We start from the raw sequence: 282,412 nt of genomic DNA, 5'->3' as shown, positions 1-282,412 counted from the left end.
CTATCATAAGGGGCACCTCACAACCCTATAAAGTGACCCACCATTTCCCGATACCAGACAGCTGACAATCTATGTACTTGTGTAAGATGTAGTAGATCTTCTGTTTTTAATACCAAATAGTGCAGGTGACCCATTCAGATAATCATGCCAATTAGCTTCAGAGGTGGTCTCATATGGCACAGCAATCCCACTTCCATGAGGGTCCTGGAAGAAACCCAAAAACATAAGAAAAGCAGTTAGTGCCACACCAATGTTTGTAGAGTCCAGAAAGAATTAGAGCATTATAGAGAATTACACCAAGCATACAGGACAAGAGAAGTGGTACTGTGCTGATTCCTTACATGCCGAATAAGAACAGATACTGAGAATTATACCCAGCACAGGGGACAAGAGAAGTGGCACTGTGCATTGTACATACAGACAGAAAAAGAATGATGTGCTCAGGAGGCGACACTTATGGGCACTGAGGTGGCACCGATATGCAGCATTCATAATCAGTGTCCCGATTATCTGTACAGGTCTCTTCTGCGAGGAAATGCCCGATTGGCTCTCCTCTCCTCACACACTGTCAATGTGAGGTGAGGGGAACCGATGAACGGAACTTCCATATTTACATGTGATTGGTTGTGATTAGACACAGCTGATCACATGTTTAACCACTTTCAGACCGGACCATTTTGCTGGTAAATGACCAGAGGTCTTTTTACAATTTGGCACTGCGCTGCTTTAACTGGTAATTGCGCGGTCATGCAATGTTGTACCCAAACAAAATTTGTGTCCTTTTCTTCCCACAAATAGAGCTTTCTTTTGATGGTATTTGATTGCCTCTGCGATTTTTATTTTTTGCGATATAAACGTAAAAAGACCGCAAATTTTGAAAAAAAATGATATTTTCTACTTTTTGTTATTAGAAAAATCCAATAAACTCAATTTTAGTCATACATTTAGGCCAAAATGTATTCAGCCACATGTCTTTGGTAAAAAAAAAGTCAATAATTGTATATTTATTGGTTTGCGCAAAAGTTGTCACATCTACAAACTAAGGTACGTTTTCTGGAATTTACGCAGCTTTTAGTTTACGACTGCCTATCTCATTGCTTGAGGTGCTAAAATGGCAGGGCAGTACAAAACCCCCCCAAATGACCCCATTTTGGAAAGTAGACACCCTAAGGAAATTGATAAGTGGCATGTTGAGCCCATTGAATATTTTATTTTTTTGCCTCAAGCGATTGAATAATGACAAAAAATAATTTTTTTTTTTTACACAAAGTTGTCACTAAATGATATATTGCTCACACATGCATGCCCCGAAAACCAAGAACCGCCTTCAGGTTTTCTAAGGGCGTAAATATTTGACTTCACTCCTCACTACCTATTACAGTTTTGAAGGCCATAAAATGCCAAGATGGCACAAAACCCCCACAAATGACCCCATTTTAGAAAGTAGACACCCCAAGCTATTTGCTGAGAGGCATGTTGAGTCCATGGAATATTTTATATTTTGCCACAAGTTGCGGGAAAATTACAAACTTTTTTTTTTTTTTTCACAAAGTTGTCACTAAATGATATATTGCTCACGCATGCCATGGGCATATGTGAAATTATACCCCAAAATAAATTCTGCTGCTTCTCCTGAGTACGGGGATACCACATATGTGGGACTTTTTGGGAGCCTAGCCGCGTACGGGGCCCCGAAAACCAAGCACTGCCTTCAGGATTTCTAAGGGCGTTACAGTTTTGAAAGCCATAAAATGCCAAGATGGCACAACCCCCCCCAAATGACCCCATTTTGGAAAGTAGACACCCCTAAATTTAGGGGTACACTAGTGAGACTAGGTAATAAATGGCGGGTGCCCTGAAACTATAAAAAAAATAACTAACCAACCAGCGTCACCTGTAACAGTTATATGGTGATCACTGGTGAAAGGGTTAACTAGGGGGCAATCAGGGGGCTTTATGCGGTAGTATATGGGGGTCCCTGGCGCTATAAAAAGCTGCGGCGAACCTAAATACCTACCTGCCTAACTAGCGTCACCTGTGACACTAATACAGCGATCAGAAAAACGATCGCTTATTAGGCTGGGTTCACACTGGAGCGATGCGGGAACGCCACGAATGCGCGGCGGGTTCCCGCATCACATGCCTCCCGGCGGCAGTTCACACTGCCCTATGCGAACTGCTGGGAGTGTCAGTGAAATGTTAATGACACCCCCAGATCAGTTCGCATATCGCAGTGCGATCTGCAAACTCGGATCGCATGGTGTGAACACCCATGCGATCCGATTCTGCTGCTGACCAAAAAAAGGGTCCCGTGCGAGTTTGCGGCGGGTGCGGCGGGTGCGACACGAATTCAGCCATACTATCTGTATGGCTGAACTCGAATCGCACAGAGATCGGATGTGATTTGCACTGCAGTGCGGTGCGAATCACATCCGTTCTCATAAACCGCTGCAATGTGAACCCAGCCTTAGTGACACTGGCGACGGGGGGTGATCACGGGGTTAAACCTTTATTGGGGGGGTTAGGGGGGTACCTTAGAACTAAAGGGGGCTAACCCTAACTGCCCTAACAGTTATTACAGTCACAAATGACACCCGCCGGGTGATCAGGGGGTTAAACCTTTATTAGGTAATAAATGGCGGGTGCCCTGAAACTATAAAAAAATAACTAACCAACCAGCGTCACCTGTAACAGTTATATGGTGATCACTGGTGAAAGGGTTAACTAGGGGGAAATCAGGGGGCTTTATGCGGTAGTATATGGGGGTCCCTGGCGCTATAAAAAGCTGCGGCGAACCTAAATACCTACCTGCCTAACTAGCGTCACCTGTGACACTAATACAGCGATCAGAAAAATGATCGCTTATTAGGCTGGGTTCACACTGGAGCGATGCGGGAACGCCACGAATCCGTGGCGGGTTCCGGCATCGCATGCCTCCCGGCGGCAGTTCACACTGCCCTATGCGAACTGCTGGGAGTGTCAGTGAAATGTTAATGACACCCCCAGATCAGTTCGCATATCGCAGTGCGATCTGCAAACTCAGATCGCATGGTGTGAACACCCATGCGATCCGATTCTGCTGCGGGCCAAAAAAAGGGTCCCGTGCGAATTTGCGTCGGGTGCGACACAAATTCAGCCATACTATCTGTATGGCTGAACTCGAATCGCACAGAGATCGGATGTGATTTGCACTGCAGTGCGGTGCGAATCACATTCGTTCTCATAAACCGCTGCAATGTGAACCCAGCCTTAGTGACACTGGCGACGGGGGGTGATCACGGGGTTAAACCTTTATTGGGGGGGTTAGGGGGGCACATTAGAACTAAAGGGGGCTAACCCTAACTGCCCTAACAGTTATTACAGTCACAAATGACACCAATGCAAAAAAAAAAAAAAAAAGCAATTGGTGTCACTGTGACTGGGGGGGCAGGGGTAATTGGGGGGTGATCGGGTGGTAAAGGGGGGGTGTGAGTGTGCCTGGCATGTTCTACTGTGTAGTGTAGTGCTTGTGCAACTCACCGATGCTCTCTCCTCGGTGCCGGAACGAAAAATACCGACACGGAGGAGAGAATACCTCACTTCCTCTCCTGTGTTTACATTACAGGAGAGGAAGTGATGTCACCGGACATTTTCATTCGTCGGGAGCGATCGCGAGGGGGTGGCCATGAATGAATGGCCATCCCCTCGTCCGGGATCGCTCCCGAACGAATACCGACCGCCGCAGGCACCGGGCGGGGGCCCGATCGGGCCCCCGACCCGCGGGCAGGCAAGGACGTACATGTAAGCCCTTATGCATGCCCGTGCCATTCTGTCGACGTACATCGTCGTGCGGCGGTCGGCAAGTGGTTAAAGAGCCAAGTCATTGGCTCGTTACAGTGATCGGGGTCACGCCCTCAAGCCCAGACTTCTCCTTTCTCCTCCATCTGGCACAACTTTCTTTTGGGACTTGTAGTACCACCAAGTTGCTCAGTTTAACGTCTCCAGATGGGGACTACATAACCCACAAATCCTTATAGTTTCCAGCAGCCCTACGTGGCTCCCTGGGTGGGCTTTCCCTTCCCAGGATATTCTGCAGCCAATCCTTGCCCTCCTGCTGTCTGAGTGTTAGGTGGGACCGTCATCCAGAACCCGCAGAGTCCTTTTTCTCCTCTTCTCTAGCCCAGCAGCTCTGGCAGGGAGAAGTAGAGAGTCTGCAGGGTAAGCTGTGTGATGACCCATCATGCAGAGGGACAAAGCAGCACCACTGCTCAGGCTGCAAAAGCACTTATGTATTCAAACAACACTACATGGATTTAACCACTTCAAGACCAGGCTATTTCTGACACTTGGTAAAGTCTGAATTTTTTTTTTTTGTCTGAATTACTTGGAACCCCCAAAAACATTATAAAGTTTAGCAGAGACCATAGAGAATAAAATGGCGGTTGTTTAAATATTTTATGTCACACTATTTGCGCAGTGGTCTTTCAAATGCAATTGTTTGAAAATAAATACACTTCAATGAATTAAAAAAAAAAACCTAAGCAGTAAAGTTAGCCCAATTTTTTGCATTATATGAAAAAAAGATGATGTTACACCGAGTAGATACCCAACATGTCATGCTTTGAAATTGCGCACACTCATGGAATGGCGACAAACTACAGTACTTAAAAATCTCCATAGGTGACGCTTTAAAAATATTTTTGTGGTTACCCGTTTAGTCACAGAGAAGGTATTGTGCTAGAATTATTGCTCTTGCTCGAACGATCGCGGCAATACCTCACGTTTGTGGTTTGAACACGGTTTACATTGGCGGGTGCGGGCGCGGAGGGATGGGGTATTTTAAAAAAAAAATGTTTTTCTTATTTTTTTAATCACTTTAATTGCTGTCACAAGAAATGTAAACATCCCTGTGACAGCAATTGTCACGTCTCAGGTATTTTTTTGGGGGGACCTGACTAAATAATTGATAAAAACACCGGGGTCAATAGTCCAGGATTACCGCTTATCGCAAATCAAAAACCGCCCCATCCAATAGGGTGGGGTCCCTCAACAACAGAAACAAGATACTCAAAAATGTCAATGAGGGTCAAGGGGAGGGTGGGGTAGAGAGGGGGTGTCTGGGGAGGTGAGGAAGAGAGGGGGTGTCTGGGGGGTGGTGAGGAAGAGAGGGGGTGTCTGGGGGGTGGTGAGGAAGAGAGGGGGTGTCTGGGGGGGAGGTGAGGAAGAGAGGGGGTGTCTGGGGGGGAGGTGAGGAAGAGAGGGTGTCTGGGGGGAGGTGAGGAATAGAGGGGGTGTCTGGGAGGGGGGTGAGGAATAGAGGGGGTGTCTGGGAGGGGGGTGAGGAAGAGAGGGGGTGTCTGGGAGGGGGGTGAGGAAGAGAGGGGGTGTGGGGGGGAGGTGAGGAAGAGAGGGGGTGTCTGGGAGGGGGTGAGGAAGAGAGGGGGTGTCTGGGAGGGGGGTGAGGAAGAGAGGGAGTGTCTGGGGGGAGGGAGGTGAGGAAGAGAGGGGGTGTCTGGGGGTGAGGAATAGAGGGGGTGTCTGGGAGGGAGGTGAGGAAGAGAGGGGGTGTCTGGGAGGGGGGTGAGGAAGAGAGGGAGTGTCTGGGGGGAGGGAGGTGAGGAAGAGAGGGGGTGTCTGGGGGGTGAGGAATAGAGGGGGTGTCTGGGAGGGAGGTGAGGAAGAGAGGGGGTGTCTTGGAGGGAGGTGAGGAAGAGAGGGGGTGTCTGGGGGGTGAGGAATAGAGGGGGTGTCTGGGAGGGAGGTGAGGAAGAGAGGGGGTGTCTGGGAGGGGGGTGAGGAAGAGAGGGGGTGTCTGGAGGGGGGTGAGGAAAAGAGGGGGTGTGGGGGGAGGTGAGGAAGAGAGGGGGTGTCTGGGAGGGGGGTGAGGAAGAGAGGGGGTGTCTGGGGGGTGAGGAAGAGAGGGGGTGTCTGGGAGGGGGGTGAGGAAGAGAGGGGGTGTCTGGGAGGGGGGTGAGGAAGAGAGGGGGTGTCTGGGAGGGGGGTGAGGAAGAGAGGGAGTGTCTGGGGGGAGGGAGGTGAGGAAGAGAGGGGGGTGTCTGGGGGGTGAGGAATAGAGGGTGTGTCTGGGAGGGAGGTGAGGAAGAGAGGGGGTGTCTGGGAGGGAGGTGAGGAAGAGAGGGGGTGTCTGGGGGGTGAGGAATAGAGGGGGTGTCTGGGAGGGAGGTGAGGAAGAGAGGGGGTGTCTGGGAGGGGGGTGAGGGAAGAGAGGGGGTGTCTGGGAGGGGGGTGAGGAAAAGAGGGGGTGTGGGGGGAGGTGAGGAAGAGAGGTGGTGTCTGGGGGGTGTCCAAAGAATAGAGGAGAGTTGCTGGAGGAGTAGAAAGGGTAGGTGTGAGGTAAGTTGTCTTCCCCCACCCCCCTCTTTTGTATCTGCAGTCACCGTGTGAATGTGAAACGTCCTCTTCCTCCTCCAGTCATGTGACAAGGGGATAGAGGCTGGAGGGAGGAGTAACCCGACTCCTCTCCTGTCTGTACATCGGGGCTGTGAGTGTGAGACAGCCAGCTTGTGCTCTGTGCGGGAGGAAGTGGTGGGGGGGACTCGCGCTTCCTGATGGGCGGAGGGGGCGGCGGTGACGTCATCGCGAGTATAAAACAGCTTAGCGGCGCCATTTGACCATTGGATTGTCGGCTGCGTCACGGAGAGGGGCGTATCTTCTCACCGCTCTTTTGACTGATCAGACACAGCGCCTTCCAGTGGAATAACCGCAAACTACACCCCCCAGCTTTTTTTGGAGACATAGTAAGTGTCATTAGCTCTGATCTCACCTTAGCGGGGAGGCGGGGATTGGGGGAGGGGTCTGTCTCTCCCGAACTGCCCCGAAATGTTGTGTGTGACCCCCGCTGGCTGTCAATGATCCGTCTCGGTGTTTTCTCTCCTCCTTTCTGGTCTGAGGGAAGAGAAATCCCGGGCAGTGGCCCCCGACACCCTCCGTGACAGGAGCCCCCGACACCCTCCGTGACAGGGGCCCCCCACACCCTCCGTGACAGGGGCCCCCCACACCCTCCGTGACAGAGGCCCCCCCGACACCCTCCGTGACAGAGGCCCCCCCGACACCCTCCGTGACAGAGGCCCCCCCCGACACCCTCCGTGACAGAGGCCCCCCCCGACACCCTCCGTGACAGAGGCCCCCACCGACACCCTCCGTGACAGAGGCCCCCCCCGACACCCTCCGTGACAGAGGCCCCCCCGACACCCTCCGTGACAGAGGCCCCCCCCGACACCCTCCGTGACAGAGGCCCCCCCCGACACCCTCCGTGACAGAGGCCCCCCCCGACACCCTCCGTGACAGAGGCCCCCCCCCGACACCCTCCGTGACAGAGGCCCCCCCCGACACCCTCCGTGACAGAGGCCCCCCCCCGACACCCTCCGTGACAGAGGCCCCCCCCGACGCCCTCCGTGACAGAGGCCCCCCCCCCCCCGACACCCTCCGTGACAGAGGCCCCCCCGACACCCTCCGTGACAGAGGCCCCCCCCCAACACCCTCCGTGACAGAGGCCCCCCCCCCGACACCCTCCGTGACAGAGGCCCCCCCCCGACACCCTCCGTGACAGAGGCCCCCCCCCGACACCCTCCGTGACAGAGGCCCCCCCCCCCCGACACCCTCCGTGACAGAGGCCCCCCCCCCCCGACACCCTCCGTGACAGAGGCCCCCCCCCCCCCGACACCCTCCGTGACAGAGGCCCCCCCCCGACACCCTCCGTGACAGGGGCCCCCCACACCCTCCGTGACAGAGGCCCCCCCCCGACACCCTCCGTGACAGAGGCCCCCCCGACACCCCCGACACCCTCCGTGACAGGGGCCCCCCCCGACACCCCCGACACCCTCCGTGACAGGGGCCCCCCCGACACCCTCCGTGACAGGGGCCCCCCCCCGACACCCTCCGTGACAGAGCCCCCCCCCCGACACCCTCCGTGACAGAGGGCCCCCCCGACACCCTCCGTGACAGAGGCCCCCCCCGACACCCTCCGTGACAGAGGCCCCCCCCGACACCCTCCGTGACAGAGGCCCCCCCCCCGACACCCTCCGTGACAGAGGCCCCCCCCCCGACACCCTCCGTGACAGAGGCCCCCCCCCCGACACCCTCCGTGACAGAGGCCCCCCCCGACACCCTCCGTGACAGAGGCCCCCCCCCCGACACCCTCCGTGACAGAGGCCCCCCCCCGACACCCTCCGTGACAGAGGCCCCCCCCCCGACACCCTCCGTGACAGGGGCCCCCCCCCGACACCCTCCGTGACAGGGGCCCCCCCCCGACACCCTCCGTGACAGGGGCCCCCCCCCCGACACCCTCCGTGACAGGGCCCCCCCGACACCCTCCGTGACAGGGGCCCCCCCGACACCCTCCGTGACAGGGGCCCCCCCGACACCCTCTTGGACAGGGGCCCCCCCGACACCCTCTTGGACAGGGGCCCCCCGACACCCTCTTGGACAGGGGCCCCCCTGATTTCCTCTATGACAGGGGCCCCCCTGATTTCCTCTATGACAGGGGCCCCCCTGATTTCCTCTATGACAGGGGCCCCCCTGATTTCCTCTATGACAGGGGCCCCCCTGATTTCCTCTATGACAGGGGCCCCCCTGATTTCCTCTATGACAGGGGCCCCCCTGATTTCCTCTATGACAGGGGCCCCCCTGATTTCCTCTATGACAGGGGCCCCCCTGATTTCCTCTATGACAGGGGCCCCTGACCTCCTGAATGTCAGGGGCCAGAAAACTTCCTCCATGATTAGGGGCCCCCCGACACCCTCCGTGACAGTGGCCCCCCCGACACCCTCCGTGACAGTGGCCCCCCCGACTTCCTCCGTGACAGGGGCCCCCCCGATTTCCTCCGTGACAGGGGCCCCCCCGATTTCCTCCATGACAGGGGCCCCCGATTTCCTCCATGACAGGAGCCCCTGACACCCTGAATGTCAGGGGCCAGAAAACTTCCTCCGTGACAGGGGCCCCCCGACTTCCTCCGTGACAGGGGCCCCCCGACTTCCTCCGTGACAGGGGCCCCCCGACTTCCTCCGTGACTTGGGCCCCCCCAACTTCCGACCTGACGGGGGGGCCCCCCCGGCTTCCGACCTGACGGGGGGGCCCCCCGGCTTCCGACCTGACGGGGGGGCCCCCCCTGACTTCCTGACAGGGGCCCCCTGACTTACTCCATGACAGGGGCCCCCCACTTCCTACCTGATTGGGGCTCCGACTTCTTCCATGACAGGGGCCCCCCCGACTTCCTGACAGGGGCCCCCTGACTTCCTTCATGACAGGGGCCCCCCTCCTCCCAGCGCAAATCCCCCTCAATCCCCCCTACAACACTGGAAAGGGACACCCCATTACATTAAAGGATTACAAGAGAGAACAATTTAGGGCACTTTCACACTGGGGGGGGGGGATGGGGGGATCGGCAGTAAATTGCCGCTATTTTTCAGTGTGAAAGTCGCCTCAAATTTCTCATCTCCCCCTTTACTTCGGAGTCGTCTGTTTATAAATCACTATTAATATTCTGCTGTCTTCATAGCAATCGCTGCACATTGACAGATGAATCCTCCGTATTTTATACATTCATCTCCACCTTCTTTTCATATATTTATTACTGTTATCAGCACCTAAAGTGCTCTGGATTGTATTATATGAATTCTCACGTGTTGGATATTTATTTGCTCATTATTGTCACATTATTGGAATCGCCATTAATTACATCCTTGTACACCGATGTCATGTCAGCTTTGATGCATCAATTCATTTGCCAATCACTACAGCAGCCCCTCCATTCCATATATATACCAATCACATTACATACCCATAAGATATCGGGTGCCTGCGGCAGCGGGTCACTTTTCATCATTATATCTAATTCAAAGTGGGAGTATCCACTACACAGTTATATGCCCCCCCACCAACTCACATCCCACCCCTATCCCCCCTCCTAGCAGAAATCTACCCCCCAATCCCTCCTCCTAGAACAAATCCCCCAAATCACTAATCCACCCAGTCCCTCCTCCTTGCAAAAATCCTCCCAATCCCTCCTTCTAGCAATAACCCCCCCAATCCATTCTCCCAGGACAAATCCCCCCAACCCCCTCCTAACACAAATCCTCCCCAATCCCCCCTTCTAGCAATAACCCCCCCAATCCATTCTCCCAGCACAAATCCCCCCCCACTCCCAGCACAAATCCCCCAACCCTCCCTCCCAGCACAAATACCCCCTCACGACAAGGAAAGGAGGAGGAGGGAGGGGAGCACTCTGGCGCTTGACCGCCCCCCACCTCTGTGGCGCCCGGGTGAACTGCACCCGCCTAGGATCGGCCCTGGTTCCCAGTGTCAGTTTCATTCCGGGACACTGTATTGTCCCGGAATGAAGGTGCACGTGACCGGGGACAAAAATGTAAATTACGGGATAATCCCGGGCAATCCGGGACACGTGGGCACCCTATATGGAGCAGAGTGGGGGGCATCTTTCCCTCACGTGGCATCCAGCCTCACAGGGAAGAGGACAGGATCGTCTCTGCCACTACAGACGGCTCTGGTAAGCGGTGGAGATGACGCAGCACGGCGGGCGGGGGGGGGGGGGCCTTCTCCCGCCGACGATAAAAGTGATCTTGCGACAAATCCATTGCAGAGACCACTTTTATCTGAAAGCGGACCGCCCGCTGTTGAAGAGGATACCAGGGTTGTGGCATTCCCAATGGTATGCCCACAGGGTGAGCCTGGGCACATCCTAATCACCACGTGCGGCACATATTCCCCTGTTTTACTGACACTGGTCACTGCCCTATTGACACCATCCATGATTTCATGTTTTAATATGTTTGTTTACATTTATTTCTAAACGTCTGTGTATACAAACACTATATTATCAAAAGTATTGGGACACCTGCCTTTACATGAAATTTAATGGCATCCCAGTCTTATTCCGTAGGGCTCAATATTGAGTTGGCCCACCCTTTGCAGCTATAACAGCTTCAACTCTTCTGGGGAGGTTGTCCACAAGGTTTTGGAGTGTGTCTATGGGAATGTTTGACCATTCTTGCAGAAGAACATTGGTAAGGTCAGGCACTGATGTGGACGAGAAGTCCTGGCTCGCAGTCTCTGCTCTAATTCATCCCCAAGGTGTTCTATCAGGTTGGGGTCGGGACTTTTATATATTTAAAAAAAAACAAAGTTGTCATGAAATGCCACCAAAATAAGATGTATTAAACCTGCCAGATGTCAGGGGATCAAGGGCACCACATCCCAAAGAGATATATACAAATGTAGCACTAACCCCCGAAGGAGCTGCTGGTTAGATTGGGCCACGGGGTGTCCCGTGGTAGATGGCCCAGTAACTTGAGAGACTGACGACAGATCCACTTAAATGGATTTTATTTGCAAAAACCGTAGACAATGAACAGTCTCTTAACATGGGATCAGAGGGTTGGAAAGGAAGTTCAGGTACTCTTATGCCGCGTACACACGATCAAACAATCCCCCCGTGTGTAGCCTCAGGCGGACTTTTTTTTTACCCAAAAGTACGGCGGGCTTAGAAAGTAGTTTTGCAGTCCAATCTTTCCGTCGGTCTCGCATTTCAGCGGACAATCCGGCCGTGCGTGTGCCAGTCCGCCGTACTTTTGAAATGAACGGACTTTTCCCGCCCGGAGAAAAGTCCGCTCATTTTGAGCACGTCTCCAGGTAGCCGGGGCCAGCGAAGGAGGCGTCACTGACTACAACCCCCCCCACTGACTACAACCCCCCACTCTGTCCTCTGTCCATGAGATACTGTTATAGCGCCATCAATTTACACAGCACTTTACATATACAGTAAAACCTTGGTTTGAGAGTGTTTTGCAAGACAAGCAAAATGTTTTAAATAAACTGTTTCCACGCCTATATCCATTGAGGTTCTTCGATCCTTGGTGTGTAATCACCGACAAGCCTGAAAAAGCTGCCACTGTGCCGCCCATCTCCCCAGCACTTGCCTTGTCTCGGGTGGGCATCGGGTGACGGTGATGTCCGGTGTCCCCCATTTCTTCCCTGACCCTGATGTCTTCTCCAGCCTGCTCCTCCTCTGCTATGATTGGACACCTATCACATGTCCAATCACAGAGCCTGTCATTTCAACAAATCAGGTGACAGGTAACACAAACCCTGCGCACCTGATTGGCTGATAGGGGGTTCAATGTTAGCAAAATGAATCCCTTTGTTTTGCTAACATAAAGCTGAGTTTTTGGGTGCCTATTAGAGCCGACGGTGGGGATTAAAGCGGTGCCAGGAGAAGGGGGGGGGGGGAGGGTTGGCGGCGCTCCTGTGCCCTTTATGAACACACCGCCGCTGGTGCCATGCAATTATGCTCTCCAACTGCTAGGAGAGCAGCTAGACTCAAAATCAGCTTACTACAGCAGATCAGGCAGCAATTGAGATTGGTTGCCAGAGAATACAGCACATCATTACCACTCAATAACTGGTTGCTAGAGGAAACAGCACACATTACGGCTGCTTTGTTGCTAAAAGTTACTGCACATTACGGCTCACTGATTGGTTGCTATAGGTCAGGGATCCTCAAACTACGGCCCTCCAGCTGTTGGAGCTACGCATCCCATGAGGCATTGTAAAACTCTGACATTCACAGACATGACTAGGCATGATGAGAATTGTAGTTTCTGACCAACTGGAGGGCCGTAGTTGGACGACCCCCTGCTATTGGTTACTGTGCATCATTACCACTTAATGGTTGCTAGAGACAACAGCACATCATTAAAGCTCACTGCTTGGTTGCCTGTGACATCTCCAGTAGGCACTGCAGCAAGGTCTATATCCTGGCAGTGGCTCAGCAACACATCTTCTCACTCTTCCAGTCTCCCCCACATAGTATTCGCTTGGTGGTTTTTCAGCAGCTCAGTCTCTCACAGGGGGAACTGTACTGCTGTACCGCTCACCAACTCTCCCATAACACTGCACCATCCTGGTGAATTTTTGCCTGGACAAATCTTGCTCCCTTTACAAAAAGCAGGGTTGAGTTCAGGCCCCATGGACTTTAGTGAATAGGCCATTCCTTGAGACTACATGTCCCATTCATGCCCCTCAAGTCTCTTCTGATTGGCAGCTCATTCTTCTTAGCTGGAGAGAGGGGGAAGAGGGAGCGAGCAGTGATTAGACAGGGCTGGTGCTGACAGGAGGGGGGGGGCAGGAGGTTGCGAGCGCACAGACAACCTGCAGCTGCGCCTTTTCCCTGTGATAGCACAGCAGACCCGAGACCTGTAATGCCTGTGCAGCGGTGTGAGGGGAGAGCGCTCAGCTACACTGATATGATAGGGAGGCAGCATGGGCCCCTGTAGCTATGAGCAACCCTGGGCTCAAGGGGCAGCTGCTTTGGTCCCCACAAAAATAACTGGGCCCGGGGCAGCTTCTCCTTTTGCCCCGCCTGACTGGATCTCTTCGCACACACCTTAGTCTGCTCAGGCCACATACCTCTGGTACACTTTTCCCCGCTCATACCACACCCTGGCTTGGAGTTAGCGGAACACACTTTCACCCTGAATCTGATGGAGCCAATGCACCTCGTTAATATGTGGCCTGCAGTATACCCTTTTAATGCTGCAGAGGATGCATGAAAAAGACCATTTAAACAGCCTTGCAAATACCACACACAATGTCTGCTGGACTGAATAGAAAATAAATAAAAAAAAGACACATTAACAAAACCATAATTGTGTTTTAATGTTTTTTTTTTATTTTTTTAAACAAATATATTTTCCTGACAGACTCCATGGCAGCAACGTGTGGGTTAAGTCCCGCCTCCACTACCCATAGGACACTACTCCCATAAATCTTTGCTCCCTGCCCCTGGCCGTGTTCTTTTTTTGTCCTCCTCCGAAGGACCCAGAAGTGGTCTTCCTACCTGAAGATTTATCATCCCCACGATCGAGGTCGGCCGGTCTGCGACTCTGGGTCTGGAAAGTCGCATTACTCCGCTAAGCCCTAGCTATTAGCAGGGTATGGAGTGGGCAGTGGAAGAGGCGCTGTGAAGAAGCCACATGTCCTGGCCACTGGCAGGCAGGCTGCGCATTGGTCGGATAGCCAGCTATTAGCAGGTGACCTGTTTTGCCCCCTGGAAAGTCCGGTGTCATCTTACCTTATCTTCGGCCGAGTGATCGATCGTGGTGGGAGTGGTGAGAGGTTCTAAAAGTTCTTTATGGCAGCAGTTTTTGTATCTTATTATTTGTCTTCGTTTGTTTCTGTTTGTTTGTATGTGCAGGCATGGCGGCTGGTTCTTCCGCGTTCCAGCCGCCGTTCTACTTCCGGGTTTGCGTTTTCGGCCGTACTGCGCATGCGCGAACGCGGTTGAGATCGAGGCTTGGTTTCGCGCATGCGCGATAGCGGCAAAATGCCGCTGTTTCGCGCATGCGCACAGGCACGGCGGTGACATCACAGGGGCGGGCTATTTAAATGTGGAATTTGTCTGCAAGCTTTGGGAATGCTTGCGGGCTGTTGCGGTGACTTCCCCCTGCCTCTGTGTTGCATCCACTGGTAAGTGGCATTCTGGGATAGGGAGGCTATCCCTTCCCTGTCCCTTGCACTGATCCCTTGTCATCTTTTCAGCGCGTATGGATATCGCTGAGGACATGGATTCCTTACCGCCTGCTTGTGGCCAGCCCTCTCATAAAAGGTATTTCTAATGATCACCTGAAGGTCTGGTGGGGGAGGGGTATGTATCTGTTAGCTCTGTCCTGATGTCTTGTATCTTGTGGTTTCTTGTCTTGTGTCTTTTTCAGCCCTTCCAGGTCAGAACAGCATCGCAACTCTCATAGAGGGAGCGACTCCTCCAAGTCGCATCACCGGCACTCCTCTTCCAAATCTAAACATTATGGTTCCTCCTCAAAATCAGGACACCGTAGTGAAGAAAGATCGCACTCCTCGAGGACTCAATCTAGTCACTCAGCTAGTGCTTGTTGGGGGTGCAGAGCTCTTGTACCGGCAGGAAAATCTTTATGCGATCCTTGCTATGCCAAGGCTTCTAATGAAAGGGGTGACGCGGATCAACAACTTAAAACCCTGGTGGAGAAAGTTGTTAAGGAGTCCCTCAGAAATATTGAGGGCCAGTCCTATGTTCCCCCGGCAGAGCTGCCACTTTCTCCAGGAAGGGAGACTCAGCTGCAGGATACTTGGGAATCCTCTGTGCATAGCCACCCCTCAGCTGCCATATCTGACAGTGACTCTGATAAAAGTGATCCCTGTGTGGGCTTTGATTTCGCTCTACTGCCTCCTCTGGTCAGAGCTGTTAAAGAGACACTGAACTGGGAAGATTCTGTGGCTGCTCCTTCCAAACAAAGAAAATTCTTTAAGCAATTAAAGAAGGAACGGATTAATTTTCCTTTTATTTCTGAGCTAGGTGAGATTATCACAGATGAATGGGGCAAGGTGGAGAAGAAAAATTCCATGCTATCAAAGGTTTCGAAACTCTATCCTTTCAATGAAGAAGAGGTGAAGCATTTGGAGTCAGCACCGTTGGTAGACGCAGCAGTCATGCGGCTGGTGAAACATGTCACACTTCCCTTAGAGGATACCGTGTCTTTTAAGGACAGACGAATTGATGCTGATTTGAAGAGAGTGTATCTCACAGCAGGAATGGCCTGTAAGCCAGCGTTGGCTCTGGCCGCTATGTCCAAAGCAATGGAGATATGGACAGATAGTGTAGATGAGACACTTAGAAATATCTCTGAAGATACAGCTAAGAGCTCGCCTATCCAAGAGCTTAGGCTGGCCTCCGCCTTTCTTGGGGAGGCCTCTATCGACATTATACGCCTGGTGGCTCGGGTGATGCTTTCTTCTGTTACGGCTAAACGGGCTCTTTGGCTCCGCCCCTGGCTGGCAGACCCAGCCTCAAAACAAGTATGGTGCCGCATCCCCTTTGAAGGGTCCTCCCTTTTCGGCAATAAGTTGGATGAGGCTATTACCCGAGCCACTGGTGGAAAGTCGGGGTTCCTCCCCCAGGACCGGCGTTTGCAAGCCCAGAGAAGGTCTTTTCCAAAGAGACAGTACCAGGAACGAGCCAGGGAAGCTCGCAGTTACAGACCAGGCCGTGAATTTTCCAGGTCCTGGAAATCAAGACAATCCTCTTTTAAAAAATCTACAAAAAGTGATTTGAAGGGAGAGAGGGAACCAACTAAATCCTTTTGAGGTTGGGCCCGCTCAGACAGGGCAGGTGGGGGCTCGTCTTTTCCACTTTCGCCATGTCTGGGCGGCCTCGATCCAAGACTTCTGGACCATCAAGACAGTCTCCTCAGGTCATGTTTGGACCTTCAAGGAATCTCCCAGACTCAGATGGGTCCCCACCTCTCTCCCAGCCTCAGACGAAAAAAGGCTAATTCTTCTAGCCTACGTGGAATCTTTGTTGGCTCAAGGCGCCATTATCCATGTTCCAGTCATTCAGCGAGGCATGGGAATCTACTCTCCTTTGTTTATGGTCCGGAAAAAGAGCGGGGCCTGGAGGCCGGTCATAGATCTAACCCACTTGAACAGTTTTATCAAAAAAGAAAAATTCAAGATGGAGTCTTTATCCACAATTCAACAATCGGTCCAAGCAGGGGACTGGATGGTCTCCATAGACCTCAAGGACGCCTATTTTCATGTCCCAGTTGCAGAAAATTACCAGCAGTATCTCCGCTTCTCCGTGGGCGAAAGCCATTTTCAGTTTACTTGCCTTCCCTTCGGGCTATCAACTTCTCCTCGTGTATTTTCAAAAGTATTGTTGGCAGTGGTAGCTCTCCTGAGAACCAAAGGGATTCGTCTACATCACTACCTAGACGACCTTCTGTTGTTGGCTCAAGACAAGGATCAACTTCTGGTACACAGGAAGCAGGTCATCTCCACCCTACAGGAATTCGGGTGGATCTTGAACTTGGAGAAGAGCCAGCTGGTCCCATCTCAGCGGCTGGTGTTCTTAGGGGCCCTATTCAACACTGTCAGAGGCACCATCTCATTGCCAGAAGAGAAGTTGTCAGTGGTCAGGGACAGAATCCGTCCAGCCCTCTCTGCCTCTCATCTCCAGGCTCTCCAGTGCCTGAAAATTATAGGCACTATGGTAGCGACAATTCCGATGGTGAGGTGGTCACAGTGGAGGATGAGGCCCTTTCAGAGGGGTTTCCTTCTTCAATGGTCAGGCAGCAAAACCCAGCTGATTCGGATCACCTTATCCATGAGGAATTCCCTTCTGTGGTGGCTCCAACGGGAAAATCTCTGCAACTGCCATTCCATTCTCCCCATCTCATGGGTCACCATAACAACAGATGCCAGCAACAGGGGTTGGGGCGCCCACTGTCTGGCGGAAATGGCTCAGGGCACCTGGATTCTCCCCTCCAGAGGGACGGTGTCGAACATCCTGGAGTTAAGGGCAGCCTTTCAAGCTCTGCTAGCCTTTCGGCATCTGATTTCAGGAGCCTCGGTCTCTCTCAGGCTAGACAATACCACAGCAGTGGCGTACATAAGAAGGCAAGGGGGTACCCGAAGTCTATCCCTTCTCCAGGAGGTGGAACCGATCATGACCTGGGCTCAGAGGAACTTGAAGGATCTGACAGCATCTTATGTCCCAGGGATTCAGAACGTTCAGGCAGACTTTCTTTCCCGGATACTTCTGGACAACAACGAGTGGTCTCTCCACGAGGAAGTGTTCAGCTGGATCCTGACAATGGGGTTCTCCCCAGAAGTCGACCTGTTTGCCTCCCCTTGCAACAAAAAACTAGAGAAGTATTATTCAAGGTACAGGGATCCTCAAGCCTACGGGGTGGATGCCTTGACGGAGAAATGGTGGTTCCACAAGGCCTATGCCTTTCCCCCAACTCCTATTATTCATCAGTTCCTGAGGAGACTCAGGTCAGAGACAGCAGAAGTGATAGCCATAATCCCTTATTGGCCCAACAGACCCTGGTTTCCGCTTCTGATGCTCCTCAGTGTCAGGGATCCAATTCCTTTACCATCCAGGCCAGACCTTCTGTCTCAAGGGTCGAGATTACATCCTTGCCCGGATCACCTGCGCCTAAAGGCTTGGTTTTTGAAAGGGGACGGTTGAAGGCTTTAGGCTGTCCTGAAGAAGTCATTCCCACTCTTCTTAGTGCTCGAAGAAGCAGTACTAACCGGGTATATGAGAGAATTTGGGCGAAGTTTGCAGATCACTTGTCTTCAAGATCCAGTTCCTGTAATACCCTGACAGTCCGGGACGTCTTAAGCTTCTTGCAATCGGGATTGGATATCTCCCTTTCGGTTAGTTCTCTCCGGGTCCAGGTTTCAGCAATTTCAGCCTTTTCCGGAGTCGCATGGGCCAATCATCCCTTGGTCCAACAATTCTTCAAAGGAGCAGTCAGGCTTAGGCCACAAAGGAAGCCTAGATTCCCCAAATGGGATCTTCCATTGGTTCTAGATTTCTTCTCTCAACTTGACAGAACGCTCTCAATCAGAGAATTAACCCTTAAAACCTCTTTTCTGGTAGCCATAACCTCGGCGAAGAGAATCTCCGAAATTCAGTCTCTAGGTGCAAAGGAACCTTTTCTCACCTTCTTTCCAGATAGGGTGGTCCTAATTCCGATGTTGGGGACAAATCCCAAGGTGACCTCTGTTTTCCATGAAAACCAGGAAATCACTCTTCCTACCTTCAATTCTGCTGGAAGTCAAGATCCACATCCACTCGATTTGGGAGTTACTCTAAAACAATATCTGGATATTACAGCTTCTTTTCGTCAATCTGACTTCCTCTTCGTGCTATTTAACGGGAAAAGTAGAGGCGCCAAGGCCTCCGTTAGATCCATCACTGCTTGGGTGGTTCAAGCAATTCAATGGGCTTATAGAGAGAAGGGCTTGGCTCCTCCTGAGGCGGTTACAGCTCACTCTACCAGAAGTCTCTCAACCTCATGGGCGGCTTCACGCCACGTTGCACCTGATGTAATCTGCAGAGCGGCCTCCTGGTCTTCTATTCATACTTTCATGTCTCACTATTGTGTTGAGCCAGCTTCTTTATCCTCTGTTGATTTTGGTTTGAAAGTCCTGTCGGCCGACAGTGTTAAATAAATCTTTTGTTCAGCATTTTTTGCCCACCCGGGTGTGTTTGGCGAGTTATTTCCCACACGTTGCTGCCATGGAGTCTGTCAGGAAAATGGAAAATTCCTATCAAAATACTTACCGTAATTTTCCTTTCCTGATGGACTCCATGGCAGCAGGAGTTCCCTCCCAAAATGGCTGGAGTAGGCTAGTTACCGAACACGGCCAGGGGCAGGGAGCAAAGATTTATGGGAGTAGTGTCCTATGGGTAGTGGAGGCGGGACTTAACCCACACGTTGCTGCCATGGAGTCCATCAGGAAAGGAAAATTACGGTAAGTATTTTGATAGGAATTTTCCATTATAATGGAGTCAATATCAGCAAATTGAGATATATACTGTAAATAAATGGGAAAAAAAATTCATTTTTCACACACAAGCAGTGGGGGAAAAAAATGAAGAGAGCAAGAAAATAAAGATTAATAAAAGTTGAAAATACTACTGGGGTAATGGGGGGGGGGGGGGTGTTTGAACCAAGAGTTGCACTATAAACGTTAGTCCTTTAAAAAAAACGAATAAAAAAAGCAGGGGGGGGGGGCTAGAAATACATCTGGAAGTCCATTTGTTTTCATTGAAAAAAAAATCAAAAATGAATCTCCTGATGTAATAAAGAATATACAAAATCTAGAAATAATATGGCTTTAGTGCCTGCCCCAGATATTTAACCTGAATAGATCCCCAAGCAAAATACAGAATTAAAGTGCTTTATAATATTAACCCCTTCAGATCTGCATTATAGCCGAATGACGGCTACAGTGTGGACCTACATTGCCAGGAGGCCATCAATAGACGCCCCCCCCCCCCCCCCCCCGCACTGTGATCACCGAGTCAATGAGAGGAGCGCGAGGAGAAAAAATAGCCAATCACTGGCTTCTGTGCAAAGGACATCAGTCCCGAAGAGGAAGATGCACAGCCATCTCATCTGTGCCCACCAGTGCCGCCTGCCAGTGCCCACAGTGGCACGAATCACAAATCAGTGCCATCTATCAATGCTCACTAGTGATGCCAATCAGTGCCACCTTGCAGTGCTGCCTATCAGTGTCACCTACCAGTGCCACCTATTAGTACCCCTTCTCAGTGCCCACCAGTGTCACCTATCAATGCCCTTCAGTGGGATTCCCTTAAAGCGGTAGTAAACTGCAGTAAAACAAAACAAAAAAAAAACTTCCCGCGTAAGGCAATGTCATAATGTGCTAGTATGTATCGTATACTAGCACATTAATAGAGACTTACCTTAAAACAAAGCCATGCAATGGCGCACTTTCACTGCTGACAGGACTTCCATCTTCATCCGGCCTCCCGGGTTCATGGCCTCCGGGTACATGAGTGGCCAGGGGCGCTATGACGTCACTCCCGCCCATGCGCATAGGAGCCACCATTTATGGCATGGGCTCTGACAGTCTGGCACTGTATGCTTCCTCTCACATCCTGTTTGGATATGAGACAGGAAGTGAGGGAAAATCTCCAAAATGGGACACAGATGGTGAAAACAAATAATAATAATAATAAAAAAAATCTGGCAGGGGTTATAACCCTCTCTTGCTCTATCCAAAAATAAAACGTTTTACCTATACTTCCATTTTTAAATAGGGTTGCCCCAATACCACTTTAAGACGGAGTACAAGTACTGATCCTTTTTTTATAAAATTCTTGCTGATACCGATTGCTGATACTTTTTTTTTATGTCATGTGACAGTGACACTAATATGCAGTACTGATGGGCACTGATAGGTGGCACTGATGAGGTGTGGACTTTGTAGGGCAGCTACAGCACTGGAAACAAGTTACATATTTCACCCTAAAATAAGGCGACCAGATTTTTAAAATGAAATACGGGAACATATTTTTATTTTTTACTAGTAATGGCAGCAATCAGTGACTCATAGCGGGACTGCGATATTGCGGTGGACAAATCGTACACTAATGCCACTTACACACGACTGGTTTTCCCGTCGGAATAAACTTCGAAGGTTTTTCTGACGGAAAATCGCGTGTCTTGCCTACACACAATCACACCAAAGTCCGACCGTCTAGAATGCGGTGACGTACAACACGTACGACGGGACTAGAAAAGGGAAGTTCAATAGCCAGTAGCCAATAGCTGTCGTCTCGTACTTGCTTCAGAGCATGCGTCGTTTGTGGAACAGCAAACAGACGAGGGTTTTCCCCATAGGAATTGGTTCCGCCGGAAATATTTAAAACTATTTTCTATTTCTAGGTCCGTCAGAATTTTCGAAAAAAAAATAAGTCAGATGAGGCCCACACACGATGGGAATATCCGATGAAAAGATTCCATCTGACTTTTTCTGTCAGACATTCCAATACTCGTGTGTACGCGGCATTAGTGACACTTTTGACACTTTGTGGGAACCAGTGACACTAATACAGCGATCAGTGCTAACAATATGTACTGAGAGAGAGCCCCATGTAATCTCTTCTGACAGCAGCAATGTGCGGTTTGTTTTTCCCTGCAAAGCAGGAAGTAGAAAACAGCACAGAGCGCACACAGTACCACACGTTGGTCACACATTTAACCCTTTGATCGCCCAAGTTGGTAAACCCTTCCCTGCCAGTGTCATTAGTACAGTGACAGTGCATATTTTTAGCACTGATCACTGTATTGGTGTCACTGGTTCACAAAAATGTGATGTAAGGTGTCCAGTTTTAAAGCTGCAATCTCCCAGTCCCGCTATGAGTCCCTGATCACCACCATTACTAGTAAAAAAAAGAAATAAAAAAAATTCCATAAATATATCCCATAGTCTGTAAACACAACTTTTGTGCAAACCAATCAATATTCGCTTATTGGGATTTTGTACCAAAAATATGTAGCAGAATTCATATTGGCCTCAACTGATAATAACATGTGATTTTTTTTTTTTTTTTTTTTTACATTTTTTATCAGATGTGTTTAACCACTTCAGCTCCGGACCAATAAACACCTTAAGGACCAGAGGTCTTTTTGCAATTTCGCACTGCGCTGCTTTAACTGGTAATTGCGCGGTCATGCAATATTGCACCCAAACGAAATTTGCGTCCTTCTCTTCCCACAAATAGAGCTTTCTTTTGATGGTATTTGAGTGCCTCTGCGATTTTTTTTTTTTTTTTTGCGATATAAATGGAAAAAGAGCGAAAATTTTGAAAAAAGATATTTTCTTCTTTTTGTTATAAGAAAAATCGAATAAACTAAATTTTAGTCATACATTGAGGGCAAAATTTATTCAGCCACATGTCTTTAGTAAAAAAAATGTCAATAAGCGTATATTTTTTGGTTTGCGCAAAAGTTATAGCGTCTACAAACTAGAGTACATTTTCTGGAATTTACACAGCATTTAATTTATGACTGCCGATCTCATTTCTTGAGGTGCTAAAATGGCAGGGCAGTACAAATCCCCCCCAAATGACCCCATTTTGGAAAGTAGACACCCCAAGGAAATTGCTGATGGGTATGTTGAGCCCATTGAATATTTATTTTTTTGTCCTAAAGGATTGCAGCGGCGCTTTGCGGGCGGGTTTAACCCCTTTTCGGCCGCCAGCGGGGGTTAAAACCACCCCGCTAGCGCCCGCGCACCGCCGCTAAAACGACGGTAAAGCGCCGCTAAAAATAGCGGCGCTTTACCGCCGACGCTGCTCTCGCCCCAGTGTGAAAGCAGCCTAAGGGTGCAAATTTTTGATTTAACTCCTTACTACCTATCACAGTTTCGAAGGCCATAAAATGCCAAAATAGCACAAAACCCCCCAAAATGACCCCATTTTGGAAAGTAGACACCCCAAGCTATTTACTGAGAGGCATGTTGAGTCCATGGAATATTTTATATTTTGCCACAAGTTGCAGGAATATTACAAACTTTTTTTTTTTTTTGCACAAAGTTGTCACTAAATGATATATTGCTCACACATGCTATGGGCATATGTGAAATGACACCCCACAATACATTCTGCTGCTTCTCCTGAGTACGGGGATACCACATGTGGGACTTTTTGGGAGTCTAGTCGCGCACGGCACCCCGAAAACCAATCACCACCTTCAGGATTTCTAAGGGTGCAAATTTTTGATTTAACTCCTCACTACCTATCACATTTTCGAAGGCCATAAAATGCCAAAATAGCACAAAACCCCCCCAAATGACCCCATTTTGGAAAGTAGACACCCCAAGCTATTTACTGAGAGGCATGTTGAGTCCATGGAATATTTTATATTTTGCCAAAAGTTGCGGGAATATTACAAACTTTTTTTTTTTTTTGCACAAAGTTGTCACTAAATGATATATTGCTCACACATGCTATGGGCAGAAGTCAAATTACACCCCAAAATAAATTCTGCTACTTCTCCCGAGTATGGGGATACCACATGTGGGGGACTTTTTGGGAGCCTAGCCACGTACAGGACCCCGAAAACCAAGCACTGCCTTCCGGATTTAAATATAAAATGCTACCAAAAAACCTGTTAGCGATGGCAGGGATCAGGCCTGACTCTGCGATCGCTGCAGTTATGTGTTTAGTGTTTTGTAAGTGACAGTGATCGATCGATACTGCACTTGGGTGGGCTGGGCAGAGGGGCAAAACGCAGGTGCTAGCAGGTATCTGGGCTGATCCCGCTAACAATGCGTTTTTTTGGAACCCTAAACTGCTGGGGACGCTAGTATAGATCTGATCAGATCAGATATTGATCTGTTCAGATTCTATAGCACTACGGGAGGTGTATGCTTTGCGTGTGGGTGTTAGCGGTACTGGCACTAACCTAGCGCTGCCTGGGGCGACGCAGACCCTGACCCTAAATTGATATCACCCGCTGGGTGATCAGGGGGTTAAACCTTCATTGGGTAATAAATGGTGGGTGCCCTGATGCTATAAAAAACAAACTAACCAGAGTCACCCGTAACACTTATACGGTGATCAGTGGTGAAAGGGTTAACTAGGGGCAATCAGGGGGTTCAAATTTTTATTAGGTAGTATATGGGGGTCCCTGGCGCTATATAAAAACCTGACGGGGAACCTAAATAACTAACTGGCTAACCAGCGTCACCAGTGACACTTATACTGTGATCGCTGGTGAAAGGGGGTGAAAGGGTTAACTAGCAGCAATCAGGGGGTTAAAACCATTATTGGGTAGTATATCGGGGTACCTAGCGCTATAAAAACCTGGCGGTGAACCTAAAAAAATAACTAGCTACCTAGCGACACATGCAGCGATCAGAAAAATGATCGCTTAGTTACACTGGCAAAGGGGGGTGAAAGGGTTAACTAGCGGCAATCAGGGGGTTAAAACCATTATTGGGTAGTATATCGGGGTACCTAGCGCTATAAAAACCTGGCGGTGAACCTAAAAAAATAACTAGCTACCTAGCGACACATGCAGCGATCAGAAAAATGATCGCTTAGTGACACTGGCAAAAGGGGGTGAAAGGGTTAACTCTAGGGGCAATCAGGGGGTTAAATCTTTATTGGGGGGTGATAGGGGGCTACCCTGGACCTAACACTAACTGTCCTGACAGTTTTTACTGTCACAACTGACACTGAATGCATTGATCAGTAAAGAAATGATCAATGCAATCAGTGACACTGTGACTGGGGGGGGGGGGGGCGGATCGGGGGGGGTTTGTGTGCCTGTGTGTACCTACATGTCAGTGTAGTGTTGGTGCACACTTACTATTAGTCTTCTCCTCGTAGTCCGGTCAAAAAGACCGCCCCGAGGAGAATGACATCACTTCCTCCTTCCTATGTAAACAATACACAGTGGGAGGAAGCTTCTCATTGGCCAGGAGCGATCCAGAGGGGGTGGCCCAAAACCAACGGCCATCCCCTCATCACGGAACGCTCCTGGAGCGAACCGGACCGCCGTATCCAGCGGGAGGGGGTCCGATCGGACCCCCCACCCGCTGGAAGGCAATCACGTAGATCTACGTGATTGTGCCTGCCTGTGCCATTGTGTTGACGTACATTGGCAATACGGCGGTCCTGAAGTGGTTAAGGCTGGGTTCACACCAGTGCGATGCAGAAACCCTGCGAGTTCCCGCATCGCACCCGACTCGCACAGCACTTCACATTGCCATATGCGAACCACTCTGAGTGTCAATATAATGTTAATGACGCTCGCATACCGCACTGCGAACTGTCAGTTCGGCCATGAATCGGATCGCATAGGTGTGAACACCCCTGCGATTCAATTCTTGTGCAGACCAGCAGACCAAAAATAGTTTCCTGTGCGAGTTTGGTCCGAATGCGACTATCTGTATGGCTGAAATCGTATCCCACGGACATTGCATGTGAATTGCACTGCAGTGCGGTGAAAATCACATGCGATCTCACACAGCGAACCAGTGTGAATCGGCCCTTATAGCACAAAGCAAAAAATATTTATTTGTTCCAAAATTGTCTTTTTTTTCTATCTATATTGTTTCTGGAGCAAAAAAACAAAAAGCAGAGGTGATCAAATACCACCAAAAGAAAGCTGTATTTGTGGGGGGGGGGGACATTTTATTTGGGTACAGAGTCGCATGACCATGCAATTGTTAGTTAAAATAAGGCAGTGCCATATCGCAAGAAATGGCTCGGTCATTAAGGGGGAGGGGGGGTAAATCTTCTGGACCTGAAGTGGTTAATGTCCGAAATATATATATATATATATAAAAAAAACGTAACTCACACCACATTCAGTCCAGTGCATTTTTCCCCCAAACGCATTGGAAAGTAGGTTATATGATTTCCAATGACATAGGTCCCCCCAGTGCAGTGCCCCGGGGCTTTCCAGTTCCAGGGAAAAAAAATTTGCTACACTGGAAGGCAATAAAACGCATAGAAAACTGCACTGGAATGCATCAAAAATGCACCGGACCCCAGTACAGTGAAAAACTGAAAAAAAAAAGAAAAAAGCATCTGGAAGTGCATCAAACACACACCGGAACGCACCAAAAACGCATTAAACACATTCATGCAAAACACATGCGGAAGGCGTTTTTGCGGAGTGAAGCAGCCCTAAGTGTTCCTGACATCTCCTTACATATGTCACCGTTATTTCCCACTTCAATCGTCTTCTCCATTGGAATATAACATGAAATGTACCTGAAGAGTAAATAAAGGAACTCGGGATGCACACCAACGTTTTGGCCCCTCCCACACGATCGGCGCGCTCTGATCTGTGCGTTTTTCAGGTGGATCTGAGCGGGCCCCCCATTGACTCCTATGGGGAGACGGATGTCAGCAGAGATGTGCCCCCCTGACACCCGCCTGCCACCCGAACCGCTAAAAACAGACGTATGGTGACACGTTCAGCCAGCCACCTGATTGGATGTCATCTATTGCAGCTTAACGATCAGTAGATGTGGTGGCTGTATTCGTTTTCTTTTTTAAGGACTCTTTCACATAGACGTGTCCGTGTACGGACTCCGCTCTGCTCAGTAGGGATCGCTCCGTTGATCCCCGCTCAGCAGGTGGATGACAGCTCCATCTCTGTACACTGTGCAGGACGGACCTATCAGAGCTCCACTCTCCCCTATGGGGGATGGGATGAAGATAGACTGTAGAGTTTGTCTTCATCTGATCCGCCAGATGGATGGAAAATAGGGTTTCCATCCGTCTGACTTTAGCGGGTCGGATGTCGGTGGACATGTCACCGCTGACATCCGACCCTCCATAGACCTGTATGGAGCCTCTGTTCAGGTCGCCCCTTAAAAACTGACAGGAGGACCTGAGAGGTCCGCCCGTGTGAAAGGGACCGAAGGCTTTTCCCCTTGGTAATCTGGCCAGTAACACACCTCCTGTACTAGATTGCCCCCCTCTGGATGAAGGAGCACAGGGGGCACATCTTAGGACAGAAGCATTGTTGGTCTGGGGGGAGGGGGTATTAGATGTACTAGCAGATTTACATATACTACCAAATTGGAGCCAATCTCCAGGTCACACTTTAGACTCATAAGCAGTTAGAACAACAGATTTAAATAATATAAAAGAGCTGATCACTGCAATCACCTATCAGTGGCACATGGTTTGGCTCAACCCTCTAACTGCTACATCTGCATGACAGCTTGTTTTGCTGATAAAAAAACAGACTTCTTCCAGGAGGATGACATGGAGGGGATAGAAATGTCCAGCTGAACGCATAAAATTTCACACCAACAATTCAAATATCTGCAAAAGTAATACAGGAAGTACTTATTGGGAATTGGTCATCCGATTCAGGTGGTGCTGAACACGGGGGGGATAGTGAGCACTGAGGTGGGTGATGGGGGCAGATGAGTGAATACAGTGGTGTTGATTAGGGAAGGGGGGGTGATGAGTGAACAGGTGGGGGGTGAAATAGATGAGTGAACATGGGGGGTTAGTGAGCATGGATGGGGAGGGGGGTGATGGGGCAGTTGAGTGAATGGGGGGTTAGTGAGCACTGAGGGAGGTAATTGGGGGAGGGGGGATGATACATGAATGAAGATGGGGAGCAGATGAGTGAACATGGAGGGGGGGTGATGGAGGGGTAGATGAGTGAACACGGGGGGGGGGGGGGAGTGATGGGGGGCAGATGAGTGAACAAGGAGGGGGGGTGATGAAGGGGTAGATGAGTGAACACGGTTGGGTGATCCAGGGTAGATGAGTGAACACAGGGGGGGTTATGAGGGGTAGATGAGTGAACACGGGGGGGGGGGGGGGTGATGGGGGCAGATGAGTGAACTAGGAGGGGGGGTGATGGAGGGGCAGATGAGTGAACACGGTTGGGTGATCCGGGGTAGATGAGTGAACACAGAGGGGGGGTTATGAGGGGTAGATGAGTGAACACGGGGGGGTGATGGGGGCAGATGTGTCAACTAGGAGGGGGGATGATGGAGGGGCAGATGAGTGAACACGGTTGGGTGATCCGGGGTAGATGAGTGAACACGGAGGGGGGAGTTATGAGGGGTAGATGAGTGAACACAGAAGGGGGGTGATGGGGGTAGATAAGTGAACACAGAAGGGGGGTGATGGGGGTAGATAAGTGAACACAGAGGGGGAGTTATGAGGGGTAGATGAGTGAACACAGAAGGGGGAGTTATGAGGGGTAGATGAGTGAACACAGAAGGGGGAGTTATGAGGGGTAGATGAGTGAACACAGAAGGGGGGTGATGGGGGTAGATGAGTGAACACAGAAGGGGGGTGATGGGGGTAGATAAGTGAACACAGAGGGGGAGTTATGAGGGGTAGATGAGTGAACACAGAAGGGGGTTGATGGGGGTAGATGTTGTTACACCCAACAGAGTTTTGCATTTTAGACGTATTTATAACAGTAAAGTTAGTTTCTATAGTGAAATACAGAACTTAGAACGTCTGACTGCTTAGCTGTTGAATTTTAAAAGCAGCAAAGTTCTGTCAGATTAGCAAACCTATGAGCTCCCGTATTTCACTGCGATTTTCAGCGACTGATGGCAAATAACCACAATTTTTATCATTTTTATTGATATTTATCGCTATTACTAACCCTTATTAGAATATTATCATTAATTTTGTAGTTTTTTGCAGGTATACAGACTTTCAACAAGATGCCTCGGCCTTCACGTCCCAGATCCCGGCGAAGGCGCTCACGCCAGGACAGCGACGAGTCACCAATCGCCCACAGGATGCGATTCAGAGCCCCACATCAGCGGAGACAGGAGGCAGACCCACCCAGGAACAGGAGCCGTTCGCTGAGAGACCGCGACAGGGTGGCTGAACATCTTCCAGCACCGCCGCCGGCCATGGAGCTGCGTGGCGAGGAGGAGGTGAGATGTACAATTTGTCTTCTAGGGTATGAACCTGGAGAAGACACGGCCATTCTGACCTGCGGTCACGAGTTCCACATGGGCTGCATCGAACATTGGATCGAGCAAAGGGCAACCTGTCCACTGTGCCGTGCTCTTATTCCCATCCCCCAGCAGGACCAGCAGGACCAGCAGGACCACGGAATCCGCTTTTTTAACATTGTCATCGATGAGGGGCTCAACGACAGGTTTGAGATTGAGCTTGATGAAAATGAGTATGCGTTGTACTTTAACATGCAACACCTGATGCTTCACTTTCAGAATTTTGAAGAGGACGATGAGGACGATGAGGGCGATGAGTATGCGTATGGGTGGTAATGTGGTAATGATCCCTATAGAGCAGGGCTCAACAAATCCCAGGCGCCAGGTCACCATTGCGACTAGAAATTGTGCCCTGGCGCCTGGGCTTTTGTCAGTGACAGGTGCCCCTGCTACAGGGCGGGCTGTGGGGTCTTGACCGGGAAAGTGGAGATGCCTTGCAGGCCTCGTAGGCCCTCCACACACAGAGCACTGTCCGGTAAAGTTATTAGCGGCAGGAGTGGGGATGGAGCAGGAAGGGAGCAACGCAACAGCCGCTGACATGGCGAGAGCTTCCTCCTCCCTTCTCCACACTCTGTTGGCAGAGCAGCGCCACGGTGTGAAACTGTATGGAGAGAGAGAGGAGCTGTCAAAATTGAGGTTGAATGTCGGGGTGGGCGGGACCCGGGATGGGCGAGACCCAGCTATCCAACACCTGCCCCTTTCTTAAACAGCCCAATCATTGGCTGGATAGCTGCCGGGTCCCGCCCACCCCGTGTCCCGACCACCTCCAACATCACTCTGAATTTGTCAGCGCCTCTCTTTCTCCATACAGTTTCACACACCGCAGTGCTGCAGAGAGCATTCAGTTACACTATCGGCTGTGAAACCCACCATTGCCATCCAGTGCCATCTGCCAATCCCAACTAGTGACACATGCCAATTAGTGCTACCTGCCAGTGCCAACCATTGCCACCTGCGAGTGCCAACCAGTTCCACCTCAGTGCCACCTTTCAGTGCCACCTGTCAGTGCTGCCCATCAGTGTCACCTGTCAGTGCCACATGTTAGTGCTGCCTATCAGTGCCCATCAGTGCCACCTCAGTGTTGCCTATAAGTGCCACCTATCAGTTCCCATCAGTGGCACATCAGTGCTGCCTATTGGTGCCCATCAGTGCTTCCTGTCAGTGCCCATCAGTTCCAACCTCAAAGCCACCTCATCAGTGCAGCCAATCAGTGCTCATCAGTGCCATCTCATCAGTGCCCAAGGAGTTGCTTCATCCTGATGCAGCTTCAAGCTTTCCATTTGAACGCTTCAGACAATTATCACCGAAAAGGGGTCGCCTCATCCTGATGCAGCGTCAAGCTTTCCAGGTTGGCGCTCCAGACAATTACTACCGAAAAGGGGTCGCCTCATCCTGATGCAGCGTCACGCTTTCCAGGTTGGCGCTCCAGACAATTACTACCGAAAAGGGGTCGCCTCATCCTGATGCAGCGTCACGCTTTCCAGGTTGGCGCTCCAGACAATTACTACCGAAAAGGGGTCCCTTCATTCTGATGAAGTTGAGGATTCCAGACCAGACTACAAAATGTAGTTACAAACTCAACATATAAACAGCAAAACACATTTTTTTTTTTAATCTTACAAAGATGGAGAGGGATTGTTGGGTATAAGGGGTGGAGGAGGCCGGATTTTTTTTTTCCACTAAACAATATCCTTATTTTTCATTAAAAATTCATACACATCCATTAGTTAATGGTCCTCCTACACCCCTTCTTTTTCCCCTCACGTCTGTTTCGAATGAGCAGTGCACGTTAGTTGCAGTCATGTACACTGCTCTATGAACACTACAAAGCCCAGAGCCCAAAGATTATAGGCCAAATCTTATAGCCCAAAGCCCATAGCATAATGTCTAAAGCCCATTGCCCTTTTCAGGAAGTTGGATGATAAAATAAATGAAGGGACCGGAGTTTAGTGTCACTTCTTCTTTACCAAAGTACACAAAAGAAGTGTGATTGGGCGGCTAATTGGGGAGAAAGCCCACAGTCCAAAAGCCCATAGCTACTTTTTTGGGTTAAGAACACATACTTAAATTGAATATATACTTTTAAAACAGAGTTTACTATATGAGTAGTGTGTGACAGGTCCTCTTTATGGACCCCACATCTCTCCTCCAGGCTGGAAAGGCTGAGATCGTTAAAAATAAAAAAATAAAATGAACGCTCTCGGCTTTGTTTACATCCGCCAGCCCGGACGTGACATAACGTCATAAATCTCTACGGTAAACTTCCGTTGGTGACGATTCTTTCTCTGGGTCGCCAATTGTACAGGCAAGCCCATGAAGAGCACCAGAGAGTGGGGGGGGGGGAAGACATCCCCTCCCGCCGCCTGTAAGAACGGTCAAGCGGCTGAGCTGTTGGGATTGTTCTTACGGTGCGCAGTGTCGCTGGCTGAAAAAATACAATACATCATTCAGATATCCCCCTCAAAGTCTATGACATCATATCACATACTTTGGGCATGAAGTGGTTAAACTACCGGACCTCTCCCTTTCCCCTCACCTCTGTTTGAAAAAAAAAAAATAAAAAGTAAAAAAAATAAAAGTAAACATAGATAAGATAGTGATATGATAAGACAGTATGTATGATTTTTGTTCTTGTATAGATTTTTATAGATAAGATGGATATTATTAAGTCAATGTACTTGTAAATTATTTGTCATGAAATTGTTTCTTATGTGCGTTTCCGATTCCTCGTCACATCCTCTGTTAACTCCCAAACCCCTCCCTTTCCCCTCACCTCTGTTTGAAAAATAAAAATAAAAAAAATAAAAAAATTATATATATATTTTGTAAATAGAGATAGGATAGTGATATGATAAAATAGTATGTATGTTTTTGGTCTTGTTTTAAAAAAAATAATCAAATATAAAGATAGACATTTTAGTTAACGTCCTTGTAAACTATTTGTCATGGAATTGTCTCTGTATGTTTGTGCCTCCCTCTGTCATTCTCCATTAATTCCCAAACCTCTCCTTTAGCTCACAGTCCAAAGCCCACAGCCCATATCCCAAAACCTGCAGCCCAAAGCCCAGTGGAGGTCCCTCCATAGGGGGCGCCCAGGAGCTGCCCACTCCCCTCCCATGTAGTAAAAAAAATACAAAAAAAATATTTTTTTTAAACATGTCCCTTTAAGAATTTTTGTTTTTAAAATTACCCTCCCTATGTGCACTGGCGCCGGGCGCAGTGCAATTAAGGAAACGCCACATCTAAACAATCACAAGATTGCAGACGAGGCGCTTCCTTTGGCCAAAAAAGAGCACTCTGCGGCGCAGCCGATCGCGCCAGAAGCTGTGCAAGTGCATAGACTTGCACATGAGTGAGCAGTGGGCAGTGCTTCCGACGTCACTCAAGGAAGTGACGTTGGCACGGCACTTCTCTGTTCTGCCCGCCTGAGAGGTAAGGGGCTGCCGCATGGCAGCTTAGAAATTCTTGATTATTCATTCATTGTTAACCATCAAGTGCTTAGCAGGTACGTCATTCAGTTGCAGCGCGGATTTATTTATCTTGGCAGCAACAGCGTTTGCTCCCATGATACATAAAGCCGTGACTCCAGCGCTGTAGGAGGTGATTTCACCACCACAGTTAAACAAAAACAAAAAAGAGCATATATGCCAAAGCATGGGGGCAGCAGGGGTGGAGGATCAATTTGCTCCTAACTTTTGGGGCGGATGCCCCCATGCTCCGGCATATATAAATGTTGCGCGTATGCCCATCATTATGTGCGATTTGCATGTTGTAGATGTGTGCGATTTTCATGCTGTAGATATGTACGATTTTCATGCTGTAGATATGTGCGATTTACAGAATGCAGATATGTCCTATTTACAGGTTGTAGATGTGTGCGATTTAAAGGTTGTAGATGTGTGCGATTTACAGGTTGTAGATGTGTGCGATTTACAGGTTGTAGATATGTGCGATTTGCATGTTGTAGATATGTGCAATTTACAGGTTGTAGATATGTGCGATTTGCATGTTGTAGATATGTGCAATTTACAGGTTGTAGATATGTGCGATTTACAGAATGCAGATATGTGCTTTTTACAGGTTGTAGATATATGCGATTTACAGAATGCAGATATGTGCTATTTACAGGTTGTAGATATTTGCGATTTGTATGTTGTAGATATGTGGGATTTACAGAATGCGATTTACAGGATGCAGATATGTGCTACTTACAGGTTGTAGATATGTGTAATTTACAGGTTGTAGATATGTGCGATTTGCATTTTAACCATCATTTGCTTAGCAGGCACGCCATTCAGTTGCAGCGCGGATTTATTTATCTTGACAGCAACAGTGTTTGTTCCCACGATACATAAAGCCGTGACTCCAGCGCTGTAGGAGGTGATTTTACCACCACAGTTAAACCAAAAAAAGAGTATATATGCCGAAGCATGGGGGCAGCAGGGGCGGAGGAGCGATTTGCTCCTAACTTTTGGGGCGGATGCCCCCATGCTTCGGCATATATAAATGGTGCACGTATGCCCATCATTAGAAGTGGGTGGATGAGGGAGGTATCTAATGGTGGGCTTACCCACCGATCAATCTCTTTTTCATTCAGCCCACAGGCTGCATGAAAAAAAAAAAGATTACAATATATGCCCAACAAGGACCAGCAACGTACTGGTATGTTGCTGGACTGAGTGGTTATACCAGAATGATGCCTGCAGGTTTAGGTATCATCCTTTTCAGGCAGCAGTCGGCTTTCATGTAAAAGCAATCCTAGCAGCTAATTGGCCTCTAGACTGCTTTTAGAAGCAGTGGGAGGGAATGCCCCCCCCTCCATCTTCCATGTTTTTCTCTGGCTCTCCTGTCCCAACAGGGAGCCTGAGAATGCAGCCAGTGATTCGGCCAGCTGACTATAGAGTTCATCAGAGACCAGAATGGCTCCAATCATCTCTATGGTCTAAGAAATCGGAAGCTACAAGTTTTTCATGACTTAGATTTTGCCGGATGTAAACAGCGCCATTAGGAAATTGGGAAAGCATTTTATCACACCGATGCTTGTGTTGTCAGATGCTTTGAGGGCAGAGGAGAGATCTAGGGTCTAATAAAACCCATTTAAAAAAAAAAAAAGAAAAGCACCCCTGTCCCCCCCTGCTCTCGTGCAAATGCAAGCATCGGTCTGGCGTCAAATATAAACAGCAATTGCACCATGTGAGGCATCGCCGCGAAGGTCAGATCGAGGGCAGTAATTTTAGCAGTAGACCTCCCCTGTAAATTTAAAGTGGTACCCTGTAAAGGCTTTTCAAGGCTTTTAAAAATGTATGTAGTTTGACGCCATTGCACGTTTGTGCTCAATTTTAAAGCAGGTCGTGTTTCGTATCCATGTACTCAGCCAAAGATCATCTTTTTTATTTCATCAAACATTTGGACAATTTAGTGTGTTTTAGTGCATTCAAATTTTAAAAAGTGTGTTTATTCCCCAAAAAAGCGTTTGAAAAATCGCTTCGCAAATACTGTGTGAAAAAAAAATGAAACACCCACCACTTTAATCTGCAGGGCCATTGCTTTAAAAAATATATAATGTTTGGGGGTTCAAAGTCATTTTCTTGCAAACATTTTTTTTTCATGTAAAACAAAGTGTCAGAAAGGGCTTTGTCTTCAAGTGGTTAGAAGAGTGGGTGATGTGCGACATAAGCTTCTAAATGTTGTGCATAAAATGCCAGGATAGTTCAGAACCCCCTCAAATAACCCCATTTTGGAAAGTAGACACCCCAATGACCCATTTGCTGAGAGGTATGGTGAGAATTTTGCAGACCGTTTTTTTGTGCCATCTTGGCAATTTATGGCCTTCGAAACTGAGATAGATAGTGAGGAGTGAAATCAAAAATGTACACCCTTAGAAAGCCTGCAGGCGGTGATTGGTTTTTGCGTGCCCCGTACGCGGCTAGGCTAGATATGTGCAATTTACATGTTGTAGATATGTGCGATTTGCATGTTGTAGATATGTGCGATTTACAGGTTGTAGATATGTGCGATTTTCAGAATGCAGATATGTGCGATTTTCAGAATGCAGATATGTGCGATTTGCATGTTGTAGATATGTGCAATTTACAGGTTGTAGATATGTGCGATTTACAGAATGCAGATATGTCCTATTTACAGGTTGTAGATATGTGCGATTTAGAGGTTGTAGATATGTGCAATTTACAGGTTGTAGATATGTGCGATTTGCATGTTAACCATCATTTGCTTAGCAGGCACGCCATTCAGTTGCAGCTCGGATTTATTTATCTTGACAGCAACAGTGTTTTCTCCCACGATACATAAAACCGTGACTCCAGCGCTGTAGGAGGTGATTTCACCACCACAGTTAAAAAAAAATAAAATAAAAAGAGTATATATGCCGAAGCATGGGGGCAGCAGGGGCGGAGGAATGATTTGCTCCTAACTTTTGGGGCGGATGCCCCCATGCTTCGGCATATATAAACGGTGCACGTATGCCCATCATTAGAAGTGGGTGGATGAAGGGAGGTATCTAATGGTGGGCATACCCACCGATCAATCTTTTTTTCATTCAGCCCACAGGCTGCATGAAAAAAAAAAGATTACAATATATGCCCAACAAGGTCCAGCAACGTACTGGTATGTTGCTGGACTGAGTGGTTATACCAGAATGATGCCTGCAGGTTTAGGTGTCATCCTTTTCAGGCAGTGGTCGGCTTTCATGTAAAAGAAATCCTAGCGGCTAATTAGCCTCTAGACTGCTTTTAGAAGCAGTGGGAGGGAATGCCCCCCCACCATCTTCCATGTTTTTCTCTGGCTCTCCTGTCCAACAGGGAGCCTGAGAATGCAGCCGGTGATTCGGCCAGCTGACTATAGAGCTCATCAGAGACCAGAATGGCTCCAATCATCTCTATGGTCTAAGAAACCGGAAGCTACGAGCATTTCATGACTTAGATTTCACCGGATGTAAACAGTGCCATTAGGAAATTGGGAAAGCATTTTATCACACCGATCTTGGTGTTGTCAGATGCTTTGAGGGCAGAGGAGAGATCTAGGGTCTAATAGAACCCATTTAAAAAAAAATTGGAAAAAAAAAAAAAAAGCACCCCTGTCCCCCCCTGCTCTCGCACAAATGCAAGCATCGGTCTGGCGTCAAATGTAAACAGCAATTGCACCATGCGAGGCATCGCTGCGAAGGTCAGATCGAGGGCAGTAATTTTAGCAGTAGACCTCCCCTGTAAATTTAAAGTGGTACCCTGTAAAGGCTTTTCACGGCTTTTAAAAATGTATGTAGTTTGACGCCATTGCACGTTTGTGCTCAATTTTAAAGCAGGTTGTGTTTCGTATCCATGTACTCAGCCAAAGATCATCTTTTTTATTTCATCAAACATTTGGGCAATTTAGTGTGTTTTAAAAAGTGTGTTTATTCCCCAAAAAATGCGTTTGAAAAATCGCTTCGCAAATACTGTGTGAAAAAAATAAATAAATGAAACACCCACCATTTTAATCTGCATGGGCCTTTGCTTTAAAAAATATATAATGTTTGGGGGTTCAAAGTCATTTTCTTGCAAAATTTTTTTTTCATGTAAACAAAAAGTGTCAGAAAGGGCTTTGTCTTCAAGTGGTTAGAAGAGTGGGTGATGTGCGACATAAGCTTCTAAATGTTGTGCATAAAATGCCAGGATAGTTCAGAACCACCTCAAATTACCCCATTTTGGAAAGTAGACACCCCACTGACCCATTTGAGAGGTATGGTGAGCATTTTGCAGACCCTTTTTTTTGTGCCATCTTGGCATTTTATGGCCTTCGAAACTGAGATAGGTAGTGAGGAGTGAAATCAAAAATTTACACTCTTAGAAAGCCTGCAGGCGGTGATTGGTTTTTGCGTGCCCAGTATGCGGCTAGGCTAGATATGTGCAATTTACAGTTTGTAGATATGTGCAATTTACAGAATGGAGATATGTGCTATTTACAGGTTTGTAGATATATGCGATTTGCATGTTGTAGATATGTGCGATTTGCATGTTCACCATCACTTGCTTAGCAGGTACACCATTCAGTTGCAGCGCAGATTTATTTATCTTGACAGCAACAGCGTTTGCTCCCACGATACATAAAGCCGTGACTCCAGCACTGTAGGAGGTGATTTCACCACCACAGTTAAACAAAAAAAAGAGTATATATGCCGAAGCATGGGGGCAGCAGGGGCGGAGGAGCGATTTGCTCCTAACTTTTGGGGCGGATGCCCCCATGCTTCGGCATATAAAAATGGTGCACGTATGCCCATCATTAGAAGTGGGTGGATGAAGGGAGGTATCTAATGGTGGGCATACCCACCGATCAATCTCTTTTTTTCGTTCAGCCCACAGGCTGCATGAAAAAAAAGATTACAATATATGCCCAAGGACCAGCAACGTACTGGTATGTTGCTGGACTGAGTGGTGGTTATACCAGATTGATGGCTGCAGGTTTAGGTATCATCCTTTTCAGGCAGCAGTCGGCTTTCATGTAAAAGCAATCCTAGCGGCTAATTAGCCTCTAGACTGCTTTTACAAGCAGTGGGAGGGAATGCCCCCACCACCATCTTCCATGTTTTTCTCTCGCTCTCCTGTCCCAACAGGGAGCCTGAGAATGCAGCCGGTGATTCGGCCAGCTGACTATAGAGCTCATCAGAGACCAGAATGGCTCCAATCATCTCTATGGTCTAAGAAATCGGAAGCTACAAGCATTTCATGACTTAGGCCGCGTACACACGGGTGGACTGTCTGTCCAACTTAGTCCGCTGAAACATGTTTCAGCGGACAGTCCGCTCGTGTGTGGGCTTCAGCTGACTTTTTCAGCGGACAGTCTGGCGGACTAAGTCTTTCGGAATTTCCGTAATATTGTCCGTCCAACTTTGGTTTCAGCGGACAGTCCGCTCGTGAGTAGGCAAGTTGGACGGACTAAGTATGGGGCATGCTCAGAAAGGATTTACACGGCCGAAGGTTGCATTGCAGCGTATTGGACGTCGTATTTCTAGTCCCGTCGTACGTGCTGTACACGTCATCGCGCAAGCTTTCAGCGGACTGTCTGTTCATCGTCTGTGTGGTCAAGTCCGTTCATTCAAAAGTGGGACGGACTGTCTGTCGGATTGTCTGACGGACTTAGTTGGCCAGACAGTCCGCCCGTGTGTACGCGGCTTTAGATTTCGCCGGATGTAAACAGCGCCATTAGGAAATTGGTAAAAACACATTTTATCACACCGATCTTGGTGTTGTCAGATGCTTTGAGGGCAGAGAAGAGATCTAGGGTCTAATAGAACCCATTTAAAAAAAAATTGAAAATAAAAAAAAGCACCCCTGTCCCCCCCCGTTCCCGCACAAATGCAAGCATCGGTCTGGCGTCAAATGTAAACAGCAATTGCACCATGTGAGGCATCGCCGCAAAGGTCAGATCGAGGGCATTAATTTTAGCAGTAGACCTCCCCTGTAAATTTAAAGTGGTACCTTGTAAAGGCTTTTCAAGGCTTTTAAAAATGTATGTAGTTTGACGCCATTGCACGTTTGTGCTCAATTTTAAAGCAGGTCGTGTTTCGTATCCATGTACTCAGCCAAAGATCATCTTTTTTATTTCATCAAACATTTGGCCAATTTAGTGTGTTTTAGCGCATTCAAATTTTAAAAAGTGTGTTTATTCGCCAAAAAATGCGTTTGAAAATTCGATTCTCAAATACTGTGTGAAAAAAATAAATAAATGAAACACCCACCTTTTTAATCTGCAGGGCCTTTTCTTTAAAAAATATATGTTTGGGGGTTCAAAGTCATTTTCTTGCAAAAAAAAGTTTTTTCATGTAAACAAAGTGTCAGAAAGGGCTTTGTCTTCAAGTGGTTAGAAGAGTGGGTGATGTGCGACATAAGCTTCTAAATGTTGTGCATAAAATGCCAGGATAGTTCAGAACCCCCTCAAATAACCCCATTTTGGAAAGTAGACACCCCAATGACCCATTTGCTGAGAGGTATGGTGAGCATTTTGCAGACCATTTTTTTGTGCCATCTTGGCATTTTATGGCCTTCGAAACTGAGATAGGTAGTGAGGAGTGAAATCAAAAATGTACACCCTTAGAAAGCCTGCAGGCGGTGATTGGTTTTTGCTTGCCCCATACGCGGCTAGGCTAGATATGTGCAATTTACAGTTTGTAGATATGTGCAATTTACAGAATGGAGATATGTACTATTTACAGGTTGTAGATATGTGCGATTTGCAGGTTGTAGATATGTGTGATTTACAGGTTGCAATTTAAAAATTGCTTTGGCATATATTTAAGGCACAGATTGCGTTAAAAATGTTTTTTTTTTAAATTCTTTTTTTATTGTATTTGCTTTGCAGGTATGATATGTCTTACTGTTATACTGTAATGTTACTTTGTTTTATTGTTAACCATCATTTGCTTAGCAGGTACGCCATTCAGTTGCAGCATGGATTTATTTATCTTGACAGCAACAGCGTTTGCTCCCACGATACATAAAGCCATGACTCCAGCGCTGTAGGAGGTGATTTCACCACCACAGTTAAACAACAACAAAAAAGAGCATATATGCCAAAGCATGGGGGCAGCAGGGGCGGAGGAGCGATTTGCTCCTAACTTTTGGGGCGGATGCCCCCATGCTTCGGCATATATAAATGGTGCACGTATGCCCATCATTATGTGCGATTTGCATGTTGTAGATATGTGCGATTGTAAGGTTGCAGATGTGTGATTTACAGAATGCAGACATGTCCTATTTACAGGTTGTAGATATGTGCGATTTGCATGTTGTAGATATGTGCAATTTGCATGTTGTAGATACGTGCAATTTACAGGTTGTAGATATGTGCGATTTACAGAATGCGATTTACAGAATGCAGATATGTGCTATTTAAAGGTTGTAGATATGTGCGATTTGCATGTTGTAGATATGTGCAATTTACGGGTTGTAGATATGTGCAATTTACGGGTTGTAGATATGTGCAATTTACGGGTTGTAGATATGTGCAATTTACGGGTTGTAGATATGTGCAATTTACGGGTTGTAGATTTGTGCGATTTGCATGTTGTAGATTTGTGCGATTTGCATGTTGTAGATTTGTGCGATTTGCATGTAGATATGTGCAATTTACGGGTTGTAGATATATGCGACTTGCATGTTGTAGATATGTGTGATTTACAGGTTGTAGATATGTGCAATTTGTATGTTGTAGATATATGCGATTTACAGAATGCAGATGTGTGATTTACAGAATGCAGATATATGCGATTTACAGAATGCAGATATGTGTGATTTACAGAATGCGATTTACAGAATGTAGATATGTGCGATTTAGAGGTTGTAGATATGTGCGATTTACAGGTTGTAGATATGTGCAATTTGAATGTTAACCATCATTTGCTTAGCAGGCACGCCATTCAGTTGCAGCTCGGATTTATTTATCTTGACAGCAACAGTGTTTGCTCCCACGATACATAAAACCGTGACTCCAGCCCTGTAGGAGGTGATTTCACCACCACAGTTAAAAAAATAAAATGAAAAGAGTATATATGCCGAAGCATGGGGGCAGCAGGGGCGGAGGAACTAACTTTTGGGGTGGATGCCCCCATGCTTCGGCATATATAAATGGTGCACGTATGCCCATCATTAGAAGTGGGTGGATGAAGGGAGGTATCTAATGGTGGGCATACCCACCGATCAATCTCTTTTTTTCATTCAGCCCACAGGCTGCATGAAAAAAAAAAAAAAGATTACAATATATGCCCAACAAGGGACCAGCAACGTACTGGTATGTTGCTGGACTGAGTGGTTATACCAGAATGATGCCTGCAGGTTTAGGTATCATCCTTTTCAGGCAGCGGTCGGCTTTCATGTAAAAGAAATCCTAGCGGCTAATTAGCCTCTAGACTGCTTTTAGAAGCAGTGGGAGGGAATGCCCCCCCACAATCTTCCATGTTTTTCTCTGGCTCTCCTGTCCAACAGGGAGCCTGAGAAAGCTGGCTGAATCACCGGCTGCAGACTATAGAGCTCATCAGAGACCAGAATGGCTCCAATCATCTCTATGGTCTAAGAAACCGGAAGCTACTAGCATTTCATGACTTAGATTTCGCCGGATGTAAACAGCGCCATTAGGAAATTGGTAAAAAAGCATTTTATCACACCGATCTTGGTGTTGTCAGATGCTTTGAGGGCAGAGGAGAGATCTAGGGTCTAATAGAACCCATTTAAAAAAAAAAAGAAAAAAAAAAAAAGCACCCCTGTCCCCCCTGCTCTCGCGCAAATGCAAGCATCGGTCTGGCGTCAAATGTAAACAGCAATTGCACCATGCGAGGCATCGCCGCGAAGGTCAGATCGAGGGCAGTAATTTTAGCAGTAGACCTCCCCTGTAAATTTAAAGTGGTACCCTGTAAAGGCTTTTAAAGGCTTTTAAAAATGTATGTAGTTTGACGCCATTGCACGTTTGTGCTCAATTTTAAAGCAGGTCGTGTTTCGTATCCATGTACTCAGCCAAAGATCATCTTTTTTATTTCATCAAATATTTGGGCAATTTAGTGGGTTTTAGTGTATTCAAATTTCAAAAAGTGTGTTTATTCCCCAAAAAATGCGTTTGAAAAATCGCTTCGCAAATACTGTGTGAAAAAAATAAATAAATGAAACACCCACCACTTTAATCTGCAGGGCCTTTGCTTTAAATAATATATAATGTTTGGGGATTCAAAGTCATTTTCTTGCAAAAAATTTTTTTTTCATGTAAACAAAGTGTCAGAAAGGGCTTTGTCTTCAAGTGGTTAGAGTGGGTGATGTGCGACATAAGCTTCTAAATGTTGTGCATAAAATGCCAGGATAGTTCAAAACCCCCTCAAATTACCCCATTTTGGAAAGTAGACTCCCCAATGACCCATTTGCTGAGAGGTATGGTGAGCATTTTGCAGACCATTTTTTTGTGCCATCTTGGCATTTTATGGCCTTTGAAATGGAGATAGGTAGTGAGGAGTGAAATCAAAAATTTACACCCTTAGAAAGCCTGCAGGCGGTGATTGATTTTTGCGTGCCCCGTACGCGGCTAGGCTAGATATGTGCAATTTACAGTTTGTAGATATGTGCAATTTACATAATGGAGATATGTGCTATTTACAGGTTGTAGATATATGCGATTTGCATGTTGTAGATATGTGCGATTTGCATGTTAACCATCATTTGCTTAGCAGGTACGCCATTCAGTTGAAGAGCGGATTTATTTATCTTGACAGCAACAGCGTTTGCTCCCACGATACATAAAGCCGCGACTCCAGCGCTGTAGGAGGTGATTTCACCACTACAGTTAAACAACGAAAAAAAAGAGCATATATGCCGAAGCATGGGGGCAGCAGGGGCGGAGGAGCGATTTGCTCCTAACTTTTGGGGCGGATGCCCCCATGCTTCGGCATATATAAATGGTGCACGTATGCCCATCATTAGAAGTGGGTGGATGAAGGGAGGTATCTAATGGTGGGCATACCCACCGATCAATCTCTTTTTTTCGTTCAGCCCACAGGCTGCATGAAAAAAAAAGAGATTACAATATATGCCCAACAAGGACCAGCAACGTACTGGTATGTTGCTGGACTGAGTGGTTATACCAGAATGATGCCTGCAGGTTTAGGTATAATCCTTTTCAGGCAGCGGTCGGCTTTCATGTAAAAGCAATCCTAAGGGCTAATTAGCCTCTAGACTGCTTTTACAAGCAGTGGGAGGGAATGCCCCCATGCCCCCCCCACCATCTTCCATGTTCTTCTCTGGCTCTCCTGTCCCAACAGGGAGCCTGAGAATGCAGCTGGTGATTCGGCCAGCTGACTATAGAGCTCATCAGAGACCAGAATGGCTCCAATCATCTCTATGGTCTAAGAAACCGGATGCTACAAGCATTTCATGACTTAGATTTCACCGGATGTAAACAGCGCCATTAGGAAATTGGGAAAGCATTTTATCACACCGATCTTGGTGTTGTCAGATGCTTTGAGGGCAGAGGAGAGATCTAGGGTCTAATAAAACCCATTTAAAAAAAAAAGCACCTCTGTCCCCCCTGCTCTTGCGCAAATGCAAGCATCGTTCTGGCGTCAAATGTAAACAGCAATTGCACCATGCGAGGCATCGCCGCGAAGGTCAGATCGAGGGCAGTAATTTTAGCAGTAGACCTCCCCTGTAAATTTAAAGTGGTACCCTGTAAAGGCTTTTAAAGGCTTTTAAAAATGTATGTAGTTTGACGCCATTGCACGTTTGTGCTCAATTTTAAAGCAGGTTGTATTTAGTATCCATTTACTCAGCCAAAGATCATCTTTTTTATTTCATCAAACATTTTGGCAATTTAGTGTGTTTTAGCGCATTCAAATTTTAGAAAGTGTGTTTATTCCCCAAAAAAATGCGTTTGAAAAATCGCTTCGCAAATACTGTGTGAAAAAAATAAATAAAATATGAAACACCCACCATTTTAATCTGCAGGGCCTTTGTTTTAAAAAATATATAATGTTTGGGGATTCAAAGTCATTTTCTGGCGAATATTTTTTTTCATGTAGATAAAAAGTGTCAGAAAGGGCTTTGTCTTCAAGTGGTTAGAAGAGTGGGTGATGTGTGACATAAGCTTCTAAATGTTGTGCATAAAATGCCAGGATAGTTCAAAACCCCCTCAAATGACCCCATTTTGGAAAGTAGACACCCCAATGACCCATTTGCTGAGAGGTATGGTGAGCATTTTGCAGACCATTTTTTTTGTGCTATCTTGGCAGTTTATGGCCTTTCGAAACTGAGATAGGTAGTGAGGAGTGAAATCAAAAATTTACACCCTTAGAAAGCCTGCAGGCGGTGATTGGTTTTTGCGTGCCCCGTACGCGGCTAGGCTAGATATGTGCAATTTACAGTTTGTAGATATGTGCAATTTACAGAATGTGATTTACAGAATGGAGATATGTGCTATTTACAGGTTGTAGATATGTGCGATTTACAGGTTGTAGATATATGCGATTTGCATGTTGTAGCTATGTGCGATTTGCAGAATGCAGATATGTGCTATTTACAGGTTGTAAATATGTGCAATTTACAGGTTGTAGATATGTACGATTTACAGAATGCAGATGTGTGATTTACAGAATGCAGATATGTGCGATTTACAGAATGCGATTTACAGAATGCAGATATGTGCAATTTACATGTTTCAGAATGCAGATATGGGTAATTTACAGGTTGCAGAATGCAGATATGTGCGATTTACAGGTTGCAGATATGTGCAATTTACAATATGCAGATGTGTGATTTACAGAATGCAGATATGTGCAATTTACATGTTGCAGAATGCAGATATGTGCAATTTACATGTTGCAGAATGCAGATATGTGCATTTTACAGGTTGCAGAATGCAGTTATGTGCGATTTACAGAATGCAGATATGTGTGATTTACAGGTTGCAGAATGCAGATATGTGTGATTTAGAGTTTGCAGAATACAGATATGTGTGATTTACAGGTTGCAGAATGCAAATATGTGCGATTTACAGGTTGCAGAAAAGGTGTCTGATGTGGTTATACACAAGATGGGCACGATTCATCTGCTTTAGTAGAGCCCTGTGTATAATGTGCAGCCTGGTATATGTTGATTTGATTTTGATATGGGGTGTGGCTTGTGAGAAGTGGGAGGGGCCAGATCTGAAGGGGCGGGGTGCCCCCTCGTCCTAAAACTTCACCAGCCGCCACTGCCAAAGCCCACAGCCCAAAACCCATTTCAGGAAGTTAGGAAGGTTCAAGAAGGTGTTTTATTGTTATTATATTTCATCCTGTTTGCTTTTCAGGTATGCAATTTTTTTATACTTTACTGTTTACTGTTTTATGGTTAACCATTTTTTTGTTTTCAGGTGCTCCATTCAGTTGCAGCGCGGATTTATTTATCTTGACAGCAACAGCGTTTGCTCCCAAGATACATAAAGCCGTGACTCCAACGCTGTAGGAGGTGATTTCACCACCACAGTTAAACAACAAAAAAAAGAGCATATATGCCGAAGCATGGGGGCAGCAGGGGCGGAGGAGCAATTTGCTCCTAACTTTTGGGGCGGATGCCCCCATGCTTCGGCATATATAAATGGTGCATGTATGCCCATCCTTAGAAGTGGGTGGATGAAGGGAGGTATTCTAATGGTGGGCATACCCACCGATCAATCTCTTTTTTTTCGTTCAGCCAACAGGCTGCATGAAAAAAAAAAAAAAGATTACAATATATGTCCAACAAGGACCAGCAACGTACTGGTATGTTGCTGGACTTTGGTTATACCAGAACGATGCCTGCAGGTTTAGGTATCATCTTGGTATCATTCTTTTCAGCCAGTGAATGGCTTTCATGTAAAAGCAGTCCTAGCGGCTAATTAGCCTCTAGACTGCTTTTACAAGCAGTGGGAGGGAATGTCTCCCCTCCCGGATATAAACATTGCCATTGGGAAATTGGGAAAGCATTTTCACACTGAACTTGGTGTGGTCAGATGCTTTGAGGGCATTTAAAAAAAAAAAAAAAGTACCTGTCACTACCTATTGCTATCATATGGGATATTTACATTCCCTAAGATAACAATAAAAATGATAAAAAAAAACAAAACTGGAAGGAACAGTTAAAAAATTAATTAAAAAAGCAAAATAAAAGCACCCCTGTCCCCCCCTGCTCTTGCGCAAAGGCGAACGCAAGCATCGGTCTGGCGTCATATGTAAACAGTAATTTTAGCAGTAGACCTCCTCTGTAAAGGCTTTTAAAAATGTATGTAGTTTGTCGCCACTACGCGATTGTACGCAATCAATCGCTCGGCTCTCAGCGGCTACCGCCGCCATTCTCGGTCAGGGAATCAGGAAGTGAAGCGTTGCGGCTTCACTTCCTAGTTCCCTACTGCACATGCACAATTCACGCAGCGTAATAGGAATGGTCTGCGCTGTCTCTGGGACCCGTGTGTGTCCCAGCAGACAGCAGCCGGGACAGGAAGAAGCATAAACTCCTGTGGGAGTCTATGCCCAGAAGTGGGTGCAAATACCTGTCTTAGACAGGTATCTGTACCCCCCCGAATGGTGCCAAATGTGACACCGGAGGGGGGAGGGTTCCGATGAGCGGAAGTTCCACTTTAGGGTGGAACCCCGCTTTAAGGACCAGGCCTCTTTTTCATACTTGGTGTTTACACGTTTAAAACGTTTTTTTTTTCTAGAAAATTACTTAGAACCCCCAAACATTACTGTTTTTTTCTAACACCCCAGAGAATAAAATGGCGGTCATTGCAATACTTTTTATCACACCGTATTTGCGCAGCGGTCTTACAAGCGCAATTTAAAAAAAAAAATCACTTTTTTGAATAAGAAAATAAGACAACAGTAAAATTAGCCCAATTTTTTTTTATATTGTGAAAGATAATGTTATGCCGAGTAAATTGATACACAACATGTCACGCTTCAAAATTGCGCCCGCTCGTGGAATGGCGTCAAACTTTTACCCTTAAAAATCTCCATAAGCGACATTTAAAAAATTCCACAGGTTGCATGTTTTGCGTTACAAAGGAGGTCTATGGCTAGAATTATTATTCTCCCTCTACCGATCGTGGCGATACCTCACATGTGTGGTTTGACTACTGTTTTCATATGCGGGCACTACTCACGTATGCATTCACTTCTGCGCGCGAGCTCGTCGGGACGGGGTGTTTTAAAAATTATAATTTTTTCTAATTTATTTTACTTGAGTTTTTTTATTTTTACAGTGGTTTAAAAAAAATAGATCACTTTTATTTCTATTACAAGGAATATAAACATCCCTTGTAATAGAAAAAAGAATGACAGGTGCTCTTAAATATGAGATCTGGGGTCAAAAAGTCCTCATAGCTCATATCTGGACTAAAAAAAAAAATGGCATTTGAAAAAATGATATTGAACAAAATGTACCTTTAAGAAGTATGGGCGGAAGTGACGTTTTGATGTCGCTTCCGCCCTCCTATGGTATAGAGACGAGAGGGGGCCATCTTAGCCTCACTCGTCTCCATACCCAGCAGCAAGAAGGATCCGATCGCCTCCGCCCCTACCGACGGCTCCAGTAAGCGACGGAGGGTGCGGGGGAGTGGGGGTGGCACCTCTCCCGCCGCATATAACAGTGATCTCGCGGTGAATCCGCCGCAGAGACCACCGTTATCGCACACAGGACCGCCTCCTGTAAAGAGGGATATCTCGGTTGTGGTAGCAGCTGCTGCTGCCGTTACCAATATATCCCTCTTCAAAGTACCGACGTATATGTACATGAAGCGGTCCTTAAGCGGTTAAAAAAAAAAGAGATTTGGGGGGAATCTGAGAGCAGTGAAAAAAGGTACTTTCTGGGGGTCAAGAATACATACAAGAATAGAAAGTTTTTTTTAAACCAGAGTTTAGAATCACTTTAACATCTTGCAAAAAAGGAACGGATTGGCCGGTTATAAGGGGAAAGAGGAGGCCGGATTTAAAAAAAAAAAAAATTTTTTTTTAAACAATATCCTTATTTTTAATAGTATTTCATTTGGTCATTCGGACTGCTCTATACACTTTCATCTCAGGAGTGAGAAGCCACGCTCTATGCTCTTGCTTACAGTGGGACATGGAGAACTAATGTAGCTACCCTGCAACAACAAATCAGATAATCATTTTTTTTTTAAATGTAGATTTGGAGTCGGAGCAGTAAAAGGTACTTTTTGGGTTAAGAATACATACTTGAATACATATATTTTTTTCAAACCAGAATTTAGTGGCATTTTAGGCTGGGTTCACACTGCCGCATGGAGCGGGTCACAGCAGGGTCTGGTGGGTCCCTGTTCCCTATTTTAAGTCCGATTTCAGTCTGAATTTTTGGCTAAATTCAGACCTGAAACAGACCAGAAGACGCACAGGACTTCTGTGCAATTCGCTCCGGAGATGTGTGAACCGGCTCCATAGAGAGTCGATCACAATCTTCTGACATGCAAATTGGATGTGGAGAAAACCCACTAGTGATGGACGAACGTTTCGCCCGGCGGTCGTTTCGCGGCGAATTTCCGACATTCGCGGTCCGCACGTTCGAACGCCTTTTTCCGTCGTTCGCCGCGGCGGACTTACGTGTTTAATGTATACAAGAACTTTAACCTTTGGTGACACGTTTATCATGTGATACAGGACAGCCAATTGAGACATGACAGCACATGGACACTTGGACATTCCCCCTAACCTATAAATACACCCGATCCGGTGGCCATTTTACATTCTTTCTTCTGTTACGATAGGGACAGGTTCCTGTGTGGAGTAGGGAGAGATAAACCACTAGCTATTTGGTACACAAAAGTTCTTTTCAGGACTGGTATAGGTGTTAGGTGTTGATAGGTTTGCTGTGCTGCTGATTCTTGCAGCAGCCTGAGTGTCTTTTGTTAGTTTAGAGAAAGGGAAAGGACGGTGTATGCTACAGGGACAGCCAGATTAGTCTTTCATCATCATCATCATCATCATCATCATTAGCTGTTACTATCAAGGTCCACAAAAGAGCTGTTCCAGTAACCACTAATCGTTCTCTTTTTTTGCCAATTTGTATAGGGACAGGAAGGAAGCAGTGTTGTCAGGCAGTGAGGGTAATTTTAAAGACTTGCTGTTATTATTAGTTCCACAAAGGTTCTTTTCAGGACTGGTATCAGTGGTACAGTAATAGGCTTGTACATGTATAATATTCTTTCTTCCAAATATAGAAAGGATATTATACTTGACTGCTGCCCTTCTGCTGCAGTCTGCTAAACATTCACAACTCACTTGTTCCACAAAAGTTCTTATAAGGACTGGTAACTTGGTATAGGGTGCTACGGTACATAGGCTTGAGTGCGGTACAGTCTGCTGTTCTGTAAGGACCGCTATCGGTCCACAATAGATAGGGTTGACGTGCACCACTGCTGACCGCTGCCCTATACTGCAGCAGTCCTTCAGCGGTATAGGGACTGACGTACAGTCTGCTAAACACTAATACACAACCTGCTTGGTCCACAAAAGTTCTTATAAGGACTGGTAACTTGGTATAGGGTGCTACGGTACATAGGCTTGAGTGCGGTACAGTCTGCTGTTCTGTAAGGACCGCTATCGGTCCACAATAGATAGGGTTGACGTGCACCACTGCTGACCGCTGCCCTATACTGCAGCAGTCCTTCAGCGGTATAGGGACTGACGTACAGTCTGCTAAACACTAATACACAACCTGCTTGGTCCACAAAAGTTCTTATAAGGACTGGTAACTTGGTATAGGGTGCTACGGTACATAGGCTTGAGTGCGGTACAGTCTGCTGTTCTGTAAGGACCGCTATCGGTCCACAATAGATAGGGTTGACGTGCACCACTGCTGACCGCTGCCCTATACTGCAGCAGTCCTTCAGCGGTATAGGGACTGACGTACAGTCTGCTAAACACTAATACACAACCTGCTTGGTCCACAAAAGTTCTTATAAGGACTGGTAACTTGGTATAGGGTGCTACGGTACATAGGCTTGAGTGCGGTACAGTCTGCTGTTCTGTAAGGACCGCTATCAGTCCACAATAGATAGGGTTGACGTGCACCACTGCTGACCGCTGCCCTATACTGCAGCAGTCCTTCAGCGGTATAGGGACTGACGTACAGTCTGCTAAACACTAATACACAACCTGCTTGGTCCACAAAAGTTCTTATAAGGACTGGTAACTTGGTATAGGGTGCTACGGTACATAGGCTTGAGTGCGGTACAGTCTGCTGTTCTGTAAGGACCGCTATCGGTCCACAATAGATAGGGTTGACGTGCACCACTGCTGACCGCTGCCCTATACTGCAGCAGTCCTTCAGCGGTATAGGGACTGACGTACAGTCTGCTAAACACTAATACACAACCTGCTTGGTCCACAAAAGTTCTTATAAGGACTGGTAACTTGGTATAGGGTGCTACGGTACATAGGCTTGAGTGCGGTACAGTCTGCTGTTCTGTAAGGACCGCTATCGGTCCACAATAGATAGGGTTGACGTGCACCACTGCTGACCGCTGCCCTATACTGCAGCAGTCCTTCAGCGGTATAGGGACTGACGTACAGTCTGCTAAACACTAATACACAACCTGCTTGGTCCACAAAAGTTCTTATAAGGACTGGTAACTTGGTATAGGGTGCTACGGTACATAGGCTTGAGTGCGGTACAGTCTGCTGTTCTGTAAGGACCGCTATCGGTCCACAATAGATAGGGTTGACGTGCACCACTGCTGACCGCTGCCCTATACTGCAGCAGTCCTTCAGCGGTATAGGGACTGACGTACAGTCTGCTAAACACTAATACACAACCTGCTTGGTCCACAAAAGTTCTTATAAGGACTGGTAACTTGGTATAGGGTGCTACGGTACATAGGCTTGAGTGCGGTACAGTCTGCTGTTCTGTAAGGACCGCTATAGGTCCACAATAGATAGGGTTGACGTGCACCACTGCTGACCGCTGCCCTATACTGCAGCAGTCCTTCAGCGGTATAGGGACTGACGTACAGTCTGCTCACTTCCTTGACCCAAAAAAGCACACCGTACTATATGCCCCTACCCTCCTCTTTGAAGAGGTTGAGCGGTGTCATATTTCTACTGGGGCTGCTTATGATATCCCTGTGCTGTGCTGACTTCCTCCTGGGGGTTCTTATTATGAAGGGATCACACTATCCCTGTGCTGTGCTGACTTCCTCCTGGGGGTTCTTATTATGAGGGGATCACACCATCCCTGTGCTGTGCTGACTTCCTCCTGGGGCTGCTTACGGTGCTGCTGTCAGTGCTGTATGTCACGGTGCTGCTGTCAGCGCTGTATGTCACGGTGCTGCTGTCAGCGCTGTATGTCACGGTGCTGCTGTCAGCGCTGTATGTCACGGTGCTGCTGTCAGCGCTGTATGTCACGGTGCTGCTGTCAGCGCTGTATGTCACGGTGCTGCTGTCAGCGCTGTATGTCACGGTGCTGCTGTCAGTGCTCTGTATTACGGTGCTGCTGTCAGATGCCTCTATCACGGTGCATGTGTCATTCCGGTATGTCACGCTGCTGGTGATCATCTCCTGCACCCTCTTCTTTGCCTACCCTGGTCCCTGACCTTCCCTCTCCTCCATTGCCTTCATTAGCTCCATAGTCCTGAATTGTTAGAACAATTTCCCAAATAAAATAAAAATGCTTGTAGTTATCGATCCCAAATTCACCTCATACATGTATTATGTCATTGTCCAGATGGTGGGACTACGTTTTACCCCCTAATAATTACCACGTGGCCGCAAATTCGACATGAAGGTTTGCAAAGTTCGCCTCCCATTGAAGTCAATGGGGCCCGCGGCGAACGTTCGGTTTCGCGAACGTTTGGGTCCGTTCGCATTTCGCTTTCGCGAAACGTCCCGTCGGAAGTTCGTCCATCACTAAAACCCACATCCAATTTTCACTAGTGTGAACCCAGCCATAACATCTTACAAAAAAGGAGCGCAATTGGCCGGCTATAAGGGGGAGGAGGAGGCCAGATATAATTTTTTATTACACTAAACAAATTCCATGCATGCAGGCTCCCTCTGTTATTGCACCTGCATTTGCTCTGGGCCATCTGCAGGCGGCCTATAGAGGTGGATGAGGACACAGCATCTGCACGGACACCACCACATGTCAAAAATAACATGCAGGCAAGAGTGGGTGCACAGATCTGAACACACACTGAGGTTGATTTACTAAAACCAGAGAGTGCAAAATCTGGTGCAGCTGTGCATGGTAGCCAATCAGCTTGTTCAAACCAAGCTTTGACAAAAATTCATGGAAGCTGATTGGTTTCCATGCACAGCTGCACCAAAGTTTGCACCCTCCAGCTTTAGTAAATCAACCCCACTGTGTAAAGTTGAATTCCAGGTGCAAAGTAGGTCTATAGGTAGAAGGTTTTTTTTATTTGAACGCATTATATGCATCTGTGTGCAGCAGCCCGTCCCCCCCAATACTTATCCAAGCCCTATCTCAATCCAGCGATGTTGCACAAGAGCCTTAGCTGTCCGAGACTCTCACTCCTTTTTGGCTGAGATAGCGGCGGGTGCCATTGGCTCCTACTGCTGTCAAAGTCGGTGAGCCAATGAGGAGAGAGTGGGCGTGGTGTTCCGTGTCTGAATGGATGCACAGAGCAGCAGCTCGGCTGTCCCCATAGCAAGCTGCTTGCTGTGGGGGAACTTGGCAGGAGGGAGGGGTCAGAAGCCCTGGCAAGGGAACCCGAGAAGAGGAGGATCTGGGCTGCTCTGTATAAAACCACTGCACAGAGCAGGTGAGTATGAAATGTTTGTTATTTTTAAATACTTTAACCACTTCCCACCCTGCCTATAGCAGAATGATGGCCGGGTGGTGGTTCCGTTATCCTGACTGTACGTCATATGATGTCAGGCAGGATAAGCCACGGGGGCGCACTGTGCGGCGAATGGTGGTGTGGTGTGTCACTCCGACACAGTGCAACTCCAATCAGGGTGAAGAGCCTCTCACTTAGGCTCTTTACCACATGATCAGCTGTGACCAATCACAGCTGATCATAGCGTGTAACCAGGAAAGTACCTGTAAATGACTTTCCTCGGTTCACGCTGACAGGAGAGCCGATCAGCGGCTCTCCTGTTAGAAGGGGGTCTGAGCTGATACTGCATTGATTATCAGCTCAGCCCCCATCAGAGCTGCCGCCACAGCTGCCAGTCAGTACCCACCAAAGTGCCAGTCAGTACCCACCAAAGTGCCAGTCAGTGCCCACCAGTAATGCCAGTCAGTGCCCATGTTAGATGCCAATCAGTGCCTCATCATCAGTGCCGCCTATCAATGCCAAAAAACAGTGCCCATCAGTGCCAAACAGTGCCCTTCAATTATACATATTAGTGCCATATTAGTGCCCTATCAGTGCGTGTCAGTGCAGCCTCATCAGTGTGTCAGTGAAGGAGAAAATAACATTTTATAACAAACAAGGAAAAACTTTTTTTCCCCAAAAATGTCAGTCTTTTTTAGTTTGTTTAGCAAAAAATAAAAAACCCAGCCTTGATCAAATACCACCAAAAGAAATCTCTATTTGTGGGAAGAAAATGATAAAAATTTAGTTTGGGTACAGTGTTGCATGACCACACAATTGTTATTCAGAAGAAGAGCTCCAATTTCTGTAGAAGAGCTCCAATTTCTATGTGGAGGAGGGATAAAAACAGTAAACTCAATTAAAACCTGTTTTTCTTTTTATTTATGATTGCATTCATAAAAAAAGTCATTGTCCAGCTCTCTGGAGCCCAGTCTGCAGCCCACTGGCACTGGTTTGCACCCCCTAGGACCCCAGCAGTATTAGGGTCCAGTCTCTGAACATCTCCCGTAGCATTCCCCCAGTCTCTGACCATCTCCTGTAGCATTCCCCCAGTCTCTGTCCATATCCCGTAGCATGCCCCCAGTCTCTGACCATCTCCCGTAAGCATGCCCCCAGTCTCTGACCATCTCCCGTAAGCATGCCCCCAGTCTTTGACCATCTCCCGTAAGCATGCCCCCAGTCTCTGACCATATCCGGTAGCATGCCCCCAGTCTCTGACCATCTCCCGTAAGCATGCCCCCAGTCTCTGACCATCTCTCGTAAGCATGCCCCCAGTCTCTGACCATCTCCCGTAGCATGCCCCCAGTCTCTGACCATCTCCCGTAGCATGCCCCCAGTCTCTGACCATCTCCCGTAGCATGCCCCCAGTCTCTAGCCATCTCCCGTAGCATGCCCATAGTGTCTGAGCAGTAACCAACGTATCACATGCATATCTCAAATGCTCCATGGTAAGTGAACATATTCTGCCAGTTGCAGACAATTCGATCCCCTCAGCTTGATGTGATATCAATCTGACCATCTGTACATCTTCCAAACACTATGCGTGGTGAAGGGCCACCTGCCTATATAAAAACTTGATCTATTTTTAGGTAGGCCACAACACTAAGTAAAGGTTGGCATGAGGCTCACGCAAAGCATTTGTTACCCCAACACTTCATATTCCTGATATGTGCCTGCTGTACGATATACTTGTATGAGAAAGGATCCTGTTCTCTCTGTGTTGCTTCCTTTGTGTGAAATCCCTGGTGTTCCTGCCGTCCCTCTGCTTTCCATTAAAAACTGACCACAGGTAGGTAGGCCACAACACTTTTATTCCTATTACAAGGAATGTAAACATCCCTTGTAATAGAAAAAAGAATGGCAGATTCGCTTTAAGGAGAGATCTGGGGTCAAAAAGATGCCAAATCTCTCCTTTACCTTTAAAAGATCAAAAGAATTCTGACCATTTGCTTTATATAATAAAAAAACCCTGGACTAGAAGTGACTTCATTGTGTTGCTCTGGTCCTCCAGGGCCATAGAGGCAGAGGACAGGGTGCCACTGCCTGGAGGGAGATCGGGACCTGGTGGCCGAGTACCATTGGCATTGCTCTGTAGTGTTCCCCTTTACCCCAATATATAAAAGGTTATCAGGAGCCTAAAGTAGGGGTTAAAGAGCTGTGCTACCACAGAGAATAACATTAGACCCCAGGAGAGGCAAGGGATATGGCGTGTAAGGGGGCCGTGTTAGGGAATTGACTCTTCCTGGAGTAGTATGTGCAGCATAGCGGCTCAGTGGTTAGCACATATGCCTTGCAGCACTGGGGTCCGTAGTTCACACCCCGGTCCCCCCCACACTCTACAGACAGGCTTGTTGATTAATTGTCCCTGTTATGAGATTTTACAGAGAGTGTACAAGATGGCGGCCTCCCCTCCAACCTGACGATCGCTCTGAGCCGCAAGCAGAGAAGATCTGTAGAGAGATCCATTCACAAAAAGAAGAGTCACATCTCCCAGCAAGTTCAACATCACATCACAAGAGAAGAGAAATGGATTTATGGAAAGAAATTTTTTTGTAATAAAACCTGTTAAATCCTGGAAGTGTCTGAGCTTTTCTCTGCCATGTGATCAGGTGGATCTCTTTGTGTTCTGTATACAGTGGGGGAAGGGTTAGAAATTGTATGGGGGAGGTAATGCTGTGTGGGGCCCCATTGAGATTTCCCCTCACTTCTGTCCTTGGAGTTTTCCCTAATGTCAGAACATGAGCGGGGGTCACTAGCACAGGAAGCGAGTGCAAACCTCCCCAATGGGGACAGGATTACCGGTTTTCATCATATATGCTCCCCTATATCCAGCTCCTATACTGACAACATCTCCAGTGTCTATCCATCTGCATATGTGAATGTCTTTGGACAACACACTGCTGCTCTCTCCACATTGCTGACTCAATTAGTGGCTATTTCTTCAGACTGGTATCTCCGGCTCTAAATCGGGGACACCATCCCTTCATTACTGGATTCAAGGGTTTCTTGAACTTTATGCCACTCTGTATTTGCTGTCACTGGATGACGCCTTTTAGGTTTTGACCATCTAGCAACCCCTGTGTGTGTGAGGAATTAATTGTGTGTGTGTAAGTGAGCCCGGGCTGTTTTATCTCATTGCGACAACATTGCCGTAACGGGGTTGATTTACTAAAGGCAAATCCACCCTGCACTACAAGTGCATTGCAAGTTCACTTGGAAGTGCAGTTGCTGTAGATCTGAGGGGAAGCTCTGAAAGGAGTGGAAGCTCTGCTGATTTTATCATCCAATCATGTGCAAGCTAAAATGCTCCCCCTCGGATCTACAGCAACTGCACTTTCAGTGCCTTTAGTAAATAACCCCCAGTGTTTTAGTATGTTTGGTGAAGGTTTTGATTATTTCCTGGCTAATTAGCCATGCTGTTATTTTTTCATGCAGCTTTTTCATATGATAAACTTTTGTACTTATTCCGCCGAGTGTGTTTTCCCATTGAAACCCTGTCTAAACCCCTTTGTTTTTTTCCTCCTGTTTTAATCCATGCTCTTCCCGCCTGCAGAATACAATAGCGCTGCTGGAAGGATTCTCCCATCAACACTGACTGTGTTGATCGGGGGAATTGAGCAATTTTCATTCCTTCCACTTCTGGTGGAAGGAAAGAAAATTGCATAATGTATGGCCTGCTTTAGAATTTGAGCTCCCTAGTCGCAGCATATTGCCGTGTACACACGGCCGGAATTTCTGAAGGAAACAGTCCGATGGGAGCTTTTCATCAGATTTTCTGACCGCGTGTATGCCCATCGGTCTTTTTCTGTCGGCATCTCCAACGAACTTTAGATTGAGAGCCTGTTCGGAAAACCTTTCTATCAGATGTATGAAATTCTGACACGCAAAATTCCGACACATGCTCGGAAACAATTCGACGCATGCTTGGAAGCATTAAACTTCCCTTTTATAGTGCCGTCGAACGTGTTGTATGTTACGGTGTTATTGACCGGAATTTGGTGTGACCGTGTGTAGGCGAAACAGTTTGAGCGAAATTCCGTTGGAATTCCAATGGGAAAACCATCATAACTTTTTCCGACGAGAATTCTGATCGTGTGTACGCGGCATATCTCTAAACGAAGGGTGCAGACTGGTAGCTACAGATATCAGTAAAGAAGCCCATCAGTTACCTCTTCACCTGCACTGTTATTACTCAGTTGCCATCTGATGTTTCAGCAGAGTTGCAAATTTGTCACGATCTACTTTATCATGAAACAACTTTTACATGTGATCCCCATGTAGACCTAACACAGTGGGGTTGATTTACTAAAGGGAAAAAGTTGCTCCAGAGCTTAGTAAACAAGCAGAAGCTCTGCTGACTTCCATCATCCAATCATGTGCAAGCAATAATGCTGTTTTTTTTAATTTTCCTTGCACAGGGTTTGGGTACTCTTTGCAAAGTCAAGCCTTACCTCATTTACTAAGCTCTGGAGCAATTGCACCTGCAAACTGCACAGTCTATTTGCCTTTAGTAAATCAACCTCGGTGTCTCTGCTAGATAATTTTCCAAGCAATCAGATAAATATGCAGTTTAATTATGTATGTGGGTACTGTGTAAGCCACCAAAGTACTTGTATGTTTTTTTTTAAGTCACTTCTGTGATCCAGGCACCCCTGCCAGAAAATGTAACTACCGAAGACCTCACTTTTCACAGTGCATTTAAAGAGGAACTTCACTTGTTTTTATAAAAGTAGAAGATACTGTAGCTGCTGATTTCTAAGAAAGACAAATCTACCAGTCTGCAAGGTCCAGCATTATCTTCCTAGTGTTACACCGGCTCCTGAAGAGCACACACTATGTGTTTTTCAAACTTAAGGTTACACCTGAACTGCAGTTTGGTTTGGGTACAATTGTCTTAATTTGGACCTCAGCATAAGTCTGACTGGACTATGAGATATTCAGCCTGACCACAGGGGGCACTGTCTCTTCTGGAAGGCATGGAACTAGGGTCTGGTTGGGTGCTTAAGTTACTCTTTCTTAGAGCCCGCCTAGTGGGAGTGGCGCTCTTGCTGTGCTTTCTGGGAGAGGGTATTTAAGATGTGGATGTCATGTGGTTTGGGGTTACCGGTCCAGAAGGATGTACTGACTTCATGGTCCTGGTCTTCCTGACCAGCCCCCAGGAAGGCTATGCCCTGGGGTGTGGATCCACCTGATCTTGTTGTCTCAGGGCTGGCTAGGGAGGGGGGGGGAAATAGGATTGGCGCTATACCCTTTGACACTTTGGCTAGCCCGAGGCAAAGTAACTAAAGGAGGATTCTGAGGTGTTTGGGTGCCGTCTCTGGTTTGGGAGAGACCCAGTGACTTCACGCTATCCAGGGGAGGACTCTTCAGAAGAAGGCCATGTACGGTGTGGGTTTCTTAGCAAGAGCCTAGAGGAGCTGAAGTACCCAAGAGAATCCGGTCTTGTGGATATCGCCAAGATGGCTGAAAGATACAGGTATCACAAGAGTGTTCTACAAGTTTAGGAATGGAGAAATTCGGTGAGAAAATCTAATTCATAGGGCACCTCATCCCAAAATTTATGAAGAAAATATGAGTCTAGGGAGGAGTGGATTATTACGGTGCCTAATAATGATAGGATATGACATGAGGTACCAAAATTAGAAACAATTAGGTGCAATATATGGCATAAAAGTTTAACATAAATTATTTAAAAAAAATATATTCATAAAATTATGTATTATCAAAATTAATACACAACACAATACAATCGATAAAATAGTCGTCTACTCAAAGTGATATAGTCGAAATTTAATCGCTGGTCAAGAGAGTCCCAACATGTTTTGCCATTACCATAGCTTCTTCAGGGGAACCATTTTTTTGACCCACAGGAGGACGAACAATAGCTATAAAAATAGTAACAAATAAACAGACAATTATTTTACAAATTATGATTAATAGAATACCGATTTTTACCTTAGCCAAGGTAATTATATATATATATATATATATATATATATATATATATATATATTAGTAATCGAAGTTAAAAATGGGCAGAAGAAAAGTGAGATTAAGCTTGATAGAGAAACATTGTTCATAATTAAATACATACCCCTGGCTTATTCACAAGCCTGCAATTGATGAGGCGCTCTCACGGGGGGGGGGGGGGGAAGAATGAAACATCCATCCCTACGTATCGCCAATGGTGGCTGCAGGGGGTAGAGGAGAGACCGAACAACACAATTGTTATTAAGGGGATTAAATATACGTAATGTGGTATGCAGGGGAAATATGTACCTCATACATACCTAATGCAGGGTTAATGTAGGGGAACTACATATCAGAAACACCGAAAATTTGGAAAAATTTGGGATAACAAAGGACACACTGTGAGGCAACCTGGATGCACACAAAGGTACAGAAAAAACCCAAAATGCATAACCATAAAACAGGGGGCCAATTAAGGATAACGAAACAAAGGAATTAAATAAGTAGTCCATAAATGAGCTCACCTGAGCCCTGATAGGGAGTTCTATGTGTGTTCACCAGCCGAAGGCAATGGTTGATTTCCAACATAAAAACCTAGCCTGAACAAGGGCTGTACAAAAAGCAGAAATGCTTAATGATAAAGCCCCTAGTAATACAAAAAGAAAGATATATATATAATCAGAAGATGTAATAAACCAACAACAGGGAAGGCTGAAAAGGTGTGGATCACAGTCAGCCTAAACCTAAAAACTAACCTTGTTTCCGTGTGCTACACAAGACGGCGTCTCCTGAGAACCAGCAACCAGCCCAAGGCTGGAGGGTATTGTATACCCCCCACTCTATCAGCGCTCGAGCGTAGAAGTCAGCGACGAGTGACGTCAGCGGCACCCTGCGCAGTCGCCAGATGTAGGCGCCGACAGAGAGCGGACTAAACACTCTCTGTGCGGCCGCCCGCTCCGTCCCCTAAGCCTACAATCTCCAGAGTTCTTAGCGGAAAACATTACGTCATCACAATAATGTGCTTGACGCGAATGTTAGCGCTGAGAGTGCGAAGTGAAATAAGATGAATGCTCCGGAATAGGAATACCGGACGGGGGAGTGGGGAAGTCAAAACGGGGCAGGCATAAATAGGCACAGAAATTGCTGTAACGGGCACTGTTTCCACAATACGGTGCCGGAGCGTCCATACAGGCACCAGGAGGTGAAGAACCAAGCTGGTCCACCCGAAGGGAGCTATATCACCAAGTGGGACACGGGAAGAAAAGCCAGGGGCAGCAAAAACGATAAAGAAACAGAGTGACCATGTAATAAATGTACTGCCAACTAATTAAATCGACAAAGTACTCAAATACAAATTGGGTAATTATAACAAGTTACCAAAGGGAAGGTCAGGCGGTACTCAATAAAGGAGTGTATAGTGTATATATGTGGAAAATTTGTATAATGTTATAAAAGGCAAATAAAAGAAAATAGGGGGTAATAGCCAAAGAACCAAAGTCAAATTCCACAAAGTCCAAAATATATGAATGACAAAAAAGAAAAATTAATTAATTCTGCAAGTTTAGTTTTCCTACGTGTTCTACAACAACGTCTGTGGCAGAGACTTGTTCCTGATTAACCACTTGCTTACTGGGCACTTAAACCCCCCTCCTGCCCAGACCAATTTTCAGCTTCCAGCACTGATGCACTTTGAATGACAATTGCGCGGTCATACAACACTGTACCCAAATGAAATTTTTATAATTTTTTTCCCACAAATAGAGCTTTCTTTTGGTGGTATTTAATTACAGCTGGGAGTTTTATTTTTTGCTAAACAAACAAAAAAAGATGCAAAAAAAAATAAAAAATCATGTTTAATAGTTTGTTATAAAATTTTGCAAACAGGTAATTTTTCTCCTTCATTGAAGTGCGCTGATGAGGCGGCACTGATAGGCTGCACTGGTGGGCACTGATAGGCTGCATTGGTGGGCACTGATAGGCTGCATTGGTGGGCACTGATAGGCTGCATTGGTGGGCACTGATAGGCTGCACTGGTGGGCACTGATAGGCTGCACTGGTGGGCACTAATAGGCTGCACTGGTGGGCACTGATAGGCATAGTTAAGGCGGCACTAATAGGCACAGATAAGGCGGCACCGATGGGCAAAATAAATATAAAATAAAAAATCATGTTTAATAGTTTGTTATAAAATTTTGCATACAGGTCATTTTTCTCCTTCATTGAAGTGCGCTGATGAGGCGGCACTGATAGGCTGCACTGGTAGGCACTGATAGGCTGCATTGGTGGGCACTGATAGGCTGCACTGGTGGGCACTGATAGGCATAGTTAAGGTGGCACTAATAGGCACAGATAAGGTGGCACCGATAGGCACAGATAAGGCGGTACTGATGGGCACAGATAAGGCGGCATTGATGGGCAAAGATGGGCACAGATAAGATGGCACGGATGGGTGGCACTAAGGGGCACTGATCAGTACCACTGATAGATGGGACTGATAGGTGGCTCTGATAGGTGGCACTGATGGGCAGCACTGATGGACACTGGTAGATGACACTGATGGGCATGGATATGTGGCACTGGGGTGCAGCACCATTGTTGAGGCAGATTGTGGGCACTGCTGGGTGGCACTGTGGGCACTGCTGGGTGGCACTATGGGCACTGCTGGGTGGCACTGTGGGCACTGCTGGGTGGCACTGACGGGGGCAATTATTTATTAATGAGGTGGCACTGGCAGGGGGCAGGTGGGCACTGGCAGGGCTGGCATCAGTCCCGATCATGGCCGCCGGTGATCGGCTCTTTTTTTTTCTCCTCGCGCTGTCAGCGCGAGGAGGAATAATAGCCGATTACCGGCTCCGTTGTATCACATGATCAGCTGTCATTGGCTGACAGCTGATCACGTAGTAAGGGGTCGGGATCGACCCCTTGCTCGGATCCGTCATCAGGCGAGTCTCATAGACTTGCTGATCACAGAGAGCGCCGCGCGCACCCCTCAGAGGGCGGGCAGGCCGCTCGTGCACGGGACGACGTCAATAGACGTAGTCCCGGCAAAGGAGGTCTGCGCTGTAGCCGTCATTTGGCTATAGTGCGGATCTCTAGTGGTTAGCACCTTGTTGGCTGCTAGGCCTTGTGAGAGAGGGACTGTCCAACTTGAGTGAACATCCAGCTGCGAATGGCTATTCTCTGAATGCAGTCAAAGTAAGCAAGTGCTTCAATATTGACTTTGACACTAAAGCCGCGTACACGCGATCAAACAATGCGGTGGAAAAGTCCAGCAGACTCAAGTCCGCCGGACAATCCGCCCATGTGTGGGCTCCAGCGGACTATTTTGACCCAAAAGTCCAGCGGACTAAGAAAGTAGTTTTGCACATCAGATACAGAAGACCGGGCCACCGCTTGTAAAAGAGCTAGAAGTGCAGTGGCCCGGCAAAAAGAACCGAAGAGGGGGACAAGACCCCCCGAAGTCGGAAGAAGAGGGCGGCGGCGAAGAAGAAAGCTGGACTCCTCCGCTAGTAACAGAGCTAGCAGAACATAGTGGAGGAGTCCGGCGAGAAGACCCCCGAAGACGGAAGAAGACCCCCGGAGCTGTGCAATAAACTAAAATCTTGGAACACTACTTCCATTGAAAATGAGCTCATGAATTCAATGGGACCCACTAAATCAATAAGTGGGTAATAAAACCCTGACAGATGCCAATACCAAGCAGAGGCTTGATGCTGAAGCATTTCAGAAAATCTTTCCTTCAAAGGATAAGTTCACTTTTTAAAAAAAAATTATAAATGCACAGGTAAAAAAAAAAGAATTTTTTTAAATTTATTTTTTGGAGCCTGTAAAGCATTGCACCAGCGATCAGCTGATTGCTCATGCCATGCAGGTCTCCTGCAGACCCGTCAGTGTTTCTGAGTGCCCGTATGGGCAAGCAGCTACACTGACAGGAAGAATCAATGAACTACCACGGCGATCCACGGCACCGTGGTAGTTCATTGAGAACTGCAAACTGACATCTGCAAAGGTTGTTGGTACTTGTAGTTCATTCGTTCACAGAACTCGATGAATGAATGGCGTGACTGTGTGGGCAGAGCCCTGCATGGGCATGCTAAGACTGCAGGATTGGGAACATGTTACATGTTCCATCCTAAAAGCAGGTTCCCAAAAGGTGAACTTATCCTTTAAAGAGGAAGTAAACCCTGATGAGTTTCCTCCCTTTTTCATTCCCTGCAAAGGCAAAGCATAATAGACTACTATGCATCGCATAGTAGCCCATTATGTGTCACTTACCTGACACAGGAGCCAGCGATGTCACCACTGTCCCCTGTAGTCTGGCGCATCCATCTTCTCGGTGGGGTCTCGCAGCTCCGCCGCTGTCATTTGGCGAAGCCGTGATGATGTCACTCCCGCGGATGCGCATGGGAGCTGACACACGCGGCATCGTGCGGCATTGATGATGCCACGCTCAGTGCGCCTGCGTGCCGTTGTCTACGGCGCATGCGCCGTATACAGCAGTGCCTGTCTTCGGGCAAATATCTCCTAAACCGTATAGGTTTAGGAGATATTTCTTGGACCTACAGGTAAGCCTTAATCTAGGCTTACCTGTAGGTCAAAGTGGTTTGTAAGGGTTTACAACCACTTTAACATTCACAGCAGTTAAAATAACCTTAACATAGAATTCCAGGCCAAGCCTATGTAGTCTTAAATATGAACTTTATTTATTTTAGTTTGACACTACAGCGATACCACATGTGTGAGACTTCCACAGCCTGGCCACATACAGAGGCCGAGTACAGCCAAGCAAGGCCGAGCATGCCCGGGCACGGCTGGGTATCACCGAGTATTGCAGGGTATCACCGAGTATGGCTGGGTATGGCAGGGTATTGTTGGGTATGGCAGTTTATGACAGAGTATTGGCAGGGCATTGATGGGTATTGCAGAGTATTGGCAGGGCATTGCAGAGTATTGGCAGGGTATTGCTAGCTAATAGTTTGTTATAAAATTTTGCAAACAGGTAATTTTTCTCCTTCATTGATATGCACTGATGAGGCGGCACTGATAGGGTCAGCTAAGACGACACTGATAGGCATAGATAAGGTGGCACTGATAGGGACAGATAAGGCGGTATTAATGGGCACAGATAAGGCAGCACTGATGGCCACTGATAAGATGGCACTGATGGGTACCACTGATGGCCACCGATAGGTACCAATGATGGGCAGCACTGTTGTTGAGGCACTGATTGTGGGCACTGGTAGGCGGCACTGTTGCCTATTGCTAGGTGGCATTTTCGGAATCTGCGTGTGCTGTGTACTGCACATGCGCAGTACACAGCGGACACTATCCGATGGGGGACCATATATGATAGGACACCGGTGTAGCAGTAAGATGGGTATCCCATGAAATGTGGTATCCTCTGCTACTACTGCTCATGTGCCGATTTCAGACAAGTGGTATGACAGGATCGATGAGATCCTGGGAGCTCTGCCCTTCCGGGGGGTGAGTGACAAGCTGAGTGCGCATGTGCAGTTCACTTCCCGTGGGCACCTGGAGGTCTAGTGTGTGGTTTAGTGGAGTTATAATTGGAGGAAACGTTTTGTTTTGTTTTTGTCGCTCATTTTAATCACATTGCAATGTGTAATGTCTGCTCCTCTACAGCTTTCTACTGTATATTACAGCTACCCAGATACAGAGACCCATTATTATTTATTGAGGTATAGATATATAATATTTCTATCACAATATGTAATGGGCTGTATATATTTATCATTCCTGCAGACCACTTCAGAACCCAAGTTCGCACTAATGCAGCCTCAAACCCCCCCCCCTCCCCCCCCAAATGCATAACCTCCTTTTTTTTTTACTACTTTTTTCTTCCTTAAAAGGATATTTTTTTTACACTGTGGTGTATACAGCTATATATATATATATATATATATATACACACACAGTGGAAAAAAAACGCAAATCGCGGCCAAAATTGCGGTAAAAACACAGTAAAAAAGCGGTACTTGCGTTTTTGATGTGGGTCCATTGACTTCTATTACATGCAAAACGCTGCATTTTGCATGAAAAAAAGTCCCCGACCTTTCCAAAAACACAGAGGCACAAAAATGCATTAATGTGAACATGTTCCATAGGAACTCATGTTAAAAAAAAATTCCCTGCATTTCTGCAAAATGCATCAAAAAACGCGTTAGTGTGAATCAAGCCTTAAGGCCCGTACACACGGTCACAAAATCTGAAGATAAACTCCGTCCGATGAACGATCTGCCAATTTTCTCAACGTTAGTATGTTGCTTTTGACAGCCGATTACGAATTTTCAGCAGACAAAAACTGCATGAGCAGGCTTGAAAGATTTTTGTCTGATGTGACCACAACGTCCGATTTTTCTTTTCATTTGTACAGTTTTCTGACCAAAAAATAAAAATCTGAAGAGCAAGACTAGGCATGCTCAGAAACGAAAGAACACGTACAAAACAATTCAACACATTACGTCACTTCTGACGTTAAATTCTGTCGTCAGAAAATTTTCTGATGGTGAATATCCTCTTCACTTTCGATTTGAGACAAAAAACTGCCGAAAATCCGTCCAATAATCTGACCGTGTGTACAAGGCTTTACTGCCCCCGGCTGCAAGTATACACAAGACCTAGCTGGAGGAAGAGTGTGCAGAAGGCTTTGCAATGCCGTTTTAACACTTTTTAGGCATATTTGTAAAATAAAACAATAAATGCACATTTTTTGGGGGGCAAAATGTAGGTTCGTTTTTGTTTTGTTTTTTGGAAAAGATGCAATAAGTCAACCACATCAGCTCAGAATTATTCAAGTTTCCTTTTTTAAAATGTATTTATTTCTTTATTTTCTTGCCCCCCCCATGTTTTTTTTTTAATCACCTGTTACCAGCCTGTTCACTTGAACCCACCCAGCCGGACACCTGCTGTCTGTACATCTGCATGTCAAATGGGATCAATGACACGCTGCAGATTCACTACAATTTATGGCCGACCCTCCCTGTGATCCATTTCACGCTTCACATGAAAAGAGTATGGCACAACTGCAAACCTACCAAGACATGGCCGTCCACCTAAACTGACAGGCCGGGCAAGGAGATCATTAATCAGAGAAGCAGCCATGAGGCCCATGGTAACTCTGGAGGAGCTGCAAAGAGCCACAGCTCAGGTGGGAAAAACTGTCCTCAGGACAACTATTAAGCCTCATACACATGATTGGATTTTCCACAGCCAAAACCTCAGACTTTTGTCCAAAGGGCGTTGATCAAGAACTTGTCTTGCATACAAACGGCAAAGAATTGTCAGCCAAGAAACACAAACGTAGTGACGTACTACGTGGTTTTTCAGCTCTTTAGCACCACCCTTTGGGCTCCTCTGCTAATTTCGTGTTAGTAGATTGGTAAGGTGGATAAGTCTGGCAGCAGCATTCATGATAGACTGAAGAGGGGATTCGTGCTTTTCATTTTGCCCTTTTCAGTTAGTTTCTGAATGGCCATTCGTCAACCATACATGTTGGTGGAATCAGAGGAGATAACGTGTTATTTATTATTGGCCTTGGAGTTACTGCTTTGACCCAAGTCCAGTCCAGGAACAGGAGGAGTAGGATTTCTTGGACCAAAAATTGGTTACTTTATTAATCGTGGCCAATTATGCCATATGCCTTTGCTGCGGGAGCTCCGGGAGAATAATCTGGATGATTTTAGAAATTATTCCCTGCTTTCACTAACTCTTGGCATTGTTGACCCTCTATATTGAGAAGCAGGACACATGCATGAGGCTTTTATTTTATTTTTTGATTGAATAATAATGATTTCATTTAATTGAATTTAACTCTGTCTCCTCCGCTCCATTTCTTCTTTCTGTGGGGTTACCCCAAGGCTCTGTTCTTGGACCCCTTCTCTTCTCTATCTACACCTCCTCCCTTGATCACTTGATAACCGCCCATTGCTTCCAATACCACTTATATGCAGATGATACCCAAATCTATCTGTCTACTCCTCACCTCACTCCTTCAGTCTCCTCTCGCATTACTAACTTGCTAACTGACATATCAGAATGGATGTTGCACCACTTAATCTCTCTAAAACTGAGCTATTAATATTCCCCCCGCCTATGCCCCCCTCCATGACTTTTCCATCAAAATCAACAATGCAACCATCAGGCCCTCCCCTCACTCCAGGGTACTCGGTGTAATCCTAGACTCTGACTTGTCATTTCAGCCCCAAGTCCAATCGTTGTCAAAAGTTTGTAGAATTCACCTCCATAACATCTCTAAAATTCACCCCTTTTTAACAAATGAAACCACCAACTCTTCATTCACTCCCTTCTTGTTTCTCGCCTTGACTATTGCAACTCCCTTCTCATTGGCCTGCCTCTCCATAGGCTCCTCCCCTCTTCAGTCTATCATAAATGCTGCTGCCAACTTATCCACCTTACCCGGTATAAAGAGTAAACCGCGCTATTCAAACACAAAATAATATTATATAAATTCCCTACAAGCAGCAACCCTAATCGTAATACTCCGATAACAAACTAAATAGGTGAACAAAGTGAGCTGCGCTAAAAACAAAAAAATTAGTCTTTCTAAAAACGAATCATAAAAAAACATCAATAGTCATGAGAGAAAAAAAAATAGTAATTGCTGGTGACAAAAATAGATGCAAATAATTAGATTAGTTAAATCAACCAATTAATTAAATGCAAATAATTAAATTATATAAGTGAATAATATCTTTTCATCGTATAAGTGAAAAAAATGTTTTTAAATCAGAACCAATAATGAAATTAGCATAAATTGTATAACCCTTATATATAAATCATATACATTAAAAAAGATAAACCTACACACCAATGAATTAATTGTAGTGAATAAGCAAAGAAAAAATTAACAAAAAATATGCATTGAATAAAAAAGAAGAAAAAAACTGAAAAAATTGTCCAAAGAATAGTGTTGGTTCTTCAAAGGTGATATTATGGAGTAGACACCCACAAATTCCTGTGTGAAAAACAATCCAAACAATCCTCCACCAGTGAGAAGAGGGGCCGCTTACCAGAGTTATAGATCTTAGTGTCAATGAGATCAACAGAGCAACAGCACAGAAGTTATGGATGAACCGTCACAGGCACCACACAGCTTTTATCTCCAATATGAAGCCTCCAGACAGGGAACGAGGGTATCGTGGATCATATAAAAAATCAAAAGGCACTCGCATAGCGTAAAACCACTTACTTTAATGGAATAAAATATAAAATATTACACTCACATGTGCATAGAAGAAAACGATCGTATAAATAAAACGAGCCGGCCGGGACTCGTGTGCCACCCGCACTTCCTAGTTGGGCGTAGAACGCGGAGACGTCAGAACGCCTATCTCCCTACGCGCGTTTCGTCTCGAACGGACGTGTTCACGGGATGTGGGACGGCGTTCTGACGCACCGCCTATATACCAAATCATAAACAAAACAGCCTCGGTCTGAGCTCCATGCTGTCTCCCAATCCACCATATTAGGTGAGGGAAAGAGGACAAAAATACCAATATCATCACCTAATCCGCCATTTTGCATGAGGGAAAAAGAATAAAAATTTGCCCTACTACCACATGAAGCCAGACCATTTGGTGAGAAGTATCTCAAAGCTTGAAATGATGTGGATACATAAATTAAGAAGTTATACCCCTCATGGCCTTAACATTGAAGTAGACGTAAATGCGTTTATTGACAATGCTTGAACAACATATAACTGGTTTGAATAGCTTATATAATTTAGGCTCCCTGTTTTTTCTTGGATTGTAAACTTGGTGTGAGTTCCATGAGTCCTCGCTAAGGGATTTTTGTTTACAGTTTTTTGTTTTTGCTTTTTACCTGGGGCATCATCATATATTTTTTTCTATGGTGTTGGCATATTTTAATTATACAACTAATAATGTATTAATATTCAGATATATAAAATATTATATATTTTTGCCATATAAGCCCCTTTGCCTATCTATTCGGATTGTTTTGCCTGTGTTGATTCGCTGTTAAGTATCAGATAAGACCAGAACTGTGTGGACTGCAACAGAGGAAACCCAAACGTGTATAAGTGAAATATGATTTATTAAAGAAAGTGAATAATATAAATACAACCACACAGTGCAATAAACCAACCAACAAAGACCCCCAAACAACAACAGACAGATATGTACAATAAATGGGAAATGCAAGGACCGTAAATAGTGATGGACGAACTTCCGACGGGACGTTTCGCGAACGCGAAACGCGAACGGACACAAACGTTCGCGAAAACGACCGTTCGCCGCGGGCTCCATTGACTTCAATGGGAGGCGAATTTCGCAAACCTTTAGGTCGAATTTGCGGCCACGGGGTAATTATTAGGGGGTAGCACGTAGTCCCACCACCTGGACAATAGCATAATACATGTATGAGGTGAATTTGGGATCGATAACTACAAGCATTTTTTTTTTATTTGGGAAATTGTTCTGACAATTCAGGACTATGGAGCTAATGAAGGCAATGGAGGAGAGGGAAGGTCAGGGACCAGGGTAGGCAAACAAGAGGGTGCAGGAGATACAGAGCACTGACAGCAGCACCGTAATACAGAGCACTGACATCAGCACCGTGACATACAGCGCTGACAGCAGCTCCGTGACATACAGCGCTGACAGCAGCTCCGTGACATACAGCGCTGACAGCAGCTCCGTGACATACAGCGCTGACAGCAGCTCCGTGACATACAGCGCTGACAGCAGCTCCGTGACATACAGCGCTGACAGCAGCACCGTGACATACAGCGCTGACAGCAGCTCCGTGACATACAGCGCTGACAGCAGCTCCGTGACATACAGCGCTGACAGCAGCTCCGTGACATACAGCACTGACAGCAGCTCCGTGACATACAGCGCTGACAGCAGCTCCGTGACATACAGCGCTGACAGCAGCACCGTGACATACAGCGCTGACAGCAGCTCCGTGACATACAGCGCTGACAGCAGCTCCGTGACATACAGCGCTGACAGCAGCTCCGTGACATACAGCACTGACAGCAGCTCCGTGACATACAGCGCTGACAGCAGCTCCGTGACATACAGCGCTGACAGCAGCACCGTGACATACAGCGCTGACAGCAGCTCCGTGACATACAGCGCTGACAGCAGCTCCGTGACATACAGCGCTGACAGCAGCTCCGTGACATACAGCGCTGACAGCAGCTCCGTGACATACAGCGCTGACAGCAGCTCCGTGACATACAGCGCTGACAGCAGCTCCGTGACATACAGCGCTGACAGCAGCTCCGTGACATACAGCGCTGACAGCAGCTCCGTGACATACAGCGCTGACAGCAGCACCGTAAGCAGCCCCAGGAGGAAGTCAGCACAGCACAGGGATGGTGTGATCCCCTCATAATAAGAACCCCCAGGAGGAAGTCAGCACAGCACAGGGATGGTGGGAGCCCCTCATAATAAGAACCCCCAGGAGGAAGTCAGCACAGCACAGGGATGGTGGGAGCCCCTCATAATAAGAACACCCAGGAGGAAGTCAGCACAGCACAGGGATGGTGGGAACCCCTCATAATAAGCAGCCCCAGTAGAAATATGACACCGCTCAACCTCTTCAAAGAGGAGGGTAGGGGCATATAGTACGGTGTGCTTTTTTGGGTCAGGGAAGTGAGCCAAATGAATTAAGAAGGTCTGTGTGCTTGATTCCAAAAATTGTTTATAGACATATACATGGTCTACTGATCACATGTGTTGAATTCCTCCGAGATCCATGCCTCATTCATTTTTAGAAATGTGAGGTAGTTAACACTGTCGTGAGCTAGGCGAGTACGCTTATCGGTCACAATCCCCCCTGCTGCGCTGAACGTCCTTTCGGACAGGACACTGGATGAGGGGCAAGCCAACAGTTCGATTGCAAATTGGGCAAGCTCTGGCCAGAGGTCAAGCCTGCCCACCCAGTAGTCTAGGGGTTCATCACTCCTCAGAGCGTCCACATCGGCCGTTAACCCAATGTAGTCGGACACCTGACGGTCTAGGCGTTCCCTGATGCTGGATCCGGATGACACCTGTCGATGGGTCGGCTGAAAGAATGACCTCATATCCGAAGTCACCAACACATCTTCAAACCGGCCTCTTCTTGCAGGCGCTGTTGGATTGGTACCCGCAAATCCTTCTCTGGGAGTGGGAATTGCTCCTCTGCCAGCGCACGCAAAAGCAGAATGCAGCATTTCTCGAAGCAAGGCCTGGAAGTGCTGCATTCTGACAGCCCTCTGCGACGGCGGTAACATTTCCGCCATTTTGTGTTTGTACCGGGGATCTAAGTACGTTGCCACCCAGTACTGGTCCTTGACCCTCATGCTTTTTATACGGGGGTCCCTATTAAAACACTGGAGCATGAAGGCCCCCATTTGCACTCAAGCGGAAGGTATGTGGTGGTGGTGGTGTTGTTGGTGGTAGTGTCTTTGGGGGTGCACATAGCAGAGAGTGAAGAAGAGGGTGCAGATCGAGAGGATGAGGAGGGTGCAGAAGAATAAGGCTGAGTGAGCCACTCAACCAAGTCTGGTGCGTCCTTTAAAGTAATTGAACGCACCTTCTGCAACTTCCCACTTTGGCTCAAGGCTGTTGCTCCTGCCCTACCCCTACCACCCCTGCGGAAGGGCCTGCCTCTTCCTCTGCCTGTCATTTTTTAAATCACCCTGTGACAAAACTCTTAGTCCCTATACCGCTGAAGGACTGCTGCAGTATAGGGCAGCGGTCAGCAGTAGTGCACGTCAACCCTATGTATTGTGGACCGATAGCGGTCCTTACAGAACAGCAGACTGTACTGCACTCAGGCCTATGTACCGTAGCACCCTATACCAAGTTACCAGTCCTTATAAAAACTTTTGTGGACCAAGCAGGTTGTGTGTTAGTGATTAGCAGACTGTACGTCAGTCCCTATACCAATGAAGGACTGCTGCAGTATAGGGCAGCGGTCAGCAGTAGTGCACGGCAACCCTATGTATTGTGGACCGATAGCGGTCCTTACAGAACAGCAGACTGTACTGCACTCAGGCCTATGTACCGTAGCACCCTATACCAAGTTACCAGTCCTTATAAGAACTTTTGTGGACCAAGCAGGTTGTGTGTTAGTGATTAGCAGACTGTACGTCAGTCCCTATACCAATGAAGGACTGCTGCAGTATAGGGCAGCGGTCAGCAGTAGTGCACGGCAACCCTATGTATTGTGGACCGATAGCGGTCCTTACAGAACAGCAGACTGTACTGCACTCAGGCCTATGTACCGTAGCACCCTATACCAAGTTACCAGTCCTTATAAAAACTTTTGTGGACCAAGCAGGTTGTGTGTTAGTGATTAGCAGACTGTACGTCAGTCCCTATACCAATGAAGGACTGCTGCAGTATAGGGCAGCGGTCAGCAGTAGTGCACGGCAACCCTATGTATTGTGGACCGATAGCGGTCCTTACAGAACAGCAGACTGTACTGCACTCAGGCCTATGTACCGTAGCACCCTATACCAAGTTACCAGTCCTTATAAGAACTTTTGTGGACCAAGCAGGTTGTGTGTTAGTGATTAGCAGACTGTACGTCAGTCCCTATACCAATGAAGGACTGCTGCAGTATAGGGCAGCGGTCAGCAGTAGTGCACGGCAACCCTATGTATTGTGGACCGATAGCGGTCCTTACAGAACAGCAGACTGTAACGCACTCAGGCCTATGTACCGTAGCACCCTATACCAAGTTACCAGTCCTTATAAGAACTTTTGTGGACCAAGCAGGTTGTGTGTTAGTGATTAGCAGACTGTACGTCAGTCCCTATACCAATGAAGGACTGCTGCAGTATAGGGCAGCGGTCAGCAGTAGTGCACGGCAACCCTATGTATTGTGGACCGATAGCGGTCCTTACAGAACAGCAGACTGTAACGCACTCAGGCCTATGTACCGTAGCACCCTATACCAAGTTACCAGTCCTTATAAGAACTTTTGTGGACCAAGCAGGTTGTGTGTTAGTGATTAGCAGACTGTACGTCAGTCCCTATACCAATGAAGGACTGCTGCAGTATAGGGCAGCGGTCAGCAGTAGTGCACGGCAACCCTATGTATTGTGGACCGATAGCGGTCCTTACAGAACAGCAGACTGTACTGCACTCAGGCCTATGTACCGTAGCACCCTATACCAAGTTACCAGTCCTTATAAAAACTTTTGTGGACCAAGCAGGTTGTGTGTTAGTGTTTAGCAGACTGTGCGTCAGTCCCTATACCGCTGAAGGACTGCTGCAGTATAGGGCAGCGGTCAGCAGTAGTGCACGGCAACCCTATGTATTGTGGACCGATAGCGGTCCTTACAGAACAGCAGACTGTAACGCACTCAGGCCTATGTACCGTAGCACCCTATACCAAGTTACCAGTCCTTATAAGAACTTTTGTGGACCAAGCAGGTTGTGTGTTAGTGATTAGCAGACTGTACGTCAGTCCCTATACCAATGAAGGACTGCTGCAGTATAGGGCAGCGGTCAGCAGTAGTGCACGGCAACCCTATGTATTGTGGACCGATAGCGGTCCTTACAGAACAGCAGACTGTACTGCACTCAGGCCTATGTACCGTAGCACCCTATACCAAGTTACCAGTCCTTATAAGAACTTTTGTGGACCAAGCAGGTTGTGTATTAGTGTTTAGCAGACTGTGCGTCAGTCCCTATACCGCTGAAGGACTGCTGCAGTATAGGGCAGCGGTCAGCAGTAGTGCACGGCAACCCTATGTATTGTGGACCGATAGCAGTCCTTACAGAACAGCAGACTGTACTGCACTCAGGCCTATGTACCGTAGCACCCTATACCAAGTTACCAGTCCTTATAAGAACTTTTGTGGACCAAGCAGGTTGTGTGTTAGTGTTTAGCAGACTGTGCGTCAGTCCCTATACCGCTGAAGGACTGCTGCAGTATAGGGCAGCGGTCAGCAGTAGTGCACGTCAACCCTATGTATTGTGGACCGATAGCGGTCCTTACAGAACAGCAGACTGTAACGCACTCAGGCCTATGTACCGTAGCACCCTATACCAAGTTACCAGTCCTTATAAGAACTTTTGTGGACCAAGCAGGTTGTGTATTAGTGTTTAGCAGACTGTGCGTCAGTCCCTATACCGCTGAAGGACTGCTGCAGTATAGGGCAGCGGTCAGCAGTAGTGCACGGCAACCCTATCTATTGTGGACCGATAGCGGTCCTTACAGAACAGCAGACTGTACCGCACCCAAGCCTATGTACCGTAGCACCCTAGACAGACCAAGTTACCAGTCCTGATAAAGAGCTTTGTGGAACAAGTGAGTTGTGAATGATTAGCAGACTGCAGCAGAAGGGCAGCAGTCAAGTATAATATTCTTTCTATATTTGGAAGAAAGAATATTATACGTGTACAAGCCTATTACCGTACCACTGATACCAGTCCTGAAAAGAACCTTTGTGGAACTAATAGTAACAGCAAGTCTTTAAAATTATCCTCACTGCCTGACACACTGCTTCCTGCCTGTCCCTATACAAATTGGCAAAAAAGAGTAGGCTGGAACGATTAGCTGGAACAGCTCTTTTGTGGACCTGATAGTAACAGCTAATGATGATGATGATGATGATGATGAAGAAAGACTAATCTGGCTGAGCTGTCCCTAAAATAGCAGCATACAGCGCTCTGTCCCTTTATCTAAACTGACAAAAGAAACTCAGGCTGCTGACCTAACACCTATACCAGTCCTGAAAAGAACTTTTGTGTACCAAATAGCTAGCGTTTTCTCTGTCCCTACTCCACACAGGATCCTTTCCCTACAGTGACAGAAGAAAGAATGTAAAATGGCCACCGGATCGGGTGTATTTATAGGTTAGGGGGAATGTCCAAGTGTCCATGAGCTGTCATGTCTCAATTGGTTGTCCTGTAACACATGATAAACGTGTCACGAAAGGTTAAAGTTCTTGTATACATTAAACACGTAAGTCCGCCGGGGCGAACGACGGAAAAAGGCGTTCGAACCCGCGGACGGCGAAAGTCGGAAATTCGCCGCGAAACGACCGCCGGGCGAACCGTTCGGCCATCACTAACCGTAAACGATAGGCAGGCCAGGGTCATACACAGGGAGATCAGCAGATAAACAAGGGCAGTCCAGAATCAGAGTCACAAGCCAGGCCAAGGTCATAAAATGGGGTAAGGAACACAGGACAGGGAGAGGATGGACGGATCAGACTGCAGGATAGGGATAATGGTAACAGGTGGGACAGGGTAGGGACCAGGACAGGGAAACAGGATAAGAACCACGGGTCACAGGTTCAGGTATAGAATCAGGATCGCAAGCAGCAGGTCAGGGCACAAGGAACAATACCAAGGCGAGGTGTGTGTGCACCTGCCGGGTATTTATAATGGCTGCTGTCAGTCATGTGACGCCTGACTGCAGAAGGCAATACCTGCTCCATACTGCCAGGATCCCTCCGCTGGTGGACACCAGTACTGTGGACCAAAGATGACATAATTCCAGCAGGAGACACCTGCTGGTGGATCGCAGTACTGCATGCCAAATGATTGATATTACCAGCGGAGGGAACCTTTCCTGACAGTACCCCCCCTCAAAGGAGCGACCTCCGGACGCTCCAACTAGCAGTTGCTGGGGAAAGTCCATTGCGTCAAGCTGGGCTATGAGCAAAGTCACATCAGGTTGGGTAACGGGCACTTCAAGCAGGGCAGCAGACAGAAGCACATCGGACCGGGAAGCTGGTACATCGGGCTGGAAGGCGGGCAGCGGCACGTCAGGCTGGAAGGCGGGCAGCGGCACGTCAGGCTGGAAGGCGGGCAGCGGCACGTCAGGCTGGAAGGCGGGCACTGGCACGTCAAGCTGGAAGGCGGGCACTGGGACGTCAAGCTGGAAGGCGGGCACTGGGACGTCAAGCTGGAAGGCGGGCACTGGGATGTCAGGCACATCAGACTGGAAGGCGTCGGACTGCAAGGCCGGGACATCAGACTGGAAGGCGTCGGACTGCAAGGCCGGGACATCAGACTGGAAGGCGTCGGACTGCAAGGCCGGGACAGCAGACTGGAAGGAATCGGACTGCAAGGCCGGGACATCAGACTGGAAGGAATCGGACTGCGAAGCCGGAACATCAGACTGGAAGGAATTGGACTGCGAGGCCGGGACATCAGACTGCGAGGCATCAGACTGCAAGGCCAGGACATCAGACTGGAAGGCCGGGACATCAGACTGGAAGGCCGGGACATCAGACTGGAAGGCCGGGACATCAGACTGGAAGGCCGGGACATCAGACTGGAAGGCATCAGACTGGAAGGCCGGGACATCAGACTGGAAGGCATCAGACTGGAAGGCCGGGACATCAGACTGGAAGGCATCAGACTGGAAGGCCGGGGCATCAGACTGGAAGGCATCAGACTGGAAGGCATCAGACTGGAAGGCCGGGGCATCAGACTGGAAGGCCGGGGCATCAGACTGGAAGGCAGACTGGAAGGCCGGGGCATCAGACTGGAAGGCCGGGGCATCAGACTGGAAGGCAGACTGGAAGGCCGGGGCATCAGACTGGAAGGCATCAGACTGGAAGGCCGGGACATCAGACTGGAAGGCATCAGACTGGAAGGCCGGGGCATCAGACTGGAAGGCATCAGACTGGAAGGCCGGGGCATCAGACTGGAAGGCATCAGACTGGAAAGCATCAGACTGGAAGGCATCAGACTGGAAGGCATCAGACTGGAAGGCCGGGGCATCAGACTGGAAGGCCGGGGCATCAGACTGGAAGGCAGACTGGAAGGCCGGGGCATCAGACTGGAAGGCATCAGACTGGAAGGCCGGGGCATCAGACTGGAAGGCAGACTGGAAGGCCGGGGCATCAGACTGGAAGGCATCAGACTGGAAGGCCGGGGCATCAGACTGCAAGACGTCAGACTGGAAGGCCGGGACATCAGGCTGCAAGGCGTCTGGCTGGAAGGCCGGGACATCAGGCTGCAAGGCGTCTGGCTGGAAGGCCGGGACATCAGGCTGCAAGGCGTCTGGCTGGAAGGCCGGGACATCAGGCTGCAAGGCGTCTGGCTGGAAGGCCGGGACATCAGGCTGCAAGGCGTCTGGCTGGAAGGCCGGGACATCAGGCTGCAAGGCGTCTGGCTGGAAGGCCGGGACATCAGGCTGCAAGGCGTCTGGCTGGAAGGCCGGGACATCAGGCTGCAAGGCGTCTGGCTGGAAGGCCGGGACATCAGGCTGCAAGGCGTCTGGCTGGAAGGCCGGGACATCAGGCTGCAAGGCGTCTGGCTGGAAGGCCGGGACATCAGGCTGCAAGGCGTCTGGCTGGAAGGCCGGGACATCAGGCTGCAAGGCGTCTGGCTGGAAGGCCGGGACATCAGGCTGCAAGGCGTCTGGCTGGAAGGCCGGGACATCAGGCTGCAAGGCGTCTGGCTGGAAGGCCGGGACATCAGGCTGCAAGGCGTCTGGCTGGAAGGCCGGGACATCAGGCTGCAAGGCGTCTGGCTGGAAGGCCGGGACATCAGGCTGCAAGGCGTCTGGCTGGAAGGCCGGGACATCAGGCTGCAAGGCGTCTGGCTGGAAGGCCGGGACATCAGGCTGCAAGGCGTCTGGCTGGAAGGCCGGGACATCAGGCTGCAAGGCGTCTGGCTGGAAGGCCGGGACATCAGGCTGCAAGGCGTCTGGCTGCAAGGCCGGGACATCAGGCTGCAAGGCGTCTGGCTGCAAGGCCGGGACATCAGGCTGCAAGGCGTCTGGCTGCAAGGCCGGGACATCAGGCTGCAAGGCGTCTGGCTGCAAGGCCGGGACATCAGGCTGCAAGGCGTCTGGCTGCAAGGCCGGGACATCAGGCTGCAAGGCGTCTGGCTGCAAGGCCGGGACATCAGGCTGCAAGGCGTCTGGCTGCAAGGCCGGGACATCAGGCTGCAAGGCGTCTGGCTGCAAGGCCGGGACATCAGGCTGCAAGGCGTCTGGCTGCAAGGCCGGGACATCAGGCTGCAAGGCGTCTGGCTGCAAGGCCGGGACATCAGGCTGCAAGGCGTCAGGCTGGAAGGCCGGGACATCAGGCTGCAAGGCGTCAGGCTGGAAGGCCGGGACATCAGGCTGCAAGGCGTCAGGCTGGAGCAGGTTGGTTGATGTGGAGGCAGGTTGCGTTACTGGCAGGATCAAATGGGTAGGAAAGAACTTCCGTCTCTTTTTAGATTTAGCTACTGAAGGCCTGTAGGTAGCTGCAGATCTATAGGTAGGGGATGAAGCAAACTGGAGAGAAGGGTTGGAATATGGCAGGGAAGAGGTAACAGTGGCTGGGGGAAGTTCTTGAGGAATAGTGGGCCATGGGAAAGAGGCAGTTGGATTAAAGGCAGGATATTTGCAGCAGGAAGAAACAGGGTATTGATATTTGGTGGGGAGTAGAGTATATTGGGCTGAAACTGAGGTTGCCATAGGTGATGGAGGAAGAGTTTCTTGGGCAGGCAGGTGTTTGGTAGCAGAGATGGTTTGTTGTGGGCTGGCTGTGGCTGATTGCAAAATACCAGACCATGCTAAAAGTAGTGGTTGCACAAACTGCGGGTTACATACTGCCTGTCTGACAAGGGATTGTACGGAATCAACACATTCTATTATCATCTGTTGGGAACAGGCTGTGTAATGCTCAAAAAAGTAAGGGGAATCATCTTCCAGAAGCCATACCAGTGATGTGACTTGATTAATACTGAAAGGGGGAGAAAAATCATCATGGCCCCCTGGGATGCAGGGCAGGGCCAGCTCTGTGCAGATTTGAATTAACGGCTGAACATCCCCAAACAACATACAGCCCTGATCAACCCAGGAGTGAGCTAAACGAATGGTTTCCAACAGCTGATCACTGGTCCACCCTTTCAGTGTCTGGCGGAGATAGTCACCACTCTCAGACGCCAACAAAGCATAATAACGAATCACTTCTAAATTCATTTCTGTAAGCAACCTGAACCAAGATGGTTCCTCTGTGTAGCCACTTCTGGTCAGGGATGGCCTTGGTATTCTGTTAAGTATCAGATAAGACCAGAACTGTGTGGACTGCAACAGAGGAAACCCAAACGTGTATAAGTGAAATATGATTTATTAAAGAAAGTGAATAATATAAATACAATCACACAGTGCAATAAACCAACCAACAAAGACCCCCAAACAACAGACAGATATGTACAATAAATGGGAAATGCAAGGACCGTAAACGATAGGCAGGCCAGGGTCATACACAGGGAGATCAGCAGATAAACAAGGGCAGTCCAGAATCAGAGTCACAAGCCAGGCCAAGGTCATAAAATGGGGTAAGGAACACAGGACAGGGAGAGGATGGACGGATCAGACTGCAGGATAGGGATAATGGTAACAGGTGGGACAGGGTAGGGACAAGGACAAGGAAACAGGATAAGAACCACGGGTCACAGGTTCAGGTATAGAATCAGGATCGCAAGCAGCAGGTCAGGGCACAAGGAACAATACCAAGGCGAGGTGTGTGTGCACCTGCCGGGTATTTATAATGGCTGCTGTCAGTCATGTGACGCCTGACTGCAGAAGGCAATACCTGCTCCATACTGCCAGGATCCCTCCGCTGGTGGACACCAGTACTGCGGACCAAAGATGACATAATTCCAGCAGGAGACACCTGCTGGTGGATCGCAGTACTGCATGCCAAATGATTGATATTACCAGCGGAGGGAACCTTTCCTGACATTCGCATTTAATATTATTCTGTATATATATTTTTTTATTAAATATTATTTTAATTAATACTATTTTTTACTAAAATTAAAGGGGGAGGAGGGGATTCCCTCCGATAAGAGACGAGCCCTTTTTTCTTATGAAAAGTTTCTTATAAAAAGTTTTTCATATTTAATGTATTTTTTATGTTTTTTTTTTTTTTTTTTTTTAATTTATGATTCCCAGGTAACTCTGATGATTATGGGCAGAGGTCTGGCTTTATGTGGTAGTAGAGCAAATTTTTATTCTTTTTCCCTCATGCAAAATGGCGGATTAGGTGATGATATTGGTATTTTTGTCCTCTTTCCCTCACCTAATATGGTGGATTGGGAGACAGCATGGAGCTCAGACCGAGGCTGTTTTGTTTATGATTTGGTATATAGGCAGTGCGTCAGAACGCCGTCCCGCATCCCGTGAACACGTCTGTTCGAGACGAAACGTGCGTAGGGAGATAGGCGTTCTGACGTCTCCGCGTTCTACGCCCAACTAGGAAGTGCAGACAGCACACGAGTCCCGGCCGGCTCGTTTTATTTATACGATCGTTTTCTTCTATGCACATGTGAGTGCAATATTTTATATTTTATTCCATTAAAGTAAGTGGTTTTACGCTATGCGAGTGCCTTTTGATTTTTTATATGATCCACGATACCCTCGTTCCCTGTCTGGAGGCTTCGTATTGGAGATAAAAGCTGTGTGGTGCCTGTAACGGTTCATCCATAACTTCTGTGCTGTTGCTCTGTTGATCTCATTGACACTGAGATCTATAACTCTGGTAAGCGGCCCCTCTTCTCACTGGTGGAGGATTGTTTGGATTGTTTTTCACACAGGAATTTGTGGGTGTCTACTCCATAATATCACCTTTGAAGAACCAACACTATTCTTTGGACAATTTTTTCAGTTTTTTTCTTCTTTTTTATTCAATGCATATTTTTTGTTAATTTTTTCTTTGCTTATTCACTACAATTAATTCATTGGTGTGTAGGTTTATCTTTTTTAATGTATATGATTTATATATAAGGGGTATACAATTTATGCTAATTTCATTATTGGTTCTGATTTACATCACCAATCTTGTCTCCAAATATCACCCAAATCGTCCCCTCCGCTATTCTCAAGACCTCCTACTCTCAAGCTCTCTCGTCTCCTCCTCCCATGCTCGTCTCTAGGATTTCTCCAGAGCCTCTCCCATCCTCTGGAACTCACTACCTCCACTGGTCCGTCTATCCCCTACTCTTGCTACCTTCAGGTGATCCCTGAAAACTCATCTCTTCAGGGAAGCCTATCACGTCTCCAACTAATCTCCTACCACTTCCATCAGCTCAGTCCCCACAGTTATAACCTTTTGTACCACCTGCCCCACCCTGTTAGATTGTAAGCTCTTCTGAGTAGGGCCCTCTTAATCCTCTTGTATTTTATTGTATTGTAACTATATTGTCTCCTTTTATATTGTAAAGCAGTGCATAAATTGTTGGCGCTATATAAATCCTGTATAATAATAATAATAATTTAATGTGGTATATTTTCTATATGTTTGGATGCATAGAATGCATTTCTGGTTAAGTTCTATTGGCAGATAGCATGTCTAATTTTATTTGTTTTCTTTTTTTAATGCACAATAAAAATATTGTGTAGAATAATACATGGCTGTGTGTTTTACTTCAAATGACAGTTTGGGAGTAGGCAGTTACATTTAAAAAAATACAATGTAAAATTGACAAGGGACACCAACATAGTTGTATCTTTGATCTTAAAAACTACGGGATAATGGTGTTGTGGTAACTTGCACCAAAAAAATAAATAAATAACAAGCATAATAATATTATTCTTGATATAACTAGAAAAAAAAGCCTTTGGAAATCATTTTGCAATAACTCCATCAGTATCACCAGCAAAGCAGCTTCATTATGATCCCATTGGTCTGATTGAGCATACAAACGGTTGGATTTTCCGTCATCAGTCTGTCATCACACAATTTCTGTTGGAAAATCCGATCATGTGTACGAGGCTTTAGTCGTGCAATCTACAAATCTGACCTTTGTGGAGTGTCAAGAAAGCTAGTGTTGAAAGAAATTCCCGTATGCAGTTTATGAGAAGCCATGTGGAGGACACAGCAAATATGTGGTAGAAAGTGCTCTGATCAGATGAGACCAAAATTGAACTTTTTGGCCTAAAAGCAAAACGCTATGTGTGGTGGGAAACTAACATTTCACATCAACCTGAATACACCATCTCCACCGTGAAACATGGTGGTGGCAGCATCATGTTGTCATGTTTATCACATGATTTTTACGGACTATTTGTTCTATTTTGTTTTATATTAGAATATTTTCAATAAACCGTTACTGGTTGTATTTCACCATGAGAGGTGTTTTTTATGCTTTGTCCCCCCCTATGGTGAATTCCTATGAGATATCTGGTGCCAAGTTCCACAGCTATCCACGGCTCAGAAAGTTCATCCACTTCTTCCAATTGGAGACCATAAGGGATTCAAAACGAGGAATTCCGAGGGGAATTACCATCCGGCTGGCTATATCTGGGTGTGCTATTGGAGCCCCCCACAAGCTTTTATGACACACTACTATACGGTGGATGTGTCCAACCCATCCGGTAAGAGTATCCACCTTCTTTAATTGTTTTATAATCCGTTCCCAATAGGTTCTGAGGTCTGAGAAAGCTGGGAGTCATTATTTCATGAATGCCATCTGACAATTTCACAAGTCCCAAGATGAGAAATATACCACTTTGAAGTCCAGAGAGACTGGCTTTGAGATTGTTTACATCCTCTTTGGACTCTAGTGGACCCTTTGTTATTATTATTATTATATATATTTGTTTTACTTTTATGTACACATACACTTATTTACATAGGTGCCTTTGACCGCTGCACTTATTTTATATACATATTTTCTACCCCATTCCCCCACTCTCCATTCTGAAGCATCCACCACAGTAGCTGGGGGGAGAGGAGGGAAGCCAGCAGTACTTTGGGGTGGGGAGCCAACACTGAGGAAGCCTGGGCAGTAGGGTAAATCAGCGCCACACGTAGTTATTAGGGTGTGCTCAGGCACACCTGGCACACCCCCTGCACATGCCTATGGATAACATCCTTTGATTTGAACATACTGACTTAACCAAATGTGTGTTAACGCATGTGATTTAAAGCAATGCACCGAGAAAGTGAGAACCCAGTCTGAACCCAGTCTGCATGTGCAGTATTATTCCCCCCTTCATCCGCTTCATCCCATTTCCTACATGCAGTTCTCACAGATTAAATTTTTCTGCAGCCTCCCCTAACTCTGATAGCAAAGCGACCTTGCTCACAAATTCTTCCTATGTTTGCTGTAGCCTTTTGGCGCACATCATGGATAAAAAATGAATTCCAGTATATAGACTATGGAATCCTAGAAGATCTTTCTTCTCCTCCTCCACGGGTTCCATATGATCCTATGAAAACCTACCGGAGTTTGGTCTTCTGACATTTTCTTAGCGCTCCTATACCTGTGTACTGCTTTTCCATGCTCCCTAAATGGAAGGGCTCTTCATCATCCTCAACATCAATGTGGCTGAACAAGGTAGAGGAGATCAGGAGGATGAAGGATCTCACTGTTTCCTCGCAGAACAAGTACGAAATTCAGTCTATTACTACACTTGGTTAAGTTTATTTCTCCCACTCGGATGAAGGCAACGTTCTATTAGGGTTACTCCTTCACAGGCAGTGAAAAATTACCCTTCCTACCCCTGCATGACCCCATTCTTCCCTTACCTAGACTTGTTTCTCCTTGGTCCCTCTGCATCACTCCCACCGCTCTATGACCTACTGTGCTTTCTTTCCTGCTCTACTCCTCGTTCCTTCTTTTTTCTTGTCTCCCTCTTCGCCGCTTCCAGTATTCCTATAGCCTTACTGTGCTCGTCGGATGTCTCTCCATCCTCCTCTACTCCTTGTTAATTATTTTTCCTTGACTCCCTCTCCACTACTTTCTCCACTATATTTTCTACTGTGCTCTCTGTGTGTGCATGCCTTTTCTTCTTCCTCTACTCCTTGTTGCTTTTTTTTTCTGCTTGGCTTCTTCTCTGCTAATCCCACCACTCTTTGGCCTACTGTGCTCTCTCCATGTCTTTCCTTCCTCTTCGACTCCTTGTTTCTTTCTTCTTGCCCCCTCTATGCTACTCCCACAACTCTTTAGCCTAAAGTTCTCTCTCTGCATGTCTTCCTTCCTCCTTCTACTCCTTATTCCACCTTTCTCCTTGTCTCCATCATCAATACTCCCACCACTCTATGGCCTACTGTGCTCATATTTCTTTCCTCCTCTACTCCCTGTTCTTTTTTTTTTTACTTTGGCTCTGCATTACTCTCCACACAGTTTGGCTTACTGTGTTCTGTGCATATGTTTCCTTTTTGCTGTACGCTTTCACCTTGGCTCCCTCTCCACTACTCCCACAATTCTGTATTTTCTCCTCTATGCCTTCTTCCTTCTTTCTCCTTGGCTCCCTGTCCACTACACCCACCACTCTGTGACCTACTGTGCTCTTTACATGTCTTTCCTTCCTCCTCTACTACTAGTTCCCTCTGTCTCCTTGTCTCTTCTTTTGATTATCAAACCACTCCTTGGCCTTCTGTGCTCTCCTTATCTCTTCATTTATTCCTCTACTCCTAGTTCCTTTATTCTCATTGGCTTCCTCTCCACTTCTCCCACCACTCTGTGGCCCACTGTGCTCTTCACGTGTCTTTCCTTCCTCCTCTACTGCTTGTTTCCGCTCTCTCCTTGGCTACCTCTCCACTACTCCCACCACTCTATGGCTTACTGTGCTCTCTCCAAGTCTTTCCTTCCTCTTCTACTCCTTGCTCTTTCGTGTTTCTTTTATGCTATTCCCACAACTCTTTGGCATACTGTGCTCTCTCTGCGGATCTCTATTCTTTCTCTACTCCTTATGCCATCTTTCTCCTTGGCTCCATCATCACTATTCCCATCGCTCTATTGCCAGTGGTGGCTGTGGAGGGGGGGGATTTCAGAGGTGGCTGTGGATGGGGGGGTACAGCCGTGGCTGTGGACAGGGTGGGGGGTACAGCCGTGGATGTGGACAGGGCGAGGGGTACAGTGGTGGCTGTGGACAGGGTGGGGGGGTACAGCAGTGTTTGTGGACAGGGCGGGGGGGGGTACAGCAGTGTTTGTGGACAGGGCGGGGGGGGTACAGCAATGGCTGTGGACAGGGGGGAGGTTCAGGGTCTTAACAATATTAAAGAGGGCCCTGAATATTCCTATTATTTCTCTCCGTTTAACAATGTCATCTGCAAAAGTGTCTGTGCCACACAATAAACAATGCAGCCACATACCTCACCTAGTGTGCCACCCAGCGCCCCTCCCTCTCTTTGTCTGACAATTGCAGTGGGCGGGGCCGAGAATGACATCAGTCAGGAGAGGAGGAGGAGAGAGGCAGCCAGCCACCTGAGCGCTGAGCTCACCCCAACGGGGCACACAGCTGCATTTCCACCATACAACAGAGACACTTTTGCAGATGACACCACCAAACAGACACCCACATGTCTGCGGGCAGAGTCTAGTTGCCTTTAGTAAATCCACCCCAGTGTCTTCCCAATCATTATAAAAATAATTCACATGCACGTGTAATGAAAGCAAAACACAAATTTGGGGGAGATTTTACTACAGCTGGTGTAGCTGTGCATAGTAACCAATCAGCTTCTAATTTCAGCCTGTTTAATAAAGCTTTTACAATAAAACCTGGAAGCTGATTGGGTAGTAAGCATAACTTCTGTGTGCTTCAGTTTTAGTAAATAACCCCTTAGTTTGCTAAAGCCCTGTTTAGAATAAACACTTCATGATTTTTTCCTAATAAAATACTTTTATCTTTATTATGTATTCTAGATCGAAATGGCTGATCTCACATGGCCTGTTTGCAGCTCCATCCTGCTGACATACATTTCAGAGATAGCTGAATTGCATTTCTCAGTGTTTTTTTGTTTTTTTATTCATTTTATTTAAATAAATAAATATATATATATATTTATTATTATTATTTATTTATTTATTTATTTATAAAACATTTTGTATATCTTGTATTCTTCTTTGGGAGAGTGTATGACTCTGCATGACCTTCCTCATGGTACATTTTCTGATGCAGACAACTGTGGACTATGCCTGTTAATTTTTTTACATTTTTGTAAATTTATTTAAGGTTTTACCTATATATATTTTTTTTTTAAATTTGTATGTTGCTATGGCTTTATGTGTTCTCCTTTTGATAGAGTATATGACAGGGCTGCATGACATTTCCTGATGGTGACAATGGCGGACCATACCTGATAATTGTTTTACATTCTTTTTAAATTTATTTAATGTTTTAAATATTTTCATTTTGTTAAATGTTTTAATTTTTGTACATTGGCATGACCTTTTGTATTCTCCTTTGAGGGAGAGTGTGACAGGGTGACAATGCAGGAGAAAAATAAGGGGACAGGGACAGGGCATTGTCACCCCATAACAAGAACCTTCATGGCAGGATTATTGGGTTTTATAAAAAAATTTTTAAAACAGCAGATTTGTCTAATGTAAGGATTTATTAAGCTGATTTCATGAATGAAGCCTCTCGTCGGCCCACCTTGGACGTGGCAATTATCAGTATCAGTGGAAAATATTGGATTGTTCCATGTTTAGAGGATTAAAGTCATAATTACTACATTCAACATGATTTGTTTAATTGTCTCGCCTTTCTTGCCTACTGCCCACTCCTCCCAAGGATGCCCCCGGGCCCTTATCCACTTCCCGACCGCCGCACGACGATGTACGTCGACAGAATGGCACGGGCAGGCATATGGGCGTACCTGTACGTCCCTGCCTTCCCGCGGGTGGGGGGCCCGATCGGGCCCCCCCGGTGCCTGCGGCGGTCGGTAATCGTTCGGGAGCGATCCGGGATGAGGGGGCGGCCATTCGTTCATGGCCATCCCCTCGCGATCGCTCCCGACGAATGAAATGGCAGCGTGACATCACTTCCTCTCCTGTAATGTAAACACAGGAGAGGAAGTGATGTAATCTCTCCTTGTGTCGGTCTTTTTCGTTCCGACACCGAGGAGAGAGGATCGGTGAGTTGCACCCAACACTACACTTACAGTAGAACACGCCAGGCACACTTTTCACCCCCCCGATCACCCCCCAATCACCCCCCAATCACCCCTGCCCCCCCCAGTCACAGTGACACCAATTGCATTTTTTTTTTTTTTTGCATTGGTGTCATTTGTGACTGTAATAACTGTTAGGGCAGTTAGGGTTAGCCCCCTTTAGCTCTAGGGTGCCCCCCTAACCCCCCCAATAAAGGTTTAACCCCGTGATCACCCCCCGTCGCCAGTGTCACTAATAAGCGATCGTTTTTCTGATCGCTGTATTAGTGTCACAGGTGACGCTAGTTAGGCAGGTAAGTATTTAGGTTCGCCGCAGCTTTTTATAGCGTCAGGGACCCCCATATACTACCGCATAGCCCCCTGATTGCCCCCCAGTTAACCCTTTCACCAGTGATCACCATATAACTGTTACAGGTGACGCTGGTTGGTTAGTTATTTTTTTTTTGTTTCAGGGCACCCGCCATTTATTACCTAATAAAGGTTTAACCCCCTGATCACCCGGCGGGTGATATAAGTTTGAGGGTCAGATAAGGTCTGCGTCGCCCCAGCGTCAGGTTAGTGCCAGTACCGCTAACACCCACGCGCAAAGCATACACCTCCCTTAGTAATATAGTATCTGATCAGATCTATATTAGCGTTGCCAGCATTTTAGGTTTCCCAAAACGCATTGTTAGCGGGATCAGCCCAGATACCTGCTAGCACCTGCGTTTAGCCCCTCCGCCAAGCCCAGCCCAGCCCACCCAAGTGCAGTATCGATCGATCACTGTCACTTACAAAACACAACACACATAACTGCAGCGTTCGCAGAGTCAGGCTTGATCCCTGCGATCGCTAACAGGTTTTTTTGTAGCGTTTTGAAACAGTCGCTGACAGGCTAGGTGCTTTTTTACCTGTAAAGCTCACTAGTGTACCCCTAAATTTAGAGCCCAAAATGGCAAAGCGAAGGTACACTAGTGAAGATGCCTACACGTTTCTGAGCATGACAGATAGTGAAGAGGACGTCACTCATCTGTCAGATTCAGGCTCAGAATACGATCCTGTAGAGGACAGCGGCTCCATGACAGATAGCTCTGACGACGGAGATGAGGCCGCTGTTAAGAACAGGTGTGCCCAATCCCGAATGTATTCTGTTGTTCAGGTGCAGAAACCGCAGGTCACTCGTATGGAGCAGAGACGTACTAGAGCCGCTCATCCTTCTGGTGAACTGGCAAGCACCAGCGGCCTAATACACCCTGGACCTACATCCAGCACTGCAGTAACACGTGGTGACGTGGCGAGTCCCATAAGTGCAGTTCAAGCTGGCGAGGTGGCAAGCACAAGTAGTGTCCCGCTGCCACCAAGAAGAAGACAAAGACAGGCCCGTCGTACCCATAGTGCCCTTCCTGCAGAATTCGCCAATCCTATTTGGGTGCCCACATCTTCTGCAGAACCCGTACTTCCCCCATTCACTGGCCAACCTGGCATTAACGTGGAAACAGTTGATTTTACGACACTTGACTTTTACTCACTGTTTTTCACCGAAGATCTCTTTAGATCTATTGTGGACCAAACCAATTTGTACGCTGGTCAACACATCGCCACTATTCCCCAGTCCGCCCTTGCCAAACAATGGAAACCAGTTACGGTTTCCGAATTTAAAATCTTTCTGGGCCTCTCCCTCAACATGGGCATAACCAAAAAGAGTGAGTTGCGGTCATATTGGTCCACTGACCCAATTCACCATATGCGCGTGTTCTCTGCTTCCATGTCCAGGGCACGATACGAGATGATTTTGCGGTTTATGCACTTCAGCGACAATGAACTCTGTCGTCCTTGTGGAGACCCTGAATACGATCGGCTCTACAAAATTCGGGCCCTCATAAACCACTTCAACCAACGTTTTGCAGACTTGTTTACTCCCGATCAAGTTGTCTGCGTTGATTAGTCCCTGATTAAGTTTTCTGGTCGCTTGTCATTCAAACAATATGTCCCCAACAAGCGTTCCAGATACGGGGTCAAGATGTATAAGCTCTGTGACAGGGCCACAGGCTATACACGTAGTTTCATGGTTTATGAGGGTAAAGATAGTCACGTAGAGCCGGAGAACTGCCCTGACTACATAGGAAGCGCTGGCAAGATAGTGTGGGACATGGTGTCACCCTTATTCGGAAAGGGGTACCACTTGTACGTGGACAATTATTACACAAGCATGCCACTGTTTAGTCACTTGTTTGATCAGCAGATTGGAGCATGTGGCACCGTGCGACCTAAACGCCGGGGCTTTCCCCAGCGGCTTGTAGAGTCCCGTCTTAGGCCGGGGGAGAGAGCCTGCTTGCGCAGTAATAATTTGCTCACTATGAAGTGGAGGGATAATAAGAATGTTTTCGTTCTTACCTCCCTTCATGCAGACACGACGGTCCAAATTCCTACGGCGACTGGTATTGTGGAGAAACCCCTCTGTGTCCACAAATATAACCTTAACATGGGAGGGGTGGACCTCAATGACCAGTTGTTGGCGCCGTATCTAGTTGCCCGTAAGGCCAGACGCTGGTACAAAAAAGTGTCTGTTTATTTATTCCAATTGGCTATACTGAATGCTTATGTACTACACAAAGCTTCAGGATGGACTGGATCCTTCCTTAATTTCCAGGAGGATATCGTCAGAGCCCTTCTGTATCCAGACGGTGCTCCACCTCACCTTCCCCTACCAGATGCAGTAAGCCGGCTGCATGAGAGGCATTATTCTTATGTCATCCCGAGTACCCCTACCCAACGAGCCCCCCAAAGAAAATGTCGTGTCTGCAGAAAGCGCGGATATAGGCGTGACACCCGTCATTATTGTCCCCGCTGTCCTGACAATCCTGGTCTTTGCATTGGTGAATGTTTTGAACGCTACCATTCACTAGTTGAGTATTAGCGTAGGGTACAGCATTGCACAGGCTAGGCACACATTCACAGGGTCTCCCAAGATGCCATCGCATTTTGAGAGACCCAAACCGCTGGAACCGTTACAACAGAAGTGTTAAAGTTACATAAAAAAGTGTTTAAAAAAAAAAAAAAAAAGTAAAAAAACCAAAAAACCAAAAAAAATATAAAATAAAAAAACCAAAAATAGTTGTCGTTTTATTGTTTTCTCTCTCTCTATTCTCTCTCTATTGTTCTGCTCCTTTGTACTGTATTCTATTCTGCAATGTTTTATTTTTAACCATTTTTTGTTTACAGGTACGCCATTCAGCTGTAGCGTGGATTTATTTATCTTGACAGCAACAGCGTTTGCTCCCACGATACGTAAAGCCACGACTCCAGCGCTGTCGGAGGTGATTTCACCACCACAGTTAAAAAAGAGCATATATGCCGAAGCATGGGGGCATAAGGGGTGGAGGAGCGATCTGCTCCTACCTTTTGCGGGAGGATGCCCCCATGCTTCGGCATATATATATATATTAGGCACAGATTGTGTTAAATGTGTTATTTTTTGCTATTTTTTTTTTTATATTTGCTTTGCAGGTATGGTACGTCTTACTGTTTTACTGTAATGTTACTTTGTTTTATTGTTAACCATCATTTGCTTAGCAGGTACGCCATTCAGTTGCAGCGCGGATTTATTTATCTTGACAGCAACAGCGTTTGCTCCCACGATACATAAAGCCGCGACTCTAGCACTGTCGGAGGTGATTTCACCACCACAGTTAAAAAAGAGCATATATGCCGAAGCATGGGGGCATAAGGGGTGGAGGAGCGATCTGCTCCTACCTTTTGCGGGAGGATGCCCCCATGCTTCGGCATATATATATATATTAGGCACAGATTGTGTTAAATGTGTTATTTTTTGCTATTTTTTTTTTTATATTTGCTTTGCAGGTATGGTACGTCTTACTGTTTTACTGTAATGTTACTTTGTTTTATTGTTAACCATCATTTGCTTAGCAGGTACGCCATTCAGTTGCAGCGCGGATTTATTTATCTTGACAGCAACAGCGTTTGCTCCCACGATACATAAAGCCGCGACTCCAGCACTGTCGGGGGTGATTTCACCACCACAGTTAAAAAAGAGCATATATGCCGAAGCATGGGGGCATAAGGGGTGGAGGAGCGATCTGCTCCTACCTTTTGCGGGAGGATGCCCCCATGCTTCGGCATATATAAATGGTGCATGTATGCCCACCATTAAAAGTGGGTGGATGAAGGGTGGTATCTAATGGTGGGCATACCCACAGATCAATATTTTTTTTTTCGTTCAGCCCACAGGCTGCATGAAAAAAAAATTACAATATATACATTATTTTTTATTTTTTTTGCACAAAGTTGTCATTAAATGATATATTGCTCAAACATGCCATGGTTATATGTAAAATTACACCCCAAAATACATTCTGTTGCTTCTCCTGAGTACGGGGATACCACAAGTGTGGGACCTTTTGGGAGCCTAACCGCGTACGGTACCCCAAAATCCAAGCACCACCTTCAGGATTTCTAAGGGTGTAAATTTTTGATTTCATTCCTCACTGCCTATCACAGTTTCGGAGGCCATGGAATGCCCAGATAGCACAAAATCCCCCCAAGTGACCCCATTTTGGAAAGGAGACACCCCAAGCTATTTGCCGAGAGGTATGGTTAGTATTTTGCAGACCTTCATTTTTGTCGCAAAGTTTTGAAAATTGAAAAAAAGAAAAAAAATATACATTATTTTTTTTTTCTTCATTTTCAAAAACAAATGAGAGCTGCAAAATACTCACCATGCCTCTCGGCAAATAGCTTGGGGTGTCTACTTTCCAAAATGGGGTCATTTTGGGGGGTTTTGTGCTATTTTGTCATTTTATGGCCTTCAAAACTGTGATAGGTAGTGAGGTGTGAAATCAAAAATTTACACCCTTAGAAATCCTGAAGGTGGTTCTTGGTTTTCGGGGCCCCGTACGCGACTAGGCTCCCAAAAAGTCCCACACATGTGGTATCCCCGTACTCAGGAGAAGCAGCAGAATTTATTTTGGGGTGTCATTTTACATATGCCCCTGGCATGTGTGAGCAATATATCATTTAGTGACAACTTTGTGAAAAAAAAAAAAAAAGTTTGTAATTTTCCCGCAACTTGTGGCAAAATATAAAATATTCCATGGACTCAACATGCCTCTCAGCAAATAGCTTGGGGTGTCTACTTTCTAAAATGGGGTCATTTGGGGGGGTTTTGTGCCATCTTGGCATTTTATGGCCTTCAAAACTGTAATAGGTTTTGAGGCGTGAAATCAAAAATTTACGCCCCTTAGAAAGCCTGAAGGCGGTTCTTGGCTTTCGGGGCCCCGTACGCAGCTAGGCTCCCAAAAAATCCCACACATGTGGTATCCTCGTACTCAGGAGAAGCAGCAAAATTTATTTTGGGGTGTCATTTCACATATGCCCATGGCATGCGTGAGCAATATATCATTTAGTGACAATTTTGTGAAAAAAAAAAAAAAGTTTGTAATTTTCCCGCAACTTGTGGCAAAATATAAAATATTCCATGGACTCAACATGCCTCTCAGCAAATAGCTTGGGGTGTCTACTTTCTAAAATGGGGTCATTTGTGGGGGTTTTGTGCCATCTTGGCATTTTATGGCCTTCAAAGCTGTGATAAGTAGTGAGGAGTAAAATGACATATGTATGCCCTTAGAAATCCTGAAGGCGGTGCTTGGCTTTCGGGGCCCCGTACGCGGCTAGGCTTCCAAAAAGTCGACCACATGTGGTATCCCCGTACTCAGGAGAAGCAGCAGAATGTATTTTGGGGTACAATTCCACATATAACCATGGCATGTGTGAGCAATATATCATTTAGTGACAACTTTGTGTAAAAAAAAAAAATATATATATATTTTTTTGTCATTATTCAATCGCTTGCGGCAAAAAAATAAAATATTCAATGGGCTCAACATGCCTCTTATCAATTTCCTTAGGGTGTCTACTTTCCAAAATGGGGTCATTTGGGGGGGTTTTGTACTGCCCTGCCATTTTAGCACCTCAAGAAATGAGATAGGCAGTCGTAAATTAAAAGCTGTGTAAATTCCAGAAAATGTACCTTAGTTTGTAGATGTGACAACTTTTGCGCAAACCAATAAATATACAGTTATTGACTTTTTTTTTACCAAAGACATGTGGCTGAATACATTTTGGCCTAAATGTATGACTAAAATTGAGTTTATTGGATTTTTCTAATAACAAAAAGTAGAAAATATCATTTTTTTTCTAAATTTGCGGTCTTTTTACGTTTATATCGCAAAAAATAAAAATCGCAGAGTCAGTCAAATACCTTTAAAAGAAAGCTCTATTTGTGGGAAGAAAAGGACGCAAATTTCGTTTGGGTACAACATTGCATGACCGCGCAATTACCAGTTAAAGCAGCGCAGTGCCAAATTGTAAAAAGACCTCTGGTCATTTACCAGCAAAATGGTCCGGTCTGAAAGTGGTTATACTATGTGACATATCACTACTAGCAGCTCATTGGCTGTTTCCTGGTCAGAATGTGAATAAAAACGGGGCATCTTGCTGGTGATAAGCAGAGGAAGACGAATTCTACACAGCACAAGTGTACCAAGACATATCCGCTTGAAGAAATCTGCTGCAAGATGGGCATTAGGAGAGTTCCTCTAGTTCTCTTGGCCTCTCTAATTCACATTTGCATTGGGATTCCCCTACAGGTAAGCTAAAGACTTTCATTTCTAGACTTTGCAAACAGAAGTGTACATGAATGTGTGTGTAATTATATATGTATATATATATATATATATATATATACACATGCTGTATACATGTGTGTACCTTTTTTGTTTAGTTAAATATAAAATGTTGCATATTTATGGATATTTTCTACTTACATTTTCAGCCAGCAGGTAGAGCTCCAAGTTGCTTTTTACATGTTTACCTGTCTATTTTTAGCTGATCTGTTGCAAAACTCCCAACCTTCAGGGATGGGAAAGAGGGACACCTGTTAGTACTAAGTGTATAAGCAGAGGGCACACCCCTGCTATGCCCCCAGTTATTTGGCCCATGAATTAATAAGCAAGAAATGATTGGCTAAACCCAAAAGTCCTTTTTTTCATTACAATGTTGCCTCTATACCATCTTTCTACAACAATAATTTTCTATTAAAAAGGTTTGTTTGAAAAGTTTGGTGTTATGTAAAACTTTTGATATTTAAAGTTGTGCTCCACCCAAAAGGTTGCTTGTCTGCCTCCTCCCCCCACTCCAGGACCATATTTGGCACCTTGTGGTAGGGAACGGTTACCTGGTTTTGACCAAAACCAGGTACCCACTCCAACTTCCTGCTTGGACGTGATGGACGAACTTCCGATGGGATGTTTCGCAAACGCGGACCGCGAACGCGGCCGATAGTTCGCGAACCGGAACGTTCGCGGCGGGCCCCATTGACTTCAATGGGAGGCGAACTTCGCAAACCTACAGGTCAAATTTGCAGCCACAAAATAATTATTAGCTATGCAAACATAGTCCCACCACATGGCCAATGACATAACACATGTATGAGGTGAATCTGGGATCGACAACTACAAGCATTCTTTTTTTATATGGGAAATTGTTGTGACAATTCAGGACTGTGGAGCGCATGAAGGCAATGGAGGAGAGGGAAGGTCAGGGACCAGGGTAGGCAAAGAAGAGGGTGCAGGAGATGATCACCAGCAGCGTGACATACAGCAATGACACCTGCACCGTGATAGAGTCATCTGACAGCAGCACCGTGATAGAGAGCACTGACATCAGCAGCGTGACATACAGCAATGACACCTGCACCGTGACAGAGTCATCTGACAACAGCACTGTGATAGAGAGCACTGACATCAGCAGCGTGACATAAAGCACTCACACCAGCACCGTGATATACAGCACTGACAGCAGCACCGTGACAGAGAGCACTGACATCAGCACCGTGACATAAAGCACTCACACCAGCACCGTGATATACAGCACTGACAGCAGCACCGTGATAGAGAGCACTGACATCAGCAGCGTGACATAAAGCACTCACACCAGCACCGTGATATACAGCACTGACAGCAGCACCGTGATAGAGAGCACTGACATCAGCAGCGTGACATAAAGCACTCACACCAGCACCGTGATATACAGCACTGACAGCAGCACCTTGACAGAGAGCACTGACATCAGCACTGTGATATACAGCACTGACACCTGCACCGTAAGCAGCCCCAGGAGGAAGTCAGCATAGCACAGGGATGGTGAGAGCCCCTCATAATGAGCATAGCACAGGGATGGTGGGAGCCCCTCATAATAAGCAGCCCCAGGAGGATGTCAGCATAGCACAGGGATGGTGGGAGCACCTCAAAATATGCACAGCAGAGGTACAGCCCCAGGAGGAAGTCAGCACAGCACAGGGATGGTGGGAGCCCCTCATAATGAGTATAGCACAGGGATGGTGGGAGCACCTCAAAATATGCACAGCAGAGGTACAGCCCCAGGAGGAAGTCAGCACAGCACAGGGATGGTGGGATCCCCTCATAATATGCACAGCAGAGGTACAGCCCCAGGAGGATGTCAGCACAGCACAGGGATGGTGGGAGCCCCTCATAATAAGCAGCCCCAGTAGAAATATGACACCGCTCAACCTCTTCAAAGAGGAGGGTACGGGCATATAGTACGGTGTGCTTTTTTTGGACAAGGAAGTGAGCCAAATGAAGAAAGAAGGTCTCTGTGCTCGATTAAAAAAATTGTTTATAGACATATACATGGTCTACTGGTCACATGTGTTGAATTCCTCCGAGATCCATGCCTCATTCATTTTTAGAAATGTGAGGTAGTTAACACACTGACTGTACCTCACTCAACCCTATGTACTGTAGCACCCTAGACAGACCAAGTTACCAGTCCTTATAAGGACTTTTGTGGACCAAGTAGGTTGTGTGTGAGTGATTAGCAGACTGTACGTCAGTCCCTATACCGATGAAGGACTGCTGCAGTATAGGGCAGCGGTCAGCAGTAGTGCACCTCAACCCTATGTATTGTGGACCGATATCAGTCCTTATAGAATAGCAGACTGTACCTCACTCAACCCTATGTACTGTAGCACCCTAGACAGACCAAGTTACCAGTCCTTATAAGGAGCTTTGTGGACCAAGTAGGTTGTGTGTGAGTGATTAGCAGACTGTACGTCAGTCCCTATACCGATGAAGGACTGCTGCAGTATAGGGCAGTGGTCAGCAGTAGTGCACCTCAACCCTATGTATTGTGGACCGATACCAGTCCTTATAGAATAGCAGCAGACTGTACCTCACTCAACCCTATGTACTGTAGCACCCTAGACAGACCAAGTTACCAGTCCTTATAAGGACTTTTGTGGACCAAGTAGGTTGTGTGTGAGTGATTAGCAGACTGTACGTCAGTCCCTATACCGATGAAGGACTGCTGCAGTATAGGGCAGCGGTCAGCAGTAGTGCACCTCAACCCTATGTATTGTGGACCGATACCAGTCCTTATAGAATAGTAGACTGTACCTCACTCAACCCTATATACTGTAGCACCCTATACTTTACCAGTCCTTATAAGGACTTTTGTGGACCAAGTAGGTTGTGTGTGAGTGATTAGCAGACTGTACGTCAGTCCCTATACCGATGAAGGACTGCTGCAGTATAGGGCAGCGGTCAGCAGTAGTGCACCTCAACCCTATGTATTGTGGACAGATACCAGTCCTTATAGAATAGCAGACTGTACCTCACTCAACCCTATGTACTGTAGCACCCTAGACAGGCCAAGTTACCAGTCCTGATAAAGAGCTTTGTGGAACAAGTGAGTTGTGAATGATTAGCAGACTGCAGCAGAAGGGCAGCAGTCAAGTATAATATTCTTTCTATATTTGGAAGAAAGAATATTATACGTGTACAAGCCTATTACCATACCACTGATACCAGTCCTGAAAAGAACCTTTGTGGAACTAATAGTAACAGCTACTGATTAAACTGACCCTCACTGCCTGACACATTGCTTCCTGCCTGTCCCTATATAAACTGACAAAACAGAGGCTACTGGAACAATAACTGGAATAGCACTTTTGTGGACCTGATAGTAACAACTAATGATGATGACTAAACTGACTGTCCCTACAGTAGACACAGCGTCCTGTCCCTTTCTCTAAACTGACAAAAGACACTCAGGCTGCTGCAACAATCAGTAGCACAGCAAACCTATATACACCTAACACCTATACCAGTCCTGAAAATAACTTTTGTGTACCAAATAGCTAGTGATTTGGGTCACTGTAATCTCTCCCTGCTCCACACAGCAACCTCTCCCTATAGTGACAGAAGAAAGAATGTAAAATGGCCGCCGGATCGGGTGTATTTTGTAAGTTAGGGGGAATGTCCAAGTGTCCATGTGCTGTCATGTCTCAATTGGCTGTCCTGTACCCCATGATGGATGTGTCATCATAGGTCAAAGTTCTTTTACACAGTAAACGCGGAAGTCCGACTGGCGAACGGCGCCAATAGTCTGCCGAACGGGCGGACCGCGAACAGCCGAAATTCGCCGCGAAACGACCGCTGGGCGAACCGTTCGGCCATCACTACTCACCATGGCCGGCCCATTGAGAAAGTGAAGCGTGATTCACACATGCGTCGTAGGAAGGTTGCTGTGAAGCCACAAGGCTTCATTGCCAGATTCCCTTACCCAAGGTGGAGGTGCCAGCACCGAGAGCCGATTCAAGAATCGGGTTGGGGGAGGACACCGTGGGATCCCTGGACAGATTCATGCACTAATACTAAAAGTCAGCAGCTACAGTATTTGTAGCTGCTGACTTTACATTGTTTGGTGGGGGGGATGGCTGGAACTATGCATTAAGTATTACATTTATTCTAGAGGTCTACACATATGACCAAAGGAGGGATGGTTGGGACTTAAGCTGGCCAAACATGATCTAAACTGTGTCAGTTCAGCAGGGTCCAGTCAAATTTCAATCCATGTATGGGCACCCTGGATGGACACAAGTCGATCGATCGGCAACATTGTTTGTCATTGTGTTCTGCTGGCAGGGAAGGCTCCCCACCGAAAGAATACAAGTGCGAGTGCTGCAGGAGGGATTCCCCCATCAACACTGACTTTGTTGATGGAGGAATCAAACAATTTTCTTTCCTTCCACTCATGATAATCTATGGCCAGATGCTTTTTAAAAAATAAAAAAAAATAAAAAAAGAAAAAGGATACAGTGTACAAAATAAAATGATTATGATTGGGCTGCCAGTGCACCACAACAGATTAAAAAATGTAAATTACCCTTTTTTTAAAATGTGCTGTGGTGTGCTGGTATGTGTTAGGCTCCGATGCACAATGTATTGGGGTGTTTGGACTCTATACAATGTGTTGGGGTGTGTTGGGTTCTACTGTGTAATGGTTTGCATTGGGCTCTTTTCTACCATGGGATGCATTGGGCTCTACTGTACAATGGGATGCATTAGACTCTAATGTACAATGGGATGCACTGGGCTCTATTATACAATTGGGTCAATGACATTCTCATCCAGATCAGATCTATGGAACACATTGAAGTATTCTCAGATTGTAAGGTTTGTGTATGGTAAGGTTTCTGCCTGTCTGCCTGTCTAAATCTCACACAGATTGGGTCTCTGGTCTGTTGTACAATCCGCATTCTGTAAGTCTGTTTTCCGGAGAGGAGTGGAACCGGGGGGTCAGCCATTAAGTTGGCCCTGCACTCCAAACCCCCTGCCTGTTAGAGCTCATTCAAACGGGGAAAAAGAAGGGGAGAAGAGATGGGGAAAGAATGAGGGAGGGAAGAGGAGAAGGGGTGAGGGGGAGAGAGGGAAGGACTTAGGGGGGAAGTGTATGATAAGAGTAGAAATAGTTAGGAGAGGGGGTGTGATGACCACCATCTACCCTCCCCATCTTCTATTGTACAATTGGATGCATTGGGTTCTATTGTTCAATGGGGTGCATTGGGCTCTGTTCTACCATGGGATACTTTGGGCTCTGTTGTACAATGGGGTACGTTAGGCTCTATTGTACAATGAGATGCATTGGGCTCTCCTGTACAATGGGATGCATTTGAATCTATTGTACAGTGGGGTGTATTGGCCTCTACTGCACAATTGAGTGTGTTGGGCTCTATTGTACAATGGGGTGCATTGGGCTCTATTCTACAATGGGGTGCATTGGGCTCTATTCTACAATGGGGTGCATTGGGCTGTATTGTACAATGGGGTGCATTGGGCTGTATTGTAGAATGGGATGTATTGGGCTCTGTTGTAAAACTGAATGCATTGGGCTCTATTGTACAATGGAATGCATTGGGCTAGATTGTAAAAATAGAATGCATTGGGCTCTATTGTTCAATGGAATGCATTGGGCTAGATTTTAAAAATAGAATGCATTGGGCTCTATTGTACAATGCCATGCATTGGGCTCTATTGTACAATGGCATGCATTGGGCTCTATTGTACAATGGCATGCATTGGGCTCTATTGTACAATGGGATGCATTGGGCTGTAGTGTACAATAGGATGCATTGGGCTCGCTCTACTGTACAATAGGATGCATTGAGCTCTACTGTACAATGGAATGTATTGGGCTTTACTGTACACCGTATTGGGCTAAGTTGGACCCTTCTGTACAATGCATTGAGCTCTACTGTACAATGGTGTGTGTGGGGCTCTACTGTACAATTTGTTGGGATACATTGGGCTCTCATGTACAATGGGACATATTTGGCTAATGTGTTGGGATGCCATTCACAATGAACAGCAATACAACGCACATAGTTGTAATGCATTGTGGCAATGCGCATTATTGCATGCACGGGCACACCGTACGAGTGTAAATAGGCCCTTATTTTTATTTTGATGAATGTATAAAATTCACTCACCCTTCAAGAATTTTGACCATGTTTAGCTTAATATGTTGATTTGCTATGATTGTCAGCTCCATCTAGTGGCCATGATTTAGTATTTTCCAGACCGAGATATTTCAGGAAAATACTGTTATGGCCACTAGAAGAAGCTGACAGTCACAGGAAACCAACGTATTAAGCAAAGGTTGAAATTTTTAAAGGACTGAGTGTTTTTTTTTTCATGAATAGAACAGTCAAGAAATACAATATTCTAGCAGAGTTCATAAGAACAGCAAGCGGCTTGTATATTAGAGTCCTTCTGACAAAGCGCCTTGGTCATTAAACCTATTACTGGTCTATGCTGTTGAAAAGTCTGGTTGTCATTTGACTCTGTACTCATGATATTATGATCTTATAATTGCTTTACTTATATTTTGTTTTACAGATTCATTTAGAAAATTTTGTGGAAAAGGAAGGTAAGTTCTCAGTCTATTTGCCTTTAGTAAATCGGCTCCAATATATCATTGAAAAATCAGTGAAGGTTTCTGTATCATTCGAAGTGATTGTTCCTGTTGTTGATGTTCTCACCGTCTTTCTGTCTTTCAGATGGGACTATGGCGGAGCGCCCGGAGGTTGAACCTCCTGATGTTTTCAGTCTCATCATTGCGTCCAACAAAGGTAAAAATACAAGCGCACTGATGTAGGCACCCATTGACTGAAAAATGCTAGTTGCCTGGCTGATATTTAGATCCCATGGCTTCCATTCTTTCTGCCATATTGGCTGGAAACAGGAATGTAGATCTGGAATTCATCTGCTGCACTCCTGCTCCGGGTCTTGTGACCCCAATGAAGCCAGAGACAGCCAGGTCATCTGCATTTTCTGACCCAGGTATATAGATTTCCGTTAAATCAGTCCCAGATTATATATACATCTTTCTGCTTGTCTATCTGCTAAAGCTAATCTAAAGCAAAAGAAAACAAGGGGTTCACGTTAAGGGCTAGTTTACACTTGCATTGTTGTCTGAAAAGCGATCTGCATTTGGGATGCTCTTTAGAGAGCATTTGACAGGTGGTAAGGAGGTGTTGTATCGCCTTGTCACTGCTTGCTTTAACCCATTGAACTAGCATGTATCACATGCAGTTTCAGGGTGCCCCTATTCAGTTAAATGGGTCCTGTTCAGTGGGTATAGCTTTTGCCATATGCACCCCCCCACACACACTAACTCTGCAGCATAAGGTTAGAAGGTTGGGGGGAAACGCACATTTTTCCCATTTTCCCCCCTGCCAAGCACAAGTGTAAATGAGGCCTAAGGAGGCCCCAGCCCCACCAGTTACACAGACTCACCTTCCATTTGCTCTCGTATAGGCATCTCAAAGATGGAAAGTGATGAAAAATAAACAGAAAATTATTCTCCACGCTGTCCAAATCTAGAGACAATACTTAAAGGTGAACTCCGGACACAAGCACTTTCATTTAAATATATTTAATGGAACCTCAAAAAACACAAATCCACTTTATATGTACCAGATTCCTTAACTACTTCAGTTCCAGGAGATTTACCCCCTTTCATGACCAGGTCATTTTCTGCATTTATTTAACCGACAATTGAGCAGTCAGATGACGCATGATGTATGTCCTTTTTTCCTACAAATAGAGCTTTCTTTTGGTGGTATTTGATCACCTCTGCGTTTTTTTGTTTTTTTTGAGCTATAAACAAAACACTGTAAAAAAATTGTTTTACTTTCTGCTATAAAACATACCCAATAAAAAAAAAAAAAAGAAAAATCTAATTTCTTCATCGATTTAGGCCAATATGTATTCTGCTACATGTTTTTGGTAAAAAAATCCAAATAAGCGAATATTGATTGGTTTGCACAAAAGTTATAGGGGTTGATTTAATCAAACTTGAAAGTGCAAAATCTGGTGCATGGTAGCCAATCAGCTTCTAAATTCAGCTTGTTCAATTAAGCTTTGACAATGAAACCTGGAAGCTGATTGGTTTCTATAAAGAGCTCCACCAGATTCTGCACTCTCCAGTTTTAGTAAATCAACCCCATAGTGTCTACAAACGAGGGCGTTTTTATTTATTTATCTTTTTAATAGTAATGGTGGCGATCAGCAGCATATAGCAGGATTGCGATATTGCGGCAGACAAATTGAACACTAACTGACACTTTTTTTGGGGACCAGTGACACTAATACAGTGATCAGTGCTAAAACTATGCACTGTCACTGTACTAGCAGGGAAGGGGTTAACATCAGGAGTGATCAAAGGGTTAACTGTGTGCCTAGCTTGTGTTTCTGTGTACTGTAGGAGGTGCTTGTACTAGAGGAGGACATGGATCCTTGTCTCTGCTTTACAGGAACACAGAATCAATACCTTCCTTACTGACAGAACAGCAATCTGCCTTGTTTACATAGGCTAAGGGCCTAAGGCAGACTGCCGTTCTGCCTCTGTACTGAAGCATTGGCGGGTGCTGACGGACATCGAGTCCATTGTACCCACTATGTATAAGTTATACGGTCGGCAAGCAGTTAAAGCAGAGTTCTGCCTAATTATTTTATAATTATTTTTAAATCAGCAGCTACAAATACTGCAGCTGCTGACTTTTAAAATAAGGACACTTACTTGTCCAGGGTGCCCACGATGTCGGCAACCGAAGCCAACCCTTCCCTCGGCTCTCGGGTGGAGGCGCCACCATCTTCAGTAAGGGAATCAGGAAGTGAAGCCTTGCAGGTTCACTTCCTGGTTCCCTACTGTGCATGCGCGATCCCACTGGTCTCTGCTGTCTTCTGGGACCCGTGTGTCTCCCAGAAGACAGCAGGGGGGACGTAAGGTGCCAGAAGTGGCGTAGATACGGGTGGGTGGCTCGTCTATCTATGCCCGGAAGTGGGAGCAAAATATCCTCTCCCACCTGAAAAGTGCCAAGTGTGACACCGGAGGGGGGGGGGGGGGTATCTGAAATGCAGAAGTTCAATTTTTGCATGGAACTCTGCTTTCACAAAGCCAGATATTACCTCGTAAAAGTAGCAGTGACATCGTTACTGTGCTGTACATAGTCTGTGCAGAATGCAGGGATGTGAGAGGGGCCCAACAGGCTCCACCCGCTACATCCTGCCTGCAGAAAATGACAGGAGGGGGCGGAGACAGGACCAGTCACCCTACACAAGGAGAGAGAGCAGCAGCGAGTGGTCTTTATTACAGAAAAAGTCTCACGCTAGATTGCTGCACAGATCTGGAAAAAATTTACACAAAGCACACTGAGATACAAGGAAGAATTCACATGGCGAATGTATTTGGACAATATTTGCTGATCCCAGGTTTCAGCTTTACCTGGGGTTGGCTTTACTCCTGTCTGTCACTTCTGTTTGATAACATTTTGTGACTTTCAGAAAATTAGTATTGTGCTTTCTTTTATTTACCAGTTAGCAATATAAATGTCTTATCTGTTTGTAGAGAGCAAAGTGCTGCTGCATGAAGGAGACATCGCTGTGGATTTCGGACGCAACGCTTTAAAGTGCGATGAACTTCGCTGGCTCCTGTGTCAGGTAAGTGACACATAATGGGCTACTATGCGATGCATAGTAGTCCATTATGCTTTACCTTTGCAGGGAAAAAAAGAGGAAGTAAACTCATCAGGGTTTACTTCCTCTTTAACCCTCTTGTATTAAATTGTATTGTTGCTGCATTGTCTACCCTTCAGGGGGCGACAATTAAGGGCACACGGGTACCGCATGCGTCTGGCCCCCTTTCTGGACACCGGCGCATGGATTCCAATGTGGGGGGGTCTGTTTTTTTTAAAGTACCGATTAGAGCCAGAGGCTCGAATAGGCTTCAATATAGGGTGGGCTCTAGGGTGCCCACGTGTCCCGGATTGCCCGGGATTGTCCCTTAATTCATATTTTTGTCCCGTGTCCCGGGCACCTTCATTCCGGGACAATACAGTGTCCCGGAATAATAAAAAAAAAAAAAACACACCGCCAGCGGCCAGTCCGCCACCCTGTCCTGATAAACATTTGCTGATTTGCTGAACTGGTTACCTCGCATCTAGCAACCTGAGCGAGTGAGCGAGGCCTTACCCACAGCTGTCTTGCGCTGAGCAGTGCGCCTCCGAGTCCACCCACCGGCGTATCCTCTCCTTCGCTTCTCCGCCTCCGGCCGCAGCAGCAGGGAGAGAGAGAGCAGCCACAGTCACCAGTGCGTCTTCATTCTGTATCTCCTCCTCCTGAGTCTCCTGACTGGTTGTGGCACTGCTGGTAAGTCAGGATCCAGCCTGTGCCCAGTGCCAATCCCCGGGGCAAACTACTCCCATAGCCGTTGCCTACAGCACATGCACATTGCTAGCAGCCCAACTTCTCCAGTTCTTCTCATGAGCCTCCTCCCGCCCACGAGGGCCACGACCCGACTCCAAGCCGCCAGCCAAAGTTCCAGGTTAGTATACTCAGTATTTTATGAGAACATGCATTCTTGCAATCATGTATTACTTTTAACAATGTTCCTTCTAGATACTGTATTGTACTATTCCTTCTAGATACTTTTTGGAACAATAAAATGTCATTGTCGTTCTATATGTGTGTGTGTGTGTATATATATATATATATATATATATATATATATATATATACATGTATATATATATATATAGATATATATAGATATATATATATAGATATATATATATATATATATATATATATAGATAGATATATATATATATATATAGATATATATAGATATATAGAGAGAGAGAGCCCTTTGACAGTGGGGAGTTGCGGGCGCCGGCGGTTAAATGGCGCTGTTTTTATCATTCAGTCAATGGGCAGGAGCGGTGTATACCCCGCTCCAAAGATGCAGCTTGTTTTTTAACATCCTGCAAGCGTACCGCTCCAGTGTGAAAGCCCTCGGGACAGGAACGGCTCTTTACAGGCGCTATGCAGGCGCTATTTTACATACGACATCCTTTTTTTCCCACAAATAAAGCTTTCTTTTAGTGGTATTTGATTGCCTCTGCGGTTTTTATTTTTTATGCTATAAACAAAAAAAAGAGTGACAATTTTGAAAAAAAGCAATATTTTGTACTTTTTACAAAGAAATTGGCAAAAAAAGTATCAAAAAACATTTTTTTTGGGGCGGGTGTGGGTGCGGGGGGGGGGGGGGGGGTGTGTCCCTGAATGGCAGTTTGGAAATGTGGTCACCCTAGTGGGCTCGGGTCGCAGAGGGTGCGCTCCGATCCCACCCAGGTGTGTTACGTGTTACAACAGCGAATGAATATTCACTGTGTTATGCCCTGTACACACAGTCGGACATTCCAATGACAAAATCCGTCGGATTTTTTTCCGACTGATTTTGGCCCAAATTTGTCTTGCATACACACGGTCTCACAAAGTTGTCGGAAAGTCCGATCGTTCAGAACGAGGTGACGTATATCACGCATGACGGGACTATAAAGAGGCCAGTAGTCAATAGCTTTCGTCTTGTAATTTATTCTGAGCATGCGTGGCACCTTGTGCGTCAGAATTGTCTACACACGATCGGAATTTAAACAATCGCATTTTGTTGTTAGAAAATTTTAGATCCAGATCTCAAACTTTGTGTGTCCGAATTTCAGACGGAAAAAGTCAGGCGGAGCCCACACATGATCGGAATTTCTGACAACACGATCCGACAAAGTCCGACCGTGTGTACAGGGCATAACAATGATCCTCCTCCCTGCCAACCAGGAAGCTGGTTTTGACACCGGTCACCCAATTGGCTGAAAGGACAGATGGGTGGTTGTTTGCCGCCACCCCCCCCCCCAAAAAAAAACACCCCAGTCACCACTGCTCCCTTTATATTGTAAAGCGCTGGGAAAACTGTTGGCGCTATATAAATTCCAAATAATACAGAAAATGTTCCATAGGCTATTACATAGAGCTGTTAAAAAAAAAAGAAAAAAAAAAAAAGAAAAGGCAATAACAAGTGGAAAATAGCTGTAACAAAAAGGTTGGTATACCGTATGAAGGTGGTCACAAGACTCTCTGCAGCTCAAACAACATTATTATTATAATATAGGATTTATATAGTGCCAACAGTTTTCGAAGCGCTTTACAATATAAGGAGACAATACAGCAACAATACAATTCAATAGAAGAGCGTTAGGAGGGCCCTGCTCCTGGGAGCTTACAATCTAATAGACATGCACTCATCACTTCCTTCTCTTCAGGATCTTGTACTCTGCAGTTTAGCCTGTTGTACTACTTATTTCAGTGGCAGCTTTGGCTTAGCAATAGCATACCGCCTCCCCTAGCGCATAGTTGATTACTTTTACATAATAATAATAATGGATGTTTATAGCGCCATCATCTGCCAGGCCATGCCAAACTACAAAGTGATCGATGTTACAAGAGAGAGTGGGCAAGTATAATACAATACAGAAAATATTCCATAGACTAGTACCTAGAGCTGTTTTGCAAAATAAAGCAATAACAAGTGGAACATAACTGCGACAAAAAAGGGTCACAAGACTCTTTGCAGTTCAGTACATACTTTGATTTATTCTTTCATTGTTTACAGTCAAAACCTATTTTTTTCATGTTAGTTTCACATTTTTACATGCTTTCCCTTCCATATTTTTGATTGCATTGATTAAATAGATAATTGATGATCAGCCACTAGAGGGAGCAAACGATCCATTTGCAATCACCCCATTCAGCTGGCCTCCCATTAACCACTGGGATGAGATGAATATGGCTGATTCCGTGTATATAAGGAGGGTTGTGGGAAAAGGCAACGCCAGGATTATTTCACAAGACGCGCCTAACAAAGGGGGTCTTCTGGTTCCACAGGTTCCTCTGATATCGCAATGTTCCTTGGCGCCATGCAAGAATTTGCAACTCTCACCTGCGTGCGCTTCATCCCACAGTCCACGGAATCAGACTATGTGCAGATTGAAGACGCCGCCGGGTATGTGAAAAATTCTTCTCCAAGTAATTGTTTTTATGCAGCTGACAAAAAATTTCAATTTTACTTGCTTGCAACCATCGCAGCCATATTCAATGGAGATCTCCTGGAATTGGCATGGCTCTGCTCCTCCACTTCTATCTCTGTTCTCTTGAAAGTCTTGAAAGTCTCTTGAAAGTCTTACCAGAGCTTGAGGTCAAGTTGCAGACAGCCTCTGGCACAGAAAACTGTCTTCATAGTGACCTTTAGGCCAGGTTCACACTATAGCGATGCGGGAATGCCGCGAATCCGCGGCGTTTTCCCGCATCGCATGATTCCCGCCGGCAGTTCACACTGCCCTATGCGGACGGCTGGGAGTGTCAATGATATGTTAATGACACCCCCAGATCCGTCCGCATATCGCAGTGCGATCTGCACACTCGCACAGTAATCGGATCGCATGGTGTGAACACCCATGCGATCCGATTCTGCTGCGGACCAAAAAAAGGGTCCCGTGCGAGTTTGCTGCGGGAGCGATGCGAATTCAGCCATACTATCTGTATGGCTGAACTCGCATCGCTACGGAGATCGGATGCGATTTGCACTGCAGTGCGGTGCGAATCACATCCGGATCTCCCCCCGCAGCAGTGTGAACCCAGCCTTAGGCTTATTTATCCAAGAGTTTTGTTTCTGTTGAGACCCTTTTCTAAGGTCTCGTTCACATGTGTGGCTCCTGCTGTGCATTTGACAGGTGGTGGTGCCTGCTGCCTGTGTCAACCCTTAAAATGCCACCCCCACCGTGCCGCAACCACGTGCACTGCATGTGGATGCAGGACAGTTGTGGCATGCAATGCAAAGCTGCTGCTAACAAAGCAAACAAAATATTGGCATTAAAAAGGGGATTAACTCCAGAGATAAAATGCTAATTCTCCCGCTCTACGAAAACTCTGGTCCGGCCGCACCTGGAGTATGCTGTCCAGTTCTGGGCACCAGTCCTCAGGAAGGATGTACTGGAAATGGAACGAGTACAATGAAGGGCAACAAAGCTGATAAAGGGTCTGGGGGATATTAGTTATGAGGAAAGGTTGCGAGCCCTGAACTTATTCTCTCTGGAGAAGAGACGCTTGAGAGGGGATATGATTTCAGTATACTAATACCGTACTGGTGACCCCACAATAGAGATAAAACTTTTTTGCGGAAAGGAGTTTAACAAGACACATGGCCACCCATTAAAATTAGAAGAAAAGAGGTTTAAACTTAAACCACGTAGAGGGTTCTTTACTGTAAGAGCGGCAAGCATGTGGAATTCCCTTCCACAGGCGGTGGTCTCAGCAGGGGGGCATTGATAGATTTAACAAAATATTAGATAAGCACCTGAACGACCGCAACATACAGGGATATACAATGTAATACTGACATATAATCACACACAGGGGTTGGACTTGTGTCTTTTTTCAACCTCACCTATGTAACTGCCCACTAGATGGCACTTTAATCCCTTTCTATATACACATCCCACTAGATGGCACTTTAATGCCTTTCCATATGCACACACAGAAATGGGGGAATCGCGTGCGATTCTTTGCAGTGTGTTTTGTACCAATTTTTTTGTATTAACCCAAATCACATCACAAAATATCTGTACTCAGTATCGGTGAGCACTTGACTGAAAGTATCAGTCCTCGTACCCTCTGGTAAAAAAACGGTATCAGTGCAACAACCCTAATAGTTACGCTAGTTGCGCAGCCATTTATCACTTTTTCATGAAAAAAATACAGAAACCAATACTTTGCATCAATAAAAAATGAATGGGCGCACATCGCACTGATGAAATGGGGGAATCGCATGCAAATTAAACAGGAATGGGGATTTCCCCCCACCGTTCCTGTGTGTGTGTATATAGAAATAGATTAAAGTGCCATCTAGTGGGCAGTTTAAACAAATGTTAGAACTCACAGTACATATCTGGACACATGCAAAATAATGTACATAGGTGTCCCGGTCCTCCGATGGTAACAATTCGAGGCCACTGGTCCTCGCAGGGCTGGAGAAGATGCATAGGCGGTCCGCTTCCAAGCTGACATCACTTTTGCCCTCTAACCATGGTGTCCCGAAACTTCTCCTCCAACCCTGTGAGCACCTCTATCGGCCCTGATTTGCTATCATCGGCGGAGCGGGACACCTATGTATTATTTTGCATGTGTCCGGATATGTACTGTAACTTTTAACTTTTTTTAAACTGCCCACTAGATGGCACTTTCATCCCTTTCTATACACACACAGGGGGCAATTGCATGTGATTCTTTGCAGTGTGATTTGCACCAATTTTTTTTGTATTTATCGGTACTCGGTATCGACGAGTACTTGATGGAAAGTATCAGTACTCGGACTCACCGGTAAAAAAATGGTTTCAGTGCAACCCTGTTATGATAGTTGCACAGACATTTATCAAATTTGGAAAAATACACTTAAATGCATTTTACTGCACTCAAACACAATAATATAATATCTATTTTTTTCGTAAGATGTAAAATATGAGATTGTGCCAAGTAAATAGATCCCCAACACTTCAAGATCTAAAATTTCATGTTGCTCGTGAATTGGTGACAAACTACTGTGCTTAAATTTGTCTATAGGTGATGCTTTAAAACGATCATTAACTTTTTTTTATAAATAAACATGTTAAATTTACCTGCTCTTTGTAATAGTTTTGCACAGAGCAGGCCCTATTCTTTTTGGGTCCCCTGCTGGTGGTCCTGGCCCCTCCTCCCTATCGAGTGCCCCCAATAGCAAGCCTCTTGCTATGGAGGCACCCGAGCAGGCTGGCTACCAAAACACGCTCCTGTAAATGGACATTGTCCATTCACATATGGAGCATGGCTCAGCCCCGCCCCCGGCTCTCTCCTCATTGGCTCGCTGAATGTGATTGACAGCAGCAAGAGCCAATGGTTCCTGCCTCTACGTAAGCCAATGAGGGAAGAGAGACACAGTAAAGCCGCTGCTCTTGTGCACAAAGCTGGATTAAGATTGGGTTTAGGTAAGTATTAGGGGGTAGGTGCACTCAGAAGGTTTTTAACCCTAATGCATAGGTAAAATGCATTACGTTAAAAAACCTTTTGCTTTTAGAACCACTTTAAAAGCCTTTACATGTTATCAGGAGCTGCACTCCCAGTATATACTCCCTGCATAGGTAAAATGCATTGGAAAACCTTCAACAATCCACTTTAAAAGCCTTTACAGGTTATCAGTTAAATGTGAGCCCTGGTGTAGAATTATTGCTGTCTGTCAGAATCCATGAAATCAGGCTGAGACAGAAGTACAGTTAAATCACACTTGTTTAATAATAAAAGTAAAAAGAACAAACGTAGTCAAAACATAGCCAAAGTTCAGTAACTGGAAAGGATAGTCAGCCAAGCCAGAAGTCAGGGATCAAAGTAGTGGAACAGCAAGCAGGATCTGGAGCCAGAAGGGGTGTCAGCAAAGCAAGTCTTCAACAGGATCGCAGGAGATAGTTTCTGTGATGTTGACCAAGGCGAAGGCAGAGAACCTCTGGACTGGATGGCTTAAGTAGGCAGGACTGACGAGCAGGATCATCAACAGCTGAGTAACTGTAGACAGATAACAGCTGGCAATTAGCTGACAGCTAAGTGTCCATCTCAGAGAAGGAAGGGCTGACACTGTCACACCAAAGTTCATGGTGATAACTCCATTGTGTGGTGCAATCACCATTTACATATGGGTGCCAAACCTATGAACTTTTGCATTTGAATGCAAGCACGGGGGGGGGGGGGCACAGGTACAGTACTTTTTAGGGAGACAGCAGGGGCCTAGTAGACCCCTGCTGTCTCCCTGTCCATTTAAAGCATCTGATCAAGCAATGATCGTGTTTGATCAGATGCTTCCTTGACTGTACCGGCCAGGACCGCCAATCCTTGTCGCTTCCTGCTTCATTGTCACAGAGAAGATGGGGGATCATGGCTGCAGCAGCCCTGGCATACACCGTTCCCTACACTTAAATGTGATCGGCTACTGGTTGCAGCACTCGGCGCATTACCCTTTGTGATGACATAATAACATGGGTTTCTCCTGTTCCCCACAGATGTTGGTCCTATATTGGTATGCAAGGAGGAAGTCAAATAGTATTGGTGTCGAGCAGCTGCATGGTCCAAGGCTCCATCGAACATGAGCTGAACCACGCTCTGGGATTCTTCCACGAGCAGAGCAGGAGCGACCGCGATGACTACATCGATATCATATACAGCAACATCAGGCAGGGGTAGGCAACCTGGGGCCCTCCAGCTGTTGCAGAACTACAAGTCCCATCATGCCTCTGGGAGTAATTGTAACTGCCAGCCTTGCAAGGCCTTATGGGAAATGGAGTTCCTGGTTGTCTACTCTGCACTAAGGGATGTATCATTAAAAACATTTCCATAGCTGTTTGTACATGGGCAGAGGGCATAGGTGCATTGTCCAGCCTGGCTGCTGCTGGACGATGCGCCTAGCAATATGTACGTTTGGGGCAGTATGTGCCCAGGAATGAATGCCCACAATGGAAGCAATCTGCATTCCAGGCATTCATCCCTGGGCACATGCCCTAAACAGAAGTATTACCAGTGGCGGCTGGTGCTCATAATTTCAGGGGGCCAGCACAAACCAACATCAGTACCCCACCACACCCCCGAGAGCCGAATAACGACTATCACCCCCCCCCCCCACAGGAGACAAGCGTCAGTGATAAGCTAACATCACACACTCCTCCCCCGACCCTGCTGTGGGAGCAAAATGGCAGCGATAGCCCACCACCCAGCCACCCCCCACCATGGCTCACAAACTGCAGCGATCACCCGACCCCCAGCCTCGGGGGAACACAGAGAATGTGCCATGCTATCTCACCTTATGCAGGGGGAAGGAAGAGCGGGGGGCGCTCTGGCAAGCAAACTATGGGACATCCTCCTCCCGGCCGCACAGAAACAGGAAGTGTGTCCTGAGATACGATTGGCCAGGGAGTCATAAGACTCCCTGTCCAATAGAGGCTTTCTGATTAGCCGGGAGGAGGATCAGTGTGACAATATTGAATATTCATTCGCTATTTCCACACAACTGGGTGGGATTGGGGTGCAGTGCAGTGCTCATCCATTTTTAGGATGTAAGCAATGAAAGCCAGCCCATATCTCTGTGAAGGTTTCCTTTTATTAGAATTGAATTGCTATATAATATTGCTGCTGAAAATTTTGTCTTCTTCAGGATACGAGAACAATTTTCAGAAGTTCGACACATTGAATCAAGGCATAGAATACGACTACGGCTCCGTCATGCATTATCCAAGGTATGGTTGCATTTCATAAAAATATCAAACAACTTTCACTTGCCACTTTGCATTGCCCAGAAACACAGTTTTATTAAACTGGTGCAATATCCTCGTAGGTGGCACAGTCAAATCTATAAAAGTGGGAACATTCACTGATCCTGATTCACTGAGCTCCAACAGGCACCTTAAAGTTTATTTAGACCAAAAACTTAATATATTGCAGATTACCAGTCATCAGGTGCATTTTCTTTTTTTCAGGATTATTCCTTTATTTTCACCTGGTGATCCTGCCAGTGACACACTTCCTGTCCTATGGAGACAATCAGGGTCGGGACAAGGGGTGGGCAGGAGGGACGGCTGCCCTGGGCACTGTGGTATCATGTGAGGTGAGGAGGGGTGCCGCAAGGAGATTGGTGGGGAGGGGATTTGTGTTGGAAGAGGGAATTTGGGGAGTGGCAGTGGATAAGTATTTTCCTAGGAGATAAGCAGCACCATATTAAAGTGGAGTTCCACTCAAAAGTGCAACTTACGCAAATTTTTCTCCTTCCCCCCTTCGGTGCCACAGGGGGAAACGGATACCTGTCTATTTTCAAGTATCCTGTTCCCACTTTCAGGAGTCTCGGGCGCAGTTGCTGATGTCACCGCTCGGCTCCCTCCTCCTTCCCCTGGTCGCTGGGCAAGTAGGAGAAAGGAGCGGAGCCTTGCACATGCTCAGTAGGTTTTTCTGGCATTAAGCCATAAGGCTACACTGCCAGGTTCCCTCACCCGCAATGGCAGCGGCAGCACCCTTGTCACCAGTGCTGGGACAAGGTCATCTAGAGCCCAGGGCAAACATGCCAAACTATGCCCCCCCCCCTTCAAAATGTATGAAAGCTTAGCTGAACAAGCTGAAGTTAGAAGCTGATTGGCTACCCGGCACAGCTGAACCAGATTCTGAGTGCTCCAGTTTTAGTAAATCACCCCCAGTGGGTTTATGGCAAACAAGGCTTGACAAACGTGGTTACAAGTTCATGGCAAAGTGACCGTGTCTACAGACAGCTCATCTCAGCAAGCACGTATACTTACCCAGCCACATCCTCCTCCCACTACTGGAACCCTTATTAACACAGCAGGTCTTTAGGGTATGGGGGGGGGGCAACTGACCTCCCCCATCTGACACTACCTAGCAAATCACTAGGCCCCAAAACTGTCAGATAGGAGGTATGTGATCATCCATCTCATTAAGCTCCGACACCAGAATTTAGATCGGGGGATGCCGCAGCAGCAATGGAGTGCGGCTAAAACCGGCCATAGATGGGTCGAATCTCTGCCGGTTCAGCAATACCAGATGAGATTCGATCCATTTATGGGCAGGCTGGTTGTACTAAAGTCAGTCCATCAATCAACTTCAGTACAACCAGCCTGTCAGATTTTTTTTTTGCACTGCTGGCAGCGATACAGTAACAGCCAGTAGTGATGATTGTATTCTGTCAGTGGGGAAGGCTCCCCACTCTCCCCGCCGGCCGAACACAATAGCACTGTGGGGACAGATTTGTCAGTGTTGATGGGGGAATTGAGCAATTTTCTTTCCTTCCACCCATGTGCATGTGTCATATTCTATGGGCTGCTTAAGTCATTATACATAGCTGGGACGGTGGGCTGTCAGACACTGTCATTTATAGCTCCAATTGTACAATGTGATGGAGTCTGTTTAGGCACATATTAGCATTCCTTATGTGATTCAGGATTAATACATCACCAAACTCTGGTTAAATCCCTTTGGCGCCGGCCGCATGCAAGTATGCCGCCTCTTGGCAGGTGGGCCCTGGTGCTGAGGGGCCACATATTTGTGTGAATTGGCGGTACACAGCTGTGCCAAGAGCGGGTGCCCTGCCACTCCCAGCACAGTTACCAGTGGCTAACGGAAAGCTCACAATCGCTGCTTGTGATCAGGAGGTTTCCGATCATGTGACTGCCATGCAGGGCTGGCCCAAGACATCATGCTGCCTTGGTCCAAGAATGAAATGCTGCCCCCCCCCAAAAAAAATTACACCCATCCAGCAAAGAGACATTTCCATAATTTAAAGAGATATCCCCAAATAGTAAAGGGACAGCCCAATCCAGAAAAGAGACATCCCCATATATTCAGCAAAGAGACATACCCCCTCCAGCAAAGAGACATGCTCAATCCAGCAAAGAGATATGCCCAATCCAGCAAAGAGACATACCCCCTCCAGCAAAGAGACATACCCCCTCCAGCAAAGAGACATGCTCAATCCAGCAAAGAGACATGACCGCTCCAGCAAAGAGACATGCTCCCTCCAGCAAAGAGAGATCCCCCCTCCAGCAAAGAGACATGCCCCCTCCAGCAAAGAGACATGCCCCCTCCAGCAAAGAGATGCCCCCTCCAGCAAAGAGAGATGCCCCCTCCAGCAAAGAGAGATGCCCCCTCCAGCAAAGAGACACGCCCAAAAAGATCCACTCAGCTCAAAGGAATATGAATTGCGCGGCACCATGAAAGCTCCTCCTTTCCTCTTCACCGCCACTGACCAACTAAGCTCAGATCCTGGCACAGTGATGCAACATGTGGCGACAGCAGCTCTGCAGTGGCGGCGGGTGCTCCTACTATTGAAGCCTTTGCTGCTCCACCCCCCGCCCCGCTCCCCAGCAGTACAACTTGTACTGCTGGGGAGCAGAGTGGAGCGGGGCAGGACAGGGGAGCAGCTCATGATGCAAAGATGACACTGCATGCTAGAGGGAGGGGTCCTCAGGAATTGCGCCCCAGTTGCCACACCTCTTAAAGTGCCTCCTGGGTCCTATGGACCCACCTGGATCCATGGTACCCTGCAGTCATGACAGCACATGACCATAAACCTCGCCTCACCTCCCAGCATCCTAAAACTCTTAAAGGGTTGGGAGGCGCCAACTCTAATGCTGCGTACACACGATCAAAGTTTTCGTTGCAAAATACATGGATAGTTTTTCCGCTGGTATTCCGCTCAAGCTTGGCTTGCATACACACGGTCACACAAGTTATCTGAACTTTCGACCGCCAAGAACGCGCTGACGTACAACACTACGACAAGCCGAGAAAATGAAGTTCAATGCTTCAGAGCATGCATTGCATTGTTTTCGAGCATGTGTAGGAATTCTGCATGTTGGAATTGGTACATTTTTGATCTGAACTTTTTCCTTCAGAAAAAAAGAGAACATGCTCTCAATCTTTTTCTGCTGGAATTCCGACACCAAAAGTCAGATCGAGCATACTTCCGACCAAAACCTCACAACGGACTTTTGCTGATGGAATTTCCGATCGTGTGCACGGGGCATAAGGGTTTAAAGAACAATTCTATTCAAGTATGTGTTCTTAACGCCATTCTATTGCTCTCAGCCTGCTCCAAATCTTTTTTTTGGTGTCATCATCTGACTTCCTGAGGATGACAAGGTTGGTTCTCAATGGTTCTACGGTATTTAGGAATGTAGCCACCTTCTCTTGCTTGCTCCCAAATGGGCTATGGACTATAAGAGAACACAGAACAGTCCACATGACTGCAACTAACATACACTGCTCGTTCCAAACAGAAGTGAGAAGGCTTGCCAAAATACTTTACAAGGAGGCAGAAAAACACAGTATGAAACTATTTCATGAAAAATAGATTCCAGCGCTGTGTATGGATTATTATAGGAGTATGAGGATATTGTATAGTGTCATCCTAATGTTACTGATTTTATAGTGCAAAGTTTGCACCATAATACCTGTTTTCACCTGCAGGGGGTGCTGCAGAGAAAGTCAAGGATTACAACTCCTAATTTTTGTATAAAGAGGAAGAGAAGCCGGAGGCACCTGAAAAGCTTTTCTTTTACCTATAGGACCCCCTTTTTAGCTAAAGCCATGATAATGGAAGAGTGTGTGTAAAATATATAATTGTATTTGTTTCTAGGTCTGCTTTCTCCGCGGATGGCATCTCTGCCACCATTGTCCCGAAACCAAATGCCTCTATCGCCATCGGACAGCGCTATGGACTCAGCAACTTGGATGTTGCCAAAATTAACAAGTTATATGATTGCGGTAAGTTATATGATTGCGGTAAGAACTTGGAATTCATAGAGCTTTACAAATCAGGGTCACTATTTTTCAATTAAATATACCATGAGTGAACCCGGAGTATAAGAAAAAAAAATCTGATCGTACCTCTGTATGTGAATGGCCTGATTCTTGCTGTTGCTGATGTACTGCTCTGTCTTGCTTTTTATACTGACAACCACTTTGAATTTCTAACCATGTAACTTTTATAGGTCTCTGCCGAACATTGCTCTCCGATCCTTCAGGATCCCTAACATCTTCCAACTACCCCAATAATTATCCCACTGCCAGCAGCTGCTTGTGGCTCATTCGTGTTCCATCAAACCAGGTAAGGCCACAATTCAGTGTATCAAAGGGTTAAAAAGTTATTACTTAAAGTGAACTAAACTCATTCAGGGTCAGTTCACAGCAGAACGTGGTGCGGGAAACCTGCATTCCGTGTGCGTTTCCCACACCACGTTCACAATGCACTGCAGTTACCATCTGCAACAGGTGTCAGTGTTAGGTTAATGACACCCCAAACGCAACTTGCAAGTGCAGTGCGTTTGTCTGCACTGGGTTGTGTTGTACAGTAATGCAATCTGGTTGCTGTGTATTTTCTAAAGTAGTGCATGTCCTACGTTTGGTGCGGTCTGGCACCCATTCCAATGAATCGTCCCTGTGAGATTCATGGTGTGATCCGCCCCTTAATCAGCATTAACTATTTTTCATCCTTTTGCTGCTAGCATTACTAAACAGATAGGAAGGAATATTATAATTACCTATTATAAATTTTTCTTTTTGCGTTTCTTCAGTTGCTTCCTGGTTTCTGGCCTAGTCCAAAATGATGTCATACATCCCAGGAGTCTTCATGGGCATTTATTTTTCTTTCACCTGGAGGAGGGGCTTTCCCAGCTAAGCACACCCTCCTTCCTGCATGCCTGAGCTAAGGGCAGATGGATTCCAGGAAGTAAATGCTATATGAGTCATCTGCCCTTACTCAAGATTGCCACAGCTAGAAATACTAAGGGGGTGTTTTTTTTAGGGATTTCTCAACAAAATAAATCACGCAAAGATGGATGGGCAAGTTTTCTGTAAATATTAAAAATGAATGAAATAGCGTTTTCAGTTTGTGGAGCTCAGATACAGTTAAGTTCCACTTTAACCACTTGCCCACCACGCTATAGGCGAATGACGGCTACAGCACGGTTGTCCAGTTCTGGGAGGGCATCTACTGATATCCTCCCAGAACTGCCCCTCGTGCCTGCCGCGGCACACACCTGGCATGCTCTGTGTCCTTCAGACACAGAAGATCACAGATCGGGGTAAGGAGCCAATCACAGTGACTCTTTACCATGTGATCATGTCCAATCACAGCTGATCACAATGTAAACACACTTGCCACTTATCGGCATCCCTTTCCCTGCGCTGCCACATTGTGAGGAGAGAGCCGGCAAGTGTGATAGGGGACATCTACACTGATAATCAGGGCACTGATCATCAGAGTCCTTATGATCAGTGCAGCATAGCTCCCAACTTTCCCTGATTTGGAGCAATGTTCTTCTGTCCTTCTGTCCCTCTTTTCTCCTCATTTGTCCCTCATTTTGCCCTAATCTATATACTATATTTATCGGCATATAACACGCTCCGGCGTGTGACATGCACCCCAAGTTTAGGAGGGAAGTTTAAGGAAAATAACTTACATTTAAATGCCCATCAATGCAGCCTTATCAGTGTCCATCTGCAGCCTTGTCAGTGTCATTTGCAGCCTTATCATGCAGCCTTGTCAGTGTAATTTTCAGCTTTGCCATTTAAAAATGGCGCTGCGGAGATACAGAGCCAGATGTCCTGCTTTCGGCGGCTTTCAGCCACTCTCGGCCACCGAGAACGGCCGAGAGCGGGCGAAAGCTGCCAAGACCGGCCGAAAGCTGCCGAGAACGGCTGAAAGCCGCCCACGTCATATATTAAAAATAATATAATATAATAATATAATAATCGGCATATAACACGCACCCACGATTTTCCCCTGTTTTTAAGGGGGAAAAAGTGCGTTTTATACGCCGATAAATACGGTAGTTGTATGTATATAATTGCTGCATTTGTACATTTTAAAAGCCAAAATCAGGGAAAAGTCCTTGTGGATTTAATTAACCTTTTTTTGGTTAATTCTCCTTTAAGAGGGTGTGGCAGGGGGCGTGTCCTATGCCTACATACATTTGTTAGTAGGTGACCCTCATTCCTATCTCAAAATGTGGGGAGGTATGAATGCAGTCCCAACAGTGCCCTTCAGTGCCCCCTATTAGTGCTGCACATCAGTGCCCTTCAGTGCCTCCTATTAGTGCTACCTCATCAGCGTACACCTGTCTGTGAGAAATATGACCCGTTTGCAAAATTTTATAACAGACAGAAAAATGTTTTTGGTCTTTTTTTTCGTTTGTTTAGCAAAAAACAAACAAAAACACAGTGGTGACGTCTGCAGGATGGATTTCCCATTCCGGGGCGGACGTCATATGACGTCCTGGGCTTCCCAGCTGTCTGGGGGCCACGTCACTCGGGAGCCCATGCGCGTGCCTGGCGGCGGCGGCGATGTCCGCCGGGCACCCGTGATTGCCCGGTATCAGAGCTGGAACGGTCTCCTTTCCCCTGACGTGGATGTGTGTGTTTACACACACATCCACGTCCTGTCAGGGGAGAGGAGACCGATTCTGTGTTCCGTGTACAGAGGAACACCAATCGGTCTCCTCCCCTTGTGAGTCCCCCCCCTACAGTTAGAATCACTTCCTAGGTAACACGTTTAACCCCTTGATCGCCCCCTAGTGTTAACCCCTTCACTGCTAGTGACATTTATACAGTAATCAATGCATTTTTATAGCACTGATCGCTGTATAATTGTCAGTGGTCCCAAAATGGTGTCAAAAGTGTCTGATATGTCTGTCGCAATGTCACAGTCACGATAAAAATTGCAGATCACCGCCATTATTCGTAAATAAAAAAAAATAATAATAAAAATGCCATAAAACCATCCTCAATATTGTAGACACAATAACTTTTGCGCAAAAAAAACAATCAATTTATGCTTATTGCGGTTTTTTTTTATACCAAAAATATGTAGAAGAAAACATATTGCCCTAAACTGAGGAAAAAATTGTTATTTTGTTTTGTTTTTTTAATTGGGATATTTATTATAGCAAAAAGTTAAAAATATTGTGTTTTTTTTTTTCAAAGTTGTCGCACTTCTTTTGATTACAGCGCAAAAAATAAAAACCACAGATGATCAGATACCACCAAAAGAAAGTTCTATTTGTGGGGGAAAAAAATTATAAAAATGTTATTTGGATACAGTGTTTCATGACCACGCAACTGTCACTCAAAATGCGACAGTGCTAAAAACTGAAAATTGGCCTGGGCAGGAAGGGGGTGAAAATGCCCTGTTTTGAAGTGGTTAAATATCACCAAAAGAAAGCTCTATTTGTGTGCCCGGTAGGCAAGTGGTTAACAGTCAGACATCTCCTTTTTCCTCTAGGTCTTCCTGCAATTCCAGGCCTTTGATGTCCAGAACTCGACACGCTGTGCTTCTGATTACCTGAGGATCTACGATGGGCCCACCACCTCCTCCCCAGTGTTATTGGACAGAGCCTGTGGAGCCGGCCAGCTTCCCCCTATGGTCTCTACAACCAACAAAATGCTCCTTGAATTCGTCAGCGATAGGGATGAGCCGAACACCCCCCGGTTCGGTTCGCATCAGAACTTGCGAACGACCCCTGCGTTCGTTACGAACGTTCGAACCCCATTGAAGTCTATGGGACTCGAACGTTCGAAATGGAAAGTGCTAATTTTAACGGCTAATATGCAAGATAGTGTCCTAAAAAGGGTTTGGGGACCTGCCTCCTGCCTCAGGGGACATGGGTCACTGCAAAAAAAAGTTTTAAAAACTGCCGTTTTAGCGGGAGCACTGATTTTAATGACGATTAAAGTGAAAAAAAAAGGTGAAATATTCCTTTAAATATGGTGCCTGGGGGGGTGTCTGTAGTATGCCTGTGAAGTGCCACGTGTTTCCCGTGTTTGGAACAGTCCCTGCACAAAATGACATTAAACGGAAATAACACCATTTAAAACTGCTTGCGGTTTTAATGTTATATCTGGTTCCTGCAATATGGTTGAAAATCATTGAGAAAAATGGCATGGGTAGCCCTCCCTGCCCATTACCAGCCTATTTGGGTCTTGTACGCATATTAAGGGGAACCCCGTACCCATATTAAAAAAAGGAAATGCGTGTGGCGCCCAGGCCCTATATACTCAGAACAGCAGTATACAGGCGGTGCAAACAAGACAGGGACTGTGTAGGTTTGTTGTGTTAAGTTGAATCTGTTTGTAATTTTCAACCGGTACATTTTTAAAGTGTAGCTCCAGTCAAACAAACTATTCTTAAGCTTTTTGGAAAACATAGGGAAGGGTTATCACCCCTGTATAATTTGTTTTGTCGTCCATCTTTTTTCATCTCACTTGCTGCTGTCTCCTTGCGTTTGCAAGTAGGAGATGTTTGTAAGTTGGATGTTTGAAAGTAGGGGCCTGCCCTATATTATAGCGGTATGTACTGGGTACAGAGCACACAGACAGCACGCACTATCTCCTAACACTACTGACTGTAAGCTCTATTATTAACCACTTGACCACTGGGCACTTAAACACCCTTAATAACCAGACCAATTTTCAGCTTTCGGTGCCCTCACATTTTGAATGACAATTACTCAGTCATGCAACACTGGACCTATAGGAAATGTTTGTCTTTTTTTTCACACAAATAGAGCTTTCTTTTGGTGGTATTTAATCACCTCTCAGTTTTTATTTTTTGTGCTATAAAAGAAAAAAGACCGAAAATTCTGTGAAAAAATGAATTTTTCTTCGTTTCTGTTATAAAATTTAGCAGATTAGTAATTTTTTCTTCATAAATTTTGGCCAAAATTCATACTACTACATATCTTTGGTAAAAATAAGTACAAATTGGTGGATATTATTTGGTCTTTGTGAAAGTTATAGAGTCCACAAGCTATGGTGCCAATATCTGAAAATTGATCACACCTGAAGTACTGACGGCCTATTTCCTTTTTTTTTTTTTTCCACAAAATTGTCATATTATCAGGTTATTTCACACACACAGCATATGCATATCAAAAGACCCTGGAGAATACAATGGTGGTCGTTGCAAATTTTTATCTCACACGGTATTTGCACAGCAATTTTTCAAACGCGTTTTTTGGGGGGAAAAAACAGTTTTGTGCTTAAAAAACAAACAAAAAAAACAGTAAAGTTAGCCCAATGTTTGCATAAAGTGAAAGATGAAGTTATGCTGAGTAAATAGATATCAAACATGTCACTCTTCAAAATTGCACATGCCCGTGGAATGGCGCCAAACGTCGCTACTTAAAAAATCCCCATAGGCGATGCTTAAAATTTTTTTTTTTACTGGTTACATGTTTTGAGTTGCAGAGGAGGTCTAGGACTAGAATTATTGCTCTCGCTCTAACGTTCTCGGCGATACCTCACATGTGTGGTTTGAACACCGTTTTCATATGTGGGCGGGGCTTACGCATGCGTTCGCTTCTGCATGCGAGCACATGGGGACATGGGTGCTTTAAAAATTTTTATTTTTTTTTATTGTTCATTTTACTTTATTTTTTTTAGTTTGACATTTTTTTCCCCAAAAATATATTTTTGATCACTTTTATTCCTATTACAAGGAATGTAAACATCCCTTGTAATAGGAATATGGGGTGACAGGTCCTCTTTACAGTGAAATCTGGGGGTCAATATGACCCCACATCTCACCTCTAGGCTGGGAAGCCTGAAATAAAAAATAAAAAAAAGATTCTGGCTTTGATCGTACTGGCGAGTTGGTAGAAGCACCGGAGGGCGGTGAGGGGTGGGGGGCGTCTATGGCTGGGTATTTCAGGGTATCACCGAGTATGGCTGGGTATGGCAATTTATGGCAGGGTATTGCAGAGTATTGGCGGGGTACTACAGAGTAATAGCAGGGTACTGCAGAGTATTGGGGGGTACTCCAGAGTAATGGCAGGGTACTGCAGAGTAATGGGGGTTACTGCAGAGTAATGGCAGGGTACTGCAGAGTAATGGCAGGGTACTGCAGAGTAATGGCAGGGTACTGCAGAGTAATGGCAGGGTACTGCAGAGTAATGGCAGGGTACTGCAGAGTAATGGCAGGGTACTGCAGAGTAATGGCAGGGTACTGCAGAGTAATGGCAGGGTACTGCAGAGTAATGGCAGGGTACTGCAGAGTAATGGCAGGGTACTGCAGAGTAATGGCAGGGTACTGCAGAGTAATGGCAGGGTACTGCAGAGTAATGGCAGGGTACTGCAGAGTAATGGCGGGTACTGCAGAGTAATGGCAGGGTACTGCAGAGTAATGGCAGGGTACTGCAGAGTAATGGCAGGGTACTGCAGAGTAATGGCAGGGTACTGCAGAGTAATGGCAGGGTACTGCAGAGTAATGGCAGGGTACTGCAGAGTAATGGCAGGGTACTGCAGAGTAATGGCAGGGTACTGCAGAGTAATGGCAGGGTACTGCAGAGTAATGGCAGGGTACTGCACTGCAGAGTAATGGCGGGGTACTGCAGAGTAATGGCGGGTACTGCAGAGTATTGGGGGGTACTGCAGAGTATTGGGGGGTACTGCAGAGTATTGGGGGGTACTGCAGAGTAATGGCGGGGTACTGCAGAGTAATGGCGGGGTACTGCAGAGTAATGGCGGGGTACTGCAGAGTAATGGCGGGGTACTGCAGAGTATGCACTGGTATTGCAGAGTATTGGCAGGGAATTGAGGGGTTAAATTCGGTGAGCAGCTATGTGGGCACTGCAGATGCAGCCCACATCGCTGCTGACACCGATCTCTTTCCCCTCCGCTGTACCGATCGGTACAGAGAGGGGAGGGAGGAACGGGCGTCATAACATGACGCCGGTTTGTTTACAAGTGATCACTCCGTCATTTGACGGAGCGATCACGTGGTAAACGGCTGCGACAAGCGCCCGTTTACCGTGATCCGTGATGCGCCGGGTCCACAGGTCACGGATGCTCTTGAGTGCGCGCCCCAGGGGGCGCGTGAGAGCAGAATTCTGGGAGGCCGTTAATTAACGGCCTCTCAGAGTTAAACAACCGCCCTGAAGCCGTTAATCGGCAATGGGCAGTTGTTAAGTGGTTAAAGCTAGATCACTAGCTATATAGGTGAGGTGAATATAGTGGTGTATACTGCGGTCAGGGCACAGACAACAACCACTACACAGCAGCAAGATAGGAAATCAGCCAAAAACGATCGGTGTGTACTGTGTTGAAGGTACACAGAACACCCACTGCTTCAGATGCTAACACACTACACGAGGCCGCCTCAAAGGCGGCCTTATATAGTGTGGGGCGTGCACTACACAGCCTGAGCTATGATTGGCCACAGGCAGGATGCCTGTGGCCAATCATGGCTCTCCTTGCTGCTGGCGCTACAATTGGCCAAGCATGCAGGGTCACAGTGCATGCTTGGCCAATCATGAGCCAGCAATGCACTGCGCCACCGCAGTGCATTGTGGTCCGCGCGCGCCACTCGAATTTTGACGCGAACGGCCCAAACTTTCGGAATTCGCCGAACGCCCGAACAGCCAATGTTCGAGTCGAACGTACGTTCGACTCGAACACGAAGCTCATCCCTAGTCAGCGACAACAGTATCGTGGCCACTGGGTTCAAGGCGTCATACAGCACTGGTAAGGGTGCACACAACAGAGCCCAACTTTACCCCATTTTTATGATGTGATGTTCTGAAATAAAAAATCCTAAAATGTGACAAAAGAGAACCTTTAGGGCTCATTCACACAAACCTTGCAAAGCAGTCTGCATTCGGATCGCTGTTCAGAGAGCATTTGACAGGCGGTGAGGAGATGTTGTAGCATCGTATCACCTTCTCACTGCCTGCTTTAACCCTTTGAACCCTGTGACCACTTGAATGGGTCACGTTTGGCGGGTGCTACGCCCACCAAAAGCGACAAAGCATATAATTCCTACCACAGCTGCAAAGCATGTGTACAACCCTGGCCCAAAGGGGGTGAGGTTGGGGAAGCGATAAAAATGCTACTCAACTGCGTGGCATTACCACCTCACAGCCGCTATCATGAACAAGCCCTTGCTGAGAGCTTTACAAAGGCTTTCATTGCATAGCTCCCTATGGTGAATGGTGACAGAAGAGTGGAGAACTCCCCTGTCGTTGCTGATTTCTCCAGCGTCCCTGTATGGAAAGGTCAGTGATTCTGCCTGCATAACAGTGATACATTTACTTACTGCAATGTTGTGGGCTAGTAAGCATTGGCAATGAGCGAGTTCTCATCCAGGGGTGCAATGTGCTAGTCCAGGTAAAACCCCCATTCCCCCCTGTCTATGGAAGCTGTAAAGGAAAGATGCAGACTAATGCAAGCTGAGTGACTCAGTTGAGGCCACCCATGGGTGAGCCACTCAGCTTGCACCACCTGTGACCCACCCTTTACAGGCAGCATGTTTGAAGATAGTCTCTGCTAAATAGAAGAGGAGCCATAGAGGAACTTTAAAGGTAAGCAGAAGATCAATGGATTCTGTTGCTTGGACCTGCTTGCTGTAGCTCAAGGTGACCCCTGCCGTTGCCCAATTTGGGACAACTCCACGCCATGTGATAAAGAGTGCCTATCTCAGTCTGATATCTGCTGCAGATAGGGGAGACAGTAGGGTTGCAATCTCTGGCGGTAGAGTTAATCTTTGGTAGAAAGTTCAACTGAATAATTTGGTCTTTAGCAGAGATGATCAGTTTGGTTTATTGTGAGTACAAGAGGCTTCATTGTCATAATCAAATAGTGAAATGCCCCCACCCAACCCTCAGGAGACTTCACAAGGCACTCAGGAGGTCACTGTGGACCATCTGGCAATCTGAGGCCCCATCTCCATCCTAAATTCTGGGCAGCCTGTGACTCCTGCTCCTCCTCCTCACCATCCATAAACATGCCGACTGTAAGCCATCGATAAGATAGAACGAGTCTAGAGACGGGTAGAAACTAACATTTTACTGAACGGGTAGTTGATGTTTGGAATAAACTACCAGCAGAGGTAGTGAGGCAGTCAACAGTAAATGGCTTCAAACATGTTTGGGACAAACCTAGATCTATACTCAGGTAACATAACAAAACGAAAAATATGGACAGTTTCAATAATTTTTATTAGTGTTACAAAAGACAGTAATACAATTTAGTAAACATTTTTACATTACTGATGCCTATCAAGAATGGTGAAGGCCTGCCTTCACTTTTTTTACGTAGCTAGGAATGAGCACCTCCTAATCTGTGATGTTCACCCCCCTTACCTTTCTTAGACCCCTTTCACACCACACCGCCCATTGCGTCGGCGGTAAAACGCCGGTATTTTTAGCGGCGTTTTACCGCCGGATTTGCGGCGCATTTTGGCCGCTGGTGGGGCGCTTTTACCCCCACTAGCGGCCGCGAAAGGGTTAAAACCGCCGGTAATACGCCGCAATAGCTGCGTTTTTCCGGCGGTATTACAGCGCTGCCCCATTGATTTCAATGGGGAGCAGCGGTGGAGGAGCGGTAAACACACCGCTCCTTCACCGCTCCAAAGAAGCTGCTGGCAGGACTTTTTTCTGACGTCCTGCCAGCGCACCACTGTAGTGTGAAAGCCCTCGGGGCTTTCACACTACAGACAATGGTGCAGCTTCTTTAGGGCGGATTGCAGGCGCTATTTCTAACGCTACAGCGCCTGCAAAACGCCCTGGTGTGAAAGGGGTGTTAAGGATCACCCTCCAAACTGTGACTCCATCTTACATCCGCACCTGTACCCAATAACCTGCAATGTACGATTCCCCATCCATTCCTATCATAAGGGGCACCTCACAACCCTATAAAGTGACCCACCATTTCCCGATACCAGACAGCTGACAATCTATGTACTTGTGTAAGATGTAGTAGATCTTCTGTTTTTAATACCAAATAGTGCAGGTGACCCATTCAGATAATCATGCCAATTAGCTTCAGAGGTGGTCTCATATGGCACAGCAATCCCACTTCCATGAGGGTCCTGGAAGAAACCCAAAAACATAAGAAAAGCAGTTAGTGCCACACCAATGTTTGTAGAGTCCAGAAAGAATTAGAGCATTATAGAGAATTACACCAAGCATACAGGACAAGAGAAGTGGTACTGTGCTGATTCCTTACATGCCGAATAAGAACAGATACTGAGAATTATACCCAGCACAGGGGACAAGAGAAGTGGCACTGTGCATTGTACATACAGACAGAAAAAGAATGATGTGCTCAGGAGGCGACACTTATGGGCACTGAGGTGGCACCGATATGCAGCATTGATAATCAGTGTCCCGATTATCTGTACAGGTCTCTTCTGCGAGGAAATGCCTGATTGGCTCTCCTCTCCTCACACACTGTCAATGTGAGGGGAACCGATGAACGGAACTTCCATATTTACATGTGATTGGTTGTGATTAGACACAGCTGATCACATGTTTAACCACTTTCAGACCGGACCATTTTGCTGGTAAATGACCAGAGGTCTTTTTACAATTTGGCACTGCGCTGCTTTAACTGGTAATTGCGCGGTCATGCAATGTTGTACCCAAACAAAATTTGCGTCCTTTTCTTCCCACAAATAGAGCTTTCTTTTGATGGTATTTGATTGCCTCTGCGATTTTTATTTTTTGCGATATAAACGTAAAAAGACCGCAAATTTTGAAAAAAAATGATATTTTCTACTTTTTGTTATTAGAAAAATCCAATAAACTCAATTTTAGTCATACATTTAGGCCAAAATGTATTCAGCCACATGTCTTTGGTAAAAAAAAAGTCAATAATTGTATATTTATTGGTTTGCGCAAAAGTTGTCACATCTACAAACTAAGGTACGTTTTCTGGAATTTACGCAGCTTTTAGTTTATGACTGCCTATCTCATTTCTTGAGGTGCTAAAATGGCAGGGCAGTACAAAACCCCCCCAAATGACCCCATTTTGGAAAGTAGACACCCTAAGGAAATTGATAAGTGGCATGTTGAGCCCATTGAATATTTTATTTTTTTGCCTCAAGCGATTGAATAATGACAAAAAATATTTTTTTTTTATTTTTTACACAAAGTTGTCACTAAATGATATATTGCTCACACATGCTATGGGCATATGTGAAATGACACCCCAAAATAAATTCTGCTGCTTCTCCTGAGTACGGGGATACCACATATGTGGGACTTTTTGGGAGCCTAGCCGCGTACGGGGCCCCGAAAACCAAGCACCGCCTTCAGGCTTTCTAAGGGCGTAAATGTTTGATTTCACTTCTCACTACCTATTACAGTTTTGAAGGCCATAAAATGCCAAGATGGCACAAAACCCCCACAAATGACCCCATTTTAGAAAGTAGACACCCCAAGCTATTTGCTGAGAGGCATTTTGAGTCCATGGAATATTTTATATTTTGCCACAAGTTGCGGGAATATTACAAACTTTAATTTTTTTTTATTTTTTTTTCACAAAGTTGTCACTAAATGATATATTGCTCACGCATGCCATGGGCATATGTGAAATGACACCCCAAAATAAATTCTGCTGCTTCTCCTGAGTACGGGGATACCACATATGTGGGACTTTTTGGGAGCCTAGCCGCGTACGGGGCCCCGAAAACCAAGCACTGCCTTCAGGATTTCTAAGGGCGTTACAGTTTTGAAAGCCATAAAATGCCAAGATGGCACAAACCCCCCCAAATGACCCCATTTTGGAAAGTAGACACCCCTAAATTTAGGGGTACACTAGTGAGACTAGGTAATAAATGGCGGGTGCCCTGAAACTATAAAAAAAATAACTAACCAACCAGCGTCACCTGTAACAGTTATATGGTGATCACTGGTGAAAGGGTTAACTAGGGGGCAATCAGGGGGCTTTATGCGGTAGTATATGGGGGTCCCTGGCGCTATAAAAAGCTGCGGCGAACCTAAATACCTACCTGCCTAACTAGCGTCACCTGTGACACTAATACAGCGATCAGAAAAACGATCGCTTATTAGGCTGGGTTCACACTGGAGCGATGTGGGAACGCCACGAATGCGCGGCGGGTTCCCGCATCACATGCCTCCCGGCGGCAGTTCACACTGCCCTATGCGAACTGCTGGGAGTGTCAGTGAAATGTTAATGACACCCCCAGATCAGTTCGCATATCGCAGTGCGATCTGCAAACTCGGATCGCATGGTGTGAACACCCATGCGATCCGATTCTGCTGCGGACCAAAAAAAGGGTCCCGTGCGAGTTTGCGGCGGGTGCGACACGAATTCAGCCATACTATCTGTATGGCTGAACTCGAATCGCACAGAGATCGGATGTGATTTGCACTGCAGTGCGGTGCGAATCACATCCGTTCTCATAAACCGCTGCAATGTGAACCCAGCCTTAGTGACACTGGCGACGGGGGGTGATCACGGGGTTAAACCTTTATTGGGGGGGTTAGGGGGTACCTTAGAACTATAGGGGGCTAACCCTAACTGCCCTAACAGTTATTACAGTCACAAATGACACCCGCCGGGTGATTAGGGGGTTAAACCTTTATTAGGTAATAAATGGCGGGTGCCCTGAAACTATAAAAAAATAACTAACCAACCAGCGTCACCTGTAACAGTTATATGGTGATCACTGGTGAAAGGGTTAACTAGGGGGAAATCAGGGGGCTTTATGCGGTAGTATATGGGGGTCCCTGGCGCTATAAAAAGCTGCGGCGAACCTAAATACCTACCTGCCTAACTAGCGTCACCTGTGACACTAATACAGCGATCAGAAAAATGATCGCTTATTAGGCTGGGTTCACACTGGAGCGATGCGGGAACGCCACGAATCCGTGGCGGGTTCCGGCATCGCATGCCTCCCGGCGGCAGTTCACACTGCCCTATGCGAACTGCTGGGAGTGTCAGTGAAATGTTAATGACACCCCCAGATCAGTTCGCATATCGCAGTGCGATCTGCAAACTCAGATCGCATGGTGTGAACACCCATGCGATCCGATTCTGCTGCGGGCCAAAAAAGGGTCCCGTGCGAATTTGCGGCGGGTGCGACACAAATTCAGCCATACTATCTGTATGGCTGAACTCGAATCGCACAGAGATCGGATGTGATTTGCACTGCAGTGCGGTGCGAATCACATTCGTTCTCATAAACCGCTGCAATGTGAACCCAGCCTTAGTGACACTGGCGACGGGGGGTGATTACGGGGTTAAACCTTTATTGGGGGGGTTAGGGGGGCACATTAGAACTAAAGGGGGCTAACCCTAACTGCCCTAACAGTTACTACAGTCACAAATGACACCAATGCAAAAAAAAAAAAAAAAAAGCAATTGGTGTCACTGTGACTGGGGGGGCAGGGGTAATTGGGGGGTGATCGGGTGGTAAAGGGGGGGGTGTGAGTGTGCCTGGCATGTTCTACTGTGTAGTGTAGTGCTTGTGCAACTCACCGATGCTCTCTCCTCGGTGCCGGAACGAAAAATACCGACACGGAGGAGAGAATACATCACTTCCTCTCCTGTGTTTACATTACAGGAGAGGAAGTGATGTCACCGGACATTTTCATTCGTCGGGAGCGATCGCGAGGGGGTGGCCATGAATGAATGGCCATCCCCTCGTCCGGGATCGCTCCCGAACGAATACCGACCGCCGCAGGCACCGGGCGGGGGCCCGATCGGGCCCCTGACCCGCGGGCAGGCAAGGACGTACATGTAAGCCCTTATGCCTGCCCGTGCCATTCTGTCGACGTACATCGTCGTGCGGCGGTCGGCAAGTGGTTAAAGAGCCAAGTCATTGGCTCGTTACAGTGATCGGGGTCACGCCCTCAAGCCCAGACTTCTCCTTTCTCCTCCATCTGGCACAACTTTCTTTTGGGACTTGTAGTACCACCAAGTTGCTCAGTTTAACGTCTCCAGATGGGGACTACATCACCCACAAATCCTTATAGTTTCCAGCAGCCCTACGTGGCTCCCTGGGTGGGCTTTCCCTTCCCAGGATATTCTGCAGCCAATCCTTGCCCTCCTGCTGTCTGAGTGTTAGGTGGGACCGTCATCCAGAACCCGCAGAGTCCTTTTTCTCCTCTTCTCTAGCCCAGCAGCTCTGGCAGGGAGAAGTAGAGAGTCTGCAGGGTAAGCTGTGTGATGACCCATCATGCAGAGGGACAAAGCAGCACCACTGCTCAGGCTGCAAAAGCACTTATGTATTCAAACAACACTACATGGATTTAACCACTTCAAGACCAGGCTATTTCTGACACTTGGTAAAGTCTGAATTTTTTTTTTTTGTCTGAATTACTTGGAACCCCCAAAAACATTATAAAGTTTAGCAGAGACCATAGAGAATAAAATGGCGGTTGTTTAAATATTTTATGTCACACTATTTGCGCAGTGGTCTTTCAAATGCAATTGTTTGAAAATAAATACACTTCAATGAATTAAAAAAAAAAACCTAAGCAGTAAAGTTAGCCCAATTTTTTGCATTATATGAAAAAAAGATGATGTTACACCGAGTAAATAGATACCCAACATGTCATGCTTTGAAATTGCGCACACTCATGGAATGGCGACAAACTACAGTACTTAAAAATCTCCATAGGTGGCGCTTTAAAAATATTTTTGTGGTTACCCGTTTAGTCACAGAGAAGGTATTGTGCTAGAATTATTGCTCTTGCTCGAACGATCGCGGCAATACCTCACGTTTGTGGTTTGAACACGGTTTACATTGGCGGGTGCGGGCGCGGAGGGATGGGGTATTTTAAAAAAAAAATATGTTTTTCTTATTTTTTTAATCACTTTAATTGCTGTCACAAGAAATGTAAACATCCCTGTGACAGCAATTGTCACGTCTCAGGTATTTTTTTGGGGGGACCTGACTAAATAATTGATAAAAACACCGGGGTCAATAGTCCAGGATTACCGCTTATCGCAAATCAAAAACCGCCCCATCCAATAGGGTGGGGTCCCTCAGCAACAGAAACAAGATACTCAAAAATGTCAATGAGGGTCAAGGGGAGGGTGGGGTAGAGAGGGGGTGTCTGGGGGGGGTGGTGAGGAAGAGAGGGGGTGTCTGGGGGGGGTGGTGAGGAAGAGAGGGGGTGTCTGGGGGGGGTGGTGAGGAAGAGAGGGGGTGTCTGGGGGGGAGGTGAGGAAGAGAGGGGGTGTCTGGGGGGGGGTGGTGAGGAAGAGAGGGGGTGTCTGGAGGGGGGGGGGGGAGGAAGAGAGGGGGTGTCTGGGGGGGGGGGGGGAGGAAGAGAGGGGATGTGGGGGGGGAGGTGAGGAAGAGAGGGGGTGTCTGGGGGGAGGTGAGGAAGAGAGGGCGTGTCTGGGAGGGGGGGGGTGAGGAAGAGAGGGGGTGTCTGGGAGGGGGAGGTGAGGAAGAGAGGGGGTGTCTGGGGGGAGGGAGGTGAGGAAGAGAGGGGGTGTCTGGGGGGAGGGAGGTGAGGAAGAGAGGGGGTGTCTGGGGGGAGGGAGGTGAGGAAGAGAGGGGGTGTCTGGGGGGAGGGAGGTGAGGAAGAGAGGGAGTGTCTGGGGGGAGGGAGGTGAGGAAGAGAGGGGGTGTCTGGGAGGGAGGTGAGGGGGTGTCTGGGAGGGGGGTGAGGAAGAGAGGGGGTGTCTGGGAGGGAGGTGAGGAAGAGAGGGGGTGTCTGGGAGGGGGGTGAGGAAGAGAGGGGGTGTCTGGGAGGGGGGTGAGGAAGAGAGGGAGTGTCTGGGGGGGAGGGAGGTGAGGAAGAGAGGGGGTGTCTGGGAGGGAGGTGAGGGGGTGTCTGGGAGGGGGGGTGAGGAAGAGAGGGGGTGTCTGGGAGGGAGGTGAGGAAGAGAGGGGGTGTCTGGGAGGGGGGTGAGGAAGAGAGGGAGTGTCTGGGGGGGAGGGAGGTGAGGAAGAGAGGGGGTGTCTGGGGGGGAGGGAGGTGAGGAAGAGAGGGGGTGTCTGGGAGGGAGGTGAGGAAGAGAGGGGGTGTGGGGGGAGTGAGGAATAGTGGGGGTGTCTGGGAGGGGGGTGAGGAAGAGAGGGGGTGTCTGGGAGGGGGGTGAGGAAGAGAGGTGGTGTCTGGGGGGTGTCCAAAGAATAGAGGAGAGTTGCTGGAGGAGTAGAAAGGGTAGGTGTGAGGTAAGTTGTCTTCCCCCACTCACCTCTTTTGTATCTGCAGTCACCGTGTGAAACTGTGAATGTGAAACGTCCTCTTCCTCCTCCAGTCATGTGACAAGGGGATAGAGGCTGGAGGGAGGAGTAACCCGACTCCTCTCCTGTCTGTACATCGGGGCTGTGAGTGTGAGACAGCCAGCTTGTGCTCTGTGCGGGAGGAGAGGTGGGGGGGACGCGCGCTTCCTGATTGGCGGAGGGGGCGGCGGATGACGTCATCGCGAGTATAAGACAGCTTAGCGGCGCCATTTTGACCATTGGATTGTCGGCTGCGTCACGGAGAGGGGCGTATCTTCTCACCGCTCTTTTGACTGATCAGACACAGCGCCTTCCAGTGGAATAACCGCAAACTACACCCCCCAGCTTTTTTGGAGACATAGTAAGTGTCATTAGCTCTGATCTCACCTTAGCGGGGAGGCGGGTCCAGGGGAGGCGGGTCCAGTGCGGGGATGGGGGAGCGGTCTGTCTCTCCCGAACTGCCCCGAAATGTTGTGTGTGACCCCCGCTGGCTGTCAATGATCCGTCTCGGTGTTTTCTCTCCTCCTTTCTGGTCTGAGGGAAGAGAAATCCCGGGCAGTGGCCCCCGACACCCTCCGTGACAGGGGCCCCCCCCGACACCCTCCGTGACAGGGGCCCCCCCCGACACCCTCCGTGACAGGGGCCCCCCCCGACACCCTCCGTGACAGGGGCCCCCCCCCCGACACCCTCCGTGACAGGGCCCCCCCCCCACACCCTCTGTGACAGAGGCCCCCCGACACCCTCCGTGACAGAGGCCCCCCCGACACCCTCCGTGACAGAGGCCCCCCCGACACCCTCCGTGACAGAGGCCCCCCTACACCCTCCGTGACAGGGGCCCCCCACACCCTCTTGGACAGGGGCCCCCGATTTCCTTTATGACAGGGGCCCCCCCGATTTCCTCCATGACAGGGGCCCCCCCGATTTCCTCCATGACAGGGGCCCCCCCGATTTCCTCCATGACAGGGGCCCCCCGATTTCCTCCATGACAGGGGCCCCGATTTCCTCCATGACAGGGGCCCCCGATTTCCTCCATGACAGGAGCCCCTGACACCCTGAATGTCAGGGGCCAGAAAACTTCCTCCATGATTAGGGACCCTAGGATTACAAGAGAGAACAATTTAGGGCACTTTCACACTGGGGGGGGGGGGGGGATGGGGGGATCGGCGGTAAATTGCCGCTATTTTTCAGTGTGAAAGTCGCCTCATATTTCTCATCTCCCCCTTTACTTCGGAGTCGTCTGTTTATAAATCACTATTAATATTCTGCTGTCTTCATAGCAATCGCTGCACATTGACAGATGAATCCTCCGTATTTTATACATTCATCTCCACCTTCTTTTCATATATTTATTACTGTTATCAGCACCTAAAGTGCTCTGGATTGTATTATATGAATTCTCACGTGTTGGATATTTATTTGCTCATTATTGTCACATTATTGGAATCGCCATTAATTACATCCTTGTACACCGATGTCATGTCAGCTTTGATGCATCAATTCATTTGCCAATCACTACAGCAGCCCCTCCATTCCATATATATACCAATCACATTACATACCCATAAGATATCGGGTGCCTGCGGCAGCGGGTCACTTTTCATCATTATATCTAATTCAAAGTGGGAGTATCCACTACACAGTTATTATGCCCCCCCACCAACTCACATCCCACCCCTATCCCCCCTCCTAGCAGAAATCTACCCCCCAATCCCTCCTCCTAGAACAAATCCCCCAAATCACTAATCCACCCAGTCCCTCCTCCTTGCAAAAATCCTCCCAATCCCCCCTTCTAGCAATAACCCCCCCAATCCATTCTCCCAGGACAAATCCCCCCCAACCCCCTCCTAACACAAATCCTCCCCAATCCCCCCTTCTAGCAATAACCCCCCCAATCCATTCTCCCAGCACAAATCCCCCAACCCTCCCTCCCAGCACAAATCCCCCAACCCTCCCTCCCAGCACAAATCCCCCCTCACGACAAGGAAAGGAGGAGGAGGGAGGGGAGCACTCTGGCGCTTGACCGCCCCCCACCTCTGTGGCGCCCGGGTGAACTGCACCCGCCTAGGATTGGCCCTGGTTCCCAGTGTCAGTTTCATTCCGGGACACTGTATTGTCCCGGAATGAAGGTGCACGTGACCGGGGACAAAAATGTAAATTACGGGATAATCCCGGGCAATCCGGGACACGTGGGCACCCTATATGGAGCAGAGTGGGGGCATCTTTCCCTCACGTGGCATCCAGCCTCACAGGGAAGAGGACAGGATCGTCTCTGCCACTACAGACGGCTCTGGTAAGCGGTGGAGATGACGCACCACGGCGGGCGGGGGGGGGCCCTTCTCCCGCCGACGATAAAAGTGATCTTGCGACAAATCCACCGCAGAGACCACTTTTATCTGAAAGCGGACCGCCCGCTGTTGAAGAGGATACCAGGGTTGTGGCATTCCCAACGGTATGCCCACAGGGTGACCCTGGGCACATCCTAATCACCACATGCGGCACATATTCCCCTGTTTTACTGACACTGGTCACTGCCCTATTGACACCATCCATGATTTCATGTTTTAATATGTTTGTTTACATTTATTTCTAAACGTCTGTGTATACAAACACTATATTATCAAAAGTATTGGGACACCTGCCTTTACATGAAATTTAATGGCATCCCAGTCTTATTCCGTAGGGCTCAATATTGAGTTGGCCCACCCTTTGCAGCTATAACAGCTTCAACTCTTCTGGGGAGGTTGTCCACAAGGTTTTGGAGTGTGTCTATGGGAATGTTTGACCATTCTTGCAGAAGAACATTGGTAAGGTCAGGCACTGATGTGGATGAGAAGTCCTGGCTCGCAGTCTCTGCTCTAATTCATCCCCAAGGTGTTCTATCAGGTTGGGGTCGGGACTTTTATATATTTAAAAAAAACAAAGTTGTCATGAAATGCCACCAAAATAAGATGTATTAAACCTGTCAGATGTCAGGGGATCAAGGGCACCACATCCCAAAGAGATATATACAAATGTAGCACTAACCCCCGAAGGAGCTGCTGGTTAGATTGGGCCACGGGGTGTCCCGTGGTAGATGGCCCAGTAACTTGAGAGACTGACGACAGATCCACTTAAATGGATTTTATTTGCAAAAACCGTAGACAATGAACAGTCTCTTAACATGGGATCAGAGGGTTGGAAAGGAAGTTCAGGTACTCTTATGCCGCGTACACACGATCAAACAATCCCCCCGTGTGTAGCCTCAGGCAGACTTTTTTTTACCCAAAAGTACGGCGGGCTTAGAAAGTAGTTTTGCAGTCCAATCTTTCCGTCGGACTCGCATTTCAGCGGACAATCCGGCCGTGCGTGTGCCAGTCCGCCGTACTTTTGAAATGAACGGACTTTTCCCGCCCGGAGAAAAGTCCACTCATTTTGAGCGCGTCTCCAGGTAGCTGGGGCCAGCGAAGGAGGTGTCGCTGACTACAACCCCCCCCCACTGACTACAACCCCCCACTCTGTCCTCTGCCCATGAGATACTGTTATAGCGCCATCAATTTACACAGCACTTTACATATACAGTAAAACCTTGGTTTGAGAGTGTTTTGCAAGACAAGCAAAATGTTTTAAATAAACTGTTTCCACGCCTATATCCATTGAGGTTCTTCGATCCTTGGTGTGTAATCACCGACAAGCCTGAAAAAGCTGCCACTGTGCCGCCCATCTCCCCAGCACTTGCCTTGTCTCGGGTGGGCATCGGGTGACGGTGATGTCCGGTGTCCCCCATTTCTTCCCTGACCCTGATGTCTTCTCCAGCCTGCTCCTCCTCTGCTATGATTGGACACCTATCACATGTCCAATCACAGAGCCTGTCATTTCAACAAATCAGGTGACAGGTAACACAAACCCTGCGCACCTGATTGGCTGATAGGGGGTTCAATGTTAGCAAAATGAATCCCTTTGTTTTGCTAACATAAAGCTGAGTTTTTGGGTGCCTATTAGAGCCGACGGTGGGGATTAAAGCGGTGCCAGGAGAAGGGGGGGGAGGGTTGGCGGCGCTCCTGTGCCCTTTATGAACACAACGCTGCTGGTGCCATGCAATTATGCTCTCCAACTGCTAGGAGAGCAGCTAGACTCAAAATCAGCTTACTACAGCAGATCAGGCAGCAATTGAGATTGGTTGCCAGAGAATACAGCACATCATTACCACTCAATAACTGGTTGCTAGAGGAAACAGCACACATTACGGCTGCTTTGTTGCTAATAGTTACTGCACATTACGGCTCACTGATTGGTTGCTATAGGTCAGGGATCCTCAAACTACGGCCCTCCAGCTGTTGGAGCTACGCATCCCATGAGGCATTGTAAAACTCTGACATTCACAGACATGACTAGGCATGATGAGAATTGTAGTTTCTGACCAACTGGAGGGCCGTAGTTGGACGACCCCCTGCTATTGGTTACTGTGCATCATTACCACTTAATGGTTGCTAGAGACAACAGCACATCATTAAAACTCACTGCTTGGTTGCCCGTGACATCTCCAGTAGGCACTGCAGCAAGGTCTATATCCTGGCAGTGGCTCAGCAACACATCTTCTCACTCTTCCAGTCTCCCCCACATAGTATTCGCTTGGTGGTTTTTCAGCAGCTCAGTCTCTCACAGGGGGAACTGTACTGCTGTACCGCTCACCAACTCTCCCATAACACTGCGCCATCCTGGTGAATTTTTGCCTGGGCAAATCTTGCTCCCTTTACAAAAAGCAGGGTTGAGTTCAGGCCCCATGGACTTTGGTGAATAGGCCATTCCTTGAGACTACATGTCCCATTCATGCCCCTCAAGTCTCTTCTGATTGGCAGCTCATTCTTCTTAGCTGGAGAGAGGGGGAAGAGGGAGCGAGCAGTGATTAGACAGGGCTGGTGCTGACAGGAGGGGGGGGGGGCAGGAGGTTGCGAGCGCACAGACAACCTGCAGCTGCGCCTTTTCCCTCTGATAGCGCAGCAGACCCGAGACCTGTAATGCCTGTGCAGCGGTGTGAGGGGAGAGCGCTCAGCTACACTGATATGATAGGGAGGCAGCATGGGCCCCTGTAGCTATGAGCAACCCCTGGGCTCAAGGGGCAGCTGCTTTGGGCCCCACAAAAATAACTGGGCCCGGGGCAGCTTCTCCTTTTGCCCCGCCTGACTGGATCTCTTCGCACACACCTTAATCTGCTCAGGCCACATACCTCTGGTACACTTTTCCCCGCTCATACCACACCCTGGCTTGGAGTTAGCGGAACACACTTTCACCCTGAATCTGATGGAGCCAATGCACCTCGTTAATATGTGGCCTGCAGTATACCCTTTTAATGCTGCAGAGGATGCATGAAAAAGACCATTTAAACAGCCTTGCAAATACCACACACAATGTCTGCTGGACTGAATAGAAAATAAATAAAAAAAGACACATTAACAAAACCATAATTGTGTTTTAATGTTTTTTTTTATTTTTTTAAACAAATATATTATAATGGAGTCAATATCAGCAAATTGAGATATATACTGTAAATAAATGGGGAAAAAAAATTCATTTTTCACACACAAGCAGTGGGGGAAAAAAATGAAGAGAGCAAGAAAATAAAGATTAATAAAAGTTGAAAATACTACTGGGGTAATGGGGGGGGGGGGGGGGGAGGGGGGGGAGGGGGGTGTTTGAACCAAGAGTTGCACTATAAACGTTAGTCCTTTAAAAAAAACGAATAAAAAAAGCAGGGGGGGGGGGGGGCTAGAAATACATCTGGACGTCCATTTGTTTTCATTGAAAAAAAAATCAAAAATGAATCTCCTGATGTAATAAAGAATATACAAAATCTAGAAATAATATGGCTTTAGTGCCTGCCCCAGATATTTAACCTGAATAGATCCCCAAGCAAAATACAGAATTAAAGTGCTTTATAATATTAACCCCTTCAGATCTGCATTATAGCCGAATGACGGCTACAGTGTGGACCTACATTGCCAGGAGGCCATCAATAGACGCCCCCCCCCACACTGTGATCACCGAGTCAATGAGAGGAGCGCGAGGAGAAAAAATAGCCAATCACTGGCTTCTGTGCAAAGGACATCAGTCCCGAAGAGGAAGATGCACAGCCATCTCATCTGTGCCCACCAGTGCCGCCTGCCAGTGCCCACAGTGGCACGAATCACAAATCAGTGCCATCTATCAATGCTCACTAGTGATGCCAATCAGTGCCACCTTGCAGTGCTGCCTATCAGTGTCACCTACCAGTGCCACCTATTAGTACCCCTTCTCAGTGCCCACCAGTGTCACCTATCAATGCCCTTCAGTGGGATTCCCTTAAAGCGGTAGTAAACTGCAGTAAAACAAAACAAAAAAAAAACTTCCCGCGTAAGGCAATGTCATAATGTGCTAGTATGTATCGTATACTAGCACATTAATAGAGACTTACCTTAAAACAAAGCCATGCAATGGCGCACTTTCACTGCTGACAGGACTTCCATCTTCATCCGGCCTCCCGGGTTCATGGCCTCCGGGTACATGAGTGGCCAGGGGCGCTATGACGTCACTCCCGCCCATGCGCATAGGAGCCACCATTTATGGCATGGGCTCTGACAGTCTGGCACTGTATGCTTCCTCTCACATCCTGTTTGGATATGAGACAGGAAGTGAGGGAAAATCTCCAAAATGGGACACAGATGGTGAAAACAAATAATAATAATAATAAAAAAAATCTGGCAGGGGTTATAACCCTCTCTTGCTCTATCCAAAAATAAAACGTTTTACCTATACTTCCATTTTTAAATAGGGTTGCCCCAATACCACTTTAAGACGGAGTACAAGTACTGATCATTTTTTTATAAAATTCTTGCTGATACCGATTGCTGATACTTTTTTTTATGTCATGTGACAGTGACACTAATATGCAGTACTGATGGGCACTGATAGGTGGCACTGATGAGGTGTGGACTTTGTAGGGCAGCTACAGCACTGGAAACAAGTTACATATTTCACCCTAAAATAAGGCGACCAGATTTTTAAAATGAAATACGGGAACATATTTTTATTTTTTACTAGTAATGGCAGCAATCAGTGACTCATAGCGGGACTGCGATATTGCGGTGGACAAATCGTACACTAATGCCACTTACACACGACTGGTTTTCCCGTCGGAATAAACTTCGAAGGTTTTTCTGACGGAAAATCGCGTGTCTTGCCTACACACAATCACACCAAAGTCCGACCGTCTAGAACGCGGTGATGTGCAACACGTACGACGGGACTAGAAAAGGGAAGTTCAATAGCCAGTAGCCAATAGCTGTCGTCTCGTACTTGCTTCAGAGCATGCGTCGTTTGTGGAACAGCAAACAGACGAGGGTTTTCCCCATAGGAATTGGTTCCGCCGGAAATATTTAAAACTATTTTCTATTTCTAGGTCCGTCAGAATTTTCGAAAAAAAAATAAGTCAGATGAGGCCCACACACGATGGGAATATCCGATGAAAAGATTCCATCTGACTTTTTCTGTCAGACATTCCACTCGTGTGTACGCGGCATTAGTGACACTTTTGACACTTTGTGGGAACCAGTGACACTAATACAGCGATCAGTGCTAACAATATGTACTGAGAGAGAGCCCCATGTAATCTCTTCTGACAGCAGCAATGTGCGGTTTGTTTTTCCCTGCAAAGCAGGAAGTAGAAAACAGCACAGAGCGCACACAGTACCACACGTTGGTCACACATTTAACCCTTTGATCGCCCAAGTTGGTAAACCCTTCCCTGCCAGTGTCATTAGTACAGTGACAGTGCATATTTTTAGCACTGATCACTGTATTGGTGTCACTGGTTCACAAAAATGTGATGTAAGGTGTCCAGTTTTAAAGCTGCAATCTCCCAGTCCCGCTATGAGTCCCTGATCACCACCATTACTAGTAAAAAAAAAGAAATAAAAAAAATTCCATAAATATATCCAATAGTCTGTAAACACAACTTTTGTGCAAACCAATCAATATTCGCTTATTGGGATTTTGTACCAAAAATATGTAGCAGAATTCATATTGGCCTCAACTGATAATAACATGTGATTTTTTTTTTTTTTTTTATCAGATGTGTTTAACCACTTCAGCTCCGGACCAATAAACACCTTAAGGACCAGAGGTCTTTTTGCAATTTCGCACTGCGCTGCTTTAACTGGTAATTGCGCGGTCATGCAATATTGCACCCAAACGAAATTTGCGTCCTTCTCTTCCCACAAATAGAGCTTTCTTTTGATGGTATTTGAGTGCCTCTGCGATTTTTTTTTTTTTTTTTGCGATATAAATGGAAAAAGAGCGAAAATTTTGAAAAAAGATATTTTCTTCTTTTTGTTATAAGAAAAATCGAATAAACTAAATTTTAGTCATACATTGAGGGCAAAATTTATTCAGCCACATGTCTTTAGTAAAAAAAATGTCAATAAGCGTATATTTTTTGGTTTGCGCAAAAGTTATAGCGTCTACAAACTAGAGTACATTTTCTGGAATTTACACAGCATTTAATTTATGACTGCCGATCTCATTTCTTGAGGTGCTAAAATGGCAGGGCAGTACAAATCCCCCCCAAATGACCCCATTTTGGAAAGTAGACACCCCAAGGAAATTGCTGATGGGTATGTTGAGCCCATTGAATATTTATTTTTTTGTCCTAAAGGATTGCAGCGGCGCTTTGCGGGCGGGTTTAACCCCTTTTCGGCCGCCAGCGGGGGTTAAAACCACCCCGCTAGCGCCCGCGCACCGCCGCTAAAACGACGGTAAAGCGCCGCTAAAAATAGCGGCGCTTTACCGCCGACGCTGCTCTCGCCCCAGTGTGAAAGCAGCCTAAGGGTGCAAATTTTTGATTTAACTCCTTACTACCTATCACAGTTTCGAAGGCCATAAAATGCCAAAATAGCACAAAACCCCCCAAAATGACCCCATTTTGGAAAGTAGACACCCCAAGCTATTTACTGAGAGGCATGTTGAGTCCATGGAATATTTTATATTTTGCCACAAGTTGCAGGAATATTACAAACTTTTTTTTTTTTTGCACAAAGTTGTCACTAAATGATATATTGCTCACACATGCTATGGGCATATGTGAAATGACACCCCACAATACATTCTGCTGCTTCTCCTGAGTACGGGGATACCACATGTGGGACTTTTTGGGAGTCTAGTCGCGCACGGCACCCCGAAAACCAATCACCACCTTCAGGATTTCTAAGGGTGCAAATTTTTGATTTAACTCCTCACTACCTATCACAGTTTCGAAGGCCATAAAATGCCAAAATAGCACAAAACCCCCCCAAATGACCCCATTTTGGAAAGTAGACACCCCAAGCTATTTACTGAGAGGCATGTTGAGTCCATGGAATATTTTATATTTTGCCAAAAGTTGCGGGAATATTACAAACTTTTTTTTTTTGCACAAAGTTGTCACTAAATGATATATTGCTCACACATGCTATGGGCAGAAGTCAAATTACACCCCAAAATAAATTCTGCTACTTCTCCCGAGTATGGGGATACCACATGTGGGGGACTTTTTGGGAGCCTAGCCACGTACGGGACCCCGAAAACCAAGCACTGCCTTCCGGATTTAAATATAAAATGCTACCAAAAAACCTGTTAGCGATGGCAGGGATCAGGCCTGACTCTGCGATCGCTGCAGTTATGTGTTTAGTGTTTTGTAAGTGACAGTGATCGATCGATACTGCACTTGGGTGGGCTGGGCAGAGGGGCAAAACGCAGGTGCTAGCAGGTATCTGGGCTGATCCCGCTAACAATGCGTTTTTTTGGAACCCTAAACTGCTGGGGACGCTAGTATAGATCTGATCAGATCAGATATTGATCTGTTCAGATTCTATAGCACTACGGGAGGTGTATGCTTTGCGTGTGGGTGTTAGCGGTACTGGCACTAACCTAGCGCTGCCTGGGGCGACGCAGACCCTGACCCTAAATTGATATCACCCGCTGGGTGATCAGGGGGTTAAACCTTCATTGGGTAATAAATGGTGGGTGCCCTGATGCTATAAAAAACAAACTAACCAGAGTCACCCGTAACACTTATACGGTGATCAGTGGTGAAAGGGTTAACTAGGGGCAATCAGGGGGTTCAAATTTTTATTAGGTAGTATATGGGGGTCCCTGACGCTATATAAAAACCTGACGGGGAACCTAAATAACTAACTGGCTAACCAGCGTCACCAGTGACACTTATACTGTGATCGCTGGTGAAAGGGGGTGAAAGGGTTAACTAGCAGCAATCAGGGGGTTAAAACCATTATTGGGTAGTATATCGGGGTACCTAGCGCTATAAAAACCTGGCGGTGAACCTAAAAAAATAACTAGCTACCTAGCGACACATGCAGCGATCAGAAAAATGATCGCTTAGTGACACTGGCAAAAGGGGGTGAAAGGGTTAACTCTAGGGGCAATCAGGGGGTTAAATCTTTATTGGGGGGTGATAGGGGGCTACCCTGGACCTAACACTAACTGTCCTGACAGTTTTTACTGTCACAACTGACACTGAATGCATTGATCAGTAAAGAAATGATCAATGCAATCAGTGACACTGTGACTGGGGGGGGGGGGGGGATCGGGGGGCGATCGGGGGGCGGATCGGGGGGGGTTTGTGTGCCTGTGTGTACCTACATGTCAGTGTAGTGTTGGTGCACACTTACTATTAGTCTTCTCCTCGTAGTCCAGTCAAAAAGACCGCCCCGAGGAGAATGACATCACTTCCTCCTTCCTATGTAAACAATACACAGTGGGAGGAAGCTTCTCATTGGCCAGGAGCGATCCAGAGGGGGTGGCCCAAAACCAACGGCCATCCCCTCATCACGGAACGCTCCTGGAGCGAACCGGACCGCCGTATCCAGCGGGAGGGGGTCCGATCGGACCCCCCACCCGCTGGAAGGCAATCACGTAGATCTACGTGATTGTGCCTGCCTGTGCCATTGTGTTGACGTACATTGGCAATACGGCGGTCCTGAAGTGGTTAAGGCTGGGTTCACACCAGTGCGATGCAGAAACCCTGCGAGTTCCCGCATCGCACCCGACTCGCACAGCACTTCACATTGCCATATGCGAACCACTCTGAGTGTCAATATAATGTTAATGACGCCCCCATTTCAGCTCGCATACCGCACTGCGAACTGTCAGTTCGGCCATGAATCGGATCGCATAGGTGTGAACACCCCTGCGATTCAATTCTTGTGCAGACCAGCAGACCAAAAATAGTTTCCTGTGCGAGTTTGGTCCGAATGCGACTATCTGTATGGCTGAAATCGTATCCCACGGACATTGCATGTGAATTGCACTGCAGTGCGGTGAAAATCACATGCGATCTCACACAGCGAACCAGTGTGAATCGGCCCTTATAGCACAAAGCAAAAAATATTTATTTGTTCCAAAATTGTCTTTTTTTTCTATCTATATTGTTTCTGGAGCAAAAAAACAAAAAGCAGAGGTGATCAAATACCACCAAAAGAAAGCTGTATTTGTGGGGGGGGGGGACATTTTATTTGGGTACAGAGTCGCATGACCATGCAATTGTTAGTTAAAATAAGGCAGTGCCATATCGCAAGAAATGGCTCGGTCATTAAGGGGGAGGGGGGGTAAATCTTCTGGACCTGAAGTGGTTAATGTCCGAAATATATATATATATAAAAAAAACGTAACTCACACCACATTCAGTCCAGTGCATTTTTCCCCCAAACGCATTGGAAAGTAGGTTATATGATTTCCAATGACATAGGTCCCCCCAGTGCAGTGCCCCGGGGCTTTCCAGTTCCAGGGAAAAAAAATTTGCTACACTGGAAGGCAATAAAACGCATAGAAAACTGCACTGGAATGCATCAAAAATGCACCGGACCCCAGTACAGTGAAAAACTGAAAAAAAAAAGAAAAAAGCATCTGGAAGTGCATCAAACACACACCGGAACGCACCAAAAACGCATTAAACACATTCATGCAAAACACATGCGGAAGGCGTTTTTGCGGAGTGAAGCAGCCCTAAGTGTTCCTGACATCTCCTTACATATGTCACCGTTATTTCCCACTTCAATCGTCTTCTCCATTGGAATATAACATGAAATGTACCTGAAGAGTAAATAAAGGAACTCGGGATGCACACCAATAGTGATGGACGAACTTCCGACGGGACGTTTCGCGAACGCGAAACGCGAACGGACACAAACGTTCGCGAAAACGACCGTTCGCCGCGGGCTCCATTGACTTCAATGGGAGGCGAATTTCGCAAACCTTTAGGTCGAATTTGCGGCCACGGGGTAATTATTAGGGGGTAGCACGTAGTCCCACCACCTGGACAATAGCATAATACATGTATGAGGTGAATTTGGGATCGATAACTACAAGCATTTTTTTTTTATTTGGGAAATTGTTCTGACAATTCAGGACTATGGAGCTAATGAAGACAATGGAGGAGAGGGAAGGTCAGGGACCAGGGTAGGCAAACAAGAGGGTGCAGGAGATACAGAGCACTGACAGCAGCACCGTAATACAGAGCACTGACAGCAGCACCGTAATACAGAGCACTGACATCAGCACCGTGACATACAGCGCTGACAGCAGCTCCGTGACATACAGCGCTGACAGCAGCTCCGTGACATACAGCGCTGACAGCAGCTCCGTGACATACAGCGCTGACAGCAGCTCCGTGACATACAGCGCTGACAGCAGCACCGTGACATACAGCGCTGACAGCAGCTCCGTGACATACAGCGCTGACAGCAGCTCCGTGACATACAGCGCTGACAGCAGCTCCGTGACATACAGCGCTGACAGCAGCTCCGTGACATACAGCGCTGACAGCAGCTCCGTGACATACAGCGCTGACAGCAGCACCGTGACATACAGCGCTGACAGCAGCTCCGTGACATACAGCGCTGACAGCAGCTCCGTGACATACAGCCTGACAGCAGCTCCGTGACATACAGCGCTGACAGCAGCACCGTGACATACAGCGCTGACAGCAGCACCGTGACATACAGCGCTGACAGCAGCACCGTGACATACAGCGCTGACAGCAGCTCCGTGACATACAGCGCTGACAGCAGCTCCGTGACATACAGCGCTGACAGCAGCTCCGTGACATACAGCGCTGACAGCAGCTCCGTGACATACAGCGCTGACAGCAGCTCCGTGACATACAGCGCTGACAGCAGCTCCGTGACATACAGCGCTGACAGCAGCTCCGTGACATACAGCGCTGACAGCAGCTCCGTGACATACAGCGCTGACAGCAGCACCGTGACATACAGCGCTGACAGCAGCTCCGTGACATACAGCGCTGACAGCAGCACCGTAAGCAGCCCCAGGAGGAAGTCAGCACAGCACAGGGATGGTGTGATCCCCTCATAATAAGAACCCCCAGGAGGAAGTCAGCACAGCACAGGGATGGTGGGAGCCCCTCATAATAAGAACACCCAGGAGGAAGTCAGCACAGCACAGGGATGGTGGGAACCCCTCATAATAAGCAGCCCCAGTAGAAATATGACACCGCTCAACCTCTTCAAAGAGGAGGGTAGGGGCATATAGTACGGTGTGCTTTTTTGGGTCAGGGAAGTGAGCCAAATGAATTAAGAAGGTCTGTGTGCTTGATTCCAAAAATTGTTTATAGACATATACATGGTCTACTGATCACATGTGTTGAATTCCTCCGAGATCCATGCCTCATTCATTTTTAGAAATGTGAGGTAGTTAACACTGTCGTGAGCTAGGCGAGTACGCTTATCGGTCACAATCCCCCCTGCTGCGCTGAACGTCCTTTCGGACAGGACACTGGATGAGGGGCAAGCCAACAGTTCGATTGCAAATTGGGCAAGCTCTGGCCAGAGGTCAAGCCTGCCCACCCAGTAGTCTAGGGGTTCATCACTCCTCAGAGCGTCCACATCGGCCGTTAACCCAATGTAGTCGGACACCTGACGGTCTAGGCGTTCCCTGATGCTGGATCCGGATGACACCTGTCGATGGGTCGGCTGAAAGAATGACCTCATATCCGAAGTCACCAACACATCTTCAAACCGGCCTCTTCTTGCAGGCGCTGTTGGATTGGTACCCGCAAATCCTTCTCTGGGAGTGGGAATTGCTCCTCTGCCAGCGCACGCAAAAGCAGAATGCAGCATTTCTCGAAGCAAGGCCTGGAAGTGCTGCATTCTGACAGCCCTCTGCGACGGCGGTAACATTTCCGCCATTTTGTGTTTGTACCGGGGATCTAAGTACGTTGCCACCCAGTACTGGTCCTTGACCCTCATGCTTTTTATACGGGGGTCCCTATTAAAACACTGGAGCATGAAGGCCCCCATTTGCACTCAAGCGGAAGGTATGTGGTGGTGGTGGTGTTGTTGGTGGTAGTGTCTTTGGGGGTGCACATAGCAGAGAGTGAAGAAGAGGGTGCAGATCGAGAGGATGAGGAGGGTGCAGAAGAATAAGGCTGAGTGAGCCACTCAACCAAGTCTGGTGCGTCCTTTAAAGTAATTGAACGCACCTTCTGCAACTTCCCACTTTGGCTCAAGGCTGTTGCTCCTGCCCTACCCCTACCACCCCTGCGGAAGGGCCTGCCTCTTCCTCTGCCTGTCATTTTTTAAATCACCCTGTGACAAAACTCTTAGTCCCTATACCGCTGAAGGACTGCTGCAGTATAGGGCAGCGGTCAGCAGTAGTGCACGTCAACCCTATGTATTGTGGACCGATAGCGGTCCTTACAGAACAGCAGACTGTACTGCACTCAGGCCTATGTACCGTAGCACCCTATACCAAGTTACCAGTCCTTATAAAAACTTTTGTGGACCAAGCAGGTTGTGTGTTAGTGTTTAGCAGACTGTGCGTCAGTCCCTATACCGCTGAAGGACTGCTGCAGTATAGGGCAGCGGTCAGCAGTAGTGCACGGCAACCCTATGTATTGTGGACCGATAGCGGTCCTTACAGAACAGCAGACTGTAACGCACTCAGGCCTATGTACCGTAGCACCCTATACCAAGTTACCAGTCCTTATAAGAACTTTTGTGGACCAAGCAGGTTGTGTGTTAGTGATTAGCAGACTGTACGTCAGTCCCTATACCAATGAAGGACTGCTGCAGTATAGGGCAGCGGTCAGCAGTAGTGCACGGCAACCCTATGTATTGTGGACCGATAGCGGTCCTTACAGAACAGCAGACTGTAACGCACTCAGGCCTATGTACCGTAGCACCCTATACCAAGTTACCAGTCCTTATAAGAACTTTTGTGGACCAAGCAGGTTGTGTGTTAGTGATTAGCAGACTGTACGTCAGTCCCTATACCAATGAAGGACTGCTGCAGTATAGGGCAGCGGTCAGCAGTAGTGCACGGCAACCCTATGTATTGTGGACCGATAGCGGTCCTTACAGAACAGCAGACTGTACTGCACTCAGGCCTATGTACCGTAGCACCCTATACCAAGTTACCAGTCCTTATAAAAACTTTTGTGGACCAAGCAGGTTGTGTGTTAGTGTTTAGCAGACTGTGCGTCAGTCCCTATACCGCTGAAGGACTGCTGCAGTATAGGGCAGCGGTCAGCAGTAGTGCACGGCAACCCTATGTATTGTGGACCGATAGCGGTCCTTACAGAACAGCAGACTGTAACGCACTCAGGCCTATGTACCGTAGCACCCTATACCAAGTTACCAGTCCTTATAAGAACTTTTGTGGACCAAGCAGGTTGTGTGTTAGTGATTAGCAGACTGTACGTCAGTCCCTATACCAATGAAGGACTGCTGCAGTATAGGGCAGCGGTCAGCAGTAGTGCACGGCAACCCTATGTATTGTGGACCGATAGCGGTCCTTACAGAACAGCAGACTGTAACGCACTCAGGCCTATGTACCGTAGCACCCTATACCAAGTTACCAGTCCTTATAAGAACTTTTGTGGACCAAGCAGGTTGTGTGTTAGTGATTAGCAGACTGTACGTCAGTCCCTATACCAATGAAGGACTGCTGCAGTATAGGGCAGCGGTCAGCAGTAGTGCACGGCAACCCTATGTATTGTGGACCGATAGCGGTCCTTACAGAACAGCAGACTGTACTGCACTCAGGCCTATGTACCGTAGCACCCTATACCAAGTTACCAGTCCTTATAAAAACTTTTGTGGACCAAGCAGGTTGTGTGTTAGTGTTTAGCAGACTGTGCGTCAGTCCCTATACCGCTGAAGGACTGCTGCAGTATAGGGCAGCGGTCAGCAGTAGTGCACGGCAACCCTATGTATTGTGGACCGATAGCGGTCCTTACAGAACAGCAGACTGTAACGCACTCAGGCCTATGTACCGTAGCACCCTATACCAAGTTACCAGTCCTTATAAGAACTTTTGTGGACCAAGCAGGTTGTGTATTAGTGTTTAGCAGACTGTGCGTCAGTCCCTATACCGCTGAAGGACTGCTGCAGTATAGGGCAGCGGTCAGCAGTAGTGCACGGCAACCCTATGTATTGTGGACCGATAGCGGTCCTTACAGAACAGCAGACTGTACCGCACCCAAGCCTATGTACCGTAGCACCCTAGACAGACCAAGTTACCAGTCCTGATAAAGAGCTTTGTGGAACAAGTGAGTTGTGAATGATTAGCAGACTGCAGCAGAAGGGCAGCAGTCAAGTATAATATTCTTTCTATATTTGGAAGAAAGAATATTATACGTGTACAAGCCTATTACCGTACCACTGATACCAGTCCTGAAAAGAACCTTTGTGGAACTAATAGTAACAGCAAGTCTTTAAAATTATCCTCACTGCCTGACACACTGCTTCCTGCCTGTCCCTATACAAATTGGCAAAAAAGAGTAGGCTGGAACGATTAGCTGGAACAGCTCTTTTGTGGACCTGATAGTAACAGCTAATGATGATGATGATGATGATGATGAAGAAAGACTAATCTGGCTGAGCTGTCCCTAAAATAGCAGCATACAGCGCTCTGTCCCTTTATCTAAACTGACAAAAGAAACTCAGGCTGCTGACCTAACACCTATACCAGTCCTGAAAAGAACTTTTGTGTACCAAATAGCTAGCGTTTTCTCTGTCCCTACTCCACACAGGATCCTTTCCCTACAGTGACAGAAGAAAGAATGTAAAATGGCCACCGGATCGGGTGTATTTATAGGTTAGGGGGAATGTCCAAGTGTCCATGAGCTGTCATGTCTCAATTGGTTGTCCTGTAACACATGATAAACGTGTCACGAAAGGTTAAAGTTCTTGTATACATTAAACACGTAAGTCCGCCGGGGCGAACGACGGAAAAAGGCGTTCGAACCCGCGGACGGCGAAAGTCGGAAATTCGCCGCGAAACGACCGCCGGGCGAAACGTTCGTCCATCACTACACACCAACGTTTTGGCCCCTCCCACACGATCGGCGCGCTCTGATCTGTGCGTTTTTCAGGTGGATCTGAGCGGGCCCCCCATTGACTCCTATGGGGAGACGGATGTCAGCAGAGATGTGCCCCCCTGACACCCGCCTGCCACCCGAACCGCTAAAAACAGACGTATGGCGACACGTTCAGCCAGCCACCTGATTGGATGTCATCTATTGCAGCTTAACGATCAGTAGATGTGGTGGCTGTATTCGTTTTCTTTTTTAAGGACTCCTTCACATAGACGTGTCCGTGTACGGACTCTGCGATGCTCAGTAGGGATCGCTCCGTTGATCCCCGCTCAGCAGGTGGATGACAGCTCCATCTCTGTACACTGTGCAGGACGGACCTATCAGAGCTCCGCTCTCCCCTATGGGGGATGGGATGAAGATAGACTGTAGAGTTTGTCTTCATCTGATCCGCCAGATGGATGGAAAATAGGGTTTCCATCCGTCTGACTTTAGCGGGTCGGATGTCGGTGGACATGTCACCGCTGACATCCGACCCTCCATAGACCTGTATGGAGCCTCTGTTCAGGTCGCCCCTTAAAAACTGACAGGAGGACCTGAGAGGTCCGCCCGTGTGAACGGGACCGAAGGCTTTTCCCCTTGGTAATCTGGCCAGTAACACACCTCCTGTACTAGATTGCCCCCCTCTGGATGAAGGAGCACAGGGGGCACATCTTAGGACAGAAGCATTGTTGGTCTGGGGGGAGGGGGTATTAGATGTACTAGCAGATTTACATATACTACCAAATTGGAGCCAATCTCCAGGTCACACTTTAGACTCATAAGCAGTTAGAACAACAGATTTAAATAATATAAAAGAGCTGATCACTGCAATCACCTATCAGTGGCACATGGTTTGGCTCAACCCTCTAACTGCTACATCTGCATGACAGCTTGTTTTGCTGATAAAAAAACAGACTTCTTCCAGGAGGATGACATGGAGGGGATAGAAATGTCCAGCTGAACGCATAAAATTTCACACCAACAATTCAAATATCTGCAAAAGTAATACAGGAAGTACTTATTGGGAATTGGTCATCCGATTCAGGTGGTGCTGAACACGGGGGGGATAGTGAGCACTGAGGTGGGTGATGGGGGCAGATGAGTGAATACAGTGGTGTTGATTAGGGAAGGGGGGGTGATGAGTGAACAGGTGGGGGGTGAAATAGATGAGTGAACATGGGGGGTTAGTGAGCATGGATGGGGAGGGGGGTGATGGGGCAGTTGAGTGAATGGGGGGTTAGTGAGCACTGAGGGAGGTAATTGGGGGAGGGGGGATGATACATGAATGAAGATGGGGAGCAGATGAGTGAACATGGAGGGGGGGTGATGGAGGGGTAGATGAGTGAACACGGGGGGGGGGGGGGGGGGAGTGATGGGGGGCAGATGAGTGAACAAGGAGGGGGGGTGATGAAGGGGTAGATGAGTGAACACGGTTGGGTGATCCAGGGTAGATGAGTGAACACAGAGGGGGGGTTATGAGGGGTAGATGAGTGAACACGGGGGGGGGGGGGGTGATGGGGGCAGATGAGTGAACTAGGAGGGGGGGTGATGGAGGGGCAGATGAGTGAACACGGTTGGGTGATCCGGGGTAGATGAGTGAACACAGAGGGGGGGTTATGAGGGGTAGATGAGTGAACACGGGGGGGTGATGGGGGCAGATGTGTCAACTAGGAGGGGGGATGATGGAGGGGCAGATGAGTGAACACGGTTGGGTGATCCGGGGTAGATGAGTGAACACGGAGGGGGGAGTTATGAGGGGTAGATGAGTGAACACAGAAGGGGGGTGATGGGGGTAGATAAGTGAACACAGAAGGGGGGTTATGGGGGTAGATAAGTGAACACAGAAGGGGAGTTATGAGGGGTAGATGAGTGAACACAGAAGGGGGAGTTATGAGGGGTAGATGAGTGAACACAGAAGGGGGAGTTATGAGGGGTAGATGAGTGAACACAGAAGGGGGGTGATGGGGGTAGATGAGTGAACACAGAAGGGGGGTGATGGGGGTAGATAAGTGAACACAGAGGGGGAGTTATGAGGGGTAGATGAGTGAACACAGAAGGGGGTTGATGGGGGTAGATGTTGTTACACCCAACAGAGTTTTGCATTTTAGACGTATTTATAACAGTAAAGTTAGTTTCTATAGTGAAATACAGAACTTAGAACGTCTGACTGCTTAGATGTTGAATTTTAAAAGCAGCGAAGTTCTGTCAGATTAGCAAACCTATGAGCTCCCGTATTTCACTGCGATTTTCAGCGACTGATGGCAAATAACCACAATTTTTATCATTTTTATTGATATTTATCGCTATTACTAACCCTTATTAGAATATTATCATTAATTTTGTAGTTTTTTGCAGGTATACAGACTTTCAACAAGATGCCTCGGCCTTCACGTCCCAGATCCCGGCGAAGGCGCTCACGCCAGGACAGCGACGAGTCACCAATCGCCCACAGGATGCGATTCAGAGCCCCACATCAGCGGAGACAGGAGGCAGACCCACCCAGGAACAGGAGCCGTTCGCTGAGAGACCGCGACAGGGTGGCTGAACATCTTCCAGCACCGCCGCCGGCCATGGAGCTGCGTGGCGAGGAGGAGGTGAGATGTACAATTTGTCTTCTAGGGTATGAACCTGGAGAAGACACGGCCATTCTGACCTGCGGTCACGAGTTCCACATGGGCTGCATCGAACATTGGATCGAGCAAAGGGCAACCTGTCCACTGTGCCGTGCTCTTATTCCCATCCCCCAGCAGGACCAGCAGGACCAGCAGGACCAGCAGGACCACGGAATCCGCTTTTTTAACATTGTCATCGATGAGGGGCTCAACGACAGGTTTGAGATTGAGCTTGATGAAAATGAGTATGCATTGTACTTTAACATGCAACACCTGATGCTTCACTTTCAGAATTTTGAAGAGGACGATGAGGACGATGAGGGCGATGAGTATGCGTATGGGTGGTAATGTGGTAATGATCCCTATAGAGCAGGGCTCAACAAATCCCAGGCGCCAGGTCACCATTGCGACTAGAAATTGTGCCCTGGCGCCTGGGCTTTTGTCAGTGACAGGTGCCCCTGCTACAGGGCGGGCTGTGGGGTCTTGACCGGGAAAGTGGAGATGCCTTGCAGGCCTCGTAGGCCCTCCACACACAGAGCACTGTCCGGTAAAGTTATTAGCGGCAGGAGTGGGGATGGAGCAGGAAGGGAGCAACGCAACAGCCGCTGACATGGCGAGAGCTTCCTCCTCCCTTCTCCACACTCTGTTGGCAGAGCAGCGCCACGGTGTGAAACTGTATGGAGAGAGAGAGGAGCTGTCAAAATTGAGGTTGAATGTCGGGGTGGGCGGGACCCGGGATGGGCGAGACCCAGCTATCCAACACCTGCCCCTTTCTTAAACAGCCCAATCATTGGCTGGATAGCTGCCGGGTCCCGCCCACCCCGTGTCCCGACCACCTCCAACATCACTCTGAATTTGTCAGCGCCTCTCTTTCTCCATACAGTTTCACACACCGCAGTGCTGCAGAGAGCATTCAGTTACACTATCGGCTGTGAAACCCACCATTGCCATCCAGTGCCATCTGCCAATCCCAACTAGTGACACATGCCAATTAGTGCTACCTGCCAGTGCCAACCATTGCCACCTGCGAGTGCCAACCAGTTCCACCTCAGTGCTGCCCAGTGCCACCTTTCAGTGCCACCTGTCAGTGCTGCCCATCAGTGTCACCTGTCAGTGCCACATGTTAGTGCTGCCTATCAGTGCCCATCAGTGCCACCTCAGTGTTGCCTATAAGTGCCACCTATCAGTTCCCATCAGTGGCACATCAGTGCTGCCTATTGGTGCCCATCAGTGCTTCCTGTCAGTGCCCATCAGTTCCAACCTCAAAGCCACCTCATCAGTGCAGCCAATCAGTGCTCATCAGTGCCATCTCATCAGTGCCCAAGGAGTTGCTTCATCCTGATGCAGCTTCAAGCTTTCCATTTGAACGCTTCAGACAATTATCACCGAAAAGGGGTCGCCTCATCCTGATGCAGCGTCAAGCTTTCCAGGTTGGCGCTCCAGACAATTACTACCGAAAAGGGGTCGCCTCATCCTGATGCAGCGTCACGCTTTCCAGGTTGGCGCTCCAGACAATTACTACCGAAAAGGGGTCGCCTCATCCTGATGCAGCGTCACGCTTTCCAGGTTGGCGCTCCAGACAATTACTACCGAAAAGGGGTCCCTTCATTCTGATGAAGTTGAGGATTCCAGACCAGACTACAAAATGTAGTTACAAACTCAACATATAAACAGCAAAACACATTTTTTTTTTTAATCTTACAAAGATGGAGAGGGATTGTTGGGTATAAGGGGTGGAGGAGGCCGGATTTTTTTTTTCCACTAAACAATATCCTTATTTTTCATTAAAAATTCATACACATCCATTAGTTAATGGTCCTCCTACACCCCTTCTTTTTCCCCTCACGTCTGTTTCGAATGAGCAGTGCACGTTAGTTGCAGTCATGTACACTGCTCTATGAACACTACAAAGCCCAGAGCCCAAAGATTATAGGCCAAATCTTATAGCCCAAAGCCCATAGCATAATGTCTAAAGCCCATTGCCCTTTTCAGGAAGTTGGATGATAAAATAAATGAAGGGACAGGAGTTTAGTGTCACTTCTTCTTTACCAAAGTACACAAAAGAAGTGTGATTGGGCGGCTAATTGGGGAGAAAGCCCACAGTCCAAAAGCCCATAGCTACTTTTTTGGGTTAAGAACACATACTTAAATTGAATATATACTTTTAAAACAGAGTTTACTATATGAGTAGTGTGTGACAGGTCCTCTTTATGGACCCCACATCTCTCCTCCAGGCTGGAAAGGCTGAGATCGTTAAAAATAAAAAAATAAAATGAACGCTCTCGGCTTTGTTTACATCCGCCAGCCCGGACGTGACATAACGTCATAAATCTCTACGGTAAACTTCCGTTGGTGACGATTCTTTCTCTGGGTCGCCAATTGTACAGGCAAGCCCATGAAGAGCACCAGAGAGTGGGGGGGGGGGGAAGACATCCCCTCCCGCCGCCTGTAAGAACGGTCAAGCGGCTGAGCTGTTGGGATTGTTCTTACGGTGCGCAGTGTCGCTGGCTGAAAAAATACAATACAGGCATCATTCAGATATCCCCCTCAAAGTCTATGACATCATATCACATACTTTCGGCATGAAGTGGTTAAACTACCGGACCTCTCCCTTTCCCCTCACCTCTGTTTGAAAAAAAAAAAAAGTAAAAAAAATAAAAGTAAACATAGATAAGATAGTGATATGATAAGACAGTATGTATGATTTTTGTTCTTGTATAGATTTTTATAGATAAGATGGATATTATTAAGTCAATGTACTTGTAAATTATTTGTCATGAAATTGTTTCTTATGTGCGTTTCCGATTCCTCGTCACATCCTCTGTTAACTCCCAAACCCCTCCCTTTCCCCTCACCTCTGTTTGAAAAATAAAAATAAAAAAAATAAAAAAATTATATATATATTTTGTAAATAGAGATAGGATAGTGATATGATAAAATAGTATGTATGTTTTTGGTCTTGTTTTAAAAAAAATAATCAAATATAAAGATAGACATTTTAGTTAACGTCCTTGTAAACTATTTGTCATGGAATTGTCTCTGTATGTTTGTGCCTCCCTCTGTCATTCTCCATTAATTCCCAAACCTCTCCTTTAGCTCACAGTCCAAAGCCCACAGCCCATATCCCAAAACCTGCAGCCCAAAGCCCAGTGGAGGTCCGTCCATAGGGGGCGCCCAGGAGCTGCCCACTCCCCTCCCATGTAGTAAAAAAAATAAAAAAATACAAAAAAAATATTTTTTTTAAACATGTCCCTTTAAGAATTTTTGTTTTTAAAATTACCCTCCCTATGTGCACTGGCGCCGGGCGCAGTGCAATTAAGGAAACGCCACATCTAAACAATCACAAGATTGCAGACGAGGCGCTTCCTTTGGCCAAAAAAGAGCACTCTGCGGCGCAGCCGATCGCGCCAGAAGCTGTGCAAGTGCATAGACTTGCACATGAGTGAGCAGTGGGCAGTGCTTCCGACGTCACTCAAGGAAGTGACGTTGGCACGGCACTTCTCTGTTCTGCCCGCCTGAGAGGTAAGGGGCTGCCGCATGGCAGCTTAGAAATTCTTGATTATTCATTCATTGTTAACCATCAAGTGCTTAGCAGGTACGTCATTCAGTTGCAGCGCGGATTTATTTATCTTGGCAGCAACAGCGTTTGCTCCCATGATACATAAAGCCGTGACTCCAGCGCTGTAGGAGGTGATTTCACCACCACAGTTAAACAAAAACAAAAAAGAGCATATATGCCAAAGCATGGGGGCAGCAGGGGTGGAGGATCAATTTGCTCCTAACTTTTGGGGCGGATGCCCCCATGCTCCGGCATATATAAATGGTGCGCGTATGCCCATCATTATGTGCGATTTGCATGTTGTAGATGTGTGCGATTTTCATGCTGTAGATATGTGCGATTTACAGAATGCAGATATGTCCTATTTACAGAATGCAGATATGTCCTATTTACAGGTTGTAGATGTGTGCGATTTAAAGGTTGTAGATGTGTGCGATTTACAGGTTGTAGATATGTGCGATTTGCATGTTGTTGATATGTGCAATTTACAGGTTGTAGATATGTGCGATTTGCATGTTGTAGATATGTGCAATTTACAGGTTGTAGATATGTGCGATTTACAGAATGCAGATATGTGCTTTTTACAGGTTGTAGATATATGCGATTTACAGAATGCAGATATGTGCTATTTACAGGTTGTAGATATTTGCGATTTGTATGTTGTAGATATGTGGGATTTACAGAATGCGATTTACAGGATGCAGATATGTGCTACTTACAGGTTGTAGATATGTGTAATTTACAGGTTGTAGATATGTGCGATTTGCATTTTAACCATCATTTGCTTAGCAGGCACGCCATTCAGTTGCAGCGCGGATTTATTTATCTTGACAGCAACAGTGTTTGTTCCCACGATACATAAAGCCGTGACTCCAGCGCTGTAGGAGGTGATTTTACCACCACAGTTAAACCAAAAAAAGAGTATATATGCCGAAGCATGGGGGCAGCAGGGGCGGAGGAGCGATTTGCTCCTAACTTTTGGGGCGGATGCCCCCATGCTTCGGCATATATAAATGGTGCACGTATGCCCATCATTAGAAGTGGGTGGATGAGGGAGGTATCTAATGGTGGGCTTACCCACCGATCCATCTCTTTTTCATTCAGCCCACAGGCTGCATGAAAAAAAAAAAGATTACAATATATGCCCAACAAGGACCAGCAACGTACTGGTATGTTGCTGGACTGAGTGGTTATACCAGAATGATGCCTGCAGGTTTAGGTATCATCCTTTTCAGGCAGCAGTCGGCTTTCATGTAAAAGCAATCCTAGCAGCTAATTGGCCTCTAGACTGCTTTTAGAAGCAGTGGGAGGGAATGCCCCCCCCTCCATCTTCCATGTTTTTCTCTGGCTCTCCTGTCCCAACAGGGAGCCTGAGAATGCAGCCAGTGATTCGGCCAGCTGACTATAGAGTTCATCAGAGACCAGAATGGCTCCAATCATCTCTATGGTCTAAGAAATCGGAAGCTACAAGTTTTTCATGACTTAGATTTTGCCGGATGTAAACAGCGCCATTAGGAAATTGGGAAAGCATTTTATCACACCGATGCTTGTGTTGTCAGATGCTTTGAGGGCAGAGGAGAGATCTAGGGTCTAATAAAACCCATTTAAAAAAAAAAAAAGAAAAGCACCCCTGTCCCCCCCTGCTCTCGTGCAAATGCAAGCATCGGTCTGGCGTCAAATATAAACAGCAATTGCACCATGTGAGGCATCGCCGCGAAGGTCAGATCGAGGGCAGTAATTTTAGCAGTAGACCTCCCCTGTAAATTTAAAGTGGTACCCTGTAAAGGCTTTTCAAGGCTTTTAAAAATGTATGTAGTTTGACGCCATTGCACGTTTGTGCTCAATTTTAAAGCAGGTTGTGTTTCGTATCCATGTACTCAGCCAAAGATCATCTTTTTTATTTCATCAAACATTTGGACAATTTAGTGTGTTTTAGTGCATTCAAATTTTAAAAAGTGTGTTTATTCCCCAAAAAAGCGTTTGAAAAATCGCTTCGCAAATACTGTGTGAAAAAAAAATGAAACACCCACCACTTTAATCTGCAGGGCCATTGCTTTAAAAAATATATAATGTTTGGGGGTTCAAAGTCATTTTCTTGCAAACATTTTTTTTTCATGTAAACAAAGTGTCAGAAAGGGCTTTGTCTTCAAGTGGTTAGAAGAGTGGGTGATGTGCGACATAAGCTTCTAAATGTTGTGCATAAAATGCCAGGATAGTTCAGAACCCCCTCAAATAACCCCATTTTGGAAAGTAGACACCCCAATGACCCATTTGCTGAGAGGTATGGTGAGAATTTTGCAGACCGTTTTTTTGTGCCATCTTGGCAATTTATGGCCTTCGAAACTGAGATAGATAGTGAGGAGTGAAATCAAAAATGTACACCCTTAGAAAGCCTGCAGGCGGTGATTGGTTTTTGCGTGCCCCGTACGCGGCTAGGCTAGATATGTGCAATTTACATGTTGTAGATATGTGCGATTTGCATGTTGTAGATATGTGCGATTTGCATGTTGTAGATATGTGCGATTTACAGGTTGTAGATATGTGCGATTTTCAGAATGCAGATATGTGCGATTTTCAGAATGCAGATATGTGCGATTTGCATGTTGTAGATATGTGCAATTTACAGGTTGTAGATATGTGCGATTTACAGAATGCAGATATGTCCTATTTACAGGTTGTAGATATGTGCGATTTAGAGGTTGTAGATATGTGCAATTTACAGGTTGTAGATATGTGCGATTTGCATGTTAACCATCATTTGCTTAGCAGGCACGCCATTCAGTTGCAGCTCGGATTTATTTATCTTGACAGCAACAGTGTTTTCTCCCACGATACATAAAACCGTGACTCCAGCGCTGTAGGAGGTGATTTCACCACCACAGTTAAAAAAAATAAAATAAAAAGAGTATATATGCCGAAGCATGGGGGCAGCAGGGGCGGAGGAATGATTTGCTCCTAACTTTTGGGGCGGATGCCCCCATGCTTCGGCATATATAAACGGTGCACGTATGCCCATCATTAGAAGTGGGTGGATGAAGGGAGGTATCTAATGGTGGGCATACCCACCGATCAATCTTTTTTTCATTCAGCCCACAGGCTGCATGAAAAAAAAAAGATTACAATATATGCCCAACAAGGTCCAGCAACGTACTGGTATGTTGCTGGACTGAGTGGTTATACCAGAATGATGCCTGCAGGTTTAGGTGTCATCCTTTTCAGGCAGCGGTCGGCTTTCATGTAAAAGAAATCCTAGCGGCTAATTAGCCTCTAGACTGCTTTTAGAAGCAGTGGGAGGGAATGCCCCCCCACCATCTTCCATGTTTTTCTCTGGCTCTCCTGTCCAACAGGGAGCCTGAGAATGCAGCCGGTGATTCGGCCAGCTGACTATAGAGTTCATCAGAGACCAGAATGGCTCCAATCATCTCTATGGTCTAAGAAATCGGAAGCTACAAGTTTTTCATGACTTAGATTTTGCCGGATGTAAACAGCGCCATTAGGAAATTGGGAAAGCATTTTATCACACCGATGCTTGTGTTGTCAGATGCTTTGAGGGCAGAGGAGAGATCTAGGGTCTAATAAAACCCATTTAAAAAAAAAAAAAGAAAAGCACCCCTGTCCCCCCCTGCTCTCGTGCAAATGCAAGCATCGGTCTGGCGTCAAATATAAACAGCAATTGCACCATGTGAGGCATCGCCGCGAAGGTCAGATCGAGGGCAGTAATTTTAGCAGTAGACCTCCCCTGTAAATTTAAAGTGGTACCCTGTAAAGGCTTTTCAAGGCTTTTAAAAATGTATGTAGTTTGACGCCATTGCACGTTTGTGCTCAATTTTAAAGCAGGTTGTGTTTCGTATCCATGTACTCAGCCAAAGATCATCTTTTTTATTTCATCAAACATTTGGACAATTTAGTGTGTTTTAGTGCATTCAAATTTTAAAAAGTGTGTTTATTCCCCAAAAAAGCGTTTGAAAAATCGCTTCGCAAATACTGTGTGAAAAAAAAATGAAACACCCACCACTTTAATCTGCAGGGCCATTGCTTTAAAAAATATATAATGTTTGGGGGTTCAAAGTCATTTTCTTGCAAACATTTTTTTTTCATGTAAACAAAGTGTCAGAAAGGGCTTTGTCTTCAAGTGGTTAGAAGAGTGGGTGATGTGCGACATAAGCTTCTAAATGTTGTGCATAAAATGCCAGGATAGTTCAGAACCCCCTCAAATAACCCCATTTTGGAAAGTAGACACCCCAATGACCCATTTGCTGAGAGGTATGGTGAGAATTTTGCAGACCGTTTTTTTGTGCCATCTTGGCAATTTATGGCCTTCGAAACTGAGATAGATAGTGAGGAGTGAAATCAAAAATGTACACCCTTAGAAAGCCTGCAGGCGGTGATTGGTTTTTGCGTGCCCCGTACGCGGCTAGGCTAGATATGTGCAATTTACATGTTGTAGATATGTGCGATTTGCATGTTGTAGATATGTGCGATTTGCATGTTGTAGATATGTGCGATTTACAGGTTGTAGATATGTGCGATTTTCAGAATGCAGATATGTGCGATTTTCAGAATGCAGATATGTGCGATTTGCATGTTGTAGATATGTGCAATTTACAGGTTGTAGATATGTGCGATTTACAGAATGCAGATATGTCCTATTTACAGGTTGTAGATATGTGCGATTTAGAGGTTGTAGATATGTGCAATTTACAGGTTGTAGATATGTGCGATTTGCATGTTAACCATCATTTGCTTAGCAGGCACGCCATTCAGTTGCAGCTCGGATTTATTTATCTTGACAGCAACAGTGTTTTCTCCCACGATACATAAAACCGTGACTCCAGCGCTGTAGGAGGTGATTTCACCACCACAGTTAAAAAAAATAAAATAAAAAGAGTATATATGCCGAAGCATGGGGGCAGCAGGGGCGGAGGAATGATTTGCTCCTAACTTTTGGGGCGGATGCCCCCATGCTTCGGCATATATAAACGGTGCACGTATGCCCATCATTAGAAGTGGGTGGATGAAGGGAGGTATCTAATGGTGGGCATACCCACCGATCAATCTTTTTTTCATTCAGCCCACAGGCTGCATGAAAAAAAAAAGATTACAATATATGCCCAACAAGGTCCAGCAACGTACTGGTATGTTGCTGGACTGAGTGGTTATACCAGAATGATGCCTGCAGGTTTAGGTGTCATCCTTTTCAGGCAGCGGTCGGCTTTCATGTAAAAGAAATCCTAGCGGCTAATTAGCCTCTAGACTGCTTTTAGAAGCAGTGGGAGGGAATGCCCCCCCACCATCTTCCATGTTTTTCTCTGGCTCTCCTGTCCAACAGGGAGCCTGAGAATGCAGCCGGTGATTCGGCCAGCTGACTATAGAGCTCATCAGAGACCAGAATGGCTCCAATCATCTCTATGGTCTAAGAAACCGGAAGCTACGAGCATTTCATGACTTAGATTTCACCGGATGTAAACAGTGCCATTAGGAAATTGGGAAAGCATTTTATCACACCGATCTTGGTGTTGTCAGATGCTTTGAGGGCAGAGGAGAGATCTAGGGTCTAATAGAACCCATTTAAAAAAAAATTGAAAATAAAAAAAAAAGCACCCCTGTCCCCCCCTGCTCTCGCACAAATGCAAGCATCGGTCTGGCGTCAAATGTAAACAGCAATTGCACCATGCGAGGCATCGCTGCGAAGGTCAGATCGAGGGCAGTAATTTTAGCAGTAGACCTCCCCTGTAAATTTAAAGTGGTACCCTGTAAAGGCTTTTCACGGCTTTTAAAAATGTATGTAGTTTGACGCCATTGCACGTTTGTGCTCAATTTTAAAGCAGGTTGTGTTTCGTATCCATGTACTCAGCCAAAGATCATCTTTTTTATTTCATCAAACATTTGGGCAATTTAGTGTGTTTTAAAAAGTGTGTTTATTCCCCAAAAAATGCGTTTGAAAAATCGCTTCGCAAATACTGTGTGAAAAAAAGAAATAAATGAAACACCCACCATTTTAATCTGCATGGGCCTTTGCTTTAAAAAATATATAATGTTTGGGGGTTCAAAGTCATTTTCTTGCAAAAAATTTTTTTCATGTAAACAAAAAGTGTCAGAAAGGGCTTTGTCTTCAAGTGGTTAGAAGAGTGGGTGATGTGCGACATAAGCTTCTAAATGTTGTGCATAAAATGCCAGGATAGTTCAGAACCACCTCAAATTACCCCATTTTGGAAAGTAGACACCCCACTGACCCATTTGAGAGGTATGGTGAGCATTTTGCAGACCCTTTTTTTTGTGCCATCTTGGCATTTTATGGCCTTCGAAACTGAGATAGGTAGTGAGGAGTGAAATCAAAAATTTACACTCTTAGAAAGCCTGCAGGCGGTGATTGGTTTTTGCGTGCCCAGTATGCGGCTAGGCTAGATATGTGCAATTTACAGTTTGTAGATATGTGCAATTTACAGAATGGAGATATGTGCTATTTACAGGTTTGTAGATATATGCGATTTGCATGTTGTAGATATGTGCGATTTGCATGTTCACCATCACTTGCTTAGCAGGTACACCATTCAGTTGCAGCGCAGATTTATTTATCTTGACAGCAACAGCGTTTGCTCCCACGATACATAAAGCCGTGACTCCAGCACTGTAGGAGGTGATTTCACCACCACAGTTAAACAAAAAAAAGAGTATATATGCCGAAGCATGGGGGCAGCAGGGGCGGAGGAGCGATTTGCTCCTAACTTTTGGGGCGGATGCCCCCATGCTTCGGCATATAAAAATGGTGCACGTATGCCCATCATTAGAAGTGGGTGGATGAAGGGAGGTATCTAATGGTGGGCATACCCACCGATCAATCTCTTTTTTTCGTTCAGCCCACAGGCTGCATGAAAAAAAAGATTACAATATATGCCCAAGGACCAGCAACGTACTGGTATGTTGCTGGACTGAGTGGTGGTTATACCAGATTGATGGCTGCAGGTTTAGGTATCATCCTTTTCAGGCAGCAGTCGGCTTTCATGTAAAAGAAATCCTAGCGGCTAATTAGCCTCTAGACTGCTTTTAGAAGCAGTGGGAGGGAATGCCCCCCCACCATCTTCCATGTTTTTCTCTGGCTCTCCTGTCCAACAGGGAGCCTGAGAATGCAGCCGGTGATTCGGCCAGCTGACTATAGAGCTCATCAGAGACCAGAATGGCTCCAATCATCTCTATGGTCTAAGAAACCGGAAGCTACGAGCATTTCATGACTTAGATTTCACCGGATGTAAACAGTGCCATTAGGAAATTGGGAAAGCATTTTATCACACCGATCTTGGTGTTGTCAGATGCTTTGAGGGCAGAGGAGAGATCTAGGGTCTAATAGAACCCATTTAAAAAAAAATTGAAAATAAAAAAAAAAGCACCCCTGTCCCCCCCTGCTCTCGCACAAATGCAAGCATCGGTCTGGCGTCAAATGTAAACAGCAATTGCACCATGCGAGGCATCGCTGCAAAGGTCAGATCGAGGGCAGTAATTTTAGCAGTAGACCTCCCCTGTAAATTTAAAGTGGTACCCTGTAAAGGCTTTTCACGGCTTTTAAAAATGTATGTAGTTTGACGCCATTGCACGTTTGTGCTCAATTTTAAAGCAGGTTGTGTTTCGTATCCATGTACTCAGCCAAAGATCATCTTTTTTATTTCATCAAACATTTGGGCAATTTAGTGTGTTTTAAAAAGTGTGTTTATTCCCCAAAAAATGCGTTTGAAAAATCGCTTCGCAAATACTGTGTGAAAAAAATAAATAAATGAAACACCCACCATTTTAATCTGCATGGGCCTTTGCTTTAAAAAATATATAATGTTTGGGGGTTCAAAGTCATTTTCTTGCAAAATTTTTTTTTCATGTAAACAAAAAGTGTCAGAAAGGGCTTTGTCTTCAAGTGGTTAGAAGAGTGGGTGATGTGCGACATAAGCTTCTAAATGTTGTGCATAAAATGCCAGGATAGTTCAGAACCACCTCAAATTACCCCATTTTGGAAAGTAGACACCCCACTGACCCATTTGAGAGGTATGGTGAGCATTTTGCAGACCCTTTTTTTTGTGCCATCTTGGCATTTTATGGCCTTCGAAACTGAGATAGGTAGTGAGGAGTGAAATCAAAAATTTACACTCTTAGAAAGCCTGCAGGCGGTGATTGGTTTTTGCGTGCCCAGTATGCGGCTAGGCTAGATATGTGCAATTTACAGTTTGTAGATATGTGCAATTTACAGAATGGAGATATGTGCTATTTACAGGTTTGTAGATATATGCGATTTGCATGTTGTAGATATGTGCGATTTGCATGTTCACCATCACTTGCTTAGCAGGTACACCATTCAGTTGCAGCGCAGATTTATTTATCTTGACAGCAACAGCGTTTGCTCCCACGATACATAAAGCCGTGACTCCAGCACTGTAGGAGGTGATTTCACCACCACAGTTAAACAAAAAAAAGAGTATATATGCCGAAGCATGGAGGCAGCAGGGGCGGAGGAGCGATTTGCTCCTAACTTTTGGGGCGGATGCCCCCATGCTTCGGCATATAAAAATGGTGCACGTATGCCCATCATTAGAAGTGGGTGGATGAAGGGAGGTATCTAATGGTGGGCATACCCACCGATCAATCTCTTTTTTTCGTTCAGCCCACAGGCTGCATGAAAAAAAAGATTACAATATATGCCCAAGGACCAGCAACGTACTGGTATGTTGCTGGACTGAGTGGTGGTTATACCAGATTGATGGCTGCAGGTTTAGGTATCATCCTTTTCAGGCAGCAGTCGGCTTTCATGTAAAAGCAATCCTAGCGGCTAATTAGCCTCTAGACTGCTTTTACAAGCAGTGGGAGGGAATGCCCCCACCACCATCTTCCATGTTTTTCTCTCGCTCTCCTGTCCCAACAGGGAGCCTGAGAATGCAGCCGGTGATTCGGCCAGCTGACTATAGAGCTCATCAGAGACCAGAATGGCTCCAATCATCTCTATGGTCTAAGAAATCGGAAGCTACAAGCATTTCATGACTTAGGCCGCGTACACACGGGTGGACTGTCTGTCCAACTTAGTCCGCTGAAACATGTTTCAGCGGACAGTCCGCTCGTGTGTGGGCTTCAGCTGACTTTTTCAGCGGACAGTCTGGCGGACTAAGTCTTTCGGAATTTCCGTAATATTGTCCGTCCAACTTTGGTTTCAGCGGACAGTCCGCTCGTGAGTAGGCAAGTTGGACGGACTAAGTATGGGGCATGCTCAGAAAGGATTTACACGGCCGAAGGTTGCATTGCAGCGTATTGGACGTCGTATTTCTAGTCCCGTCGTACGTGCTGTACACGTCATCGCGCAAGCTTTCAGCGGACTGTCTGTTCATCGTGTGTGTGGTCAAGTCCGTTCATTCAAAAGTAGGACGGACTGTCTGTCGGATTGTCTGACGGACTTAGTTGGCCAGACAGTCCGCCCGTGTGTACGCGGCTTTAGATTTCGCCGGATGTAAACAGCGCCATTAGGAAATTGGTAAAAACACATTTTATCACACCGATCTTGGTGTTGTCAGATGCTTTGAGGGCAGAGAAGAGATCTAGGGTCTAATAGAACCCATTTAAAAAAAAATTGAAAATAAAAAAAAGCACCCCTGTCCCCCCCCGTTCCCGCACAAATGCAAGCATCGGTCTGGCGTCAAATGTAAACAGCAATTGCACCATGTGAGGCATCGCCGCAAAGGTCAGATCGAGGGCATTAATTTTAGCAGTAGACCTCCCCTGTAAATTTAAAGTGGTACCTTGTAAAGGCTTTTCAAGGCTTTTAAAAATGTATGTAGTTTGACGCCATTGCACGTTTGTGCTCAATTTTAAAGCAGGTCGTGTTTCGTATCCATGTACTCAGCCAAAGATCATCTTTTTTATTTCATCAAACATTTGGCCAATTTAGTGTGTTTTAGCGCATTCAAATTTTAAAAAGTGTGTTTATTCGCCAAAAAATGCGTTTGAAAATTCGATTCTCAAATACTGTGTGAAAAAAATAAATAAATGAAACACCCACCTTTTTAATCTGCAGGGCCTTTTCTTTAAAAAATATGTTTGGGGGTTCAAAGTCATTTTCTTGCAAAAAAAAGTTTTTTCATGTAGACAAAGTGTCAGAAAGGGCTTTGTCTTCAAGTGGTTAGAAGAGTGGGTGATGTGCGACATAAGCTTCTAAATGTTGTGCATAAAATGCCAGGATAGTTCAGAACCCCCTCAAATAACCCCATTTTGGAAAGTAGACACCCCAATGACCCATTTGCTGAGAGGTATGGTGAGCATTTTGCAGACCATTTTTTTGTGCCATCTTGGCATTTTATGGCCTTCGAAACTGAGATAGGTAGTGAGGAGTGAAATCAAAAATGTACACCCTTAGAAAGCCTGCAGGCGGTGATTGGTTTTTGCTTGCCCCATACGCGGCTAGGCTAGATATGTGCAATTTACAGTTTGTAGATATGTGCAATTTACAGAATGGAGATATGTACTATTTACAGGTTGTAGATATGTGCGATTTGCAGGTTGTAGATATGTGTGATTTACAGGTTGCAATTTAAAAATTGCTTTGGCATATATTTAAGGCACAGATTGCGTTAAAAATGTTTTTTTTTTTAATTCTTTTTTTATTGTATTTGCTTTGCAGGTATGATATGTCTTACTGTTATACTGTAATGTTACTTTGTTTTATTGTTAACCATCATTTGCTTAGCAGGTACGCCATTCAGTTGCAGCATGGATTTATTTATCTTGACAGCAACAGCGTTTGCTCCCACGATACATAAAGCCATGACTCCAGCGCTGTAAGAGGTGATTTCACCACCACAGTTAAACAACAACAAAAAAGAGCATATATGCCAAAGCATGGGGGCAGCAGGGGCGGAGGAGCGATTTGCTCCTAACTTTTGGGGCGGATGCCCCCATGCTTCGGCATATATAAATGGTGCACGTATGCCCATCATTATGTGCGATTTGCATGTTGTAGATATGTGCGATTGTAAGGTTGTAGATATATGTGATTTACAGAATGCAGATGTGTGATTTACAGAATGCAGACATGTCCTATTTACAGGTTGTAGATATGTGCGATTTGCATGTTGTAGATATGTGCAATTTACAGGTTGTAGATATGTGCGATTTACAGAATGCGATTTACAGAATGCAGATATGTGCTATTTAAAGGTTGTAGATATGTGCGATTTGCATGTTGTAGATATGTGCAATTTACGGGTTGTAGATATGTGCAATTTACGGGTTGTAGATTTGTGCGATTTGCATGTTGTAGATTTGTGCGATTTGCATGTAGATATGTGCAATTTACGGGTTGTAGATATATGCGACTTGCATGTTGTAGATATGTGTGATTTACAGGTTGTAGATATGTGCAATTTGTATGTTGTAGATATATGCGATTTACAGAATGCAGATATATGCGATTTACAGAATGCAGATATATGCGATTTACAGAATGCAGATATGTGTGATTTACAGAATGCGATTTACAGAATGTAGATATGTGCGATTTAGAGGTTGTAGATATGTGCGATTTACAGGTTGTAGATATGTGCTATTTACAGGTTGTAGATATGTGCAATTTGAATGTTAACCATCATTTGCTTAGCAGGCACGCCATTCAGTTGCAGCTCGGATTTATTTATCTTGACAGCAACAGTGTTTGCTCCCACGATACATAAAACCGTGACTCCAGCCCTGTAGGAGGTGATTTCACCACCACAGTTAAAAAAATAAAATGAAAAGAGTATATATGCCGAAGCATGGGGGCAGCAGGGGCGGAGGAACTAACTTTTGGGGTGGATGCCCCCATGCTTCGGCATATATAAATGGTGCACGTATGCCCATCATTAGAAGTGGGTGGATGAAGGGAGGTATCTAATGGTGGGCATACCCACCGATCAATCTCTTTTTTTCATTCAGCCCACAGGCTGCATGAAAAAAAAAAAAGATTACAATATATGCCCAACAAGGGACCAGCAACGTACTGGTATGTTGCTGGACTGAGTGGTTATACCAGAATGATGCCTGCAGGTTTAGGTATCATCCTTTTCAGGCAGCGGTCGGCTTTCTTGTAAAAGAAATCCTAGCGGCTAATTAGCCTCTAGACTGCTTTTAGAAGCAGTGGGAGGGAATGCCCCCCCACAATCTTCCATGTTTTTCTCTGGCTCTCCTGTCCAACAGGGAGCCTGAGAAAGCTGGCTGAATCACCGGCTGCAGACTATAGAGCTCATCAGAGACCAGAATGGCTCCAATCATCTCTATGGTCTAAGAAACCGGAAGCTACTAGCATTTCATGACTTAGATTTCGCCGGATGTAAACAGCGCCATTAGGAAATTGGTAAAAAAGCATTTTATCACACCGATCTTGGTGTTGTCAGATGCTTTGAGGGCAGAGGAGAGATCTAGGGTCTAATAGAACCCATTTAAAAAAAAAAAGAAAAAAAAAAAAAGCACCCCTGTCCCCCCTGCTCTCGCGCAAATGCAAGCATCGGTCTGGCGTCAAATGTAAACAGCAATTGCACCATGCGAGGCATCGCCGCGAAGGTCAGATCGAGGGCAGTAATTTTAGCAGTAGACCTCCCCTGTAAATTTAAAGTGGTACCCTGTAAAGGCTTTTAAAGGCTTTTAAAAATGTATGTAGTTTGACGCCATTGCACGTTTGTGCTCAATTTTAAAGCAGGTCGTGTTTCGTATCCATGTACTCAGCCAAAGATCATCTTTTTTATTTCATCAAATATTTGGGCAATTTAGTGGGTTTTAGTGTATTCAAATTTCAAAAAGTGTGTTTATTCCCCAAAAAATGCGTTTGAAAAATCGCTTCGCAAATACTGTGTGAAAAAAATAAATAAATGAAACACCCACCACTTTAATCTGCAGGGCCTTTGCTTTAAATAATATATAATGTTTGGGGATTCAAAGTCATTTTCTTGCAAAAAATTTTTTTTTCATGTAAACAAAAAGTGTCAGAAAGGGCTTTGTCTTCAAGTGGTTAGAAGAGTGGGTGATGTGCGACATAAGCTTCTAAATGTTGTGCATAAAATGCCAGGATAGTTCAAAACCCCCTCAAATTACCCCATTTTGGAAAGTAGACTCCCCAATGACCCATTTGCTGAGAGGTATGGTGAGCATTTTGCAGACCATTTTTTTGTGCCATCTTGGCATTTTATGGCCTTTGAAATGGAGATAGGTAGTGAGGAGTGAAATCAAAAATTTACACCCTTAGAAAGCCTGCAGGCGGTGATTGATTTTTGCGTGCCCCGTACGCGGCTAGGCTAGATATGTGCAATTTACAGTTTGTAGATATGTGCAATTTACATAATGGAGATATGTGCTATTTACAGGTTGTAGATATATGCGATTTGCATGTTGTAGATATGTGCGATTTGCATGTTAACCATCATTTGCTTAGCAGGTACGCCATTCAGTTGAAGAGGGGATTTATTTATCTTGACAGCAACAGCGTTTGCTCCCACGATACATAAAGCCGTGACTCCAGCGCTGTAGGAGGTGATTTCACCACTACAGTTAAACAACGAAAAAAAAGAGCATATATGCCGAAGCATGGGGGCAGCAGGGGCGGAGGAGCGATTTGCTCCTAACTTTTGGGGCGGATGCCCCCATGCTTCGGCATATATAAATGGTGCACGTATGCCCATCATTAGAAGTGGGTGGATGAAGGGAGGTATCTAATGGTGGGCATACCCACCGATCAATCTCTTTTTTTCGTTCAGCCCACAGGCTGCATGAAAAAAAAAGAGATTACAATATATGCCCAACAAGGACCAGCAACGTACTGGTATGTTGCTGGACTGAGTGGTTATACCAGAATGATGCCTGCAGGTTTAGGTATAATCCTTTTCAGGCAGCGGTCGGCTTTCATGTAAAAGCAATCCTAAGGGCTAATTAGCCTCTAGACTGCTTTTACAAGCAGTGGGAGGGAATGCCCCCATGCCCCCCCCACCATCTTCCATGTTCTTCTCTGGCTCTCCTGTCCCAACAGGGAGCCTGAGAATGCAGCTGGTGATTCGGCCAGCTGACTATAGAGCTCATCAGAGACCAGAATGGCTCCAATCATCTCTATGGTCTAAGAAACCGGATGCTACGAGCATTTCATGACTTAGATTTCACCGGATGTAAACAGCGCCATTAGGAAATTGGGAAAGCATTTTATCACACCGATCTTGGTGTTGTCAGATGCTTTGAGGGCAGAGGAGAGATCTAGGGTCTAATAAAACCCATTTAAAAAAAAAAGCACCTCTGTCCCCCCTGCTCTTGCGCAAATGCAAGCATCGGTCTGGCGTCAAATGTAAACAGCAATTGCACCATGCGAGGCATCGCCGCGAAGGTCAGATCGAGGGCAGTAATTTTAGCAGTAGACCTCCCCTGTAAATTTAAAGTGGTACCCTGTAAAGGCTTTTAAAGGCTTTTAAAAATGTATGTAGTTTGACGCCATTGCACGTTTGTGCTCAATTTTAAAGCAGGTTGTATTTAGTATCCATTTACTCAGCCAAAGATCATCTTTTTTATTTCATCAAACATTTTGGCAATTTAGTGTGTTTTAGCGCATTCAAATTTTAGAAAGTGTGTTTATTCCCCAAAAAAATGCGTTTGAAAAATCGCTTCGCAAATACTGTGTGAAAAAAATAAATAAAATATGAAACACCCACCATTTTAATCTGCAGGGCCTTTGTTTTAAAAAATATATAATGTTTGGGGATTCAAAGTCATTTTCTTGCGAATATTTTTTTTCATGTAGATAAAAAGTGTCAGAAAGGGCTTTGTCTTCAAGTGGTTAGAAGAGTGGGTGATGTGTGACATAAGCTTCTAAATGTTGTGCATAAAATGCCAGGATAGTTCAAAACCCCCTCAAATGACCCCATTTTGGAAAGTAGACACCCCAATGACCCATTTGCTGAGAGGTATGGTGAGCATTTTGCAGACCATTTTTTTTGTGCTATCTTGGCAGTTTATGGCCTTTCGAAACTGAGATAGGTAGTGAGGAGTGAAATCAAAAATTTACACCCTTAGAAAGCCTGCAGGCGGTGATTGGTTTTTGCGTGCCCCGTACGCGGCTAGGCTAGATATGTGCAATTTACAGTTTGTAGATATGTGCAATTTACAGAATGTGATTTACAGAATGGAGATATGTGCTATTTACAGGTTGTAGATATGTGCGATTTACAGGTTGTAGATATATGCGATTTGCATGTTGTAGCTATGTGCGATTTGCAGAATGCAGATATGTGCGATTTACAGAATGCAGATATGTGCTATTTACAGGTTGTAAATATGTGCAATTTACAGGTTGTAGATATGTACGATTTACAGAATGCAGATGTGTGATTTACAGAATGCAGATATGTGCGATTTACAGAATGCGATTTACAGAATGCAGATATGTGCAATTTACATGTTTCAGAATGCAGATATGGGTAATTTACAGGTTGCAGAATGCAGATATGTGCGATTTACAGGTTGCAGATATGTGCAATTTACAATATGCAGATGTGTGATTTACAGAATGCAGATATGTGCAATTTACATGTTGCAGAATGCAGATATGTGCAATTTACATGTTGCAGAATGCAGATATGTGCATTTTACAGGTTGCAGAATGCAGTTATGTGCGATTTACAGAATGCAGATATGTGTGATTTACAGGTTGCAGAATGCAGATATGTGTGATTTAGAGTTTGCAGAATACAGATATGTGTGATTTACAGGTTGCAGAATGCAAATATGTGCGATTTACAGGTTGCAGAAAAGGTGTCTGATGTGGTTATACACAAGATGGGCACGATTCATCTGCTTTAGTAGAGCCCTGTGTATAATGTGCAGCCTGGTATATGTTGATTTGATTTTGATATGGGGTGTGGCTTGTGAGAAGTGGGAGGGGCCAGATCTGAAGGGGCGGGGTGCCCCCTCGTCCTAAAACTTCACCAGCCGCCACTGCCAAAGCCCACAGCCCAAAACCCATTTCAGGAAGTTAGGAAGGTTCAAGAAGGTGTTTTATTGTTATTATATTTCATCCTGTTTGCTTTTCAGGTATGCAATTTTTTTATACTTTACTGTTTACTGTTTTATGGTTAACCATTTTTTTGTTTTCAGGTGCTCCATTCAGTTGCAGTGCGGATTTATTTATCTTGACAGCAACAGCGTTTGCTCCCAAGATACATAAAGCCGTGACTCCAACGCTGTAGGAGGTGATTTCACCACCACAGTTAAACAACAAAAAAAAGAGCATATATGCCGAAGCATGGGGGCAGCAGGGGCGGAGGAGCAATTTGCTCCTAACTTTTGGGGCGGATGCCCCCATGCTTCGGCATATATAAATGGTGCATGTATGCCCATCCTTAGAAGTGGGTGGATGAAGGGAGGTATTCTAATGGTGGGCATACCCACCGATCAATCTCTTTTTTTTCGTTCAGCCAACAGGCTGCATGAAAAAAAAAAAAAAGATTACAATATATGTCCAACAAGGACCAGCAACGTACTGGTATGTTGCTGGACTTTGGTTATACCAGAACGATGCCTGCAGGTTTAGGTATCATCTTGGTATCATTCTTTTCAGCCAGTGAATGGCTTTCATGTAAAAGCAGTCCTAGCGGCTAATTAGCCTCTAGACTGCTTTTACAAGCAGTGGGAGGGAATGTCTCCCCTCCCGGATATAAACATTGCCATTGGGAAATTGGGAAAGCATTTTCACACTGAACTTGGTGTGGTCAGATGCTTTGAGGGCATTTAAAAAAAAAAAAAAGTACCTGTCACTACCTATTGCTATCATATGGGATATTTACATTCCCTAAGATAACAATAAAAATGATAAAAAAAAACAAAACTGGAAGGAACAGTTGAAAAATAAATTAAAAAAGCAAAATAAAAGCACCCCTGTCCCCCCCTGCTCTTGCGCAAAGGCGAACGCAAGCATCGGTCTGGCGTCATATGTAAACAGTAATTTTAGCAGTAGACCTCCTCTGTAAAGGCTTTTAAAAATGTATGTAGTTTGTCGCCACTACGCGATTGTACGCAATCAATCGCTCGGCTCTCAGCGGCTACCGCCGCCATTCTCGGTCAGGGAATCAGGAAGTGAAGCGTTGCGGCTTCACTTCCTAGTTCCCTACTGCACATGCACAATTCACGCAGCGTAATAGGAATGGTCTGCGCTGTCTCTGGGACCCGTGTGTGTCCCAGCAGACAGCAGCCGGGACAGGAAGAAGCATAAACTCCTGTGGGAGTCTATGCCCAGAAGTGGGTGCAAATACCTGTCTTAGACAGGTATCTGTACCCCCCCGAATGGTGCCAAATGTGACACCGGAGGGGGGAGGGTTCCGATGAGCGGAAGTTCCACTTTAGGGTGGAACCCCGCTTTAAGGACCAGGCCTCTTTTTCATACTTGGTGTTTACACGTTTAAAACGTTTTTTTTTTTCTAGAAAATTACTTAGAACCCCCAAACATTACTGTTTTTTTCTAACACCCCAGAGAATAAAATGGCGGTCATTGCAATACTTTTTATCACACCGTATTTGCGCAGCGGTCTTACAAGCGCAATTTAAAAAAAAAAATCACTTTTTTGAATAAGAAAATAAGACAACAGTAAAATTAGCCCAATTTTTTTTTATATTGTGAAAGATAATGTTATGCCGAGTAAATTGATACACAACATGTCACGCTTCAAAATTGCGCCCGCTCGTGGAATGGCGTCAAACTTTTACCCTTAAAAATCTCCATAAGCGACATTTAAAAAATTCTACAGGTTGCATGTTTTGCGTTACAAAGGAGGTCTATGGCTAGAATTATTATTCTCCCTCTACCGATCGTGGCGATACCTCACATGTGTGGTTTGACTACTGTTTTCATATGCGGGCACTACTCACGTATGCATTCACTTCTGCGCGCGAGCTCGTCGGGACGGGGTGTTTTAAAAATTATTATTTTTTCTAATTTATTTTACTTGAGTTTTTTTATTTTTACAGTGGTTTAAAAAAAATAGATCACTTTTATTTCTATTACAAGGAATATAAACATCCCTTGTAATAGAAAAAAGAATGACAGGTGCTCTTAAATATGAGATCTGGGGTCAAAAAGTCCTCATAGCTCATATCTGGACAAAAAAAAAAAATGGCATTTGAAAAAATGATATTGAACAAAATGTACCTTTAAGAAGTATGGGCGGAAGTGACGTTTTGATGTCGCTTCCGCCCTCCTATGGTATAGAGACGAGAGGGGGCCATCTTAGCCTCACTCGTCTCCATACCCAGCAGCAAGAAGGATCCAATCGCCTCCGCCCCTACCGACGGCTCCAGTAAGCGACGGAGGGTGCGGGGGAGTGGGGGTGGCACCTCTCCCGCCGCATATAACAGTGATCTCGCGGTGAATCCGCCGCAGAGACCACCGTTATCGCACACAGGACCGCCTCCTGTAAAGAGGGATATCTCGGTTACCAATATATCCCTCTTCAAAGTACCGACGTATATGTACATGAAGCGGTCCTTAAGCGGTTAAAAAAAAAAGAGATTTGGGGGGAATCTGAGAGCAGTGAAAAAAGGTACTTTCTGGGGGTCAAGAATACATACAAGAATAGAAAGTTTTTTTTAAACCAGAGTTTAGAATCACTTTAACATCTTGCAAAAAAGGAACGGATTGGCCGGTTATAAGGGGAAAGAGGAGGCCGGATTTAAAAAAAAAAAAAATTTTTTTTTAAACAATATCCTTATTTTTAATAGTATTTCATTTGGTCATTCGGACTGCTCTATACACTTTCATCTCAGGAGTGAGAAGCCACGCTCTATGCTCTTGCTTACAGTGGGACATGGAGAACTAATGTAGCTACCCTGCAACAACAAATCAGATAATCATTTTTTTTTTAAATGTAGATTTGGAGTCGGAGCAGTAAAAGGTACTTTTTGGGTTAAGAATACATACTTGAATACATATATTTTTTTCAAACCAGAATTTAGTGGCATTTTAGGCTGGGTTCACACTGCCGCATGGAGCGGGTCACAGCAGGGTCTGGTGGGTCCCTGTTCCCTATTTTAAGTCCGATTTCAGTCTGAATTTTTGGCTAAATTCAGACCTGAAACAGACCAGAAGACGCACAGGACTTCTGTGCAATTCGCTCCGGAGATGTGTGAACCGGCTCCATAGAGAGTCGATCACAATCTTCTGACATGCAAATTGGATGTGGAGAAAACCCACATCCAATTTTCACTAGTGTGAACCCAGCCATAACATCTTACAAAAAAGGAGCGCAATTGGCCGGCTATAAGGGGGAGGAGGAGGCCAGATATAATTTTTTATTACACTAAACAAATTCCATGCATGCAGGCTCCCTCTGTTATTGCACCTGCATTTGCTCTGGGCCATCTGCAGGCGGCCTATAGAGGTGGATGAGGACACAGCATCTGCACGGACACCACCACATGTCAAAAATAACATGCAGGCAAGAGTGGGTGCACAGATCTGAACACACACTGAGGTTGATTTACTAAAACCAGAGAGTGCAAAATCTGGTGCAGCTGTGCATGGTAGCCAATCAGCTTGTTCAAACCAAGCTTTGACAAAAATTCATGGAAGCTGATTGGTTTCCATGCACAGCTGCACCAAAGTTTGCACCCTCCAGCTTTAGTAAATCAACCCCACTGTGTAAAGTTGAATTCCAGGTGCAAAGTAGGTCTATAGGTAGAAGGTTTTTTTTATTTGAACGCATTATATGCATCTGTGTGCAGCAGCCCATCCCCCCCAATACTTATCCAAGCCCTATCTCAATCCAGCAATGTTGCACAAGAGCCTTAGCTGTCCGAGACTCTCACTCCTTTTTGGCTGAGATAGCGGCGGGTGCCATTGGCTCCTACTGCTGTCAAAGTCGGTGAGCCAATGAGGAGAGAGTGGGCGTGGTGTTCCGTGTCTGAATGGATGCACAGAGCAGCAGCTCGGCTGTCCCCATAGCAAGCTGCTTGCTGTGGGGGAACTTGGCAGGAGGGAGGGGTCAGAAGCCCTGGCAAGGGAACCCGAGAAGAGGAGGATCTGGGCTGCTCTGTATAAAACCACTGCACAGAGCAGGTGAGTATGAAATGTTTGTTATTTTTAAATACTTTAACCACTTCCCACCCTGCCTATAGCAGAATGATGGCCGGGTGGTGGTTCCGTTATCCTGACTGTACGTCATATGATGTCAGGCAGGATAAGCCACGGGGGCGCACTGTGCGGCGAATGGTGGTGTGGTGTGTCACTCCGACACAGTGCAACTCCAATCAGGGTGAAGAGCCTCTCACTTAGGCTCTTTACCACATGATCAGCTGTGACCAATCACAGCTGATCATAGCGTGTAACCAGGAAAGTACCTGTAAATGACTTTCCTCGGTTCACGCTGACAGGAGAGCCGATCAGTGGCTCTCCTGTTAGAAGGGGGTCTGAGCTGATACTGCATTGATTATCAGCTCAGCCCCCATCAGAGCTGCCGCCACAGCTGCCAGTCAGTACCCACCAAAGTGCCAGTCAGTACCCACCAAAGTGCCAGTCAGTGCCCACCAGTAATGCCAGTCAGTGCCCATGTTAGATGCCAATCAGTGCCTCATCATCAGTGCCGCCTATCAATGCCAAAAAACAGTGCCCATCAGTGCCAAACAGTGCCCTTCAATTATACATATTAGTGCCATATTAGTGCCCTATCAGTGCGTGTCAGTGCAGCCTCATCAGTGTGTCAGTGAAGGAGAAAATAACATTTTATAACAAACAAGGAAAAACTTTTTTCCCCCAAAAATGTCAGTCTTTTTTAGTTTGTTTAGCAAAAAATAAAAAACCCAGCCTTGATCAAATACCACCAAAAGAAATCTCTATTTGTGGGAAGAAAATGATAAAAATTTAGTTTGGGTACAGTGTTGCATGACCACACAATTGTTATTCAGAAGAAGAGCTCCAATTTCTGTAGAAGAGCTCCAATTTCTATGTGGAGGAGGGATAAAAACAGTAAACTCAATTAAAACCTGTTTTTCTTTTTATTTATGATTGCATTCATAAAAAAAGTCATTGTCCAGCTCTCTGGAGCCCAGTCTGCAGCCCACTGGCACTGGTTTGCACCCCCTAGGACCCCAGCAGTATTAGGGTCCAGTCTCTGAACATCTCCCGTAGCATTCCCCCAGTCTCTGACCATCTCCTGTAGCATTCCCCCAGTCTCTGTCCATATCCCGTAGCATGCCCCCAGTCTCTGACCATCTCCCGTAAGCATGCCCCCAGTCTCTGACCATCTCCCGTAAGCATGCCCCCAGTCTCTGACCATCTCCCGTAAGCATGCCCCCAGTCTCTGACCATCTCCCGTAAGCATGCCCCCAGTCTCTGACCATATCCGGTAGCATGCCCCCAGTCTCTGACCATCTCCCGTAAGCATGCCCCCAGTCTCTGACCATCTCTCGTAAGCATGCCCCCAGTCTCTGACCATCTCCCGTAGCATGCCCCCAGTCTCTGACCATCTCCCGTAGCATGCCCCCAGTCTCTGACCATCTCCCATAGCATGCCCCCAGTCTCTAGCCATCTCCCGTAGCATGCCCATAGTGTCTGAGCAGTAACCAACGTATCACATGCATATCTCAAATGCTCCATGGTAAGTGAACATATTCTGCCAGTTGCAGACAATTCGATCCCCTCAGCTTGATGTGATATCAATCTGACCATCTGTACATCTTCCAAACACTATGCGTGGTGAAGGGCCACCTGCCTATATAAAAACTTGATCTATTTTTAGGTAGGCCACAACACTAAGTAAAGGTTGGCATGAGGCTCACGCAAAGCATTTGTTACCCCAACACTTCATATTCCTGATATGTGCCTGCTGTACGATATACTTGTATGAGAAAGGATCCTGTTCTCTCTGTGTTGCTTCCTTTGTGTGAAATCCCTGGTGTTCCTGCCGTCCCTCTGCTTTCCATTAAAAACTGACCACAGGTAGGTAGGCCACAACACTTTTATTCCTATTACAAGGAATGTAAACATCCCTTGTAATAGAAAAAAGAATGGCAGATTCGCTTTAAGGAGAGATCTGGGGTCAAAAAGATGCCAAATCTCTCCTTTACCTTTAAAAGATCAAAAGAATTCTGACCATTTGCTTTATATAATAAAAAAACCCTGGACTAGAAGTGACTTCATTGTGTTGCTCTGGTCCTCCAGGGCCATAGAGGCAGAGGACAGGGTGCCACTGCCTGGAGGGAGATCGGGACCTGGTGGCCGAGTACCATTGGCATTGCTCTGTAGTGTTCCCCTTTACCCCAATATATAAAAGGTTATCAGGAGCCTAAAGTAGGGGTTAAAGAGCTGTGCTACCACAGAGAATAACATTAGACCCCAGGAGAGGCAAGGGATATGGCGTGTAAGGGGGCCGTGTTAGGGAATTGACTCTTCCTGGAGTAGTATGTGCAGCATAGCGGCTCAGTGGTTAGCACATATGCCTTGCAGCACTGGGGTCCGTAGTTCACACCCCGGTCCCCCCCACACTCTACAGACAGGCTTGTTGATTAATTGTCCCTGTTATGAGATTTTACAGAGAGTGTACAAGATGGCGGCCTCCCCTCCAACCTGACGATCGCTCTGAGCCGCAAGCAGAGAAGATCTGTAGAGAGATCCATTCACAAAAAGAAGAGTCACATCTCCCAGCAAGTTCAACATCACATCACAAGAGAAGAGAAATGGATTTATGGAAAGAAATTTTTTTGTAATAAAACCTGTTAAATCCTGGAAGTGTCTGAGCTTTTCTCTGCCATGTGATCAGGTGGATCTCTTTGTGTTCTGTATACAGTGGGGGAAGGGTTAGAAATTGTATGGGGGAGGTAATGCTGTGTGGGGCCCCATTGAGATTTCCCCTCACTTCTGTCCTTGGAGTTTTCCCTAATGTCAGAACATGAGCGGGGGTCACTAGCACAGGAAGCGAGTGCAAACCTCCCCAATGGGGACAGGATTACCTGTTTTCATCATATATGCTCCCCTATATCCAGCTCCTATACTGACAACATCTCCAGTGTCTATCCATCTGCATATGTGAATGTCTTTGGACAACACACTGCTGCTCTCTCCACATTGCTGACTCAATTAGTGGCTATTTCTTCAGACTGGTATCTCCGGCTCTAAATCGGGGACACCATCCCTTCATTACTGGATTCAAGGGTTTCTTGAACTTTATGCCACTCTGTATTTGCTGTCACTGGATGACGCCTTTTAGGTTTTGACCATCTAGCAACCCCTGTGTGTGTGAGGAATTAATTGTGTGTGTGTAAGTGAGCCCGGGCTGTTTTATCTCATTGCGACAACATTGCCGTAACGGGGTTGATTTACTAAAGGCAAATCCACCCTGCACTACAAGTGCATTGCAAGTTCACTTGGAAGTGCAGTTGCTGTAGATCTGAGGGGAAGCTCTGAAAGGAGTGGAAGCTCTGCTGATTTTATCATCCAATCATGTGCAAGCTAAAATGCTCCCCCTCGGATCTACAGCAACTGCACTTTCAGTGCCTTTAGTAAATAACCCCCAGTGTTTTAGTATGTTTGGTGAAGGTTTTGATTATTTCCTGGCTAATTAGCCATGCTGTTATTTTTTCATGCAGCTTTTTCATATGATAAACTTTTGTACTTATTCCGCCGAGTGTGTTTTCCCATTGAAACCCTGTCTAAACCCCTTTGTTTTTTTCCTCCTGTTTTAATCCATGCTCTTCCCGCCTGCAGAATACAATAGCGCTGCTGGAAGGATTCTCCCATCAACACTGACTGTGTTGATCGGGGGAATTGAGCAATTTTCATTCCTTCCACTTCTGGTGGAAGGAAAGAAAATTGCATAATGTATGGCCTGCTTTAGAATTTGAGCTCCCTAGTCGCAGCATATTGCCGTGTACACACGGCCGGAATTTCCGAAGGAAACAGTCCGATGGGAGCTTTTCATCAGATTTTCTGACCGCGTGTATGCCCATCGGTCTTTTTCTGTCGGCATCTCCAACGAACTTTAGATTGAGAGCCTGTTTGGAAAACCTTTCTATCAGATGTATGAAATTCTGACACGCAAAATTCCGACACATGCTCGGAAACAATTTGACGCATGCTTGGAAGCATTAAACTTCCCTTTTATAGTGCCGTCGAACGTGTTGTATGTTACGGTGTTATTGACCGGAATTTGGTGTGACCGTGTGTAGGCGAAACAGTTTGAGCGAAATTCCGTTGGAATTCCAATGGGAAAACCATCATAACTTTTTCCGACGAGAATTCTGATCGTGTGTACGCGGCATATCTCTAAACGAAGGGTGCAGACTGGTAGCTACAGATATCAGTAAAGAAGCCCATCAGTTACCTCTTCACCTGCACTGTTATTACTCAGTTGCCATCTGATGTTTCAGCAGAGTTGCAAATTTGTCACGATCTACTTTATCATGAAACAACTTTTACATGTGATCCCCATGTAGACCTAACACAGTGGGGTTGATTTACTAAAGGGAAAAAGTTGCTCCAGAGCTTAGTAAACAAGCAGAAGCTCTGCTGACTTCCATCATCCAATCATGTGCAAGCAATAATGCTGTTTTTTTTAATTTTCCTTGCACAGGGTTTGGGTACTCTTTGCAAAGTCAAGCCTTACCTCATTTACTAAGCTCTGGAGCAATTGCACCTGCAAACTGCACAGTCTATTTGCCTTTAGTAAATCAACCTCGGTGTCTCTGCTAGATAATTTTCCAAGCAATCAGATAAATATGCAGTTTAATTATGTATGTGGGTACTGTGTAAGCCACCAAAGTACTTGTATGTTTTTTTTTAAGTCACTTCTGTGATCCAGGCACCCCTGCCAGAAAATGTAACTACCGAAGACCTCACTTTTCACAGTGCATTTAAAGAGGAACTTCACTTGTTTTTACAAAAGTAGAAGATACTGTAGCTGCTGATTTCTAAGAAAGACAAATCTACCAGTCTGCAAGGTCCAGCATTATCTTCCTAGTGTTACACCGGCTCCTGAAGAGCACACACTATGTGTTTTTCAAACTTAAGGTTACACCTGAACTGCAGTTTGGTTTGGGTACAATTGTCTTAATTTGGACCTCAGCATAAGTCTGACTGGACTATGAGATATTCAGCCTGACCACAGGGGGCACTGTCTCTTCTGGAAGGCATGGAACTAGGGTCTGGTTGGGTGCTTAAGTTACTCTTTCTCAGAGCCCGCCTAGTGGGAGTGGCGCTCTTGCTGTGCTTTCTGGGAGAGGGTATTTAAGATGTGGATGTCATGTGGTTTGGGGTTACCGGTCCAGAAGGATGTACTGACTTCATGGTCCTGGTCTTCCTGACCAGCCCCCAGGAAGGCTATGCCCTGGGGTGTGGATCCACCTGATCTTGTTGTCTCAGGGCTGGCTAGGGAGGGGGGGGGAAATAGGATTGGCGCTATACCCTTTGACACTTTGGCTAGCCCGAGGCAAAGTAACTAAAGGAGGATTCTGAGGTGTTTGGGTGCCGTCTCTGGTTTGGGAGAGACCCAGTGACTTCACGCTATCCAGGGGAGGACTCTTCAGAAGAAGGCCATGTACGGTGTGGGTTTCTTAGCAAGAGCCTAGAGGAGCTGAAGTACCCAAGAGAATCCGGTCTTGTGGATATCGCCAAGATGGCTGAAAGATACAGGTATCACAAGAGTGTTCTACAAGTTTAGGAATGGAGAAATTCGGTGAGAAAATCTAATTCATAGGGCACCTCATCCCAAAATTTATGAAGAAAATATGAGTCTAGGGAGGAGTGGATTATTACGGTGCCTAATAATGATAGGATATGACATGAGGTACCAAAATTAGAAACAATTAGGTGCAATATATGGCATAAAAGTTTAACATAAATTATTTAAAAAAAATATATTCATAAAATTATGTATTATCAAAATTAATACACAACACAATACAATCGATAAAATAGTCGTCTACTCAAAGTGATATAGTCGAAATTTAATCGCTGGTCAAGAGAGTCCCAACATGTTTTGCCATTACCATAGCTTCTTCAGGGGAACCATTTTTTTGACCCACAGGAGGACGAACAATAGCTATAAAAATAGTAACAAATAAACAGACAATTATTTTACAAATTATGATTAATAGAATACCGATTTTTACCTTAGCCAAGGTAATTACATATATATATATATTAGTAATCGAAGTTAAAAATGGGCAGAAGAAAAGTGAGATTAAGCTTGATAGAGAAACATTGTTCATAATTAAATACATACCCCTGGCTTATTCACAAGCCTGCAATTGATGAGGCGCTCTCACGGGGGGGGGGGGGGGAAGAATGAAACATCCATCCCTACGTATCGCCAATGGTGGCTGCAGGGGGTAGAGGAGAGACCGAACAACACAATTGTTATTAAGGGGATTAAATATACGTAATGTGGTATGCAGGGGAAATATGTACCTCATACATACCTAATGCAGGGTTAATGTAGGGGAACTACATATCAGAAACACCGAAAATTTGGAAAAATTTGGGATAACAAAGGACACACTGTGAGGCAACCTGGATGCACACAAAGGTACAGAAAAAACCCAAAATGCATAACCATAAAACAGGGGGCCAATTAAGGATAACGAAACAAAGGAATTAAATAAGTAGTCCATAAATGAGCTCACCTGAGCCCTGATAGGGAGTTCTATGTGTGTTCACCAGCCGAAGGCAATGGTTGATCTCCAACATAAAAACCTAGCCTGAACAAGGGCTGTACAAAAAGCAGAAATGCTTAATGATAAAGCCCCTAGTAATACAAAAAGAAAGATATATATATAATCAGAAGATGTAATAAACCAACAACAGGGAAGGCTGAAAAGGTGTGGATCACAGTCAGCCTAAACCTAAAAACTAACCTTGTTTCCGTGTGCTACACAAGACGGCGTCTCCTGAGAACCAGCAACCAGCCCAAGGCTGGAGGGTATTGTATACCCCCCACTCTATCAGCGCTCGAGCGTAGAAGTCAGCGACGAGTGACGTCAGCGGCACCCTGCGCAGTCGCCAGATGTAGGCGCCGACAGAGAGCGGACTAAACACTCTCTGTGCGGCCGCCCGCTCCGTCCCCTAAGCCTACAATCTCCAGAGTTCTTAGCGGAAAACATTACGTCATCACAATAATGTGCTTGACGCGAATGTTAGCGCTGAGAGTGCGAAGTGAAATAAGATGAATGCTCCGGAATAGGAATACCGGACGGGGGAGTGGGGAAGTCAAAACGGGGCAGGCATAAATAGGCACAGAAATTGCTGTAACGGGCACTGTTTCCACAATACGGTGCCGGAGCGTCCATACAGGCACCAGGAGGTGAAGAACCAAGCTGGTCCACCCGAAGGGAGCTATATCACCAAGTGGGACACGGGAAGAAAAGCCAGGGGCAGCAAAAACGATAAAGAAACAGAGTGACCATGTAATAAATGTACTGCCAACTAATTAAATCGACAAAGTACTCAAATACAAATTGGGTAATTATAACAAGTTACCAAAGGGAAGGTCAGGCGGTACTCAATAAAGGAGTGTATAGTGTATATATGTGGAAAATTTGTATAATGTTATAAAAGGCAAATAAAAGAAAATAGGGGGTAATAGCCAAAGAACCAAAGTCAAATTCCACAAAGTCCAAAGTATATGAATGACAAAAAAGAAAAATTAATTAATTCTGCAAGTTTAGTTTTCCTACGTGTTCTACAACAACGTCTGTGGCAGAGACTTGTTCCTGATTAACCACTTGCTTACTGGGCACTTAAACCCCCCTCCTGCCCAGACCAATTTTCAGCTTTCAGCACTGATGCACTTTGAATGACAATTGCGCGGTCATACAACACTGTACCCAAATGAAATTTTTATAATTTTTTTCCCACAAATAGAGCTTTCTTTTGGTGGTATTTAATTACAGCTGGGAGTTTTATTTTTTGCTAAACAAACAAAAAAAGATGCAAAAAAAAATAAAAAATCATGTTTAATAGTTTGTTATAAAATTTTGCAAACAGGTAATTTTTCTCCTTCATTGAAGTGCGCTGATGAGGCGGCACTGATAGGCTGCACTGGTGGGCACTGATAGGCTGCATTGGTGGGCACTGATAGGCTGCATTGGTGGGCACTGATAGGCTGCATTGGTGGGCACTGATAGGCTGCACTGGTGGGCACTGATAGGCTGCACTGGTGGGCACTAATAGGCTGCACTGGTGGGCACTGATAGGCATAGTTAAGGCGGCACTAATAGGCACAGATAAGGCGGCACCGATGGGCAAAATAAATATAAAATAAAAAATCATGTTTAATAGTTTGTTATAAAATTTTGCATACAGGTCATTTTTCTCCTTCATTGAAGTGCGCTGATGAGGCGGCACTGATAGGCTGCACTGGTAGGCACTGATAGGCTGCATTGGTGGGCACTGATAGGCTGCACTGGTGGGCACTGATAGGCATAGTTAAGGTGGCACTAATAGGCACAGATAAGGTGGCACCGATAGGCACAGATAAGGCGGTACTGATGGGCACAGATAAGGCGGCATTGATGGGCAAAGATGGGCACAGATAAGATGGCACGGATGGGTGGCATGGATGGGTGGCACTAAGGGGCACTGATCAGTACCACTGATAGATGGGACTGATAGGTGGCTCTGATAGGTGGCTCTGATAGGTGGCACTGATGGACACTGGTAGATGACACTGATGGGCACGGATATGTGGCACTGGGGTGCAGCACCATTGTTGAGGCAGATTGTGGGCACTGCTGGGTGGCACTGTGGGCACTGCTGGGTGGCACTATGGGCACTGCTGGGTGGCACTGTGGGCACTGCTGGGTGGCACTGACGGGGGCAATTATTTATTAATGAGGTGGCACTGGCAGGGGGCAGGTGGGCACTGGCAGGGCTGGCATCAGTCCCGATCATGGCCGCCGGTGATCGGCTCTTTTTTTTTCTCCTCGCGCTGTCAGCGCGAGGAGGAATAATAGCCGATTACCGGCTCCGTTGTATCACATGATCAGCTGTCATTGGCTGACAGCTGATCACGTAGTAAGGGGTCGGGATCGACCCCTTGCTCGGATCCGTCATCAGGCGAGTCTCATAGACTTGCTGATCACAGAGAGCGCCGCGCGCACCCCTCAGAGGGCGGGCAGGCCGCTCGTGCACGGGACGACGTCAATAGACGTAGTCCCGGCAAAGGAGGTCTGCGCTGTAGCCGTCATTTGGCTATAGTGCGGATCTCTAGTGGTTAGCACCTTGTTGGCTGCTAGGCCTTGTGAGAGAGGGACTGTCCAACTTGAGTGAACATCCAGCTGCGAATGGCTATTCTCTGAATGCAGTCAAAGTAAGCAAGTGCTTCAATATTGACTTTGACACTAAAGCCGCGTACACGCGATCAAACAATGCGGTGGAAAAGTCCAGCAGACTCAAGTCCGCCGGACAATCCGCCCATGTGTGGGCTCCAGCGGACTATTTTGACCCAAAAGTCCAGCGGACTAAGAAAGTAGTTTTGCACATCAGATACAGAAGACCGGGCCACCGCTTGTAAAAGAGCTAGAAGTGCAGTGGCCCGGCAAAAAGAACCGAAGAGGGGGACAAGACCCCCCGAAGTCGGAAGAAGAGGGCGGCGGCGAAGAAGAAAGCTGGACTCCTCCGCTAGTAACAGAGCTAGCAGAACATAGTGGAGGAGTCCGGCGAGAAGACCCCCGAAGACGGAAGAAGACCCCCGGAGCTGTGCAATAAACTAAAATCTTGGAACACTACTTCCATTGAAAATGAGCTCATGAATTCAATGGGACCCACTAAATCAATAAGTGGGTAATAAAACCCTGACAGATGCCAATACCAAGCAGAGGCTTGATGCTGAAGCATTTCAGAAAATCTTTCCTTCAAAGGATAAGTTCACTTTTTAAAAAAAAATTATAAATGCACAGGTAAAAAAAAAAGAATTTTTTTTAATTTATTTTTTGGAGCCTGTAAAGCATTGCACCAGCGATCAGCTGATTGCTCATGCCATGCAGGTCTCCTGCAGACCCGTCAGTGTTTCTGAGTGCCCGTATGGGCAAGCAGCTACACTGACAGGAAGAATCAATGAACTACCACGGCGATCCACGGCACCGTGGTAGTTCATTGAGAACTGCAAACTGACATCTGCAAAGGTTGTTGGTACTTGTAGTTCATTCGTTCACAGAACTCGATGAATGAATGGCGTGACTGTGTGGGCAGAGCCCTGCATGGGCATGCTAAGACTGCAGGATTGGGAACATGTTACATGTTCCATCCTAAAAGCAGGTTCCCAAAAGGTGAACTTATCCTTTAAAGAGGAAGTAAACCCTGATGAGTTTCCTCCCTTTTTCATTCCCTGCAAAGGCAAAGCATAATAGACTACTATGCATCGCATAGTAGCCCATTATGTGTCACTTACCTGACACAGGAGCCAGCGATGTCACCACTGTCCCCTGTAGTCTGGCGCATCCATCTTCTCGGTGGGGTCTCGCAGCTCCGCCGCTGTCATTTGGCGAAGCCGTGATGATGTCACTCCCGCGGATGCGCATGGGAGCTGACACACGCGGCATCGTGCGGCATTGATGATGCCACGCTCAGTGCGCCTGCGTGCCGTTGTCTACGGCGCATGCGCCGTATACAGCAGTGCCTGTCTTCGGGCAAATATCTCCTAAACCGTATAGGTTTAGGAGATATTTCTTGGACCTACAGGTAAGCCTTAATCTAGGCTTACCTGTAGGTCAAAGTGGTTTGTAAGGGTTTACAACCACTTTAACATTCACAGCAGTTAAAATAACCTTAACATAGAATTCCAGGCCAAGCCTATGTAGTCTTAAATATGAACTTTATTTATTTTAGTTTGACACTACAGCGATACCACATGTGTGAGACTTCCACAGCCTGGCCACATACAGAGGCCGAGTACAGCCAAGCAAGGCCGAGCATGCCCGGGCACGGCTGGGTATCACCGAGTATTGCAGGGTATCACCGAGTATGGCTGGGTATGGCAGGGTATTGTTGGGTATGGCAGTTTATGACAGAGTATTGGCAGGGCATTGATGGGTATTGCAGAGTATTGGCAGGGCATTGCAGAGTATTGGCAGGGTATTGCTAGCTAATAGTTTGTTATAAAATTTTGCAAACAGGTAATTTTTCTCCTTCATTGATATGCACTGATGAGGCGGCACTGATAGGGTCAGCTAAGACGACACTGATAGGCATAGATAAGGTGGCACTGATAGGGACAGATAAGGCGGTATTAATGGGCACAGATAAGGCAGCACTGATGGCCACTGATAAGATGGCACTGATGGGTACCACTGATGGCCACCGATAGGTACCAATGATGGGCAGCACTGTTGTTGAGGCACTGATTGTGGGCACTGGTAGGCGCTACTGTTGCCTATTGCTAGGTGGCATTTTCGGAATCTGCGTGTGCTGTGTACTGCACATGCGCAGTACACAGCGGACACTATCCGATGGGGGACCATATATGATAGGACACCGGTGTAGCAGTAAGATGGGTATCCCATGAAATGTGGTATCCTCTGCTACTACTGCTCATGTGCCGATTTCAGACAAGTGGTATGACAGGATCGATGAGATCCTGGGAGCTCTGCCCTTCCGGGGGGTGAGTGACAAGCTGAGTGCGCATGTGCAGTTCACTTCCCGTGGGCACCTGGAGGTCTAGTGTGTGGTTTAGTGGAGTTATAATTGGAGGAAACGTTTTGTTTTGTTTTTGTCGCTCATTTTAATCACATTGCAATGTGTAATGTCTGCTCCTCTACAGCTTTCTACTGTATATTACAGCTACCCAGATACAGAGACCCATTATTATTTATTGAGGTATAGATATATAATATTTCTATCACAATATGTAATGGGCTGTATATATTTATCATTCCTGCAGACCACTTCAGAACCCAAGTTCGCACTAATGCAGCCTCAAACCCCCCCCCCCCCTCCCCCCCCAAATGCATAACCTCCTTTTTTTTTTACTACTTTTTTCTTCCTTAAAAGGATATTTTTTTTACACTGTGGTGTATACAGCTATATATATATATATATATATATATATATATATATATATATATATATACACACAGTGGAAAAAAAACGCAAATCGCGGCCAAAATTGCGGTAAAAACACAGTAAAAAAGCGGTACTTGCGTTTTTGATGTGGGTCCATTGACTTCTATTACATGCAAAACGCTGCATTTTGCATGAAAAAAAGTCCCCGACCTTTCCAAAAACACAGAGGCACAAAAATGCATTAATGTGAACATGTTCCATAGGAACTCATGTTAAAAAAAAATTCCCTGCATTTCTGCAAAATGCATCAAAAAACGCGTTAGTGTGAATCAAGCCTTAAGGCCCGTACACACGGTCACAAAATCTGAAGATAAACTCCGTCCGATGAACGATCTGCCAATTTTCTCAACGTTAGTATGTTGCTTTTGACAGCCGATTACGAATTTTCAGCAGACAAAAACTGCATGAGCAGGCTTGAAAGATTTTTGTCTGATGTGACCACAACGTCCGATTTTTCTTTTCATTTGTACAGTTTTCTGACCAAAAAATAAAAATCTGAAGAGCAAGACTAGGCATGCTCAGAAACGAAAGAACACGTACAAAACAATTCAACACATTACGTCACTTCTGACGTTAAATTCTGTCGTCAGAAAATTTTCTGATGGTGAATATCCTCTTCACTTTCGATTTGAGACAAAAAACTGCCGAAAATCCGTCCAATAATCTGACCGTGTGTACAAGGCTTTACTGCCCCCGGCTGCAAGTATACACAAGACCTAGCTGGAGGAAGAGTGTGCAGAAGGCTTTGCAATGCCGTTTTAACACTTTTTAGGCATATTTGTAAAATAAAACAATAAATGCACATTTTTTGGGGGGCAAAATGTAGGTTCGTTTTTGTTTTGTTTTTTGGAAAAGATGCAATAAGTCAACCACATCAGCTCAGAATTATTCAAGTTTCCTTTTTTAAAATGTATTTATTTCTTTATTTTCTTGCCCCCCCCATGTTTTTTTTTTAATCACCTGTTACCAGCCTGTTCACTTGAACCCACCCAGCCGGACACCTGCTGTCTGTACATCTGCATGTCAAATGGGATCAATGACACGCTGCAGATTCACTACAATTTATGGCCGACCCTCCCTGTGATCCATTTCACGCTTCACATGAAAAGAGTATGGCACAACTGCAAACCTACCAAGACATGGCCGTCCACCTAAACTGACAGGCCGGGCAAGGAGATCATTAATCAGAGAAGCAGCCATGAGGCCCATGGTAACTCTGGAGGAGCTGCAAAGAGCCACAGCTCAGGTGGGAAAAACTGTCCTCAGGACAACTATTAAGCCTCATACACATGATTGGATTTTCCACAGCCAAAACCTCAGACTTTTGTCCAAAGGGCGTTGATCAAGAACTTGTCTTGCATACAAACGGCAAAGAATTGTCAGCCAAGAAACACAAACGTAGTGACGTACTACGTGGTTTTTCAGCTCTTTAGCACCACCCTTTGGGCTCCTCTGCTAATTTCGTGTTAGTAGATTGGTATGGTGGATAAGTCTGGCAGCAGCATTCATGATAGACTGAAGAGGGGATTCGTGCTTTTCATTTTGCCCTTTTCAGTTAGTTTCTGAATGGCCATTCGTCAACCATACATGTTGGTGGAATCAGAGGAGATAACGTGTTATTTATTATTGGCCTTGGAGTTACTGCTTTGACCCAAGTCCAGTCCAGGAACAGGAGGAGTAGGATTTCTTGGACCAAAAATTGGTTACTTTATTAATCGTGGCCAATTATGCCATATGCCTTTGCTGCGGGAGCTCCGGGAGAATAATCTGGATGATTTTAGAAATTATTCCCTGCTTTCACTAACTCTTGGCATTGTTGACCCTCTATATTGAGAAGCAGGACACATGCATGAGGCTTTTATTTTATTTTTTGATTGAATAATAATGATTTCATTTAATTGAATTTAACTCTGTCTCCTCCGCTCCATTTCTTCTTTCTGTGGGGTTACCCCAAGGCTCTGTTCTTGGACCCCTTCTCTTCTCTATCTACACCTCCTCCCTTGATCACTTGATAACCGCCCATTGCTTCCAATACCACTTATATGCAAATGATACCCAAATCTATCTGTCTACTCCTCACCTCACTCCTTCAGTCTCCTCTCGCATTACTAACTTGCTAACTGACATATCAGAATGGATGTTGTACCACTTAATCTCTCTAAAACTGAGCTATTAATATTCCCCCCGCCTATGCCCCCCTCCATGACTTTTCCATCAAAATCAACAATGCAACCATCAGGCCCTCCCCTCACTCCAGGGTACTCGGTGTAATCCTAGACTCTGACTTGTCATTTCAGCCCCAAGTCCAATCGTTGTCAAAAGTTTGTAGAATTCACCTCCATAACATCTCTAAAATTCACCCCTTTTTAACAAATGAAACCACCAACTCTTCATTCACTCCCTTCTTGTTTCTCGCCTTGACTATTGCAACTCCCTTCTCATTGGCCTGCCTCTCCATAGGCTCCTCCCCTCTTCAGTCTATCATGAATGCTGCTGCCAACTTATCCACCTTACCCGGTATAAAGAGTAAACCGCGCTATTCAAACACAAAATAATATTATATAAATTCCCTACAAGCAGCAACCCTAATCGTAATACTCCGATAACAAACTAAATAGGTGAACAAAGTGAGCTGCGCTAAAAACAAAAAAATTCGTCTTTCTAAAAACGAATCATAAAAAAACATCAATAGTCATGAGAAAAAAAAAATAGTAATTGCTGGTGACAAAAATAGATGCAAATAATTAGATTAGTTAAATCAACCAATTAATTAAATGCAAATAATTAAATTATATAAGTGAATAATATCTTTTCATCGTATAAGTGAAAAAAATGTTTTTAAATCAGAACCAATAATGAAATTAGCATAAATTGTATACCCCTTATATATAAATCATATACATTAAAAAAGATAAACCTACACACCAATGAATTAATTGTAGTGAATAAGCAAAGAAAAAATTAACAAAAAATATGCATTGAATAAAAAAGAAGAAAAAAACTGAAAAAATTGTCCAAAGAATAGTGTTGGTTCTTCAAAGGTGATATTATGGAGTAGACACCCACAAATTCCTGTGTGAAAAACAATCCAAACAATCCTCCACCAGTGAGAAGAGGGGCCGCTTACCAGAGTTATAGATCTTAGTGTCAATGAGATCAACAGAGCAACAGCACAGAAGTTATGGATGAACCGTCACAGGCACCACACAGCTTTTATCTCCAATATGAAGCCTCCAGACAGGGAACGAGGGTTAGTGATGGACGAACGTTTCGCCCGGCGGTCGTTTCGCGGCGAATTTCCGACATTCGCGGTCCGCACGTTCGAACGCCTTTTTCCGTCGTTCGCCGCGGCGGACTTACGTGTTTAATGTATACAAGAACTTTAACCTTTGGTGACACGTTTATCATGTGATACAGGACAGCCAATTGAGACATGACAGCACATGGACACTTGGACATTCCCCCTAACCTATAAATACACCCGATCCGGTGGCCATTTTACATTCTTTCTTCTGTTACGATAGGGACAGGTTCCTGTGTGGAGTAGGGAGAGATAAACCACTAGCTATTTGGTACACAAAAGTTCTTTTCAGGACTGGTATAGGTGTTAGGTGTTGATAGGTTTGCTGTGCTGCTGATTCTTGCAGCAGCCTGAGTGTCTTTTGTTAGTTTAGAGAAAGGGAAAGGACGGTGTATGCTACAGGGACAGCCAGATTAGTCTTTCATCATCATCATCATCATCATCATCATTAGCTGTTACTATCAAGGTCCACAAAAGAGCTGTTCCAGTAACCACTAATCGTTCTCTTTTTTTGCCAATTTGTATAGGGACAGGAAGGAAGCAGTGTTGTCAGGCAGTGAGGGTAATTTTAAAGACTTGCTGTTATTATTAGTTCCACAAAGGTTCTTTTCAGGACTGGTATCAGTGGTACAGTAATAGGCTTGTACATGTATAATATTCTTTCTTCCAAATATAGAAAGGATATTATACTTGACTGCTGCCCTTCTGCTGCAGTCTGCTAAACATTCACAACTCACTTGTTCCACAAAAGTTCTTATAAGGACTGGTAACTTGGTATAGGGTGCTACGGTACATAGGCTTGAGTGCGGTACAGTCTGCTGTTCTGTAAGGACCGCTATCGGTCCACAATAGATAGGGTTGACGTGCACCACTGCTGACCGCTGCCCTATACTGCAGCAGTCCTTCAGCGGTATAGGGACTGACGTACAGTCTGCTCACTTCCTTGACCCAAAAAAGCACACCGTACTATATGCCCCTACCCTCCTCTTTGAAGAGGTTGAGCGGTGTCATATTTCTACTGGGGCTGCTTATGATATCCCTGTGCTGTGCTGACTTCCTCCTGGGGGTTCTTATTATGAAGGGATCACACTATCCCTGTGCTGTGCTGACTTCCTCCTGGGGGTTCTTATTATGAGGGAATCACACCATCCCTGTGCTGTGCTGACTTCCTCCTGGGGCTGCTTACGGTGCTGCTGTCAGTGCTGTATGTCACGGTGCTGCTGTCAGCGCTGTATGTCACGGTGCTGCTGTCAGCGCTGTATGTCACGGTGCTGCTGTCAGCGCTGTATGTCACGGTGCTGCTGTCAGCGCTGTATGTCACGGTGCTGCTGTCAGCGCTGTATGTCACGGTGCTGCTGTCAGCGCTGTATGTCACGGTGCTGCTGTCAGCGCTGTATGTCACGGTGCTGCTGTCAGCGCTGTATGTCACGGTGCTGCTGTCAGCGCTGTATGTCACGGTGCTGCTGTCAGTGCTCTGTATTACGGTGCTGCTGTCAGATGCCTCTATCACGGTGCATGTGTCATTCCGGTATGTCACGCTGCTGGTGATCATCTCCTGCACCCTCTTCTTTGCCTACCCTGGTCCCTGACCTTCCCTCTCCTCCATTGCCTTCATTAGCTCCATAGTCCTGAATTGTTAGAACAATTTCCCAAATAAAATAAAAATGCTTGTAGTTATCGATCCCAAATTCACCTCATACATGTATTATGTCATTGTCCAGATGGTGGGACTACGTTTTACCCCCTAATAATTACCACGTGGCCGCAAATTCGACATGAAGGTTTGCAAAGTTCGCCTCCCATTGAAGTCAATGGGGCCCGCGGCGAACGTTCGGTTTCGCGAACGTTTGGGTCCGTTCGCATTTCGCTTTCGCGAAACGTCCCGTCGGAAGTTCGTCCATCACTAACGAGGGTATCGTGGATCATATAAAAAATCAAAAGGCACTCGCATAGCGTAAAACCACTTACTTTAATGGAATAAAATATAAAATATTACACTCACATGTGCATAGAAGAAAACGATCGTATAAATAAAACGAGCCGGCCGGGACTCGTGTGCCACCCGCACTTCCTAGTTGGGCGTAGAACGCGGAGACGTCAGAACGCCTATCTCCCTACGCGCGTTTCGTCTCCAACGGACATGTTCACGGGATGCGGGACGGCGTTCTGACGCACCGCCTATATACCAAATCATAAACAAAACAGCCTCGGTCTGAGCTCCATGCTGTCTCCCAATCCACCATATTAGGTGAGGGAAAGAGGACAAAAATACCAATATCATCACCTAATCCGCCATTTTGCATGAGGGAAAAAGAATAAAAATTTGCCCTACTACCACATGAAGCCAGACCATTTGGTGAGAAGTATCTCAAAGCTTGAAATGATGTGGATACATAAATTAAGAAGTTATACCCCTCATGGCCTTAACATTGAAGTAGACGTAAATGCGTTCATTGACAATGCTTGAACAACATATAACTGGTTTGAATAGCTTATATAATTTAGGCTCCCTGTTTTTTCTTGGATTGTAAACTTGGTGTGAGTTCCATGAGTCCTCGCTAAGGGATTTTTGTTTTTACAGTTTTTTGTTTTTGCTTTTTACCTGGGGCATCATCATATATTTTTTCTATGGTGTTGGCATATTTTAATTATACAACTAATAATGTATTAATATTCAGATATATAAAATATTATATATCTTTGCCATATAAGCCCCTTTGCCTATCTATTCGGATTGTTTTGCCTGTGTTGATTCGCTGTTAAGTATCAGATAAGACCAGAACTGTGTGGACTGCAACAGAGGAAACCCAAACGTGTATAAGTGAAATATGATTTATTAAAGAAAGTGAATAATATAAATACAACCACACAGTGCAATAAACCAACCAACAAAGACCCCCAAACAACAACAGACAGATATGTACAATAAATGGGAAATGCAAGGACCGTAAACGATAGGCAGGCCAGGGTCATACACAGGGAGATCAGCAGATAAACAAGGGCAGTCCAGAATCAGAGTCACAAGCCAGGCCAAGGTCATAAAATGGGGTAAGGAACACAGGACAGGGAGAGGATGGACGGATCAGACTGCAGGATAGGGATAATGGTAACAGGTGGGACAGGGTAGGGACCAGGACAGGGAAACAGGATAAGAACCACGGGTCACAGGTTCAGGTATAGAATCAGGATCGCAAGCAGCAGGTCAGGGCACAAGGAACAATACCAAGGCGAGGTGTGTGTGCACCTGCCGGGTATTTATAATGGCTGCTGTCAGTCATGTGACGCCTGACTGCAGAAGGCAATACCTGCTCCATACTGCCAGGATCCCTCCGCTGGTGGACACCAGTACTGTGGACCAAAGATGACATAATTCCAGCAGGAGACACCTGCTGGTGGATCGCAGTACTGCATGCCAAATGATTGATATTACCAGCGGAGGGAACCTTTCCTGACAGTACCCCCCCTCAAAGGAGCGACCTCCGGACGCTCCAACTAGCAGTTGCTGGGGAAAGTCCATTGCGTCAAGCTGGGCTATGAGCAAAGTCACATCAGGTTGGGTAACGGGCACTTCAAGCAGGGCAGCAGACAGAAGCACATCGGACCGGGAAGCTGGTACATCGGGCTGGAAGGCGGGCAGCGGCACGTCAGGCTGGAAGGCGGGCAGCGGCACGTCAGGCTGGAAGGCGGGCAGCGGCACGTCAGGCTGGAAGGCGGGCACTGGCACGTCAAGCTGGAAGGCGGGCACTGGCACGTCAAGCTGGAAGGCGGGCACTGGGACGTCAAGCTGGAAGGCGGGCACTGGGACGTCAAGCTGGAAGGCGGGCACTGGGATGTCAGGCACATCAGACTGGAAGGCGTCGGACTGCAAGGCCGGGACATCAGACTGGAAGGCGTCGGACTGCAAGGCCGGGACATCAGACTGGAAGGCGTCGGACTGCAAGGCCGGGACATCAGACTGGAAGGAATCGGACTGCAAGGCCGGGACATCAGACTGGAAGGAATCGGACTGCGAAGCCGGAACATCAGACTGGAAGGAATTGGACTGCGAGGCCGGGACATCAGACTGCGAGGCATCAGACTGCAAGGCCAGGACATCAGACTGGAAGGCCGGGACATCAGACTGGAAGGCCGGGACATCAGACTGGAAGGCCGGGACATCAGACTGGAAGGCCGGGACATCAGACTGGAAGGCATCAGACTGGAAGGCCGGGACATCAGACTGGAAGGCATCAGACTGGAAGGCCGGGACATCAGACTGGAAGGCATCAGACTGGAAGGCCGGGGCATCAGACTGGAAGGCATCAGACTGGAAGGCCGGGGCATCAGACTGGAAGGCATCAGACTGGAAGGCATCAGACTGGAAGGCCGGGGCATCAGACTGGAAGGCCGGGGCATCAGACTGGAAGGCAGACTGGAAGGCCGGGGCATCAGACTGGAAGGCCGGGGCATCAGACTGGAAGGCAGACTGGAAGGCCGGGGCATCAGACTGGAAGGCATCAGACTGGAAGGCCGGGACATCAGACTGGAAGGCATCAGACTGGAAGGCCGGGGCATCAGACTGGAAGGCATCAGACTGGAAGGCCGGGGCATCAGACTGGAAGGCATCAGACTGGAAAGCATCAGACTGGAAGGCATCAGACTGGAAGGCATCAGACTGGAAGGCCGGGGCATCAGACTGGAAGGCCGGGGCATCAGACTGGAAGGCAGACTGGAAGGCCGGGGCATCAGACTGGAAGGCGTCAGACTGGAAGGCCGGGGCATCAGACTGCAAGACGTCAGACTGGAAGGCCGGGACATCAGGCTGCAAGGCGTCTGGCTGGAAGGCCGGGACATCAGGCTGCAAGGCGTCTGGCTGGAAGGCCGGGACATCAGGCTGCAAGGCGTCTGGCTGGAAGGCCGGGACATCAGGCTGCAAGGCGTCTGGCTGGAAGGCCGGGACATCAGGCTGCAAGGCGTCTGGCTGGAAGGCCGGGACATCAGGCTGCAAGGCGTCTGGCTGGAAGGCCGGGACATCAGGCTGCAAGGCGTCTGGCTGGAAGGCCGGGACATCAGGCTGCAAGGCGTCTGGCTGGAAGGCCGGGACATCAGGCTGCAAGGCGTCTGGCTGGAAGGCCGGGACATCAGGCTGCAAGGCGTCTGGCTGGAAGGCCGGGACATCAGGCTGCAAGGCGTCTGGCTGGAAGGCCGGGACATCAGGCTGCAAGGCGTCTGGCTGGAAGGCCGGGACATCAGGCTGCAAGGCGTCTGGCTGGAAGGCCGGGACATCAGGCTGCAAGGCGTCTGGCTGGAAGGCCGGGACATCAGGCTGCAAGGCGTCTGGCTGGAAGGCCGGGACATCAGGCTGCAAGGCGTCTGGCTGGAAGGCCGGGACATCAGGCTGCAAGGCGTCTGGCTGGAAGGCCGGGACATCAGGCTGCAAGGCGTCTGGCTGGAAGGCCGGGACATCAGGCTGCAAGGCGTCTGGCTGGAAGGCCGGGACATCAGGCTGCAAGGCGTCTGGCTGGAAGGCCGGGACATCAGGCTGCAAGGCGTCTGGCTGGAAGGCCGGGACATCAGGCTGCAAGGCGTCTGGCTGGAAGGCCGGGACATCAGGCTGCAAGGCGTCAGGCTGGAGCAGGTTGGTTGATGTGGAGGCAGGTTGCGTTACTGGCAGGATCAAATGGGTAGGAAAGAACTTCCGTCTCTTTTTAGATTTAGCTACTGAAGGCCTGTAGGTAGCTGCAGATCTATAGGTAGGGGATGAAGCAAACTGGAGAGAAGGGTTGGAATATGGCAGGGAAGAGGTAACAGTGGCTGGGGGAAGTTCTTGAGGTATAGTGGGCCATGGGAAAGAGGCAGTTGGATTAAAGGCAGGATATTTGCAGCAGGAAGAAACAGGGTATTGATATTTGGTGGGGAGTAGAGTATATTGGGCTGAAACTGAGGTTGCCATAGGTGATGGAGGAAGAGTTTCTTGGGCAGGCAGGTGTTTGGTAGCAGAGATGGTTTGTTGTGGGCTGGCTGTGGCTGATTGCAAAATACCAGACCATGCTAAAAGTAGTGGTTGCACAAACTGCGGGTTACATACTGCCTGTCTGACAAGGGATTGTACGGAATCAACACATTCTATTATCATCTGTTGGGAACAGGCTGTGTAATGCTCAAAAAAGTAAGGGGAATCATCTTCCAGAAGCCATACCAGTGATGTGACTTGATTAATACTGAAAGGGGGAGAAAAATCATCATGGCCCCCTGGGATGCAGGGCAGGGCCAGCTCTGTGCAGATTTGAATTAACGGCTGAACATCCCCAAACAACATACAGCCCTGATCAACCCAGGAGTGAGCTAAACGAATGGTTTCCAACAGCTGATCACTGGTCCACCCTTTCAGTGTCTGGCGGAGATAGTCACCACTCTCAAACGCCAACAAAGCATAATAACGAATCACTTCTAAATTCATTTCTGTAAGCAACCTGAACCAAGATGGTTCCTCTGTGTAGCCACTTCTGGTCAGGGATGGCCTTGGTATTCTGTTAAGTATCAGATAAGACCAGAACTGTGTGGACTGCAACAGAGGAAACCCAAACGTGTATAAGTGAAATATGATTTATTAAAGAAAGTGAATAATATAAATACAACCACACAGTGCAATAAACCAACCAACAAAGACCCCCAAACAACAGACAGATATGTACAATAAATGGGAAATGCAAGGACCGTAAACGATAGGCAGGCCAGGGTCATACACAGGGAGATCAGCAGATAAACAAGGGCAGTCCAGAATCAGAGTCACAAGCCAGGCCAAGGTCATAAAATGGGGTAAGGAACACAGGACAGGGAGAGGATGGACGGATCAGACTGCAGGATAGGGATAATGGTAACAGGTGGGACAGGGTAGGGACAAGGACAAGGAAACAGGATAAGAACCACGGGTCACAGGTTCAGGTATAGAATCAGGATCGCAAGCAGCAGGTCAGGGCACAAGGAACAATACCAAGGCGAGGTGTGTGTGCACCTGCCGGGTATTTATAATGGCTGCTGTCAGTCATGTGACGCCTGACTGCAGAAGGCAATACCTGCTCCATACTGCCAGGATCCCTCCGCTGGTGGACACCAGTACTGTGGACCAAAGATGACATAATTCCAGCAGGAGACACCTGCTGGTGGATCGCAGTACTGCATGCCAAATGATTGATATTACCAGCGGAGGGAACCTTTCCTGACATTCGCATTTAATATTATTCTGTATATATATTTTTTTATTAAATATTATTTTAATTAATACTATTTTTTACTAAAATTAAAGGGGGAGGAGGGGATTCCCTCCGATAAGAGACGAGCCCTTTTTTCTTATGAAAAGTTTCTTATAAAAAGTTTTTCATATTTAATGTATTTTTTATGTGTTTTTTTTTTTTTAATTTATGATTCCCAGGTAACTCTGATGGTTATGGGCAGAGGTCTGGCTTTATGTGGTAGTAGAGCAAATTTTTATTCTTTTTCCCTCATGCAAAATGGCAGATTAGGTGATGATATTGGTATTTTTGTCCTCTTTCCCTCACCTAATATGGTGGATTGGGAGACAGCATGGAGCTCAGACCGAGGCTGTTTTGTTTATGATTTGGTATATAGGCAGTGCGTCAGAACGCCGTCCCGCATCCCGTGAACACGTCTGTTCGAGACGAAACGCGCGTAGGGAGATAGGCGTTCTGACGTCTCTGCGTTCTACGCCCAACTAGGAAGTGCAGGCGGCACACGAGTCCCGGCCGGCTCGTTTTATTTATACGATCGTTTTCTTCTATGCACATGTGAGTGTAATATTTTATATTTTATTCCATTAAAGTAAGTGGTTTTACGCTATGCGAGTGCCTTTTGATTTTTTATATGATCCACGATACCCTCGTTCCCTGTCTGGAGGCTTCGTATTGGAGATAAAAGCTGTGTGGTGCCTGTAACGGTTCATCCATAACTTCTGTGCTGTTGCTCTGTTGATCTCATTGACACTGAGATCTATAACTCTGGTAAGCGGCCCCTCTTCTCACTGGTGGAGGATTGTTTGGATTGTTTTGCACACAGGAATTTGTGGGTGTCTACTCCATAATATCACCTTTGAAGAACCAACACTATTCTTTGGACAATTTTTTCAGTTTTTTTCTTCTTTTTTATTCAATGCATATTTTTTGTTAATTTTTTCTTTGCTTATTCACTACAATTAATTCATTGGTGTGTAGGTTTATCTTTTTTAATGTATATGATTTATATATAAGGGGTATACAATTTATGCTAATTTCATTATTGGTTCTGATTTACATCACCAATCTTGTCTCCAAATATCACCCAAATCGTCCCCTCCGCTATTCTCAAGACCTCCTACTCTCAAGCTCTCTCGTCTCCTCCTCCCATGCTCGTCTCTAGGACTTCTCCAGAGCCTCTCCCATCCTCTGGAACTCACTACCTCCACTGGTCCGTCTATCCCCTACTCTTGCTACCTTCAGGTGATCCCTGAAAACTCATCTCTTCAGGGAAGCCTATCACGTCTCCAACTAATCTCCTACCACTTCCATCAGCTCAGTCCCCACAGTTATAACCTTTTGTACCACCTGCCCCACCCTGTTAGATTGTAAGCTCTTCTGAGTAGGGCCCTCTTAATCCTCTTGTATTTTATTGTATTGTAACTATATTGTCTCCTTTTATATTGTAAAGCAGTGCATAAATTGTTGGCGCTATATAAATCCTGTATAATAATAATAATAATTTAATGTGGTATATTTTCTATATGTTTGGATGCATAGAATGCATTTCTGGTTAAGTTCTATTGGCAGATAGCATGTCTAATTTTATTTGTTTTCTTTTTTTAATGCACAATAAAAATATTGTGTAGAATAATACATGGCTGTGTGTTTTACTTCAAATGACAGTTTGGGAGTAGGCAGTTACATTTAAAAAAATACAATGTAAAATTGACAAGGGACACCAACATAGTTGTATCTTTGATCTTAAAAACTACGGGATAATGGTGTTGTGGTAACTTGCACCAAAAAAATAAATAAATAACAAGCATAATAATATTATTCTTGATATAACTAGAAAAAAAAGCCTTTGGAAATCATTTTGCAATAACTCCATCAGTATCACCAGCAAAGCAGCTTCATTATGATCCCATTGGTCTGATTGAGCATACAAACGGTTGGATTTTCCGTCATCAGTCTGTCATCACACAATTTCTGTTGGAAAATCCGATCATGTGTACGAGGCTTTAGTCGTGCAATCTACAAATCTGACCTTTGTGGAGTGTCAAGAAAGCTAGTGTTGAAAGAAATTCCCGTATGCAGTTTATGAGAAGCCATGTGGAGGACACAGCAAATATGTGGTAGAAAGTGCTCTGATCAGATGAGACCAAAATTGAACTTTTTGGCCTAAAAGCAAAACGCTATGTGTGGTGGGAAACTAACATTTCACATCAACCTGAATACACCATCTCCACCGTGAAACATGGTGGTGGCAGCATCATGTTGTCATGTTTATCACATGATTTTTACGGACTATTTGTTCTATTTTGTTTTATATTAGAATATTTTCAATAAACCGTTACTGGTTGTATTTCACCATGAGAGGTGTTTTTTATGCTTTGTCCCCCCCTATGGTGAATTCCTATGAGATATCTGGTGCCAAGTTCCACAGCTATCCACGGCTCAGAAAGTTCATCCACTTCTTCCAATTGGAGACCATAAGGGATTCAAAACGAGGAATTCCGAGGGGAATTACCATCCGGCTGGCTATATCTGGGTGTGCTATTGGAGCCCCCCACAAGCATTTATGACACACTACTATACGGTGGATGTGTTCAACCCATCCGGTAAGAGTATCCACCTTCTTTAATTGTTTTATAATCCGTTCCCAATAGGTTCTGAGGTCTGAGAAAGCTGGGAGTCATTATTTCATGAATGCCATCTGACAATTTCACAAGTCCCAAGATGAGAAATATACCACTTTGAAGTCCAGAGAGACTGGCTTTGAGATTGTTTACATCCTCTTTGGACTCTAGTGGACCCTTTGTTATTATTATTATTATATATATTTGTTTTACTTTTATGTACACATACACTTATTTACATAGGTGCCTTTGACCGCTGCACTTATTTTATATACATATTTTCTACCCCATTCCCCCACTCTCCATTCTGAAGCATCCACCACAGTAGCTGGGGGGAGAGGAGGGAAGCCAGCAGTACTTTGGGGTGGGGAGCCAACACTGAGGAAGCCTGGGCAGTATGGTAAATCAGCGCCACACGTAGTTATTAGGGTGTGCTCAGGCACACCTGGCACACCCCCTGCACATGCCTATGGATAACATCCTTTGATTTGAACATACTGACTTAACCAAATGTGTGTTAACGCATGTGATTTAAAGCAATGCACCGAGAAAGTGAGAACCCAGTCTGAACCCAGTCTGCATGTGCAGTATTATTCCCCCCTTCATCCGCTTCATCCCATTTCCTACATGCAGTTCTCACAGATTAAATTTTTCTGCAGCCTCCCCTAACTCTGATAGCAAAGCGACCTTGCTCACAAATTCTTCCTATGTTTGCTGTAGCCTTTTGGCGCACATCATGGATAAAAAATGAATTCCAGTATATAGACTATGGAATCCTAGAAGATCTTTCTTCTCCTCCTCCACGGGTTCCATATGATCCTATGAAAACCTACCGGAGTTTGGTCTTCTGACATCTTCTTAGCGCTCCTATACCTGTGTACTGCTTTTCCATGCTCCCTAAATGGAAGGGCTCTTCATCATCCTCAACATCAATGTGGCTGAACAAGGTAGAGGAGATCAGGAGGATGAAGGATCTCACTGTTTCCTCGCAGAACAAGTACGAAATTCAGTCTATTACTACACTTGGTTAAGTTTATTTCTCCCACTCGGATGAAGGCAACGTTCTATTAGGGTTACTCCTTCACAGGCAGTGAAAAATTACCCTTCCTACCCCTGCATGACCCCATTCTTCCCTTACCTAGACTTGTTTCTCCTTGGTCCCTCTGCATCACTCCCACCGCTCTATGACCTACTGTGCTTTCTTTCCTGCTCTACTCCTCGTTCCTTCTTTTTTCTTGTCTCCCTCTTCGCCGCTTCCAGTATTCCTATAGCCTTACTGTGCTCGTCGGATGTCTCTCCATCCTCCTCTACTCCTTGTTAATTATTTTGACTCCCTCTCCACTACTTTCTCCACTATATTTTCTACTGTGCTCTCTGTGTGTGCATGCCTTTTCTTCTTCCTCTACTCCTTGTTGCTTTTTTTTTCTGCTTGGCTTCTTCTCTGCTAATCCCACCACTCTTTGGCCTACTGTGCTCTCTCCATGTCTTTCCTTCCTCTTCGACTCCTTGTTTCTTTCTTCTTGCCCCCTCTATGCTACTCCCACAACTCTTTAGCCTAAAGTTCTCTCTCTGCATGTCTTCCTTCCTCCTTCTACTCCTTATTCCACCTTTCTCCTTGTCTCCATCATCAATACTCCCACCACTCTATGGCCTACTGTGCTCATATTTCTTTCCTCCTCTACTCCCTGTTCTTTTTTTTTTTACTTTGGCTCTGCATTACTCTCCACACAGTTTGGCTTACTGTGTTCTGTGCATATGTTTCCTTTTTGCTGTACGCTTTCACCTTGGCTCCCTCTCCACTACTCCCACAATTCTGTATTTTCTCCTCTATGCCTTCTTCCTTCTTGGCTCCCTGTCCACTACACCCACCACTCTGTGACCTACTGTGCTCTTTACTAGGGATGAGCTTCGTGTTCGAGTCGAACGTACGTTTGACTCGAACATTGGCCGTTCGGCCGTTCGGCGAATTCCGAACGTTTGGGCCGTTCGCGTCAAAATTCGAGTGACGCGCGCGCGGACCACAATGCACTGCGTTGGCGCAGTGCATTGCTGCCCGATGATTGGCCAAGCATGCACTGTGACCCCGCATGCTTGGCCAATCGCAGCGCCGGCAGCGAGGAGAGCCATGATTGGCCACAGGCATCCTGCCTGTGGCCAATCATAGCTCAGACTGTGTAGTGCACGCCCCACACTATATAAGGCCGCCTTTAAGGTGGCCTCCTGTAGTGTGTTACTTTGCATCTGAAGCAGTGGGTGTTCTGTGTACCTTCAACACAGTACACACCAATCGTTTTTGGCTGATTTCCTATCTTGCTGCTGTGTAGTGGTTGTTGTCTGTGCCCTGACTGCAGTATACACCACTATATTCACCTCACCTATATAGCTAGTGATCTAGCTTTAACCACTTAACAACTGCCCATTGCCGATTAACGGCTTCAGGGCGGTTGTTTAACTCAGAGAGGCCGTTAATTAACGGCCTCCCAGAATTCTGCTCTCGCGTGCCCCGAGGTGTGCGCACTCGAGAGCATCCGTGACCGCCGGGTCCACAGGACCCGGCGCATCACGGTAAACGGCCGCTCATAGCGGCCGTTTACCACGTGATTGCTCCGTCAAATGACGGAGTGATCACTTGGAAACAAACCGGCGTCATGTTATGACGCCTGTTCCTACCTCCCCTTTCTGTACCGATCGGTACAGCGGAGGGGAAAGAGATCGGTGTCAGCAGCGATGTGGGCTGCATCTGCAGTGCCCACATCGCTGCTCACCGAATTTAACCCCTCAATTCCCTGCCAATACTCTGCAATACCAGTGCATACTCTGCAGTACCCTGCCATTACTCTGCAGTACCCCGCCATTACTCTGCAGTACCCCGCCATTACTCTGCAGTGCAGTACCCCGCCATTACTCTGCAGTGCAGTACCCTGCCATTACTCTGCAGTGCAGTACCCTGCCATTACTCTGTAGTACCCCGCCATTACTCTGCAGTGCAGTACCCCGCCATTACTCTGCAGTGCAGTACCCCGCCATTACTCTGCAGTGCAGTACCCTGCCATTACTCTGCAGTGCAGTACCCTGCTATTACTCTGTAGTACCCCGCCAATACCCCGCCAATACTCTGTAATACCCTGCCATAAATTGCCATACCCAGCCATACTCAGAGATACCCAGCCATACTCGGTGATACCCTGAAATACCCAGCCATAGACGCCCCCCACCCCTCACCGCCCTCCAGTGCTTCTACCAACTCGCCAGTACGATCAAAGCCAGAATCTTTTTTTTATTTTTTATTTCAGGCTTCCCAGCCTAGAGGTGAGATGTGGGGTCATATTGACCCCCCAGATTTCACTGTAAAGAGGACCTGTCACCCCATATTCCTATTACAAGGGATGTTTACATTTCTTGTAATAGGAATAAAAGTGATCAAAAATATATTTTTGGGAAAAAAAATGTCAAACTAAAATAAATAAAGTAAAATGAACAATAAAAAAATAAAATAAAAATTAAAGCGCCCATGTCCCCATGTGCTCGCATGTGCCACACATGTGAGGTATCGCCGAGAATGTTAGAGCGAGAGCAATAATTCTAGTCCTAGACCTCCTCTGCAACTCAAAACATGTAACCAGTAAAAAAATATTTAAAGCGTCGCCTATGGGGATTTTTTAAGTAGCGACGTTTGGCGCCATTCCACGGGCATGTGCAATTTTGAAGAGTGACATGTTTGATATCTATTTACTCAGCATAACTTCATCTTTCACTTTATGCAAACATTGGGCTAACAAGTGGTTAATAATAGAGCTTGCAGTCAGTAGTGTTAGGAGTGCGTGCTGTCTGCGTGCTCTGTATCCAGTACATACCGCTATAATATAGGGCAGGCCCCTACTTTCAAACATCCAACTTACAAACATCTCCTACTTGCAAACGCAAGGAGACAGCAGCAAGTGAGATGAAAAAAGATGGACGACAAAACAAATTATACAGGGGTGATAACCCTTCCCTATGTTTTCCAAAAAGCTTAAAGATAGTTTTTTTGACTGGAGCTACACTTTAAAAATGTACCGGTTGAAAATGACAAACAGATTCAACTTAACACAACAAACCTACACAGTCCCTGTCTTGTTTGCACCGCCTGTATACTGCTGTTCTGAGTATATAGGGCCTGGGGGCCACACGCATTTCCTTTTTTTAATATGGGTACGGGGTTCCCCTTAATATGCGTACAAGACCCAAATAGGCTGGTAATGGGCAGGGAGGGCTACCCATGCCATGTTTCTCAATGATTTTCAACCATATTGCAGGAACCAGATATAACATTAAAACCGCAAGCAGTTTTAAATGGTGTTATTTCCGTTTAATGTCATTTTGTGCAGGGACTGTTCTAAACACGGGAAACACGTGGCACTTCACAGGCATACTACAGACACCCCGCAGGCACCATATTTAAAGGAATATTTCACTTTTTTTTTTTCACTTTAATCGTCATTAAAATCAGTGCTCCCGCCAAAACGGTAGTTTTTAAAACTTTTTTTTGCAGTGACCCATGTCCCCTGAGGCAGGAGGCAGGTCGCCAAACCCTTTTTAGGACACTATCTTGCATATTAGCCGTTAAAATGAGCACTTTCCAATTCGAACGTTCGAGTCCCATAGACTTCAATGGGGTTCTAACGTTCGTACCGAACGCGGGGGTCGTTCGCAAGTTCTGGTGCGAACCGAACCGGGGGGTGTTCGGCTCATCCCTACTCTTTACATGTCTTTCCTTCCTCCTCTACTACTAGTTCCCTCTGTCTCCTTGTCTCTTCTTTTGATTATCAAACCACTCCTTGGCCTTCTGTGCTCTCCGTATCTCTTCATTTATTCCTCTACTCCTAGTTCCTTTATTCTCATTGGCTTCCTCTCCACTACTCCCACCACTCTGTGGCCCACTGTGCTCTTCACGTGTCTTTCCTTCCTCCTCTACTGCTTGTTTCCGCTCTCTCCTTGGCTACCTCTCCACTACTCCCACCACTCTATGGCTTACTGTGCTCTCTCCAAGTCTTTCCTTCCTCTTCTACTCCTTGCTCTTTCGTGTTTCTTTTATGCTACTCCCACAACTCTTTGGCATACTGTGCTCTCTCTGCGGATCTCTATTCTTTCTCTACTCCTTATGCCATCTTTCTCCTTGGCTCCATCATCACTATTCCCATCGCTCTATTGCCAGTGGTGGCTGTGGAGGGGGGGGGGATTTCAGAGGTGGCTGTGGATGGGGGGGTACAGCCGTGGCTGTGGACAGGGTGGGGGGTACAGCCGTGGATGTGGACAGGGCGAGGGGTACAGTGGTGGCTGTGGACAGGGTGGGGGGGTACAGCAGTGTTTGTGGACAGGGCGGGGGGGGGGGGGTACAGCAGTGTTTGTGGACAGGGCGGGGGGGTACAGCAATGGCTGTGGACAAGGGGGGGGTTCAGGGTCTTAACAATATTAAAGAGGGCCCTGAATATTCCTATTATTTCTCTCCGTTTAACAATGTCATCTGCAAAAGTGTCTGTGCCACACAATAAACAATGCAGCCACATACCTCACCTAGTGTGCCACCCAGCGCCCCTCCCTCTCTTTGTCTGACAATTGCAGTGGGCGGGGCCGAGAATGACATCAGTCAGGAGAGGAGGAGGAGAGAGGCAGCCAGCCACCTGAGCGCTGAGCTCACCCCAACGGGGCACACAGCTGCATTTCCACCATACAACAGAGACACTTTTGCAGATGACACCACCAAACAGACACCCACATGTCTGCGGGCAGAGTCTAGTTGCCTTTAGTAAATCCACCCCAGTGTCTTCCCAATCATTATAAAAATAATTCACATGCACGTGTAATGAAAGCAAAACACAAATTTGGGGGAGATTTTACTACAGCTGGTGTAGCTGTGCATAGTAACCAATCAGCTTCTAATTTCAGCCTGTTTAATAAAGCTTTTACAATAAAACCTGGAAGCTGATTGGGTAGTAAGCATAACTTCTGTGTGCTTCAGTTTTAGTAAATAACCCCTTAGTTTGCTAAAGCCCTGTTTAGAATAAACACTTCATGATTTTTTTCCTAATAAAATACTTTTATCTTTATTATGTATTCTAGATCGAAATGGGTGATCTCACATGGCCTGTTTGCAGCTCCATCCTGCTGACATACATTTCAGAGATAGCTGAATTGCATTTCTCAGTGTTTTTTTGTTTTTTATTCATTTTATTTAAATAAATAAATATATATATATATATATATATATATATATATATATATATATATATATATATATATATATATATATATATATTATTATTATTATTTATTTATTTATTTATTTATAAAACATTTTGTATATCTTGTATTCTTCTTTGGGAGAGTGTATGACTCTGCATGACCTTCCTCATGGTACATTTTCTGATGCAGACAACTGTGGACTATGCCTGTTAATTTTTTTACATTTTTGTAAATTTATTTAAGGTTTTACCTATATATATTTTTTTTTTAAATTTGTATGTTGCTATGGCTTTATGTGTTCTCCTTTTGATAGAGTATATGACAGGGCTGCATGACATTTCCTGATGGTGACAATGGCGGACCATACCTGATAATTGTTTTACATTCTTTTTAAATTTATTTAATGTTTTAAATATTTTCATTTTGTTAAATGTTTTAATTTTTGTACATTGGCATGACCTTTTGTATTCTCCTTTGAGGGAGAGTGTGACAGGGTGACAATGCAGGAGAAAAATAAGGGGACAGGGACAGGGCATTGTCACCCCATAACAAGAACCTTCATGGCAGGATTATTGGGTTTTATTAAATTTTTTTTAAAACAGCAGATTTGTCTAATGTAAGGATTTATTAAGCTGATTTCATGAATGAAGCCTCTCGTCGGCCCACCTTGGACGTGGCAATTATCAGTATCAGTGGAAAATATTGGATTGTTCCATGTTTAGAGGATTAAAGTCATAATTACTACATTCAACATGATTTGTTTAATTGTCTCGCCTTTCTTGCCTACTGCCCACTCCTCCCAAGGATGCCCCCGGGCCCTTATCCACTTCCCGACCGCTGTACGTCGACAGAATGGCACGGGCAGGCATATGGGCGTACCTGTACGTCCCTGCCTTCCCGCGGGTGGGGGGCCCGATCGGGCCCCCCTGGTGCCTGCGGCGGTCGGTAATCGTTCGGGAGCGATCCGGGATGAGGGGGCGGCCATTCGTTCATGGCCATCCCCTCGCGATCGCTCCCGACGAATGAAATGGCAGCGTGACATCACTTCCTCTCCTGTAATGTAAACACAGGAGAGGAAGTGATGTAATCTCTCCTTGTGTCGGTCTTTTTCGTTCCGACACCGAGGAGAGAGGATCGGTGAGTTGCACCCAACACTACACTTACAGTAGAACATGCCAGGCACACTTTTCACCCCCCCGATCACCCCCCAATCACCCCCCAATCACCCCTGCCCCCCCCAGTCACAGTGACACCAATTGCATTTTTTTTTTTTTTTGCATTGGTGTCATTTGTGACTGTAATAACTGTTAGGGCAGTTAGGGTTAGCCCCCTTTAGCTCTAGGGTGCCCCCCTAACCCCCCCAATAAAGGTTTAACCCCGTGATCACCCCCCGTCGCCAGTGTCACTAATAAGCGATCGTTTTTCTGATCGCTGTATTAGTGTCGCTAGTTACGCAGGTAAGTATTTAGGTTCGCCGCAGCTTTTTATAGCGTTAGGGACCCCCATATACTACCGCATAGCCCCCTGATTGCCCCCCAGTTAACCCTTTCACCAATGATCACCATATAACTGTTACAGGTGACGCTGGTTGGTTAGTTATTTTTTTTTTGTTTCAGGGCACCCGCCATTTATTACCTAATAAAGGTTTAACCCCCTGATCACCCGGCGGGTGATATAAGTTTGAGGGTCAGATAAGGTCTGCGTCGCCCCAGCGTCAGGTTAGTGCCAGTACCGCTAACACCCACGCGAAAAACATACACCTCCCTTAGTAATATAGTATCTGATCAGATCTATATTAGCGTTGCCAGCATTTTAGGTTTCCCAAAACGCATTGTTAGCGGGATCAGCCCAGATACCTGCTAGCACCTGCGTTTAGCCCCTCCGCCAAGCCCAGCCCAGCCCACCCAAGTGCAGTATCGATCGATCACTGTCACTTACAAAACACAACACACATAACTGCAGCGTTCGCAGAGTCAGGCTTGATCCCTGCGATCGCTAACAGGTTTTTTTGTAGCGTTTTGAAACAGTCGCTGACAGGCTAGGTGCTTTTTTACCTGTAAAGCTCACTAGTGTACCCCTAAATTTAGAGCCCAAAATGGCAAAGCGAAGGTACACTAGTGAAGATGCCTACACGTTTCTGAGCATGACAGATAGTGAAGAGGACGTCACTCATCTGTCAGATTCAGGCTCAGAATACGATCCTGTAGAGGACAGCGGCTCCATGACAGATAGCTCTGACGACGGAGATGAGGCCGCTGTTAAGAACAGGTGTGCCCAATCCCGAATGTATTCTGTTGTTCAGGTGCAGAAACCGCAGGTCACTCGTATGGAGCAGAGACGTACTAGAGCCGCTCATCCTTCTGGTGAACTGGCAAGCACCAGCGGCCTAGTACACCCTGGACCTACATCCAGCACTGCAGTAACACGTGGTGACGTGGCGAGTCCCATAAGTGCAGTTCAAGCTGGCGAGGTGGCAAGCACAAGTAGTGTCCCGCTGCCACCAAGAAGAAGACAAAGACAGGCCCGTCGTACCCATAGTGCCCTTCCTGCAGAATTCGCCAATCCTATTTGGGTGCCCACATCTTCTGCAGAACCCGTACTTCCCCCATTCACTGGCCAACCTGGCATTAACGTGGAAACAGTTGATTTTACGACACTTGACTTTTACTCACTGTTTTTCACCGAAGATCTCTTTAGATCTATTGTGGACCAAACCAATTTGTACGCTGGTCAACACATCGCCACTATTCCCCAGTCCGCCCTTGCCAAACAATGGAAACCAGTTACGGTTTCCGAATTTAAAATCTTTCTGGGCCTCTCCCTCAACATGGGCATAACCAAAAAGAGTGAGTTGCGGTCATATTGGTCCACTGACCCAATTCACCATATGCGCGTGTTCTCTGCTTCCATGTCCAGGGCACGATACGAGATGATTTTGCGGTTTATGCACTTCAGCGACAATGAACTCTGTCGTCCTCGTGGAGACCCTGAATACGATCGGCTCTACAAAATTCGGGCCCTCATAAACCACTTCAACCAACGTTTTGCAGACTTGTTTACTCCCGATCAAGTTGTCTGCGTTGATGAGTCCCTGATTAAGTTTTCTGGTCGCTTGTCATTCAAACAATATGTCCCCAACAAGCGTTCCAGATACGGGGTCAAGATGTATAAGCTCTGTGACAGGGCCACAGGCTATACACGTAGTTTCATGGTTTATGAGGGTAAAGATAGTCACGTAGAGCCGGAGAACTGCCCTGACTACATAGGAAGCGCTGGCAAGATAGTGTGGGACATGGTGTCACCCTTATTCGGAAAGGGGTACCACTTGTACGTGGACAATTATTACACAAGCATGCCACTGTTTAGTCACTTGTTTGATCAGCAGATTGGAGCATGTGGCACCGTGCGACCTAAACGCCGGGGCTTTCCCCAGCGGCTTGTAGAGTCCCGTCTTAGGCTGGGGGAGAGAGCCTGCTTGCGCAGTAATAATTTGCTCACTATGAAGTGGAGGGATAATAAGAATGTTTTCGTTCTTACCTCCCTTCATGCAGACACGACGGTCCAAATTCCTACGGCGACTGGTATTGTGGAGAAACCCCTCTGTGTCCACAAATATAACCTTAACATGGGAGGGGTGGACCTCAATGACCAGTTGTTGGCGCCGTATCTAGTTGCCCGTAAGGCCAGACGCTGGTACAAAAAAGTGTCTGTTTATTTATTCCAATTGGCTATACTGAATGCTTATGTACTACACAAAGCTTCAGGATGGACTGGATCCTTCCTTAATTTCCAGGAGGATATCGTCAGAGCCCTTCTGTATCCAGACGGTGCTCCACCTCACCTTCCCCTACCAGATGCAGTAAGCCGGCTGCATGAGAGGCATTATTCTTATGTCATCCCGAGTACCCCTACCCAACGAGCCCCCCAAAGAAAATGTCGTGTCTGCAGAAAGCGCGGATATAGGCGTGACACCCGTCATTATTGTCCCCGCTGTCCTGACAATCCTGGTCTTTGCATTGGTGAATGTTTTGAACGCTACCATTCACTAGTTGAGTATTAGCGTAGGGTACAGCATTGCACAGGCTAGGCACACATTCACAGGGTCTCCCAAGATGCCATCGCATTTTGAGAGACCCAAACCGCTGGAACCGTTACAACAGAAGTGTTAAAGTTACATAAAAAAGTGTTTAAAAAAAAAAAAAAAAGTAAAAAAAACAAAAAACCAAAAAAAATATAAAATAAAAAAACCAAAAATAGTTGTCGTTTTATTGTTTTCTCTCTCTCTATTCTCTCTCTATTGTTCTGCTCCTTTGTACTGTATTCTATTCTGCAATGTTTTATTTTTAACCATTTTTTGTTTACAGGTACGCCATTCAGCTGTAGCGTGGATTTATTTATCTTGACAGCAACAGCGTTTGCTCCCACGATACGTAAAGCCACGACTCCAGCGCTGTCGGAGGTGATTTCACCACCACAGTTAAAAAAGAGCATATATGCCGAAGCATGGGGGCATAAGGGGTGGAGGAGCGATCTGCTCCTACCTTTTGCGGGAGGATGCCCCCATGCTTCGGCATATATATATATATTAGGCACAGATTGTGTTAAATGTGTTATTTTTTGCTATTTTTTTTTTATATTTGCTTTGCAGGTATGGTACGTCTTACTGTTATACTGTAATGTTACTTTGTTTTATTGTTAACCATCATTTGCTTAGCAGGTACGCCATTCAGTTGCAGCGCGGATTTATTTATCTTGACAGCAACAGCGTTTGCTCCCACGATACATAAAGCCGCGACTCCAGCACTGTCGGGGGTGATTTCACCACCACAGTTAAAAAAGAGCATATATGCCGAAGCATGGGGGCATAAGGGGTGGAGGAGCGATCTGCTCCTACCTTTTGCGGGAGGATGCCCCCATGCTTCGGCATATATAAATGGTGCATGTATGCCCACCATTAAAAGTGGGTGGATGAAGGGTGGTATCTAATGGTGGGCATACGCACCGATCAATATTTTTTTTTTCGTTCAGCCCACAGGCTGCATGAAAAAAAAATTACAATATATACATTATTTTTTATTTTTTTTGCACAAAGTTGTCATTAAATGATATATTGCTCAAACATGCCATGGTTATATGTAAAATTACACCCCAAAATACATTCTGTTGCTTCTCCTGAGTACGGAGATACCACAAGTGTGGGACCTTTTGGGAGCCTAACCGCGTACGGTACCCCAAAATCCAAGCACCACCTTCAGGATTTCTAAGGGTGTAAATTTTTGATTTCATTCCTCACTGCCTATCACAGTTTCGGAGGCCATGGAATGCCCAGATAGCACAAAATCCCCCCAAGTGACCCCATTTTGGAAAGGAGACACCCCAAGCTATTTGCCGAGAGGTATGGTTAGTATTTTGCAGACCTTCATTTTTGTCGCAAAGTTTTGAAAATTGAAAAAAAGAAAAAAAATATACATTATTTTTTTTTTCTTCATTTTCAAAAACAAATGAGAGCTGCAAAATACTCACCATGCCTCTCGGCAAATAGCTTGGGGTGTCTACTTTCCAAAATGGGGTCATTTTGGGGGGTTTTGTGCTATTTTGTCATTTTATGGCCTTCAAAACTGTGATAGGTAGTGAGGTGTGAAATCAAAAATTTACACCCTTAGAAATCCTGAAGGTGGTTCTTGGTTTTCGGGGCCCCGTACGCGACTAGGCTCCCAAAAAGTCCCACACATGTGGTATCCCCGTACTCAGGAGAAGCAGCAGAATTTATTTTGGGGTGTCATTTTACATATGCCCCTGGCATGTGTGAGCAATATATCATTTAGTGACAACTTTGTGAAAAAAAAAAAAAAAAAAGTTTGTAATTTTCCCGCAACTTGTGGCAAAATATAAAATATTCCATGGACTCAACATGCCTCTCAGCAAATAGCTTGGGGTGTCTACTTTCTAAAATGGGGTCATTTGTGGGGGTTTTGTGCCATCTTGGCATTTTATGGCCTTCAAAGCTGTGATAAGTAGTGAGGAGTAAAATGACATATGTATGCCCTTAGAAATCCTGAAGGCGGTGCTTGGCTTTCGGGGCCCCGTACGCGGCTAGGCTTCCAAAAAGTCGACCACATGTGGTATCCCCGTACTCAGGAGAAGCAGCAGAATGTATTTTGGGGTACAATTCCACATATAACCATGGCATGTGTGAGCAATATATCATTTAGTGACAACTTTGTGTAAAAAAAAAATATATATATATATTTTTTTGTCATTATTCAATCGCTTGCGGCAAAAAAATAAAATATTCAATGGGCTCAACATGCCTCTTATCAATTTCCTTAGGGTGTCTACTTTCCAAAATGGGGTCATTTGGGGGGGTTTTGTACTGCCCTGCCATTTTAGCACCTCAAGAAATGAGATAGGCAGTCGTAAATTAAAAGCTGTGTAAATTCCAGAAAATGTACCTTAGTTTGTAGATGTGACAACTTTTGCGCAAACCAATAAATATACAGTTATTGACTTTTTTTTTACCAAAGACATGTGGCTGAATACATTTTGGCCTAAATGTATGACTAAAATTGAGTTTATTGGATTTTTCTAATAACAAAAAGTAGAAAATATCATTTTTTTTCTAAATTTGCGGTCTTTTTACGTTTATATCGCAAAAAATAAAAATCGCAGAGTCAGTCAAATACCTTTAAAAGAAAGCTCTATTTGTGGGAAGAAAAGGACGCAAATTTCGTTTGGGTACAACATTGCATGACCGCGCAATTACCAGTTAAAGCAGCGCAGTGCCAAATTGTAAAAAGACCTCTGGTCATTTACCAGCAAAATGGTCCGGTCTGAAAGTGGTTATACTATGTGACATATCACTACTAGCAGCTCATTGGCTGTTTCCTGGTCAGAATGTGAATAAAAACGGGGCATCTTGCTGGTGATAAGCAGAGGAAGACGAATTCTACACAGCACAAGTGTACCAAGACATATCCGCTTGAAGAAATCTGCTGCAAGATGGGCATTAGGAGAGTTCCTCTAGTTCTCTTGGCCTCTCTAATTCACATTTGCATTGGGATTCCCCTACAGGTAAGCTAAAGACTTTCATTTCTAGACTTTGCAAACAGAAGTGCACATGAATGTGTGTGTAATTATATATGTATGTATATATATATATATATATATATATATACACACATGCTGTATACATGTGTGTACCTTTTTTGTTTAGTTAAATATAAAATGTTGCATATTTATGGATATTTTCTACTTACATTTTCAGCCAGCAGGTAGAGCTCCAAGTTGCTTTTTACATGTTTACCTGTCTATTTTTAGCTGATCTGTTGCAAAACTCCCAACCTTCAGGGATGGGAAAGAGGGACACCTGTTAGTACTAAGTGTATAAGCAGAGGGCACACCCCTGCTATGCCCCCAGTTATTTGGCCCATGAATTAATAAGCAAGAAATGATTGGCTAAACCCAAAAGTCCTTTTTTTCATTACAATGTTGCCTCTATACCATCTTTCTACAACAATAATGTTCTATTAAAAAGGTTTGTTTGAAAAGTTTGGTGTTATGTAAAACTTTTGATATTTAAAGTTGTGCTCCACCCAAAAGGTTGCTTGTCTGCCTCCTCCCCCCACTCCAGGACCATAGTTGGCACCTTGTGGTAGGGAACGGTTACCTGGTTTTGACCAAAACCAGGTACCCACTCCAACTTCCTGCTTGGACGTGATGGACGAACTTCCGATGGGATGTTTCGCGAACGCGGCCGATAGTTCGCGAACCGGAACGTTCGCGGCGGGCCCCATTGACTTCAATGGGAGGCGAACTTCGCAAACCTACAGGTCAAATTTGCAGCCACAAAATAATTATTAGCTATGCAAACATAGTCCCACCACATGGCCAATGACATAACACATGTATGAGGTGAATCTGGGATCGACAACTACAAGCATTCTTTTTTTATATGGGAAATTGTTGTGACAATTCAGGACTGTGGAGCGCATGAAGGCAATGGAGGAGAGGGAAGGTCAGGGACCAGGGTAGGCAAAGAAGAGGGTGCAGGAGATGATCACCAGCAGCGTGACATACAGCAATGACACCTGCACCGTGATAGAGTCATCTGACAGCAGCACCGTGATAGAGAGCACTGACATCAGCAGCGTGACATAAAGCACTCACACCAGCACCGTGATATACAGCACTGACAGCAGCACCGTGACAGAGAGCACTGACATCAGCACCGTGACATAAAGCACTCACACCAGCACCGTGATATACAGCACTGACAGCAGCACCGTGATAGAGAGCACTGACATCAGCAGCGTGACATAAAGCACTCACACCAGCACCGTGATATACAGCACTGACAGCAGCACCGTGATAGAGAGCACTGACATCAGCAGCGTGACATAAAGCACTCACACCAGCACCGTGATATACAGCACTGACAGCAGCACCGTGACAGAGAGCACTGACATCAGCACTGTGATATACAGCACTGACACCTGCACCGTAAGCAGCCCCAGGAGGAAGTCAGCATAGCACAGGGATGGTGAGAGCCCCTCATAATGAGCATAGCACAGGGATGGTGGGAGCCCCTCATAATAAGCAGCCCCAGGAGGATGTCAGCATAGCACAGGGATGGTGGGAGCCCCTCATAATAAGCAGCCCCAGGAGGATGTCAGCATAGCACAGGGATGGTGGGAGCACCTCAAAATATGCACAGCAGAGGTACAGCCCCAGGAGGAAGTCAGCACAGCACAGGGATGGTGGGAGCCCCTCATAATGAGTATAGCACAGGGATGGTGGGAGCACCTCAAAATATGCACAGCAGAGGTACAGCCCCAGGAGGAAGTCAGCACAGCACAGGGATAGTGGGATCCCCTCATAATATGCACAGCAGAGGTACAGCCCCAGGAGGATGTCAGCACAGCACAGGGATGGTGGGAGCCCCTCATAATAAGCAGCCCCAGTAGAAATATGACACCGCTCAACCTCTTCAAAGAGGAGGGTACGGGCATATAGTACGGTGTGCTTTTTTTGGACAAGGAAGTGAGCCAAATGAAGAAAGAAGGTCTCTGTGCTCGATTAAAAAAATTGTTTATAGACATATACATGGTCTACTGGTCACATGTGTTGAATTCCTCCGAGATCCATGCCTCATTCATTTTTAGAAATGTGAGGTAGTTAACACACTGACTGTACCTCACTCAACCCTATGTACTGTAGCACCCTAGACAGACCAAGTTACCAGTCCTTATAAGGACTTTTGTGGACCAAGTAGGTTGTGTGTGAGTGATTAGCAGACTGTACGTCAGTCCCTATACCGATGAAGGACTGCTGCAGTATAGGGCAGCGGTCAGCAGTAGTGCACCTCAACCCTATGTATTGTGGACCGATATCAGTCCTTATAGAATAGCAGACTGTACCTCACTCAACCCTATGTACTGTAGCACCCTAGACAGACCAAGTTACCAGTCCTTATAAGGAGCTTTGTGGACCAAGTAGGTTGTGTGTGAGTGATTAGCAGACTGTACGTCAGTCCCTATACCGATGAAGGACTGCTGCAGTATAGGGCAGTGGTCAGCAGTAGTGCACCTCAACCCTATGTATTGTGGACCGATACCAGTCCTTATAGAATAGCAGCAGACTGTACCTCACTCAACCCTATGTACTGTAGCACCCTAGACAGACCAAGTTACCAGTCCTTATAAGGACTTTTGTGGACCAAGTAGGTTGTGTGTGAGTGATTAGCAGACTGTACGTCAGTCCCTATACCGATGAAGGACTGCTGCAGTATAGGGCAGCGGTCAGCAGTAGTGCACCTCAACCCTATGTATTGTGGACAGATACCAGTCCTTATAGAATAGCAGACTGTACCTCACTCAACCCTATGTACTGTAGCACCCTAGACAGGCCAAGTTACCAGTCCTGATAAAGAGCTTTGTGGAACAAGTGAGTTGTGAATGATTAGCAGACTGCAGCAGAAGGGCAGCAGTTAAGTATAATATTCTTTCTATATTTGGAAGAAAGAATATTATACGTGTACAAGCCTATTACCATACCACTGATACCAGTCCTGAAAAGAACCTTTGTGGAACTAATAGTAACAGCTACTGATTAAACTGACCCTCACTGCCTGACACATTGCTTCCTGCCTGTCCCTATATAAACTGACAAAACAGAGGCTACTGGAACAATAACTGGAATAGCACTTTTGTGGACCTGATAGTAACAACTAATGATGATGACTAAACTGACTGTCCCTACAGTAGACACAGCGTCCTGTCCCTTTCTCTAAACTGACAAAAGACACTCAGGCTGCTGCAACAATCAGTAGCACAGCAAACCTATATACACCTAACACCTATACCAGTCCTGAAAATAACTTTTGTGTACCAAATAGCTAGTGATTTGGGTCACTGTAATCTCTCCCTGCTCCACACAGCAACCTCTCCCTATAGTGACAGAAGAAAGAATGTAAAATGGCCGCCGGATCGGGTGTATTTATAAGTTAGGGGGAATGTCCAAGTGTCCATGTGCTGTCATGTCTCAATTGGCTGTCCTGTACCCCATGATGGATGTGTCATCATAGGTCAAAGTTCTTTTACACAGTAAACGCGTCCGACGGGCGAACGGCGCCAATAGTCTGCCGAACGGGCGGACCGCGAACAGCCGAAATTCGCCGCGAAACGACCGCTGGGCGAACCGTTCGGCCATCACTACTCACCATGGCCGGCCCATTGAGAAAGTGAAGCGTGATTCACACATGCGTCGTAGGAAGGTTGCTGTGAAGCCACAAGGCTTCATTGCCAGATTCCCTTACCCAAGGTGGAGGTGCCAGCACCGAGAGCCGATTCAAGAATCGGGTTGGGGGAGGACACCGTGGGATCCCTGGACAGATTCATGCACTAATACTAAAAGTCAGCAGCTACAGTATTTGTAGCTGCTGACTTTACATTTTTTGGTGGGGGGGGGGGGGGGGGGGGGGATGGCTGGAACTATGCATTAAGTATTACATTTATTCTAGAGGTCTACACATATGACCAAAGGAGGGATGGTTGGGACTTAAGCTGGCCAAACATGATCTAAACTGTGTCAGTTCAGCAGGGTCCAGTCAAATTTCAATCCATGTATGGGCACCCTGGATGGACACAAGTCGATCGATCGGCAACATTGTTTGTCATTGTGTTCTGCTGGCAGGGAAGGCTCCATACCGAAAGAATACAAGTGCGAGTGCTGCAGGAGGGATTCCCCCATCAACACTGACTTTGTTGATGGAGGAATCAAACTATTTTCTTTCCTTCCACTCATGATAATCTATGGCCAGATGCTTTTTAAAAAATAAAAAAAAATAAAAAAAGAAAAAGGATACAGTGTACAAAATAAAATGATTATGATTGGGCTGCCAGTGCACCACAACAGATTAAAAAATGTAAATTACCCTTTTTTTAAAATGTGCTGTGGTGTGCTGGTATGTGTTAGGCTCCGATGCACAATGTATTGGGGTGTTTGGACTCTATACAATGTGTTGGGGTGTGTTGGGTTCTACTGTGTAATGGTTTGCATTGGGCTCTTTTCTACCATGGGATGCATTGGGCTCTACTGTACAATGGGATGCATTAGACTCTAATGTACAATGGGATGCACTGGGCTCTATTATACAATTGGGTCAATGACATTCTCATCCAGATCAGATCTATGGAACACATTGAAGTATTCTCAGATTGTAAGGTTTGTGTATGGTAAGGTTTCTGCCTGTCTGCCTGTCTAAATCTCACACAGATTGGGTCTCTGGTCTGTTGTACAATCCGCATTCTGTAAGTCTGTTTTCCGGAGAGGAGTGGAACCGGGGGGTCAGCCATTAAGTTGGCCCTGCACTCCAAACCCCCTGCCTGTTAGAGCTCATTCAAACGGGGAAAAAGAAGGGGAGAAGAGATGGGGAAAGAATGAGGGAGGGAAGAGGAGAAGGGGTGAGGGGGAGAGAGGGAAGGACTTAGGGGGGAAGTGTATGATAAGAGTAGAAATAGTTAGGAGAGGGGGTGTGATGACCACCATCTACCCTCCCCATCTTCTATTGTACAATTGGATGCATTGGGTTCTATTGTTCAATGGGGTGCATTGGGCTCTGTTCTACCATGGGATACTTTGGGCTCTGTTGTACAATGGGGTACGTTAGGCTCTATTGTACAATGAGATGCATTGGGCTCTCCTGTACAATGGGATGCATTTGAATCTATTGTACAGTGGGGTGTATTGGCCTCTACTGCACAATTGAGTGTGTTGGGCTCTATTGTACAATGGGGTGCATTGGGCTCTATTCTACAATGGGGTGCATTGGGCTCTATTCTACAATGGGGTGCATTGGGCTGTATTGTACAATGGGGTGCATTGGGCTGTATTGTAGAATGGGATGTATTGGGCTCTGTTGTAAAACTGAATGCATTGGGCTCTATTGTACAATGGAATGCATTGGGCTAGATTGTAAAAATAGAATGCATTGGGCTCTATTGTTCAATGGAATGCATTGGGCTAGATTTTAAAAATAGAATGCATTGGGCTCTATTGTACAATGCCATGCATTGGGCTCTATTGTACAATGGCATGCATTGGGCTCTATTGTACAATGGCATGCATTGGGCTCTATTGTACAATGGGATGCATTGGGCTGTAGTGTACAATAGGATGCATTGGGCTCGCTCTACTGTACAATAGGATGCATTGAGCTCTACTGTACAATGGAATGTATTGGGCTTTACTGTACACCGTATTGGGCTAAGTTGGACCCTTCTGTACAATGCATTGAGCTCTACTGTACAATGGTGTGTGTGGGGCTCTACTGTACAATTTGTTGGGATACATTGGGCTCTCATGTACAATGGGACATATTTGGCTAATGTGTTGGGATGCCATTCACAATGAACAGCAATACAACGCACATAGTTGTAATGCATTGTGGCAATGCGCATTATTGCATGCACGGGCACACCGTACGAGTGTAAATAGGCCCTTATTTTTATTTTGATGAATGTATAAAATTCACTCACCCTTCAAGAATTTTGACCATGTTTAGCTTAATATGTTGATTTGCTATGATTGTCAGCTCCATCTAGTGGCCATGATTTAGTATTTTCCAGACCGAGATATTTCAGGAAAATACTGTTATGGCCACTAGAAGAAGCTGACAGTCACAGGAAACCAACGTATTAAGCAAAGGTTGAAATTTTTAAAGGACTGAGTGTTTTTTTTTTCATGAATAGAACAGTCAAGAAATACAATATTCTAGCAGAGTTCATAAGAACAGCAAGCGGCTTGTATATTAGAGTCCTTCTGACAAAGCGCCTTGGTCATTAAACCTATTACTGGTCTATGCTGTTGAAAAGTCTGGTTGTCATTTGACTCTGTACTCATGATATTATGATCTTATAATTGCTTTACTTATATTTTGTTTTACAGATTCATTTAGAAAATTTTGTGGAAAAGGAAGGTAAGTTCTCAGTCTATTTGCCTTTAGTAAATCGGCTCCAATATATCATTGAAAAATCAGTGAAGGTTTCTGTATCATTCGAAGTGATTGTTCCTGTTGTTGATGTTCTCACCGTCTTTCTGTCTTTCAGATGGGACTATGGCGGAGCGCCCGGAGGTTGAACCTCCTGATGTTTTCAGTCTCATCATTGCGTCCAACAAAGGTAAAAATACAAGCGCACTGATGTAGGCACCCATTGACTGAAAAATGCTAGTTGCCTGGCTGATATTTAGATCCCATGGCTTCCATTCTTTCTGCCTTATTGGCTGGAAACAGGAATGTAGATCTGGAATTCATCTGCTGCACTCCTGCTCCAGGTCTTGTGACTCCAATGAAGCCAGAGACAGCCAGGTCATCTGCATTTTCTGACCCAGGTATATAGATTTCCGTTAAATCAGTCCCAGATTATATATACATCTTTCTGCTTGTCTATCTGCTAAAGCTAATCTAAAGCAAAAGAAAACAAGGGGTTCACGTTAAGGGCTAGTTTACACTTGCATTGTTGTCTGAAAAGCGATCTGCATTTGGGATGCTCTTTAGAGAGCATTTGACAGGTGGTAAGGAGGTGTTGTATCGCCTTGTCACTGCTTGCTTTAACCCATTGAACTAGCATGTATCACATGCAGTTTCAGGGTGCCCCTATTCAGTTAAATGGGTTCTGTTCAGTGGGTATAGCTTTTGCCATATGCACCCCCCCCCCCATACTAACTCTGCAGCATAAGGTTAGAAGGTTGGGGGGAAACGCACATTTTTCCCATTTTCCCCCCTGCCAAGCACAAGTGTAAATGAGGCCTAAGGAGGCCCCAGCCCCACCAGTTACACAGACTCACCTTCCATTTGCTCTCGTATAGGCATCTCAAAGATGGAAAGTGATGAAAAATAAACAGAAAATTATTCTCCACGCTGTCCAAATCTAGAGACAATACTTAAAGGTGAACTCCGGACACAAGCACTTTAATTTAAATATATTTAATGGAACCTCAAAAAACACAAATCCACTTTATATGTACCAGATTCCTTAACTACTTCAGTTCCAGGAGATTTACCCCCTTTCATGACCAGGTCATTTTCTGCATTTATTTAACCGACAATTGAGCAGTCAGATGACGCATGATGTATGTCCTTTTTTCCTACAAATAGAGCTTTCTTTTGGTGGTATTTGATCACCTCTGCGTTTTTTTGTTTTTTTTGAGCTATAAACAAAACACTGTAAAAAAATAGTTTTACTTTCTGCTATAAAACATACCCAATAAAAAAAAAAAAAAGAAAAATCTAATTTCTTCATCGATTTAGGCCAATATGTATTCTGCTACATGTTTTTGGTAAAAAAATCCAAATAAGCGAATATTGATTGGTTTGCACAAAAGTTATAGGGGTTGATTTAATCAAACTTGAAAGTGCAAAATCTGGTGCATGGTAGCCAATCAGCTTCTAAATTCAGCTTGTTCAATTAAGCTTTGACAATGAAACCTGGAAGCTGATTGGTTTCTATAAAGAGCTCCACCAGATTCTGCACTCTCCAGTTTTAGTAAATCAACCCCATAGTGTCTACAAACGAGGGCGTTTTTATTTATTTATCTTTTTAATAGTAATGGTGGCGATCAGCAGCATATAGCAGGATTGCGATATTGCGGCAGACAAATTGAACACTAACTGACACTTTTTTTGGGGACCAGTGACACTAATACAGTGATCAGTGCTAAAACTATGCACTGTCACTGTACTAGCAGGGAAGGGGTTAACATCAGGAGTGATCAAAGGGTTAACTGTGTGCCTAGCTTGTGTTTCTGTGTACTGTAGGAGGTGCTTGTACTAGAGGAGGACATGGATCCTTGTCTCTGCTTTACAGGAACACAGAATCAATACCTTCCTTACTGACAGAACAGCAATCTGCCTTGTTTACATAGGCTAAGGGCCTAAGGCAGACTGCCGTTCTGCCTCTGTACTGAAGCATTGGCGGGTGCTGACGGACATCGAGTCCATTGTACCCACTATGTATAAGTTATACGGTCGGCAAGCAGTTAAAGCAGAGTTCTGCCTAATTATTTTATAATTATTTTTAAATCAGCAGCTACAAATACTGCAGCTGCTGACTTTTAAAATAAGGACACTTACTTGTCCAGGGTGCCCACGATGTCGGCACCCGAAGCCAACCCTTCCCTCGGCTCTCGGGTGGAGGCGCCACCATCTTCAGTAAGGGAATCAGGAAGTGAAGCCTTGCAGGTTCACTTCCTGGTTCCCTACTGTGCATGCGCGATCCCACTGGTCCCTGCTGTCTTCTGGGACCCGTGTGTCTCCCAGAAGACAGCAGGGGGGACGTAAGGTGCCAGAAGTGGCGTAGATACGGGTGGGTGGCTCGTCTATCTATGCCCGGAAGTGGGAGCAAAATATCCTCTCCCACCTGAAAAGTGCCAAATGTGACACCGGAGGGGGGGGGGGGGGGGAATCTGAAATGCAGAAGTTAAATTTTTGCATGGAACTCTGCTTTCACAAAGCCAGATATTACCTCGTAAAAGTAGCAGTGACATCGTTACTGTGCTGTACATAGTCTGTGCAGAATGCAGGGATGTGGGAGGGGCCCAACAGGCTCCACCCGCTACATCCTGCCTGCAGAAAATGACAGGAGGGGGCGGAGACAGGACCAGTCACCCTACACAAGGAGAGAGAGCAGCAGCGAGTGGTCTTTATTACAGAAAAAGTCTCACGCTAGATTGCTGCACAGATCTGGAAAAAATTTACACAAATCACACTGAGATACAAGGAAGAATTCACATGGCGAATGTATTTGGACAATATTTGCTGATCCCAGGTTTCAGCTTTACCTGGGGTTGGCTTTACTCCTGTCTGTCACTTCTGTTTGATAACCTTTTGTGACTTTCAGAAAATTAGTATTGTGCTTTCTTTTATTTACCAGTTAGCAATATAAATGTCTTATCTGTTTGTAGAGAGCAAAGTGCTGCTGCATGAAGGAGACATCGCTGTGGATTTCGGACGCAACGCTTTAAAGTGCGATGACAACTCCTGCAGATGGACTAAAAACAGCACTGGATTCATCAATGTGCCCTACACCCTCTCCTCCGCCTACAGTGAGTATTGTGGCTCCTCCCATGATGAAACATCCATCCGCAGTGCTGGGGCCCCTGGGGGCTGTTTCCCAGCAGGACACTCTGAGAATGAAGGCCTTGTCTACTCTCTGTGCCTGTAGAAGACAATATGACCGGTGTTCTGGCAGATAGTGTCCTGCCATCATATAGTGTCCGAAGAAGAAGCTTCGGAAAATTTCCGAAGATGAACGGCGCCTGCACCGTGAGTGGAGATGGTAGCCCCACCAACCAAGCGGACATAGGGTTGCTCGCCATGCTTCGGGCTCGGCCTCGCTGCGCTCAGCTCTTTTATATTCCTACTCTATGTCCACTTGGAGGGTGGGGATAGAACCTGGACTCACGGTGCAGGCGCCGTTCATCCTCGGCTATTTTCGGAATCTGTTTGTGCTGTGTACTGCGCATGAGCAGTACACAGCAGACACTATCCGATGGGGGACCATATATGATAGGACACCGGCATCTAGAGTACAAGGGGCAACACCTGGATGAAATGCTGTTCATTTTCATCTATTTCCTTTTTTTTTGCAGCTCCTTATGGTTATTGTACAATAACTGTATGCATGAAAGATGGATGTGGCGGACTACAGGGGACAGCGGCGACTTCGCTGGCTCCTGTGTCAGGTAAGTGACACATAATGGGCTACTATGCGATGCATAGTAGTCCATTATGCTTTACCTTTGCAGGGAAAAAAAGAGGAAGTAAACTCATCAGGGTTTACTTCCTCTTTAACCCTCTTGTATTAAATTGTATTGTTGCTGCATTGTCTACCCTTCAGGGGGCGACAATTAAGGGCACACGGGTACCGCATGCGTCTGGCCCCCTTTCTGGACACCGGCGCATGGATTCCAATGTGGGGGGGTCTGTTTTTTTTAAAGTACCGATTAGAGCCAGAGGCTCGAATAGGCTTCAATATAGGGTGGGCTCTAGGGTGCCCACGTGTCCCGGATTGCCCGGGATTGTCCCTTAATTCATATTTTTGTCCCGTGTCCCGGGCACCTTCATTCCGGGACAATACAGTGTCCCGGAATAATAAAAAAAAAAAAAAACACCGCCAGCGGCCAGTCCGCCACCCTGTCCTGATAAACATTTGCTGATTTGCTGAACTGGTTACCTCGCATCTAGCAACCTGAGCGAGTGAGCGAGGCCTTACCCACAGCTGTCTTGCGCTGAGCAGTGCGCCTCCGAGTCCACCCACCGGCGTATCCTCTCCTTCCCTTCTCCGCCTCCGGCCGCAGCAGCAGGGAGAGAGAGAGCAGCCACAGTCACCAGTGCGTCTTCATTCTGTATCTCCTCCTCCTGAGTCTCCTGACTGGTTGTGGCACTGCTGGTAAGTCAGGATCCAGCCTGTGCCCAGTGCCAATCCCCGGGGCCAACTACTCCCATAGCCGTTGCCTACAGCACATGCACATTGCTAGCAGCCCAACTTCTCCAGTTCTTCTCATGAGCCTCCTCCCGCCCACGAGGGCCACGACCCGACTCCAAGCCGCCAGCCAAAGTTCCAGGTTAGTATACTCAGTATTTTATGAGAACATGCATTCTTGCAATCATGTATTACTTTTAACAATGTTCCTTCTAGATACTGTATTGTACTATTCCTTCTAGATACTTTTTGGAACAATAAAATGTCATTGTCGTTCTATATGTGTGTGTGTATATATATATATATATATATATATATACATGTATATATATATATATATATAGATATATATAGATATATATATATAGATATATATATATATATATATAGATATATATATATAGATATATATAGATATATAGAGAGAGAGAGCCCTTTGACAGTGGGGAGTTGCGGGCGCCGGCGGTTAAATGGCGCTGTTTTTATCATTCAGTCAATGGGCAGGAGCGGTGTATACGCCGCTCCAAAGATGCAGCTTGTTTTTTAACATCCTGCAAGCGTACCGCTCCAGTGTGAAAGCCCTCCGGACAGGAACGGCTCTTTACAGGCGCTATGCAGGCGCTATTTTACATACGACATCCTTTTTTTCCCACAAATAAAGCTTTCTTTTAGTGGTATTTGATTGCCTCTGCGGTTTTTATTTTTTACGCTATAAACAAAAAAAAGAGTGACAATTTTGAAAAAAAGCAATATTTTGTACTTTTTACAAAGAAATTGGCAAAAAAAGTATCAAAAAACATTTTTTTTGGGGCGGGTGTGGGTGCGGGGGGGGGGGGGTGTCCCTGAATGGCAGTTTGGAAATGTGGTCACCCTAGTGGGCTCGGGTCGCAGAGGGTGCGCTCCGATCCCACCCAGGTGTGTTACGTGTTACAACAGCGAATGAATATTCACTGTGTTATGCCCTGTACACACAGTCGGACATTCCAATGACAAAATCCGTCGGATTTTTTTCCGACTGATTTTGGCCCAAATTTGTCTTGCATACACACGGTCTCACAAAGTTGTCGGAAAGTCCGATCGTTCAGAACGAGGTGACGTATATCACGCATGACGGGACTATAAAGAGGCCAGTAGTCAATAGCTTTCGTCTTGTAATTTATTCTGAGCATGCGTGGCACCTTGTGCGTCAGAATTGTCTACACACGATCGGAATTTAAACAATCGCATTTTGTTGTTAGAAAATTTTAGATCCAGATCTCAAACTTTGTGTGTCCGAATTTCAGACGGAAAAAGTCAGGCGGAGCCCACACACGATCGGAATTTCTGACAACACGATCCGACAAAGTCCGACCGTGTGTACAGGGCATAACACTGATTCTCCTCCCTGCCAACCAGGAAGCTGGTTTTGACACCAGTCACCCAATTGGCTGAAAGGACAGATGGGTGGTTGTTTGCCGCCACCCCCCCCCCCCCCAAAAAAAAACACCCCAGTCACCACTGCTCCCTTTATATTGTAAAGCGCTGGGAAAACTGTTGGCGCTATATAAATTCCAAATAATACAGAAAATGTTCCATAGGCTATTACATAGAGCTGTTAAAAAAAAAAGAAAAAAAAAAAAAGAAAAGGCAATAACAAGTGGAAAATAGCTGTAACAAAAAGGTTGGTATACCGTATGAAGGTGGTCACAAGACTCTCTGCAGCTCAAACAACATTATTATTATAATATAGGATTTATATAGTGCCAACAGTTTTCGAAGCGCTTTACAATATAAGGAGACAATACAGCAACAATACAATTCAATAGAAGAGCGTTAGGAGGGCCCTGCTCCTGGGAGCTTACAATCTAATAGACATGCACTCATCACTTCCTTCTCTTCAGGATCTTGTACTCTGCAGTTTAGCCTGTTGTACTACTTATTTCAGTGGCAGCTTTGGCTTAGCAATAGCATACCGCCTCCCCTAGCGCATAGTTGATTACTTTTACATAATAATAATAATGGATGTTTATAGCGCCATCATCTGCCAGGCCATGCCAAACTACAAAGTGATCGATGTTACAAGAGAGAGTGGGCAAGTATAATACAATACAGAAAATATTCCATAGACTAGTACCTAGAGCTGTTTTGCAAAATAAAGCAATAACAAGTGGAACATAACTGCGACAAAAAAGGGTCACAAGACTCTTTGCAGTTCAGTACATACTTTGATTTATTCTTTCATTGTTTACAGTCAAAACCTATTTTTTTCATGTTAGTTTCACATTTTTACATGCTTTCCCTTCCATATTTTTGATTGCATTGATTAAATAGATAATTGATGATCAGCCACTAGAGGGAGCAAACGATCCATTTGCAATCACCCCATTCAGCTGGCCTCCCATTAACCACTGGGATGAGATGAATATGGCTGATTCCGTGTATATAAGGAGGGTTGTGGGAAAAGGCAACGCCAGGATTATTTCACAAGACGCGCCTAACAAAGGGGGTCTTCTGGTTCCACAGGTTCCTCTGATATCGCAATGTTCCTTGGCGCCATGCAAGAATTTGCAACTCTCACCTGCGTGCGCTTCATCCCACAGTCCACGGAATCAGACTATGTGCAGATTGAAGACGCCGCCGAGTATGTGAAAAATTCTTCTCCAAGTAATTGTTTTTATGCAGCTGACAAAAAATTTCAATTTTACTTGCTTGAAACCATCGCAGCCATATTCAATGGAGATCTCCTGGAATTGGCATGGCTCTGCTCCTCCACTTCTATCTCTGTTCTCTTGAAAGTCTTGAAAGTCTCTTGAAAGTCTTACCAGAGCTTGAGGTCAAGTTGCAGACAGCCTCTGGCACAGAAAACTGTCTTCATAGTGACCTTTAGGCCAGGTTCACACTATAGCGATGCGGGAATGCCGCGAATCCGCGGCGTTTTCCCGCATCGCATGATTCCCGCCGGCAGTTCACACTGCCCTATGCGGACGGCTGGGAGTGTCAATGATATGTTAATGACACCCCCAGATCCGTCCGCATATCGCAGTGCGATCTGCACACTCGCACAGGAATCGGATCGCATGGTGTGAACACCCATGCGATCCGATTCTGCTGCGGACCAAAAAAAGGGTCCCGTGCGAGTTTGCTGCGGGAGCGATGCGAATTCAGCCATACTATCTGTATGGCTGAACTCGCATCGCTACGGAGATCGGATGTGATTTGCACTGCAGTGCAGTGCGAATCACATCCGGATCTCCCCCCGCAGCAGTGTGAACCCAGCCTTAGGCTTATTTATCCAAGAGTTTTGTTTCTGTCGAGACCCTTTTCTAAGGTCTCGTTCACATGTGTGGCTCCTGCTGTGCATTTGACAGGTGGTGGTGCCTGCTGCCTGTGTCAACCCTTAAAATGCCACCCCCACCGTGCCGCAACCACGTGCACTGCATGTGGATGCAGGACAGTTGTGGCATGCAATGCAAAGCTGCTGCTAACAAAGCAAACAAAATATTGGCATTAAAAAGGGGATTAACTCCAGAGATAAAATGGTAATTCTCCCGCTCTACGAAAACTCTGGTCCGGCCGCACCTGGAGTATGCTGTCCAGTTCTGGGCACCAGTCCTCAGGAAGGATGTACTGGAAATGGAGCGAGTACAATGAAGGGCAACAAAGCTGATAAAGGGTCTGGGGGATATTAGTTATGAGGAAAGGTTGCGAGCCCTGAACTTATTCTCTCTGGAGAAGAGACGCTTGAGAGGGGATATGATTTCAGTATACTAATACCGTACTGGTGACCCCACAATAGAGATAAAACTTTTTTGCGGAAAGGAGTTTAACAAGACACGTGGCCACCCATTAAAATTAGAAGAAAAGAGGTTTAAACTTAAACCACGTAGAGGGTTCTTTACTGTAAGAGTGGCAAGCATGTGGAATTCCCTTCCACAGGCGGTGGTCTCAGCAGGGGGGCATTGATAGATTTAACAAAATATTAGATAAGCACCTGAACGACCGCAACATACAGGGATATACAATGTAATACTGACATATAATCACACACAGGGGTTGGACTTGTGTCTTTTTTCAACCTCACCTATGTAACTGCCCACTAGATGGCACTTTAATCCCTTTCTATATACACATCCCACTAGATGGCACTTTAATGCCTTTCCATATGCACACACAGAAATGGGGGAATCGCGTGCGATTCTTTGCAGTGTGTTTTGTACCAATTTTTTTGTATTAACCCAAATCACATCACAAAATATCTGTACTCAGTATCGGTGAGCACTTGACTGAAAGTATCAGTCCTCGTACCCTCTGGTAAAAAAACGGTATCAGTGCAACAACCCTAATAGTTACGCTAGTTGCGCAGCCATTTATCACTTTTTCATGAAAAAAATACAGAAACCAATACTTTGCATCAATAAAAAATGAATGGGCGCACATCGCACTGATGAAATGGGGGAATCGCATGCAAATTAAACAGGAATGGGGATTTCCCCCCACCGTTCCTGTGTGTGTGTATATAGAAATAGATTAAAGTGCCATCTAGTGGGCAGTTTAAACAAATGTTAGAACTCACAGTACATATCTGGACACATGCAAAATAATGTACATAGGTGTCCCGGTCCTCCGATGGTAACAATTCGAGGCCACTGGTCCTCGCAGGGCTGGAGAAGATGCATAGGCGGTCCGCTTCCAAGCTGACATCACTTTTGCCCTCTAACCATGGTGTCCCGAAACTTCTCCTCCAACCCTGTGAGCACCTCTATCGGCCCTGATTTGCTATCATCGGCGGAGCGGGACACCTATGTATTATTTTGCATGTGTCCGGATATGTACTGTAACTTTTAACTTTTTTTAAACTGCCCACTAGATGGCACTTTCATCCCTTTCTATACACACACAGGGGGCAATTGCATGTGATTCTTTGCAGTGTGATTTGCACCAATTTTTTTTGTATTTATCGGTACTCGGTATCGACGAGTACTTGATGGAAAGTATCAGTACTCGGACTCACCGGTAAAAAAATGGTTTCAGTGCAACCCTGTTATGATAGTTGCACAGACATTTATCAAATTTGGAAAAATACACTTAAATGCATTTTACTGCACTCAAACACAATAATATAATATCTATTTTTTTCGTAAGATGTAAAATATGAGATTGTGCCAAGTAAATAGATCCCCAACACTTCAAGATCTAAAATTTCATGTTGCTCGTGAATTGGTGACAAACTACTGTGCTTAAATTTGTCTATAGGTGATGCTTTAAAACGATCATTAACTTTTTTTTATAAATAAACATGTTAAATTTACCTGCTCTTTGTAATAGTTTTGCACAGAGCAGGCCCTATTCTTTTTGGGTCCCCTGCTGGTGGTCCTGGCCCCTCCTCCCTATCGAGTGCCCCCAATAGCAAGCCTCTTGCTATGGAGGCACCCGAGCAGGCTGGCTACCAAAACACGCTCCTGTAAATGGACATTGTCCATTCACATATGGAGCATGGCTCAGCCCCGCCCCCGGCTCTCTCCTCATTGGCTCGCTGAATGTGATTGACAGCAGCAAGAGCCAATGGTTCCTGCCTCTACGTAAGCCAATGAGGGAAGAGAGACACAGTAAAGCCGCTGCTCTTGTGCACAAAGCTGGATTAAGATTGGGTTTAGGTAAGTATTAGGGGGTAGGTGCACTCAGAAGGTTTTTAACCCTAATGCATAGGTAAAATGCATTACGTTAAAAAACCTTTTGCTTTTAGAACCACTTTAAAAGCCTTTACATGTTATCAGGAGCTGCACTCCCAGTATATACTCCCTGCATAGGTAAAATGCATTGGAAAACCTTCAACAATCCACTTTAAAAGCCTTTACAGGTTATCAGTTAAATGTGAGCCCTGGTGTAGAATTATTGCTGTCTGTCAGAATCCATGAAATCAGGCTGAGACAGAAGTACAGTTAAATCACACTTGTTTAATAATAAAAGTAAAAAGAACAAACGTAGTCAAAACATAGCCAAAGTTCAGTAACTGGAAAGGATAGTCAGCCAAGCCAGAAGTCAGGGATCAAAGTAGTGGAACAGCAAGCAGGATCTGGAGCCAGAAGGGGTGTCAGCAAAGCAAGTCTTCAACAGGATCGCAGGAGATAGTTTCTGTGATGTTGACCAAGGCGAAGGCAGAGAACCTCTGGACTGGATGGCTTAAGTAGGCAGGACTGACGAGCAGGATCATCAACAGCTGAGTAACTGTAGACAGATAACAGCTGGCAATTAGCTGACAGCTAAGTGTCCATCTCAGAGAAGGAAGGGCTGACACTGTCACACCAAAGTTCATGGTGATAACTCCATTGTGTGGTGCAATCACCATTTACATATGGGTGCCAAACCTATGAACTTTTGCATTTGAATGCAAGCACGGGGGGGGGGGCACAGGTACAGTACTTTTTAGGGAGACAGCAGGGGCCTAGTAGACCCCTGCTGTCTCCCTGTCCATTTAAAGCATCTGATCAAGCAATGATCGTGTTTGATCAGATGCTTCCTTGACTGTACCGGCCAGGACCGCCAATCCTTGTCGCTTCCTGCTTCATTGTCACAGAGAAGATGGGGGATCATGGCTGCAGCAGCCCTGGCATACACCGTTCCCTACACTTAAATGTGATCGGCTACTGGTTGCAGCACTCGGCGCATTACCCTTTGTGATGACATAATAACATGGGTTTCTCCTGTTCCCCACAGATGTTGGTCCTATATTGGTATGCAAGGAGGAAGTCAAATAGTATTGGTGTCGAGCAGCTGCATGGTCCAAGGCTCCATCGAACATGAGCTGAACCACGCTCTGGGATTCTTCCACGAGCAGAGCAGGAGCGACCGCGATGACTACATCGATATCATATACAGCAACATCAGGCAGGGGTAGGCAACCTGGGGCCCTCCAGCTGTTGCAGAACTACAAGTCCCATCATGCCTCTGGGAGTAATTGTAACTGCCAGCCTTGCAAGGCCTTATGGGAAATGGAGTTCCTGGTTGTCTACTCTGCACTAAGGGATGTATCATTAAAAACATTTCCATAGCTGTTTGTACATGGGCAGAGGGCATAGGTGCATTGTCCAGCCTGGCTGCTGCTGGACGATGCGCCTAGCAATATGTACGTTTGGGGCAGTATGTGCCCAGGAATGAATGCCCACAATGGAAGCAATCTGCATTCCAGGCATTCATCCCTGGGCACATGCCCTAAACAGAAGTATTACCAGTGGCGGCTGGTGCTCATAATTTCAGGGGGCCAGCACAAACCAACATCAGTACCCCACCACACCCCCGAGAGCCGAATAACGACTATCACCCCCCCCCCCCCCCCCACAGGAGACAAGCGTCAGTGATAAGCTAACATCACACACTCCTCCCCCGACCCTGCTGTGGGAGCAAAATGGCAGCGATAGCCCACCACCCAGCCACCCCCCACCATGGCTCACAAACTGCAGCGATCACCCGACCCCCAGCCTCGGGGGAACACAGAGAATGTGCCATGCTATCTCACCTTATGCAGGGGGAAGGAAGAGCGGGGGGCGCTCTGGCAAGCAAACTATGGGACATCCTCCTCCCGGCCGCACAGAAACAGGAAGTGTGTCCTGAGATACGATTGGCCAGGGAGTCATAAGACTCCCTGTCCAATAGAGGCTTTCTGATTAGCCGGGAGGAGGATCAGTGTGACAATATTGAATATTCATTCGCTATTTCCACACAACTGGGTGGGATTGGGGTGCAGTGCAGTGCTCATCCATTTTTAGGATGTAAGCAATGAAAGCCAGCCCATATCTCTGTGAAGGTTTCCTTTTATTAGAATTGAATTGCTATATAATATTGCTGCTGAAAATTTTGTCTTCTTCAGGATACGAGAACAATTTTCAGAAGTTCGACACATTGAATCAAGGCATAGAATACGACTACGGCTCCGTCATGCATTATCCAAGGTATGGTTGCATTTCATAAAAATATCAAACAACTTTCACTTGCCACTTTGCATTGCCCAGAAACACAGTTTTATTAAACTGGTGCAATATCCTCGTAGGTGGCACAGTCAAATCTATAAAAGTGGGAACATTCACTGATCCTGATTCACTGAGCTCCAACAGCTCAGTGAATGAGCTCCAACAGGCACCTTAAAGTTTATTTAGACCAAAAACTTAATATATTGCAGATTACCAGTCATCAGGTGCATTTTCTTTTTTTCAGGATTATTCCTTTATTTTCACCTGGTGATCCTGCCAGTGACACACTTCCTGTCCTATGGAGACAATCAGGGTCGGGACAAGGGGTGGGCAGGAGGGACGGCTGCCCTGGGCACTGTGGTATCATGTGAGGTGAGGAGGGGTGCCGCAAGGAGATTGGTGGGGAGGGGATTTGTGTTGGAAGAGGGAATTTGGGGAGTGGCAGTGGATAAGTATTTTCCTAGGAGATAAGCAGCACCATATTAAAGTGGAGTTCCACTCAAAAGTGCAACTTACGCAAATTTTTCTCCTTCCCCCCTTCGGTGCCACAGGGGGAAACGGATACCTGTCTATTTTCAAGTATCCTGTTCCCACTTTCAGGAGTCTCGGGCGCAGTTGCTGATGTCACCGCTCGGCTCCCTCCTCCTTCCCCTGGTCGCCGGGCAAGTAGGAGAAAGGAGCGGAGCCTTGCACATGCTCAGTAGGTTTTTCTGGCATTAAGCCATAAGGCTACACTGCCAGGTTCCCTCACCCGCAATGGCAGCGGCAGCACCCTTGTCACCAGTGCTGGGACAAGGTCATCTAGAGCCCAGGGCAAACATGCCAAACTGTGCCCCCCCCCCTTCAAAATGTATGAAAGCTTAGCTGAACAAGCTGAAGTTAGAAGCTGATTGGCTACCCGGCACAGCTGAACCAGATTCTGAGTGCTCCAGTTTTAGTAAATCACCCCCAGTGGGTTTATGGCAAACAAGGCTTGACAAACGTGGTTACAAGTTCATGGCAAAGTGACCGTGTCTACAGACAGCTCATCTCAGCAAGCACGTATACTTACCCAGCCACATCCTCCTCCCACTACTGGAACCATTATTAACACAGCAGGTCTTTAGGGTATGGGGGGGGGCAACTGACCTCCCCCATCTGACACTACCTAGCAAATCACTAGGCCCCAAAACTGTCAGATGGGAGGTATGTGATCATCCATCTCATTAAGCTCCGACACCAGAATTTAGATCGGGGGATGCCGCAGCAGCAATGGAGTGCGGCTAAAACCGGCCATAGATGGGTCGAATCTCTGCCGGTTCAGCAATACCAGATGAGATTCGATCCATTTATGGGCAGGCTGGTTGTACTAAAGTCAGTCCATCAATCAACTTCAGTACAACCAGCCTGTCAGATTTTTTTTTTGCACTGCTGGCAGCGATACAGTAACAGCCAGTAGTGATGATTGTATTCTGTCAGTGGGGAAGGCTCCCCACTCTCCCCGCCGGCCGAACACAATAGCACTGTGGGGACAGGTTTGTCAGTGTTGATGGGGGAATTGAGCAATTTTCTTTCCTTCCACCCATGTGCATGTGTCATATTCTATGGGCTGCTTAAGTCATTATACATAGCTGGGACGGTGGGCTGTCAGACACTGTCATTTATAGCTCCAATTGTACAATGTGATGGAGTCTGTTTAGGCACATATTAGCATTCCTTATGTGATTCAGGATTAATACATCACCAAACTCTGGTTAAATCCCTTTGGCGCCGGCCGCATGCAAGTATGCCGCCTCTTGGCAGGTGGGCCCTGGTGCTGAGGGGCCACATATTTGTGTGAATTGGCGGTACACAGCTGTGCCAAGAGCGGGTGCCCTGCCACTCCCAGCACAGTTACCAGTGGCTAACGGAAAGCTCACAATCGCTGCTTGTGATCAGGAGGTTTCCGATCATGTGACTGCCATGCAGGGCTGGCCCAAGACATCATGCTGCCTTGGTCCAAGAATGAAATGCTGCCCCCCCCCAAAAAAAATTACACCCATCCAGCAAAGAGACATTTCCATAATTTAAAGAGATATCCCCAAATAGTAAAGGGACAGCCCAATCCAGAAAAGAGACATCCCCATATATTCAGCAAAGAGACATACCCCCTCCAGCAAAGAGACATGCTCAATCCAGCAAAGAGATATGCCCAATCCAGCAAAGAGACATACCCCCTCCAGCAAAGAGACATACCCCCTCCAGCAAAGAGACATGCTCAATCCAGCAAAGAGACATGACCGCTCCAGCAAAGAGACATGCTCCCTCCAGCAAAGAGAGATCCCCCCTCCAGCAAAGAGACATGCCCCCTCCAGCAAAGAGACATGCCCCCTCCAGCAAAGAGATGCCCCCTCCAGCAAAGAGAGATGCCCCCTCCAGCAAAGAGAGATGCCCCCTCCAGCAAAGAGACACGCCCAAAAAGATCCACTCAGCTCAAAGGAATATGAATTGCGCGGCACCATGAAAGCTCCTCCTTTCCTCTTCACCGCCACTGACCAACTAAGCTCAGATCCTGGCACAGTGATGCAACATGTGGCGACAGCAGCTCTGCAGTGGCGGCGGGTGCTCCTACTATTGAAGCCTTTGCTGCTCCACCCCCCGCCCCGCTCCCCAGCAGTACAACTTGTACTGCTGGGGAGCAGAGTGGAGCGGGGCAGGACAGGGGAGCAGCTCATGATGCAAAGATGACACTGCATGCTAGAGGGAGGGGTCCTCAGGAATTGCGCCCCAGTTGCCACACCTCTTAAAGTGCCTCCTGGGTCCTATGGACCCACCTGGATCCATGGTACCCTGCAGTCATGACAGCACATGACCATAAACCTCGCCTCACCTCCCAGCATCCTAAAACTCTTAAAGGGTTGGGAGGCGCCAACTCTAATGCTGCGTACACACGATCAAAGTTTTCGTTGCAAAATACATGGATAGTTTTTCCACTGGTATTCCGCTCAAGCTTGGCTTGCATACACACGGTCACACAAGTTATCTGAACTTTCGACCGCCAAGAACGCGCTGACGTACAACACTACGACAAGCCGAGAAAATGAAGTTCAATGCTTCAGAGCATGCATTGCATTGTTTTCGAGCATGTGTAGGAATTCTGCATGTTGGAATTGGTACATTTTTGATCTGAACTTTTTCCTTCAGAAAAAAAGAGAACATGCTCTCAATCTTTTTCTGCTGGAATTCCGACACCAAAAGTCAGATCGAGCATACTTCCGACCAAAACCTCACAACGGACTTTTGCTGATGGAATTTCCGATCGTGTGCACGGGGCATAAGGGTTTAAAGAACAATTCTATTCAAGTATGTGTTCTTAACGCCATTCTATTGCTCTCAGCCTGCTCCAAATCTTTTTTTTGGTGTCATCATCTGACTTCCTGAGGATGACAAGGTTGGTTCTCAATGGTTCTACGGTATTTAGGAATGTAGCCACCTTCTCTTGCTTGCTCCCAAATGGGCTATGGACTATAAGAGAACACAGAACAGTCCACATGACTGCAACTAACATACACTGCTCGTTCCAAACAGAAGTGAGAAGGCTTGCCAAAATACTTTACAAGGAGGCAGAAAAACACAGTATGAAACTATTTCATGAAAAATAGATTCCAGCGCTGTGTATGGATTATTATAGGAGTATGAGGATATTGTATAGTGTCATCCTAATGTTACTGACTTTATAGTGCAAAGTTTGCACCATAATACCTGTTTTCACCTGCAGGGGGTGCTGCAGAGAAAGTCAAGGATTACAACTCCTAATTTTTGTATAAAGAGGAAGAGAAGCCGGAGGCACCTGAAAAGCTTTTCTTTTACCTATAGGACCCCCTTTTTAGCTAAAGCCATGATAATGGAAGAGTGTGTGTAAAATATATAATTGTATTTGTTTCTAGGTCTGCTTTCTCCGCGGATGGCATCTCTGCCACCATTGTCCCAAAACCAAATGCCTCTATCGCCATCGGACAGCGCTATGGACTCAGCAACTTGGATGTTGCCAAAATTAACAAGTTATATGATTGCGGTAAGTTATATGATTGCGGTAAGAACTTGGAATTCATAGAGCTTTACAAATCAGGGTCACTATTTTTCAATTAAATATACCATGAGTGAACCCGGAGCATAAGAAAAAAAAATCTGATCGTACCTCTGTATGTGAATGGCCTGATTCTTGCTGTTGCTGATGTACTGCTCTGTCTTGCTTTTTATACTGACAACCACTTTGAATTTCTAACCATGTAACTTTTATAGGTCTCTGCCGAACATTGCTCTCCGATCCTTCAGGATCCCTAACATCTTCCAACTACCCCAATAATTATCCCACTGCCAGCAGCTGCTTGTGGCTCATTCGTGTTCCATCAAACCAGGTAAGGCCACAATTCAGTGTATCAAAGGGTTAAAAAGTTATTACTTAAAGTGAACTAAACTCATTCAGGGTCAGTTCACAGCAGAACGTGGTGCGGGAAACCTGCATTCCGTGTGCGTTTCCCACACCGCGTTCACAACGCACTGCAGTTACCATCTGCAACAGGTGTCAGTGTTAGGTTAATGACACCCCAAACGCAACTTGCAAGTGCAGTGCGTTTGTCTGCACTGGGTTGTGTTGTACAGTAATGCAATCTGGTTGCTGTGTATTTTCTAAAGTAGTGCATGTCCTACGTTTGGTGCGGTCTGGCACCCATTCCAATGAATCGTCCCTGTGAGATTCATGGTGTGATCCGCCCCTTAATCAGCATTAACTATTTTTCATCCTTTTGCTGCTAGCATTACTAAACAGATAGGAAGGAATATTATAATTACCTATTATGAATTTTTCTTTTTGCGTTTCTTCAGTTGCTTCCTGGTTTCTGGCCTAGTCCAAAATGATGTCATACATCCCAGGAGTCTTCATGGGCATTTATTTTTCTTTCACCTGGAGGAGGGGCTTTCCCAGCTAAGCACACCCTCCTTCCTGCATGCCTGAGCTAAGGGCAGATGGATTCCAGGAAGTAAATGCTATATGAGTCATCTGCCCTTACTCAAGATTGCCACAGCTAGAAATACTAAGGGGGTGTTTTTTTTAGGGATTTCTCAACAAAATAAATCACGCAAAGATGGATGGGCAAGTTTTCTGTAAATATTAAAAATGAATGAAATAGCGTTTTCAGTTTGTGGAGCTCAGATACAGTTAAGTTCCACTTTAACCACTTGCCCACCACGCTATAGGCGAATGACGGCTACAGCACGGTTGTCCAGTTCTGGGAGGGCATCTACTGATATCCTCCCAGAACTGCCCCTCGTGCCTGCCGCGGCACACACCTGGCATGCTCTGTGTCCTTCAGACACAGAAGATCACAGATCGGGGTAAGGAGCCAATCACAGTGACTCTTTACCATGTGATCATGTCCAATCACAGCTGATCACAATGTAAACACACTTGCCACTTATCGGCATCCCTTTCCCTGCACTGCCACATTGTGAGGAGAGAGCCGGCAAGTGTGATAGGGGACATCTACACTGATAATCAGGGCACTGATCATCAGAGTCCTTATGATCAGTGCAGCATAGCTCCCAACTTTCCCTGATTTGGAGCAATGTTCTTCTGTCCTTCTGTCCCTCTTTCCTCCTCATTTGTCCCTCATTTTGCCCTAATCTATATACTATATTTATCGGCATATAACACGCTCCGGCGTGTGACATGCACCCCAAGTTTAGGAGGGAAGTTTAAGGAAAATAACTTACATTTAAATGCCCATCAATGCAGCCTTATCAGTGTCCATCTGCAGCCTTGTCAGTGTCATTTGCAGCCTTATCATGCAGCCTTGTCAGTGTAATTTTCAGCTTTGCCATTTAAAAATGGCGCTGCGGAGATACAGAGCCAGATGTCCTGCTTTCGGCGGCTTTCAGCCACTCTCGGCCACCGAGAACGGCCGAGAGCGGGCGAAAGCTGCCAAGACCGGCCGAAAGCTGCCGAGAACGGCTGAAAGCCGCTCACGTCATATAATAATAATAATATAATATAATAATATAATAATCGACATATAACACGCACCCACGATTTTCCCCTGTTTTTAAGGGGGAAAAAGTGCGTTTTATACGCCGATAAATACGGTAGTTGTATGTATATAATTGCTGCATTTGTACATTTTAAAAGCCAAAATCAGGGAAAAGTCCTTGTGGATTTAATTAACCTTTTTTTGGTTAAGTCTCCTTTAAGAGGGTGTGGCAGGGGGCGTGTCCTATGCCTACATACATTTGTTAGTAGGTGACCCTCATTCCCATCTCAAAATGTGGGGAGGTATGAATGCAGTCCAACAGTGCCCTTCAGTGCCCCCTATTAGTGCTGCACATCAGTGCCCTTCAGTGCCTCCTATTAGTGCTACCTCATCAGCGTACACCTGTCTGTGAGAAATATGACCCGTTTGCAAAATTTTATAACAGACAGAAAAATGTTTTTGGTCTTTTTTTTCGTTTGTTTAGCAAAAAACAAACAAAAACACAGTGGTGACGTCTGCAGGATGGATTTCCCATTCCGGGGCGGACGTCATATGACGTCCTGGGCTTCCCAGCTGTCTGGGGGCCACGTCACTCGGGAGCCCATGCGCGTGCCTGGCGGCGGCGGCGATGTCCGCCGGGCACCCGTGATTGCCCGGTATCAGAGCTGGAACGGTCTCCTTTCCCCTGACGTGGATGTGTGTGTTTACACACACATCCACGTCCTGTCAGGGGAGAGGAGACCGATCCTGTGTTCCGTGTACAGAGGAACACCAATCGGTCTCCTCCCCTTGTGAGTCCCCCCCCTACAGTTAGAATCACTTCCTAGATAACACATTTAACCCCTTGATCGCCCCCTAGTGTTAACCCCTTCACTGCTAGTGACATTTATACAGTAATCAATGCATTTTTATAGCACTGATCGCTGTATAATTGTCAGTGGTCCCAAAATGGTGTCAAAAGTGTCTGATATGTCTGTCGCAATGTCACAGTCACGATAAAAATTGCAGATCACCGCCATTATTAGTAAATAAAAAAAAATAATAATAAAAATGCCATAAAACCATCCTCAATATTGTAGACACAATAACTTTTGCGCAAAAAAAACAATCAATTTATGCTTATTGCGGTTTTTTTTTATACCAAAAATATGTAGAAGAAAACATATTGCCCTAAACTGAGGAAAAAATTGTTTTTTTGTTTTGTTTTTTTAATTGGGATATTTATTATAGCAAAAAGTTAAAAATATTGTGTTTTTTTTTTTCAAAGTTGTCGCACTTCTTTTGTTTACAGCGCAAAAAATAAAAACCACAGATGATCAGATACCACCAAAAGAAAGTTCTATTTGTGGGGGAAAAAAATTATAAAAATGTTATTTGGATACAGTGTTTCATGACCACGCAACTGTCACTCAAAATGCGACAGTGCTAAAAACTGAAAATTGGCCTGGGCAGGAAGGGGGTGAAAATGCCCTGTTTTGAAGTGGTTAAATATCACCAAAAGAAAGCTCTATTTGTGTGCCCGGTAGGCAAGTGGTTAACAGTCAGACATCTCCTTTTTCCTCTAGGTCTTCCTGCAATTCCAGACCTTTGATGTCCAGAACTCGACACGCTGTGCTTCTGATTACCTGAGGATCTACGATGGGCCCACCACCTCCTCCCCAGTGTTATTGGACAGAGCCTGTGGAGCCGGCCAGCTTCCCCCTATGGTCTCTACAACCAACAAAATGCTCCTTGAATTCGTCAGCGATAGGGATGAGCCGAACACCCCCCGGTTCGGTTCGCATCAGAACTTGCGAACGACCCCTGCGTTCGTTACGAACGTTCGAACCCCATTGAAGTCTATGGGACTCGAACGTTCGAAATGGAAAGTGCTAATTTTAACGGCTAATATGCAAGATAGTGTCCTAAAAAGGGTTTGGGGACCTGCCTCCTGCCTCAGGGGACATGGGTCACTGCAAAAAAAAGTTTTAAAAACTGCCGTTTTAGCGGGAGCACTGATTTTAATGACGATTAAAGTGAAAAAAAAAGGTGAAATATTCCTTTAAATATGGTGCCTGGGGGGTGTCTGTAGTATGCCTGTGAAGTGCCACGTGTTTCCCGTGTTTGGAACAGTCCCTGCACAAAATGACATTAAACGGAAATAACACCATTTAAAACTGCTTGCGGTTTTAATGTTATATCTGGTTCCTGCAATATGGTTGAAAATCATTGAGAAAAATGGCATGGGTAGCCCTCCCTGCCCATTACCAGCCTATTTGGGTCTTGTACGCATATTAAGGGGAACCCCGTACCCATATTAAAAAAAGGAAATGCGTGTGGCCCCCAGGCCCTATATACTCAGAACAGCAGTATACAGGCGGTGCAAACAAGACAGGGACTGTGTAGGTTTGTTGTGTTAAGTTGAATCTGTTTGTAATTTTCAACCGGTACATTTTTAAAGTGTAGCTCCAGTCAAACAAACTATTCTTAAGCTTTTTGGAAAACATAGGGAAGGGTTATCACCCCTGTATAATTTGTTTTGTCGTCCATCTTTTTTCATCTCACTTGCTGCTGTCTCCTTGCGTTTGCAAGTAGGAGATGTTTGTAAGTTGGATGTTTGAAAGTAGGGGCCTGCCCTATATTATAGCGGTATGTACTGGGTACAGAGCACGCAGACAGCACGCACTATCTCCTAACACTACTGACTGCAAGCTCTATTATTAACCACTTGACCACTGGGCACTTAAACACCCTTAATAACCAGACCAATTTTCAGCTTTCGGTGCCCTCACATTTTGAATGACAATTACTCAGTCATGCAACACTGGACCTATAGGAAATGTTTGTCTTTTTTTTCACACAAATAGAGCTTTCTTTTGGTGGTATTTAATCACCTCTCAGTTTTTATTTTTTGTGCTATAAAAGAAAAAAGACCGAAAATTCTGTGAAAAAATGAATTTTTCTTCGTTTCTGTTATAAAATTTAGCAGATTAGTAATTTTTTCTTCATAAATTTTGGCCAAAATTCATACTACTACATATCTTTGGTAAAAATAAGTACAAATTGGTGGATATTATTTGGTCTTTGTAAAAGTTATAGAGTCCACAAGCTATGGTGCCAATATCTGAAAATTGATCACACCTGAAGTACTGACGGCCTATTTCCTTTTTTTTTTTTTTTCCACAAAATTGTCATATTATCAGGTTATTTCACACACACAGCATATGCATATCAAAAGACCCTGGAGAATACAATGGTGGTCGTTGCAAATTTTTATCTCACACGGTATTTGCACAGCAATTTTTCAAACGCGTTTTTTGGGGGAAAAAACAGTTTTGTGCTTAAAAAACAAACAAAAAAAACAGTAAAGTTAGCCCAATGTTTGCATAAAGTGAAAGATGAAGTTATGCTGAGTAAATAGATATCAAACATGTCACTCTTCAAAATTGCACATGCCCGTGGAATGGCGCCAAACGTCGCTACTTAAAAAATCCCCATAGGCGACGCTTAAAATTTTTTTTACTGGTTACATGTTTTGAGTTGCAGAGGAGGTCTAGGACTAGAATTATTGCTCTCGCTCTAACGTTCTCGGCGATACCTCACATGTGTGGTTTGAACACCGTTTTCATATGTGGGCGGGGCTTACGCATGCGTTTGCTTCTGCATGCGAGCACATGGGGACATGGGTGCTTTAAAAAATTTTATTTTTTTTTATTGTTCATTTTACTTTATTTATTTTAGTTTGACATTTTTTTCCCCAAAAATATATTTTTGATCACTTTTATTCCTATTACAAGGAATGTAAACATCCCTTGTAATAGGAATATGGGGTGACAGGTCCTCTTTACAGTGAAATCTGGGGGTCAATATGACCCCACATCTCACCTCTAGGCTGGGAAGCCTGAAATAAAAAATAAAAAAAAGATTCTGGCTTTGATCGTACTGGCGAGTTGGTAGAAGCACCGGAGGGCGGTGAGGGGTGGGGGGCGTCTATGGCTGGGTATTTCAGGGTATCACCGAGTATGGCTGGGTATCTCCGAGTATGGCTGGGTATGGCAATTTATGGCAGGGTATTGCAGAGTATTGGCGGGGTATTGGCGGGGTACTACAGAGTAATAGCAGGGTACTGCAGAGTATTGGGGGGTACTCCAGAGTAATGGCAGGGTACTGCAGAGTAATGGGGGTTACTGCAGAGTAATGGGGGGTACTGCAGAGTAATGGCAGGGTACTGCAGAGTAATGGCAGGGTACTGCACTGCAGAGTAATGGCGGGGTACTGCAGAGTAATGGCGGGTACTGCAGAGTATTGGGGGGTACTGCAGAGTATTGGGGGGTACTGCAGAGTAATGGGGGTACTGCAGAGTAATGGCAGGGTACTGCAGAGTAATGGGGGGTACTGCAGAGTAATGGCAGGGTACTGCAGAGTAATGGCAGGGTACTGCACTGCAGAGTAATGGCGGGGTACTGCAGAGTAATGGCGGGTACTGCAGAGTATTGGGGGGTACTGCAGATTATTGGGGGGTACTGCAGAGTAATGGGGGTACTGCAGAGTAATGGCAGGGTACTGCAGAGTAATGGGGGGTACTGCAGAGTAATGGCAGGGTACTGCTGAGTAATGGCAGGGTACTGCACTGCAGTGTAATGGCGGGGTACTGCAGAGTAATGACGGGTACTGCAGAGTATTGGGGGGTACTGCAGAGTATTGGGGGGTACTGCAGAGTAATGGCGGGGTACTGCAGAGTAATGGCAGGGTACTGCAGAGTATGCACTGGTATTGCAGAGTATTGGCAGGGAATTGAGGGGTTAAATTCGGTGAGCAGCTATGTGGGCACTGCAGATGCAGCCCACATCGCTGCTGACACCGATCTCTTTCCCCTCCGCTGTACCGATCGGTACAGAGAGGGGAGGGAGGAACGGGCGTCATAACATGACGCCGGTTTGTTTACAAGTGATCACTCCGTCATTTGACGGAGCGATCACGTGGTAAACGGCTGCGACAAGCGCCCGTTTACCGTGATCCGTGATGCGCCGGGTCCTGTGGACCCGGCGGTCACGGATGCTCTTGAGTGCGCGCCCCAGGGGGCGCGTGAGAGCAGAATTCTGGGAGGCCGTTAATTAACGGCCTCTCAGAGTTAAACAACCGCCCTGAAGCCGTTAATCGGCAATGGGCAGTTGTTAAGTGGTTAAAGCTAGATCACTAGCTATATAGGTGAGGTGAATATAGTGGTGTATACTGCGGTCAGGGCACAGACAACAACCACTACACAGCAGCAAGATAGGAAATCAGCCAAAAACGATCGGTGTGTACTGTGTTGAAGGTACACAGAACACCCACTGCTTCAGATGCTAACACACTACACGAGGCCGCCTCAAAGTCGGCCTTATATAGTGTGGGGCGTGCACTACACAGCCTGAGCTATGATTGGCCACAGGCAGGATGCCTGTGGCCAATCATGGCTCTCCTCGCTGCTGGCGCTACAATTGGCCAAGCATGCAGGGTCACAGTGCATGCTTGGCCAATCATGAGCCAGCAATGCACTGCGCCACCGCAGTGCATTGTGGTCCGCGCGCGCCACTCGAATTTTGACGCGAACGGCCCAAACGTTCGGAATTCGCCGAACGCCCGAACAGCCAATGTTCGAGTCGAACGTACGTTCGACTCGAACACGAAGCTCATCCCTAGTCAGCGACAACAGTATCGTGGCCACTGGGTTCAAGGCGTCATACAGCACTGGTAAGGGTGCACACAACAGAGCCCAACTTTACCCCATTTTTATGATGTGATGTTCTGAAATAAAAAATCCTAAAATGTGACAAAAGAGAACCTTTAGGGCTCATTCACACAAACCTTGCAAAGCAGTCTGCATTCGGATCGCTGTTCAGAGAGCATTTGACAGGCGGTGAGGAGATGTTGTAGCATCGTATCACCTTCTCACTGCCTGCTTTAACCCTTTGAACCCTGTGACCGGTTGAATGGGTCACGTTTGGCGGGTGCTACGCCCACCAAAAGCGACAAAGCATATAATTCCTACCACAGCTGCAAAGCATGTGTACAACCCTGGCCCAAAGGGGGTGAGGTTGGGGAAGCGATAAAAATGCTACTCAACTGCGTGGCATTACCACCTCACAGCCGCTATCATGAACAAGCCCTTGCTGAGAGCTTTACAAAGGCTTTCATTGCATAGCTCCCTATGGTGAATGGTGACAGAAGAGTGGAGAACTCCCCTGTCGTTGCTGATTTCTCCAGCGTCCCTGTATGGAAAGGTCAGTGATTGTGCCTGCATAACAGTGATACATTTACTTACTGCAATGTTGTGGGCTAGTAAGCATTGGCAATGAGCGAGTTCTCATCCAGGGGTGCAATGTGCTAGTCCAGGTAAAACCCCCATTCCCCCCTGTCTATGGAAGCTGTAAAGGAAAGATGCAGACTAATGCAAGCTGAGTGACACTGTTGAGGCCACCCATGGGTGAGCCACTCAGCTTGCACCACCTGTAACCCACCCTTTACAGGCAGCATGTTTGAAGATAGTCTCTGCTAAATAGAAGAGGAGCCATAGAGGAACTTTAAAGGTAAGCAGAAGATCAATGGATTCTGTTGCTTGGACCTGCTTGCTGTAGCTCAAGGTGACCCCTGCCGTTGCCCAATTTGGGACAACTCCACGCCATGTGATAAAGAGTGCCTATCTCAGTCTGATATCTGCTGCAGATAGGGGAGACAGTAGGGTTGCAATCTCTGGCGGTAGAGTTAATCTTTGGTAGAAAGTTCAACTGAATAATTTGGTCTTTAGCAGAGATGATCAGTTTGGTTTATTGTGAGTACAAGAGGCTTCATTGTCATAATCAAATAGTGAAATGCCCCCACCCAACCCTCAGGAGACTTCACAAGGCACTCAGGAGGTCACTGTGGACCATCTGGCAATCTGAGGCCCCATCTCCATCCTAAATTCTGGGCAGCCTGTGACTCCTGCTCCTCCTCCTCACCATCCATAAACATGCCGACTGTAAGCCATCGATAAGATAGAACGAGTCTAGAGACGGGTAGAAACTAACATTTTACTGAACGGGTAGTTGATGTTTGGAATAAACTACCAGCAGAGGTAGTGAGGCAGTCAACAGTAAATGGCTTCAAACATGTTTGGGACAAACCTAGATCTATACTCAGGTAACATAACAAAACGAAAAATATGGACAGTTTCAATAATTTTTTTTAGTGTTACAAAAGACAGTAATACAATTTAGTAAACATTTTTACATTACTGATGCCTATCAAGAATGGTGAAGGCCTGCCTTCACTTTTTTTACGTAGCTAGGAATGAGCACCTCCTAATCTGTGATGTTCACCCCCCTTACCTTTCTTAGACCCCTTTCACACCACACCGCCCATTGCGTCGGCGGTAAAACGCCGGTATTTTTAGCGGCGTTTTACCGCCGGATTTGCGGCGCATTTTGGCCGCTGGTGGGGCGCTTTTACCCCCACTAGCGGCCGCGAAAGGGTTAAAACCGCCGGTAATACGCCGCAATAGCTGCGTTTTTCCGGCGGTATTACAGCGCTGCCCCATTGATTTCAATGGGGAGCAGCGGTGGAGGAGCGGTAAACACACCGCTCCTTCACCGCTCCAAAGAAGCTGCTGGCAGGACTTTTTTCTGACGTCCTGCCAGCGCACCACTGTAGTGTGAAAGCCCTCGGGGCTTTCACACTACAGACAATGGTGCAGCTTCTTTAGGGCGGATTGCAGGCGCTATTTCTAACGCTACAGCGCCTGCAAAACGCCCTGGTGTGAAAGGGGTGTTAAGGATCACCCTCCAAACTGTGACTCCATCTTACATCCGCACCTGTACCCAATAACCTGCAATGTACGATTCCCCATCCATTCCTATCATAAGGGGCACCTCACAACCCTATAAAGTGACCCACCATTTCCCGATACCAGACAGCTGACAATCTATGTACTTGTGTAAGATGTAGTAGATCTTCTGTTTTTAATACCAAATAGTGCAGGTGACCCATTCAGATAATCATGCCAATTAGCTTCAGAGGTGGTCTCATATGGCACAGCAATCCCACTTCCATGAGGGTCCTGGAAGAAACCCAAAAACATAAGAAAAGCAGTTAGTGCCACACCAATGTTTGTAGAGTCCAGAAAGAATTAGAGCATTATAGAGAATTACACCAAGCATACAGGACAAGAGAAGTGGTACTGTGCTGATTCCTTACATGCCGAATAAGAACAGATACTGAGAATTATACCCAGCACAGGGGACAAGAGAAGTGGCACTGTGCATTGTACATACAGACAGAAAAAGAATGATGTGCTCAGGAGGCGACACTTATGGGCACTGAGGTGGCACCGATATGCAGCATTCATAATCAGTGTCCCGATTATCTGTACAGGTCTCTTCTGCGAGGAAATGCCCGATTGGCTCTCCACTCCTCACACACTGTCAATGTGAGGTGAGGGGAACCGATGAACGGAACTTCCATATTTACATGTGATTGGTTGTGATTAGACACAGCTGATCACATGTTTAACCACTTTCAGACCGGACCATTTTGCTGGTAAATGACCAGAGGTCTTTTTACAATTTGGCACTGCGCTGCTTTAACTGGTAATTGCGCGGTCATGCAATGTTGTACCCAAACAAAATTTGTGTCCTTTTCTTCCCACAAATAGAGCTTTCTTTTGATGGTATTTGATTGCCTCTGCGATTTTTATTTTTTGCGATATAAACGTAAAAAGACCGCAAATTTTGAAAAAAAATGATATTTTCTACTTTTTGTTATTAGAAAAATCCAATAAACTCAATTTTAGTCATACATTTAGGCCAAAATGTATTCAGCCACATGTCTTTGGTAAAAAAAAAGTCAATAATTGTATATTTATTGGTTTGCGCAAAAGTTGTCACATCTACAAACTAAGGTACGTTTTCTGGAATTTACGCAGCTTTTAGTTTACGACTGCCTATCTCATTGCTTGAGGTGCTAAAATGGCAGGGCAGTACAAAACCCCCCCAAATGACCCCATTTTGGAAAGTAGACACCCTAAGGAAATTGATAAGTGGCATGTTGAGCCCATTGAATATTTTATTTTTTTGCCTCAAGCGATTGAATAATGACAAAAAATATTTTTTTTTTTTTACACAAAGTTGTCACTAAATGATATATTGCTCACACATGCTATGGGCATATGTGAAATGACACCCCAAAATAAATTCTGCTGCTTCTCCTGAGTACGGGGATACCACATATGTGGGACTTTTTGGGAGCCTAGCCGCGTACGGGGCCCCGAAAACCAAGAACCGCCTTCAGGTTTTCTAAGGGCGTAAATATTTGACTTCACTCCTCACTACCTATTACAGTTTTGAAGGCCATAAAATGCCAAGATGGCACAAAACCCCCACAAATGACCCCATTTTAGAAAGTAGACACCCCAAGCTATTTGCTGAGAGGCATGTTGAGTCCATGGAATATTTTATATTTTGCCACAAGTTGCGGGAAAATTACAAACTTTTTTTTTTTTTTTCACAAAGTTGTCACTAAATGATATATTGCTCACGCATGCCATGGGCATATGTGAAATTATACCCCAAAATAAATTCTGCTGCTTCTCCTGAGTACGGGGATACCACATATGTGGGACTTTTTGGGAGCCTAGCCGCGTACGGGGCCCCGAAAACCAAGCACTGCCTTCAGGATTTCTAAGGGCGTTACAGTTTTGAAAGCCATAAAATGCCAAGATGGCACAAACCCCCCCAAATGACCCCATTTTGGAAAGTAGACACCCCTAAATTTAGGGGTACACTAGTGAGACTAGGTAATAAATGGCGGGTGCCCTGAAACTATAAAAAAAATAACTAACCAACCAGCGTCACCTGTAACAGTTATATGGTGATCACTGGTGAAAGGGTTAACTAGGGGGCAATCAGGGGGCTTTATGCGGTAGTATATGGGGGTCCCTGGCGCTATAAAAAGCTGCGGCGAACCTAAATACCTACCTGCCTAACTAGCGTCACCTGTGACACTAATACAGCGATCAGAAAAACGATCGCTTATTAGGCTGGGTTCACACTGGAGCGATGCGGGAACGCCACGAATGCGCGGCGGGTTCCCGCATCACATGCCTCCCGGCGGCAGTTCACACTGCCCTATGCGAACTGCTGGGAGTGTCAGTGAAATGTTAATGACACCCCCAGATCAGTTCGCATATCGCAGTGCGATCTGCAAACTCGGATCGCATGGTGTGAACACCCATGCGATCCGATTCTGCTGCTGACCAAAAAAAGGGTCCCGTGCGAGTTTGCGGCGGGTGCGGCGGGTGCGACACGAATTCAGCCATACTATCTGTATGGCTGAACTCGAATCGCACAGAGATCGGATGTGATTTGCACTGCAGTGCGGTGCGAATCACATCCGTTCTCATAAACCGCTGCAATGTGAACCCAGCCTTAGTGACACTGGCGACGGGGGGTGATCACGGGGTTAAACCTTTATTGGGGGGGTTAGGGGGGTACCTTAGAACTAAAGGGGGCTAACCCTAACTGCCCTAACAGTTATTACAGTCACAAATGACACCCGCCGGGTGATCAGGGGGTTAAACCTTTATTAGGTAATAAATGGCGGGTGCCCTGAAACTATAAAAAAATAACTAACCAACCAGCGTCACCTGTAACAGTTATATGGTGATCACTGGTGAAAGGGTTAACTAGGGGGAAATCAGGGGGCTTTATGCGGTAGTATATGGGGGTCCCTGGCGCTATAAAAAGCTGCGGCGAACCTAAATACCTACCTGCCTAACTAGCGTCACCTGTGACACTAATACAGCGATCAGAAAAATGATCGCTTATTAGGCTGGGTTCACACTGGAGCGATGCGGGAACGCCACGAATCCGTGGCGGGTTCCGGCATCGCATGCCTCCCGGCGGCAGTTCACACTGCCCTATGCGAACTGCTGGGAGTGTCAGTGAAATGTTAATGACACCCCCAGATCAGTTCGCATATCGCAGTGCGATCTGCAAACTCAGATCGCATGGTGTGAACACCCATGCGATCCGATTCTGCTGCGGGCCAAAAAAAGGGTCCCGTGCGAATTTGCGGCGGGTGCGACACAAATTCAGCCATACTATCTGTATGGCTGAACTCGAATCGCACAGAGATCGGATGTGATTTGCACTGCAGTGCGGTGCGAATCACATTCGTTCTCATAAACCGCTGCAATGTGAACCCAGCCTTAGTGACACTGGCGACGGGGGGTGATCACGGGGTTAAACCTTTATTGGGGGGGTTAGGGGGGCACATTAGAACTAAAGGGGGCTAACCCTAACTGCCCTAACAGTTATTACAGTCACAAATGACACCAATGCAAAAAAAAAAAAAAAAGCAATTGGTGTCACTGTGACTGGGGGGGCAGGGGTAATTGGGGGGTGATCGGGTGGTAAAGGGGGGGTGTGAGTGTGCCTGGCATGTTCTACTGTGTAGTGTAGTGCTTGTGCAACTCACCGATGCTCTCTCCTCGGTGCCGGAACGAAAAATACCGACACGGAGGAGAGAATACATCACTTCCTCTCCTGTGTTTACATTACAGGAGAGGAAGTGATGTCACCGGACATTTTCATTCGTCGGGAGCGATCGCGAGGGGGTGGCCATGAATGAATGGCCATCCCCTCGTCCGGGATCGCTCCCGAACGAATACCGACCGCCGCAGGCACCGGGCGGGGGCCCGATCGGGCCCCCGACCCGCGGGCAGGCAAGGACGTACATGTAAGCCCTTATGCATGCCCGTGCCATTCTGTCGACGTACATCGTCGTGCGGCGGTCGGCAAGTGGTTAAAGAGCCAAGTCATTGGCTCGTTACAGTGATCGGGGTCACGCCCTCAAGCCCAGACTTCTCCTTTCTCCTCCATCTGGCACAACTTTCTTTTGGGACTTGTAGTACCACCAAGTTGCTCAGTTTAACGTCTCCAGATGGGGACTACATCACCCACAAATCCTTATAGTTTCCAGCAGCCCTACGTGGCTCCCTGGGTGGGCTTTCCCTTCCCAGGATATTCTGCAGCCAATCCTTGCCCTCCTGCTGTCTGAGTGTTAGGTGGGACCGTCATCCAGAACCCGCAGAGTCCTTTTTCTCCTCTTCTCTAGCCCAGCAGCTCTGGCAGGGAGAAGTAGAGAGTCTGCAGGGTAAGCTGTGTGATGACCCATCATGCAGAGGGACAAAGCAGCACCACTGCTCAGGCTGCAAAAGCACTTATGTATTCAAACAACACTACATGGATTTAACCACTTCAAGACCAGGCTATTTCTGACACTTGGTAAAGTCTGAATTTTTTTTTTTTGTCTGAATTACTTGGAACCCCCAAAAACATTATAAAGTTTAGCAGAGACCATAGAGAATAAAATGGCGGTTGTTTAAATATTTTATGTCACACTATTTGCGCAGTGGTCTTTCAAATGCAATTGTTTGAAAATAAATACACTTCAATGAATTAAAAAAAAAAACCTAAGCAGTAAAGTTAGCCCAATTTTTTGCATTATATGAAAAAAAGATGATGTTACACCGAGTAAATAGATACCCAACATGTCATGCTTTGAAATTGCGCACACTCATGGAATGGCGACAAACTACAGTACTTAAAAATCTCCATAGGTGACGCTTTAAAAATATTTTTGTGGTTACCCGTTTAGTCACAGAGAAGGTATTGTGCTAGAATTATTGCTCTTGCTCGAACGATCGCGGCAATACCTCACGTTTGTGGTTTGAACACGGTTTACATTGGCGGGTGCGGGCGCGGAGGGATGGGGTATTTTAAAAAAAAAATGTTTTTCTTATTTTTTTAATCACTTTAATTGCTGTCACAAGAAATGTAAACATCCCTGTGACAGCAATTGTCACGTCTCAGGTATTTTTTTGGGGGGACCTGACTAAATAATTGATAAAAACACCGGGGTCAATAGTCCAGGATTACCGCTTATCGCAAATCAAAAACCGCCCCATCCAATAGGGTGGGGTCCCTCAACAACAGAAACAAGATACTCAAAAATGTCAATGAGGGTCAAGGGGAGGGTGGGGTAGAGAGGGGGTGTCTGGGGAGGTGAGGAAGAGAGGGGGTGTCTGGGGGGGTGGTGAGGAAGAGAGGGGGTGTCTGGGGGGGAGGTGAGGAAGAGAGGGGGTGTCTGGGGGGGAGGTGAGGAAGAGAGGGGGTGTCTGGGGGGGAGGTGAGGAAGAGAGGGTGTCTGGGGGGAGGTGAGGAATAGAGGGGGTGTCTGGGAGGGGGGTGAGGAAGAGAGGGGGTGTCTGGGAGGGGGGTGAGGAAGAGAGGGGGTGTGGGGGGGAGGTGAGGAAGAGAGGGGGTGTCTGGGAGGGGGGTGAGGAAGAGAGGGGGTGTCTGGGAGGGGGGTGAGGAAGAGAGGGAGTGTCTGGGGGGAGGGAGGTGAGGAAGAGAGGGGGTGTCTGGGGGGTGAGGAATAGAGGGGGTGTCTGGGAGGGAGGTGAGGAAGAGAGGGGGTGTCTGGGAGGGGGGTGAGGAAGAGAGGGAGTGTCTGGGGGGAGGGAGGTGAGGAAGAGAGGGGGTGTCTGGGGGGTGAGGAATAGAGGGGGTGTCTGGGAGGGAGGTGAGGAAGAGAGGGGGTGTCTTGGAGGGAGGTGAGGAAGAGAGGGGGTGTCTGGGGGGTGAGGAATAGAGGGGGTGTCTGGGAGGGAGGTGAGGAAGAGAGGGGGTGTCTGGGAGGGGGGTGAGGAAGAGAGGGGGTGTCTGGGAGGGGGGTGAGGAAAAGAGGGGGTGTGGGGGGAGGTGAGGAAGAGAGGGGGTGTCTGGGAGGGGGGTGAGGAAGAGAGGGGGTGTCTGGGAGGGGGGTGAGGAAGAGAGGGGGTGTCTGGGAGGGGGGTGAGGAAGAGAGGGGGTGTCTGGGAGGGGGGTGAGGAAGAGAGGGAGTGTCTGGGGGGAGGGAGGTGAGGAAGAGAGGGGGTGTCTGGGGGGTGAGGAATAGAGGGTGTGTCTGGGAGGGAGGTGAGGAAGAGAGGGGGTGTCTGGGAGGGAGGTGAGGAAGAGAGGGGGTGTCTGGGGGGTGAGGAATAGAGGGGGTGTCTGGGAGGGAGGTGAGGAAGAGAGGGGGTGTCTGGGAGGGGGGTGAGGAAGAGAGGGGGTGTCTGGGAGGGGGGTGAGGAAAAGAGGGGGTGTGGGGGGAGGTGAGGAAGAGAGGTGGTGTCTGGGGGGTGTCCAAAGAATAGAGGAGAGTTGCTGGAGGAGTAGAAAGGGTAGGTGTGAGGTAAGTTGTCTTCCCCCACCCCCCTCTTTTGTATCTGCAGTCACCGTGTGAATGTGAAACGTCCTCTTCCTCCTCCAGTCATGTGACAAGGGGATAGAGGCTGGAGGGAGGAGTAACCCGACTCCTCTCCTGTCTGTACATCGGGGCTGTGAGTGTGAGACAGCCAGCTTGTGCTCTGTGCGGGGGGAAGTGGTGGGGGGGACTCGCGCTTCCTGATTGGCGGAGGGGGCGGCGGGTGACGTCATCGCGAGTATAAAACAGCTTAGCGGCGCCATTTTGACCATTGGATTGTCGGCTGCGTCACGGAGAGGGGCGTATCTTCTCACCGCTCTTTTGACTGATCAGACACAGCGCCTTCCAGTGGAATAACCGCAAACTACACCCCCCAGCTTTTTTGGAGACATAGTAAGTGTCATTAGCTCTGATCTCACCTTAGCGGGGAGGCGGGGATGGGGGAGGGGTCTGTCTCTCCCGAACTGCCCCGAAATGTTGTGTGTGACCCCCGCTGGCTGTCAATGATCCGTCTCGGTGTTTTCTCTCCTCCTTTCTGGTCTGAGGGAAGAGAAATCCCGGGCAGTGGCCCCCGACACCCTCCGTGACAGGAGCCCCCGACACCCTCCGTGACAGGGGCCCCCACACCCTCCGTGACAGGGGCCCCCCACACCCTCCGTGACAGGGGCCCCCCCCGACACCCTCCGTGACAGAGGCCCCCCCCGACACCCTCCTTGACAGAGGCCCCCCGACACCCTCCGTGACAGAGGCCCCCCCGACACCCTCCGTGACAGAGGCCCCCCCCGACACCCTCCGTGACAGAGGCCCCCCCCGACACCCTCCGTGACAGAGGCCCCCCCCCGACACCCTCCGTGACAGAGGCCCCCCCCGACACCCTCCGTGACAGAGGCCCCCCCCCGACACCCTCCGTGACAGAGGCCCCCCCCCCGACACCCTCCGTGACAGAGGCCCCCCCCCGACACCCTCTGTGACAGAGGCCCCCCCCCCCGACGCCCTCCGTGACAGAGGCCCCCCCCCCCCGACACCCTCCGTGACAGAGGCCCCCCCCCCCCCGACACCCTCCGTGACAGAGGCCCCCCCCCCCGACACCCTCCGTGACAGAGGCCCCCCCCCCCGACACCCTCCGTGACAGAGGCCCCCCCCCCGACACCCTCCGTGACAGAGGCCCCCCCCGACACCCTCCGTGACAGAGGCCCCCCCCCGACACCCTCCGTGACAGAGGCCCCCCCCCGACACCCTCCGTGACAGAGGCCCCCCCCCCCGACACCCTCCGTGACAGAGGCCCCCCCCCCCGACACCCTCCGTGACAGAGGCCCCCCCCCCCGACACCCTCCGTGACAGAGGCCCCCCCCCCCCGACACCCTCCGTGACAGAGGCCCCCCCCCCCCGACACCCTCCGTGACAGAGGCCCCCCCCCCCCCGACACCCTCCGTGACAGAGGCCCCCCCCCCCCGACACCCTCCGTGACAGAGGCCCCCCCCCGACACCCTCCGTGACAGGGGCCCCCCACACCCTCCGTGACAGAGGCCCCCCCCCGACACCCTCCGTGACAGGGGCCCCCCCCGACACCCCCGACACCCTCCGTGACAGGGGCCCCCCCCGACACCCCCGACACCCTCCGTGACAGGGGCCCCCCCGACACCCTCCGTGACAGGGGCCCCCCCGACACCCTCCGTGACAGGGGCCCCCCCCGACACCCTCCGTGACAGAGGCCCCCCCCCGACACCCTCCGTGACAGAGGCCCCCCCCCGACACCCTCCGTGACAGAGGCCCCCCCCCCCGACACCCTCCGTGACAGAGGCCCCCCCCCCGACACCCTCCGTGACAGAGGCCCCCCCCCCGACACCCTCCGTGACAGAGGCCCCCCCCCCCGACACCCTCCGTGACAGAGGCCCCCCCCCCCGACACCCTCCGTGACAGAGGCCCCCCCCCCGACACCCTCCGTGACAGAGGCCCCCCCCCCGACACCCTCCGTGACAGAGGCCCCCCCCCCGACACCCTCCGTGACAGAGGCCCCCCCCCGACACCCTCCGTGACAGAGGCCCCCCCCCGACACCCTCCGTGACAGAGGCCCCCCCCGACACCCTCCGTGACAGAGGCCCCCCCCGACACCCTCCGTGACAGGGGCCCCCCACACCCTCCGTGACAGGGGCCCCCCCGACACCCTCCGTGACAGGGGCCCCCCCCGACACCCTCCGTGACAGGGGCCCCCCCCGACACCCTCCGTGACAGGGGCCCCCCCCGACACCCCCGACACCCTCCGTGACAGGGGCCCCCCCGACACCCTCCGTGACAGGGGCCCCCCCGACACCCTCCGTGACAGGGGCCCCCCCGACACCCTCTTGGACAGGGGCCCCCCCGACACCCTCTTGGACAGGGGCCCCCCGACACCCTCTTGGACAGGGGCCCCCCGACACCCTCTTGGACAGGGGCCCCCCTGATTTCCTCTATGACAGGGGCCCCCCTGATTTCCTCTATGACAGGGGCCCCCCTGATTTCCTCTGACAGGGGCCCCCCTGATTTCCTCTGACAGGGGCCCCCCTGATTTCCTCTATGACAGGGGCCCCCCTGATTTCCTCTATGACAGGGGCCCCCCTGATTTCCTCTATGACAGGGGCCCCCCTGATTTCCTCTATGACAGGGGCCCCCCTGATTTCCTCTATGACAGGGGCCCCCCTGATTTCCTCTATGACAGGGGCCCCCCTGATTTCCTCTATGACAGGGGCCCCCCTGATTTCCTCTATGACAGGGGCCCCCGATTTCCTCCATGACAGGAGCCCCTGACCTCCTGAATGTCAGGGGCCAGAAAACTTCCTCCATGATTAGGGGCCCCCCGACACCCTCCGTGACAGTGGCCCCCCCGACACCCTCCGTGACAGTGGCCCCCCCGACACCCTCCGTGACAGTGGCCCCCCCGACACCCTCCGTGACAGTGGCCCCCCCGACTTCCTCCGTGACAGGGGCCCCCCCGATTTCCTCCATGACAGGGGCCCCCGATTTCCTCCATGACAGGAGCCCCTGACACCCTGAATGTCAGGGGCCAGAAAACTTCCTCCGTGACAGGGGCCCCCCGACTTCCTCCGTGACAGGGGCCCCCCGACTTCCTCCGTGACAGGGGCCCCCCGACTTCCTCCGTGACAGGGGCCCCCCGACTTCCTCCGTGACTTGGGCCCCCCCAACTTCCGACCTGACGGGGGGGCCCCCCCGGCTTCCGACCTGACGGGGGGGCCCCCCCGGCTTCCGACCTGACGGGGGGGCCCCCCCTGACTTCCTGACAGGGGCCCCCTGACTTACTCCATGACAGGGGCCCCCCACTTCCTACCTGATTGGGGCTCCGACTTCTTCCATGACAGGGGCCCCCCCGACTTCCTGACAGGGGCCCCCTGACTTCCTTCATGACAGGGGCCCCCCTCCTCCCAGCGCAAATCCCCCTCAATCCCCCCTACAACACTGGAAAGGGACACCCCATTACATTAAAGGATTACAAGAGAGAACAATTTAGGGCACTTTCACACTGGGGGGGGGGGATGGGGGTATCGGCGGTAAATTGCCGCTATTTTTCAGTGTGAAAGTCGCCTCAAATTTCTCATCTCCCCCTTTACTTCGGAGTCGTCTGTTTATAAATCACTATTAATATTCTGCTGTCTTCATAGCAATCGCTGCACATTGACAGATGAATCCTCCGTATTTTATACATTCATCTCCACCTTCTTTTCATATATTTATTACTGTTATCAGCACCTAAAGTGCTCTGGATTGTATTATATGAATTCTCACGTGTTGGATATTTATTTGCTCATTATTGTCACATTATTGGAATCGCCATTAATTACATCCTTGTACACCGATGTCATGTCAGCTTTGATGCATCAATTCATTTGCCAATCACTACAGCAGCCCCTCCATTCCATATATATACCAATCACATTACATACCCATAAGATATCGGGTGCCTGCGGCAGCGGGTCACTTTTCATCATTATATCTAATTCAAAGTGGGAGTATCCACTACACAGTTATATGCCCCCCCCACCAACTCACATCCCACCCCTATCCCCCCTCCTAGCAGAAATCTACCCCCCAATCCCTCCTCCTAGAACAAATCCCCCAAATCACTAATCCACCCAGTCCCTCCTCCTTGCAAAAATCCTCCCAATCCCTCCTTCTAGCAATAACCCCCCCAATCCATTCTCCCAGGACAAATCCCCCCAACCCCCTCCTAACACAAATCCTCCCCAATCCCCCCTTCTAGCAATAACCCCCCCAATCCATTCTCCCAGCACAAATCCCCCCCCACTCCCAGCACAAATCCCCCAACCCTCCCTCCCAGCACAAATCCCCCCTCACGACAAGGAAAGGAGGAGGAGGGAGGGGAGCACTCTGGCGCTTGACCGCCCCCCACCTCTGTGGCGCCCGGGTGAACTGCACCCGCCTAGGATCGGCCCTGGTTCCCAGTGTCAGTTTCATTCCGGGACACTGTATTGTCCCGGAATGAAGGTGCACGTGACCGGGGACAAAAATGTAAATTACGGGATAATCCCGGGCAATCCGGGACACGTGGGCACCCTATATGGAGCAGAGTGGGGGGCATCTTTCCCTCACGTGGCATCCAGCCTCACAGGGAAGAGGACAGGATCGTCTCTGCCACTACAGACGGCTCTGGTAAGCGGTGGAGATGACGCAGCACGGCGGGCGGGGGGGGGGGGGCCTTCTCCCGCCGACGATAAAAGTGATCTTGCGACAAATCCATTGCAGAGACCACTTTTATCTGAAAGCGGACCGCCCGCTGTTGAAGAGGATACCAGGGTTGTGGCATTCCCAATGGTATGCCCACAGGGTGAGCCTGGGCACATCCTAATCACCACGTGCGGCACATATTCCCCTGTTTTACTGACACTGGTCACTGCCCTATTGACACCATCCATGATTTCATGTTTTAATATGTTTGTTTACATTTATTTCTAAACGTCTGTGTATACAAACACTATATTATCAAAAGTATTGGGACACCTGCCTTTACATGAAATTTAATGGCATCCCAGTCTTATTCCGTAGGGCTCAATATTGAGTTGGCCCACCCTTTGCAGCTATAACAGCTTCAACTCTTCTGGGGAGGTTGTCCACAAGGTTTTGGAGTGTGTCTATGGGAATGTTTGACCATTCTTGCAGAAGAACATTGGTAAGGTCAGGCACTGATGTGGACGAGAAGTCCTGGCTCGCAGTCTCTGCTCTAATTCATCCCCAAGGTGTTCTATCAGGTTGGGGTCGGGACTTTTATATATTTAAAAAAAACAAAGTTGTCATGAAATGCCACCAAAATAAGATGTATTAAACCTGCCAGATGTCAGGGGATCAAGGGCACCACATCCCAAAGAGATGTATACAAATGTAGCACTAACCCCCGAAGGAGCTGCTGGTTAGATTGGGCCACGGGGTGTCCCGTGGTAGATGGCCCAGTAACTTGAGAGACTGACGACAGATCCACTTAAATGGATTTTATTTGCAAAAACCGTAGACAATGAACAGTCTCTTAACATGGGATCAGAGGGTTGGAAAGGAAGTTCAGGTACTCTTATGCCGCGTACACACGATCAAACAATCCTCCCGTGTGTAGCCTCAGGCGGACTTTTTTTTTTACCCAAAAGTACGGCGGGCTTAGAAAGTAGTTTTGCAGTCCAATCTTTCCGTCGGTCTCGCATTTCAGCGGACAATCCGGCCGTGCGTGTGCCAGTCCGCCGTACTTTTGAAATGAACGGACTTTTCCCGCCCGGAGAAAAGTCCGCTCATTTTGAGCACGTCTCCAGGTAGCCGGGGCCAGCGAAGGAGGCGTCACTGACTACAACCCCCCCCACTGACTACAACCCCCCACTCTGTCCTCTGTCCATGAGATACTGTTATAGCGCCATCAATTTACACAGCACTTTACATATACAGTAAAACCTTGGTTTGAGAGTGTTTTGCAAGACAAGCAAAATGTTTTAAATAAACTGTTTCCACGCCTATATCCATTGAGGTTCTTCGATCCTTGGTGTGTAATCACCGACAAGCCTGAAAAAGCTGCCACTGTGCCGCCCATCTCCCCAGCACTTGCCTTGTCTCGGGTGGGCATCGGGTGACGGTGATGTCCGGTGTCCCCCATTTCTTCCCTGACCCTGATGTCTTCTCCAGCCTGCTCCTCCTCTGCTATGATTGGACACCTATCACATGTCCAATCACAGAGCCTGTCATTTCAACAAATCAGGTGACAGGTAACACAAACCCTGCGCACCTGATTGGCTGATAGGGGGTTCAATGTTAGCAAAATGAATCCCTTTGTTTTGCTAACATAAAGCTGAGTTTTTGGGTGCCTATTAGAGCCGACGGTGGGGATTAAAGCGGTGCCAGGAGAAGGGGGGGGGGGAGGGTTGGCGGCGCTCCTGTGCCCTTTATGAACACACCGCCGCTGGTGCCATGCAATTATGCTCTCCAACTGCTAGGAGAGCAGCTAGACTCAAAATCAGCTTACTACAGCAGATCAGGCAGCAATTGAGATTGGTTGCCAGAGAATACAGCACATCATTACCACTCAATAACTGGTTGCTAGAGGAAACAGCACACATTACGGCTGCTTTGTTGCTAAAAGTTACTGCACATTACGGCTCACTGATTGGTTGCTATAGGTCAGGGATCCTCAAACTACGGCCCTCCAGCTGTTGGAGCTACGCATCCCATGAGGCATTGTAAAACTCTGACATTCACAGACATGACTAGGCATGATGAGAATTGTAGTTTCTGACCAACTGGAGGGCCGTAGTTGGACGACCCCCTGCTATTGGTTACTGTGCATCATTACCACTTAATGGTTGCTAGAGACAACAGCACATCATTAAAGCTCACTGCTTGGTTGCCTGTGACATCTCCAGTAGGCACTGCAGCAAGGTCTATATCCTGGCAGTGGCTCAGCAACACATCTTCTCACTCTTCCAGTCTCCCCCACATAGTATTCGCTTGGTGGTTTTTCAGCAGCTCAGTCTCTCACAGGGGGAACTGTACTGCTGTACCGCTCACCAACTCTCCCATAACACTGCACCATCCTGGTGAATTTTTGCCTGGACAAATCTTGCTCCCTTTACAAAAAGCAGGGTTGAGTTCAGGCCCCATGGACTTTGGTGAATAGGCCATTCCTTGAGACTACATGTCCCATTCATGCCCCTCAAGTCTCTTCTGATTGGCAGCTCATTCTTCTTAGCTGGAGAGAGGGGGAAGAGGGAGCGAGCAGTGATTAGACAGGGCTGGTGCTGACAGGAGGGGGGGGGCAGGAGGTTGCGAGCGCACAGACAACCTGCAGCTGCGCCTTTTCCCTGTGATAGCACAGCAGACCCGAGACCTGTAATGCCTGTGCAGCGGTGTGAGGGGAGAGCGCTCAGCTACACTGATATGATAGGGAGGCAGCATGGGCCCCTGTAGCTATGAGCAACCCTGGGCTCAAGGGGCAGCTGCTTTGGTCCCCACAAAAATAACTGGGCCCGGGGCAGCTTCTCCTTTTGCCCCGCCTGACTGGATCTCTTCGCACACACCTTAGTCTGCTCAGGCCACATACCTCTGGTACACTTTTCCCCGCTCATACCACACCCTGGCTTGGAGTTAGCGGAACACACTTTCACCCTGAATCTGATGGAGCCAATGCACCTCGTTAATATGTGGCCTGCAGTATACCCTTTTAATGCTGCAGAGGATGCATGAAAAAGACCATTTAAACAGCCTTGCAAATACCACACACAATGTCTGCTGGACTGAATAGAAAATAAATAAAAAAAAGACACATTAACAAAACCATAATTGTGTTTTAATGTTTTTTTTTTATTTTTTTAAACAAATATATTATAATGGAGTCAATATCAGCAAATTGAGATATATACTGTAAATAAATGGGAAAAAAAAATCATTTTTCACACACAAGCAGTGGGGGGAAAAAATGAAGAGAGCAAGAAAATAAAGATTAATAAAAGTTGAAAATACTACTGGGGTAATGGGGGGGGGGGGGGTGTTTGAACCAAGAGTTGCACTATAAACGTTAGTCCTTTAAAAAAAACGAATAAAAAAAGCAGGGGGGGGGGGGGCTAGAAATACATCTGGAAGTCCATTTGTTTTCATTGAAAAAAAAATCAAAAATGAATCTCCTGATGTAATAAAGAATATACAAAATCTAGAAATAATATGGCTTTAGTGCCTGCCCCAGATATTTAACCTGAATAGATCCCCAAGCAAAATACAGAATTAAAGTGCTTTATAATATTAACCCCTTCAGATCTGCATTATAGCCGAATGACGGCTACAGTGTGGACCTACATTGCCAGGAGGCCATCAATAGACGCCCCCCCCCCCCCCCCCCCGCACTGTGATCACCGAGTCAATGAGAGGAGCGCGAGGAGAAAAAATAGCCAATCACTGGCTTCTGTGCAAAGGACATCAGTCCCGAAGAGGAAGATGCACAGCCATCTCATCTGTGCCCACCAGTGCCGCCTGCCAGTGCCCACAGTGGCACGAATCACAAATCAGTGCCATCTATCAATGCTCACTAGTGATGCCAATCAGTGCCACCTTGCAGTGCTGCCTATCAGTGTCACCTACCAGTGCCACCTATTAGTACCCCTTCTCAGTGCCCACCAGTGTCACCTATCAATGCCCTTCAGTGGGATTCCCTTAAAGCGGTAGTAAACTGCAGTAAAACAAAACAAAAAAAAAACTTCCCGCGTAAGGCAATGTCATAATGTGCTAGTATGTATCGTATACTAGCACATTAATAGAGACTTACCTTAAAACAAAGCCATGCAATGGCGCACTTTCACTGCTGACAGGACTTCCATCTTCATCCGGCCTCCCGGGTTCATGGCCTCCGGGTACATGAGTGGCCAGGGGCGCTATGACGTCACTCCCGCCCATGCGCATAGGAGCCACCATTTATGGCATGGGCTCTGACAGTCTGGCACTGTATGCTTCCTCTCACATCCTGTTTGGATATGAGACAGGAAGTGAGGGAAAATCTCCAAAATGGGACACAGATGGTGAAAACAAATAATAATAATAATAAAAAAAATCTGGCAGGGGTTATAACCCTCTCTTGCTCTATCCAAAAATAAAACGTTTTACCTATACTTCCATTTTTAAATAGGGTTGCCCCAATACCACTTTAAGACGGAGTACAAGTACTGATCCTTTTTTTATAAAATTCTTGCTGATACCGATTGCTGATACTTTTTTTTTATGTCATGTGACAGTGACACTAATATGCAGTACTGATGGGCACTGATAGGTGGCACTGATGAGGTGTGGACTTTGTAGGGCAGCTACAGCACTGGAAACAAGTTACATATTTCACCCTAAAATAAGGCGACCAGATTTTTAAAATGAAATACGGGAACATATTTTTATTTTTTACTAGTAATGGCAGCAATCAGTGACTCATAGCGGGACTGCGATATTGCGGTGGACAAATCGTACACTAATGCCACTTACACACGACTGGTTTTCCCGTCGGAATAAACTTCGAAGGTTTTTCTGACGGAAAATCGCGTGTCTTGCCTACACACAATCACACCAAAGTCCGACCGTCTAGAATGCGGTGACGTACAACACGTACGACGGGACTAGAAAAGGGAAGTTCAATAGCCAGTAGCCAATAGCTGTCGTCTCGTACTTGCTTCAGAGCATGCGTCGTTTGTGGAACAGCAAACAGACGAGGGTTTTCCCCATAGGAATTGGTTCCGCCGGAAATATTTAAAACTATTTTCTATTTCTAGGTCCGTCAGAATTTTCGAAAAAAAAATAAGTCAGATGAGGCCCACACACGATGGGAATATCCGATGAAAAGATTCCATCTGACTTTTTCTGTCAGACATTCCACTCGTGTGTACGCGGCATTAGTGACACTTTTGACACTTTGTGGGAACCAGTGACACTAATACAGCGATCAGTGCTAACAATATGTACTGAGAGAGAGCCCCATGTAATCTCTTCTGACAGCAGCAATGTGCGGTTTGTTTTTCCCTGCAAAGCAGGAAGTAGAAAACAGCACAGAGCGCACACAGTACCACACGTTGGTCACACATTTAACCCTTTGATCGCCCAAGTTGGTAAACCCTTCCCTGCCAGTGTCATTAGTACAGTGACAGTGCATATTTTTAGCACTGATCACTGTATTGGTGTCACTGGTTCACAAAAATGTGATGTAAGGTGTCCAGTTTTAAAGCTGCAATCTCCCAGTCCCGCTATGAGTCCCTGATCACCACCATTACTAGTAAAAAAAAAGAAATAAAAAAAATTCCATAAATATATCCCATAGTCTGTAAACACAACTTTTGTGCAAACCAATCAATATTCGCTTATTGGGATTTTGTACCAAAAATATGTAGCAGAATTCATATTGGCCTCAACTGATAATAACATGTGATTTTTTTTTTTTTTTTTTTTTACATTTTTTATCAGATGTGTTTAACCACTTCAGCTCCGGACCAATAAACACCTTAAGGACCAGAGGTCTTTTTGCAATTTCGCACTGCGCTGCTTTAACTGGTAATTGCGCGGTCATGCAATATTGCACCCAAACGAAATTTGCGTCCTTCTCTTCCCACAAATAGAGCTTTCTTTTGATGGTATTTGAGTGCCTCTGCGATTTTTTTTTTTTTTTTTTTTTTTTGCGATATAAATGGAAAAAGAGCGAAAATTTTGAAAAAAGATATTTTCTTCTTTTTGTTATAAGAAAAATCGAATAAACTAAATTTTAGTCATACATTGAGGGCAAAATTTATTCAGCCACATGTCTTTAGTAAAAAAAATGTCAATAAGCGTATATTTTTTGGTTTGCGCAAAAGTTATAGCGTCTACAAACTAGAGTACATTTTCTGGAATTTACACAGCATTTAATTTATGACTGCCGATCTCATTTCTTGAGGTGCTAAAATGGCAGGGCAGTACAAATCCCCCCCAAATGACCCCATTTTGGAAAGTAGACACCCCAAGGAAATTGCTGATGGGTATGTTGAGCCCATTGAATATTTATTTTTTTGTCCTAAAGGATTGCAGCGGCGCTTTGCGGGCGGGTTTAACCCCTTTTCGGCCGCCAGCGGGGGTTAAAACCACCCCGCTAGCGCCCGCGCACCGCCGCTAAAACGACGGTAAAGCGCCGCTAAAAATAGCGGCGCTTTACCGCCGACGCTGCTCTCGCCCCAGTGTGAAAGCAGCCTAAGGGTGCAAATTTTTGATTTAACTCCTTACTACCTATCACAGTTTCGAAGGCCATAAAATGCCAAAATAGCACAAAACCCCCCAAAATGACCCCATTTTGGAAAGTAGACACCCCAAGCTATTTACTGAGAGGCATGTTGAGTCCATGGAATATTTTATATTTTGCCACAAGTTGCAGGAATATTACAAACTTTTTTTTTTTTTGCACAAAGTTGTCACTAAATGATATATTGCTCACACATGCTATGGGCATATGTGAAATGACACCCCACAATACATTCTGCTGCTTCTCCTGAGTACGGGGATACCACATGTGGGACTTTTTGGGAGTCTAGTCGCGCACGGCACCCCGAAAACCAATCACCACCTTCAGGATTTCTAAGGGTGCAAATTTTTGATTTAACTCCTCACTACCTATCACAGTTTCGAAGGCCATAAAATGCCAAAATAGCACAAAACCCCCCCAAATGACCCCATTTTGGAAAGTAGACACCCCAAGCTATTTACTGAGAGGCATGTTGAGTCCATGGAATATTTTATATTTTGCCAAAAGTTGCGGGAATATTACAAACTTTTTTTTTTTTTGCACAAAGTTGTCACTAAATGATATATTGCTCACACATGCTATGGGCAGAAGTCAAATTACACCCCAAAATAAATTCTGCTACTTCCCCTGAGTATGGGGATACCACATGTGGGGGACTTTTTGGGAGCCTAGCCACGTACAGGACCCCGAAAACCAAGCACTGCCTTCCGGATTTAAATATAAAATGCTACCAAAAAACCTGTTAGCGATGGCAGGGATCAGGCCTGACTCTGCGATCGCTGCAGTTATGTGTTTAGTGTTTTGTAAGTGACAGTGATCGATCGATACTGCACTTGGGTGGGCTGGGCAGAGGGGCAAAACGCAGGTGCTAGCAGGTATCTGGGCTGATCCCGCTAACAATGCGTTTTTTTGGAACCCTAAACTGCTGGGGACGCTAGTATAGATCTGATCAGATCAGATATTGATCTGTTCAGATTCTATAGCACTACGGGAGGTGTATGCTTTGCGTGTGGGTGTTAGCGGTACTGGCACTAACCTAGCGCTGCCTGGGGCGACGCAGACCCTGACCCTAAATTGATATCACCCGCTGGGTGATCAGGGGGTTAAACCTTCATTGGGTAATAAATGGTGGGTGCCCTGATGCTATAAAAAACAAACTAACCAGAGTCACCCGTAACACTTATACGGTGATCAGTGGTGAAAGGGTTAACTAGGGGCAATCAGGGGGTTCAAATTTTTATTAGGTAGTATATGGGGGTCCCTGGCGCTATATAAAAACCTGACGGGGAACCTAAATAACTAACTGGCTAACCAGCGTCACCAGTGACACTTATACTGTGATCGCTGGTGAAAGGGGGTGAAAGGGTTAACTAGCAGCAATCAGGGGGTTAAAACCATTATTGGGTAGTATATCGGGGTACCTAGCGCTATAAAAACCTGGCGGTGAACCTAAAAAAATAACTAGCTACCTAGCGACACATGCAGCGATCAGAAAAATGATCGCTTAGTTACACTGGCAAAGGGGGGTGAAAGGGTTAACTAGCGGCAATCAGGGGGTTAAAACCATTATTGGGTAGTATATCGGGGTACCTAGCGCTATAAAAACCTGGCGGTGAACCTAAAAAAATAACTAGCTACCTAGCGACACATGCAGCGATCAGAAAAATGATCGATAGTGACACTGGCAAAAGGGGGTGAAAGGGTTAACTCTAGGGGCAATCAGGGGGTTAAATCTTTATTGGGGGGTGATAGGGGGCTACCCTGGACCTAACACTAACTGTCCTGACAGTTTTTACTGTCACAACTGACACTGAATGCATTGATCAGTAAAGAAATGATCAATGCAATCAGTGACACTGTGACTGGGGGGGGGGGGGGGGGCGGATCGGGGGGGGTTTGTGTGCCTGTGTGTACCTACATGTCAGTGTAGTGTTGGTGCACACTTACTATTAGTCTTCTCCTCGTAGTCCGGTCAAAAAGACCGCCCCGAGGAGAATGACATCACTTCCTCCTTCCTATGTAAACAATACACAGTGGGAGGAAGCTTCTCATTGGCCAGGAGCGATCCAGAGGGGGTGGCCCAAAACCAACGGCCATCCCCTCATCACGGAACGCTCCTGGAGCGAACCGGACCGCCGTATCCAGCGGGAGGGGGTCCGATCGGACCCCCCACCCGCTGGAAGGCAATCACGTAGATCTACGTGATTGTGCCTGCCTGTGCCATTGTGTTGACGTACATTGGCAATACGGCGGTCCTGAAGTGGTTAAGGCTGGGTTCACACCAGTGCGATGCAGAAACCCTGCGAGTTCCCGCATCGCACCCGACTCGCACAGCACTTCACATTGCCATATGCGAACCACTCTGAGTGTCAATATAATGTTAATGACGCTCGCATACCGCACTGCGAACTGTCAGTTCGGCCATGAATCGGATCGCATAGGTGTGAACACCCCTGCGATTCAATTCTTGTGCAGACCAGCAGACCAAAAATAGTTTCCTGTGCGAGTTTGGTCCGAATGCGACTATCTGTATGGCTGAAATCGTATCCCACGGACATTGCATGTGAATTGCACTGCAGTGCGGTGAAAATCACATGCGATCTCACACAGCGAACCAGTGTGAATCGGCCCTTATAGCACAAAGCAAAAAATATTTATTTGTTCCAAAATTGTCTTTTTTTTCTATCTATATTGTTTCTGGAGCAAAAAAACAAAAAGCAGAGGTGATCAAATACCACCAAAAGAAAGCTGTATTTGTGGGGGGGGGGGACATTTTATTTGGGTACAGAGTCGCATGACCATGCAATTGTTAGTTAAAATAAGGCAGTGCCATATCGCAAGAAATGGCTCGGTCATTAAGGGGGAGGGGGGGTAAATCTTCTGGACCTGAAGTGGTTAATGTCCGAAATATATATATATATATAAAAAAAACGTAACTCACACCACATTCAGTCCAGTGCATTTTTCCCCCAAACGCATTGGAAAGTAGGTTATATGATTTCCAATGACATAGGTCCCCCCAGTGCAGTGCCCCGGGGCTTTCCAGTTCCAGGGAAAAAAAATTTGCTACACTGGAAGGCAATAAAACGCATAGAAAACTGCACTGGAATGCATCAAAAATGCACCGGACCCCAGTACAGTGAAAAACTGAAAAAAAAAAGAAAAAAGCATCTGGAAGTGCATCAAACACACACCGGAACGCACCAAAAACGCATTAAACACATTCATGCAAAACACATGCGGAAGGCGTTTTTGCGGAGTGAAGCAGCCCTAAGTGTTCCTGACATCTCCTTACATATGTCACCGTTATTTCCCACTTCAATCGTCTTCTCCATTGGAATATAACATGAAATGTACCTGAAGAGTAAATAAAGGAACTCGGGATGCACACCAACGTTTTGGCCCCTCCCACACGATCGGCGCGCTCTGATCTGTGCGTTTTTCAGGTGGATCTGAGCGGGCCCCCCATTGACTCCTATGGGGAGACGGATGTCAGCAGAGATGTGCCCCCTGACACCCGCCTGCCACCCGAACCGCTAAAAACAGACGTATGGTGACACGTTCAGCCAGCCACCTGATTGGATGTCATCTATTGCAGCTTAACGATCAGTAGATGTGGTGGCTGTATTCGTTTTCTTTTTTAAGGACTCTTTCACATAGACGTGTCCGTGTACGGACTCCGCTCTGCTCAGTAGGGATCGCTCCGTTGATCCCCGCTCAGCAGGTGGATGACAGCTCCACCTCTGTACACTGTGCAGGACGGACCTATCAGAGCTCCACTCTCCCCTATGGGGGATGGGATGAAGATAGACTGTAGAGTTTGTCTTCATCTGATCCGCCAGATGGATGGAAAATAGGGTTTCCATCCGTCTGACTTTAGCGGGTCGGATGTCGGTGGACATGTCACCGCTGACATCCGACCCTCCATAGACCTGTATGGAGCCTCTGTTCAGGTCGCCCCTTAAAAACTGACAGGAGGACCTGAGAGGTCCGCCCGTGTGAAAGGGACCGAAGGCTTTTCCCCTTGGTAATCTGGCCAGTAACACACCTCCTGTACTAGATTGCCCCCCTCTGGATGAAGGAGCACAGGGGGCACATCTTAGGACAGAAGCATTGTTGGTCTGGGGGGAGGGGGTATTAGATGCACTAGCAGATTTACATATACTACCAAATTGGAGCCAATCTCCAGGTCACACTTTAGACTCATAAGCAGTTAGAACAACAGATTTAAATAATATAAAAGAGCTGATCACTGCAATCACCTATCAGTGGCACATGGTTTGGCTCAACCCTCTAACTGCTACATCTGCATGACAGCTTGTTTTGCTGATAAAAAAACAGACTTCTTCCAGGAGGATGACATGGAGGGGATAGAAATGTCCAGCTGAACGCATAAAATTTCACACCAACAATTCAAATATCTGCAAAAGTAATACAGGAAGTACTTATTGGGAATTGGTCATCCGATTCAGGTGGTGCTGAACACGGGGGGGATAGTGAGCACTGAGGTGGGTGATGGGGGCAGATGAGTGAATACAGTGGTGTTGATTAGGGAAGGGGGGGTGATGAGTGAACAGGTGGGGGGTGAAATAGATGAGTGAACATGGGGGGTTAGTGAGCATGGATGGGGAGGGGGGTGATGGGGCAGTTGAGTGAATGGGGGGTTAGTGAGCACTGAGGGAGGTAATTGGGGGAGGGGGGATGATACATGAATGAAGATGGGGAGCAGATGAGTGAACATGGAGGGGGGGTGATGGAGGGGTAGATGAGTGAACACGGGGGGGGGGGGGGGGGAGTGATGGGGGGCAGATGAGTGAACAAGGAGGGGGGGTGATGAAGGGGTAGATGAGTGAACACGGTTGGGTGATCCAGGGTAGATGAGTGAACACAGAGGGGGGGTTATGAGGGGTAGATGAGTGAACACGGGGGGGGGGGGGGGGTGATGGGGGCAGATGAGTGAACTAGGAGGGGGGGTGATGGAGGGGCAGATGAGTGAACACGGTTGGGTGATCCGGGGTAGATGAGTGAACACAGAGGGGGGGTTATGAGGGGTAGATGAGTGAACACGGGGGGGTGATGGGGGCAGATGTGTCAACTAGGAGGGGGGATGATGGAGGGGCAGATGAGTGAACACGGTTGGGTGATCCGGGGTAGATGAGTGAACACGGAGGGGGGAGTTATGAGGGGTAGATGAGTGAACACAGAAGGGGGGTGATGGGGGTAGATAAGTGAACACAGAAGGGGGGTGATGGGGGTAGATAAGTGAACACAGAGGGGGAGTTATGAGGGGTAGATGAGTGAACACAGAAGGGGGAGTTATGAGGGGTAGATGAGTGAACACAGAAGGGGGAGTTATGAGGGGTAGATGAGTGAACACAGAAGGGGGGTGATGGGGGTAGATGAGTGAACACAGAAGGGGGGTGATGGGGGTAGATAAGTGAACACAGAGGGGGAGTTATGAGGGGTAGATGAGTGAACACAGAAGGGGGTTGATGGGGGTAGATGTTGTTACACCCAACAGAGTTTTGCATTTTAGACGTATTTATAACAGTAAAGTTAGTTTCTATAGTGAAATACAGAACTTAGAACGTCTGACTGCTTAGATGTTGAATTTTAAAAGCAGCGAAGTTCTGTCAGATTAGCAAACCTATGAGCTCCCGTATTTCACTGCGATTTTCAGCGACTGATGGCAAATAACCACAATTTTTATCATTTTTATTGATATTTATCGCTATTACTAACCCTTATTAGAATATTATCATTAATTTTGTAGTTTTTTGCAGGTATACAGACTTTCAACAAGATGCCTCGGCCTTCACGTCCCAGATCCCGGCGAAGGCGCTCACGCCAGGACAGCGACGAGTCACCAATCGCCCACAGGATGCGATTCAGAGCCCCACATCAGCGGAGACAGGAGGCAGACCCACCCAGGAACAGGAGCCGTTCGCTGAGAGACCGCGACAGGGTGGCTGAACATCTTCCAGCACCGCCGCCGGCCATGGAGCTGCGTGGCGAGGAGGAGGTGAGATGTACAATTTGTCTTCTAGGGTATGAACCTGGAGAAGACACGGCCATTCTGACCTGCGGTCACGAGTTCCACATGGGCTGCATCGAACATTGGATCGAGCAAAGGGCAACCTGTCCACTGTGCCGTGCTCTTATTCCCATCCCCCAGCAGGACCAGCAGGACCAGCAGGACCAGCAGGACCAGCAGGACCACGGAATCCGCTTTTTTAACATTGTCATCGATGAGGGGCTCAACGACAGGTTTGAGATTGAGCTTGATGAAAATGAGTATGCGTTGTACTTTAACATGCAACACCTGATGCTTCACTTTCAGAATTTTGAAGAGGACGATGAGGACGATGAGGGCGATGAGTATGCGTATGGGTGGTAATGTGGTAATGATCCCTATAGAGCAGGGCTCAACAAATCCCAGGCGCCAGGTCACCATTGCGACTAGAAATTGTGCCCTGGCGCCTGGGCTTTTGTCAGTGACAGGTGCCCCTGCTACAGGGCGGGCTGTGGGGTCTTGACCGGGAAAGTGGAGATGCCTTGCAGGCCTCGTAGGCCCTCCACACACAGAGCACTGTCCGGTAAAGTTATTAGCGGCAGGAGTGGGGATGGAGCAGGAAGGGAGCAACGCAACAGCCGCTGACATGGCGAGAGCTTCCTCCTCCCTTCTCCACACTCTGTTGGCAGAGCAGCGCCACGGTGTGAAACTGTATGGAGAGAGAGAGGAGCTGTCAAAATTGAGGTTGAATGTCGGGGTGGGCGGGACCCGGGATGGGCGAGACCCAGCTATCCAACACCTGCCCCTTTCTTAAACAGCCCAATCATTGGCTGGATAGCTGCCGGGTCCCGCCCACCCCGTGTCCCGACCACCTCCAACATCACTCTGAATTTGTCAGCGCCTCTCTTTCTCCATACAGTTTCACACACCGCAGTGCTGCAGAGAGCATTCAGTTACACTATCGGCTGTGAAACCCACCATTGCCATCCAGTGCCATCTGCCAATCCCAACTAGTGACACATGCCAATTAGTGCTACCTGCCAGTGCCAACCATTGCCACCTGCGAGTGCCAACCAGTTCCACCTCAGTGCTGCCCAGTGCCACCTTTCAGTGCTGCCCATCAGTGTCACCTGTCAGTGCCACATGTTAGTGCTGCCTATCAGTGCCCATCAGTGCCACCTCAGTGTTGCCTATAAGTGCCACCTATCAGTTCCCATCAGTGGCACATCAGTGCTGCCTATTGGTGCCCATCAGTGCTTCCTGTCAGTGCCCATCAGTTCCAACCTCAAAGCCACCTCATCAGTGCAGCCAATCAGTGCTCATCAGTGCCATCTCATCAGTGCCCAAGGAGTTGCTTCATCCTGATGCAGCTTCAAGCTTTCCATTTGAACGCTTCAGACAATTATCACCGAAAAGGGGTCGCCTCATCCTGATGCAGCGTCAAGCTTTCCAGGTTGGCGCTCCAGACAATTACTACCGAAAAGGGGTCGCCTCATCCTGATGCAGCGTCACGCTTTCCAGGTTGGCGCTCCAGACAATTACTACCGAAAAGGGGTCGCCTCATCCTGATGCAGCGTCACGCTTTCCAGGTTGGCGCTCCAGACAATTACTACCGAAAAGGGGTCCCTTCATTCTGATGAAGTTGAGGATTCCAGACCAGACTACAAAATGTAGTTACAAACTCAACATATAAACAGCAAAACACATTTTTTTTTTTAATCTTACAAAGATGGAGAGGGATTGTTGGGTATAAGGGGTGGAGGAGGCCGGATTTTTTTTTTCCACTAAACAATATCCTTATTTTTCATTAAAAATTCATACACATCCATTAGTTAATGGTCCTCCTACACCCCTTCTTTTTCCCCTCACGTCTGTTTCGAATGAGCAGTGCACGTTAGTTGCAGTCATGTACACTGCTCTATGAACACTACAAAGCCCAGAGCCCAAAGATTATAGGCCAAATCTTATAGCCCAAAGCCCATAGCATAATGTCTAAAGCCCATTGCCCTTTTCAGGAAGTTGGATGATAAAATAAATGAAGGGACCGGAGTTTAGTGTCACTTCTTCTTTACCAAAGTACACAAAAGAAGTGTGATTGGGCGGCTAATTGGGGAGAAAGCCCACAGTCCAAAAGCCCATAGCTACTTTTTTGGGTTAAGAACACATACTTAAATTGAATATATACTTTTAAAACAGAGTTTACTATATGAGTAGTGTGTGACAGGTCCTCTTTATGGACCCCACATCTCTCCTCCAGGCTGGAAAGGCTGAGATCGTTAAAAATAAAAAAATAAAATGAACGCTCTCGGCTTTGTTTACATCCGCCAGCCCGGACGTGACATAACGTCATAAATCTCTACGGTAAACTTCCGTTGGTGACGATTCTTTCTCTGGGTCGCCAATTGTACAGGCAAGCCCATGAAGAGCACCAGAGAGTGGGGGGGGGGGGGAAGACATCCCCTCCCGCCGCCTGTAAGAACGGTCAAGCGGCTGAGCTGTTGGGATTGTTCTTACGGTGCGCAGTGTCGCTGGCTGAAAAAATACAATACATCATTCAGATATCCCCCTCAAAGTCTATGACATCATATCACATACTTTGGGCATGAAGTGGTTAAACTACCGGACCTCTCCCTTTCCCCTCACCTCTGTTTGAAAAAAAATAAATAAAAAGTAAAAAAAATAAAAGTAAACATAGATAAGATAGTGATATGATAAGACAGTATGTATGATTTTTGTTCTTGTATAGATAAGATGGATATTATTAAGTCAATGTACTTGTAAATTATTTGTCATGAAATTGTTTCTTATGTGCGTTTCCGATTCCTCGTCACATCCTCTGTTAACTCCCAAACCCCTCCCTTTCCCCTCACCTCTGTTTGAAAAATAAAAATAAAAAAAATAAAAAAATTATATATATATTTTGTAAATAGAGATAGGATAGTGATATGATAAAATAGTATGTATGTTTTTGGTCTTGTTTTAAAAAAAATAATCAAATATAAAGATAGACATTTTAGTTAACGTCCTTGTAAACTATTTGTCATGGAATTGTCTCTGTATGTTTGTGCCTCCCTCTGTCATTCTCCATTAATTCCCAAACCTCTCCTTTAGCTCACAGTCCAAAGCCCACAGCCCATATCCCAAAACCTGCAGCCCAAAGCCCAGTGGAGGTCCCTCCATAGGGGGCGCCCAGGAGCTGCCCACTCCCCTCCCATGTAGTAAAAAAAATACAAAAAAAATATTTTTTTTAAACATGTCCCTTTAAGAATTTTTGTTTTTAAAATTACCCTCCCTATGTGCACTGGCGCCGGGCGCAGTGCAATTAAGGAAACGCCACATCTAAACAATCACAAGATTGCAGACGAGGCGCTTCCTTTGGCCAAAAAAGAGCACTCTGCGGCGCAGCCGATCGCGCCAGAAGCTGTGCAAGTGCATAGACTTGCACATGAGTGAGCAGTGGGCAGTGCTTCCGACGTCACTCAAGGAAGTGACGTTGGCACGGCACTTCTCTGTTCTGCCCGCCTGAGAGGTAAGGGGCTGCCGCATGGCAGCTTAGAAATTCTTGATTATTCATTCATTGTTAACCATCAAGTGCTTAGCAGGTACGTCATTCAGTTGCAGCGCGGATTTATTTATCTTGGCAGCAACAGCGTTTGCTCCCATGATACATAAAGCCGTGACTCCAGCGCTGTAGGAGGTGATTTCACCACCACAGTTAAACAAAAACAAAAAAGAGCATATATGCCAAAGCATGGGGGCAGCAGGGGTGGAGGATCAATTTGCTCCTAACTTTTGGGGCGGATGCCCCCATGCTCCGGCATATATAAATGGTGCGCGTATGCCCATCATTATGTGCGATTTGCATGTTGTAGATGTGTGCGATTTTCATGCTGTAGATATGTGCGATTTACAGAATGCAGATATGTCCTATTTACAGAATGCAGATATGTCCTATTTACAGGTTGTAGATGTGTGCGATTTAAAGGTTGTAGATGTGTGCGATTTAAAGGTTGTAGATGTGTGCGATTTACAGGTTGTAGATATGTGCGATTTGCATGTTGTTGATATGTGCAATTTACAGGTTGTAGATATGTGCGATTTGCATGTTGTAGATATGTGCAATTTACAGGTTGTAGATATGTGCGATTTACAGAATGCAGATATGTGCTTTTTACAGGTTGTAGATATATGCGATTTACAGAATGCAGATATGTGCTATTTACAGGTTGTAGATATTTGCGATTTGTATGTTGTAGATATGTGGGATTTACAGAATGCGATTTACAGGATGCAGATATGTGCTACTTACAGGTTGTAGATATGTGTAATTTACAGGTTGTAGATATGTGCGATTTGCATTTTAACCATCATTTGCTTAGCAGGCACGCCATTCAGTTGCAGCGCGGATTTATTTATCTTGACAGCAACAGTGTTTGTTCCCACGATACATAAAGCCGTGACTCCAGCGCTGTAGGAGGTGATTTTACCACCACAGTTAAACCAAAAAAAGAGTATATATGCCGAAGCATGGGGGCAGCAGGGGCGGAGGAGCGATTTGCTCCTAACTTTTGGGGCGGATGCCCCCATGCTTCGGCATATATAAATGGTGCACGTATGCCCATCATTAGAAGTGGGTGGATGAGGGAGGTATCTAATGGTGGGCTTACCCACCGATCAATCTCTTTTTCATTCAGCCCACAGGCTGCATGAAAAAAAAAAAGATTACAATATATGCCCAACAAGGACCAGCAACGTACTGGTATGTTGCTGGACTGAGTGGTTATACCAGAATGATGCCTGCAGGTTTAGGTATCATCCTTTTCAGGCAGCAGTCGGCTTTCATGTAAAAGCAATCCTAGCAGCTAATTGGCCTCTAGACTGCTTTTAGAAGCAGTGGGAGGGAATGCCCCCCCCTCCATCTTCCATGTTTTTCTCTGGCTCTCCTGTCCCAACAGGGAGCCTGAGAATGCAGCCAGTGATTCGGCCAGCTGACTATAGAGTTCATCAGAGACCAGAATGGCTCCAATCATCTCTATGGTCTAAGAAATCGGAAGCTACAAGTTTTTCATGACTTAGATTTTGCCGGATGTAAACAGCGCCATTAGGAAATTGGGAAAGCATTTTATCACACCGATCTTGGTGTTGTCAGATGCTTTGAGGGCAGAGGAGAGATCTAGGGTCTAATAAAACCCATTTAAAAAAAAAAAAGCACCCCTGTCCCCCCCTGCTCTCGTGCAAATGCAAGCATCGGTCTGGCGTCAAATATAAACAGCAATTGCACCATGTGAGGCATCGCCGCGAAGGTCAGATCGAGGGCAGTAATTTTAGCAGTAGACCTCCCCTGTAAATTTAAAGTGGTACCCTGTAAAGGCTTTTCAAGGCTTTTAAAAATGTATGTAGTTTGACGCCATTGCACGTTTGTGCTCAATTTTAAAGCAGGTTGTGTTTCGTATCCATGTACTCAGCCAAAGATCATCTTTTTTATTTCATCAAACATTTGGACAATTTAGTGTGTTTTAGTGCATTCAAATTTTAAAAAGTGTGTTTATTCCCCAAAAAAGCGTTTGAAAAATCGCTTCGCAAATACTGTGTGAAAAAAAAATGAAACACCCACCACTTTAATCTGCAGGGCCATTGCTTTAAAAAATATATAATGTTTGGGGGTTCAAAGTCATTTTCTTGCAAACATTTTTTTTTCATGTAAACAAAGTGTCAGAAAGGGCTTTGTCTTCAAGTGGTTAGAAGAGTGGGTGATGTGCGACATAAGCTTCTAAATGTTGTGCATAAAATGCCAGGATAGTTCAGAACCCCCTCAAATAACCCCATTTTGGAAAGTAGACACCCCAATGACCCATTTGCTGAGAGGTATGGTGAGAATTTTGCAGACCGTTTTTTTGTGCCATCTTGGCAATTTATGGCCTTCGAAACTGAGATAGATAGTGAGGAGTGAAATCAAAAATGTACACCCTTAGAAAGCCTGCAGGCGGTGATTGGTTTTTGCGTGCCCCGTACGCGGCTAGGCTAGATATGTGCAATTTACATGTTGTAGATATGTGCGATTTGCATGTTGTAGATATGTGCGATTTACAGGTTGTAGATATGTGCGATTTTCAGAATGCAGATATGTGCGATTTTCAGAATGCAGATATGTGCGATTTGCATGTTGTAGATATGTGCAATTTACAGGTTGTAGATATGTGCGATTTACAGAATGCAGATATGTCCTATTTACAGGTTGTAGATATGTGCGATTTAGAGGTTGTAGATATGTGCAATTTACAGGTTGTAGATATGTGCGATTTGCATGTTAACCATCATTTGCTTAGCAGGCACGCCATTCAGTTGCAGCTCGGATTTATTTATCTTGACAGCAACAGTGTTTTCTCCCACGATACATAAAACCGTGACTCCAGCGCTGTAGGAGGTGATTTCACCACCACAGTTAAAAAAAATAAAATAAAAAGAGTATATATGCCGAAGCATGGGGGCAGCAGGGGCGGAGGAATGATTTGCTCCTAACTTTTGGGGCGGATGCCCCCATGCTTCGGCATATATAAACGGTGCACGTATGCCCATCATTAGAAGTGGGTGGATGAAGGGAGGTATCTAATGGTGGGCATACCCACCGATCAATCTTTTTTTCATTCAGCCCACAGGCTGCATGAAAAAAAAAAGATTACAATATATGCCCAACAAGGTCCAGCAACGTACTGGTATGTTGCTGGACTGAGTGGTTATACCAGAATGATGCCTGCAGGTTTAGGTGTCATCCTTTTCAGGCAGCGGTCGGCTTTCATGTAAAAGAAATCCTAGCGGCTAATTAGCCTCTAGACTGCTTTTAGAAGCAGTGGGAGGGAATGCCCCCCCACCATCTTCCATGTTTTTCTCTGGCTCTCCTGTCCAACAGGGAGCCTGAGAATGCAGCCGGTGATTCGGCCAGCTGACTATAGAGCTCATCAGAGACCAGAATGGCTCCAATCATCTCTATGGTCTAAGAAACCGGAAGCTACGAGCATTTCATGACTTAGATTTCACCGGATGTAAACAGTGCCATTAGGAAATTGGGAAAGCATTTTATCACACCGATCTTGGTGTTGTCAGATGCTTTGAGGGCAGAGGAGAGATCTAGGGTCTAATAGAACCCATTTAAAAAAAAATTGAAAATAAAAAAAAAAGCACCCCTGTCCCCCCCTGCTCTCGCACAAATGCAAGCATCGGTCTGGCGTCAAATGTAAACAGCAATTGCACCATGCGAGGCATCGCTGCGAAGGTCAGATCGAGGGCAGTAATTTTAGCAGTAGACCTCCCCTGTAAATTTAAAGTGGTACCCTGTAAAGGCTTTTCACGGCTTTTAAAAATGTATGTAGTTTGACGCCATTGCACGTTTGTGCTCAATTTTAAAGCAGGTTGTGTTTCGTATCCATGTACTCAGCCAAAGATCATCTTTTTTATTTCATCAAACATTTGGGCAATTTAGTGTGTTTTAAAAAGTGTGTTTATTCCCCAAAAAATGCGTTTGAAAAATCGCTTCGCAAATACTGTGTGAAAAAAAATAAATAAATGAAACACCCACCATTTTAATCTGCATGGGCCTTTGCTTTAAAAAATATATAATGTTTGGGGGTTCAAAGTCATTTTCTTGCAAAATTTTTTTTTCATGTAAACAAAAAGTGTCAGAAAGGGCTTTGTCTTCAAGTGGTTAGAAGAGTGGGTGATGTGCGACATAAGCTTCTAAATGTTGTGCATAAAATGCCAGGATAGTTCAGAACCACCTCAAATTACCCCATTTTGGAAAGTAGACACCCCACTGACCCATTTGAGAGGTATGGTGAGCATTTTGCAGACCCTTTTTTTTGTGCCATCTTGGCATTTTATGGCCTTCGAAACTGAGATAGGTAGTGAGGAGTGAAATCAAAAATTTACACTCTTAGAAAGCCTGCAGGCGGTGATTGGTTTTTGCGTGCCCAGTATGCGGCTAGGCTAGATATGTGCAATTTACAGTTTGTAGATATGTGCAATTTACAGAATGGAGATATGTGCTATTTACAGGTTTGTAGATATATGCGATTTGCATGTTGTAGATATGTGCGATTTGCATGTTCACCATCACTTGCTTAGCAGGTACACCATTCAGTTGCAGCGCAGATTTATTTATCTTGACAGCAACAGCGTTTGCTCCCACGATACATAAAGCCGTGGCTCCAGCACTGTAGGAGGTGATTTCACCACCACAGTTAAACAAAAAAAAGAGTATATATGCCGAAGCATGGGGGCAGCAGGGGCGGAGGAGCGATTTGCTCCTAACTTTTGGGGCGGATGCCCCCATGCTTCGGCATATAAAAATGGTGCACGTATGCCCATCATTAGAAGTGGGTGGATGAAGGGAGGTATCTAATGGTGGGCATACCCACCGATCAATCTCTTTTTTTCGTTCAGCCCACAGGCTGCATGAAAAAAAAGATTACAATATATGCCCAAGGACCAGCAACGTACTGGTATGTTGCTGGACTGAGTGGTGGTTATACCAGATTGATGGCTGCAGGTTTAGGTATCATCCTTTTCAGGCAGCAGTCGGCTTTCATGTAAAAGCAATCCTAGCGGCTAATTAGCCTCTAGACTGCTTTTACAAGCAGTGGGAGGGAATGCCCCCACCACCATCTTCCATGTTTTTCTCTCGCTCTCCTGTCCCAACAGGGAGCCTGAGAATGCAGCCGGTGATTCGGCCAGCTGACTATAGAGCTCATCAGAGACCAGAATGGCTCCAATCATCTCTATGGTCTAAGAAATCGGAAGCTACAAGCATTTCATGACTTAGGCCGCGTACACACGGGTGGACTGTCTGTCCAACTTAGTCCGCTGAAACATGTTTCAGCGGACAGTCCGCTCGTGTGTGGGCTTCAGCTGACTTTTTCAGCGGACAGTCTGGCGGACTAAGTCTTTCGGAATTTCCGTAATATTGTCCGTCCAACTTTGGTTTCAGCGGACAGTCCGCTCGTGAGTAGGCAAGTTGGACGGACTAAGTATGGGGCATGCTCAGAAAGGATTTACACGGCCGAAGGTTGCATTGCAGCGTATTGGACGTCGTATTTCTAGTCCCGTCGTACGTGCTGTACACGTCATCGCGCAAGCTTTCAGCGGACTGTCTGTTCATCGTGTGTGTGGTCAAGTCCGTTCATTCAAAAGTAGGACGGACTGTCTGTCGGATTGTCTGACGGACTTAGTTGGCCAGACAGTCCGCCCGTGTGTACGCGGCTTTAGATTTCGCCGGATGTAAACAGCGCCATTAGGAAATTGGTAAAAACACATTTTATCACACCGATCTTGGTGTTGTCAGATGCTTTGAGGGCAGAGAAGAGATCTAGGGTCTAATAGAACCCATTTAAAAAAAAATTGAAAATAAAAAAAAGCACCCCTGTCCCCCCCCGTTCCCGCACAAATGCAAGCATCGGTCTGGCGTCAAATGTAAACAGCAATTGCACCATGTGAGGCATCGCCGCAAAGGTCAGATCGAGGGCATTAATTTTAGCAGTAGACCTCCCCTGTAAATTTAAAGTGGTACCTTGTAAAGGCTTTTCAAGGCTTTTAAAAATGTATGTAGTTTGACGCCATTGCACGTTTGTGCTCAATTTTAAAGCAGGTCGTGTTTCGTATCCATGTACTCAGCCAAAGATCATCTTTTTTATTTCATCAAACATTTGGCCAATTTAGTGTGTTTTAGCGCATTCAAATTTTAAAAAGTGTGTTTATTCGCCAAAAAATGCGTTTGAAAATTCGATTCTCAAATACTGTGTGAAAAAAAATAAATAAATGAAACACCCACCTTTTTAATCTGCAGGGCCTTTTCTTTAAAAAATATATGTTTGGGGGTTCAAAGTCATTTTCTTGCAAAAAAAAGTTTTTTCATGTAAACAAAGTGTCAGAAAGGGCTTTGTCTTCAAGTGGTTAGAAGAGTGGGTGATGTGCGACATAAGCTTCTAAATGTTGTGCATAAAATGCCAGGATAGTTCAGAACCCCCTCAAATAACCCCATTTTGGAAAGTAGACACCCCAATGACCCATTTGCTGAGAGGTATGGTGAGCATTTTGCAGACCATTTTTTTGTGCCATCTTGGCATTTTATGGCCTTCGAAACTGAGATAGGTAGTGAGGAGTGAAATCAAAAATGTACACCCTTAGAAAGCCTGCAGGCGGTGATTGGTTTTTGCTTGCCCCATACGCGGCTAGGCTAGATATGTGCAATTTACAGTTTGTAGATATGTGCAATTTACAGAATGGAGATATGTACTATTTACAGGTTGTAGATATGTGCGATTTGCAGGTTGTAGATATGTGTGATTTACAGGTTGCAATTTAAAAATTGCTTTGGCATATATTTAAGGCACAGATTGCGTTAAAAATGTTTTTTTTTTAATTCTTTTTTTATTGTATTTGCTTTGCAGGTATGATATGTCTTACTGTTATACTGTAATGTTACTTTGTTTTATTGTTAACCATCATTTGCTTAGCAGGTACGCCATTCAGTTGCAGCATGGATTTATTTATCTTGACAGCAACAGCGTTTGCTCCCACGATACATAAAGCCATGACTCCAGCGCTGTAGGAGGTGATTTCACCACCACAGTTAAACAACAACAAAAAAGAGCATATATGCCAAAGCATGGGGGCAGCAGGGGCGGAGGATCAATTTGCTCCTAACTTTTGGGGCGGATGCCCCCATGCTTCGGCATATATAAATGGTGCACGTATGCCCATCATTATGTGCGATTTGCATGTTGTAGATATGTGCGATTGTAAGGTTGTAGATATATGTGATTTACAGAATGCAGATGTGTGATTTACAGAATGCAGACATGTCCTATTTACAGGTTGTAGATATGTGCGATTTGCATGTTGTAGATATGTGCAATTTGCTTGTTGTAGATATGTGCAATTTACAGGTTGTAGATATGTGCGATTTACAGAATGCGATTTACAGAATGCAGATATGTGCTATTTAAAGGTTGTAGATATGTGCGATTTGCATGTTGTAGATATGTGCAATTTACGGGTTGTAGATATGTGCAATTTACGGGTTGTAGATTTGTGCGATTTGCATGTTGTAGATTTGTGCGATTTGCATGTTGTAGATTTGTGCGATTTGCATGTAGATATGTGCAATTTACGGGTTGTAGATATATGCGACTTGCATGTTGTAGATATGTGTGATTTACAGGTTGTAGATATGTGCAATTTGTATGTTGTAGATATATGCGATTTACAGAATGCAGATGTGTGATTTACAGAATGCAGATATATGCGATTTACAGAATGCAGATATGTGTGATTTACAGAATGCGATTTACAGAATGTAGATATGTGCGATTTAGAGGTTGTAGATATGTGCGATTTACAGGTTGTAGATATGTGCTATTTACAGGTTGTAGATATGTGCAATTTGAATGTTAACCATCATTTGCTTAGCAGGCACGCCATTCAGTTGCAGCTCGGATTTATTTATCTTGACAGCAACAGTGTTTGCTCCCACGATACATAAAACCGTGACTCCAGCCCTGTAGGAGGTGATTTCACCACCACAGTTAAAAAAATAAAATGAAAAGAGTATATATGCCGAAGCATGGGGGCAGCAGGGGCGGAGGAACTAACTTTTGGGGTGGATGCCCCCATGCTTCGGCATATATAAATGGTGCACGTATGCCCATCATTAGAAGTGGGTGGATGAAGGGAGGTATCTAATGGTGGGCATACCCACCGATCAATCTCTTTTTTTCATTCAGCCCACAGGCTGCATGAAAAAAAAAAAGATTACAATATATGCCCAACAAGGGACCAGCAACGTACTGGTATGTTGCTGGACTGAGTGGTTATACCAGAATGATGCCTGCAGGTTTAGGTATCATCCTTTTCAGGCAGCGGTCGGCTTTCATGTAAAAGAAATCCTAGCGGCTAATTAGCCTCTAGACTGCTTTTAGAAGCAGTGGGAGGGAATGCCCCCCCACAATCTTCCATGTTTTTCTCTGGCTCTCCTGTCCAACAGGGAGCCTGAGAAAGCTGGCTGAATCACCGGCTGCAGACTATAGAGCTCATCAGAGACCAGAATGGCTCCAATCATCTCTATGGTCTAAGAAACCGGAAGCTACTAGCATTTCATGACTTAGATTTCGCCGGATGTAAACAGCGCCATTAGGAAATTGGTAAAAAAGCATTTTATCACACCGATCTTGGTGTTGTCAGATGCTTTGAGGGCAGAGGAGAGATCTAGGGTCTAATAGAACCCATTTAAAAAAAAAAAGAAAAAAAAAAAAAAAGCACCCCTGTCCCCCCTGCTCTCGCGCAAATGCAAGCATCGGTCTGGCGTCAAATGTAAACAGCAATTGCACCATGCGAGGCATCGCCGCGAAGGTCAGATCGAGGGCAGTAATTTTAGCAGTAGACCTCCCCTGTAAATTTAAAGTGGTACCCTGTAAAGGCTTTTAAAGGCTTTTAAAAATGTATGTAGTTTGACGCCATTGCACGTTTGTGCTCAATTTTAAAGCAGGTCGTGTTTCGTATCCATGTACTCAGCCAAAGATCATCTTTTTTATTTCATCAAATATTTGGGCAATTTAGTGGGTTTTAGTGTATTCAAATTTCAAAAAGTGTGTTTATTCCCCAAAAAATGCGTTTGAAAAATCGCTTCGCAAATAC

At 46.5% G+C, this 282,412-nt stretch overlaps 1 protein-coding gene, 1 long non-coding RNA gene and 1 pseudogene across 3 annotated transcripts; 2 read left to right on the top strand and 1 right to left on the bottom strand.

Annotated features, from left to right (window-relative positions):
• The first annotated feature begins 82,396 nt into the window (after positions 1 to 82,396).
• Positions 82,397 to 119,092, top strand: LOC143926399 (astacin-like metalloendopeptidase). Its single transcript, XM_077450238.1, has 11 exons — positions 82,397 to 82,492; positions 99,256 to 99,286; positions 99,417 to 99,488; positions 102,269 to 102,360; positions 105,714 to 105,754; positions 109,830 to 110,006; positions 110,633 to 110,736; positions 110,882 to 111,056; positions 114,959 to 115,086; positions 115,314 to 115,429; positions 118,604 to 119,092. The coding sequence occupies exons 1-11, from the start codon at positions 82,397 to 82,399 to the stop codon at positions 119,081 to 119,083; spliced, it is 1,512 nt and encodes a 503-aa protein (XP_077306364.1). The 3' UTR covers positions 119,084 to 119,092.
• Positions 119,093 to 124,294: 5,202 nt separating this feature from the next.
• Positions 124,295 to 252,774, bottom strand: LOC143940583 (uncharacterized). 2 transcript variants are annotated; one of them, XR_013263895.1, is made up of 3 exons: positions 252,479 to 252,774; positions 246,165 to 246,255; positions 124,295 to 125,185 (listed from the first exon to the last, which is right to left on the bottom strand). It is a non-coding gene; the product is annotated as an uncharacterized LOC143940583 (long non-coding RNA). The 2 variants fall into 2 exon arrangements; XR_013263896.1 differs by lacking the exons at positions 246,165 to 246,255; positions 252,479 to 252,774 and adding an exon at positions 131,281 to 131,628.
• On the top strand, positions 200,974 to 240,293 carry LOC143941282 (astacin-like metalloendopeptidase; annotated as a pseudogene).
• Positions 252,775 to 282,412: the final 29,638 nt, after the last annotated feature.

Source organism: Lithobates pipiens, unplaced genomic scaffold (assembly GCF_037356315.1).
Source record: "Lithobates pipiens isolate NorthernLeopardFrog02 unplaced genomic scaffold, aLitPip1_a1.2 Scaffold_10, whole genome shotgun sequence".
NCBI lineage: Eukaryota > Metazoa > Chordata > Amphibia > Anura > Ranidae > Lithobates > Lithobates pipiens.
Note: the sequence above shows the minus strand (reverse complement) of the source record. Positions and strands in the feature narration are given on the sequence as shown.

Excerpts from the sequence above, each read along its gene's own strand:
- LOC143926399 (XM_077450238.1), top strand. The coding sequence starts at position 82,397 with ATGGAAGGGCTCTTCATCATCCTCAACATCAATGTGGCTGAACAAGGT. Across the intron at positions 105,755-109,829 it reads CAGATTGAAGACGCCGCCGG|ATGTTGGTCCTATATTGGTA; the intron begins GTATGTGAAAAA and ends TGTTCCCCACAG. Across the intron at positions 110,737-110,881 it reads GAGATACGATTGGCCAGGGA|CAATGAAAGCCAGCCCATAT; the intron begins GTCATAAGACTC and ends TTAGGATGTAAG.